The 288,358-nt window shown below is 43.5% G+C and overlaps 2 protein-coding genes across 3 annotated transcripts; both read right to left on the bottom strand.

Annotated features, from left to right (window-relative positions):
• Nucleotides 1-45,818: 45,818 nt before the first annotated feature.
• Nucleotides 45,819-219,630, bottom strand: adck1 (aarF domain containing kinase 1). Of its 2 annotated transcripts, XM_071365126.1 has the most exons (11): nt 219,505-219,630; nt 200,860-201,005; nt 198,235-198,318; nt 153,671-153,874; nt 113,660-113,818; nt 113,206-113,364; nt 112,742-112,858; nt 88,364-88,513; nt 78,672-78,869; nt 54,740-54,933; nt 45,819-47,479 (listed from the first exon to the last, which is right to left on the bottom strand). In XM_071365126.1, exons 2-11 carry the CDS (start codon nt 200,995-200,997, stop codon nt 47,311-47,313), a joined length of 1,572 nt encoding a protein of 523 aa, XP_071221227.1. In that variant the 5' UTR covers nt 200,998-201,005; nt 219,505-219,630; the 3' UTR covers nt 45,819-47,310. The 2 variants fall into 2 exon arrangements, with proteins under 2 accessions (XP_071221227.1, XP_071221228.1); XM_071365127.1 differs by lacking the exons at nt 198,235-198,318; nt 200,860-201,005; nt 219,505-219,630 and adding an exon at nt 171,004-171,076 and having other exon boundaries at nt 46,953-47,479.
• Nucleotides 219,631-267,120: 47,490 nt separating this feature from the next.
• Nucleotides 267,121-269,658, bottom strand: LOC139553153 (general transcription factor II-I repeat domain-containing protein 2B-like). Its single transcript, XM_071365124.1, has 2 exons — nt 267,626-269,658; nt 267,121-267,499 (listed from the first exon to the last, which is right to left on the bottom strand). The coding sequence occupies exons 1-2, from the start codon at nt 268,804-268,806 to the stop codon at nt 267,493-267,495; spliced, it is 1,188 nt and encodes a 395-aa protein (XP_071221225.1). The 5' UTR covers nt 268,807-269,658; the 3' UTR covers nt 267,121-267,492.
• Nucleotides 269,659-288,358: the final 18,700 nt, after the last annotated feature.

Genomic DNA, 288,358 nt, shown 5'->3' with positions numbered 1-288,358 from the left:
GGCTTTGGGGATGACCAGTGAGATATACCTGCAGGAGCGCGTGCTACGGGTGGGTGCTGCTATGGTGACCAGTGAGCTGAGATAAGTTGGGGCTTGTAGATGACCTGGAGCCAGTGGGTTTGGCGACGAGTAAGATGCGAGGGCCAGCCAACGAGAGTGTACAGGTGGCAGTGGTGGGTAGTATATGGGGCTTTGGTGACAGAATGGATGGCACTGTGATAGACTGCATCCAATTTGCTGAGTAGAGTGTTGGAGGCTATTTTGTAAATGACATCGCCGAAGTCGAGGATCGATAGGATGGTCAGTTTTACGAGGGTATGTTTGGCGGCATGAGTGAAGGATGCTTTGTTGCGAAATAGGTAGCCGATTCTAGATTACATTTTTGGATTGGAGATGCTTAGTGTGAGTCTGGAAGGAGAGTTTACAGTCTAGCCAGACACCTAGGTATTTGTAATTGTCCACATATTCTAAGTCAGAACCATCCAGAGTAGTGATGATGATTGTCATTGATTTATACAGAGATGAGAGTCGGTCCTGAGAATTGAACCCTGTGGCACCCCCATAGACTGCCAGAGGTCCCGATAACAGGCCCTCCGATTTGACACACTGGACTCTATCAGAAAAGTAGTTGGTGAACCAGGCAAGGCAGTCATTTGAGAAACCAAGGATGTTGAGTCTGCTGATAAGAATGTGGTGATTGACAGAGTCAAAAGCCTTGGCCAGGTCGATGAATACAGCTGCACAGTAATGTCTCTTATCGATGGCGGTTATGATATCGTTTAGGACCTTGAGTGTGGCTGAGGTGCACCCATGACCAGCTCTGAAACCAGATTGCATAGCAGAGAAGGTACGGTGGGATTCGAAATGGTCGGTAATCTGTTTGTTAACTTGGCTTTCAAAGACCTTAGAGAGGCAGGGTAGGATAGATATAGGTCTGTAGCAGTTTGTGTCTGTCTCCCCCTTTGAAGAGGGGGATGATCGCGGCAGCTTTCCAATCTTTGGAAATTTCAGACAATACGAAAGAGAGGTTGAACAGGCTAGTAATAGGGGTTGCAACAATTTCGGCAGATAATTTTAGAAATTGAGTGTCCAGATTGTCTAGCCTGGCTGATTTGTAGGGGTCCAGATTTTGCAGCTCTTTCAGAACATCAGCTATCTGGAGAAATGGGGGAGGCTTGAGCGAGTTGCTGTGGGGGGTGAAGGGCAGTTGACCGGGGTAGGTGGTAGCCAGGTGGAAAGCATGGCCAGCCGTAGAAAAATGCTTATTGAAATTCTCAATTATCGTGGATTTATCGGTGGTGACAGTGTTTACCAACCTCAGTGCAGTGGGCAGCTGGGAGGAGGTTCTCTCATTCTCCATGGACTTCACAGTGTCCAATAACTTTTTTGAGTTTGTGCTACAGGATGCAAATTTCTGTTTGAAAAAGCTAGCCTTAGCTTTCCTAACTGCCTGTGTATATTGGTTCCGAACTTCCCTGAAAAGTATCACAGGGCTATTTGATGCTAATGCAGCACACCACAGGATGTTTTTGTGCTGGTCAAGGGCAGTCAGGTCTGGAGTGAACCAAGGGTTATATCTGTTCCTGGTTCTACCTGTTCCTGGTTCTAAATTTTTTGAATGGGGCATGCTTATTTAACCTCTTGACGCTAGGGGTCAGATTTTTTTTTAAATAACGTTCTCAAGGTAAACAGACTATTTCTCAGGTCCAGATCGTAGAATATGCATATAATTTACAGATTAGGATAGAAAGCACTCCAAAGTTTCCAAAACTGTCCAAATATTGTCTGTGAGTATAACAAAACTGATTCTGCAGGCGAAAACCTGAGAAAATCTAACCCGGAAGTGATTTTTTAAAAATCTGTGTTTCCTGGCCCGTCTTTCTTGCATTTAAAGGGGTATCAACCAGATTCCTTTTCCAATGGCTTCCTCAGGCTGTGACCAGGCTTTAGACATAGTTTCAGGCTTTTATTTTGAAAAATGAGCGAGATTTTTCAAAACTAGTCAGGTGTCCTCTGATTAGTTCCTGCGCGCGAGAGGGGTTTGAATAGGTTACGGTCCGGTTGAAATATTATCGATTATGTTTGTTAAAAACAACCTGAGGATTGATTATAAAAAACATTTCACATGTTTCTACGAACATTACGGATACTTTTTGGAATTTTCGTCGAACGGAACGAGGCTTTGGTTTTCTGAACATAACATAACGCAACCCAAATGGTGTTTTTTTGTTATAAAAGTAATATTTATCGAACAAAAAGAACATTGGGAGTCTCGTGAGAGGAGTCTCGTGAGTGCAAACATCTGAAGATTATCAAAGGTAAGCAATTAATTGTATTACTTTTCTGACTTTCGTGACCATGCTAATTTGGGGCTAGCTGTTGTAGCATTGATTGATACACTCACAAAAGCTTGGATTGCTTTCGCTGCAAAGCATATTTTCAAAATCTGACACGATAGGTGGATTAACAACAAGCTAAGCTGTGTTTTGGTATATTTCACTTGTGATTGCATGATTATAAATATTTTTAGTAATATTTTGCGCCCTGCAAATCAGCGGTTGTTAAGGAAAATGATCCCGCTAAAGGGATCCGCAGCGCAGAGAAGTTAAGATCAAATCAAATCAAATTTTATTAGTCACATACACATGGTTAGCAGATGTTAATGCGAGTGTAGCGAAATGCTTGTGCTTCTAGTTCCGACAATGCAGTAATAACCAACAAGTAATCTAACCTAACAATTCCACAACTACTACCTTATACACACACAAGTGTAAAGGGATAAAGAATATGTACATAAAGATATATGAATGAGTGGTGGTACAGAACGGCATAGGCAAGATGCAGTAGATGGTATAGAGTACGGTATATACATATGAGATGAGTACTGTAGGGTATGTAAACATAAAGTGGCATAGTTTAAAGTGGCTAGTGGTACATGTATTACATAAAGATGGCAAGATGCAGTAGATGATATAGAGTACAGTATATACATATGAGATGGGTAATGTAGGGTATGTAAACATTATATTAAGTGGCATTGTTTAAAGTGGCTAGTGGTACATTTTTACATAATTTCCATCAATTCCCATTTTTAAAGTGGCTGGAGGCGAGTCAGTATGATGGCAGCGGCCGCTAAATGTTAGTGGTGGCTGTTTAACAGTCTGATGGCCTTGAGATAGAAGCTGTTTTTCAGTCTCTCGGTCCCTGCTTTGATGCACCTGTACTGACCTCGCCTTCTGGATGATAGCGGGGTGAACAGGCAGTGGCTTGGGTGGTTGTTGTCCTTGATGATCTTTATGGCCTTCCTGTGACATCGGGTGGTGTAGGTGTCCTGGAGGGCAGGTAGTTTGCCCCCGGTGATGCGTTCTGCAGACCTCACTACCCTCTGGAGAGCCTTATGGTTGTGGGCGGAGCAGTTGCCGTACCAGGCGGTGATACAGCCCGACAGGATGCTCTCGATTGTGCATCTGTAGAAGTTTGTGAGTGCTTTTGGTGACAAGCCGAATTTCTTCAGCCTCCTGAGGTTGAAGAGGCGCTGCTGCGCCTTCTTCACGACGCTGTCTGTGTGGGTGGACCAATTCAGTTTGTCCGTGATGTGTACACCGAGGAACTTAAAACTTTCCACCTTCTCCACTACTGACCCGTCGATGTGGATAGGGGGGTGCTCCCTCTGCTGTTTCCTGAAGTCCACAATCATCTCCTTTGTTTTGTTGACGTTGAGTGTGAGGTTATTTTCCTGACACCACACTCCGAGGGCCCTCACCTCCTCCCTGTAGGCCGTCTCGTCGTTGTTGGTAATCAAGCCTACCACTGTAGTGTCATCCGCAAACTTGATGATTGAGTTGGAGGCGTGCATGGCCACGCAGTCGTGGGTGAACAGGGAGTACAGGAGAGGGCTCAGAACGCACCCTTGTGGGGCCCCAGTGTTGAGGATCAGCGGGGTGGAGATGTTGTTACCTACCCTCACCACCTGGGGGCGGCCCGTCAGGAAGTCCAGGACCCAGTTGCACAGGGCGGGGTCGAGACCCAGGGTCTCGAGCTTGATGACGAGTTTGGAGGGTACTATGGTGTTAAATGCTGAGCTGTAATCGATGAACAGCATTCTCACATGGGTATTCCTCTTGTCCAGATGGGTTAGGGCAGTGTGCAGTGTGGTTGCGATTGCGTCGTCTGTGGACCTATTGGGTCGGTAAGCAAATTGGAGTGGGTCTAGGGTGTCCGGTAGGGTGGAGGTGATATGGTCCTTGACTAGTCTCTCAAAGCACTTCATGATGACGGAAGTGAGTGCTACGCGGCGGTAGTCGTTTAGCTCAGTTACCTTAGCTTTCTTGGGAACAGGAACAATGGTGGCCCTCTTGAAGCATGTGGGAACAGCAGACTGGGATAAGGATTGATTGAATATGTCCGTAAACACACCAGCCAGCTGGTCTGCGCATGCTCTGAGGACGCGGCTGGGAATGCCGTCTGGGCCTGCAGCCTTGCGAGGGTTAACACGTTTAAATGTTTTACTCACCTCGGCTGCAGTGAAGGAGAGCCCGCAGGTTTTGGTAGGGGGCCGTGTCAGTGGCACTGTATTGTCCTCAAAGCGGGCAAAAAAGTTGTTTAGCCTGTCTGGGAGCAAGACATCCTGGTCCGCGACGGGGCTGGTTTTCTTTTTGTAATCCGTGATTGACTGTAGACCCTGCCACATACCTCTTGTGTCTGAGCTGTTGAATTGCGACTCGATTTTGTCTCTGTACTGGGACTTAGCCTGTTTGATTGCCTTGCGGAGAGAATAGCTACACTGTTTGTATTCGGTCATGCTTCCGGTCACCTTGCCCTTGTTAAAAGCAGTGGTTCGCGCTTTCAGTTTCACGCGAATGCTGCCGTCAATCCACGGTTTCTGGTTTGGGAATGTTTTAATCCTTGCTGTGGGTACGACATCGTCAATGCACTTCCTAATGAACTCGCTCACCGAATCAGCCTATTCGTCAATATTGTTGTTGGACGCAATGCGGAACATATTCCAATCCGCGTGATCGAAGCAGTCTTGAAGCGTGGAATCAGATTGGTCGGACCAGCGTTGAACAGACCTGCGCGCGGGAGCTTGTTGTTTTAGTTTCTGTTTGTAGGCTGGAATCAACAAAATGGAGTCGTGGTCAGCTTTTCCGAAAGGGGGGCGGGGGAGGGCCTTATATGCGTCGCGGAAATTAGTATAACAATGATCTAGGGTTTTTCCAGCCCTGGTAGCACAATCGATATGCTGATAGAATTTAGGGAGTTTTGTTTTTAGATTAGCCTTGTTAAAATCCCCAGCTACGATGAATGCAGCCTCAGGGTGTGTGGTTTCCAGTTTACAAAGAGTCAGATAAAGTTCGTTCAGGGCCATCGATGTGTCTGCTTGGGGGGGAATATATACGGCTGTGATTATGATTGAAGAGAATTCCCTTGGTAGATAATGCGGTCGACATTTGATTGTGAGGAGTTCTAGATCAGGTGAACAGAATGACTTGAGTTCCTGTGTGTTGTTATGATGATCACACCACTTCTCGTTAATCATAAGGCATACCCCCCCGCTCTTCTTCTTACCGGAAAGATGTTTGTTTCTGTCGGCGCGATGCATGAAGAAACCAGCTGGCTGCACCGACTCCGTTAGCGTCCCTTGAGTTAGCCATGTTTCCGTGAAGCAGAGCACGTTGCAATCCCTGATGTCTCTCTGGAATGCTACCCGTGCTCGGATTTCATCAACCTTATTGTCAAGAGACTGGACATTGGCGAGTAGTATGCTAGGGAGTGGAGCGCGATGTGCCCGTCTCCGAAGCCTGACCAGGAGACCGCCTCATTTGCCCCTTTTACGGCGTCGCACAGGGTCGCCGGCTGGGATCAGATCCATTGTATTGGGTGGAAGGCAAAACACTGGATCCGTTTCGGGAAAGTCATATTCCTGGTAGGAACGATGATGAGTTGACGTTAATCGTATATTCAGTAGTTCCTCCCGACTGTATGTAATGAAACCTAAGATTACCTGGGGTACCGATGTAAGAAATAACACATAAAAAAACAAAATACTGCATATTTTCCAAGGAACGCGAAGCGAGGCGGCCATCTCGTTTCGGCGCCGGATGTACGCAGATGGTGAGGAAGGCACTTTTAAAGAATAACCAGACATCCTCTACTGATGGGATGAGGTCAATATCATTCCAGGATATCCGGGGCAGGTCGATTAGAAAGGCCTGCTCGCTGAAGTGTTTTAGGGAGCATTTGACAGTGATGAGGGGTGACCGCAGACCCATTACGGATGCAGGCAATGAGGCAGTGATCGCTGAGATCTTGGTTGAGAACAGCAGAGGTGTATTTGGAGGGCAAGTTGGTTAGGATGATATCTATGAGGGTGCCCGTGTTTACGGCTTTGGGGTGGTACCTGGTAGGTTCATTGATAATTTGTGTGAGATTGAGGGCATCAAGCTTAGATTGTAGGATGGCCGGGGTGTTAAGCATGTCCCAGTTTAGGTCGCCTAGCAGCACTAGCTCTGAAGATAGATGGGGGGCAAACAATTCACATATGGTGTCCAGGGCACAGCTGGGGGCAGAGGGTGGTCTATAACAAGCGGCAACGGTGAGAAACTTGTTTCTGTAAAAGTGGATTTAAAAAGAGTTGAAGCTCGAATTGTTTGGGTACAGAGGCCGTCATTGTAAATAAGAATTTGTTCTTAACTGACTTGCCTAGTTAAATTACGGATTTTTTTTTAAATAAAAAAAACATCAGTCATTGGCTTCATCAAGAAGTGCATCGTCCCCACAGTGACCGTATGTTCATACCCCAATCAGAAGCCATGGATTACAGGCAGCATCCGAACTGAGCTCAAGGCTTTAGCTGCCGCTTTCAAGAAAAAGGACTCTAACACGAAAGCTTATAAAAAATCCCGCTATGCCCTCTGACGAACCATCAAACAGGCAAAGCTTCAATACAGGACTAAGATTGAATCGTACTACACCGGCTCTGACGCTCGTCGGATGTGCCAGGGCTTGCAAACCATTAGACTACAAGGGGAAGCACAGCCGAGAGCTGCCCAGTGACACGAGCCTACCAGACGAGCTAAACTATTTCTATGCTCGCTTTGAGGCAAATAACACTGCATGAGAGCACCAGCTGTTCCGGACGACTGTGTGATCACGCTCTACGCAGCCGATGTGAGTAAGACCTTTAAACAGGTCAACATTCACAAGGCCGCAGGGCCAGACAGATTACCAGGACGTGTACTGCGAGCATGCACTGACCAACTAGCAAGTGTCTTCACTGACATTTTCAACCTCTCCCTGCCCGAGTCTGTAATACCAACATGTTTCAAGCAGACCACCATAGATCCTGTGCCCAAGAACACGAAGGTAACCTGCCTAAACGACAACCGACCCGTAGCACTCATGTCTGTAGCCATGAAGTGCCTTGAAAGGCTGGTCATGGCTCACATAAACACCATCATCCCAGAAACCCTAGACCCACTCCAATTTGCATACCGCCCCAACAGATCTACAGATGATGCAATCTCTATTGCACTCCATACTGCCCTTTCTCATTACCTGGACAAAATGAACACCTCTGTGAGAATACTGATCATTGACTACAGCTCAGCGTTCAACACCATAGTTCTCGCAAAGCTCATCACTAAGCTAAGGACCCTGGGACTAAACACCTCCCTCTGCAACTGGATCCTGGACTTCATGACGGGCCACCCCCAGGTGGTAAGGGTAGGTAACAACTCATCCTCCACGCTGATCCTCAACACATGGGCCCCTCAGGGGTGCGTGCTCAGTCCCCTCCTGTACTCCCTTTTCCCTCATGACTGCACGGCCAGGCACGACTCCAACACCATTATTAAATTTGCCGATGACACAAATGGTAGGCTTGATCACCGACAACAACGAGACAGTCTATTGGGAGGAGGTCAGAGACCTGGCCGTGTGGTGCCAGGACAACAATCTCTCCCGCAACGTGATCAAGACAAAGGAGATGATTGTGGACTACAGGAAAAAGAGGACCGAGCACGCCCCCATTCTCATTGACGGAGCTGCAGTTGAGCAGTTTGAGGGCTTCAAGTTCCTTGGTGTCCTCATCACCAACAAACTAACATGGTCCAAGCACACCAAGACAGTCGTGAAGAGGGCACGACAAAACCTGTTCCCCCTCGGGAGACTGAGAAGATTTGGCATGGGTCCTCAGATCCTCAAAAGGTTCTACAGCTGCACCATCGAGAGCATCCTGAATGGTTGCATCACTGCCTGGTATGGCAACTGATCGGCCTCCGACCACAAGGCACTACAGCGGGTAGTGCGAACGGCCCAATACTTCACTGGTGCCAAGCTTCCTGCCATCCAGGACCTCTATACGAGTCAGTGTCTGAAGAAGGCCTTAAAAATTGTCAAAGACTCCAGCCACCCTAGTCATAGACTTTTCACTGCTACCGCACGGCAAGCGGTACCGGAGCGCCAAGTCTAGGTCCAAGAGGCTTCTAAACAGCTTCTACCCCCAAGCCATAAGTCTCCTGAACATCTAGTCAAATGGCTACCCAGACTATTTGCAGTGCCCCCCCCCATCCCCTCTTTACACCACTGCTACTCTCTGTTGTCAGCTGTGCATAGTGTCATGGCAATTTCCTGTATTACCAAATGATGAGAGAGCAAACCACACACCAGTCAGAGTTATACTTAAACTTCACCTTTAATAATAATTAAGCTTTTGCAATAGCATTTGACTTTCAACATTTCAGTATCTCTAATGAAAGAGAGAGTGCTCAACATAATGGCAACAGATCTTTTATAGCAAAGATCCACCCCCTAGTCAACATGACAAACTACAGATAATAGAAACTGTTAGACTTTTACTTGAGAGAGTGAAAAACTGAAAGACTTTTACTTGAGAGAGGAGTATCCCATAGCCAGACAGCATTCGCTATAAATTATCGTTCAGTTTGGTCTCCTAAACGAGGTTCTAATCTCGTTCTTGGTACCAAAACATTACCTCATCCAATGGCATATATCAATTGTCAATTCTAGATACTCCCATCTCAAATACCACCCTCCTGGACAAGCTCAAGGAGGAAAGTGAGCCTCTAGGTCATATACTAGGTCAAGAGAAGGGCAACATCAGAGGGGACATACAATGGTTCCAGACACTGCCATACTCCTCCCCCCAATGGGAAAAGGAGGGAGTGACTGGCGTACAGACATTGTGGAGATAACTAACTGGTTCCCCATTAATCACGCCATCCCTTCACATGGTTTAGGAATAGTTACAGACACATTCCCATAAGAAGACAATGTTCCATTCTGTCCTCCTCCCCTTCTGATATTCTGCATAGCACCACATGGTTTAACAGATACATTCACATATGAAGACAAGCCTGACCTCTCTCCTCTCTGGGCCCCAAGTGTCTAAGCCCTAGCTGAGAAGGGATAACTGCAACTGCCAACCCTATAGTCCAAAGGGACACATTCTAATGACAAGTATCTCACAAGCATATTATGAAAATAAAACATCTTATCTATGTTACCCAACTAATTCTGATTCATCCCCAACAATAGTCACTTTAATAACTCTACCTACATGCACATACCAACTCAAATATCTGGTAACCCTGCACATTGACTCTGTATCGGTACCCCCCTGTATATAGTCTCGCTCTTGTTATTTCACTGCTGCTCTTTAATTACTTGTTACTTTTATCTGTATTTTTTGAATCTGCATTGTTGGTTAGGGGCTCGTAAGTAAGCATTTCACTGTAAGGTCTACACCTGCTGTATTCGGCGCATGTGACTAATAACATTTGATTTGATTTGATCCACACACACACACCTCCCCAAACTATCTCTATGACACATATGGAGTTTGATATTCCTGCCAAACTGCCCTGTGGTCCTTTTATACTGTGGCTGACTGAGACAAAAAGACACAGAGGCTAAGGTTCTCTATCACTCGCACACACACAGACTTCTGCACACGCGCACATACACACAGACACTTAAAGCTCACACACTACTTCCTTACAGGGAAAACTTGAGGCAGTTACTAAAAATAGCTTTTCTTTTCTTCCTGTGAGACAGCGGGAATTCAGCGATGTGGTTTTGGTGCTTTTCAATTATTTGTGTAACGGCGCATTGGCAATAACAGTTGGAAGCTCTCTGAATTCAAAGCAATTGTCATCATTCCTGTAGTTGGCATTATTATCATCATAGAGAACAAGACCTCAGAAGACTGCCTCAGTATGCAGGCCGCTGTGCTATGTGTGTGTGTAAGAAGTGTGTATGTGTGTGTGTAAGAAGTGTGTGTGTGTGTATCTGTGTATGCGTACATACGTATGCATGTTGATTTGATGTGTGTGTATTTGTGTGTGTGTGTGTGTGTGTGTGTGTGTGTGTGGTGAACAAGAGGAGAAGATGTGAAATGTTTATTTAGAAGGGTTAAGGAGAACGAGAAGACTTAATGAATTTTCCTTCTAGACGAGTGTGTGACAAACCAGGAGGTAGATTGGGAGAGATAAGACAGACAGAAAGGAAGGAAGGTTTTTCCACAACAAGATTATAAGTAACAGTAGCTCTCTCTCTCTCTCTCTCTCTCTGGCCTCCCTGTCAACCCCTCTTCAAAGATAATTATTATAATTACGTGAACGCCATCTTCATAAACTCCTGGTTGCTTTATTCCTCCAAGCGGCCATTGCCTCTCTACCCAAGTGGAACCTTTTAACACTCCAGCCCGGTGCTCTCGGCTTTAAATAGCATCTGTACCAGGACACGGAAATGACAGCAATGTACCAGGTAAAGCCGTTTCTGAGGAGAACATTGAAGTGCATTGGGTTTCTAGTTGGATGTGTATGTACAATACCAACTCCCCCTCGCGGCTTTCAATTCTCAAGAGACACAAGCCTCCTGGGTCCGGATTTAAAAGCCTTGAAGTTGTCATGGACATTAATCGCAAAAAGAATGTTTAAACTTCCACTTTAGATGTCAAAGTCATAGTTTGTTGATAGTTTGAGCACTTCATGATCATCCCCAACAAGTGGGACAGAATATTTGGCCCATATTGTACACACAACTACAATACAAAACACAACTGGCAGGTACACTGTAGTTTCTGCTTTGATTGACATCACGTTGATTGACATCACGTTGACGTTGATTGACATCACGTTGACGTTGATTGACATCACGTTGACGTTGATTGACATCACGTTGACGTTGATTGACATCACGTTGACTTTGATTGACATCACGTTGACTTTGATTGACATTACTTTGATTGACTTTTGCCTTGACCTTATTAAAGCGATTTGATGTGCATGTTCTCCATTGTCCTTTCTCAAACAGTTACTGTGGTCAAGTTCCCAGCGGTGAGGATGACTTTCTGAAATACGAGCAACAGAAATATAAACTGAGAGAGAAACACCAAATGAGATAATTGTTTTCCATATAAACTCCCGCCCAGTCAGTAGCCATGCGCAAGTGAGCTCAAAGTTCGTGTCAGCATGACGAAACGCCCCTTTGGCCAGAGTGCTTAAAAAGGACTCGCTAAGAATTAACATATAGAGCAAGCAGACGGACGGTGTAAACCGGACGTCACTAATGGTTAAAACCACAAGACCAAAAAGACGTGAGGCCGTGATCCACACTTTGAAATGGTTAGAAACTTTGCACCGAGACCAGATAGTGTGGAGCGGTGGCTACACGGTCGAAAATGGTTTAAACTCCACAGACCAGTCAACGTACAGCGCGAGCTGAACGTTACGAAATGGTTAGACACTCTGAAACTCTCAAAGACTAGACCAGAACATTCACAGTCTGCAACTGTGCATGTAAAAGTGGTCCTAGAACTTTGACTAAAGACACGATGGGGGAAGTAAGACAATCCCCTCTGATACAACTGTTGGTACATCTGAAGTATCTATCTAACGAACACTCCAAGACCAGAGAAGCTCTACAACTAAGAAGGACATTGTGACCTCTGGATGACAACCAGAGCCTTACATCGAGCCACTACCCATACACGGATCGATTGGTTTCAACAGAGAGATGACAGAGAGCGACGTCTACGGATAAATATATATTGTATTTCTAATCCGAATGAGCGGTGGTTAGGATGCTGGGAACTGTGAGCTTAGTTTCCAAATGTATGTACGATAAGTCGACTCTCTTTGTCTCTATCTTTCCTTACCCCTTTTCCATTGTGTAACAAGCCATCATATCGTATCAGTCCACTAGGGACTTTCATCTCATGTAAGTGTGTATGGTTATTCTGTGTTATTATTAATTTAGTTAGTTAATAAATAAATAAAATCAAATTGTGTAGTACTGAATATTCAAAAGGGCTAGTGTTCTTGCGGATCCAAGGATTATGCAACGAGATATCTTTAGAGTTTAAGTCGGGAGATAGTAACTCGTGAAACAACTTTTCAAGTAGTGCACCAAATTCCTAGCGAGCTAATTGTTACATGATTAATTGAAATCGTGTAACAATTCAACATAATTCGGTTGATATCGACAAATAACAGTCATCGGATTACTAATAGTCACGTCACATGTATGTACGAGACGGCATTCCCAGACGGCATTCCCAGCCGCGTCCTCAGAGCATGCGCAGACCAGCTGGCTGGTGTGTTTACGGACATATTCAATCAATCCTTATCCCAGTCTGCTGTTCCCACATGCTTCAAGAGGGCCACCATTGTTCCTGTTCCCAAGAAAGCTAAGGTAACTGAGCTAAACGACTACCGCCCCGTAGCACTCACTTCCGTCATCATGAAGTGCTTTGAGAGACTAGTCAAGGACCATATCACCTCCACCCTACCGGACACCCTAGACCCACTCCAATTTGCTTACCGACCCAATAGGTCCACAGACGACGCAATCGCAACCACACTGCACACTGCCCTAACCCATCTGGACAAGAGGAATACCCATGTGAGAATGCTGTTCATCGATTACAGCTCAGCATTTAACACCATAGTACCCTCCAAACTCGTCATCAAGCTCGAGACCCTGGGTCTCGACCCCGCCCTGTGCAACTGGGTCCTGGACTTCCTGACGGGCCGCCCCCAGGTGGTGAGGGTAGGTAACAACATCTCCACCCCGCTGATCCTCAACACTGGGGCCCCACAAGGGTGCGTTCTGAGCCCTCTCCTGTACTCCCTGTTCACCCACGACTGCGTGGCCATGCACGCCTCCAACTCAATCATCAAGTTTGCGGATGACACTACAGTGGTAGGCTTGATCACCAACAACGACGAGACGGCCTACAGGGAGGAGGTGAGGGCCCTCGGAGTGTGGTGTCAGGAAAATAACCTCATACTCAACGTCAACAAAACAAAGGAGATGATTGTGGACTTCAGGAAACAGCAGAGGGAGCACCCCCCTATCCACATCGACGGGTCAGTAGTGGAGAAGGTGGAAAGTTTTAAGTTCCTCGGTGTACACATCACGGACAAACTGAACTGGTCCACCCACACAGACAGCGTTGTGAAGAAGGCGCAGCAGCGCCTCTTCAACCTCAGGAGGCTGAAGAAATTCGGCTTGTCACCAAAAGCACTCACAAACTTCTACAGATGCACAATCGAGAGCATCCTGTCGGGCTGTATCACCGCCTGGTACGGCAACTGCTCCGCCCACAACCGTAAGGCTCTCCAGAGGGTAGTGAGGTCTGCAGAACGCATCACCAGGGGCAAACTACCTGCCCTCCAGGACACCTACACCACCCGATGTCACAGGAAGGCCATAAAGATCATCAAGGACAACAACCACCCAAGCCACTGCCTGTTCACCCCGCTATCATCCAGAAGGCGAGGTCAGTACAGGTGCATCAAAGCAGGGACCGAGAGACTGAAAAACAGCTTCTATCTCAAGGCCATCAGACTGTTAAACAGCCACCACTAACATTTAGCGGCCGCTGCCAACATACTGACTCAACTCCAGCCACTTTAAAAATGGGAATTGATGGAAATTATGTAAAAATGTACCACTAGCCACTTTAAGCAATGCCACTTAATACAATGTTTACATACCCTACATTACCCATCTCATATGTATATATACTGTACTCTATATCATCTACTGCATCTTGCCATCTTTATGCAATACATGTACCACTAGCCACTTTAAACTATGCCACTTTATGTTTACATACCCTACAGTACTCATCTCATATGTATATACCGTACTCTATACCATCTACTGCATCTGCCATGCCGTTCTGTACCACCACTCATCCATATATCTTTATGTACATATTCTTTATCCCTTTACACTTGTGTGTGTGTGTAAGGTAGTAGTGTGGAATTGTTAGGTTAGATTACTGTTGGTTATTACTGCATTGTCGGAACTAGAAGCACAAGCATTTCGCTACACTCGCATTAACATCTGCTAACCATGTGTATGTGACTAATAAAATTTGATTTGATTTGATTTGATTTACGATAAGTTGACTCTCTTTGTCTCTATCTTTCCTTACCCCTTTTCCATTGTGTAACAAGCCATCATATCGTATCAGTCCACTAGGGACTTTCATCTCATGTAAGTATTATCAACTGTTGAGTGCTGGGCGTAAAGATCACAATAGCTTCCTGTCACACACAGAGAGCTATGATGTTGGTGGGGACCAGCTACTGTTTGGGCCACAAAATACACATTTTCTCTGACCTTTTGACATGATTGTGTCACAAAGGACACGGACTCTTCCTAAACTACCCACTGGGCATACACCGGTTGAATCAACATTTTTCCCACATCACATTTCAATGGAATAGACATTGAATTTACTTTTGTGCCCGGTGGGTAGAGACTGCCATCCCACCTTATATTATCAGCATGTTTATTATGTTGTATTATTTATTATATTGTTTATCCCATGTGTAACTCTGTGTTGTTGTTTGTGTCGCACTGCTTTGCTTTATCTTGGCCAGGTCGCAGTTGCAAATGAGAACTTGTTCTCAACTAGCCTACCTGGTTAAATAAAGGTGCACTTTTTCTTTTTTTTAATAATACATATTACTCATTAGCATGTCTTATTTTGCTATCATCCCCTATTTATGATTGACTTTCACTCACGTGTGCTGTGTTATTTACAACAATTCGATTTCACTTAACTCCTTACATTCTCACGTGTGAAATTGAATTGAATTGCATGAACTATTTGGATGGTGTGCTGTGATTCTACAGATTGGCATGGACAAAATTGACTATGAGATAGCTGTTGCCAATCCCCATCACCTCTTTCCTCCCCGAACAAATTGCTCAACACGCCCCTGAACTAAACACAAAAGGAAATGGACATTTACCTTCAGGACGCTGTTCAATTGGGAACCTCTCCACGATGGACATCTGACTCCTCTCTGCTGATCGCCTGTGCTAAAAAGACTCCATTGCACGTCTCTCATATAGCACTACTAAAGGAAATTGCTTATTTCTATCATGTGAGTGGGACTCCAATTGTTGATCAGTATACACTCTAATCAGTTTTGTTGTTGTCCCCGTGTCTACAGCCTCAAGGGACCCGCCCTTGCGGCTGTAGACGCAGAGCGGAGAAGCTACACCAAGATCTACGGCGAGGGGCTATCAACATTACAACACAGCATCTACTCTGAGTTAAGTAATTGTTGCTGTTTGTTTTGCCCCAGGGCTCATAGTGATACTTATAGTACTAACACCTAGCCTCCCTATACGTTTCTAACTGGGTAATTAGGCTAAATGTCACTCCACTCTGACGCACATTTAGACGGTAGCAGAGAACATATCAACAAACGCTTTTTAAGCAATTGTCACTTTTGGAAACTTCAAATAAGGGAACTTTTGATTTTACATTGCCTCTGTGGTCGTGGCTGCCGTGGGATCTTAAGAGCTCTGCTTTTGACAATTGCATACGAGGGCCTGGCCGTAAGAGCATTTAATGGGTGTGAAAGGGAAAGAAGCAAAAAGGAGTGCGGGAGTGAAGGCCCATTAACCACAGTACACGGGCGGCGAGACACCGATCTTTCATGCTCTGCACACTCGTGTGTCGTCTTGTCACACGCACGCTCTTTACTCCTCACAACGTCCACACAAATGTCAGGATTTTACAGTACACCTGGTGACACGTCAATGTCAGGATGACACGTCTCCTCGCAAAGTAGCTCTCCCTTTCTAATACCTAACAATACTCTATCCTACAGCACATAGAACAGGAGGATAAATGATCTAGTACAGAACACACCATGGAGGAGATTATGTAGGGTAAGCTGATCACATAATACAGCTGGTATCTCTTGGTACCCACATGTGGCTTTTTACTTATGTTTCTATGCAAATTTGCCGTGTATTCAAGTTTTCTGAGTGTGTGTGAGAGGGAAGGAGAGATCGTGAGAGTACAGTGTGTTGGTGAGGAGGAGCAAGAGAGTTGGTGTGCAAGAAAGGGTGTGTAATACAGGGAGAGGAGAAGTGAACCAGAATCTCTCATGTGCTTGACTTGTAAAAAATAGGACAATTTTAAAAGGTCAGAGCAAAGTAATTCAGCTCACAACATGTCCTCACTTCACAGCAATAACAACTCCATGATCTTCAGCAAAAAAAAAACATCTCTGTACAAAAACAGAATAAGTTCAAACTGGGGGATCTTCCGAGAAATTTGATACCTATATTAATTATGAAATTTTTTACTACAGGTTCTTGGCTTGACCCTCGTTTGGAGTCTGCCTCGTTCTCCTTGCAGACCGGTTTCATGTCTTACTGAGAGAAAATATGAATTTTCCTCATCAGAAGCAACAGTAGGTAAAAGGAAAGGAACTGACCCATTGTTTCCCAATGCAGAGAGAGGTCAATGTGTTATTATCCAAAGTGAGCCGGCCTTACTTTGAAGAGGATAAACACAGTAGCGGTGCACGGGTAAAATCTCTGGGGAAGCCAAGCCGGGGGAAAAACGCCATCATATTACAACCTACAGAATATGTGTTGTGATAATTGCATTGCTTGTTCTTTAACCTGTTAGTTCATGCCCTGCCACCGTGATATACTGTAAGAAGTAAGACAGTAAGAAGACAATGGCAGAATAAATTAAACCACACCTTTGTTTCATCATAAAACCCGGAGAGCAACATCTGTCCGGTGGAGTCTACAAAGCATATTGCATGTAACAAACAAGTTACATGACCTACAGCTTGGTCAATCAAGTTCATGTTTTCAACATTTTCGTCGACTAAACTATTGATTTAGATCACCGGAGAGTTACTGCAAGTTGCAAAGAAAACAGGAGCTGCCTCCACTACTCCAGGACTATTTCAACATGATCAAATCACCTATGCTTAGTCTAGTACAGTGACAACTAAAAGATTCCAAAAACTATTTAGTTCAATCAAAATAAGTTAAATATCATGTGGCTGTCCATGGTACTGATTTCAGTGTGTACGTAAGTAGAACAAATATGTTGACTCACCCTACATGTAGAGAAATGCCGATGCCGTCCTCCTCTCTTTCATGTTGCCGAAACGGTCTCACTCTGTCATACTTTTAGTTTTTGTTGCCCTAGCTTACTTGGCTAAAATGCTTGCTTGCTAGCCTAACTTCCTTTCATGGGCAACGATTAGCCAGCTGGTTAACATTAGCCTACTACATCTAGCTACGTATTGAACTTCCATCCTCTCAGGCCAGAGGCACAATATATGGATGTATGGTTGGATTAGAATTGCCGTTGTAATCATTGGCCAGTACAGAGAATTAAGATAAACCACAAATCCAAATCCCTATCCCCGATCCATGCATAATTTGTGTTAGGTTGGTCAGGGCGTGAGTTGGGGTGCGTAGTCTATGTTCTTTTTTCTATGTTGTTATATTTCTATGTGTTTGGCCCAGTATGGTTCTCAATCAGAGGCAGGTGTCGTTCGTTGTCTCTGATTGAGAATCATACTTAGGTAGCCTGTTTTTCCCCATTTTGGTGGTGGGTGTTTATTTTCTGTTTAGTGTCTGTTCACCTGGCAGAACTGTTTCATTTTCTCTTCGTTATTATTTTGTGTAGTGTTCAGTTTTTTCAATTAAAATATGACGAACACTTACCACGCTGCATTTTGGTCCTCCTCTCCTTCCACCAACAATAATCGTTACAGTGAGGCCATATGCTTGCTGGCTTGCCTTGCAACGGTCAGCTACAATATGTTACTCTTTTTGACCAGACAGCATCAGATAGATGGGCTACACACAGAGACAGAGGGGCGCTGTTCCGCTCGCTCGGATGCTTTCTCTGGTGAGAATTATGAAACAGAGAGACGAAAGATAAATAAAATCAAATATTTATTTTCTTGGTAAATTTTTTGGGGAAGCCTGGCTTCTCTTGGCATCCATGAATACACACCACTGTAGAGATGCAGAACGTTTTCAAACTGGAGTAAATTTCAGACACAGGAAATACAATACTGTTTGTTTGAAAGTTCTGAATTTTCACCATTTAGATGTTGTGTACCTTTAAGGTTCAGGGCCCTCAGTTATGAACTGTGCGTAGGTACAAAATATACCCCAAAAAATGCATGCACCAGTTTTCACACAAACATTGCCATTTAGAAAAAACTGAGCTTGACGTGAGAATGTGCTCATCTTTCCACAAACTTTAGACCACGCATACGCACAGTTCTAGTGGTTGAAGTACTGCATTGCAAGCAGGCAAGTAGCCTCATATTTTGTGCAAATGGGGGTATACAATGGACAATCTTATTCATAAAAAAAGGTTAACAAAATGCAATCTTTTGTCATTAGTGAGAAGAGAGAAACTATGTTGTTTATCTTCGCATTCTAAAAAATAATTAGAAATAGCTGTTTTTCCTGGGCTATATTTATTTAATTTTCATGATCATGTAAATAAATTCCGCACCTTTTTTGTGATGGTTTCATATCAGGTAGCCTAGGCCTACAACAAGTTAGGATAGGCTACCACTCGTCCCATCTCTCATTTAAATTGGACCAACTTCACAGCAGTAGGATAAGCTATATCAAGTATTTTCCTCGATGTAATCCGATCCCGAAGCACAGTTTAACCATATAACAGACGCTCACATTTTCCATTGACGTTTGTGGGATACATCTGAATACTGTAATACCAAATTTCTCGATGAGACAACATTTGATTGATAAACATAGTACATACATTGAGCATACCAAACATGAGAAACACATTCCTAATATTGAGTCTCAATTCGTTGGGACATGGACTCTACAAGGTGTCGATAGTGTTCCTCGGGGACACTGACCCATGTCACCTCCAATGCGTCTCACAGTTGTGTCAAGTTGGCCGAATGTACTTTGGGTGGTGGACCGTTCTTCATACACACGGGAAACTGTTGAGCGTGAAAAAACCCAGCAGCATTGCAGTTCTTGACACAAACCTGGCATTTACTACCGTAGCCCGTTCAAAGACACTTACATTGTTTGTTTCACCCTCTGGCACACATACACATTCCGTGTCTCAATTGTCTCAAGGCTTAAAAATCCTTCTCGAACCGGTCTCCTCCCGTTCGTCTACACTGATTGAAGTGGATTTAACAAGTGACATCAATAAGGGATCATAGCTTTCACCTGGATTCACCTGGTCAGTCTATGTTATGGAAAGAGCATGTTTTGTATACTCAGTGTATATCATAACTATTTATTTATAGGGGCCAATGCACATGAATCAACACCCATATTACTGTAATGCAACATCCATGTAAATGTGCCGGAGTTAGCCAAAAGCAAAATTTCACCCGTACTTTCAGGGTAGGTATTGGCCTTTACAGAGCCACTATACAAATACTCACTAAAACAATACAAAATACAAATACATTACATCCAATAATATATCATTCTAACAACACCATCATCAACTGTCGTATTACATATGAGGAACCACAGATAACTCGTGTGTACAGGGTTGGATAGGTTTGAGCCATGTTTTCAATTTAATTTTAAAAGTACAATAATCAGTGCAGCTTCTCAAGTCCGTGGGCATTGTTTATTAAACCATTTTATTGAACCGTCATTTAACTAGACAAGTCAGTTAAAAACAAATTCTTATTTACAATGATGGCCTACCCCGGCCAAACCCTAACCTGGGTGACGCTGGGCTAATTGTGCGCCGCCCTATGGGACTCCCAATCACGGCCGGTTGTGATACAGCCCAGGATCGAACCAGGGTCTGTAGTGATGCAGTGCCTTAGACCGCTGCACCACTCGGAAGCCTCATTCCATTCCAGTATATTGTGGCTCTAACAGAGAAGGCCGATTGACCGAATTTACTGTGTTGAAAAGGGACAATGCAATCCTCTCTAGTTACTGCCTTTGTTATCCGGGAAGTGCTTTCCTTGAGCATGATATGGGGTGGAGGGGTAATACCATTCAGGATCTTAAAGACGAGGCTTGCGTCTCCATACTGCTTAAAGCTAACCAGACTGAATAAATTAAGACTGAATAAAATACGTTTGTGAATGATGTGACAATGGTGGTAACAGTTTGGTTTGTGATAAAAAATATTAAGTGTGTTTGTAGAGTGATTCAATTGGTTTCTAGAGTGATTCAATTGGTTTCAGAATAGTAGCTCCTGCTTGTGACCAGCAAGTGAGGCAATATCTCAGATGTGAGAAGATCATAGCATGCATATATAGTTTGGAGGTCTCCAGAGGAAGGTCTTATAAACCTAAAGTTGGATAATCCAAACTTGACCGTGTTAACCACCTTGCAAAATAAATTCCCCACCTTTTCTGGCTGCGATGAGTTTATATTCCCAAAGTAGCCATGGCAACAAATGACCATGCGCATCTCTGATTTAATTGGGCCTATTATATTTTACGTTTTTGCTCTATGCATCTGAAAAGGAGCGCAGTTCATAGCCTAACATACAGTAGACTTAACAAGAGAACAGAGTTGATATTTTGCATTGATGCGTGTAGGCCACCACTGTAAGTAGGCCTACTGTAGTAAAACTTTTTAAATAAGAGTAGACAATGTTTCAGAATTCGCCTGCAAAGCAGCATGTTTAGATTCGGGAAAAAGTACATGCAAAACATTATTGAATTCAAACAATCTGTTTGCAGTTCCACAACAACTGGAATGGTCAGATACAGCAAATGTCACTGCAAAAGAAAACCTTCTGCCAACACCTCCAAAGAAGTTAGTCATGGCTATTTCCTTTCGATATTGTCTTGGCCTAATTCCAAATTTTACAGCAAAAAAGGGTGTTATTTTCACCATAAAAGGTGAATGATGAGCGTTTTTCAGATGGAGTTAGAATGCTTGTTCCCGCATGCGCATTTTTATGACAGGTCTGATTTACATGCGTATGTATGGTGTGCGGCAAGTTTATAAATCTCAATATTTTTTGTAGATATTTGGTGTGAAATTTACACAACGGTTATAAATGATGCCCCAGATGGTTTGAAGTGGCCCACAATTTCCACTTCCATCATATACAGTCTCATTTCATAATTTTTATGTATTGTAAATATTATGTAGGTTAATGTAAAAGTTGCAATAACTATATGTAGCCAGCTGGTAAAAGCACATAGCTGTATTCATTTATATCCACCAGATGGCACTGTCCCTTTAAGAGATCCATAAATAATGTGTGCAAGCAGTTATGGGATTGGGCAGTGAGGCCTCCCTGGTGTCGCTGTGGAACTTCAGTGACCAGACTGCCGGGATCCAGAGAACGTTGTGAACCATTGTAGACCATCATCTCCATCCATCCAGCAACTTTCAGAGACTGTTTCTACTCTACACTATATCCTTGAACTGGAAGAACAAACGTTCCACAATGTCAGAGCCAGCGGGTGATGGTGATGCCGCTCCTGGTGGTGAGGATAACCCTGTAGTTGACTTACAGTCACAGATTGCAAAGCTAAATAGGAAACATGACGAAGCAATGGCAACTATTGCGCTTTGGTAATGGGTCCACAAGGTCATATGTGTACTGTATGTACCTAGAGAGCGACAGATCCAGCATTTTAGTGGTGATGTCTCTAAAGATGGTTGGTCAGTTGATGAGTTCATTGAGGAGGTTGAACGTGTAATTAGAGCACTGTTGAAAATGTCAATTTCATACGGTCTCTGTTGAGGGGTCAGCCTTAGAGGAAGTGCGGTTACGCAAGGGTGGAGAGTCAAAGGAGCCCAGTGACCCGTTCTCGTATCTAAAAGGGGCTTATACAGAGAAGTGCAGTGAGCTGTTACACACCTTCTATGGCCGCCATCAGGGAGAGGATTTTCGTGATTACTCACCTGCACTCTCGCAGATACTTAGATCAGTACGGAAACAAGAACAAGACGTAATTCCCGAGGATAACTTTTTAAAACGGTCACAAACCAGTTCATTGAGAGCGTCATAGATCCTGCCCTCAAGAGAGAGCTGCGGAAGTTAGTCAGGAAGAGGCCTCAGTCTACTCTGTTTGACGTGAGGAAGCCATCAACTGATCACTGGAGGACCAGCCCTGTAACATTAAGGTTGTCAAGAGTAGGAAAGTGTTGTGTGACCAGACAGGGAGGGATTCTCAGTGTTCTGTCATTGATGTACAGGAGAAATCAGCTGTCTCTTTGGAAGATGTTCTTAAAGTGGTGGCCGAGCACAGTAAAGCCATTGGGGAGCTTACAAAACGCAATCCGGGGTCTTGCTCTGAACAAGGAGAAGACTGGTAATGACACAGGTGGGAAACCTAGAGCCAAACCGAAGTTTACTGATAATGGTCAGCCCATTTGCTTCAAGTGTAAAGGGGTGGGACACATTGTTAAGCAGTGCACAAGGAAGAGCATGTCAGTAAATAAGTCCACTACCACACAAGCTACTGGTGTGCAGGAAAAGTAGCATCCTTGGTTGCAAAGAACCGGTCAATCCGGGAAAAATCTGTAGGCTTACCCGACAGTACTTGTAGTCGTGACTTGTTTTTTCTTGAGCACGCAGTGGGCAAATGTACAGTTGTAGATAGATTTCAAGATTTGGGGGGGGGGGGGGGGGTGCTGCATACTGTTTGCTGGATACCGGGAGCCAAGTCAGCACTATCCATGAGTCATTATTCAGAGAACTTTTATTAGGGGAAGTTGAAGACATGCTTCTACAGCAGGATGGCTTAAGATAACTGTAGCTAATGGGTTGGACATTCCTTTCTTAGGTTACCTTGAGTTAGATGTAGAGACCATGGGGACAACTTTACCTGTGTGTGGCTTCCTGGTAGTCAAAGAACATCAGCAGATGCAGACAATTAGTCCATGCTGAGTTTGAAACAACTCGCCTTTCAGCGAGTACAGCAATGTGATGTAATTGAAAAGTCTTCAGCTGCCTGTGTGGCTAGAAGGGATACTATACATGTACCTGTGTCTTCCGTAGCCACAGTCTACGCAAGGAGACTTAAAACTTTCTCAAATGAAATACAATTTTATTGTTCACATACACATATTTAGCAGATGTTATTGCGGGTGTAGCGAAATGCTTGGGAGATGGCACTAGGATGCTGATGGAGCCAGCTAACACACCATTGCCAGGTGGTCTCGTGGTCGTTCCCACACTTGTGGAGTCAAAGAGTTATTTGTTTCCAGTTCAAGTTGTACATTTCTCTCAGGAGGATGTGTGGTTGAACCCTAGGACCCGCCATTCTGACTCAGATTGAGTGCGTTGACAGTGATCCATGTGAGGTGCAGTTCGAGCGTATGTCCGCCGACACAGAAGTGACTGTTGACAGAAAAGAAGGTCAAACATCTGACAGTGACTTTCAGTTGATATTGGACAGCCTACACATCGGTGGGACACAGGAAGAACAAGCCGCACTATCTGACCAGTTACTCAGACGTGTTTGCTTTCCAGGATAAGGACCTGGGTTACACTGATAAAGTCAAACATGAGATTAATTTGGTCGATGGCACACCAGTAGCCCTGCCGCCGCATTCCTCCTACACAGTACAAAGACGTTAGGGAGCACATCATCAAGCTTCTGAAGAAGTGTGTCATCCAGGCAAGTTCTAGCTCATACGCTTCCCCTGTGGTCCTAGTCCGTAAGAGTGATGGGACTCTTCGTCTATGTGTTGACTATAGGCGACTGAACACAAAAACCAGACATGATGATTTTCCTTTGCCTCGCATCGACGAAAGTTTAGACAAATTAAGTAATACACCCTTCATGGTGCAAAGTTATTTTCGACTAATGATCTTGCCATTGGTTACCATCAGGTTGTAGTACAAGAAAGTGACAGAAACAAGACAGCATTTACAACTCCTTTTGGATTATGGGAGTATTTTAGGATGTCGTTTTGGGGTTTGTAATGGGCCTGCTACGTTTCATCGACTCATTCAAGTTACTATGAGTGACCTAATCTTTCAGATACTGTTAGAGCATACTTGGATGTTATACTCATGTTCTCTCAGATGCTCCAGGACCACTTGGAGAGACTTGAGACAGTACTGAAGAGACAGGGTTGAAAGTGAAGCTTGAGGAGTGCCATTTCCTTTAGCAAGAAGTTCGTTTCCTTGGGCATCAGATTTCAGCAGAGGGTATTGGGATAGACCCAAAGAAGATCACCTCCGTAAACAGTGGCAAGTCCCCAGTATACTCAAAGATCTGAGGTCATTTCTTGGCTTCTGTAACTACTACAGGAGGCTCATTGATGGTTTTTCCAAACTGGCTGGCCCTCTCCATGACCTAGTCAATGCGTTTCTCAGAGAAGATATCCCTGCAAAAGCGAAAAGGTTGTTTGAAGGTTCATGGACATCTGAGTGGCAGGTTGCTTTTGAGCTGTTGAAAGAAACTGACCACTTCTCCTGTTAGGTTACGCTGATTTTACTCGTACTTTTATTGCAAGTGTCCTAGGATTAGGTGCTGTTTTCTACCAGCAGCAAGGAGATAGGAAGATAGTAACAGCATATGCCAGCAGGAAGCTCCGTAATGCTGAAAAGATTGACAGGAACTACAGCAGTATGAAACTTAAGCTCCTCGCCCCGAAGTGGGCTGTTTCATAAACATTTCGAGGTCATCTTTTGGTCACCAACTTCACTGTCATAACAGACACCACCCCCTGTCACTTTTCTACAGCCTTCGAGCAAAGATGGATGGCTCAGTTAGCAAAGATGCCACAGCCCCAAATACACGCACCAATTAAACCCTTCCTAGCTTCACAACCCACTAAAGTTGTTGCAGTGGATTTCACCATTCTTGAACCTGCGTCTGATGGTCGTGAGAAAGTGTTAGTGGTACCGGATGTTTTCACTAAGTTCACTCAAGCGTTTTCTACTTGTGACCAGAAAGCGGATACTACAGCCAAGGTCCTTCTCAAGGAGTGGTTCATGAAGTATGGGTTGCTTAAGAGATTGCACTCTGACTGAGAGAGAAATTTGGAGAATGAATTCATCGCTGAGTTGTGTAAGCTTTATGGAGTCAACAAAACCTGCACGTCCCCCAACACCCTTCATAGAACACTCCACGATCTCCTGCGTACACTGCCTCCAGAAAAGAAGCGATGTTGGCCTTAGCAATTACCAGAGTCGGTGTATGCCTACACTGTGATGCCCCATTCCACTGCTGGGTTCTCGACGTACTACCTCCTTTTCGGGGTCCATCCATACCTTCCTGTTGATGCTTTGTTAGGTCAAGAGCAGGTTCTCCACAATAAACATGACTGGTTGGATGTTCACAAGGAGCATTTGAACGAGGCACACGCAAGAGCAAGAGAGTACACAGAACAAAAAGCAGCAGAGAGAGTTGAACTTCAAAGACAAAGTGTACTGTCCACTCATTGTGATGTGGGGCCAGCTGGTTTACTTACGCCACAGACCTCAGGGTAGAAACAAGATTCAGGATGCTTGGAATCCTAATCCTACAGGGTATCACACATGCAGTCGAGTCGTTAGAGGGTGGGCCTGTAAAGAGGGGTCATGGGGTTAATCTAAGGCTATGTGTGAGAGTCCATCCTGTCCCTGCTCCTAGGCTAGTGATGAACAGTGTGCCAGTAACCCCCACCGGCCCTCCTGTTAAGTCTTTGTCAGAGCCTTCTGCTCCTGAGTTTGTAGTTTTAGAGGAAGTCTCTTATCCAAAAGGTAAATCGAAACACACAGCCTGTGGGTAACGTTGATAGGGAGCTATTTTTCCGGTAAAAAGGAACATGAAGATGTTACTGAGGAACAAGATGTTTCTGAGCCAGTTCATGCAGATGATTCTGTGAATGAACCAGAGGTTGAAGTGCCCGTTCCTGCTCCACGCAGATTACCAGAGCAAACGCAAGGGGTAAATCAGCTTGTAATAATGCAGTTTCACTCAGTCCCAAAGTGTTGTCCCAAGTTATAACCTGTCTGGGAACTGTGTTCTTCAGAGAAGCTCTAAGAGAAGTTAGAAACTTGTGCTAAGTCACAGAGGATGGTGACTTTGTAGCAGGGGAGAATGTAGCCAGGTGGTAAAAGCACGTAGCTGTTGTCACGACGTGGCCCTTTTTGGATGTATATCGTACCCCCCCCCCCCCCTCTCTCTCCCACATCAGGTTCTACAACGATAATAAATACCTGGTAGAAACTGCCATGCATTATTGAGAGAGAGTCTACGGAGAACAAAGAGCTTCTCTTGCCAAAACTCCTAATCCCCAAAATGGGAGAATTAAACAATATTAATATTTTTGAGAATGTGGGAATGGTCCGCGGGAATTTAAAGAACAATCCTGTCAAAGTTGTTTCATTTGGTGATCTCATGAAAGACAGGAGACCCACATTACTGTATCTCTGTGTACACTTTTCAATTATTAGATTTACAGCTAGATGTTGGATAAAATGAGTAAATATGAAACTATTTGTGAAAGGATATAATGTGATGTTGGCCTTCTAAACGAGATACTTGTTAAGATGTAAAGTTGTATCTAGTCAGTGGCCACGCCTACGTGAGTATAGACTTGGTCGGCATCATGGAACGCCCCCTTCTTCCACAGAATATAAAACCCACTTCCTACAAAATTTACACCAGACTAGAAAACATACAGCTGACGATACATGTGAAATGGTTAAGAAATAAAACTCTATAGGCCACGGAGCCCATACAGAGTGTAGCGTTGGCTACACGGCTGGAAATGGTTAAACACTGAGACCATCAATCACTACAGAATAAGAGCCAATCCTAGACGTAGAATTACTAGTCTGCAGCTGGAAATGACGTACAGTGGGGAGAACAAGTATTTGATACACTGCCGATTTTGCAGGTTTTCCTACTTACAAAGCATGTAGAGGTCTGTAATTTTTATCATAGGTACACTTCAACTGTGAGAGACGGAATTTAAAACAAAAATCCAGAAAATCACATTGTATGATTTTTAAGTAATTAATTCGCATTTTATTGCATGACATAAGTATTTGATCACCTACCAACCAGTAAGAATTCCGGCTCTCACAGACCTGTTAGTTTTTCTTTAAGAAGCCCTCCTGTTCTCCACTCATTACCTGTATTAACTGCACCTGTTTGAACTCGTTACCTGTATAAAAGACACCTGTCCACCCACTCAATCAAACAGACTCCAACCTCTCCACAATGGCCAAGACCAGAGAGCTGTGTAAGGACATCAGGGATAAAATTGTAGACCTGCACAAGGCTGGGATGGGCTACAGGACAATAGGTAAGCAGCTTGGTGAGAAGGCAACAACTGTTGGCGCAATTATTAGAAAATGGAAGAAGTTCAAGATGACGGTCAATCACCCTCGGTCTGGGGCTCCATGCAAGATCTCACCTCGTGATCATGAGGAAGGTGAGGGATCAGCCCAGAACTACACGGCAGGACCTGGTCAATGACCTGAAGAGAGCTGGGACCACAGTCTCAAAGAAAACCATTAGTAACACACTACGCCGTCATGGATTAAAATCCTGCAGCGCACGCAAGGTCCCCCTGCTCAAGCCAGCGCATGTCCAGGCCCGTCTGAAGTTTGCCAATGACCATCTGGATGATCCAGAGGAGGAATTGGAGAAGGTCATGTGGTTTGATGAGACAAAAATAGAGCTTTTTGGTCTAAACTCCACTCGCCGTGTTTGGAGGAAGAAGAAGTATGAGTACAACCCCAAGAACACCATCCTAACCGTGAAGCTTGGAGGTGGAAACATCATTCTTTGGGGATGCTTTTCTGCAAAGGGGACAGGACGACTGCACCGTATTGAGGGGAGGATGGATGGGGCCATGCATCGCGAGATCTTGGCCAACAACCTCCTTCCCTCAGTAAGAGCATTGAAGATAGGTCGTGGCTGGGTCTTCCAGCATGACAACGACCCGAAACACACAGCCAGGGCAACTAAAGAGTGGCTCCGTAAGAAGCATCTCAAGGTCCTGGAGTGGCCTAGCCAGTCTCCAGACCTGAACCCAATAGAAAATCTTTGGAGGGAGCTGAAAGTCCGTATTGCCCAGCGACAGCCCCGAAACCTGAAGGATCTGGAGAAGGTCTGTATGGAGGAGTGGGCCAAAATCCCTGCTGCAGTGTGTGCAAACCTGGTCAAGAACTACAGGAAACGTATGATCTCTGTAATTGCAAACAAAGGTTTCTGTACCAAATATTAAGTTCTGCTTTTCTGATGTATCAAATACTTATGTCATGCAATAAAATGCAAATTAATTACTTAAAAATCATACAATGTGATTTTCTGGATTTTTGTTTTAGATTCCGTCTCTCACAGTTGAAGTGTACCTGTGATAAAAATTACAGACCTCTACATGCTTTGTAAGTAGGAAAACCTGCAAAATCGGCAGTGTATCAAATACTTGTTCTCCCCACTGTACGTCTAATACAAGAACACCAACAACCGCAGAAGCATCTATTCTATACAACAACCATGTGTACGCCTGACGTATCCATTACAACAGACACTATCCAGAGCCGCTGAGAAAGCGACAACATACGAAAGACATTGACTTCTGGAGAAGTTAACCAGAGACTCTTTGATGAATTGACTCTCCAGCAGACGGACCGCCGATTCCAACAGAGAAGACAACAATGACATACGGGCGTAAATATATACATTGCAATTATGAGCGGTCATTCACGTGCAAAGGATTAGCATTTCAATGAACATAATTATCAACTGTGTGCAGTGAATCCATTTTGTCTTTCCTGCTTTTTATCTGTCCCCACCCCTTTACATTGTCTACCAAGCATCATACCAGTTTATCCCACTAGGGACTTATCAATTTATTGTGTTAAACAAACAATATAGTTATTGGTTACTATGTATTTCTGTGATTTTAGTTAGTTAGTAAATAAATAATTAAGGAAAGTTGTATATCGCTGATTCATTATGGAAACTAGGGTTCGTGCAGATATCCAAGGGTTTGCGACATTCAGTAATGAGAACTGATGAGGTAATAATGATACATTAATAGAAGACTAATCGATAAGATATGAAAATATCTGAAGAGCCGATTCGGGGAAAAGAGACTAAACATATTCCCGTGGTGCCCCGACTTCATAGTTAATTAATGTTTACATCATTAGTTTAATCACGTAATAATAATTACACATAGAGAATTGATTTGATAAAATAAGTCTTCACATTTAATGATAGTCACAGACACGACACTGTATTCATTTATATACACTAGAAGGCACTGTCCCTTTAAGAGATCCATAAATAATGTGTGCAAGCGGTTATGGGATTGCGCATACACAGTGTGTAAGAGTGTGAGCAAGCAATTAAACTGGAGAGCTGTTGAAATCCATTATGGGTCCAACGTTACTTTAGATGGATTGACATGAGGATGTTAGCTTCTTGCTAGCTGAATACCAGTGCTTTCAGAACTATGTGGAATTGATGCTAACATTATTTGTAGCTGCTGTATGGGTGAGATGAGGATCTACTTTTCCATGTGGAGTTAGGGTATCACGTAGACAGTGTGTTTAAAGCAGAGCCACTACCGTTCATGCATTTCACTTTTTACTTATTGTACTCATTGTTTTTATGCACTTTAACAGATTTATTTAACTTGATTGTTATTTAGACTGAACTTTACTTCATGGTGACTTCACCTTGCAGTGATTTCCCTCCTACATTATCCTATTTTATATTTAAGCTTCGACAGAATAAACAACCCCAAACTAGTTTGTGTCCTGTGCTTGGTTTACTTCGCCAGGCTACATTGAGCTCTGGTAAAATATACAGGATCTTTGCTGGTGTGAGGGAGATACACAGGGTAGACAGGATCCACTGCAGACAAACGGCTCACTTAGTCCAAACTGCTCCTTTACAAAAACCTTGTAAACACTCTTATGACTATGTACCTGAGTGCTGTGAAGTGAAAAGCTCTCACAAAAACGCACGCAGACTCTCCCTCTCCCTCTAATTGCATGCACCAATTTCAACAATTCTCCACTCGCCTCTCTCTTTAGACAATAGTCATGTGTGGATAGATATCATAAAGTGGGAGCTGTATTGATCCAGCCGGAATTTTTGACACCACAGGCCTGCAGATCCCAGTAGGGCTGGTCAGAGCTATGATATGTCTGGGTGTCTGAGCCCGTGTATTTAACAGAAAGGAATACCCCGCATTAATAATGGATGGAGAGCGATGTGAGACAAGAATGCTTAATTGAGGACTGGATGGCGTGATGGCTGAGCTGGAGAAGGAGGGAGGAAGGAGAGTGCTCAAGTGTCCTCTTTCGGTTAGTTTCGCCCTGCAGACAGAGAGCGGGAGAGAGAGACACAGAATATGGCAGACGGACAGAAAGAGAGAGAGAGAGAGGAGAGAGTGAGAGACACAGACAAACAGGTCCATTAGGATTTGTATTGCCCTCCACTGGCGTGTCCTCTGGGTGCAGAAACGGAGTGCGTTTGACCACCAAAGTGCTATTGATCAGATCACAGTGTTGTCTACCCCGCTTGTGTGTATAAGTCATGGCTTCCTTGAGGGACCTATGGTATGTATGTGTGTCTGAAAAGCTGAGAGGTGCTGTGACCACCCACACACACCAGCAAAGTCAGTTTGACAAGCCAATGACCTGCTGTGTCAAGCCATTGAGCCTCTCTATAATACAAAGTGCTTACTCAGCATGTTAGTTCACTCCTGTTCAAATCAATATGTAAATACTACCAGTGTCATCCAGGACACTCAGGGAGAGTTTACTCAGTAGTGGAAAAAGTACTAAATTGTCATACTTGAGTAAAAGTAAAGGTACCTTAATAGAAAATGACTCTATAAGTATTTGGTTTGAAATATACTTTAGTTTCAAAAGTAAATGGAATTGCTAAAATATACTTTAGTATCAAAAGTAAAGTATAACAAAAATTCGAATTCCTTATATTAAGCAAACAAGACGGCACAATTATTACTTCGTTTTTATGACGGATAGCCAGGGGCACACGCCAACACTCAGACAAAATTTACAAACGAAGCAGGTTGGTTTTCTTGCTAAGTGCGCAAATTGGACCATTTTCCTGTCAAAATGTAAAGAGTACTTTTGGGTGTCAGGGAAAACGTATGGAGTAAAGTACATTATTTTCTTTAGGAATGTAGTGAAGTAAAAGTTGGCAAAAAAAGAATTAGTAAATTAAAGTACAGATACACCAAAAAAACTACTTAAGTAGTACTTTAAAGTATTTTTACTTCACACCACTGCTTTCACCGTCCATCAGATTCAGGACTCTTCAGACATTATTCACATTTTTTCAAGGCGAAATACAAACAAAACAACACACTGTACATTACACACATACTGCATGTACAAAATGGCTGTTGAAGAAAACATGTTGTTTAAATCCTAGCCTAGCAGAGAAGAGTTATGAATTTGGTGTGTGAAAATTAGTGTTTATTACCAATACATTTACATTTACATTTAAGTCATTTAGCAGACGCTCTTATCCAGAGCGACTTACAAATTCGAAAGTTCATACATATTCATCCTGGTCCCCCCGTGGGGAATGAACCCACAACCCTGGCGTTGCAAGCGCCATGCTCTACCAACTGAGCCACACGGGACCACACGGGACCAATACCTCTCTGCAAGTCAGAGTCAGCCTTAAATCGATTCTGCTGTGAGTTTTGGATGTACAGTATGGCATGTTTAGACTGTCCATTGGTCTGTCAGATCTGAAGTGGAGAGAAAGAGGGAAAAAGAGAGAGCTGAGGGATCATTTTCTCCTCTTCTCCATCAGTCACTCCTTCTGTACGCTTCGTCTAGGCCTATTGATTGGGTATCGTGTGTCATGCTCACTGCTATCCTTAATTTCCTACCAAGATAAACTGAAGGAGAGAGAGGGCGAGAGAGAGTTTGTGTATGTACAGTATGGGTGTGTGTGTGCACATGCATGAGTGACAAACTTCTGCGAGACTGGTGATTATATTTAGCTGTCAAATTGTTCAAAAATGCCTTGCAGAAACAAAGACCGAATGCACCACATTACAAAGAATTTATCCTATTTTCCCACATATTTTATCTATTTTTCTACTCAAAGTTAAACGCAGCACGACGGCGTGGGGAAATGTGTCCATGTCACCAGCTAATTGCATCGTTGTCCATCCTATTAAGCAATGTGAAAGGTGAATGCAATTTGCCAGTCAGTGGATCTCACAACGTTTTATGTAAGCCACTTGGGCTGTTGTTGATGCCAGTCCCACTCAAGCCAGCAGAAATACACTTACATAACGAAACGTGCCAGCACCAAGTTGTCACGCACTAATAACTAGGCCTGTCCCACTCGCGCCACATATTTACAGAGAGGGCCCGGTTCTCTGTTATGACCTTGTTAAAAAAACATCTTTAATCCTTCCTTCCTTTCCCTTTATCTGCAAAGTGGACAGGTGAAAGCAAATCCCCTGTATGAGCATCAATCATACCACGTTAACCGATCCTGTATGTTTTCAGCTTATTGCCGTATGGAGAGGAGGCGAGGAGAGGAGGCCTCTGTAGACTATTGAGGCACACCCCAGCAGTTTCCCCAGCAAGTCTCTCGTGGCTTCCAGCACCAATGAAGGAGAGGAGACGACAAGTAGGGGAGGCATGCATAGACTGCCGAGACACACCTCAGCTGTTTCCCCTCACTAGCCTCTCTGTGGTTTCTAGCACCGATGAAGGAGATGAGACGACGCGTAGAGGTCTCTGTAGACTAATGAGACACAGCCCAGCAGTTCCCCAGCTAGCCTTTCTGTGGCTTCCAGCTCCGGTATAGGAGACAAAGAGAGGATGTATCTGTAGACTATTGAGAGACACCCCAGCTGTACTGTTTCCATTAACTAGTGTTATGGCATGTGGCAGCATCAACCGGGTCAAGGGCTGTGCTCTGCCAGGAAGCCTGGATAAGTCGACAGGTGTGAGCAATCAGGATGATTGGCATTCTGTGACCAGAAGCCTCTCGACCTTCCAGTGTTTGTTGTTTTGTGTTAGCTAACCTCTTTAGTTTAGGCATGCCTCTTTATAGTTTTATGTTTAGTATATATTTATTTTGGGTTCCACTTTGAACAAATACTAATCTGCTTGGACTGCCCAACCATGCGAGTCATGACTGAGCTGACCTTTAACCTTACCTGAAGGTAAAGGGTGCTGTCAACACCTGGTGGCATACGCTTACTTCTCACCTTTATGCACACATCAAACCAGGTCACAGACCATGTAGCTAGGCCTAAGACTCCTAGACATACATAACAAGTGCAGCAAAATCATTAGGTTAGTTAATGGTTTCGTAACACTAGCCTCTCTGTGGCTTCCAGCACCGATGAAGAAGACGAGGGGATATACAGTGCATTCGGAAAGTATTCAGACCCTTGACTTTTTCCATATTTTGTTTCGTCACAGCCTTATTCTAAAATTGATTAAATAAAACATTTCCCTCATCAATCTACACACAATAAGCGAAAACAGGTTTAGATTATTTTGCAAATGTATTACAAATAAAAAAACAGAAATACCTTATTTACATAAGTATTCAGACCTTTTGCTATGAGACTCGAAATTGAGCTCAGATGCATCCTGCTTCCATTGATCATCCTTGAGATGTTTCTACAACTTGATTGGAGTCCACCTTTTTTAAATTTAATTGATTGGACAAGATTTGGATAAACACCAACCTGTCTATATAAGGTCTCACAGTTGACAGTGCATTGTCAGAGCAAAAACCAAGCCATGAGGTCGTAGGAATTGTCCGTAGAGCTCCGAGACAGGATTGTGTTGAGGCACAGATCTGGGGAAGGGTACCAAAACATTTCTGCAGCATTGAAGGTCCCGAAGAACACAGTAGCCTACACCATTCTTAAAAATGGAAGAAGTTTGGAACCACCAAGACTCTTCCTAGAGCTGGCCGCCCGGCCAAACTGAGCAATCGGTTTGCAGCACTCCACCATTCAGGCCTTTATGGTAGAGTGGCCAGACGGAAGCCACTCCTCCGTAAAAGGCACATCACAGCCTGCTTGGAGTTTGCCTAAAGGACTCAGACCATGAGAAACAAGATTCTCTGGTCTGATGAAACCAAGATTGAACTCTTTAGCCTCAATGCCAAGCGTCACGTCTGCAGGAAACCTTGCACCATCCCTACGGTGAAGCATTGTGGCGGCAGCGAGACTAGTCGGAGCGAAGTACAGAGAGATCCTTGACAAAAACCTATTCCAGAGCGCTCAGGACCGCAGACTGGGGTGAATGTTCACCTTCCAACAGGACAACGACCCTAAGAACACAGTCAGGACAACGCAGCAGTGGCTTTGGGACAAGTCTCTGAATGTCCTTGAGTGGCCCAGCCAGAGCCCGGACTTGAACCCAATCGAACCTCTGGAGAGACCTGAAAATAAGTGTACAGCGAGGCTCTCAATCCAACCTGACAGAGCTTGAGAGGATCTGCAGAGAATTATGGGAGAAACTCCCCAATTGCAGGTATGCCAAGCTTGTAGCGTCATACCCAAGAGTACTCGAGGCTGTAATTGCTGGCAAAAGTTGCTTCATCAAAGTACTGAGTAAATGTGATTTTTTTTATTTTATACATTTGCAAAAATTTCTAAAACCTGTTTTTGCTTTTTAATAAATTTTAGAATAAGGCTGTAATGTAACATTTTAAAAAGTCAAGGGGTCTGAATACTTTCCGAATGCACTGTATCTGTAGACAGACACACCCCAGCTGTTTTCCTGTAGAATCCAGTTTAGATTAAGTAGAGGAGAGTGAGAGGATGTATCTGTAGACTATTGAGAAACACCCCTGTATCCCCTAGCTAGCCCCTCTGTAGCTTCCAGATCCAATGAAGGAGACAAGGAAACTATGTATCTTTAGACTATTGAGACTATTGAGACACACCCCAGCTGTGTTCCTGTAGAATCCAGTTTAGATTAAGGAGAGGAGAGAGTGAGAGGATGTCTCTGTAGACTATTGAGACACACCCCAGCTGTTTCCCCTAGCTAGCCTCTCTGTGGCTTCCAGCACCGGTAAGGAGAGACTGTATCTGTAATCGATTGAGACACAACCTCTATCTAGCTTCTCTGTGGCTTCCAGCTCGGGGGATGCTAATTACATTAAACACAGATAACGAGCCACTTTGATGATCGATTAGAGAAGAAGTAGGAGATATGGAGCAGCGGCGTGTAAAGGGAATCCTGACACCACCCACGAGAGAGAGCGAGAGGGGGGGGGGGGGGGGGCACTACTGCTTTTGCTCTGGATGTGAACTTGAGAAGAGAACATAAATACATCATTTTGATTCTATTTGATGGTGTGCACTACACAGCAGGAGTACAATAATGAGATTCTAAGTGCTCTGTGGACATTCTGTGGTTATGTCAATGCCCCATACCACTAACTGATCTGGAGGGAAAGATTGCAGGATCATGCAGATGCCCAACATCTATCTGGATAATACGAAGCTGGGAATGATATTGTCGTGGAGAAGTTGGAGAGGAACACATTGAAGCTAATAATAGTGCGCAGGTCACCAGTTCAAAATGGTCACATTCTCCATAGGGCCATTTAGAAAAGTCTCTGGAGCCCTGGGGGGGTCCAACATAGGTACCAGATCCCTGTGTTTAATGTTTTAGAGACACACACACACACACATACACACACACCCCTCATCTCGCTCTGTTTCTAAGGCTACGGGAAAAACTCTCTTTCATTATCCAGATTCAATCGTTTGACAGATATGGTTTAGCACTCTCATCCTCAATCCATCTCACTGTACAATGGATGGGAATAGGAGAGTAGTCACCAGATGTCCACGCTACAGAGGAAAACATTTGCTTCATCAACAGAATTGATGAGCAAGTACATGAGCTACTTGTTTCTTATTTTAGGATCAGTTTTCAAGTTAGGAGTGAGGTCGGGGGTCAGGATTAGGGATTTTGCAAAAGAAAACGTTTCCCCTGGAGATAAAGCAGCCAGATATTGACGCCCCAGTAGTGCTTGTAGGAAGTAAATGCTGTTCTGCTGCTGGCTCAAAGCAGCCATGTTGTTAATACTAATGTCATTTCATGCTATCAAATGAACTCGCTTCCAACTGATGCAGAAACACAGTACAAGCACCCTGATTTGTGTTGCATTTCTGCCAGCTAGTAGCTGCTTTGATTTCGGTTCGGTTGTTTTGGTTTGTAATATCTCTGTCAAATGGCTTAACTGTATCACAGAACCACCTAGTACATACAGTATACAGCAGAGCGATGTACGGTTTTGTCAGAGTATTTATCAAATACATTTGTGTAGTCATTTCTGGGCAGGATAAATGTAATGATTCATTTTAGTCATTGTTTAGTCAGACCTCTGTGGTGACGCTACTGGGACACACGTACACACACACTTCCTCATACACACCCACTGTATCTGACCCAATGAAAAACAGACTGTCAGCTGTGAAATTGCTTAAACCAACCTCCACTTCCACGCATGCTTAGACAGGAAAGTCACCGAGGCACATTGACAGGCAGCAGTCGTCGTCGTCCCCCCCCCCCCTCACACAGAGAGGTAGGGAAGGAAGGCAAACCCACTCTCTTCCTGATTGTGTTTCTCGCTCTAATCTGTGATAAGTCAATTCTGTTTGAAATTATATTTCTTGACAAGCTGCTTATAATACCACAGAATGAGATTAGATGAGGGATTGAGGCCTCGGGCCTCCAATCAGCTTGATTGCACTTTTATAATGCTTTGATATTCAGTGTTATATTATTAATTAGATCATGATTAGGGACAAGATACCCACTGGGCACAAACTGGTTGAATCAACGTTGTTTCAATGTAATCTGCCAACGTATTGTGACGTGAAATCTAGGTGACAAATTCTATTGGATTTGCAAAAAGTCATCAACGTGACAGTAAACTTGTTTTGAGGGTGACATTTCAACCATAGAATTATGTCATCATGGTAACCACTTTTCATCATAGACAAACCGTGTCTATGTTGAATTTGGACCTTTGAAACCAACGGCAGATCTTCAACGTTATGTCCACTCTCAGAAAAAAACTATAGGCCGGAAAGCACCTCCTACTGGAGAGTTGATCTATCTACAGCTATCCATTTTGTTCTCCCATCCAGGGTTTTAACCAAGCCCAGCTTAACTTTGATGTTTGTCACTGACTACTACCAATGTGCTATTGTGAGAATAATTATTGAGAGATCTCTTAAGAACTAAATAGATGAATCATTCCAAAGGGTAGTTTTAACAGAGCAAGTGAAACTCTATAAGTCATACACATCATCAATGATACTATATAGCAATTGCAAAGACATCAACAGCTATTATTTCAATTAAACCCAGGATTGAACAAAGAATACAGTACAGGCCTAGGGTTTCAAGCTTTTGTTGATGTCAAATTGAATCTTCAAGTTAATAATGAATGATGGATTCACGTCTACATTTCAACAAAAACATCCAAGTTAAAGGATATGATCAAATAAAACTATTAAAACGCATTTAAAGTTTGATTGGTTGATTAGGTTTTTGGTTGAGATGTAGAGGTGAATCCAACATATCAGTTGTTAATTTATAGACAAACTGGAATTAAAGTCAGCCTAAATCAGTGCCAGAAAATACACACTGAGTGAACAAAACATTAAAAATATTGTGTTGCACTTGCAATGTTGCAGTTCTTGACACAAACCGGTGCACCTGGCACCTACTACCATACCCCGTTCAAAGGAACTTACATTTTTTGTCTTGCCCATTCACCCTCTGAATGGCACACGTACAAGGCTTAAAAATCCTTCCTTAACCTGTTTCCTCCCGTTCATCTACACTGATTGAAGTGGATTTAACAAGTGACATCAATAAGGGATCCTAGCTTTCACCTGGTCAGTATCATGGAAAAAGCAGGTGTTAATGTTTTATACACTCAGTGTTCATCTCCTAACAAATGTTGATATTTGGTTGCGTTGACAACCAAACACAATTCAATCACTTTTGCAATAAATTAAATAGCCTGTTAACTTGGCGACAACTAAAGTAGCCTAAAGTTAAGCCTCTTACAAACTAATGTAACAGTTTTTATTCAACCTTAAACTGGGTTACTCATCTCTGGCCAAATTTTGAAGTTAATGTAAGTCTTATGTAATCATATAAAGCATGTTCAAGATAGCATGCAAAGGTCGCAGGACTGTGGGGATCTTTACAATACAAATATCTGTGCTGAATCTCGAACAACATTAATCACTTGCACGATATTTACTTTTAATGTAATCTCAACTACAACCCAGGTCATTTGATTGCGACATTGTATTCCCATTTGAACTTTGTCGTGCTTTGATATGGTTGAAAGTGCAATGATAACACATTTAAATGACAACTAAACCAAAAATCAGACGTTGTTTCCCAATCGAATTTGGTTGTGCTTTTTAGACGGTTGAAAGCATAGTGGTAACACATTGGGAATTCAACGAACTTCTGGCTGTCTTTTTGAGTGTGTGAATAAAAGGTTGAAATCTCATTGATCAACGTTTCAACCAAAAATTATACACATTTCCACATTGAAATGACGTGGTGTGCCAGGTGGGTATGTTTCTCTGTTCCACCGAGATTACAGGACAGGACAGAGGAATGGTGGGCAGAGATGACAGGAGGAGGGAGAAGGGAAAATAAGGACAAAATGGACATAAGATCACCATCTGAGAAAAATAATGTTGGTCTGGGCTTTAACAACTGCAAACATGCAGACAGTGGGAAAAGTACTTCCACCCTCCAGCAGCAGGGCCTGCTGTGAGTATGGGGAGGTCTATGTGTTTGTTTTTGTGTGCGTGGTCTCTAATGTTTCTCAGTACAGAAGGAATGAAATTGAAGCTTAAACCTAATGTGCTTTTCCATTAGCAGATTACAGGACGTCTTTCATGGTTGCCTTTTCACTTAAATCTGGGACCGGGGCTTAAACCACTGCTACTGGTTGGATAGCCTCAAAATGTCAAGGGTCACATAATGGCTTTCCTATAGAAAGAGAACATATAGGCCTATAGATCTAGAACGTAGAACACGTTCTAGATCTAGAACGTAGGAAATACAACCTTTTCTATATTGGACAATTGATTCAACGCGCTTCATTTCACCCCAGATGTAAATAAAACGTCATTGATGACTTCAGTGACTCAGAGGTCTGCAATCTCTGCAATAGGTTCTCCAATTCCCTCCACTTTATCAGAGATCATCCCAGCTACTCATTGGGTGCATCCCAAATGGCACCCTATTCCCTACATAGTGCACTACTTTTGACCAGACATATGGGCCCTGGTCCAAAGTAGTGCACTTTATAAGGCATAGGGTGCTTTTGGGATGCAACCAGTAGCTCTATGTGATTACAATGGACCACTTCCTGATACAAATCACATGCATTTGTCATCTGAATCCCCGGTAGAAAACTAGGTAACTATCAGAAATCAGCGAAGTGAGGCCATCAGTCAATCAGGAGGCGAGGTCGACATCTGACACACTGACATGTAAACAGATTTCAATGATAGCTAGGGAGCAGAGTGGACAACAACATTGAAAGGGAGGGAGAAAGGGATGGAGGGAGAGAGAACGCGAGAGAGGGGGTAGTGGAGTCGGAGAAGAGAGGGGGATGGAGGGGGAGAAAGGAGAGAAATAAAAACATTTTTTACAGTGGTGCTCTGAGAGGGCGAGAGAATTGTACAGTGGAACTCAGAGAGAAAGGCACCATTACTGGGTAGATTAGTGTTGGCAGCACTGGGCGGGTCACAGTGACAGAGATGGATGGTTCTCTCCTGGCATCCAGACACAAGCTGGACACACACACACACACACACACACACACACACACAGTTTCCCTGCCTTCATGGGCCAGCGTCATTAGGACAAGGGGAGAGAGATGAGGGGGTTGTCTGCCGGCTCCTACCCAGGGAGAGAGCACCCAGGCTGAGAGAGACATACAAACTGGGTGGGAAGGCTAATCAAATCAAGGCTAAGGGTGACAGACAGGTCAATACTGTGAGAGGTGTGAATTTCAGTCAAAACATACACTGCATGACGAAAAGTATGTGGACACCTGCTTGTTGAACATCTCATTCCAAAATCATGGCCATTAATATGGAGTTGGTCCCCCCTTTTCTTCTACAACAGCCTCCACTCTTCTGGGAAGACTTTCCACTAGATGTTGGAACATTGCTGCGGGGACTTGCTTCCATTCAGCCACAAGAGCATTAGTGAGGTTGGGAACTGATGTTGGGCGATTAGGCCTGGCTCGCAGTCAGCGTTCCAAATCATCCCAAAGGTGTTTTATGGGGTTGAGGTCAGGGCTCTGTGCAGGCCAGTCAAGTTCTTCCACACCGATCTCGACAAACCATTTCTGTATAGACCTCGCTTTGTGCATGGAGGCATTGTCATGCTGAAATAGGAAAGGGCCTTCCCCAAACTGTTTCCACAAAGTTCGAACCACAGAATCGTCTTGAATGTCATTGTATATTGTAGTGTTAAGATTCCCTTCACTGGAACCAAGGGGCCTAGCCCGAACCATGAAAAACAGCCCCAGACCATTATTCCTCCTCCACCAAACTTTACAGTTGCACTATGCATTGGGGCAGGTAGCGTTCTCCTGGCATCCCCCAAACCCAGATTAGTACGTGGGACTGCCAGATAGTGAAGCGTGATTCATCATTCCAGAGAACGCGTTTACACTGCTCCAGTTCCGATGGCGGCGAGCTTTAAACCACTCCAGCTGACGCTTGGCATTGCGTATGGTCATCTTAGGCTTGTGTGCGGCTGCTCAGCCATGGAAATCCATTTCATGAATCTCCCTATGAACAGTTCTCGTGCTGATGAGCTTCTGTGAGCTTGTGTGGCCTACCACTTCGCGGAGGAGCTGTTGTTGCTCCTAGACGCTTCCACTTCACAATAACAGCACTTACAGTTGACCGGGGAAGCTCTAGCAGGGCAGACATTTGACAGACTTCCTTGTTGGAAAAGTGGCATCCTATGACGGTGTTACGTTTAAAGTCACTGAGCTCTTCAGTAAGGTCATTCTACTGCCAATATTTGTCTATAGAGATTGCATGGTTGTGTGCTCGATTTCATACACCTGTCAGCAAAGGTGTGGCTGAAATAGCTGAATCCACTAATTTGAAGGGGTGTCCACATACACTATATATACACAAAAGTATGTTATACATATTTCACATAACTACAGTATTCATTGTCTGCAGCAGATACTGTATTTACTAGAAATTACAGTCAATGTGGTTGATAGTCAGCTAGGTCACCCGTGATACAAATCAGTATTCGTCGTCTATCCATGTCTGAGGACGTCGGGAGATGTGGAAATTGGCAACTAGCTTCAAGTAGGTTTCGGTTTTGCTAGAGCATTGTGGAAGAGGATGGGTGTAAGCATCTGCCTCTGATTCCAAAGATTGCAAGTTCGAATAGAGCGATAGTTGTTTTTGAGATTTTTGTTTTAAGCCTATCCCAAACCTTAACTCCGAATGGTTTAGGCAAGGACTAATGCCTTACCTTACGATTTCGGAGTTACCGCCTAAACTTAACCCTAACATCAGAAATTCTAAGTTCATGCCTAAACTTAACCCTAACATCAGAAATTCTAAGTTAATGCCTAAACTTAACTGTAAACACTTTGAAATTTGAAGTTTGAGAAACATTGGTGAACGTCTAATTCTGACATGACTGAGCTAATTGTGATAGTACCTAAATCCAATGGAGCAGATATAATTAAAGACGCATTCCAGCATTTTTTTACATTACTTTTCCTGTTAAAAAACAATATCTCAAGTATGAATACAGTAAATTACACTCACTAACAGGTTAAAAAAAGAAAAGAAAAAACAGCTAAATGTTGTTTTTTAGACAACTGCAAACTTGGAGTTGGGCCGATGAGACGTCATGGACGAGCAATAGAGGAACGTTTGATGATACTTTTTCATATTCCAGTCATCAACGTTTTCACTAACCCCTCAAGTGGCTGTAGGGCATAAATCCTGCACGATGTATACAAACATAACCACGACGAATTCCAACTCACCTGACTTGGCGTTGAAAATCACCAGACATAGAATCTCATTAACTCCATCATAACCCTGCCTTCCAAGAACAGGATAATATTATCAATTTCTGCAAGTGCTAAATTTGTCAATTATGCAATTTGTGTGGATGTAACAGCAAAGTTAATAAGCACCCTTGACTCTTGCTGGGAGTGTGTGTGTTAGCAGAGATTGGTTGCCACAGGACTTGATGCTGTAAATGAGTGTGACATGGGACTCAGCAGTTCCATTTCAGCCATGGTGGCCATAGTCACAGTGACAACACACACACACGGAAGTCCTATGCACAGAGCCCACCTGTTGGAGTGATAAGTGAGTCTGGCAGGAAAGGACAGCAATGAACACAAAGGATTAGTCAGGACTGTGTGTGTTCGCAGGCCAAAGCTAAAGGAAGTCACATTGGCTATACAATATATAGGGCAGAGAGTGAGACAGGGAAGCGACAGCAGCGAAGTCCTGTAGGGCAATACTTTAAGTTAAATGAGAAGGTGGTGAAACGCAAACATTGCGAGGAATTACAGTTGCAATGCTTAAAGGGCGGCACCGTGAGACCTAAACCGTTGCTGACAGCAGTGCAGGCCCCCAACAGACAGACAGGCTCTTCACACGAAAGAAGTGTGATAAGGGACAGAGAGAGAAAAATCACAACGCTGATTACAGAAATGGAGGGTCGGCTTCAATGCCCTGATGGCATACCTAGAACCAGACTACAAGATGCCATGTCAAAAAACTGACTGCCTGGATGGGGAAATTGTACAATGATTGCTCTGCAGGTACAAGGCGCGAACTCTCAAACACCATACATGGCGTAGCAGATTGATGGACGTCTATGAACATGCTGTCAAACATCACACTGCAACACACCATCACATGTATTTATTTATATTTAACCTTTATTTAACTAGGCAAGTCAGTTAAGAACAAATTCTTATTTACAATGGCGGCCTAGGAACAGTGGGTTAACTGCCTTGTTCAGGGGCAGAACGACAGATTTTTACCTCGTCAGCTCGGGGATTCGATCGAGCAACCTTTCGGTTACTGGCCCAACGCTCTAACCACCAGGCTACCTGCCGCCCCAATTGATGAGAAGTGGGACATGAAGTCCCATGAACTGACCACTGAACATGGAGGAGAAGCTCACAGCAGAGAACCTATGGCATTAACTACCATCGTTGCTGATTGGGTGGAGATCAACAGTAAGGTGATGGAACTGCAAGAACATTCTCTGCATTGTGAACTTACATGATTTAATTCAATCGTTTCAACAAATCAGAAAATTACAGTCGAAATGTTAAGACAATTTTACATTTGTCACATCTCTAAATAAATGATGTATTTGGGGTTTCTTGGAGCCTTTGGTTCAGGTTTCTTCTGTGTCCCTGCAATTGCAGAACGAGCATGAGGAAGTCTATTGCTGGTGGGTTAAGGTTCTCAAAACCAAGTGAAATCGCAAAAAAAAAAGTTTTTGGTGACTATACCATGCCATTTACAGTGCATTCAGAAAGTATTCACACCCCGTGATTTTTTAAACATCTTGTTGTGTTATATCCTGAATTTAAAATTGATAACATTTTGATTTTTTGCCACTGTCCTGGACACAATAATCCATCATTTCATATGTTTTTAGAATTCTTTCTCTCAAATTAATTAAAAATGAAAAGCTGAAATGTCTTGAGTAAACAAATATCCAAACCCTTTGTTATAGCAAGCTTAAATAAGTTCAGGAGTAATAATGTCACATATTAAGTTGCATGGACAGTGTGCAATAATAGTGTTTAAAACCTCTACAGGATCGGTGTCACTAAACCGGGACGGTTGTTGCTCAATATGCAATAAATGTGACTAGAAAACATTGTATACAACAGCCAACTTTCCGGGACATAGACATGTCTTATATGGGCAGAAAGCTTAAATTCTTGTGAATCTAACTGCAGTGTCCAATTTACAGTAGCTATTATAGAAAAAATACCAGGCTATGGTTTGAGGATATTGCACAACAACAAAACATTTACCATGGTAACTGGTTTGATACATTCACCTCTGAAGGTAAATAATGAACTTACATTCAGTAATCTTGCTCTGATTTATCATCCTGAGGGTCCCAGAGATAAAATGTAGCATAGTTTTGTTTGATAAAATCTATTTTTATATTAAAATGTAGGAACTGGGTTCTACAGTTTGACCCCATTGCCGTCTCAGGCTCTTTTACCAGATCTAATGTGTTATATTCTCCTACATTAATTTCAAACCCAGATTCAACCACAAAGACCAGGGAGCTTTTCCAATGCCTTGCAAAGAAGTGCACCTATTGGTAGATGGGTAACAATTTTAAAAGCAGACATTGAATATCCCTTTGAGCATGGTAAAGTTATTAATAACACTTTGGATAGTGTAGCAATACACTTAGTCACTACAAAGATACAGGCATCCTTCCTAACTCAGTTGCCAGAGAGGAAATAACTCAGGGATTTCACCATGAGGACACCAGTGACTTTAAAACAGTTAGACTGTGATAGGAGAAAACTGAAGATGGATCAACAACATTGTAGTTATTCCACAATACTAACCTACATGACAGAGTGAAAAGGAAGCAGAATAAAAATACTTGAAAACATGCATCCTGTTTGCATGCAATAAGGCACTAAAGTAAAACTGCAAAAAATGTGGCAAATAAATTAACTTTATGTCCTGAATACAAAGTGTTATGTTTGGGGCAAATTCAACTCAACATATCACTGAGTACCAAGCGTAATATTTTCATGCATGGTGTTGGCTGCATCATGTTATGGGTATGCTTGTCATCAGCAAGAATTAGGGAGTTTTTTAGGATAAAAAAAAAACGGAATAAAGCTAAGCACAGGCAAAATCCTAGTTCAGTCTCCTTTCCAACAGACACAGAGGCAAATTCACCTTTCAGCAGGAAAACAACCTAAAACACAAGACCAAATATACACTGGAGTTGCTTACCAAGATGACATTGAATGTTCCTGAGTTGCCTGGTTACAGTTTTGACGTAAATCGGCTTGAAAATCTATGGAAAGACTTGAAAATTGCTTTTTAACAATGATCAACAATCAATTTGACAGAAATGTAAGAATTTTTTCAAGAATAATGAGCAAATATGGTACAATCCAGGTGTGCAAAGCTCTTAGAGACTTACCCAGAAAGACTCACAGTTGTAAGGTGATTATAATATGTATTAACTCAGAGTTGCTGTACAAAATACAGATTTAGTAAATAAAAAACTTTTACACAATCTGTTCCTCTCACGCCATCTTTCTCACTACCTCACTTTTTACCACATAACTCTGCTACCCCCCCCCCCCCCCCACAACAATGTCCAAATTGTTTAGTTGGTGTTTTTAATGACAAGAACCCCCCCCCCCCCAAAAAAATACAATGCATTCCAGAAGAGACAATGAAGCTAAACAGAGAGAGCAGTGTGTGTGTTCAATTGGGATTATTTCCATTTATTTCCATTCCTCATGCAAACTCATTATGAGTGAACAATTACTCCTCCCTCCTCCACACCTCCAACAACAAATAGGATAAATAAAAGAATTCACAGAAAAATCAACAAACTAAAACATATTCAAAGATGACAAAAAAAATGTAATGTGATACAAAATTGTATCACTTATTTTCAATTTAAATCCACATCATAAAATGATAGCAATACCAATGCCAAACATACAGTCTTGGAACTGTATGTTGACAATGGTTAAAGGTCAAATTAAATTACAGTTAATAAAATAATATGCTACAGAAACCAGTGGTTACAAAAAGCTGGACAGTAACAGCAAGATGTTCTGAGGAGATTAGAGCGAGATAGAAGAGGGAGAGAGGGGTAGGAGAGAGGGGTAGAAGACAGAGAGGTGGAGAAAGAGGGAGAGCGGAACTGTTGCAGAATCAAGGGGGAAGAGGAGATAAACAGAGAGAAAAGCAGGGGAATGTAATGTGGAAAACAGTCCCATCCATTTCTGAACAGAAATATGACACTTCATTCTGCACCACTGCACGTTTACAGTACATACAGTAGTGAGGTAACATGAATAAATACAAACTGTTGTTGCCATTTATGTACAGTGAGTGGCTTTGACCATATTTCACTGGGCACAGATGTCAGTTCAACATCTCATTTTGATCTGCAATTGATTGAGTTGTCACCTAATGTGAACTCAACGTGCCAATAATAAATGCCCTTTTGTGGGGAAAACTCATTCTGATTAGCAGGGCCTGGCTCACCCATGGCTGCACCACTGCCTAGTCTTGTGAAATCCATAGATGAGGGTCTAATGAATTAATTTCAATTGACCGATTTCCTTATATGAACTGTAACTCAGTAAAATCTTTGAAATTGTTGCATGTTGCGTTTATATTTTTGCTCAGTATACATTCAGCGGGCACTTTGTTAAAAAAAAAAAACTGATATTATTTGACAGTACATGTATTCACAACAATCACTTACAGCACTCCGTAGGATAGTCATGGCTGAGCACAAACTGCTCCTGAACTTCCCTCTTCATCCAATGGACTAGCAGAGCAGTACCAGACAATTGACCCAGTCACTTTCTTTTCTACTTTCTTTTCTGTCCGTCTCTTCTATTGATACCAACCTCTGTCTATCCATCAGTTTACACAGTGGTTATACTGTCTCCGTGCGTTTGGAGCGGATTGCCTGACTGTGCGTGTGTGTGTGTGTGTCAACTGTGGGTGTGTTTGTGCGTATGCATTTGTGTCAAGTTTTGTTGGTGTGTCTTCATGACTCTGCGTCCCAAAGGCCCTATTTGTGTACGCCGTAGTGTGAGAGTATGTGTGTGTACACTAAGTGTGTGTGCATGCGTACGCCCATAAGTGTGTATGTGTCTGTCTGTAAGTGTGTGTGTGTGTGTGTGTGTCTTCATGCGTGTCTGTGGCGTTGCCTCTCTTCTCTGATCAGTGTGTGTAGTGTAGACAGCTGAGCAGTGAGCCGACCCAGCCTCCTAGCGTTGAGCCCTTGACCCACAGGAACAGTTCGTACAGGCTGATTTGCCAAAGGGTCAGAGACTCCGACATGGTGATCTGGAGACGGCGTGCCCTCGACTGTGCCTTGCTCCGCTTGTGCCTGACAGGAAACAAGGTGTGATGTAATCTTAGGAACCAGCAAATTATGGGGGAGATGAAGAAAGGGGGAGAGATAGAGAGAGGGGGAAAGAGAGAGAGAGGGGGGGGGGGGGGAGAGCGGTGGAGAGAGAGCGAGAGAGAGGGAGAGAGCGAAAGAGAGAAAATTAGAAAGAGAGAGGGAGGGATGGATGGGGACAGAAAGAAAGAGTACAAAATCCAATATGGATGGTGTTGAGAAAGCTGGGAGGGGTTGAATGGAGCTGAAGGTTGGGACTACTAGCAACAAATAATAACAAGATAACTAGTGTAAAACATACTGTGTCCGTAAAACGTATATGGGTTAAGAACATTTGTGAAAGACCACAGTTTTAAAGATAAGGCAAATAGAACTGGATGGATGGGAGAGGTTGGAGGTGGAGGAAGGACGGGAGTAAAATCAAACAAAATAGAACTATAGTAAACTAGACTTTGTCCATAAAATGTAAATAGTATGTATAAGCTGGAAGTAGAGGTCTACGCGTTGTTGTTCACTAGTTTATTCCAATTGGTAGGGTTAGAAAGTAATAAAGGAAAATAATAATAAAGGAAAATATATTTCAAAAAAAGATATGTATATACACTACCGTTCAAAAGTTTGGGGTCACTTAGAAATGTCCTTGTTAAGAAAAGCACATTTTGTGTCCATTAAAATAAGATCAAATTGATCAGAAATACAGTGTAGACATTGTTAATGTACAACGCTGTGTACTACTCCCTTCACAGAACAGCGCAAACTGTCTCTAACCAAAATAGAAGGAGCGGGAGGCCCCGGTGCACAATTGAGCAAGATGCTGGACATCTAGGCAGAGTTGCAAATAAAAAGCCATATCTCAGACTAGCCAATAAGAAGAAAATAATAAGATGGGCAAAAGAACACACACACTGGAAAGCGGAACTCTGCCTAGAAGGACAGCATCCCGGAGTCGCCTCTTCACTGTTGATGTTGAGACTGGTGTTTTGTGGGTATTATTTAATGCAGCTGCCAGTCGAGGACTTGTGAGGCGTCTGTTTCTCAAACTAGACACTAATGCACTTGTCCTCTTGCTCAGTTGTGCACCGTGGCCTCACACTTCTCTTTCTATTCTGGTTCGAGCCAGTTTGCACTGTTCTGTGAAGGGAGTAGTACACAGCATTGTACGAGACCTTCAGTTTCTTGGCAATTTCTCGCATGGAATAGCCTTAATTTCTCAGAACAAGAATAGATTGACGAGTTTCAGAAGAAAGTACTTTGTTTCTAGCCATTTTAAGCCTGTAATCACACAGTTGAAGCCAGAAGTTTACATACACTTAGGTTGGAGTCATTAAAACTAGTTTTTCAACCACTCCACAAATGTCTTGTTAACAAACTATAGTTTTGGCAAGTCGGTTAGGACATCTACTTTGTGCATGACACAAGTCATTTTTCCAACAATTGTTTACAGACAGATTATTTCACTTATAATTCAGTTAGAAGTTTACATACACTAAGTTGACTGTGCCTTTGAACAGCTTGGAAAATTCCAGAAACTGAAAACATGGCTTTAGAAGTTTCTGATGAAGTTTCTGATACGCTAATTGACATCACTTGAGTCAATTGGAGGTGTCCCTGTGGATGTGTTTCAAGGCCTACCTTCAAACTCTGTGCCTCTTTGTTTGACATCATGGGAAAATCAAAAGAAATCAAGCCAAGACCTCAGAAAATTTGTGGACCTCCACAAGTCTGGTTCATCCTTGGGAGAAATTTCCAAACACCTAAAGGTACCACGTTCATCTGTACAAACAATAGTACGCAAGTATAAACACCACGCAGCCGTCATACCGCTCAGGAAGGAGACGCGTTCTGTCTCCTAGAGATGAACGTATTTTGGTGCGTAAAGTGCCAATCAATCCCAGAACAACAGCAAAGGACCTTGTGAAGATGCTGGAGGAAACAGGTACAAAAGTATCTATATCCACAGTAAAACAAATCTTATATCGACATAACCTGAAAGGCCGCTCAGGAAGGAAGAAGCCACTGCTCCAAAACCGCCATAAAAAAGCCAGACTACGGTTTGCAACTGCACATGGGGTCAAAGGTCGTACTTTTTTTGAGAAGTGTCCTCTGGTCTGATGAAACAAAAATATAACTGTTTGGCCATAATGACCATCGTTATGTTTGGAGGAAAAAGTGGGAGGCTTGCAAGCTGAAGAACATCATCCCAACCGTGAAGCACGGGGGTGCAGCATCATGTTGTGGGGGTGCTTTGCTGCAGGAGGGGCTGGTACACTTCACAAAATAGATGGCTTCATGAGGAAGGTAAAGTATGTGGATTTATTAAAGCAACATCTTAAGACATCAGTCAGAAAGTTAAAGCTTGGTCACAAATGGGTCTTCCAAATGGACAATGACCACAAGCATACTTCCAAAGTTGTGGCAAAATGGCTTCAGGACAACAAAATCAAGGTATATGAGTGGCCATCACAAAGCCCTGACCTCAATCCTATAGAAAATGTGGGCAGAACTGAAAAAGCGTGTGCGAGCAAGGATGCCTACAAACCTGACTCAGTTACACCAACTCTGTCAGGGGGAATGGGCCAAAATTCCCCCAACTTATTTTGGGAAGCTTGTGGAAGGCTACCCGAAATGTTTGACCCAAGTTAAACAATTTAAAGGCAATCCTACCAAATACTAATAGAGTGTATGTAAACTTCTGACCCACTGGGAATGTGATGAAAGAAATAAAAGCTGAAATAAATAATTCTCTACTATTATTCTGACATTTCACATTGTTAACTTCTTATGGCTGCAGGGGCAGTATTGAGTAGCTTGGATGAAAGGTGCACAGAGGTGCCCATAGTAAACTGCCTGCTCCTCAGTCCCAGTTGCTGATATATGCATATTATTATTCATATTGGATAGAAAACTCTGAAGTTTCTAAAACTGTTTGAATGATGTCTGTGAGTATAACAGAACTCATATGGCAGGCAAAAACCTGAGAAAAAATCCAAACAGGAAGTGGAAATTCTGAGGCTGGTCGATTTTCAACCAAGATCCTACTGAATTCACAGCGAGATATGGATGAGTTTGCACTTCCTACGGCTTCCACTAGATGTCAACAGTCTGTAGAACCTTGTCTGATGCCTCTACTGTGAAAGGGGGGCCGATGAGAGGGGAATTAGTCAGGTCTGCAATGACCTGACAATGCTCTAACCATGCACGTTCACATGAGAGGGAGCTCTGTTCCATCGCTCATCTGAAGTCAATGTAATTCTCCGGTTGGAACGTTATTCAAGATTTATGTTAAAAACATTCTAAAGATTTATTCAATACATCGTTTGACATGTTTCTACTGACTGTTACGGAACTTTTGGACATTTCATCAGCTTTTAGTGAACACGCTTCCTGACGTTGGATTTGTTTACCCAACACGCTAAGAAAAATAGCTATTTGGACATTACCGAACAAAACAAACATTTCTTGTGGAAGTGGGAGTCCTGGGAGTGCATTCCGATGAAGATCAGCAAAGGTAAGTGAAGATTTATAATGCTTTTTATGAGTTTTGTTGACTGCACAATTTGGCGGGTAACTGTATGGCTTGCTTTTGTTTTCAGATGATTGAATATTGTGTTTTGCCGTAAAGCTTTTTGAAATCTGACACAGCGGTTGCATTAAGAACAAGTGTATCTTTAATTCTATGTAAAACATGTATCTTTCATCAAAGTTTATGATGAGTATTTATGTTATTTGACGTGGCTCTGCAATTTCTCCGGATATTTTGGAGGCATTTCTGAACATGGCGCCAATGTAAACTGAGGTTTTTGGATATAAATATGAACTTAATCAAACAAAACATATATGTATTGTGTAACAGAAGTCATATGAGTGTCATCTGATGAAGATCATCAAAGGTTAGTGATTAATTGTATCTCTATTTCTGCTTTTTGTGACTCCTGTCTTTGGCTAGAAAAATGACTGTGTTTGTCTGTGATTTTGCGGTGACCTAACAATCATTTGTGGTGCTTTCGCTGAAAAGCCTATTTGAAATCGGACACTTTGGAGGGATTAACAACAAGATTACCTTTAAAATGGTATAAGATACATGTATGTTTGAGGAATTTTAATTATGAGATTTCTGTTGTTTGAATTTGGCGCCCTGCACTTTCACTGGCTGTTGTCATATCGATCCCGTTAACGGGATTGCAGCCATAAGAAGCTTAAAATAAAGTGGTGATCCTAATTGACCTAAAACAAATAATTTTTTACTCGGATTAAATGTCAGTAATTGTGAAAAACTGAGTTTAAATGTATTTGGCTAAGGTGTATGTAAACTTCCGACTTCAACTGTATATTTGCAAAAATATATATATGGGGGATTGGAAGTGATGCAGACAATTACAATGATGGAATCTACAATGTATCTGCAATATTAAAGCTGATCTACCCCCTATAAAAACAGAAGAAATATGATGAAACAGTGCAGTACAGTATAACAGTGGAATACTGGGACTCACCAGGAATCCCAGTGCTGCGTTAGTCATTGCATAACACCACGGTGAGATTATAACATGACTGACTACTGAATGTTTTAGAAGGATCATCCTCCACCACACTGTAGTGTTGTCACAGCACAGACTGGGGAGACATTGACTCCGCTGTACCAGACAGCTCTCTCTGGTGTGTGTACATGTGTGGCCTGCCCTGTGGTAGGACAATGTGTTCTCCTTGAGGAAGGAGTTGAAGGGACATCTTGTCTAAGTCATCGTTCCTCCTCTCCCAACCAATTACACAGCACAGGGAAAGCCATCGCAAAGTGTCTCTCTCTCTCGTTATATTCGTTTTCTTTCAAATACTTGGAGCGTCCGATTGAATCTGCCTGGAGGGCAAGGGCAAATGGGCAGGGTTTGCACTTTCGCCACTATTTTTGAGCCAGGCAAGCTCAATTAAGCCCAATATTCCCCATCTAATTCCCCGTAGATCTGCATTCTGTGTTCTACTACTGCTTAGTTTTAATAGAGAGCTGCTGGAGCAAAACACTGAATTTCACGTCTCACTGCCTCCCCCTCTTCTCCATTGCACCTCTCTCTTCCTCATCTATCCTCCCCTCCTCCCTTTTTTTTTTCTCACTCTCCTTGCTCCTCCTTTCCACCCTTCTCATACTTCATCTCCTCTCCTCCACCCCTCTCATCCCCTTTTTTCCCCCGGAGGCGTCCAGCACCCTCCCCTCCTCTCTGTCCTAATGATTTTTCTCAGAGACAATCATGGAGTTGTTCATTACAATGGTAAGACTGAATCAATATGGCCACTGCTGACTGCCACTGAAAGTACAATATAATCACAGCATTCAGCCAGCCAATTACACACACAGGCATACAGAGAGGAGAGGGGAGGGAGGAAGGAAGAGAGTGAGGAGGGGGAAGGACCGCAAGTAAGAAATGTTGACATTTTCCTAAAGCTTAAATAATGATTACTGAAACTGATGTGATACAAATGTGTGTGTTGCTTGTCTAAGGGGATGCACATAGATCAGTGGTGCGGGTGGTGGACTGATACAGAGCAGCAGGACTGTCACAGAGTGACTGGAACCCTCTGGTCTGCAGGGCTAGGGGTTAGATTTCAGGGGTTAGAGGTCAGGGTCTCCCTGGCTACATCCCTGGTGCAGCATCAGGACATGTTGATAAAGGAGAAGGACGGAGCTCTGATCTCCAGCGTTAGGGGTTAGAGGTCAGGGTCTACCTGGCAACATCCCTGGTGCAGCATCAGGACATGTTGATGAAGGAGAAGGATTCATCTCTGGTCTCCGGGGTTAGGGGTTAGAGGTCAGGGTCTCCCTGGCTACATCCCTGGTGCAGCATCAGGACATGTTGATAAAGGAGAAGGACGGAGCTCTGGTCTCCAGCGTTAGGGGTTAGAGGTCAGGGTCTACCTGGCAACATCCCTGGTGCAGCATCAGGACATGTTGATGAAGGAGAAGGACGGAGCTCTGGTCTCCAGCGTTAGGGGTTAGAGGTCAGGGTCTACCTGGCAACATCCCTGGTGCAGTATCAGGACATGTTGATGAAGGAGAAGGATTCATCTCTGGTCTCCAGGGTTAGGGGTTAGAGGTCAGGGTCTACCTGACAACATCCCTGGTGCAGTATCAGGGATGTTGCATGGCATGAGTCCTCAGATCCTCAAAAGGTTCTACAGCTGCAACATCGAGAGCGTCCTGACAGGTTGCGTCACTGCAATTGCTCGGCCTCAAGGCACTACAGAGGGCAGTGCGTAAGGCCCAGTACATCACTGGGGCTAAGCTGCCTGCCATCCAGGACCTCTATATCTGGCAGTGTCAAAGGAAGGCCCTAACAATTGTCAAAGACCCCAGCCACCCCAGTCATTGACTGTCCTCTCTGCTACTGCATGGCAAGCGGTACTGGAGCGCCAAGTCTAGGACCAAAAGGCTTCTCAACAGCTTTAACCTCTAAGCCATAAGACTCCTGAACATGTAATCAAATGGCTACCTGGACTATTTGCATTGTGTCCCGCCACTCCCCCCCTCACCCCTGCCAACCCCTCTTTTACACTGCTGCTACTCTCTGTTTATCATCTATGCATAGTCACTTTAACTACACATTCATGTACATACCACCTCAATTAGCCCCACTAACCGGTGCACCTGTACATTGGCTACCCGGACTATTTGCAATGTGTCCCCCCACACCTGCCAGCCCCCTCTTTTACACTGCTGCTACTCTCTGTTTATCATCTATGCATAGTCACTTTAACTATACCTACATGTACATATTACCTCAATTAGCCCCACTAACCAGTGTCCCCGCACATTGACTCTGTATATAGCCTCGCTACTGTTATTTTCACTGTCATTTTTGTTTCTTTACTTATCTGTTGTTTACCTAATACCTATTTTTTCCTTAAAAATTGCACTGTTGGTTAGGGCTTGTAAGTAAGCATTTCACTGTAAGGTCTACACCTGTTGTATTCGGACCACGTGACAAATTCACTTTGATTTGATCAGGACATGTTGATAAAGGAGAAGGCTTAATCTCTGGTCTCCAGGGTTAGAGGTCAGGGTCTACCTGTCTACATCCCTGGTGCAGCATCGGGACATGATGATGGAGGAGCAGGCTCTGGTCTGCAGGATTAGGGTTAGGGGTTAGAGGTCAGGGTCTACCTGGCTACAGCCCTGGTGCAGCATCGGGACATGATGATGGAGGAGCAGGCTCTGGTCTGCAGGATTAGGGTTAGGGGTTAGAGGTCAGGGTCTACCTGGCTACAGCCCGGGTGCAGCATCGGGACATGTTGATGAAGGAGGAGGAGGCGGCTCTGGTCTGCAGGGTGGTCTCAATGCCTCGGAGAAGATCGTTGGTCTTCAGTAGCAGCAGCATCTGACGGGGCACGCGGTTCAGCAGGTCACTGATCTGGGGGAGGTAGAGAGCTGCGTTCGACCTGATCTCCACGTCCTGAGAGAGAGATGCACACAGACATGAGAATTAACAGAAAATAAAATGAACAATACTCAAAGCACATAAATTCTTGTTTAAAACAACGGATTGATAATTTGTCAGACATTGATCAGGAGATGCAATTGAAGAGGTAAAACAACCCAGACAGGAAGACCACGTCAGTGACTCAACTCACTTGAGTGGGTTGAGTCACTGATGTGGTCTTCCTGTCTGGGTTGGCGCCCCCCCCCTTGGGTTGTGCCGTGGCGGAGATCTTTGTGGGCTATACTCGGCCTTGTCTCAGGATGGTAAGTTGGTGGTTGAAGATATCCCTCTAGTGGTGTGGGGGCTGTGCTTTGGCAAAGTGGGTGGGGTTATATCCTGCGTGTTTGGCCCTGTCCGGGGGTATCATCGGATGGGGCCACAGTGTCTCCTGACCCCTCCTGTCTCAGCCGCCAGTATTTATGATGCAGTAGTTTATGTGTCGGGGGGCTAGGGTTAGTCTGTTATATCTGGAGTATTTCTCCTGTCCTATCCGGTGTCCTGTGTGAATTTAAGTATGCTCTCTCTAATTCCCTCTTTCTCTCTTTCTTTATTTCTCCCTCTTGGAGAACCTGAACCCTAGGACCATGCCCCAGTCCATCTGGCCGTGCTGCTGCTCCAGTTTCAACTGTTCTGCCTGCGGCTATGGAAACCTGACCTGTTCACCGGACGTGCTACCTGTCCCAGACCTGCTGGTTTCAACTCTCTAGAGACAGCAGGAGCGGTAGAGATACTCTGAATTATCGGCTATGAAAAGCCAACTGACATTTACTCCTGAGGTGCTGACCTGTTGCACCCTCGACAACCACTGTGATTACTATTATTTGACCATGCTGGTCATTTATGAACATTTGAACATCTTGGCCATGTTCTGTTATAATCTCCATCCAATACAGCCAGAAGAGGACTGGCCACCCCTCAGCCTGGTTCCTCTCTAGGTTTCTTCCTAGGTTTTGGCCTTTCTAGGGAGTTTTTCCTAGCCACCGTGCTTCTACACCTGCATTGCTTGCTGTTTGGGGTTTTAGGCTGGGTTTCTGTACAGCACTTTGAGATATCAGCTGATGTAAGAAGGGCTATATAAATACATTTGTTTTGATTTTAACAAGATATCTCTCTCTCTAAAGTGTGAAGTCAGCTGCGATTCCTCCCTCCCTCACCCCCTTCTCTCTGTCTCCTTGGTCCAGCCTCTCTGTCTCTCAGAGTCAGAGTCAGTATGAACAGTCAGTCAGCGTGCGTCCAAGAGGATGTGTGTTTGTTGATAGAGCTTAGAGAGATCACAGACTGACTGGCTGGTTGGAGTCGTTCTGCTGACTCATTTAATACAGTCTCCCCGTCTCTGTAACTGCAACACAGACACACCGTTAACACTGCTAGAAATGGTACTGACTTACTTCTAAAAACACACACAGGCGCATGTAGTCACACACCTTTTTACCCAATGTTTGCTAAGAGTCGGTAGCAAGCTGATTAGTCGGCTGTTAAAACCAGTAATGGGTGCTCTGCCATTCTGGGTAGCGGAATTACTTTGGCTTCCCTCCAGGTCGAAGGAGAGGGATGGAGGGAGAGGGATAGTGTTAAAGGAAAGGAAGGGTAGACAGAGTGTCTGGTCTGTAGACTGTAGACTAATATGTAGACTAATTCCAGGATCAAAGCAGCCAGTCTGGTCTCTGGTCATCAGTAGTTCAGTATGCCAGACAGAAGTAGAGAACATTTTGTCTGAACCAGCTACACTTATCTCGCCTTTTAAGGGAAAAAAAAGAACTAAATATACCTGACAAAATATTTAGACCGTAGTGTTTGGGTGAGTGCATACAATGCGATTTCTCGGTAAACAAATTAACAGACTTTCAGAATGCTTATAGAGAGGGGCACCCAACATGTACTGCACTTACACAAATGACTGATGATTGGTTTAAAGAATTGAAACAAAGATTATTGTGGGAACTGTGCTGTTAGATTTCAGTGCAGCCTTAGATAGTATTGATCATACAACATATGTTTTTTTCAACAACAGGTTATGGCTTTTCAACCTCTGCCATATTGTGGACTCAGAGATATCTATCTATCTATCTATCTATCTATCTATCTATCTATCTATCTATCTATCTATCTAATATAACACAGAGGGTTTTCTTTAATGGAAGCTTCTCTAATGTCAAACATGTAAAATGTGGTGTACCGCAGGGTAGCTCTGCTGGTCCTCTACTCTTTTTACCAATGACCTGCTGCTGGGAAAGACTAACAAATTAAATATCACATTTACATAAGTATTCAGACCCTTTACTCAGTACTTTGATGAAGCACCTTTGGCAGCGATTACAGCCTCGAGTCTTCTTGGGTATGACGCTACTAGCGTCCCATTCTTCTCTGCCTCGAGTCTTCTTGGGTATGACGCTACTAGCGTCCCATTCTTCTCTGCAGATCTGGCCATCTAGGCTTGTCACCTAAAACACTCACAAACTTTTACAGATGCACAAATCGAGAGCATCCTGTCGGGCTGTATCACCGCCTGGTATGGCAACTTCTCCGCCCACAACCGCAAGGCTCTCCAGAGGGTGGTGAGGTCTAAACAACACATCACTGGGGGAAAACTACCTGCCCTCCAGGACACCTACACCACTCGATATCACAGGAAGGCCAAAAAGATCATCAAGGACAACAACCACCCGAGCCACTGCCTGTTCACCCCACTATCATCCAGAAGGCGAGGTCAGTACAGGTGCATCAAAGCTGGGACCGAGAGACTGAAAAACAGCTTCAATCTCAAGGCCATCAGACTGTTAAACAGCCATCACTAACAGAGTGGTTGCGCCAACATACAGACTCAAATCTCTGGCCACTTTAATACATTTAATACAGGTATCACTAGTCATTTTAAATAACGGCACTTTATATAATACATATCCTACATTACTCATCGCATATGTATTTACTGTTTTCTATACCATCTACTGCATCTTGCCTATGCCGCACGGCCATCGCTTATCTATATATTTATATGTACAAATTCTTATTCATCCCTTTACATGTGTGTATTTGTGTGTATAAGGTAGTTGTGAATTTGTTGGATTACTTTTAGATATTACTGCACGGTCGGACCTAGAAGCAAAAGCATTTCGCTACACTCGCATTAACATCTCCTAACCATGCGTATGTGACCAATAACATTTGATTTGATTCTAGATCTTCTCAAGCTCTGTCAGATTGGATGGGGCGCGATGCTGCACAGATATTTGCAGGTCTCTCCAGAGATGTTCGATCGTGTTCAAGTCCGGGCTTTGGCTGGACCACTCAAAGACATTCAGAGACTTTTCCCGAAGCCACTCCAGCGTTGTCTTGGCTGTGTGTTTAGGGTTGTTATCCTGTTGGAAGGTGAATCTTCAACCCCAGTCTGAGGTCCTGAGCCCTCTGGAGCAGGATTTCATCAAGGATCTCTGTACTTTGCTCTGTTCATCTTTCCCTCCAGACATGACGCTTGGCATTCAGGCCAAAGAGTTTAATCTTGGTTTCTCATTATCGGAGAGTCCTTTAGGTGCCTTTTGGCAAACTCCAAGCAGGCTGTCATGTGCCTTTTACAGAGGAGTGGCTTCTGTCTGGCCACTCTGCCATAAAGGCCTGGTTGGTGGAGTGCTGCATAGATGGTGGTCCTTCTGGAAGGTTCTCCCATCTTCACAGAGGAATTCTGGAGCTCTGTCAGAGTAACCATTGGGTTCTTGGTCACCTCCCTGACCAAGGCCCTTCTCCCCCAATTACTCAGTTTGGCCAGGTGGCCAACTCTAGGAAGAGTCTTGGTGGTTCAAAACGTCTTCCATTTAAGAATAATGACCACTGTGTTCTTCGGGACCTTCAATGCTGCAGAAGGTTTTTGGTCCCTTTCCCAGAGCTGTGCCTTGACACAATCCTTTCTCGGAGCTCTGCGGACAATTCCTTTGACCTCATGGCTAGGTTTTGTGTGTATGTACTGACATGTAGGCTATGTGACGTTTTAAATTGATGTAGTTCTGTCCTTGAGCTGTTCTTGTTTATTAATGTTCAGGATTATTTAATGGTTCATGTTTTGTGTGGACCCCAGGAAAAGTAGCTGCTTCTATCACAACAGCTATTAGCGATGCTAATAAAATACCTCTACCCCTTCATCCTTCTCCCGATGCCTATCCTTTCATCCTTCTCCTTCTCCCTATGCCTATCCTTTCATCCTTCTCCCTATGCCTATCCTTTCATCCTTCTCCCTATGCCTATCCTTTCATCCTTCTCCCTATGCCTATCCTTTCATCCTTCTCCCTTCTCCCTATCCCTTCATCCTTCTCCTTCTCCCTATGCCTATCCTTTCATCCTTCTCCTTCTCCCTATGCCTATCCTTTCATCCTTCTCCCTATGCCTATCCTTTCATCCTTCTCCCTATGCCTATCCTTTCATCCTTCTCCCTATGCCTATCCTTTCATCCTTCTACCTATGCCTATCCTTTCATCCTTCTACCTATGCCTATCCTTTCATCCTTCTACCTATGCCTATCCTTTCATCCTTCTCCCTTCTCCCTATCCCTTCTCCCTATCCCTTCTCCCTTCTCCCTATCCCTTCATCCTTCTCCCTATCCCTTCATCCTTCTCCCTATCCCCTCATCCTTCTCCCTATGCCTATCCTTTCATCCTTCTCCCTATGCCTATCCTTTCATCCTTCTACCTATGCCTATCCTTTCATCCTTCTACCTATGCCTATCCTTTCATCCTTCTACCTATGCCTATCCTTTCATCCTTCTCCCTTCTCCCTATCCCTTCTCCCTATCCCTTCTCCCTATCCCTTCTCCCTTCTCCCTATCCCTTCATCCTTCTCCCTATCCCTTCATCCTTCTCCCTATCCCCTCATCCTTCTCCCTATCCCCTCATCCTTCTCCCTATCCCCTCATCCTTCTCCCTATGCCTTCATCCTTCTCCCTATGCCTTCATCCTTCTCCCTATGCCTTCATCCTTCTCCCTATGCCTCTCCCCCTCCCTCTCTCTCCCTCCCTCCCTCTCTCTCCCTCCCTCCCTCTCTCCCTCCCTCTCCCCCTGTTAGAAGAGGAACTCTGATCCTGCTACCGTAAGACAAACCTGCTACAGTAAATCAGTCATCTTTAAGTGATACAGTATTTTGATATTTAAAAAAAGAGAAACCGAGAAAGAGAACGGGATGGGGAGAGAGAGAGAGAGCTGAGACAGAGAAGAGCATACTGTACCTACAAACCATGAAATGATGGGGTATTGTGTGTAGGACAGTTACACAAAATCTAAATTTAATCAATTTCAAATTCAGCCTGTAACAACAAAATTTTGAAAAATAAATGGGGTGTGAATACTTTCTGAAGGCACTGTAAATGGCATGTTAGACACTTTTTTTTTGCAATTTCACTTGGTTTTGAGAATCTTACCCCACCAGCAATAGACTTCCTCACGCTCTTTCTGAAGTTGCAGGGGCAAAGGAAAAACCTGAACAATAGTTCCAAGAACACCCAAATACATCATTTTTTAGAGATGTGACAACGGAGTCCATGCAACTTATGTGACTTAAGCAAATTTGTACTCCTGAAATGATTTAGCTGTGCCATAACAAAGGGGTTGAATATTGACTCAAGACATTTCAGCTTTTCATAATTTTTTTACAGAATTAATTTGAATAATAATAAAATAAAAACAATTGAAAACATAATTCCACTTTGACATTACAGGGTATTTTGTGTAGGAGTGACAACATCTCAAAGAAAATGTGGGCGGTAACAACAAAATGCGAATAAAGTCAAGGGGTGTGAATACTTTCTGAAGGCACTGTGCATTTTGTCAGGAAAGTGCAGCACTGCAAAACAAGTATTTATTTCTTTCCTTTCAGAGACTGTACCCATCCTTCTTTTTCATCTTTCATTCCTCCACTTAGGGTTCTGGTCAAAAGTGCACTGAGGGATTATAGGGTGGCATTGAGGTTTTGCACTATGACTGGCTGCAGATTCTATTCCAGCTGGCCATTTTCCTCCTCTTCAACAACCCGCCATGCTAATAGCTGTCTATCAACTATATGACTTAGAGAGGGAGCTCGGGAAACATGTCAAAGCGGCGTTTATTTGACTTTATTTATCCCATAAGCCCCTTAAAAGGAGGAGGAAAGGAGGAGGGGTGGAAGGCTTAGGGCCTAAATTAAGTGGCTTCAATTCCTACTGCGCTGGTGTGTGGGACTCTCGCAGGTTCCAGAAACAACAGCAGAATAGTCCAGATTATATAAATGCACACAGAAAATGGAAGGAAAGTTGGCCATCAGAAATGAAAGACTGAACCCCGTCACCCCCTCATCCTTCTTCTACCCTCTAGCTAACCTTCACTCCTAACACTAAACTGTTTTAATCCTGGCGAGAGGCGTGTCAACAACAAAGAGAGCCAAGTGACGGAAGATGCTAAAGTAGACCAAATGAGAACTTACTGGGATCCAAATAAAACAGATCTATCAGCCCCTCTGCCCATGTGAGTTCATCCAGTGTGTGTGTGTGTGTGCGTGTGTGTGTATATACGTAACATTATAATCCTGACAAGAGTATAGCGGAATCATGTAAGCCTTGTAACAGTTAACGGAAATCAAAATAAACAACATTTGGTGCTATCAATCGTCTGGGCCGATGTCTTATCTGTGCTAGATGCGTACTTTGGTGTTACTCCCCATCCCTCAAACCTGAGATACGAGTCTGGCCCGACACACTAAACCACGCTCGGACTAAACACTTCCTGGCTCACGCATACCAACTACGCATTGGTAGATTTATATGCACACAGTCTCCTTACTGGACGATTTATATGCACGCCATCTACTTATTGGTAGATTTACAACGCGCATTACAACCTCAGTCAAACAAATACAGAGCGCCTTGTGTGTGTGTGTGTGTGTGAGCATAGATCTGTTTGGTAGGGTGAAATACTGCCTGCACCTAGCCCATTATTCCTCCAGTGTGTGTGTGTTTATGAGCGAGAGCGCCGTTCAGTCAGTCCCTCAGATTTATTCTTCTGTATTCCCCATTACTATTGTTGTGTTAGTGAGTGAGTATGCAGTGTGTGTGCCTGTGTGTTCTGTGTGTGTAGGAGTAATAGCTATAGGGTGATTCTCAATTCTTCCCTCGATTCCTTGTGTTCTCTGTCCTCAGAAACATCAGAGGGAAGTGAAAAGAGCATTTACGGGAACGATCTAACGTGTGTATTCTGTGTGCACGTGTGTGTGTGTGTCCGGGTGCAGATGCGCACGCGCGTGCGTGTGTAGCGTATTTTGGAATTCAGTACATGGATTAAAGCTGCAGGGTCCGGTCTTTCACTTAGCTCTGTCTGGTCTAGGAGTCACAGCTACTTTCCTATTTCACAATAAACTCAATTTCAGATAACAGATGCTGGGCAAACACCTACTGATGATGCCACTGTGTGTGTGTGAGAGAGAGAGGCATTGGGAGGATGAGGTGTGTTTCCTCGGCTAAGCACACTCCCGCTTCCCACTTAGAAGTCAAGAGAGTGTGTGTGTGTGTCCGTCTGTGTCTGTCTGTCAGCGGCAGGGGAACAGACAGGTACGGGAGGGTGTGTAATAAAAACAAAAACAAAGAACAGAACAGCATAAACACAGGATGACTTCGAAATGTAATCAAGTCGAGCAAGGTCTATATAATTATGGGATGTTCCAAATCAAAATGCTATTGTCATGGGAACCTAAGTGGCACTCAGTAGAACGCAATCATCTCAGAACTTCTGGTGGCAACATGGATGATAATTATCATAACGCTGTATACCACTCTGGCTTTGGAACACACACACACACGCACGCACGCACGCACGCACGCACGCACGCACGCACGCACGCACGACTACACAAACAAGTTTGTGTTCCATGGTAAGCCCGGTAGAAGATAGACGGGACATGCTTTGTGGACTAGACAAGCAACACAGTGACATTTGAAAGGATTTGACTGACAGACCGAATTTCATGTGTTCCCAACAATTACCTAACAGAATGGATGTGCTTTTCTCTTTCTTCAATCTCTGTCTGTTCTCCCTTCATCTCTCCTTTATCGCTCTCCCTCTTTGTATTGCTGCTGTCGAGCGTCTTTCTTTCTTTCGCTTTTCTCCATCCTCTCCCTTCCATTGCTTTACTCTTCCACCCCCTACTCTTTCTCTTAGTCTCTCCCTTCTGTCAGTCTCCCCCCCCCCCATCTCTTACCTCCCCCCGTTCTCTCTCTCTCGCTCTCTCCCTCTCCCTCTCCGCTGGCAGCGGTGATTGCTGCTTCCTATTCAGACTCAAAGCTAGCATTTTTTCATGCCACAATAAATGTAAATTGCGTTCATTCCAATTCCCTGCTAATGTTGCCACTTTTGTTCTGTTTGGGAGCCTAACAAACCAACTGGAAGGAGCACTACATTGCCTCAGAGACGTGTGTATGTGTGTGTGTCATCAGCTTCCACCAAGTATTTCTGTCACTTTACACAAGGATTTCTATAGAGTTCTTAGTGATTGGAAAAGAACAAGCCATACAAGGAAACGTGTAACTTTAGGAATTGCATAATGATCTTAACCAGGAGGGGATTGAATGTTTCTAATCTGGGTACCAGTCTTGAGCTAACAGTTCACTCCATGTCTTTGGCAAAGAGACTGGCCTTTCGGGAATCGCAACGTTCAATATGCAGCTGGATTTACAGTGCAGTTGCTCATTGGTTGTTGGAAAATATTTGTGTTTTTTTCCCATGTGGAGCCTCTAAAATAGAATTAGAATTATCAAAAAATATGTTTAGCTGTTAGCTAGGCAAGTTATTGTATTTTGAGGCTTAAGATCAAAGCAGAGGTTGGAATTGTGGTTGGAATTGCAGTATGTACTTAGTTTGGAATTGTGGTTGGAATTGCAGTATGTAATTAGTTTGAGAATTTAGACTAGAGCAAGAAACTTTTGACATTATTCAGGACAAACAAGGATACCAACGTGTTCTATGATGGAAAAAAAACATTTGGATAATTGTTGTGATTGGAGGATAGCTGTGAGGGTTATCGAATCAGGATCAACTCCTCTGTTCTCCTTGAGGTCATTAATAATTGAATGTTCATATTTGAAGGTGGCAGAAAGGCCGGTCTCTATTGCAATGACAAGGAGTGGCAAGAAGTAGAATGTTAGCTAAAGAGACTGGTAATTCAGGCTAGAATGTCTCTGCTGTAACCAAGAAGCTTGACCTTGACATCTTAGCTTGTAAGTTAGCAAACCAAATGCAAAGCTGGAGCCTTGCGCTGGATATAATTTATTTGACACATCTTAGATTTCTTATAATTAGCACGTACCCCCGCAGCCACAACCAGAAAAAGAATAATATACACACACACACACACACACACACACACACACACACATACAGTTGAAGTCAGAAGTTTACATACACTTAGGTCGGAGTCATTAAAACTAATTTTCAACCACTCCACAAATTTCTTGTTAACAAGCTATAGTTTTGGCAAGTCGGTTAGAACATCTACTTTGTGCTTTACAAGTCATTTTTCCAACAATTGTTTACAGACAGATTATTTCACTTATAATTCACTGTATCACAATTCCAGTGGGTCAGAAGTTAACATAAACAAAGTTGACTGTGCCTTTAAACAGTTTGGAAAATTCCAGAAAATGATGTCATGGCTTTAGAAGCTTCTGATACGCTAATTGACATCATTTGAGTCAATTGGATGTATTTCAAGGCCTACCTTCAAACTCAGAGCCTCTTTGTTTGACATCATGGGACATAACCTATCGACATAACCTGAAAGGCCGCTCAGCAAGGAAGAAGACCAAAACCGCCATAAAAAAAGCCAGACTACAGTTTGCAACTGCACATGGAGCAAAGATTGTACTTATATATGTGGTGTCCAGCTGTGCTCTGGATACCATATGTGAACTGATTGACCCCCATCTATCTTCAGAGCTCGTGCTGCTAGGTGACCTAAACTGGGACATGCTTAACAACCCAGCCATCCTACAATCTAAGCTTGATGCCCTCAATCTCACACAAATTATCAATGAACCTACCAGGTACCACCCCAAAGCCGTAAACACGGGCACCCTCATAGATATCATCCTAACCAACTTGCCCTCCAAATACACCTGCGCTGTTTTCAATCAAGATCTCAGCGATCACTGCCTCATTGCCTGCATCCGTAATGGTTCAGCGGTCAAACGACCTTCACTCATCACTGTCAAACGCTCCCTGAAACACTTCAGCGAGCAGGCCTTTCTAATCGACCTGGCCCGGATATCCTGGAAGGATATTGACCTCATCCCGTCAGTAGAGGATGCCTGGTTGTTTTTTTTTTTTAAATGCCTTCCTCACCATCTTAAATAAGCATGCCCCTTTCAAGAAATTTAGAACCAGGAACAGATATAGCCCTTGGTTCTCTCCAGACCCGACTGCCCTTAACCAACACAAAACCATCCTATGGCGTTCTGCATTAGCATCGAACAGCCCCCGTGATATGCAACTTTTCAGGGAAGTTAGAAACCAATATACACAGGCAGTTAGAAAAGCCAAGGCTAGCTTTTTCAAGCAGAAATTTGCTTCCTGCAACACAAACTCAAAAAAGTTCTGGGACACTGTAAAGTCCATGGAGAATAAGAACACCTCCCAGATGCCCACTGCACTGAGGATAGGAAACTCTGTCACCACCGATAAATCCACTATAATTGAGAATTTCAATAAGCATTTTTCTACGGCTGGCCATGCTTTCCACCTGGCTACCCCTACCCCGGTCAACAGCACTGCACCCCCCACAGCAACTCGCCCAAGCCTTCCCCATTTCTCCTTCTCTCAAATCCAGTCAGCTGATGTTCTGAAAGAGCTGCAAAATCTGGACCCCTACAAATCAGCCGGGCTAGACAATCTAGACCCTTTCTTTCTAAAATTATCTGCCGAAATTTTTGCAACCCCTATTACTAGCCTGTTCAACCTCTCATTCGTGTCATCTGAGATTCCCAAAGATTGGGAAGCAGCTGCAGTCATCCCCCTCTTCAAAGGGGGGGGACACTCTTGACCCAAACTTCTACAGACCTATATCTATCCTACCCTGCCTTTCTAAGGTCTTCGAAAGCCAAGTCAATAAACAGATTACCGACCATTTCGAACCCCACCCCGTACCTTCTCCGCTATGCAATCTGGTTTCAGAGCTGGTCATGGGTGCACCTCAGCCACGCTCAAGGTCCTAAACGATATCTTAACCGCCATCGATAAGAAACAATACTGTGCAGTCGTATTCATTAACCTGGCCAAGGCTTTCGACTCTGTCAATCACCACATCCTCATCGGCAGACTCGATAGCCTTGGTTTCTCAAATGATTGCCTCGCCTGGTTCACCAACTACTTCTCTGATAGAGTTCAGTGTGTCAAATCGGAGGGCCTGTTGTCCGGGCCTCTGGCAGTCTCTATGGGGGTGCCACAGGGTTCAATTCTCGGGCTGACTCTCTTCTCTGTAAATATCAATGATGTCGCTCTTGCTGCTTGTGAGTCTCTCATTCACCTCTATGCAGACGACACCATTCTGTATACTTCTGGCCCTTCTTTGGGCACTTTGTTAACAAACCTCCAGACGAGCTTCAATGCCATACAACTCTCCTTCCGTGGCCTCCAACTGCTCTTAAATACAAGTAAAACTAAATGCATGCTCTTCAACCGATCGCTGCCTGCACCTGCCCGCCCATCCAGCATCACTACTCTGGACGGTTCTGACTTAGAATATGTGGACAAGTACAAATACCTAGGTGTCTGGTTAGACTGTAAACTCTATTTCCAGACTCACATCAAACATCTCCAATCCAAAGTTAAATCTAGAATTGGCTTCCTATTTCGCATCAAAGCATCCTTCACTCATGCTGCCAAACATACCCTCGTAAAACTGACCATCCTACCGATCCTCGACTTCGGCGATGTCATTTACAAAATAGCCTCCAATACCCTACTCAATAAATTGGATGCAGTCTATCACAGTGTCATCCGTTTTGTCACCAAAGCCCCATATACTACCCACCACTGCGACCTGTACTCTCTCGTTGGCTGGCCCTCGCTTCATACTCGTCGCCAAACCCACTGGCTCCAGGTCATCTACAAGACCCTGCTAGGTAAAGTCCCGCCTTATCTCAGCTCGCTGGTCACCATAGCAGCACCCACCTGTAGCACGCGCTCCAGCAGGTATATCTCTCTGGTCACCCCCAAAACCAATTCCTCTTTGGCCGCCTCTCCTTCCAGTTCTCTGCTGCCAATGACTGGAACGAACTACAAAAATCTCTGAAACGAAACACTTATCTCCCTCACTAGCTTAAAGCACCAGCTGTCACAGCAGCTCACAGATTACTGCACCTGTACATAGCCCATCTATAATTTAGCCCAAACAACTACTTCTTCACCTACTGTATTTATTTATTTTGCTCCTTTGCACCCCATTATTTCTATTTCTACTTTGCACATTCTTCCACCGCAAATCTACCATTCCAGTGTTTTACTTGCTATATTGTATTTACTTCGCCACCATGGCCTTTTTTTGCCTTTACCTCCCTTAACTCACCTCATTTGCTCACATTGTATATAGACTTATTTTTCTACTGCATTATTGACTGTATGTTTGTTTTACTCCATGTGTAACTCTGTTGTTGTATGTGTCGAACTGCCTTGCTTTATCTTGGCCAGGTTGCAATTGTAAATGAGAACTTGTTCTCAACTTGCCTACCTGGTTAAATAAAGGTGAAATAAAATAAACATATATTCATACACACACACACACACACACACACACACACACACACACACACACACACACACACACACACACACACACATATATATATATATATATATATACACACATAAATAAAGGCCAGATGTATTGCTTCTTTAATCAGAACAGTTTTCAGCTGTGCTAACATAATTACAAAAGGGTTTTCTAATGAACAATTATAAACAATTATAAACTTGGATTAGCTAACACAACGTGCCATTGGAACACAGGAGTGATGGTTGCTGATAATGGGCCTCTGTAGATATTCCATTAAAAAAAAATCTGCCATTTCCAGCTACAATGGGCATTTACAACATTAACAATGTCTACACTGTATTTCTGATCAATTTGATGTTATTGGGGTGGGGACACTAGAGAGCGTGGTTTGCTAGAGCTCCACTCAATTTTGAAACAAATTCATATTTATCTTAATATCTCACAACCGAAAACTTCAAACATTGTCTGGCAATATGACAAATGTAAAAGGCACTAAAGGGGGCGCTAAACAATATCATTTGAACGAGATACACAACGAACCAATTTCAACATCGCCGACCCATGAGGAGTTAGCTGAAGATGCTAACGTTAGCTCCCAAGAGTTCCCCACGGAACCTACTCAAAGTGACCTACTGGTTGCTATAAACTCACTAAGCAAGAAGGTGGACACAAGGTTGGCTGATATCTCAAAGAGTATTGGGACTGAAACTGTGAAGGCAACTAAGGGAAGGGTGCATGAGGTTGAGCAGACAACAGTCGATCACGAGGCCAGGCTACAGGACATAGAGAATCAGTGCACAACGTTCAAAAATGACAACAAAACCCTGAAAGCCCGATTGGAAATGCTCGAGTTGCATTCAAGACGCCAGAACATCCGCATATTTGGGATCCAGGAGGACACTGAGAAAGGGAAACCCACTGGATTTGTTTCAGAGCTGATACAGGCATTGCTGGGGAGTGTACACTTCAAAACGGCCATCCTGATCGACCGCGCACACAGATCAGGCAACGAAGCCGGCCAAGGGCGCGCTACCAAGACCATTCATCGTACGGCTGCACTATCCCCAGACCAGGGATCTCATCCTAAAGCTGGCTAGTCATAAGTTCCCCCTTAACTACAACGGAGCCAGGGTGTCTTTCCAACCGAGCTTAAAGCACCAGCTGTCAGAGCAGCTCACAGATCACTGCATCTGTATATAGCTCATCTAAATAGCTCATCCAATCTACCTCATCCCCATTCTGTATTTATTTATTTATCTTGCTCATTTGCACCCCGGTATCTCTACTTGCACATTCATCTTCTGCACATTCTACCATTCCAGTGTTTAATTGCTATATTGTAATTACTCCGCCACCATGGCCTATTTATTGCCTTACCTCTCTTATCCTCTTATGGATCCCTTCACGCACCAATCCCTTTAGCGGGATTGATTTGACAACATCCAGTGAAATGGCAGCGCGCCAAATTCAAACTACAGGAATATCAATATTCAACATTCACGAAAATATATGTGTAATAGATCAAAATAAAGCTTAACGTCTTGTTAATCTAGCCTCTGTGTCAGATTTCAAAAAGGCTTTACGGCGAAAGCAGACTATGCGATTATCTGAGGACAGCGCCCCGCATACAAACACATGAAAATAATTTTTCAACCAGGCAGGTGCGACACAAAGGTCAGAAATAGCCATATAATAAATGCCTTACCTTTGAAGATCTTCTTTTTGCAATCCCAAATGTCTCAGTGACACAATGAATGGTCGTTTTGTTCGATAAATTCCTTCTTTAATTCCTTCTTTATATACTCACAGACATTATTCTAACGGTTTTAGAAACTTCAGAATGCCTTCTATCCAAATCTACTAATTATATGCATATCCTCGCTTCTGGGCCTGAGTAGCAGGCAGTTTACTTTGAGCACGCTTTTCATCCGGACGTGAAAATACAGCCCCCTATCCCAGATAGGTTATCCTACCTCATTTGCACATGCTGTATATAGATTTTTCTACTGTATTGATTGTATGTTTGATTATTTCATGTGTAACTCTGTGTTGTTAACACAGCGATGGCACAATTTCCAAACAGCAAGACTCCTGGGCCTGATGGATATGTAATAGAATTCTATAAGAAGTACTGCGCCAGTCTAGCTCCACTTATGTTGCGAATGTTTAAACATTCCAAAGATAATGCCACACTCCCGCAAACACTGTATGAGGCTACAATAGCACTGATCTTGAAAAAAGATAGATTCCATAGAGATGTCGTCTTATCGCCCAGTGTCATTACTCCCCATAGAAAATAAGTCATTACTCCCCATAGAAGATAAGGTGTTGACAAAGATATTGGCAAACCGATTGAAAAAATATGTGTGACATCATACACCCTGACCAGACAGATTTTATCCCGGGCCGACATATATAATACAATTTGAGACGCTTTTTCAACGTAATATATCATGATCATAAAGTTGAGGGAGTGGCAATTGCTCTTGACGCAGAGAATTCATTTGATCAGATTGAGTGGAAGTATATGATGTCGGTTCTGGATTGTTTCAGGTTTGGAAAGTCATTCCGTCTGTTCAAGGGCTGCCGACAGGGGTGCCCTATTTCGCCTGCTCTCTTGGCTATAGCCATGGAACCCCTTGCTACTCTCATTCGTGCATGTGCCGATATAGCTCCGGTTAAAATAAAAGAGATGCAGCACTAAATTTCCCTATATGCAGACGATGTTCTTTTGTTTTTATCCCAAGCTTAAAACTTCTATTCCCCCCTTACTTAACTTGAAAAATATATTCGGCTCCTTCTCTGGCTACAAGATGAACTGGCAACAAAGCAAATTGATGCCAATATCACGGCCTGTGGAGATGCAATTTCTGCTATCTACCCCATTTAGAACAGTGATGGACAAGTTCACAAGCCTTGGCATTGTAGTGACAAGAGACCTTGATCAGCTATTGAAAGCGAATTGGAACATTTATAAGCTTAAACAAAATTTAGATTTTTGGAAAAATCTGCCTCTCTCCTTGGTTGGTCATATACAGTGGGGCAAAAAAGTATTTAGTCAGCCACCAATTGTGCAAGTTCTCCCACTTATAAAGATGAGAGAGGACTGTAATTTTCATCATAGGTACACTTCAGCTATGACAGACAAAATGAGGGAAAAAAATCCAGAAAATCACATTGTAGGATTTTTAATGAATTTATTTGCAAATTATGGTGGAAAATAAGTATTTGGTCACCTACAAACAAGCAAGATTTATGGCTCTCACAGACCTGTAACTTCTTCTTTAAGAGGCTCCTCTGTCCTCCACTCGTTACCTGTATTAATGGCACCTGTTTGAACTTGTTATCAGTATAAAAGACACCTGTCCACAACCTCAAACAGTCACACTCCAAACTCCACTATGGCCAAGACCAAAGAGCTGTCAAAGGACACCAGAAACAAAATTGTAGACCTGCACCAGGCTGGGAAGTCTGAATCTGCAATAGGTAAGCAGCTTGGTTTGAAGAAATCAACTGTGGGAGCAATTATTAGGAAATGGAAGACATACAAGACCACTGATAATCTCCCTCGATCTGGGGCTCCACGCAAGATCTCACCCCGTGGGGTCAAAATGATCACAAGAACGGTGAGCAAAAATCCCAGAACCACACGGGGGGACCTAGTGAATGACCTGCAGAGAGCTGGGACCAAAGTAACAAAGCCTACCATCAGTAACACACTATGCCGCCAGGGACTCAAATCCTGCAGTGCCAGACGTGTCCCCCTGCTTAAGCCAGTACATGTCCAGGCCCGTCTGAAGTTTGCTAGAGAGCATTTGGATGATCCAGAAGAAGATTGGGAGAATGTCATATGGTCAGATGAAACCAAAATAGAACTTTTTGGTAAAAACTCAACTCGTCGTGTTTGGAGGACAAAGAATGCTGAGTTGCATCCAAAGAACACCATACCTACTGTGAAGCATGGGGGTGGAAACATCATGCTTTGGGGCTGTTTTTCTGCAAAGGGACCAGGACGACTGATCCGTGTAAAGGACAGAATGAATTGGGCCATTTATCGTGAGATTTTGAGTGAAAACCTCCTTCCATCAGCAAGGGCATTGAAGATGAAACGTGGCTGGGTCTTTCAGCATGACAATGATCCCAAACACACCGCCTGGGCAACGAAGGAGTGGCTTCGTAAGAAGCATTTCAAGGTCCTGGAGTGGCCTAGCCAGTCTCCAGATCTCAACCCCATAGAACATTTTTGGAGGGAGTTGAAAGTCTGTGTTGCCCAGCAACAGCCCCAAAACATCACTGCTCTAGAGGAGATCTGCATGGAGGAATGGGCCAAAATACCAGCAACAGTGTGTGAAAACCTTGCGAAGGCTTACAGGAAACGTTTGACCTCTGTCATTGCCAACAAAGGGTATATAAAAAAGTATTGAGATAAACTTTTGTTATTGACCAAATACTTATTTTCCACCATAATTTGCAAATAAATTCATTAAAAATCCTACAATGTGATTTTCTCGATTTTTTTTCCTCATTTTATCTGTCATAGTTGAAGTGTACCTATGATGAAAATTACAGGCCTCTCTCATCTTTTTAAGTGGGAGGACTTGCACTATTGGTGGCTGACTAAATACTTTTTTGCCCCACTGTAAATGCTACTAAAATGGTTGTCCTACCCAGGTTTCTTTACCTTTTCCAATGTCTACCCGATTTCATACCAAAAAACTATTTTAAGAAACTGGATTCAATAGTAATTCCATTTTTATGGGATAACAAGGCAGCCAGAATTTCAAATAAGCATTTATGCAAGTACAAGATAGAGGGGGGCTTTGGCCTTCCTCACTTCAAACTGTATTATTGGGCTGCTAATCTGAACAGTGTGTCTTTCTGGAGGGAAAGTTTACCTGGGATGCGACAGAATGATATGCCTTCATGGCTTTGGATTGAGCAGGCCTTCTGTCAACATTACTCACGCCCTGCACTTGTTAATAGTCCAGCATATGTGAAAAAAGCCACTTACGACTCTAATCCAGTCATTTGTCATACTCTTAGGATCTGGAAACAGATGAGGTATTTTCTTAATATTGGATTGGATGATAGGGTGTTTTCACAGTGGAGGGAGAAGGGGCTCACAACAATTGGTAATTTATATATTGATGGTCAGTTTGCTTCATTTCAACAATTACAGGGTACGTTTAACATGCCAACAACACATTTTATCAGATACCTCCAAGGACACAGTAAGGCATTAAGCCAAATAATCCTACATTAGATAGCCTGATCCTTGTCAAACCCCATTCAAAAGGGTCGGTCTCTAGACTGTATGATGTGCTACAGGCCCACATAGAGGTATACACAGACACCATTAAAAGGGCTTGGGAACAAGAACTTGGTTCAGAAATCTCAGATGAGGACTGGGTAGAAGCTCTCAGATGAGGACTGGGTAGAAGCTCTCAGGAATATTAACCACTGTTCAGTGAATGCCAGACACAACCTTGTGCAGTTTAAGGTGATACACAGGTTACATTACTCAAAAGTAAAACTGCATAAAATATTCCCGGACACCTCACCACTGTGTGAGAGGTGCAAGCAGGATGAGGGGACGTTGACCCACTTATTTTGGACATGTCCTAAGTTACATGCTTACTGGGTTCTCATTTTTTATCACTTATCTAAAGCGTTCGATAGAGTTATAGCCCCAGACCCATTGATCGCTCTATTTGGTACAGTTGATGGGAATAACCAGAAAGGGAAGGCTCTCTCTTTTTGTACTCTATTAGCCAAAAGGCTCATATTGCAATTTTGGAAATTGGGAGACCTACCTTTGAAATGTGGCTACGGGATTTAGGGAATGTAATACATATGGAACAGATTCAATACAATACCTCCAATATAAGTCCAATGTTTTACAACATATGGCAGCCGATACTGGATAAATGGTCTAGTCCCGCTTCATAACTGGGCTGACGATCTGCTGCTACTCTGTGCTGTACTCCACTCAATATTTATTTTTGGCTTGACTACATTGCTTGTAATGACTATATGCTCTCTTCTTATACATGTACCACCTAATAGGATGTTGTTTTATTTTGTGTATGTGTGAGTTAAGTTCTGTTTTGTCCTCTAAATTGGCCATCCCATTCAACAGTACAATGAATGTCATCGTTTGTGTTGCTGTCTTTTTTTGGGGGGGGGGGGAAATAATAAACATATTATATAAAAAACATGTTGATGTTATTTTAATGGACATAAATGGCTTTTCTTTCAAAAACAAGGACTTTTCTAAATGACCCCAAACTTTTGAACGGTAGTGTGTGTGTGTGTGTATGCATGTATATATATATATATATATATATATAAATATATATTTTAACGGTATTGAAAATCTACCATCTGTATTTTGAAATACCCCAGTATACGGTATAAACATATATCGCCCAAGCCTAAATGCATTGCATAGGAACTCACTTTTACAGATGAGGAAAGACAGCCAATCAGACAGAGTTTGGTACATAGAGCCAGGGCCATAGGGAGAGATCGAACAGAGAGAAATACAACAGGAGAGAGTCTGTCCTTATGACTGCTGGGCCCTCAATCCATCCTACCTCTCATATTATCGATCCTCCCTTTCTCTCTGCCCCTTTCTCTCCCTCTCCCTCCTTTCGTCTGATGAAAGCTCTCTCTCATCAGTCTCTCCCTGCCTCTGTAATTATGCGCCCCACTCGGCCCTGGTAGAAAAAAGCCACAGCACTGAACCCAGGCTTATTACTGAGACAGCCACTAAATGTGTGTGTATAACAGAGCTCGTATCTGTTCTCTCTCAGATAGGAAGGCTCAATTGAAGTAGTGAATAACTACTATGTCCTAACGTTCAACATGTTGCGCTCTCAAATGGGATCTGACGCTAAATGCACAACAATACACTCCAGCTAGGTACGCTGGCCTCTCTCTTCCCTCAACCTTCCCTTCCTCTTCATTACACTCCTCTCCCCAAATTCTCTATTCTTACCTCCTCTCCCCTTCCATTTCCGTCCCTTCCCATCTCTCTCCTCCCTTGGGGCGACAAGTAGCCTAGTGGTTAGAGCGTTGGGCCAGTAACCGAAAGGTTGCTAGAACCAATCCCCGAGCTGACAAGGTAAAAATCTGTCGTTCTGCCCCTGAACAAGGCAGTTAACCCACTGTTCCTAAGCTGTCATTGTAAATAAGAATTTGTTCCTAACTGACTTGCCTAGTTAAATATATATATATAAAAATTCTTTCCTCTCTCCAGGGTGTACAGTGCGCTACACCAGGGGTTCTCAAAGTGGGTCAGCGGAGGTACTGCAGGGTGTCCGCAGCCAGATCAAAATATTATATATATGCAAAGCTGTCATCAAGGCCAGGGGTAGCTACTTTGAAGAATTGAAAATATTAAATATATTTTGATTTGTTTAACACTTTTTTGGTTACTACATGATTCCATGTGTGTTATTTAATAGTTTTGATGTCTACACTATTATTCGACCATGTAGAAAATAGTAAAAAAAAAAAATTTAATGAGTAGGTGTGTCCAAACTTTTGATTGGTACTGTAATGTTACATTTCATATGTTTATGAATATTACTAACATATTAGCCACATGTTGGCCAAGGGATCTGTGGAATAAGTTTAGAGGGTGTAATTTAATACAATGTGATATTATTAATCTAGAATTTATGTTTTTAAACCTGGGCAACATTGGTCTGGGAGGCTCTGAGTAATGTTTCTCCAACAATCATCCATTTTACAACTCAATACTTCTTCTGATGCACTGTAATGTAAGCTTTAAAACTGTAAAGTTCTCGCTGCCTCATAGCAAAATGTGTAGAATTGCAGGATATTAGCTTTAAAGCTGCAAGAGGCCCGCCAAGTTGCCCCAATCCCTCCTGCTCATTAGGCAACTTTTGCAAAAAAATGTTGACACCTGAGTGAGGGAAGTGCTGTAAATGAAGAGGACTCGATGTATTTTGAAAGATGAGACGTTGAGGGTTATAATAAATACAGCTTTGATGTCATACAAGCAAGCCAAACTCCTGTTGAGTCCAAACGTGTCACATTTCCACATCATAAAACTCACGTCAACGTTTAGGATCCCCATGTTTGATGTAGAGTTACAAGACGACATGGCGTCGTACCCTGGGTTGTTCTGAACGGAACGAGCCAACGGTTGTCTATTGTGGAGCACGCACCCGAATGCACGCACGACTCTTTTCTATGCACGCCAAAATGACGATCGGTTTCTCCGAATTGCCCTATGAAAGCCTAACACTAAGATTGTATTTTATAAGTTCGCTAGTCATGTCAACAATCTTTAAAAAAGACGCCAACATATACCAACTTTCCCCACGCCTCTCTGTCAACATACAAGGATTAGCAGATTCATTTGCTAATGTAAAAGGCTTTTCAGGAAAATAATAGAACACTGTTGGTTAAATATTTGCTGATACGGTATTGAAAAGCTAAACAAAGTCGATGCTAAAACCAGCTGTGACCCAAAGCTAACAACACATTTAAGAGAGTGTCCAATTTAAAGACAACAGGCACATTGCAGATTGATGTGAACAGCATGAATTCATCAGTATGGTCATGAGAGCATCAGACAGACAGGACAGAGAGACAGACGGGATAGAGTGACCTCTAACTGTATATGAAACAACACACTAGTCAACTGCCACTCAAACTCCTCCTACCCACACACACGAGCACTGATCTTTAACACTGACAACACAGACAGCGGTAGTGTTCCGGCCCCATTTCGAATGTAGACAACTTAACCAGAGGCGGTTTGACCATCTGACAATTCTGGCAAATGCCAGATGGGCTGGACAATTGTTTTGTTGGGTGGGCTTGTCGAAATTTGCACACACAAAATGTAATTTTTTTTTACATAAAAATAAAACATTGAAAAAGGTGACGTGGCCGGAGGCACATGGGCCTGTTAAGATTTAAAAAAATTTTTTTCCACAGTTTCTTTGTTATACTAATTTTTATTGAGCCTTTGGCTGATCAGAGGACAACGGCAGGCCCTCCCTACCAAGATGGGCCAGCCCGGTATTCTGAGCTCACACAAAAACGTGGCATCAGCACAGACACCTGCTCCGACGCTGTCATCAGTTAGACAGCCAAGGTCATGGATCGTAAGAAACGGAAAGGGTGCCTATAAAGGTAGAGAGCACATTCTACATTGTCACCTCACTCAAAACGTCCTATTTTTTGGGCGGCTAAACCATGATTTAGTCTAACAGTAAAGTGCATTATCCTCATGATTCCTGTAATGAAAGTGTCTGCCCTGCCCTGCCCTGTGCCCTTGCTAGGGCCTGCTGCTGTGATGAGCGAGCCACTCACCCGAGCCACTTTTTGTAAGTATAATCTTTTTCTCAACACTCAATATTCAGCTCAATAGCAACTAGTTTACAACCAACATATTTCATATAGCTTTGAGATATGAAATGCGCACTGGCCATTGCGAGGTCTATAGGTCTCATGGGTAGTAGCCTACAACTGCAACTTTTTTTAAGGTCATTACATTTACTGTTGGATGAATACATGGCTACTAGCAGTGAGTATTATACTTATAGTTAGCGATCTGGTTCATGTGCTTTGAGTTGTCACTTCCTCAGCTGTTGAACCCCAAATTAATTAGCCTATGATACTAGTTAGTGCACATGAAGATGTATGTAATTCATCTCTTTTCAAATAAAAACGCTGGAGTCCTATTTTGACAGTAAAATAACGCAACTATATAGTCTAATTGACAACCCAAAACTCATGACAATCACTGGATTAGGTTGCACATCAAAATATCTTGAATCGTTTATTCCTGCTTGGACATGTCAGATAAAACAACTTCTTTCTTGAATACCTCAGTAGTGTGTTTATTATATTTCGTAATAAAGCACTATGAATTACTTCATAAGATTATTATTTGGCGTCGCCATATGTAGAAGTTAGTGGCACCAGTGACAACAGGGGAACAATGTTAGTCTGTAGCCCTGTAATAGTAATTAACACAAGGTGTTTGATTCGAGGGAAATATCTTGAGTTGAGTTGGCGGCACACGCAGTAATGTGTCTAAGGCTGGTTTTGAAACTGTAAAAAGTAATGCCGTTTTCAGACAGCAGGCGCTGTAATGTGCATACTGAAAAACAACCATCAAAATGTTCTCTTCCTCCCCTCTCCCTATCTCTCCCACTTCCTCCATAACGCCATCTCTCCCTCCCTTTCACAGGGCCTATTATCGTGTGGCTCCAATGCAATGTTCTTATCGCCTCTTTTATGCTAATGAGCCGGCGGCTCCCTTTCTGCCCGTGTCAGAGCTGTATGTTGCCAACCTGACTTTATAATTACACTTAATTACACCAGAGCAGACTACTGACAAACATCCCCTTGTAGTCTGACTGGAAGAGGGGATGGAGGGTGTGTGTGAGAGAGCGAGCGAGCGAGTCAAAACAGAAACACAATGTGGTGTCATAAATGTGCTCTCCTTGGAGGTTTGCGATTGTACATGTTGGGTATCTGGCGGGCTAAGAGCTTCTAGTTTGTTGTGTTCTGATAAACAGTATTATAGCAAATAGCTTTGCTATCATAATTATTATGCATGTACTATTCTGGCAGTACATACTAGTGTGCTACCCGTCCCTGTGTTGCATAACACAGTCCCCATCACTCCACAGATGGCACTCTACCACCCATAGACACACTCCTGCTTGGTCCCGGTCCCACACATATGCATGCATGAACGCACACAGAGACACATACACAAAAAACATGCGTATGTGTTTACCTCTGTGTGTACGGTGTGAACTGTGTGTGTACCTCAGAGTGTGACGAGTGTGTATGTCAGCATGTGCGTGTGTACAGAGCTTCGGAGTGTGTGTGTGTCTACACTACCTCGTGTGTGTGTGTGTGTGCGCGCGAGTGAGAATGGGTACCTCAGAGTGTGTGACGGGGGTGTTGCCGACGCCTGCATTGACAGAGGTCCAGGAGCGTGCAGTGAGGACACAGGCGAAGAGGGGGTAGAGGTCCCCCGCACCCAGGCGTCGGCTGTACCTCTCGATCCCATTCAGGTCCCCCTTAATCAGGGACTGCCACAGACGACAATAGTTTAGCCGGAAGTCTGGCAGGAGGATCTGGAGGGAAAAGAAAGTACAGGGGCTTAAAAATACACCAGTAGTCCAGTTCTCACTGAGTCTATCTAAAATAGTGAGACTTAAAATTCAACTCTAAAAACAGAACCTGTGAAATGAAAAGTATTCATGACTGAGTGTGGGTCTGTGTGCGTGCGAGCGGGCGAGTAAGAGAGTGAAAGATAAGACACAATCATTCTGATGCATTAAGGCGGCTATTACTCTATTCGTGTGTGTGCGAGTGTGTGTATATATATATATATATAAGTGATAATGTGTGAGTATGTGTGTGTACGTGCATGTGTGTACAAGCGCACGACAAGAGCGTCCTGATGCATTAACCAAGCTCTCCTCTCCGCTGTATTTACAGAGTAAAAAGCTCAGCCAATCCCCATCAAAGGAACACTTGCTCATTAGCATACCAATGAAGCACAGCAGCACTTTATGAGACTACCACATGATTCACACACACACACACACCATTAACATGAAGGCAGCGTGTAACATGGAAAAATTGCCCCCAATAGAAATAACACACAAGCGGAGAATTAACATTCTGTCCAAAGCCAGGCTCAGATCTCAACTCATTACTGCTAAATTGGTTCCATTATGGTCAAAGGAAGGAAGAGAGGAGGAGAGTGGGTTCTCTCTCTCTCTTTTTATTTCCCTCTCTCGCTCTCTTTCTTGTTCATCCTTTCATAAGCCAGCATCAGAGGAGCATATTCATCACCAAATGATCTTCATGATTGCACTTACAACCACTACATCTACCATCCAGGGCTGACAGAGGCCCAGGGATTTGTATGCATGGCGCACCTGTGTGTGTGAGTGTGTGTGTGTGAGACTGTCAAACATGCTGCTGGATTTGTCTGATGGTGAAGCACATCTTTGCAGATTATTGAAAAGCTTTTAGTCTGCTCTAGCGTGAATGTATGTCAGTACCGGTCGGTGCCGTTTAAGATGAGGGAGGATGTTTTTTGTTTTCTTTAGGAGCATGGCCTTATTTCTATTACAGCATATTGGATGACTGTCATTCATATTCCATTCATCCAGCTCAATGTCGAAAGGTTTAGGCTACTTACTACATGATACTCAAATTCTCCCCATAACCATCATGAAGTTGCTACAACCTAGCGTATGAACAAAAATGTACAACAGATGCACAGGTCGATAAAAAAATGTGCGCAATCAAGGTGTGAGACGGTGACACATTCAATGCCGCCTCGCACACTCTTGCCAGCACCTAGCTGATCTAGCGTGTAATCTTTAGTCCAACAGTTGCAAACGAGAGTTTCTATTGGACAAATTCAGGTACGTTCATCCCCGTTTGCTTCCGTTTAAGAAGCGCTTTTCAACAGAATCAGCGGAATGAATACCCGAAAACACAATTCACCCATATCAGCCACATAAAAACAGCATGATCACTTTGTTCATTACATAATTCCTTCTCGCATCTACGCGCTCTCATCCTCTCACCTTTTCCTTTCGTACTACATTGCACAAGATAACAGCTGTCTGACCAGGCAAAAAAACCTTTCCAAGCCAAACCTCCATAGCATAACCGCTACATCATTGTTACCATATTAGCTAACGTTATAGTCAACATAGCTACTCGGGCCCTGGTGGCACTAAATGAATCAAACCAAAAGCTTACCTTGACTTGGAAGACTTCCAATGTTAGCCAACGTGCAATCATTGGAAAATAAAATAGATTATCCTACCAACGGGACATTAAAAACTGTAATATCTTATGTTTCACCGAGTTGTGGCTGAATGACGACACGGATAATATAGAGCTGGCGGGATTTTCCATGCACCGGCAGGACAGAGAAGCTATGTCTGGTAAGACGAGAGATGGGGTGTGTGTCTATTTGTCAATAACTAATATTAAAAAAGTATTGAGGTATTGCTCGCCTGAGGTAGAGTACCTTATGATAAGCTGTAGACCACACTATCTACCAAGAGAGTTCTCATCTATATTATTCGTAGCCGTCTATTTATCACCACAAACCGATGCTGGCACACAGACCGCACTCAAACAACTGTATAAGGCCAAAAGCGGCGCTCCTAGTGGCCGGGGACTTTAACGCAGGCAAACTTAAATCAGTTTTACCTAATTTCTACCAGCATGTCACATGTGCAAAAAAAACAAACAAAAGAAAACAAACTCTAGACCACCTTTACTCCACACACAGAGATGCATACAAAGCTCTCCTCAGCCCTCCATTTGACAAATCTGACCATAATTCTATCCTCCTGGTTCCTGCTTACAAGCAAAAACTAAAGCTGGAAGTACCAGTGACTCGCTCAATACAGAAGTGGTCAGATGACGCGGATGCCAAGATACATGACTATTTTGCTAGCACAGACTGGAATATGTTCCGGGACACATCCAATGGAATTTTTTTTATTTTAATTTGATTTATTTCACCTTTTTTTTAACAAGGTAGGCCAGTTGAGAACAAGTTCTCATTTACAACTTTGACCTTTCCAAGATAAAGCAAAGCAGTGCGACAAAAACAACAGTGTTACACATGGGATAAACAAACGTACAGTCAATAACACAATAGAAAAATCTGTATACAGTATGTGCAAATGAAGCAAGGAGGTAAGGCATTGAGGAGAATACCACCTCAGTCATCGGCTTCATCAATAAGTGCATTGACGACGTCGTCCCCAGTGACCGTACGTACATATCCCAACCAGAAGCCATGGATTACAGGCAACATCAGAAATCGAGCTAAAGGCTAGAGCTGCCGCTTTCAAGGAGCGGGACACTAATCCGGAAGCTGAAAAGAAATCCTGCTATGCACTCAGACGAACCATCAAACATGCAAAGCGTCAATACAGGATTAAGATTAAATCGTACTACACCGGCTCTGAAGCTCATCGGCAGTGGCAGGGCTTAAAAACTATTACGGACTAGAAAGGGAAACCCAGACGCGAGCTGCCCAGTGACGCAAGCCTACCAGATGAGCTTAATGCCTTTTATGCTCGCTTCAAGGCAAGCAACACTGAAGCAATGAGAGCACCAGCTGTTCTGGACGACTGTGTGATAACGCTCTTGGTAACCGATGTGAGCAAGACCTTTAAAATAGGTTAACATTCACAAAGCAGACGGATTACCAGCACGTGTACTCAAAGCATGCGCGGACCAACTGGCAAGTGTCTTCACTGACATTTTCAAACTCTCCCTGATGGAGTCTGTAATACCAACATGTTGCAAGCAGGCCACCATAGTCCCGGTGCCCAAGGAAGGGAAGGTTACCTGCCTAAATGATTACCGCCCCGTAGCACTCACGTCTGTAGCCATGAAGTGCTTTGAAAGGCCGGTCATGGCTCAAATAAACAGCATCCTCCCAGATAACATAGACCCACTCCAATTTGCATACGACCCAAACAACACATCTGTCAACAACACATCTGTTGGGGTGTGTACTTAGTCCCCTCCTGTACTCCCTGTTCACCCACGACTGCGTGGCCAAACACGACTCCATCATCATCATTAAGTTTGCTGACGACAACAGTGGTAGGCCTGATCACTGACAACAATGAGACTAGAGGTCGACCGATTATGATTTTTCAATGCCGCTACCGATTATTGGGGAATCAAAAAAGCCGATACCGATTAATCGGCCGATTTTTAAAATGTATTTGTAATAATGACAATTACAACAATACTGAATGAACACTTATTTTAACTTAATATAATACATCAATAAAATTAATTTTGCCTCAAATAAATAATGAAACATGTTCAATTTGGTTTAAATAATGCAAAAACAAAGTGTTGGAGAAGAAAGTAAAAGTGCAATATGTGCCATGTAAGAAAGCTAACGTTTAAGTTCCTTGCTCAGAACATGAGAACATATGAAAGCTGGTGGTTCCTTTTAACACGAGTCTTCAATATTCCCAGGTAAGAAGTTTTAGGTTGGAGTTATTATAGGAATTATAGGACTATTTCTCTCTATACGATTTGTATTTCATATACCTTTGACTATTGGATGTTCTTATAGGCACTTAGTATTGCCAGTGTAACAGTATAGCTTCCATCCCTCTCCTCGCCTCTACCTGGGCTCGAACCAGGAACACATCGACAACAGCCACCCTCGAAGCAGCGTTACCCATGCAGAGCAAGGGGAACAACTACTCCAAGTCTCAGAGCGAGTGACGCTTGAAATGCTGTTAGCGCGCACCCCGCTAACTAGATAGCCATTTCACATCGGTTACACCAGCCTAATCTCTGGAGTTGATAGGCTTGAAGTCATAAACAGCGCAATGCTTGAAGCATTGCGAAAAGCTGCTGGCAAAACGCACGAAAGTGCTGTTTGAATGAATGCTTACGAGCCTGCTGGTGCCTACTATTGCTCAGTCAGAATGCTCTATCAAATCATAGACTTAATTATAACATAATAACACACAGAAATACGAGCCGTAGGTCATTAATATGGTTGAATCCGGAAACTATCATCTCAAAAACAAAACGTTTAAATATATACTTCTGTGTATTGATTTTAAGAAAGGCATTGATGTTTATGGTTAGGTATACGTTGGAGCAACGACAGTCCTTTTTCGCGAATGCGCACCGAATCGATTATATGCAACGCAGGACACGCTAGATAAACTAGTAATATCATCAACCATGTGTAGTGATTGATTGATTGTTTTTTATAAGATAAGTTTCATGCTAGCTAGCAACTTACCTTGGCTTCTTACTGCATTTGAGTAACAGGCGGGCTCCTCGTGAGGCAGGTGGTTAGAGCATTGGACTTTTTAGGGATAGGGGGCAGCATCACTTTTGGATGAATTGGTGCCCAAATTGAACGGCCTCCTACTCTGTCCCAGATCATAATATATGCATATTATTATTACTATTTGATAGAAAACACTCTGAAGTTTCTAAAACTGTTTGAATTATGTCTGTGAGTATAACAGAACTCATATGGTAGGCAAACTTCCAAACAGGAAGTGAAAATTCTGAAAAGGGTCGCTGTGAAAGTCATCGCCTATTCATATCCCTGTAATTTATGGATCTGTTTGCACTTCATACGCCTTCCACTAGATGTCAACAGTCAGTAGAACGTGGAATGAAGCCTCTAGTGTGATGTGGGGCCAGATGGGAGCTATTTGAGTCACTGGTCTGGCTGATTGCCAGTTCCTGGTCACGCACGCTAGACATGGGTGACCAGGGATGCCATTACTTTTACAGACATGAAGAAATGCTCCGGTTGGGACGTTATTGGATATATATGATAACAACATCCTGAAGATTGATTCTCAACTAAGTTTGACCAGTTTATTGGACTTGTAATATAACTTTTTGAAGTTTTCGTCCGACGTTTGCGTTCAATTGCGCAAGTGTTTGGACACGTGTACTACACATGCTAGCTAAAGATGCTAATTCAACATAAGTAATGGACATTATAAAACAAAACAACGATTTATTGTGGAACTAGGATTCCTGGCACTGCATTCTGATGAAAGATCATCAAAGGTAAGGGAATATTTATGATGTAATTTCGGATTTCTGTTGACTCCAACATGGCGGAGAAATGTTGTGTATTTCTGAGCACCGTCTCAGATTATTGCATGGTGTGCTTTTTACTAAAGTTTTTTTTTAAATCTGACACAGCGGTTGCATTAAGAACCAGTGTATCTTTAATTATATGTAAAACATGTATCTTTCATCAAAGTTTTATGATGAGTATTTCTGTTATTTGGCATAGCTCTCTGTAATTACTCCGGATATTTTGGAGGCATTTCTGACCATGGCGCCAATGTAAACCAAGATTTGTGGCTATAAATATGCACATTATCGAACAAAACATAAATGTATTGTGTAACATGATGTCATATGAGTGTCATCTGATGAAGATGTTCAAAGGTTAGTGATTAATGTTCTCTATTTCTGGGTTTTGTGAAAGCTATCTTTGCTGGGAAAAATGGCTGTGTGTTTTTGGGATTTGGTGGTGAGCTAACATAAATATATGTTGTGTTTTCGCTGTAAAACATTTAAAAAATTGGACATGTTGGCTGGATTTATCTTATCTTTCATTTGCTGTATTGGATTTATTAATGTGTGAAAGTTAAATATTTCTAAAAAATATTTTTGAATTCCGCGCGCTGCCTTTTCAGCGGAATGTTGGGGGGGGGGGGGGGTTCCGCTAGCGGAACGTGTGTCCTAGAAAAGTTAACCGTAAGGTTGCAAGATTGAATCCCTGAGCTGACAAGGTAAAAATCTGTCGTTCTGCCCCTGAACAAGGCAGTTAACTTCTTCTTAATAGGGGGGCGCTGTTTTCACTTTGGGAAAAAATCGTGCCCAAATTAAACGGCCTCGTACTCTGTTCTAGATCATACAATATGCATATTATTATTACTATTGGATAGAAAACACTGTGAAGTTTCTGAAACTGTTTGAATTATATCTGTGAGTAAAACAGAACTCATTTGGCAGCAAACTTCCAGACAGGAAGTGAAAATTCTGAAAAAGGGGCTCTGTGTCAGGGCCTGCCTATTCAACTGGCTTATATTTATGGATCTGTATGCACTTCATACACCTTCCACTAGATGTCAACAGGCAGTAGAAGGTGGAATGGGGTGTCTAGCTTGATGTGAGGCCGAATGAGAGCTTTTGGAGTGACAGGTCCGCTCTTTTGTCAGTAGTCAGCTGCGCACAAGGGAACCTAACATTGTCTTCTGAAATGCGTTCGGTTTACACAACGAAATGCTCCGTTTATTGGGACTTTTGGAATTTTTCGTTCCAGGCGCAAACATTTCTGAGCTCCACATGGCTAGCCAAAGTTGCTAATTCGACAGAAGAAATGGACATTCTAAAACCAAACAACGATTTATTCTGGAACTAGGACTCCTTGCACAACATTCTGATGGAAGAACATCAAAAGTAAGAGAATATTTATGATGTTATTTCGTATTTTTGTATTTTATGTTGGCTCCAACAAGGCGGAGAATTGTAGGGCGCTGTCTCACAATATTGCATGCTGTATGTTGTACTAAAGTTATTTAAAAAAATCGAACACAGCGGTTGCATTAAGAACCAGTGTATCTTTCATTTGCTGTACAACATGTATTTTTTAGTAAAGTTCATGATGAGTTCTTTGGTTAGATAAGGTGACTGTCCAAAATATCTCAGGACATTTTGGTGCTATTTGTGACGATGGCTGCGTTGTAAAACCCAGATTTGTAGCTCTAAATATGCACATTTTCGAACAACACATAAATGTATTGTATAACATGATGTTATAAGACTGTCATCTGATGAAGTTGTTCAAGGTTAGTGATTCATTTTATCTCTATTTGTGGGTTTTGTGAAAGCTACCTATGCGGTGGAAACATGGTGAAAACATGGCGTTGTGTGTTTGGCTATTGTGGTGAGCTAATATAAATACATAGTGTTTTCGCTGTAAAACATTTTAAAAATCGGAAATGATGGCTGGATTCACAAGATGTTTATCTTTCATTTGCTGTATTGGACTTGTGATTTCATGAAATTATATTATATCCCTGTCCCGTTAGGCTAGGCTATGCTAGTCAGCTTTTTTGATGAGCAGGATCCCGGATCTGGGAGGTTGACTCGTTAGAGGTTAACCCACCGTTCCTAGGCTGTCATTGAAAATAAGAATGTGTTCTGAACTGACTTGCCTAGTTAAATAAAGGTGTAAAGAAAAAATTATATATATATATATTTTTTTAAATCGGCAAAATTGGCGTCCAAAAATACCGATTTCCGATTGTTATGGAAACTTGAAATCGGCCCTAATTAAATCGGCCACTCCGATTAATCGGTCGATCTCTAAATGAGACGGCCTATAGGGAGGTCAGAGACCTGGCAGTGTGGTGGCAGGACAACAACCTCTCCCTCAATGGGAGCAAGACAAAGGAGCTGATTGTGGACTACAGGAAAAGGCGGGCCGAAGAGGCCCCCATTCTCATCGATGGGGCTGTAGTGGAGCAGGTTGAGAGCTTCAAGTTCTTTGGTGTCCACATCACCAACGTACTATTATGGCCCAAACAAACCAAGAGAGTCGTTAAGAGGGCACGACAACACCTTTTCGCCCTCAGGAGATTGAAATTATTTGGCATGGGTCCCCAGATCCTCAAAAAGATCTACAGCTGCACTATCAAGAGCTTCCTGATGGCTACTGCTCGGCATCAGACTGTAAGATGCTACAGAGGGTAGTGCGCACGGCCCAGTACATTACTGGGGCCAAGCTTCCAGCCATCCAGGACCTATATACTTGGCGGTGTCAGAGGAAAGCCCAAAACAAAATGTCAGAGACTCCAGTCACCCACGTCATAGACAGTTTTTTTACCGGAGAGCCAAGTCTAGGACCAAAAGGCTCCTTAATAGCTTCTACCCCCAAGCCATAAGACTCCTGAACAATTAATCAAATGGCAACCGGACTATTTACATTGACAACCCCCCCCAAAAAAATTACTTCGACTCGGTACCGGTTCCCCCTGTATATAGCCTCGTTGTCATTTTATTGTGTTACTTTATTATATTTAACTTTAGTTTATTTGATAAGTATTTTCTTAACTCTTTCTTGAACTGCACTGTTGGTTAAGGGCTTGTAAGTATGCATTTCACGGTAAGGTCTACACATGTTGTATTCGGCACGTGACAAAGTTTGATTTGTTAGCCATAGCCAGCTAGCTAACATAATATCCCTCCCTGTTTAAGTAGGCTAAACTAGCTAGCTCCATTCGCTCTCCTCTATTTTTGAAGAATTTAATTTGTTCAAAACTATGTAACTATTGTCTTTCTTGCTCTTTGAGTCAACTACTCACCATATTTTATGCACTGCAGTGCTAGATAGCTGTAGCTTATGCTTTCAGTACTAGATTAATTCTCTGATCCTTTGATTGGGTGGACAACATGTCAGTTCATCCTGCAAGAGCTCTGACTGGTTGGAGGACGTCCTCCAGAAGTTGTTATAATTACTGTGTAAGTCTATGGAAGGGGGTGAGAACGATGAGCCTCCTAGCTTTTACATTGAAGTCAATGTACCCAGAGGAGGACGGAAAATATCTGTCCTCTGGCTACACCATGGTGCTATCCCAGAGAGTATTATTGAGACTACTGTACACCTTCATTGTAAAACAGTGTGTTTTGATTAATGATTTGGTGATAATATAAAACTATACTAATTATCTAAGAAGGATAACTTTTATGTTTCACTACTTTAATTTTATGAAATTCACTGAGGATGGTCCTCCCCTTCCTCCTCTGAGGAGCCTCCACTGGTCAGTGTGTGTGAGCACGTTCATGACTGTGCTACTCTCTGCTTGCGTGTGTATGTCTATACTGATGACCCAGGGTGTCGGGTAAAAATTAGGTGTAATGTGTGATTAATGCTCTTTTTCCAGGTTCCTCCATCGGCCTGGCTAGAACCTCAAATGCCGTATCTGATAGAGGGCCTGATCCTGTTACAAAATATACACCCGAACACATACACACTCACCCCCCCTCGTCTTACCTGATACAGGCCGTGGTCCAGTAAGACAATCTCAGTCTTCTTGGTGTTGGGACACCTCCTCACCAACACGTTGCCTGGGTGGGGGTCACAGTGGACGAAGCCATGCACAAATATCATCTCACTGTACATCTTCCCCAAGTTCTGAGAAATCTGGAGAGAGGGAGGGAGAGATAAGTGTGGTGCAAGAGATGGCGTGTTTGTGTGTGTGCTTCCATTCTACAATACAGTATAGCTAACCTAAATCATCAGCATGATCTAAAACACATTTACACAGACTATCTGTATATGTATGCTGGGCTGGTATAAATTGGGCATTTCACTTTATTTGTATTCAGTATCTTAACAGTTCTATAGTACACAAGGAGATAACAGAATATACAAAGCCAGACAGGTTTATAAATCCTACACAATCATTCCATTTGTTTTCGGTTCAGTTGTGATATGGATCTACACACAGCAATGCAATCTTGAAAAAGCAGGGAGGACACGGCAGCCTGCAGCAATGTCACTTTTACAATGACGCTGCACAGTTTGTCCTACAACCAAATACATAGCCAAATATGCACCCACACACAGGTGTCTGTTTGAGACAATCAGTCCAGGGGGCTGCGTGTGTGTTGCGGAGATGAATCACAGCATGTTGAGTCACTGCGTCGTGATGTGTGTGTGACAGTTTCACAGGAGGAGAAGCAGGGCACAGTGTGTGTCAATCGAAAACCACCAGACAAAACATTCAACAAGAAAAGAAACAATCACTTCCATCTCTGACTCACTGTGTAGTTACGTTGTCAAGAGCTTTATTAATGGTGAGTAGGCGAATGAGAGGGTATGTTTTGTGTGTTAACACGCATGTGTTTGGGGAGGACAGAAGTAAACATGAAAAAGTACACAATTTCAAAAGCCTTCACCCAGCCATAGGAACCCCATGAAGTGGTCCTCGTCTTTGGGCTACGTCGACTAATGTCAGAACCCCCACTAGGCCTCACGTAGCCTGGGCATTTCCTGATGACACATCTTTAGGATGCAGCTCATACGGAGTGCATTACCATCACCCTCAAGCAGACATCTGTGTTCTCTCTCTCCCTTTCCTAGCCACTGTGCTTCTACATCTGCATTGCTTGCTCATCGACGTTTCAGGCTGGGTATCTGTATAGCACTTTGTGACATCTGCTGTTGTAAAATGGGCTTTAGAAAATAAATGGGCATGATTGATTTGAAGGGAACAACGGCAGACATTGGCATTTGACACCGGAAACCCTTCTGTTGCCAGCTCACGTCGACAGATTTTTCTATTCAGAACCGGGATTCTAACTGCTAGGCTATCTGCTGCACCTACCAGAATTTTGACTTCGATACCAAGTTAAATATCACGATACTTTGTGTTGTTTTTCCTATTACAAAAGTGTGATTTGAGAGTGAAAACCTGAAGAAAAAAACCACTATCTGAAATTAAGCCCACAACAATGCTTATACACCGAGTGTATAAAACATTAGGAACATCTGCTCTTTCCATGACATAGACTGACCAGGTGAATCCAGGTGAAAGCTATGATCCCTTATTGATATCACTCGTTAAATCCACTTCAATCAGCGTAGATGAAGGAGAGGAGACAGGTTAGAGAAGGATTTTTAAGCCTTGAAACAATTGAGATATGGATTTTGTATGTGCGCCATTTCAACTTGACAACTGTGGGAAGCATTGGAGTCAACATTGGCCAGCGTCCTTGTGGAACGCTTTTGACACCGTGTAGAGTCCATGCCCAATTGACTCAGTACTGGTACTGCCTCTACATATTGTGGCAGACGGCAGGGAGAGGTGAGGGGAGTGGTTATTGAGGGGAGATATCTTGCAGCCCCCCTGGCTCCACCCCTGAGCCTTATATGGACTTCCTGCCCCAACAAGGGGAGCCTGTGGCTCATTAAGCCAGGGAGCACTGTGGGATAAGAGGAATCGGCCTGCAAAAAGGGGCAGAGAACGGAGAGAAAAATGTGCTTTATGACGAGTGGGAGAAGAGAGAACAATATCTGTGAGATTACCCACTGTGACCTGGACTGTCGGATTGGCTGTTTTCGGATCACCCTTGGAGAACGGAACGGACAACGAGAACGGCTTGTGAAGTAATTGGTGAATTCCCCCTTCTTCCCCAGTGTACAAAAATCCCTAATAAACTTCTCATTTGCATTCTAGTTGTGCTCCCTGTGTGTGTTTGGTTATTGAACTTGGTGACGTGGAAACCCCACACCCTTGAACCTGCTACAATATGTTATTGTTATTCACTGTGTATTTATTCCTTGTGTCACTTTCATTAACTCTGCATTGTTGGAAAAGGAGTAGGCATTTCGCTGTTAGTCTACACCTGTGGTTTACAAAGCATGTGACAAATAACATTTGATACCACATCAGGAGACCACTTTTAAGGTCTGGGAAAAATCTAAACGAATGCCCACTGGTTTTGAGGGAATTAGTTGATTTCCAAATGTGTGACACATTTGATAGAAGAACTGACCAAATTCTAAGAAACGAACCGCTTTTATGTTATCGTATCAAAAAAGCACAAACGTTTTGGTACACATGCCCCTACTCAGTAAAGAAAGAGGGGGGGAGAGAGAGAGGAGAGGCAGCAGCATCTACAAATATTTGTAATTGATTAAAGGGCATGTCCATGGAGCACAAAATTAGTTTACAGAGCAGTGCCAAGAGTCCCCTCTGTTCACCTTACTCGCCCTCTCTCCCTCTCTGTAAAACACTTATTTCCCATCATGCCAGAGTGGGAGAGAGAGAATATGAGGTGCCTGTGAGCTGACAAGTGTCTCGTCATTGGGCAGAATAGAAAAGAGAGATAAGGGCATCCCTGTCAGCACACTGTTATCCCTGCTCCTCTCAGCTTCAGGGACTGTGTGTGTGTGTTTGTGGACTTAAGGTTAGGGAAAGGGGAATACCTAGTCAGTTGTACAACTGAATGCCTTCAACTGAAATGTGTCTTCCGCATTTAACCCAACCCCTCTGAATCAGAGGTGCGGGGGAAAGGGGGGGGCTGCCTTAAATCGACATCCATGTCTTCGGCGCCCGGGAACAGTGGGTTAAGGATTAGGTTCAAAATCAGATTTTAAGAAACAAAATTGTAGAAACAGGCAGGGTTTATGACTGTGGCAACTAACGTCAGGTGACGACCCTACTTTGTCAACTGCTAGTGGCCTTTAGAATTGGTTAGCCTAGGCTATTACCCCTCTAAACATAGACCGTTTCCACACTGAAAATATGCACAAATATTTGTTTGATAAAGACCAAAGGTATTTTCATCAGAATCATTAAGCTTAGGCCTGCTCACCAAACAGATGTCCTGGCCATACAGTGCATTCGGAAAGTATTCAGACTTTTCCCACATTTATTTACATTACAGCCTCATTCTAAAATTGATTGTTGAGCAACAAAAAAAAAGAAATACTATATACACAATACCCCATAATGACAAAGCAAAAACAGGGTTAGAAACGTTTGCAAAAAACCCCGTCAAATATCACATTTTGAAAAGTATTCAGACCATTATTTAGAACTTTGTTGAAGAACCTTTGACAGCGATCTCTGCAGATCCTCTCAAGCTCTGTCAGGTTTGATCAGAGCCTCGCTGCACAGCTATTTTCAGGTCTCTCCAGAGATGTTCGATCGGGTTCAAGTCTGGGCTCTGGCCAGGCCACTAACGGACATTAGAGACTTGTCCCGAAGTGGCTTCCGTCTGGCCATTCTAACATAAAGGCCTGATTGGTGGAGTGCTGCAGAGATGGTTGTCCTTCTGGAAGGTTCTCCCATCTCCAAAGAGGAGCTCTGTCAGAGCTGGCTGGGCGGCTCTTGGTGGTTCCAAACTTCTTCCATTTAAGAATGATGGAGGCCACTGTGTTCTTGGGGACCTTCATTGTTGCAGCCGTTTTTTGGTACCTTTCCCCAGATCTGTGCCTTGACACAATGCTGTCTCTAAGCTCTATAGACAATTTCTTCAACCTCATGGCTTGGTTTTGGCTGACATGGCTATATAGACAGATGTGTGCCTTTCCAAATCATGTCCAATCAATTGAATTTACCACATGTGGACTCCAATCAAGTCGTAGAAATATCTCAAGGATGATCAATGGAAACAGGATGCAGTTGAGCTCAATTTCGAGTACCATAGCAAAGGGTCTGAATACATATGTAAATAAGGTATCCATTTTTTTACACATCTGCAAAAATTTCTAAAAACCTGTTTTTGCTTTGTCATTATGGGGTATTGTGTGTAGATTGATGAGCAAAAAAAGTTATTTAATCAATTTTAGAATAAGGCTGTTAATGTAACATACTGTGGAAAAAGTCAAGGGGTCTGAATACTTTCCGAATACACTGTATTTCATCCCCATGCAGTGTTCAATGAAGAATTTGTAATCCATTTAGAAAACAAAGTAAAAAAACGTTTGAACATCTGTATATCGAAAAGAGAGATAGATTTAGGTTTGTAACCCTGAAAAATGTGTCTTTCAACTTGTAGAGCTGAAGTAGAGCACTGTTTCAAATGATCACTCTTGTTTTTTTTTATTCTGTTCTATTACATCATGTTTTTCAGTATAAAATAGGTGTCTTGACTGTGATAAGGTCTTGGGGAAATAAGAGTGTCTTGTCTGCTAAATTAACAAAACAAGGCTATGCCATTACACAGCCATAGGCTTCCACAAGCAAGTGCCACTGTTGATGTTACTACCTTTTGAAGATTGTGTTCCACGATATAACATAACCAGTTGATATTACGGTTTCAATAAATCAATCTTAAATGGCACTTGTTTTTTAATTGATATATATACACACACACACACACACACACACACACACACACACACACACACACACACACACACACACACACACACACACACACACACACACACACACACACACAGTTGAAGTTGGAAGTTTACATACACTTAGGTTGGAGTCATTAAAACTCGTTTTTCAACCACTTCACAAATTTCTTGTTAACAAACTAAAGTTTTGGCAAGTCGGTTAGGACATCTACTTTGTGCATGACACAAGCAATTTTTCCAACAATTGTTTACAGACCAATTATTTCACCTATAATTCACTGTATCACAATTCCAGTGGGTCAGAAGTTTACATACACTAAGTTGACTGTGCCTTTAAACAGCTTGGAAAACTCTAGAAAATGATGTAATGGCTTTAGAAGCTTCTGATAGGCTAATTGACATAATTTGAGTCAATTGGAGGTGTACCTGTGGATGTATTTCAAGGCCTAGCTTCAAACCCAGTCCCTCTTTGCATGACATCATGGGAAAATCAAAAGAAATCAGCCAAGACCTCAGATTTTTTTTTGCAAACCTCCACAAGTCTGGTTCATCCTTGGGAGCAATATCCAAATGCCTGAAGGTACCACGTTCATCTGTACAAACAATAGTACGCAAGTTTAAACACCATGTGACCACGCAGCCATCATACCGCTCAAGAAGGAGACGTGTTCTGTCTCCTAGAGATGAATGTACTATAGTGCGAAAAGTGCAAATCAATCCTAGAACAACAGCAAAGGACCTTGTGAAGATGCTGGAGGAAACAGGTACAAAAGTATCTATATCCACAATAAAACGAGTCCTATATCGACACTTGCTCAGCAAGGAAGAAGCCACTGCTCCAAAACCGCCATAAAAAGCCAGACTATGGTTTGCAACTGCACATGGGGACAACGATCGTACTTTTTGGAGAAATGTCCTCTGGTCGGATGAAACAAAAATAGAACTGTTTGGCCAGAATGACCATTATTATGTTTGGAGGAAAAGGGGGGATGCTTGCAAGCCGAAGAACACCATCCCAACCGTGAAACACATGGCAGTATCATGTTGTGGGGGTGCTTTGCTGCAGGAGGGACTGGTGCACTTCACAAAATAGATGGCATCATGAGGAAGGTAAAGTATGTGGATATATTGAAGCAACATCTCAAGACATCAGTCAGGAAGTTAAAGTTTGGTCGCAAATGGGTCTTCCAAATGGACAATAACCCTAAGCATACTTCCAAAGTTGTGGCAAAATGGCTTAAGGACAATAAAGTCAAGGTATTGGAGTGGCCATCACAAAGCCCTGACCTCAATCCTATAGAAAATTTGTGGGCAGAACTGAAAAAGTGTGTGCGAGCAAGGAGGCCTACAAACCTGACTCAGGTGCACCAGCTTTGTCAGAGGGAATGGGCCAAAATTCCCCCAGCTTATTGGGGGAAGCTTGTGGAAGGCTAGCCGAAATGTTTGACCCAAGGTATAACATTTTAAAAAGGCAATGCTACCAAATACTAATTGAGTGTATGTGAACTTCTGACCCACTGGGAATGTGATGAAAGAAATACAAGTTGAAATAAATCCCTCTACTATTATTCTGACATTTCACATTCTTAAAATAAAGTGGTGATCCTAACAGACCTAAGACTCGGATTAAATGTCAGGAATTGTGAAAAATGTATTTGGCTAAGGTGTCTGTAAACTTCCGACTTAAACTTCCGACTTCAACTGTATATATATAACTGTATATATATATATATATATATATATATATATATATATATATATATATATATATATATATATATATATATATATATAGATATATAGATATATATATATATATATAGCAAATATGGCAATATATGAGGAAATTTAGCAATTAGGATTTGTTATCTGTAATGGTTATGATAAATTAGGCTTTGTTGCTCACTGTTGGCATATAGATAAATGTGCAAATTTTTTCAGGGTTCTAAAAATTGCTTCTGGTTTACAGATTGCAGGCCTGCCTAAGAGTAGTGTAAAGTAACTGGCGAAGTACTGCTCCATTTCAGCTGTTATGGGCAGCGTAGCAGAGAAGGTGCTGCTTGTATCCAAGACCTTTGAATGGTTTGAACCCATCTTAATGTTATGTCATTTGTGGATTCAAATAAACTACTTCAAATGTGTGCGTGTCAAACACTTACACCATATTGACTAAGCAGCACGACACAACCCCAGGTATCTCTGTTCTCTCTCAGAGGGGGGGATGAAAGAAGAAGAAAAAAAAGAAAGGGGATTCTTTCTCAGGGATCCCCCAGGACAGCTCTTTTTGTCGTCAGTCTAAAAATAGTAACATCACAGGAGAGAAAGACTGGGGGAAGGACGTCAGTGGCAGCCAGTGAGAGTCTCAATCGCTCTCACACACACATACAGATTGTGGGTCATATCACAGCCGACCCAAGAAACAGACACAGACACAGCTGTCGTCCTGCAGAGAGCTGAAACACTACAGACACAGGACAGGTTCACACACGCACTCAAAAACACACAGAGTTAAACAGTGGCCCCTGTGTGTACGTCTGTGCTGTACAAGACACCACGCTGCTAGGGTCCCTCTGATACACCATTCAACCTGTTTGGAGAGCCCTGCATATAATTAATCTCTCTCTCTCTCTCTCTCTCTCTCTCTCTCTCTCTCACACACACACAATGTAGTTAATAAGGACACAGACAGCAAACAAAAGAGCTGATAAGGAATAGGCATCTACTAATGGCCATTAATTAGAACTCCATTTGTCATTGGGGAGAGAGGGAAGTCTGTCTCACATACACAAAGATAATCCAGATCTCATATCACAGCAGACACAAGAAACAGACACACACGTTATGTTTTTCTATCATCGTGGGGACCTAAATGTAACCCTATTCCTAAACCTAACCCCTAAGCATAAAATAGCCTTTGTCATGAAAAAGTGTGTGCGAGCAAGGAGGCCTACAAACCTGACTCAGGTGCACCAGCTTTGTCAGAGGAAATGGGCCAAAATTCCCCCAGCTTATTGGGGGAAGCTTGTGGAAGGCTAGCCGAAATGTTTGACCCATGTTAATCAATTTAAAGGCAATGCTACCAAATACTAATTGAGTGTATGTGAACTTCTGACCCACTGGGAATGTGATGAAAGAAATACAAGTTGAAATAAAAATCCCTCTACTATTATTCTGACATTTCACATTCTTAAAATAAAGTGGTGATCCTAACAGACCTAAGACGGGGTCTGTTAGGAAATGTTCCCATGGAAATGTTCCCATGGGGGATAATGTTCCTTGTTTTACTATCCTTGTGGGGAATTTGGGGGATTTTAGGCCCCCACAAGGATAGAACCAACCCACCTTTTCTTGCCCCCCCCCCCCCCCCCACACACAGTAACTCAAGTGGCTGAAATATAACTAACTAAGTCAGTAGGAGGGAACCCAGAGGGGGAATTAGCAGTGTAAAATCGCAATCATGTCCTTCTTTAAGACTAACACACTGTAGCATGCTGGGGGAAATCCCACAGCATATGTTTACACACAGTCTATTAGATGCTAGTCATCAAGGCATTTGGCCTGTTTCTGGCACTACTAATGGCAAATCAATAATTGGCATGCTTGACTCAATAGTGCACCCAAGTATTTGGGTGAAGGCGTCAATATAAACTGGGAAAGGAAAACGTGCACCCAGAAGAATGTACACTTTATATGTTCTTTGGCAGCAAACTGACGTGTTTCTGATGGTGCAACGTGGATCAGAAGACTCTTTAGTTCTTACGGCTGAAATTACGGCACCAAATTCAAACAACAGAAATCTCATAAATAAAATTCCTCAAAACATACAAGTATTATACATCATTTTAATGAAAAAAATGTTGTTAATCCCACCACAGTGTCCGATTTCAAAAAGGCTTTACGACGAAAGCATACCATGCGATTATGTTAGGTCAGCACCTAGTCACGAAAAAACACAGCCATTTTCCAGCCAAAGAGAGGAGTCACAAAAAGCAGAAAGAGATAAAAATGTATCACTAACCTTTGATGATCTTCATCAGATGGCACTCATAGGACTTCATGTTACACAATACATGTATGTTTTGTTCAATAAAGCTCATATTTATATCCAAAAATCTCAGTTTACATTGGCGCGTTATGTTCAATAATTTTTTGCCTCGAACATCCGGTGATTTTGCAGAGAGCCACATCAATTTACAGGAATACTCATCATAAACGTTGATGAAAGATACAAGTGTTATGCATATAATTAAAGATATACTTCTCCTTAATGCAACCGCTGTGTCAGATTTCAAAAAAGCTTTACGGCAAAAGCACACCATGCGATAATCTGAGTACAGTGCTCAGCCACCATACAGATACCCGCCATGTTGTGGAGTCAACAAAAGTCAGAAATAGCATTATAAATATTCACTTACCTTTGATGATCTTCATCTGAATGCACTCCCAGGAATCCCAGTTCCACAATAAATGTTCGTTATGTTCGATTAAGTCCATCATTTATGTCCAAATACCTCTTTTTTGTACGCGCTTTTAGTCCAGTAATCCAAATGCACAAGGCGCGAGCCTTTGACTTTTTTGACGAAAAGTCAAAAAAGTTCTATTACACTTCGTAGAAACATGTCAAACGATGTATAGAATCAATCTTTAGGATGTTTTTATCATAAATCTTCAATAATATTCCAACCGGAAAATTCCTTGAATTTGAAAATGAACGCTCCGTTCTTGTATGTTTAGTCACGCTCGTGACTAAACTCAAGGCTTTCTGCCAGACCCCTGATTCAAACAGCTCTTATTCGCTCCCCTTTCACAGTAGAAGCCTGAAACAATGTTCTAAAGACTGTTGACATCTAGTGGAAGCCTTAGGAAGTGCAGTCGGACCAAATTTTACACTGTATATTGGATAGGCAATCACTTGAAAAACTACAAAGCTCAGATTTCCCACTTCCTGGTAGGATTTTTCTCAGGTTTTCGCCTGGCATAAGAGTTCTGTTATACTCACAGACATCATTCAAACATTTTTTGAAACTTCAGAGTGTTTTCTATCCAAATCTGTGTGTGTGTGTGACCGTGTGAAAGTGCAGATACTGTGTGTGACCTTGTGAGAGACTTGGCTTGTTGTTCTATCCTTGTATGCAGAAATGTCACATTGTAATTTAAGAAAAATACACTGCTCAAAAAATAAAGGGAACACTTAAACAACACAATGTAACTCCAAGTCAATCACACTTCTATGAAATCAAACTGTCCACTTTGGAAGCAACAGACACATGCACATTTGTGGCCTGCTGGAGGTCATTTTGCAGGGCTCTGGCAGTGCACCTCCTTGCACAAAGGCGGAGGTAGCGGTCCTGCTGCTGGGTTGTTGCCCTCCTACGGCCTCCTCCACGTCTCCTGATGTACTGGCCTGTCTCCTGGTAGCGCCTCCATGCTCTGGACACTACGCTGACAGACACAGCAAACCTTTTTGCCACAGCTCGCATTGATGTGCCATCCTGGATGAACTGCACTATCTGAGCCACTTGTGTGGGTTGTAGACTCCGTCTCATGCTACCACTAGAGTGAGAGCACCGCCAGCATTCAAAAGTGACCAAAACATCAGCCAGGAAGCATAGGAACTGAGAAGTTGTCTGTGGTCACCACCTGCAGAATCACTCCTTTTTTGGGGGTGTCTTGCTAATTGCCTATAATTTCCACCTTTTGTCTATTCCATTTGCACAACAGCATGTGAAATTTATTGTCAATCAGTGTTGCTTCCTAAGTGGACAGTTTGATTTCATAGAAGTGTGATTGACTTGGAGTTACATTGTGTTGTTTAAGTGTTCCCTTTATTTTTTTGAGCAGTGTATATTATCTAAGTCTTTTCACTAAGATCTATTTTTGTGTTCATTTTTAAATGAATACTCTCGCATGTAATCGAATACTAACGTCCGTTGGAATATTCAAATAACCGTGCCCATCTCTAGTTGTAATAGAGTCACTTAATTTCTTTCAGCATGTCCACCCGAAGGCTTGTGTGTGCGCGCAGGTTTGTGCGTCAGTATGTCTGCATGCATGAGGTCCCCTATACCAAAGCTGAAGAACATACGCACATCAAGGTACTTTTTTGGAGGTGTTGGTAAAAAGGAAAACGCCACACACATTCATATCCCAGGTGGGGGTGGAAGGTTCTGTATATAGGGGCAGTAATCAGTGACATCCCCATCCTGTTTCAGGTTACAGGAAGTGATGACACTGAGCACTCCTATATACACTGCTCAAAAAAATAAAGGGAACACTAAAATAACACATCCTAGATCTGAATGAATGAAATATTCTTATTAAATAATTTTTTCTTTACATAGTTGAATGTGCTGACTACAGAATCACACAAAAATTATCAATGGAAATCAAATTTATCAACCCATGGAGGTCTGGATTTGGAGTCACACTCAAAATTACAGTGGAAAACCACACTACAGGCTGATCCAACTTTGATGTAATGTCCTTAAAACAAGTCAAAATGAGGCTCAGTAGTGTGTGTGGCCTCCACGTGCCTGTATGACCTCCCTACAACGCCTGGGCATGCTCCTGATGAGGTGGCGGATGGTCTCCTGAGGGATCTCCTCCCAGACCTGGACTAAAGCATCCGCTAACTCCTGGACAGTCTGTGGCGCAACGTGGCGTTGGTGGATGGAGCGAGACATGATGTCCCAGATGTGCTCAATTGGATTCAGGTCTGGGGAACGGGCGGGCCAGTCCATAGCATCAATGCCTTCCTCTTGCAGGAACTGCTGACACACTCCAGCCACATGAGGTCTGAGGATCTCATCTCGGTACCTAATGGCAGTCAGGCTACCTGTGGCGAGCACATGGAGGGCCCCAAAGAAATGCCACCCCACACCATGACTGACCCACCGCCAAACCGGTCATGCTGGAGGATGTTGCAGGCAGCAGAACGTTCTCCACGGCGTCTCCAGACTCTGTCACGTCTGTCACATGTGCGTGTGAACCTGCTTTCATCTGTGAAGAGCACAGGGCGCCAGTGGCGAATTTGCCAATCTTGGTGTTCTCTGGCAAATGCCAAACGTCCTGCACGGTGTTGGGCTGTAAGCACAACCCCCACCTGTGGACGTCGGGCCCTCATACCACCCTCATGGAGTCTGTTTCTGACCGTTTGAGCAGACACATGCACATTTGTGGCCTGCTGGAGGTCATTTTGCAGGGCTCTGGCAGTGCTCCTCCTAATCCTCCTTGCACAAAGGCGGAGGTAGCGGTCCTGCTGCTGGGTTGTTGCCCTCCTACGGCCTCCTCCACGTCTCCTGATGTACTGGCCTGTCTCCTGGTAGCGCTTCCATGCTCTGGACACTAGGCTGACAGACACAGCAAACCTTCTTGCCACAGCTCGCATTGATGTGCCATCCTGGATGAGCTGCACTACCTGAGCCACTTGTGTGGGTTGTAGACTCCGTCTCATGCTACCACTAGAGTGAAAGCACCGCCAGCATTCAAAAGTGACCAAAACATCAGCCAGGAAGCATAGGAACTGAGAAGTGGTCTGTGGTCACAACCTGCAGAACCACTCCTTTATTGGGGGTGTCTTGCTAATTGCCTATAATTTCCACCTTTTGTCTATTCCATTTGCACAACAGCATGTGAAATTTATTGTCAATCAGTGTTGCTTCCTAAGTGGACAGTTTGATTTCACAGAAGTGTGATTGACTTGGAGTTACATTGTGTTGTTTAAGTGTTCCCTTTATTTTTGTTGAGCAGTATATATATATATATATATATATATATATATATATATATATATATATATATACACACATATGACCTTCCACCCACTCCTGAAATATGAATGCCTGATGAAGCAGCCAGGTCACCCGTGAAACAAGTCAGTATTCGACTTCCATCCATGTATGAGGACGTCAGGAGATGACGTGGAAACCGGCCTTCAAGTAGGTTTTGATTTTGCTAAAGCGTTACGGACTGGGATGGCGGATGGGTGTAAGCATCTGCCTCTGATTCCAAAGGTTACAAGTTCGAATAGGTCAGTTAGGATCACCACTTTATTTTAAGAATGTGAAATGTCAGAATAATAGTAGAGAGAATGATTTATTTCAGCTTTTATTTCTTTCATCACAAGCCCAGTGGGTCAGAAGTTTACATATACTCAATTAGTATTTGGTAGCATTTCCTATAAAATGTTTAACTTGGGTCAAACATTTGTGACCAAGCTTTAACTTCCAGACTGATGTCTTGAGATGTTGCTTCAATATATACACATACTTTACCTTCCTAATGGATGCCATCTATTTGTGAAGTGCACCAGTCCCTCCTGCAGCAAAGCACTCCCACAACATGATGCTGCCACCCTCGTGCCTCACGGTTGGGATGGTATTCTTCGGCTTGCAAGCCTCCTCATTTTTCCTCCAAACATAACGATGGACATTATGGCCCAACAGTTCCATTTTTGTTTCATCAGAACAGAGGACATTGCAAACCGTAGTCTGGATTTTTTATGGCAGTTTTGGAGCAGTGGCTTCTTCATTGCTGAGCGGCCTTTCAGGTTATGTCGATATAGGACTCGTTTTACTGTGGATATAGATACTTTTGTACCTGTTTCCTCCAGCATCTTCACAAGGTCCTTTGCTGTTGTTCTGGGATTGATATGCACATCTCGCACCAAAGTACGTTCATCTCTAGGAGACAGAACGTGTCTCCTTCCTGAGCGGTATGACAGCTGTGTGGTCCCATGGTGTTTATACTTGCGTACTATTGTTTGTACAGATGAGCGTGGTACCTTCAGGCGTTTGGAAAATGCTCCCAAGGATGAACGAGACTTGTGGAGGTCTACAATTTCTGAGGTCTTGGCTGATTTCTTTTGATTTTCACATGTCAAGCAAAGAGGCACTGAGTTTGAAGGAAGTGCCTCCATCCACAGGTACACCTCCAATTGACTCAAATGATGTCAATTAGCCTATCAGAAGCTTCTCAAGCTATGACATAATTTTCTGGAATTTTCCAAGCTGTTTAAAGGCACAGTCAACTGAGTGTATGTAAACTTCTGACCCACTGGAATTGTGATACAGTGAATTATAAGTGAAATAATTTGTCTGTAAACAATTGTTGGAAAAATTGCTTGTGTCATGCACAAAGTAGATGTCCTAACCGACTTGCCAAAACTATAGTTTATTAACAAGAAATTTGTGCAGTGGTTGAAAAACGAGTTTTAATGACTCCAACCTAAGTGTATGTAAACTTCCGACTTCAACTGTACATGCTCTCTCAGTCATCTCTCCCAGTGATGGGAAACCAGCAGCTGATAATTGAGTAGCCAGCCAAACCCTTAACGAGCATATTAAATTCAGCCGTGCATGTTCAAGCCAGTGGGCGCGTTCCCGGCTGATTGCATGGCTTGTGGTGCAGGTGAGGGCGTGGACATTAAGTGGATGACCCTCACTGTGCCACACTCCCTTCTTCTCATGAGGGAAGCCGTCAGGTGACCAACCATGACCCATCCTAACAGGCTGACTACACCGCTTGCATTGCGTGCGCTGCAAAATAAAAAATCTATGTTATTCAATAACTGCTCGCGCACCAACGAGCGTCTGCGTTGCCAAGGGCTAAAATAGAAGTCAGCTCTATTTCTGACGCAGATCGCTCTGCAAGTCCTGCCTCTCCCATCTCCTCAATTGGTTTATAGAAGCAGGTACCCACGTGCCATCTCCTCATTGGTTATACCCACGTGGGTGACTGAAAGACGAACGAGGTCAGTGGGGGTAATGCACCTAATTTATGAATGTTGCCAATCGCAATACAAAGTCAAGAGAAGAAAAAGCCTGGAAGGAGGAGAGAGGACTAGAAATTATTCAGTTGACCATTTTATGTGTGGATTAATTGGTGGAGTAGAGGACATTGTGTATTTCAGGTAAAATAACAACTCAATGTTTATATCCCAGGACAAATTAGCTAGCAACAGAAAGCTAGCTAAATAGGACAAATTAGCTAGCAAGTGCAAGCTAGCTAGTTAAATTGCCATATTTGTTTATTGCTTTTCGACCTGTCCCCAAATTAATATAATTGGTTCAGTTTGTTTGATATTTTAACCTGCGTGTCGTGATCGCGTTTGGTGTGGGGGTACAAAATACATTTATGCACGATGGCACACGCGCGCAGCCGGTTTGGGTTTTGTGTAAGGCTTCCAGCTGATGGCTGCGTTCCAGGACGTTAAATATGAATAATGGTTGAATAGCTAAGACCTAGTATACATCCACAGGCAAACCACACGCAGAGCTCAGCTTTCACATATGAATCATATGTAATTGGAGCTTTTGAATGGTGGCCAAGTTGACATGGGGCATTGTGATGTCACGACTGGTACTCATGCGCGCACGGCATGCAGACACATTGACGCACGAACCCCCGCGACTCATCAAGCCTGCGAGTCGACACGCTGAAAGAAATTAAGTCCCTCCATTGCAACTCATTGAATTACTATGGTTGCATCCCAAATGGCAGCGTATCCCCTATATAGTGGACTACTTTTGACCACAGACCTATGGGCCATTTGGGGCAGAGCCTATTGCTATGGGTACAGTGCTGTGACGTGGGTCATTTAGGTTTAATGGCGCTCTCTTAGAAGAATTCAGTAGCATACCTTTACACCAACCCTCTTCTCGAGGCTGATTATCTAATGCTGTCAAAGCAGCAATGACTTACCAATGACTTACCACTCCAGCAGGCATACAGTACAACTACGCCAATGTATCCACTTAACATGGTATGTCAAGGCCCTGGCAATGGTTTGGGTTAGCTGAGTTTTGTAACATAGTGACCATGCTAACACAGGCATAGTGTAGCACAAGTCTGTAGCGCAGGGCTAACACAGCCATAGTAAAAAATAAATAATACATACTGCTAAAGAGATACTCAATTGAGAAGACATCCCACAGTCAGAAACACAGCCATGGCCTGGACACGGTTTCCTCAAAGACGGCGTAGTGTGTCTGATGAAACAATATAGCAGATGCAAGTTGTCGTGCCTCCAGACACTCCTAATCTGTGTTGTCTGTAATCTCTACTCCTCTCATGGGATTACAAGTCTGGATTGTCATATTCTCTCTCCAAATCCCAGTTTATAAACACACAATCCCCAGTTTATTCCGTCTTAACATCTGCAATGTGCATGTCATTTAGAAAGCGGAGACCATTGTATCTATCAAATCATTACAAAGACCCTGCACGGCACTTGGTTGAAAATTGGAAAACCGCAGATGGCTACTGCCTCGCATGCAACGCACAGAAAGACAGTTTACTTTAAATCCGGATAGAGAACTATCTGACGTCATAAAAAGAGTGTATATCTCTTTGTCTCCATGCAAACACACACTGTACGGGGCCACAGTAGCAGCGGGCCCGGCCATTAGCCGATAGTGAGCGTTATTACACATAATAAATGAGTCTGTCCGGCCAGGTGAGAATGGATAGAATTATTAACTGGCCCTGGCATCTGTGTGTGTGTGTGTGTGTGTGTGTGTGTGTGTGTGTGTGTGTGTGTGTGTGTGTGTGTGTGCGTGCGCGCGCGCAGGCGGGCATGCGTGTGTGTGCGCGCGAGTCGCCGCCGTGTGTGTAATCAAAAGATTGATGACGGACCAAATAGACTTTTCTCTGGACTCGACCCCGACGTGCACGGCATGGATAAACAGATTTACCTTTTCATTTTTCCAACCACAGAGATGATTTGGGAGACAAGTTTTGCGAATATATCCAAGACATACATTACGCTGTTACGAATGCTGATGATGCAGAGTTTTGCATAATCTGTGTACTATGTGTATTTGTGCACACACTTCTGTTTATTGTAACATGATCTATGCAGAGGAAAGTGAACAGATGAGCAGTTCTCTCTCTCTTGTGTAGGTTTTAATACAACTAACAGTTGGGGAAACAGTATTTTACAGAGTTAAGTGTCCTCCTCTACAATCTCACTCACTCAGCCAGGCTCTCGGAGTGGCTAGCATAATGTAGCGTAGCCTGGCTAGCCTCTGCCTGATGAACCCTCTCTACAGAGTGCTCTCTCTCTCTCCAATCGTCACAACTCTCTCTCGCTTTCCCTCCCTCTTTTCCCTTCTACCGCCATCTCCTTCTCTGTGTTTCGCTATTGAATTGTCTAAACTTTCTCTCACAATGTTTCTCCCATCTGGTTCTCCTTTCTCATTATCTTGCCGTCCTCTTTCGCTACCTCTCATGGGTTCTTGTCCCAACCCTTTACCAATGGGTTCTAGATCCAACCCCTAAATCTGCACCCAGCCTCTTGCCCAGGCCCTACTATTCTTCTGCATATCATTGGAGAGTGTGGCTGACAGCAATAGTGTTCATGTCATAGTAATAATGAGTGTGTCATCAGGCCTAGAGTCACCATACACACTCATCACTCACTGTTTACACACTACGAGAGAGAGAGAGAGAATTCAAAGATGATACAGACCCCGAGACATTAATCATACTGATCTTTCACACTGACGGTATCCCTGGGCCTCCTACACACACTCTGGGGCACATTAGAACACAACATCACTGGTGTGTGTGTGTGTGTGTGTGTGTGTGTGTGTGTGTGTGTGTGTGTGAGGGATCAGTATGATTAATTTCTGGGAGTCTGTATCTTCTTTGTATGTGTGTGTTGATGATCAGTAGAATAATATTTGTGTAATCTATGCTCTCAATCATACTCTCTCTTTCTCTATCCGGCTTTTATTGATCAAACTATAAAGAGCTGGAGGAAGACACACTTTGATAAGTGTGAGTCAATGAGCACCACTTCAGAGTTACGGGTATCTCTCCAGATGCGTGCATATACGCGTGCACACACACGCGTATACACACACACACACACACACACACACACGCACACACACGCACGCTTCCGTGCTGGCGCACTGGATCGCTGACAGCTGTGTGACTAACAGTATTCATAAGTGCATCAATAACAACAGTAACGTGTCTGAGTGTCTGCCAGATGGAGAGCAGCATCACAGCAGGCTTGCAGGCAGGCAGAATCACTCCTCAGGAGGGCGGGGTTCTTCTATCCATGTGGGGACCTAAAATCCCCTAAAGTCCCCACAAGGATAGTAAAACAAGGAAAATTCTCCCTCATTTTTATTTATTTTATTTCACCTTGATTTAACCAGGTAGGCAAGTTGAGAACAAGTTCTCATTTACAACTGCGACCTGGCCAAGATAATGCAAAGCAGTTCGACACATATAACAACACAGAGTTACACATGGAGTAAAACAAACATACAGTCAATAATACAGTAGAAAAATAAGTCTATATACAATGTGAGCAAATGAGGTGAGATAAGGGAGGTAAAGGCAATAAATAGGCCATGGTGGCGAAGTAAATACAATATAGCAATTAAAACACTGGAATGGTAGATTTGACAGTAGATGAGTGTGCAAAGTAGACATACTGGGGTGCAAAGGAGCAAAATAAATAAATAAATACAGTAGGGGAAGGGTAGTTGTTTGGGATAATTATAGATGGGCTATGTACAGGTGCAGTGATCTGTGAGCTGCTCTGACAGCTGGTGCTTAAAGCTAGTGAGGGAGATAAGTGTTTCCAGTTTCAGAGATTTTTGTAGTTCGTTCCAGTCATTGGCAGCAGAGAACTGGAAGGAGAGGCGGCCAAAGGAGGAATTGGCTTTGGGGGTGACAAGTGAGATATACCTGCTGGAACGCGTGCTACGGGTGGGTGCAGCTATGGTGACCAGCGAGCAAAGATAAGGCGGGACTTTACCCAGCAGGGTCTTGTAGATGACCTGGAGCCAGTGGGTTTGGCGACGAGTATGAAGCGTGTGCCAGCCAACGAGAGTGTAAAGGTCGCAGTGGTGGGTAGTATATGGGGCTTTGGTGACAAAACGGATGGCACTGTGATAGACTGCATCCAATTGGTTGAGCAGGGTGTTGGAGGCTATTTTGTAAATGACATCGCCAAAGTCGAGGATCGGTAAGATGGTCAGTTTTACGAGGGTATGTTTGGCAGCATGAGTGAAGGAATGCTTTGTTGCGAAATAGGAAGCCAATTCTAGATTTAACTTTGGATTGGAGATGTTTGATGTGAGTCTGGAAGTAGAGTTTACAGTCTAACCAGACACCTAGGTATTTGTAGTTCAGAAGTTAACATTCTAAGTCAAAACCGTCCAGAGTAGTGATGCTGGACGGGCGGGCAGGTGCAGACAGCGATCATGCATTTAGTTTTACTTGTATTTAAGAGCAGTTGGAGGCCACGGAAGGAGAGTTGTATGGCATTGAAGCTCGTCTGGAGGGTTGTTAACAGTGTCCAAAGAAGGGCCAGAAGTATACAGAATGGTGTCGTCTGCGTAGAAGTGGATCAGAGACTCACCCTCAGCAATAGCGACATCATTGATATATACAGAGAAGAGAGTCGGCCCAAGAATTTAACCCTGTGGCACCACCATAGAGACTGCCAGAGGCCCGGACAACAGGCCCTCCGATTTGACACACTGAACTCTGTCGGAGAAGTAGTTGGTGAACCAGGCGAGGCAATCATTTGAGAAACCACGGCTGTTGAGTCTGCCGATGAGGATGTGGTGATTGACAGAGTCGAAAGCCTTGGCCAGGTTAATGAATACGGCTGCACAGTATTGTTTCTTATCGATGGCGGTTAAGATATCGTTTAGAACCTTGAGCGTGGCTGAGGTGCACCCATGACCAGCTCTGAAACCAGATTGCATAGCGGAGAAGGTACGGTGGGATTCGAAATGGTCGGTGATCTGTTCGTTAACTTGGCTTTCGAAGACCTTAGAAAGGCAGGGTAGGATAGATATAGGTCTGTAGCTGTTTGGGTCAAGAGTGTCCCTTCAGATCTTAAAGTTAAAACTTTTCTGAGATTCCCAATCTTTGGGAATCTCAGATGACACGAAAGAGAGGTTGAACAGGCTAGTAATAGGGGTTGCAACAATTTCGGCAGATAATTTTAGAAAGAAAGGGTCCAGATTGTCTAGCCCGGCTGATTTGTGGGGGTCCAGATTTTGCCGGTCTTTTAGAACATCAGCTGACTGGATTTGAGAGAAGGAGAAATGGGGAAGGCTTGGAGGAGTTGCTGTGGGGGGTACAGTGCTGTTGACCGGGGTAGGGGTGGCCAGGTGGAAAGAATGGCCAGCCGTAGAAAAATGGTTATTGAAATTCTCAATTATAGTTGATTTATCGGTGGAGACAGGGTTTCCTATCCTCAGTGCAGTAGGCAGCTGGGAGGAGGTGCTCTTATTCTCCATGGACTTTACAGTGTCCCAGAACTTTTTTGAGTTTGTGTTGCAGGAAGCAAATTTCTGCTTGAAAAAGCTAGCCTTGGCTTTTCTAACTGCCTGTGTATATTGGTTTCTAACTTCCCTGAAAAGTTGCATTTCACGGGGGCTGTTCGATGCTAATGCAGAACGCCACAGGATGTTTTTGTGTTGGTTAAGGGCAGTCATGTCTGGAGAGAACCAAGGGCTATATCTGTTCCTGGTTCTACATTTCTTGAAAGGTGCATGCTTATTTAAGATGGTGAGGAAGGCATTTTTTTTAATAATCAGGCATCCTCTACTGACGGGATGAGGTCGATATCCTTCCAGGAAACACGGGCCAAGTCGATTAGAAAGGCCTGCTGAAGTGTTTCAGGGAGCGTTTGATAGTGATGCGTGGAGGTCGTTTGACCGCTGACCCATCACGGATGCAGGCAGTGAGGCAGTGATCGCTGAGATCTTGGTTGAAAACAGCGCAGGTGTATTTAGAGGGCAAGTTGGTTAGGATGATATCTATGAGGGTGCCCATGTTTACGGCACTGGGGTTGTACCTGGTAGGTTCATTGATAATTTGTGTGAGATTGAGGGCATCAAGCTTAGATTGTAGGATGGCCGGGGTGTTAAGCATGTCACAGTTTAGGTCACCTAGCAGCACGAGCTCTGAAGATAGACGGGGGGGCAATCAGTTGACATATGGTATCCAGAGCACAGCTGGGGGCAGAGGGTGGTCTATAGCAGGCGGCAACGGTGAGAGACTTGTTTTTAGAGAGGTGGATTTTTTAAAGTAGAAGTTCAAATTGTTTGGGTGCAGACCTGGGTTAGGGTCACTGTTAGGGTAAATAAGATTTTGAATAGAAATACATTTTAGGTCCCCATGAGGATAGAATAACAAAATGTGTGTGTGTCTTCATACGTGTGTGTGCTTTTGCCTGCATGTGTGTGTGCATGCCTGCATGAGTGTGTAACAGCTCCACAGACAACACCTGGGGGCCAAAGCTGATGGAATATTACCAGTGTGACAGACTTACACACAGAGAAATTATAGCTTGATCCATTATCGCTATGTCCGCCCATTGATTTGCCCATACATCTGGCCTACTAGGATCTGCATGCTAGATGCGCGGGTTCAGGGTCATGAAATATTGGGAAGTGATGTCACGGGCTGGTAGAATAAAGAGGAAACAATACCTAAAAAAGAAAATCCAGAAATGTATAATTCTTGTGCAATTTATATAAAAAAATGAATGAAATAAAAACCTCAATGTAGCCTATCTGGCATTAGCGCGTAAGCCTAACTTTTAGGGTCTAACTGTACGCGTGCCAAATAGCCTACACCCCTATCGCAAATACTTTTTGGAATGGGCAAGAAAAAGTTCATTGTCAATCCTCCGAGGAAAAAAAGTACTAAGTTGAGTTTAATTCAATAAGAGAAACGCTTTGAAATGAAGCTGATAATAAAGAGGCGGGAGGGCCAGAAAAGTAGCCTAATGTTTGGGAAAGACTTGGTGAAGTGATAAAAAAAGGATGATAGCAGTGTTACGTGTGATGATTGTGAGGCGCTATACAAATAAGACCATCACAAGATGGGGACTTGAAATAGGCCTATAGCATGTCAAGGGATCTGCAGCCTCCTGTTCCGATGGCAGTAGGTTTATAACCTCTCACACAGCTTTAATAGTAACTCCTGAAGACTTAAGCATTCCTTGCATCTTGAGAGAACGAGAATGTGCAGTTAGATACCGTCTTGTAAAGGTGCCATCTTCATCAGCATCCTAAAACGTTGATAGTATTTCAACCACATACAATTGTGACTCGTTTCAGGAAACTAGGCGTATGTCGCACGTAACTACGTCACAGGAGAGCCGTTTGAACGTTATTATTATTTATTTATGCTAGCCATGTATACGGACGGGTAAGGTACCTGAGACCTGAAAATAGCTGTGCAATACAGGTGTGCCAATCTTGTAGCGTCATACCCAAGAAGACGAGGCTGTAATCGGTGCCAAAGGTGCTTCATCCAAGAACTGAGTAAAGGGTCTGAATACTTATGTAAATGTGATATTTAATTAGCTTATTTTTAATAAATTTGCAAAAATGTTTAAAAACCAAGATTTGTCATTATGGGAAATTGTGTGTAGATTGATGAGGGAAATAAAGAATGTAATCCATTTTAGAATAAGGCTGTAACGTAACAAAATGTAGAAAAAGTGAAGGGGTCTGAATCCTTCCCGAATGCACTGTATCCTTTTCTCTCCCCATCTCTGCTCTGTTCTTTCGCTCTACTGTGTTTCTCCCCCTTGCAATTTCTTACCCTGTTTTCACTCGTCTCTCCCCCTCTCTTTTCTCTCCCTCGCTCCCATCCTCTCTGTTGCTGTAAAGCAAGGCATGAAATTAACTGTTATGAAGAGTAATGGCTTATTTTGCGGCCGTAGGTGCAGCGCTGAAATATACATCTGAAATCCCGTGTGCATATATGGGTGTGTGAGTGCAAGTGTTTGTGTTTGCGTGTGTCCACGTGTACACGTTTCGAGGGCACATTGAGACGTGATTGGTTGGATACATGAAGAGTACGTGAAACGTTTCATTTCAATAGAGATGTATGAAATGAGATGTATGAAACTAATCAGCGGATCGTCAGCCAAATAATCAGCATGTGTGAACTGGAATGGAGCTTTAACCCTGTCCACACACACACACACACACACACACACACGGAAACACACCCACAGCGGAACATGATGTCGCAATGTAATACACTGGCAGGGCTCTATGGTGACTTTTTGAAATATGTTTTTTTACAAGGAGCACGTGTGCGCCAAAGACATTTAGGTGTACAATATTTGAGGTAAAAAAAGCTTGAATCCTTTTTTCTAGGCACACTGGTGCTTTAAAGTTAAAATTCCAGGTCGCACAGCAAAATATCTACGCGCATATGCGATTAAAATGGTTGCACTCTAGAGCCCTGACTGGCAGCCGTGGCATGGGTGAGCAGAGGGCAGCAGTCATGTACACGTCTCCTCTTTTTCCTGTCTCTTTCTTCCTCCGTCTCTCATTCTTTCCCAGACATTTTTTTTAAAGACAAAGAGTGGAAAGAGAGGAAGAGAACGACCTAAAGAGAGAAAGAAAGAGATGGAAGAAAGAGGGAACGCAAGAGAGGGACGGAAAGAGAGAATTATTGTTTCCCATCAGGAAGACGTCGCACAGTAACAGAAAAACGATATGAGCAGAACGGCAATCTCCCAGCCAAATACCTCAGTGACAACGCACACTGTATTATCAATCAATAAATCATTAGTGTCTCTGCTGATTCTGTCTAAAGCCCACACAAGCCACATCCCTGATAGACACACAAACACACACACACACACACACACACACACACACACACACACACACACACACAGGTGTGTATAAGCATGCATAACGATCAACACAAACAGACAGAGGGATCAACACACACGTTAACAGATACACAATGACATACGTGCACGCACAAACCCTCCCACATGCACCGCTCCCCCAGACACACACCCCCCACACGTCTGACTGTACGGTATTTATCAAACCAGTCTCCTATGATTCCAACCACGCCTCCCCAGTATTAGCCAGCTCTCCACAGACTCCCATGGCTTTTGTGTTCCACCATTGTGCCCAGGTGTAATGATCGGTATCGCACCCCTGCCAATATGCGCTGCCCAGGCCTGGATGCAGCCGGCAGCAGAATTAAACAGTACTCCGTCAGGCACGGAGCCCCTGCCACGACAATAGGCGGCAAACGAGAATAAATGTAATCCATCTGCAGAGAACAGTCTTTTATATGAAAAAGAGATTTCTTTAATTCCCTCTTCATCTGGTGATGGGTGGGGGGGGGGTAGAGGGTGGGAGGGAGGAAGAAAGGGATGGAGGTATAAGACGTCAGCCTAGAAAGCTTCATTTGTTCTCTCTCTCCCTCCCTCTGCACTGTTTCTTTCTCTGAAGAAGTTTGACGACGTTACGCACTGACGATAGTAAATAGCCAAGTTTGAACTTTTTACTGTGGGCCTCACTCACGTTCCCAAAATGAGGACGAAAAATGTCGGAAAATACACAGAAGTGAGGATTAGCTCACGATATGGGTCATATTCAATATGCACCAAACAGAAAAAAAACAGACAAACAGGGAGGGACTGCATGGATTTGCCCAATAAGAAACGCTCGTGTTCGCTGTTCGTCCCCCCGAACAATGTTGCTCCGGTGTGACTTAATGAATGCGGCCATCGTGTCGTACCTCATTGACGTTGATGCCGTGTCTCCTCATATAGTCTCTGTCGTTGACCTGGCCTCCCTCGGCAAAGTCCATGGTCAGGATCCGCCTGGTAGACAGGTCCCAGTGGATCTTAGGTACCTGAGAGAGGGATGGAGGAAGGGAGGATGTTTCACAATTGCATGACAACACGATAGCAACCGTTAGAGGAGTTTCTATTGTTTTCCTTCACACCTCCCCAAAACACACACACACACACCATATCTCTCTGGGAACATTCACTATCACACTGATCAATAGTAGCTGCTCTTAATCAATCATGCCCTCTGGACAGTTACCAAGCCACATTCAACCGAAGCTAAAAGAAGAATGGGGAAATAGACAGTTATATACGACAAGGAAAAATAGACTGTATACTCAAGCAGAGTAAAAACATGATATTTCTTCCATCCCAGTGTGTGTGTGTGTGTGTGTGTGTGTGTGTGTACCTTGAGCCAGGGGAAGTGTGCGAGCATGACCGCCACCTTCTCAGCGTTGCGTCCCTCGTTGAGGAAGTCCAGCTCTGCAGGCATGTTCTTCTTAGCCTCCTCCACCAGCCACATGAAGGCAAAGTCTGGGAACAGCCAGTGGACCATGTTCAGCAGGACCTAGAGGGGGAATAAGCATGTACGCACGGCACATACATATGCACAGAGACACGCACGCATGCATACACAAATACACACGCACGCATGCATACACAAATACACACGAGAGACAGGGAGAGAGAGACACAGACAAGAGACAGAGACAAAGAGAGACCGAGACAAAGGGAAACAGAAAGAGAGAGAAACAGAAAGAGAGACAGGGAGACCGAGAGAAAGACATTATTGAGAGACCATCGATGAGATAACATGTCAGAAGATACGTCGACGGTTATTGAATACAGACAGACAGGCTCACCTCCATGACCACGATGTCCTTGGAGCTCTGTGTCTGGACCTTGGGGTGTTGGACCTTCACAGCCACCGTCCTACCATCATGCAACACTGCCTTGTGGACCTGGGCCAGCGACGCCGCGCCCTGGGGTTCCTCATCGAAGGAGATGAACAGATCAGAGAGCTGAGGAGGGAGAGGGAGGGAGAGTGGGAGAGAGAGAGGGGGAGAGAGATAGTTAGAGAGGAGCAGCACCCCCGGGATGTGTGTTTTTGTGTGCATGCATCCATCTGTGTTTGTGTATGTGTGTCTGTGCATGTGTGTGTGTTGTGTATAGTTGAGCCCCTTATCAATCAGTGAGTCAGGGCTTTGCTGCATGACTGGCCTCTTCTAATGGAGCCGCAGGAACAACAGCCATCAGGCTGTGTTACAGGCTGTATCCCTCTCCCTCCACTTCTTATGGGCGAGAAATACAATGACATCGCTCTATAATTCTGTTCCATTACGTCCTCCATCCGCCTCTCTCACACAAGGCTGGCCTACTGGCTTCATGACTATCCTGCTCTTTTTTTCTCTCAATTCAATTTAATTCAAAGGGTTTTATTGGAATGGGTAACATACGTTTAAACAATAAATAGAAGTAAAATAAACAAACAATCAGAAATGAACAGTAAATCTCGCTCTCTCTAAAATGGTGGCCCACTGAAAGTCAAGGAGGAGCCAAGGTGAGCCTCTGCCTCTAGGTATGTATGGAACCGGACGGACGGACGGACGGACGGACGGACGGACAGTGATGGGTTAGACAGACAGACAGACAGTGATGGGTTAGACAGACAGACAGACAGACAGACAGACAGACAGACAGACAGACAGACAGACAGACAGACAGACAGACAGACAGACAGACAGACAGACAGACAGACAGACAGACAGACAGACAACCCTAACCCACTGGGCACTGCAGCAAAAAAAACAGCCCAATGACCCCAAACTACACAGACAGACACACGCATACATACAGTACACATATTCATGCGAGCAGACATACACACACAAACAGCACCAATAACTTGTGACATCCAGTGAGAGTTGGATGATATATTACAAGTCTAGAAGTGTGTTGGTGTTGGGCTGGCTATCTGGGATTCTGCCCTGTGTGTCCGGCGTTACAGGTGTTTGTATGTGTGTGTCAGTCAGGATGGCGACAGGAGTGGACACAGCCAGCCAAACAGGCGGTGAGCGGGCATGAAACAGGCAGCGGAGGGGGCAGAGACAGACACGGGCGAGAGGCCAGGGTCTGTTTCTGCCCTGCGGTGCCAGGTGAGCTGTGCCACCTGTGCCAGATGACAGGTGGCAATGCCAGGGGGAAAAAAGTGGGCACTCCTGGCAAGCCCGAGTCCGACGAGTCACCTTCTCCCATACAGATGGGGGAAACCCATCTATATACACGACCGTTCAAATGTTTGGAGTCGCTTAGAAATCTGCTTGTTTTTTGAAAGAAAAGCTCATTTTGTGCTATTAAAATAACCTAAAATTGATCAGAAACAGAAACCTCACAAGTCCTCAACTGGCAGCTTCATTAAATAGTAGCCGCAAAACACCAGTCTCAACGTCAACAGTGAAGAGGCGACTCCGGGACGCTGGCCTTCTAGGCAGAGTTGCTAAGAAAAAGCCATCTCTCAGACTGGCCAATAAAAAGAAACGATTAAGATGTGCAAAATAACCCAGACACTGGACAGAGGAAGATTGGGAAAAAAGTGTTATGGACAGACAAATCTAAGTTTGAGGTGTTCGGATCACAAAGAAGAACATTCGTGAGACACAGAAAAAAAATTTAAGATGGAGGAGGAGTGCTTGACGCCATCTGTCAAGCATGGTGGAGGCAATGTGATGGTCTGGGGGTGCATTGGTGCTGGTAAAGTGGGAGATGTGTACAGGGTAAAAGGGATCTTGAAGTAGGAAGGTGATCACTCCCCTTTGCAACGCCATACCCTGTGGACGGCGCTAAATTGGAGCCAATTTCATCCTACAACGGGACAATGACCCAAAGCACAGCTCCAAACTATGCAAAAACTATTTAGGGAAGAAGCAGTCAGCTGGTATTCTGTCTATAATGGAGTGGCCAGCATGGTAACCGGATCTCAACCCTATTCAGCTGTTGTGGGAGCAGCTTGACCGTATGGTACGTAAGAAGTGCCCATCAAGTCAATCCAATTTGTGGGAGGTGCTTCAGGAAGCATGGGGTGAACTCTCTTCAGATTACCTCAACAAATTGACAACTAGAATGCCAAAGGTCTGCAAGGCTGTAATTGCTGCAAATGGAGGATTCTTTGACAAAAGGACACAATTATTATTTCAATTAAAAAGCATTATTTCTAACCTTGTCAACATCTTGACGATATGTCCTATTCATTTTCCAACTCATTTCATGTATGTTTTCATGGACAACAAGGACATTTCTAAGTGACCGCAAACTCTTGAAAGGTAGTGTACATACATACCAGACAGTTGAAGTCAGAAGTTAACATACACTTAGGTTGGAGTCATTAAAACTCGTTTTTCAACCACTAGAAATTTCTTGTTAACAAACTATAGTTTTGGCAAGTCGGTTAGGACGTCTACTTTGTGCATGACACAAGCAATTTTTCCAACAATTGTTTACAGCCCGATTATTTCACTGTATCACAATTCCAGTGGGTCAGAAATTTACATACACTAAGTTGACTGTGCCTTTAAAAAGCTTGGAAAATTCCAGAAAATTATGTCATGGCTTTAGAAGCTTCTGATAGGCTAATTGACATCATTTTAGTCAATTGGAGGTGTACCTGTGGATGTATTTCAAGGCCTACCTTCAAACTCAGTGCCTCTTTGCTTGACATCATGGGAAAATCAAAAGAAATCAGCCAAGACCTCAGAAAAGAAATTGTAGACCTCCACAAGTCTCGTTCATCCTTGGGAGCAATTTCCAAACGCCAGCTAACTAGCTTCATCTGTACAAACAATAGTACGCAAGTACAAACACCATGTGACCACACAGCTGTCATACCGCTCAGGAAGGAGACACGTTCTGTCTCCTAGAGATGAACGTACTTTGGTGCAAAAAGTGCAAATCAATCCCAGAACAACAGCAGAGGACCTTCTGAAGATGGAGGAAACAGGTACAAAAGTATCTACAGTTGAAGTCGGAAGTTTACATACACCTTAGCCAAATACATTTAAACTCCGTTTTCACAATTCCTGACATTTAATCCTAGTAAAATTCCCTTGACTTAGGTCAGTTAGGATCACCACTTTATTTTAACAATGTGAAATGTCAGAATTATAGTAGAGAGAATGGTGTATTTTAGCTTGTATTGCTTTCATCACATTCCCAGTGGGTCAGAAGTTACATACACTCAATTAGTATTTGGTAGCATTGCCTTTAAATTGATTAACTTGGGTCAAATGTTTTGGGTAGCCTTCCACAAGCTTCCCACAATAAGTTGGGTGAATTTTGGCAGATTCCTCCTGACAGAGCTGGTGTAACGGAGTCAGGTTTGTAGGATTCCTTGCTCACACACGCCTTTTCAGTTCAGCCCACAAATGTTCTATAGAATTGAGGTCATGGCTTTGTGATGGCCACTCCAATACCTTGACTTTGTTGTCCTTAAGCCATTTTGCAACAACTTTGGAAGTACGCTTGGTGTCATTGTCCATTTGGAAGACCCATTTGCGACCAAGCTATAACTTCCTGACTGATGTCTTGAGATGTTGCTTCAATATATCCACATAATTTTCAATCCTCATGATGCCATCTATTTTGTGAAGTGCACCAGTCCCTCCTGCAGCAAAGCACCCACACAACATGATGCTGCCACCCCCGTGCTTCATGGTTGGGATAGTGCTCTTTGGCACAGTGGCTTCTTCCTTGCTGAGCGGCCTCTCAGGTTATGTCGATATAGGACTCGTTTTACTGTGGATATAGATACTTTTGTACCCGTTTCCTCCAGCATCTTCACAAGGTCCTTTGCTGTTGTTCTGGGATTGATTTGCACTTTTCGCACCAAAGTACGTTCATCTCTAGGAGACAGAACGCGTCTCCTTCCTGAGCGGTATGGCGGCTGCGTGGTCCCATGGTGTTTATACTTGCGTACTATTGTTTGTACAGATGAACGTGGTACCTTCAGGCGTTTGGAAAATGCTTCCAAGGATGAACCAGACTTGTGGAGGTCTACAATTTTGGTCTTGGCTGATTTATTTTGATTTTCCCATGATGTCAAGGAAAGAGGCACTGAGTTTGAAGGTAGGCCTTGAAATACATCCACAATACATCCTAGTAATGGGTATTCCCTCCTTCATTAATATCACTGATCACCAAACTGGGGGTTACCTGCTCTCCTCCTCCTTTCCCTCTCTCCCCCTCTCTTTTCCTCCTCTCTCTCCCTTCCTTCTTTCCTTCCCTCAGCTGCAGTAGCAGTTGGATCAGTAATTAGCGAAGGGGGTGCGAAGGTTAAGCAGCGACAGTCCTCTGGGACCGGACTCATTACAGTATGCATACAGCCTGCCTGCCTGCGTGTCACATTAAATACACTCCCCACTGAGGCACTCTATTGTGCTGTAATAGCCTGTGTGATAGCCTGTTAACATAACAAGGTGTCACAGGCAATATGTTCCCCCACCGCAACACAGCTATGGGCCTAATGATGGTGGGTGGGATAGTGTGGTAATATAACAAGGTGTCACAGGCAATATGCTTCCCCACACAAAACGATTTATGGTAGGCTATGTACGGTGGTGTGCTCACATGTAATATGCTCCCCCCAGGAACAACACTATTGTAATAGTTTATGTGAGAGAGTGGCACAGCACTCTCTATAGTATCATAATAATACTAGTAAAGGGTACTTATTCAATAAAGTGGCATACGGTCACGACAGATACAGGTGTACCATCTTTAAAATCACTCTGTCGCAAATAATTTACCTGCAACTGCAAACTTTTAGTGTATTCAAGGTTTTCAAAAGGCTTCTAAAGTTTGCAAGTGCCACTTTATAATTTCAGACGAAAAACGCATCAACCCCTACGAAAACTGGTCAAATGAGGAGAAAACATCTGTATGCTGTGTGCATCGACAAACAGGAATATGTCACGCGTCGCATTCAAATGATAAGAACCCTACAAAAACATGTAATCTACCTATAAAGACCACAGCAATGTCATCACAACACCCCACCACTTCTCTTCTCGTTGTTTTCCTCTCCTCTGTCTCTCCGTTCTTTTCTCCTTTTTCCGCAGCGTCCCCCGCGCCCGTCTGCGTAGCTGACCCGGCCTGTCCTTTTATGAAATGATCAGATAATCTGCGTGTTTTTCGCCGCTGCCCTGCGGCGGGAGGCAGACAGCAGAGCAGTTCATCTCAAACCTCAGATGACTGGGAAGGCAGATCAGCGGGCAGCTGCGATTGGCCAGATAAACGCCCGCCTGGCCCCTGACCCTAACCCTCAGGCAGATGGCCAATGGGAAGGCCACCGGCGGCCATGACTGTTAGCGACGCGATATCATCTCAATCAGACCGAGAAATGAAACAACAGAGAGAGGGGAGGAGAAGGCAGATGGGAGGGAGGGAAAGAGAGAGGGAGAGAGAGGGGAGGAGAAGGCGGATGGGAGGGAGGGAAAGAGAGAGGGAGAGAGAGAGCAGGCCTAGAGATGCATCTCTAGAGAAAGAGGCTTTGGGTCAAGACCCATAACACATACCCGACGACCAATACAATGGTACAGCAAAACAAAATACAGTAGGCCAGTCACCCACACATGCCAACCACACAACCATCATGTCTTTAAAAGCACTTCACTGACTTCACACTCGGCAGTAAATGAAATGTCCATTATCTGTAGAAGCTGCTGTCCTGCTGGGTTATAAATATGGATGCCTGAAGGTGAAGAGCTGTATCTGTTTAAGGTGTCTATACGTCTGAGTGTTCCCTCTTACACCACAGGCTCTCCCCTCTCCAACAGCTTCCTCGCTCGCTCTTCTCTCTCTCCATATATAGTATCTCTTTGTCTCCCTCTCCCCTCTATAAGCGGCTGAATTACCCTCTGTAGGCGGAATGAACATTAACATTTTTATAGTAAAGTGTAGTTTCAATTATTTAAAAAAATTCTCTCCCCTATTGGCAAAACTGTCTTTTTCCCTTACAGGGCCACATTACTCTGGACCTCTTTTTGAAATTGGTGATGTTATCTTAATCATTGAAATAGAAAAATTCTAGTGTTCTACATGAAATTGTTTTTGGTTTTCCGAGGCTATGCCTTTAAAATGGACACATGGCCAAATCTAATAATTCCATATTGGGGGAACAAAAAATAAATAAAATCGCTTTATTCATTCTCAAGGCTAGAGCAAGGAAAAAAACATGGAATTAGATTTTTTTTTAATAATAATGAGCACTGGTGTTGCTTATTAAGAAGTCGGCCTAGCTGATAATGTGTGTCCGTTTAATTCAATTGCAGTTAGTACGGTAAACATTGCTACTCTAGTTTCGAATCCAATTATTCTAATAACTAGCTGTGAATGACATCATTCAGAGACTGAAAAACATTTCTGAGAGGAGAGAGGCTATACCGACACGCCTGGTGCCCAAATTGATTACGTAATTCGCGCAGCTGAGGGTCGAGTGGAGACGAATGGATGAGTCCTTCCCAGCTAGTTAGCTGGCAACAGCATGTTGCTAGTTAAAAGGTATATAAAAAAGCCATGTTTATTTCAATGGGAGAGGGAGAAATAACTTGAAGTATTGGTCACCATCTGGATATCACCGTGACATGCCAATTAGTTGGGGATCGGCGTCCCATCAACGGGACAGCTGTAAATCATGCAGCGCCTTTTTTTATATACCTTTTAACTTGCGCCATGCTGTTGCCAGCTAACTAGCTGGGAAGGACTCATCCATCACAGATTTTAGGGAAACAACAAAATGTCGGTACATAAGTGTCTTATATCGGATGAAAGCTTAAATTCTTGTTAGTATAACTGCACTGTCCAATTAACAGTAGCTATTACTGCAAAAAAATGCCATGCTATTGTTTGAGAGCTCCTAACAACAAAACACTTTTCACAGCAATAGGTTTGATAAATTCACCTCTGAAGGTGAAATGTGTTCTTACATTCTGAAATCTTGCTCTGATTTATCATCCAAAAGGGTCCCAGAGATAACATGAAGTGTCATTTTGTTACATGAAATCCTTTTTCATATCCTAAAAAGGTGCATGCACAATCGATTTTGTATTTCCACTTGCTCAATTTGCAAAGAAAGGAATCTGTGAAAATCACACCCAAAACGTTGTTTCAACCAGTCAAATCGCGTGGGTATGTATTCATCAGAGATCCTAGAACGTAACGAGACTTCACTATATCATTAGGGGTGTAGTATATCCTATAGGACACCATATTTGGTCAGAGAGCGACGCATTCATGGCACGCCGATGACGCGGGCGTTCACTCGAATGACTAACTTTGTCAAATAAGCATCAATCGGGGTCAAACAAAGCTAGCTAGATAGCCAATAAGCTTGCGGGAGTATCCGGAAACCATGTATCGGTCGTAAAATGTAGCTTGTAACCTTGTACGACAGCATGCCTTTTAATTTTGGACAAAAATTATAAGAATATTCAGAGTTATGAAGTTATGAAAACTGGTTGTTTTGTAAATGTTGAACTTATAATATGGCTACTAATACTGTAAAAGCTAAATCAAAGTCCAAGTATACAGACTTAACGATATTTTTGCAGAGAAATGTAATACGAATGCAAATGTCTCCTTCACGATTTGCCCAAATGTACCTGGGTGACTTCACACTAAATGTAATATTTCAAGTTATTCGCCTGAAACTTTGCACATACACGGCTGCCATCTTGTGGACACCATCGGAATTACAACCAGAGTGATGGCTGGAACAGGACCTTTCTGCTGCATTTCAAAGATGGTGGTAGGGAAAAAAACGGTTGTTTTTTTCTTTGTATTTTCTTCTACCAGATCTATTGTGTTATATTCTCCTACATTCAATTTCCACTAACTTCAAAGTGTTCAAATGGTACCAAGAATGTGCATATCCTTGCTTCAGGTCTTGAGCTACAGTCAGTTAGATTTGGGTATATAATTTAGGCGAAAATTGAAAAAAAAGGGGGTTATGCCTATAAACGTTACGACAAGCCAGTGCAACGGTGTTGTATTGAGATGCTTGCCGACGTGAGTTGCTTCCCACCGGGCAACAGTTGCTGTATCATGTGGTAGTTAACGCGTCCAATTTATCCCATCCCACTACATTTTATTTTGAGTAGGATAGCAGCCTACATGAGAAATAGCTTGTAATAGTGGTAGTAACCATCTGGATGTCACCGTGATGCAGTAGAACGTTACACTGCTCAATTGGGAGAGTTTGCACTGCAAGCTGGCAACAACATGGGGCACAGTGACCCTCGCTCTCTCTTGCCAAGCACTGCTGTCCAGCAGTAAGGAGAAGTAGCTAGATAGTGTATCCAATATCAGGCCAGGGTGACCGCTAAAGTACAAATACTGTAAAAATATACAACTACTCAGAAAAAACGGAATGATTCTGAACACTCTTCCAAGTCCCAACTTCGGCACACAAGAATAAACTAGCTAGATGGGAAGGGCTCATCAGGACGACTGACTGGCTGAACCAAATCCGTTCGTCTCCGCTCGACCCTCAGCTGCGCGACACGTGCGGCCTGTAGGGAGTTAACCCAATAACGTCACCTTGAAAAGCAGAACCATTTTACTGACTGGGTTTGAAAATGAAAGTGTTTGAAAACGAGGTCAGGTCAACCTCAAATTGCACATCTCTCTGTCACCGTATCCTTCCCTTTCTCTTTTTCTATTTTTTTCTCCCTCCCTCCTTTCTCTCTGCAGGTGGCCAGTGTAACCACAGGCCTGGGAGAAAGAATGATAGACTGTTCTGCAGCCCCAGCCTTTTTACCCAGGACCTTTTGGCTCAGAGGATAAAACGGGGACAAAAGCACTTAGCTGCCGGCCTCGCTATCTCCTGTACTGACATTATACAGTACAGGGGTCTCTCTCTCTCTTCCATTCACCTCCTTCTATTTCTCCCTCTCTTCTCCCTCACTCTCATGCTGCGCCTTATCTGAAGGAAATCTATGGACCATGGACCCTGCAGAGAACAAATCCCAGAGGGGGGTCGCGTTGACCCCTAGGCACCTGCTGAGATCAAGCCTCAGGGTTACAGCCTACCATGACACCACACACACTAGTATATATACACAATGCAGAAACACACATTCATGCATTCATAAGCACAGGTACACACACACACTGAAGGATATACAGTGCCTTCAGAGAGTATTCACACACATTGTTGTGTTACAAAGTGGGATTAGAATGGATTAAATTGTCTTTTCTTTTTAATCGACGATCTACACAAAATACTCATGTCAAATTTTTGATTAGAATATTCAAATCCCTGAGTCAGCGATTACAGCTGTGAGTCTTGGTAAGTCTCTAAGAGCTTTGCACACCTGGATTGTACAATATTTGCCCACTATCATTTTAAAAATTCAAGCTCTCAAATTGGTTGTTGATCATTGCTAGACAGCCAATTTCAAATATTGCCATAGATTTTCAAGTAGATGTAAGTCAAAACTCAGCCAGTCATTCAATTTCATCTTGTTAAGTAACTCGAGTATATATATTTGGACTTGCGTTTTAGGTTATTGTCCTGCTGAAAGGTGGATTTGTCTCCCAGTGTCTGTTGGAAGGCAAATTGAACCAGGTTTTCCTCTTTGCCTGTGCTTAGCTGTATTACTTTTCTTTCTATCCTGAAAAACTTGCAAATGACAAGCATACCCAGAACATGATTCAGCCACAAGCATGCTTGAAAATATTAAAAGTGGTACTGAGAGATGTGCTGTGTTGGATTTGCCTCAAACATAATGCTTTGTATTCAGGATTATTCTTTGAAACATTTTTTACAATGTTATACTGGATCAAAATATAAATTCAAAAACTTCAAAGATTTTACTGAGTTACAGTTCATAAGGAAATCAGTGAATATAAATAAAATGAATTAGGCCCTGATCTATGGATTTCACATGACTGGGCACTGGTGCAGCCATGGGTGGGCCTGGAAGTGCATAGGCCCACCCACGGGGGAACCAGGCCCAGCCAATCAGAATGAGGTTTTCTACAAAAAAGGGCTTTATTACCGACAGAAATACCTCCTCAGCAACTCCTTCAGACGATCCCACAGGTGAAGGTCAAAAACACATACGAATACATTAGCACCGCGTTATGACCTAATGTACAGTCCGAATACAGCAAATGCTAAGACATAGTGTGTGTGTGAGTGTGACCTTACTCGCCTGTGTACTAGGCTTGGGCAGTATACCATATATACCATATACCGGGGTACTTGGAAATAGCCACGGGATGTAGCTACTTTTTTTGTTAGACTTAAGTAAATACCTGCAGTCAACTTGTATAATACGTTACGAGATAAAGCAGTACACACACATAATATACCCACGCATGCATAAACACAGGTACACAACAACGTTAAACACCTGTCACCTGGAACATTTTCTTCCTCTCGGAACACAATGACTATCTGATCCTGTTTTGTACTCTCTAGTAGGTCAACCCTGTCAAATTACATCCCTAAATCATCATAATGTATAGGAGAATAACAACAAAAAAATTGCTTTGGTAGAAGAGAGGGATTAGAATGACTCAGAATTAGATCCAGATACTCTTGGATGGGATTTCTGGAAGCAGCAACATGGCACCCAGCTCTAAGGAAGGAAGGAAGGTCTCTCTCCATCTTATGCTGGCAAGGGAGAGACTACAGCAGGTATGAATGGCCAGAGCTATGATGACTGGTCAAAGACAAGTCCTATCCTACCAGCCTGCTGGTCCACTAGCCCCAGGCCATACACACACACACACACGTTAGCCAGCTGTGAACCAAAGTGACATTTGAACAGGAAAATTCTTTAGGATCAAGCGTTTCATCTGGGCATGTTGAAACAGGCAAATTAACTTCGATCTCTGCCCTCCAGGCTATGGACTCATTACATGTTTTCTCTGGCTCTCCCTTCATCCTGGACATAGTATTCTTTTTATAAGTACACATTTTTCCCCAGGATTGTTGTTAGAATTTTCGTTTGTAGAGGACAGGTTCCTTATGAAAACAGATTGTGTTCATATCGCACACTTCACACTAATTGAATATACATGTATAACACCTTTTAGCGCCGCAGTCCTAGGGACCATATCAAATAAACCCGGATATGTAGACTACTCAATAGGAGTTATTTTGGGAGTGCAGGTCTGGCTAGTATATGTGAGCGTAGGACAGGTTTGGGCCAGAGGAGAGGCTGAGGTTGCGTCCCAAATGGCACCCTATTCCCAATGGGCCCTGGTAAAAAAGTGGACGAAAATAGGGAAGAGACTGCCATATGGGACTCACCCCGAGATGATTGTTCCAGCTTTAACAGAGGCCTGTGAGTAGCTCTTTAGTGGGTCTGCTGATAGTACATCTATCAGACAGAGAGCTCTCAGGGAAACGTATTACTAAAGCTATACACCTACCTGCCGGGGGGACAACAGGAGCAGAAAATGATGTTTCCATTCTTTGCCCTGGGATTGGACACGTTTGGAATATCTCACACACATGCAAGCGCCACACACGGACAACAATTTTGGCACTTGGCACGCATAAAGGAATACATTAGCACCGTGCTGTGACATGATGTACAGTCCGAATACAGGAAAGGCCAACACAGTTTGTGTATGTGTGCATGTGACCTTACTAGTCTGTGTACCACATATACAGGGGTACTTGGAAATAGCCACAGAATGGTTTTCCAATACCGTCAAAAAAATTTTTTTCTCTTCTATAAATTACAATATTTGTAGCTACTTTTTAAGTAAATACCTGCAGTCAACATGTGCAATACGTTAGGAGATAACGTCTTTCACCGGTCACCTTTTCCATCATGAAGCTTAACGGTAGTCCTCAGTCACGTTGTTTAGTTTACAAGCACACAACGACGAGAGACCGGAGCATTGTGAGTCACTCACTCACTGTTGTGCAGCATGCGCCAGGTGTTCGAGTAACCGTATGGAATTCACAACTAAATGTTTGCCAGCTAGACATCTTACAACTATCATGTTAACCGTCTAAGATGTGCTAAATGCTCTGCAGTTGTTCATTTGGTTTGCTAGCTCAGTAGCTAGCTAGCTAAGTGGTTAGCTTCTTGCAAAATCAAGCTTCCCTTGTAACAGCAGAAAATCCCCTACTGGATTAAGAGACTTACTGTATAAAATCCTGTGTGGCTCACTTGGTAGAGCATGGCGCTTACAACGCCAGGGTTGAGGGTCCCATTTCCTATGGGATTTTTCATGTACTTGTTATCATTGCTAACATTTGTGACCCTTTCAGGAAACTAGGCGTATATCGCACGTCACTACTTCACAGGAGCGCCATTTGAACAAAAACTTTAAAAAAAAATCTGAATTCGTTTTTTTTGGGGGGGCAGAAATGCCTTATGGAACATGTGAACTTTCATGTGCCTTAATAACAAAGTTGTAAGCCATCTGTAAATTTGAATACAATTGTTAAAATTACAACCCTAGTTGGTTTAGCCACAAACAAAGTCAGCAACCTTCACACTTGGCTGACACAATGAGTGGGCTGGATATGCCGAGAGATCAGTTCAGATTGGTCTGTCATGCACGCTTCTGTCGGAGCTGGTCAGTATGTGTAGGTAATCCTGTCTAATACCGTGTGTGTGTGTGATGTGTGTGTGTGTATATATATATATATATATATATATATATATATATATATATATATATATATATATATATATACACATATACAGTGGGGAGAACAAGTATTTGATACACTGCCGATTTTGCCGATTTTCCTACTTACAAAGCATGTAGAGGTCTGTAATTTTTATCATAGGTACACTTCAACTGTGAGAGACGGAATCTAAAACAAAAATCCCGAAAATCACATTGTATGATTTTTAAGTAATTAATTTGCATTTTATTGCATGACAGAAAAGCAGAACTTAATATTTGGTACAGAATCCTTTGTTTGCAATTACAGAGATCATACATTTCCTGTAGTTCTTGACCAGGTTTGCACACACTGCAGCAGGGATTTTGGCCCACTCCTCCATACAGACCGTCTCCAGATCCTTCAGGTTTCGGGGCTGTCGCTGGGCAATACGGACTTTCAGCTCCCTCCAAAGATTTTCTATTGGGTTCAGGTCTGGAGACTGGCTAGGCCACTCCAGGACCTTGAGATACTTCTTACGGAGCCACTCCTTAGTTGCCATGGCTGTGTGTTTCGTGTCGTTGTCATGCTGGAAGACCCAGCCACGACCCATCATCAATGCTCTTACTGAGGGAAGGAGGTTGTTGGCTAAGATCTCGCAATACATGGCCCCATCCATCCTCCCCTCAATACGGTGCAGTCGTCCTGTCCCCTTTGCAGAAAAGCATCCCCAAAGAATGATGTTTCCACCTCCATGCTTCACGGTTGGGATGGTGTTCTTGGGGTTGTACTCATCCTTCTTCTTCCTCCAAACACGGCGAGTGGAGTTAGACCAAAAAGCTCTATTTTTGAATCATCAGACCACATGACCTTCTCCCATTCCTCCTCTGGATCATCCAGATGGTCATTGGCAAACTTCAGACGGGCCTGGACATGCGCCTGCTTGAGCAGGGGGACCTTGTGTGCGCTGCAGGATTTTAATCCATGACGGCGTAGTGTGTTACTAATGGTTTTCTTTGAGACTGTGGTCCCAGCTCTCTTCAGGTCATTGACCAGGTCCTGCCGTGTAGTTCTGGGCTGATCCCTCACCTTCCTCATGATCATTGATGCCCCACGAGGTGAGATCTTGCATGGAGCCCCAGACCGAGGGTGATTGACCATCATCTTGAACTTCTTCTATTTTCTTCTATTTTCTAATAATTGCGCCAACAGTTGTTGCCTTCTCACCAAGCTGCTTGCCTATTGTCCTGTAGCCCATCCCAGCCTTGTGCAGGTCTACAATTTTATCCCTGATGTCCTTACACAGCTCTCTGGTCTTGGCCATTGTGGAGAGGTTGGAGTCTGTTTGATTGAGTGTGTGGACAGGTGTCTTTTATACAGGTAACGAGTTCAAACAGGTGCAGTTAATACAGGTAATGAGTGGAGAACAGGAGGGCTTCTTAAAGAAAAACTAACAGGTCTGTGAGAGCCGGAATTCTTACTGGTTGGTAGGTGATCAAATACTTATGTCATGCAATAAAATGCAAATTAATTATTTAAAAATCATACAATGTGATTTTCTGGATTTTTGTTTTAGATTCCGTCTCTCACAGTTGAAGTGTACCTATGATACAAATTACAGACCTCTACATGCTTTGTAAGTAGGAAAACCTGCAAAATCGGCAGTGTATCAAATACTTGTTCTCCCCACTGTATATATACAGTGGGGCAAAAAAGTATTTAGTCAGCCACCAATTGTGCAAGTTCTCCCACTTAAAAAGATGAGAGAGGCCTGTAATTTTCATCATAGGTACACTTCAACTATGACAGACAAAATGAGAAAAAAAATCCAGAAAATCACATTGTAGGATTTTTAATGAATTTATTTGCAAATTATGGTGGAAAATAAGTATTTGGCCAATAACAAAAGTTTCTCAATACTTTGTTATATACCCTTTGTTGGCAATGACAGAGGTCAAACGTTTTCTGTAAGTCTTCACAAGGTTTTCACACACTGTTGCTGGTATTTTGGCCCATTCCTCCATGCAGATCTCCTCTAGAGCAGTAATGTTTTGGGGCTGTTGCTGGGCAACACGGACTTTCAACTCCCTCCAAAGATTTTCTATGGGGTTGAGATCTGGAGACTGGCTAGGCCACTCCAGGACCTTGAAATGCTTCTTACGAAGCCACTCCTTCGTTGCCCGGGCGGGGTGTTTGGGATCATTGTCATGCTGAAAGACCCAGCCACGTTTCATCTTCAATGCCCTTGCTGATGGAAGGAGGTTTTCACTCAAAATCTCACGATACATGGCCCCATTCATTCTTTCCTTTACACGGATCAGTCGTCCTGGTCCCTTTGCAGAAAAACAGCCCCAAAGCATGATGTTTCCACCCCCATACTTCACAGTAGGTATGGTGTTCTTTGGATGCAACTCAGCATTCTTTGTCCTCCAAACACGACGAGTTGAGTTTTTACCAAAAAGTTCTATTTTGGTTTCATCTGACCATATGACATTCTCCCAATCTTCTTCTGGATCATCCAAATGCTCTCTAGCAAACTTCAGACGGGCCTGGACATGTACTGGCTTAAGCAGGGGGACACGTCTGGCACTGCAGGATTTGAGTCCCTGGCGGCGTAGTGTGTTACTGATGGTAGGCTTTGTTACTTTGGTCCCAGCTCTCTGCAGGTCATTCACTAGGTCCCCCCGTGTGGTTCTGGGATTTTTGCTCACCGTTCTTGTGATCATTTTGACCCCACGGGGTGAGATCTTGCGTGGAGCCCCAGATCGAGGGAGATTATCAGTGGTCTTGTATGTCTTCCATTTCCTAATAATTGCTCCCACAGTTGATTTCTTCAAACCAAGCTGCTTACCTATTGCAGATTCAGTCTTCCCAGCCTGGTACAGGTCTACAATTTTGTTTCTGGTGTCCTTTGACAGCTCTTTGGTCTTGGCCATAGTGGAGTTTGGAGTGTGACTGTTTGAGGTTGTGGACAGGTGTCTTTTATACTGATTACAAGTTCAAACAGGTGCCATTAATACAGGTAACGAGTGGAGGACAGAGGAGCCTCTTAAAGAAGAAGTTACAGGTCTGTGACAGCCAGAAATCTTGCTTGTTTGTAGGTGACCAAATACTTATTTTCCACCATAATTTGCAAATAAATTCATAAAAAATCCTACAATGTGATTTTCTGGATTTTTTTTCTCATTTTGTCTGTCATAGTTGAAGTGTACCTATGATGAAAATTACAGGCCTCTCATCTTTTTAAGTGGGAGAACTTGCACAATTGGTGGCTGACTAAATACTTATTTGCCCCACTGTATATATATATATATATATATATATATTAATATATATTAATAGATATATATATATATATATATATATATATATAGATATATATATATTAATATATATAGATTATTAATATATATTAATAGATATAGATATGGTATATCTATATCTATTAATATATATCTATATATATATATCTATATATATCTATATATATATCTATTAATATATATATATATCTATATATCTATATATCTATATATATATATATCTATATCTATATCTATCTATATATATATATATATATATATATATATATATATACTGCTCAAAAAAATATAGGGAACACATAAACAACACAATGTAACTCCAAGTCAATCACACTTCTGTGAAATCAAACTGTCCACTTAGGAAGCAACACTGATTGACAATAAATTTCACATGCTGTTGTGCAAATGGAATAGACAAACGGTGGAAATTATAGGCAATTAGCAAAACACCCCCAATAAAGGAGTGATTCTGCAGGTGGTGACCACAGACCACTTCTCAGTTCCTATGCTTCCTGGCTGATGTTTTGGTCACTTTTGAATGCTGGCGGTGCTCTCACTCTAGTGGTAGCATGAGACGGAGTCTACAACCCACACAAGTGGCTCAGGTAGTGCAGCTCATCCATGATGGCACATCAATGCGAGCTGTGGCAAGAAGGTTTGCTGTGTCTGTCAGCGTAGTGTCCAGAGCATGGAGGCGCTACCAGGAGACAGGCCAGTACATCAGGAGACGTGGAGGAGGCCGTAGGAGGGCAACAACCCAGCAGCAGGACCGCTATATCCGCCTTTGTGCAAGGAGGAGCACTGCCAGAGCCCTGCAAAATGACCTCCAGCAGGCCACAAATGTGCATGTGTCTGCTCAAACGGTCAGAAACAGACTCCATGAGGGTGGTATGAGGGCCCGACGTCCACAGGTGGGGGTTGTGCTTACAGCCCAACACCGTGCAGGACGTTTGGCATTTGCCAGAGAACACCAAAATTGGCAAATTCGCCACTGGCGCCCTGTGCTCTTCACAGATGAAAGCAGGTTCACACTGAGCACATGAGCACATGAGACAGACGTGACAGAGTCTGGAGACGCTGTGGAGAACGTTCTGCTGCCTGCAACATCCTCCAGCATGACCGGTTTGGCGGTGGGTCAGTCATGGTGTGGGGTGGCATTTCTTTGTGGGGCCGCACAGCCCTCCATGTGCTCGCCAGAGGTAGCCTGACTGTCATTAGGTACCGAGATGAGATCCTCAGAGCCCTTGTGAGACCATTTGCACATGCACATTTGTGGCCTGCTGGAGGTCATTTTGCAGGGCTGTGGCAGTGCTCCTCCTTGCACAAAGGCGGATATAGCGGTCCTGCTGCTGGGTTGTTGCCCTCCTACGGCCTCCTCCACGTCTCCTGATGTACTGGCCTGTCTCCTGGTAGCGCCTCCATGCTCTGGACACTACGCTGACAGACACAGCAAACCTTCTTGCCACAGCTCGCATTGATGTGCCATCCTGGATGAGCTGCACTACCTGAGCAACTTGTGTGGGTTGTAGACTCCGTCTCATGCTACCACTAGAGTGAGAGCACCGCCAGCATTCAAAAGTGACCAAAACATCAGCCAGGAAGCATATGAACTGAGAAGTGGTCTGTGGTCACCACCTGCAGAATCACTCCTTTATTGGGGGTGTTTTGCTAATTGCCTATAATTTCCACCTTTTGTCTATTCCATTTGCACAACAGCATGTGAAATGTATTGTCAATCAGTGTTGCTTCCTAAGTGGACAGTTTGATTTCACAGAAGTGTGATTGACTTAGAGTTACATTGTGTTGTTTAAGTGTTCCCTTTATTTTTTTGAGCAGTATATATATATATATATATATAGATATATATATATATAGATATATATATATATATATATATAGATATAGATATATATATATATATAGATATATATATATATATATTAATAGAACTTCATAAGTGTTGCTCTCCACTTTCTGGAGGACCGAGTTTTGAAATCAGTGGAATTTGAGTATGATAGCTAAGGAGATAGAGAAAACACCTGTCTCTGGATTACATCATCAAACTACGGGCAACCATGGCATCCGTGACAGAGTGAGAAGCGTCCATCCATGTATACGGGAAAGATAGTGTAGCTAGCTACATTTTCATATATTACACATTTCTAATTTGGTCAGAAAGTAGTTTTCATTTCAAGTTAAAAAGTACTGTTAGCTAGCTAGCTAACATTGGCTGGCTTGCTATCTAAGGTTACGTGTATGATCTGTGTAGTAAAATTATTTGTATCTCAGAGCCATGAGTTGGGATTATGGTTCATTGTTTAGCTAGCTAGCTACATGTCTAAACAAAAAACTCCACTATGCAAGTAACCATTTCAATAGAATGTTAACCAGCTCTGCTAGGGCATATATTTATGCTGCAATAGTATGTGTTGGGGGGCTAGGGTCAGTCTATTATATCTGGAGTATTTCTCCTGTCTTATCCGGTGTCCTGTGTGAATGTAAGTATGCTCCCTCTAATTATCTCTAACCCCCTCTCTCGGAGGACCTGAGCCCTGGGACCATGCCTCAGGACTACCTGGCCTGATGACTCCTTGCTGTCCTCAGTCCACCTTGTCGTGCTGCTGCTCCAATTTCAACTGTTCTGCCTGTAGCTATAGAACCCTAATCTGTTCACCGGACGTGCTACCTTATCCCAGAACTGCTGTTTTCTACTCTCTTTCTCTACCAAACCTGCTGTCTCGAACTCTGAATGCTTAGCTATGAAAAGCCAAATGACATTTAATCCTGAGGTGCTGACCTGTTGCATCCTCTACAACCACTGTGATTATTATTATTTGACCATGCTGGTCATCTATGAACGTTTGAACATATTGGCCATGTACTGTTATAATCTCCACCCGGCACAGCCAGAAGAGAACTGGCTACCCCTCAGAGCCTGGTTCCTCTCTAGGTTTCTTCCTAGGTTCCTGCCTTTCTAGGGAGTTTTTCCTAGCCAACGTGCTTCTACATCTGCATTGCTTGCTGTTTGGGGTTTTAGGCTGGGTTTCTGTATAGCACGTTATGACATCTGCTGATGTAAATAGGGCTTCATAAATACATTTGATTGATTGATTTCACTGCAAAAACTGTTGATAGACCTACACTACCGTTCAAAAGTGTGGGGTCACTTCGAAATGTCCTTGTTTTGAAAGAAAAGCAAATTTTTTGTCCATTAAAATAACATCAAATTGATCAGAAATACAGTGTAGACATTGTTAATGTTGTAAATGACTATTGTAGCTGGAAACAGCAGACAACAGCATTTTTTATGGAATATCTACAGAGGCCCATTATCAGCAACCATCACTCCTGTGTTCCAATGGCACGTTGTGTTAGCTAATCCAAGTTTATCATTTTAAAAGGCTAATTGATCATTAGAAAACCCTTTTGCAATTATGTTAGCACAGCTGAAAACTGTTGTTCTGATTAAAGAAGCATTAAAACTGGCCTTCTTTAGACTAGTTGAGTATCTGGAGCATCAGCATTTGTGGATTCGATTACAGGCTCACAATGGCCAGAAACAAATAACTTTCTTCTGAAACTCGTCAGTCTATTCTTGTTCTGAGAAGTGAAGGCTATTCCATGCGAGAAATTGCCAAGAAACTGAAGACCTCGTACAATGCTGTGTACTACTCCCATCACAGAACAGCACAAACTGGCCCTAACCAGAATAGAAAGAGGAGTGGGAGGCCACGGTGCACAACTGAGCAAGAGGACAAGTACATTAGAGTGTCTAGTTTGAGAAACAGACACCTCACAAGTCCTCAACTGGCACCTTCATTAAATAGTACCAGCAAAACACCAGTCTCAACATCAACAGTGAAGAGGCGACTCCGGGATGCTGGCCTTCTAGGCAGAATGTTCTTTTGCCTATCTTAATATTTTTTTCTTATTGGCCAGTCTGAGATATGGCTTTTTCTTTGCAACTCTGCCTAGAAGGCAAGCATCCCAGAGTCGCCTCTTCACTGTTGACATTGAGACTGGTGTTTTGCGGGTACTATTTAATGAAGCTGCTTGTTGGGCTCTCCAGTAGTAGTACCAAAATATTTAAAGGCCATTTTCTCAAAAGTGAGGTTACATGTTTATCAGCTTACAAAGCAGATTTACTTTCCCATTGTTCCTCAACTGTAGTGTATGATATACATTTTCTTTTTTTTGTTGCTCCGAGTCTACTTTTAGCAAATGTTAAAATAAAATACATTTCAGATTTAGCTACATAAGACCGAATCGGGCCAGTGGGTCACATTTGGATTACAGAGGCTCAGTGGGGTTTGAAAAGAGCTCCCCTTGTGTTCAGTGACGGTATTACCGGATATCCCAGGATGGCATAAGGTCAGTATGAAGGTATGACAATCTGGATACTTCCCAAGCCTACTGTGTACTATATTGTACCAACACACTCAACAGTCACCCATTCACATCACACAAACATTATATACCAAAAAGCAATCTGTTATCCCTACGGCAGTGTCGGGTGCAATCTTTGGGAGTTAAATAAGGCCTAGCAGTGTCTACACATCCAAGCAGTGGAATATTTCTCTTAGTGGCCTGACTGCTGTAGCCTGGTGGCTTAGTCACTTTAGCATGGCCGATAGAGGTAATGACTAGTTTTAGCAACAAAACACACAGACAAACAGCACAACGCAACAGCAGATTGTGTGTCTCGCAGCCACTGATGCAATGTCCTATTTGCTGCCGCTGACACTAATAGTGGTGAACATGGTTGCTTCTTTACAAGGTGTAATTAAAAAATGCTGTAATCTTATTTCTCTCTCCATCTTCCTTTCTTTCTCATTCTCTCTGGCGTTTACAGATGAGCAGAGTACCAGCCCACTTTGGGAACGGATGCTACGTGAGCTGGAGTCTCTCTCTCGCTCTGTCAGGACGTGTTTTAAGGGGGATATGAAATCAGATTCTAAGGGGTAATGAAAGGGTGTATGTTGTAATTTAGAAACTTCCCGGATGAAATTGCAGTGCTCTACAGAACACACAGCAGGCAGACAGACACTGGAGGACAATCAGTTTGTTTTCACTCTCTGAGACGCAGAGATCCATGCCGGGTGTATGTTATGCAGATAGCCATCTAAGAACAATGTCTTTGATTGGTAAACACATAGAAGGCATGGATGGAGGCAATTTGAACACACATTCCTGTGAAATATACTGTCATGTTGAATGAGTATCATCACGCCGAATAAAGAACTGTGAAGTCTCGAGCGTATAGTAAGAACCCATACATTCATTCAGAAATTATTCAATCAACTATAAAACACTGAAGAACAGTCAATGTACTCAACTTACAACATACAATTGGTGTGGCATATGCCATAAATCAAATCTATCAATTTAGCATTTTTTAATCACCTTAAAAAGTTGAAGGGTGAGTGTAGTCTTCAGAGTCACCTTTAACCTCCATATTCCCATTCAGGCTGTTTAACACGAGAACCTCTGGGCCTCGATGGACCACCCTTCAAGCTAAACAGCTGTCATTAAGATGGCAACATTGTAACAGTAATTGATATATTTCATATATGCGATGGCAAAAAGAATAATTTGGTTGTGTTTATGAAGGCCTTGGGTAACAGAATACGATTTTGTCATGTTTCATTTCAAATAAACGAATGAAAATGCTACTGTGTTATGATACAGTAGGCTATATGTAAAAACAAAAACCCGCCAAAATTCAAGTGTTCAATAAATGTTATTTGTGGAGTGTCTTTGTTACAACTATGAAACAGAAAGCATATGCGTCGGGACACGGTAACAGCTTATTTTTATAACGACAAAATACATTTAAAAAAATACCCCAACCACCAAGACAGTCAAAAGACACGCGGGTCAAATGATGAAAACATCAGTAGCCTAAACATCATAAGCGCCAAGTGGCCTTGATAAACAGTGAAACTCGGCACAAAAGCAATAAAGACATTACAATTAATGTAAGTCATCAGTTGGATATAATTGAGCTGTTATCCTTGTCCTAACAGTTGACACAATTTTCACTTGCTAGACACACTTTGATATACAGCATGTGTCCATGGTGACATTGCTTCCCATGCCAATGTAAGGTTCCACAAGCCTCATCACCACATTCTCCGCCTACTGCCCGATGTGGATATTTTCCCAGATACTGAAAGCCGTTCAGCATGTACAATTACCCACGCTCTCCCCGTGTAGCCGACTCCAAGTATACCAGAGTACACTGATAAGAACACTTAGATTCGGTGAACTGATATCGGGTACATACCATTTTAAGATTAGAACTATAATTAGAATGGATCGATAGAATGGCCCGCCCTGTTCTTCGTTCATTGGCGGTTACATAATTATGCATCGTTCGCTTCCCCTAGCTCATCAACTCACCCCTTCTCCCCCTTTCTCTCCATCATACTTTACTTCTTTTATTTCATCTGTTGTTATGTGTGTGAAATTAGTTTCGGGGGAGTTTAGGTTCAGTTGGGAGGCAATTGTCGGGGTGATTATGAGCTGGGCACTGCACTTTCAACTGTCTGAAGAATGAGCGGAGCAGGCCCTACTGTTGGGAGAAGGAGGGGCAACGAGGAAAACCAAGAAAATGACATGACTTCCTAAAAACGGATTATAACTCTAGTTCTGTTTGGCATTATTATATAGACTTATTTAGGAAAAGTCCAGGACGGAGGGGGGCATGACTTTAAAAAATGGCGGAGTAATAAAAAAAATGAAATAATGAGCAGTCAAAATGACTGCTTTAGCGGTTCTCGTGTTAAGCCGGAAGGCAGAGACAGTGGCAGAGAGGGATGGCAGACAGAGAGAGGAGTCCGAGTTCCAGGCCCCACCATACATCATGATCACATAGACCTGTCAAAACCTACTCGGACCAGTTATGATCGCTACTAGCGCCACTCCTCCACTCTGACCTAAAACTCCATTCACAACTTCGATTGTCTGACCGGCTTAGGAAGTTAAGACGAGAGACGGTCCATCAGAACAATAATGGTGGATGGTTGCTCTAGGAGGCATTTGGGTTCAAATAAATCAATGACTAACTATATTGGTTCATTCAAAACAGTGACCTACTATCAAGACATCATCCTGAACATTTAAACATTGTGAACAATGAACATGCTAAAGTCAAAAGGTCTTCAGAAAATGAGACAGTGCAGTCCAAGACACCGTAGACCAGGGGTGAGCAAACATTTGGCTCGAGGGCCACATCGGAATTTCAAAATTCAACAGAGGGCAACACATGTTTTTTTGACCGATTTGTTTGTCAAAATGAATTTGCTGGACAGAAAAAGGGCAGTTACTTGAAAATATATAGGTTCATTTCTACATACTACAATTTCTCCAGCCCACTGGCCGTAGTTTGCCCAGCCCTGCCGTAAACTATACAGTACATTCGGAAAGTAATCAGACCCCTTGACTTTTCCACATTTTGTTACGTTAGAGCCTTATTCTAAAACGTATTAAACAGTTTTTTTCCCCTTATCTACACACAATACCCAATAATGACAAAGCGAAAACAGGTTTTTAGACATTTTAGCAAACTTATAAAAAATGTAAAACAGAAATAGCTTGTTTACATAAGTATTCAGACCCTTTGCTATGAGACACAAAATTGAGCTCCGGTGCATCCTGTTTCCATTGATCACCCTTGAGATGTTTCTACAACTTGATTGGAGTACACTTGTGGTAAATTCAATTGATTGGATATGATGTGGAAAGGCACACACTTGTCTATACAAGGTCCTACAGTTGACAGTGCATGTCAGAGCAAAAACCAAGCCATGAGGTCAACGGAATTGTCCGTAGCGCTCTGAGACAGGATTGTTTCGAGGCACAGATCTGGGGAAGGGTACCAAAACATTCCTGCAGCATTGAAGTGGCCTCAATAATTCAACACAGTGGCCTCAATAATTCTTAAATGGAAGAAGTTTGGAACCACCAAGATCAGGGAAGTGACCAAGAACCCGATGGTCACTCTGACAGAGCTACAGAGTTCCTCAGTGGAGATGGGAGAACCTTCCAGAAGGACAACCATCTCTACAGCACTCCACCAATCAAGAATTTATGGTAGAGTGGCCAGACAGAAGCCACTCCTCAGTAAAAAGCACGACAGCTCGCTTGGAGTTTGCCAAAAGGCACCTAAAGGACTCTCAGACCATGAGAAACAAGATTCTCTGGTCTGATGAAACCAAGATTGAACTCTTTGGCCTGAATGCCAAGCGTCACACCTGGAGGAAACCTGGCACCATCCCTATGGTGAAGCATGGTGGTGGCAGCATCATGCTGTGGGGATGTTTTTTAGCAGCAGAGATTGGGAGACTAGTTAGGATCGAGGGAAAGATGAACAGAGCAAAGTACAGAGAGACCCTTGATGAAAACCTGCTCTAGAGCGCTCAGGATCTCAGACTGGGGTGAAGGTTCACCATCCAACAGAACGACCCTAAACTCACAGCCAAGACAACACAGGAGTGGCTTCGGGAAAAGTCTATGAATTTTCTTGAGTGGCACAGCCAGAGCCCCGAACTTGAACCCGATTTAACCTCTCCGGAGAGACCTGAAAATTGCTGTGCAGCGACGCTCCCCATCCAACCTGACAGAGCTTGAGAGGATCTGCAGAGAAGAAATGGGAGAAACTCCTAATACAGGTCTGCCAAGCTTGTAGAGTCATACCCAAGAAGACTTGAGGCTATAATCTCTGCCAAAGGTGCTTCAACAAAGTACAGAGTAAAGGGTCTGAATACTTATGTAAATGTGATATCAGTTTTTTTTTTTTTTTTATAATGCATTTGCAGAAATGTCCAAAAACCTTGCTTTGTCATTATGGGGTATTGTGTGTAGATGGATGAGGGGGAAAAAACTATTTAAACCATTTTAAAACATGGCTGTAACGTAACAAAATGTGGAAAAAGTCAAGGGGTCTGAATACTTTCCGAATGCACTGTACATCATATAGCTCTATAGAATCAACAGCTTCACTACATATTCACATACTTGCTACTGTTCCCTATACATTCATTCATTCATTCATTCATTCCTGTCATTTACAGTCCATTAGTTCCTGGCTACAGTCCTCCAGACTTAATGACGTTCCTATTCTGTAGTGGGAGAACCCAGTGAGCCTGAGTAGAACAGCATGGTAATGTGAATGTGAGGCTCATAAGCGTGAGCACTGTGCAGATGGAGAGATACAAGTCTGCCGCAGGGAATAGAGGAATGATGACGATGAGAGGAATGATGATGATGGAGGAGAGAGAGCGAGAGAGCAAGATAAGAGCTATGGGGAGGAGGAGAAGAGAGCTAGGGAAGAGAAAGAGACAGTGTCTTTACGGTACGACTATGTTAATCTCTTAATATGGAGAGAACAGGGCCAAGAGGCACCCCCCTCTGCTTTTCAACCCCCTCTCTACATGTGCCTCAGCGGTAACGTTCTGAAAGCAGTTCGAAAACATTCCAGAGCTATTATCGGAACATTCTAAACGCAGTCACGTTCTCAAAACGGTTACCTGAACATTCTCGAGCTGCTAAATTCCTATCCAGTCATATTCTACAAATCTGTTACCGGCATATTCTAAAACGGTCACGTTCTAAAAGCTGTTACAATCTCAAAACAGCTGGATTCTTGACAACCCATAGTGCTTCCTGATAGGCCGAGGAGTGTTTGAGCCATACCAGCACCACCATCAAAATCATCTCCGCCATGTGCCTCAGGCATAGAGTACCATATGCACAATATCATGGCCTCAGAAGCTGTATTGCTTTATCGACACAGAGGGAGATTGTAAAGCACTTATTCCACAGTAGTAATGGGCACATTGGAAAGCAGCTACATTCTCAAGCTGTCCCTGTGCATTGGAGAGGCCTGTTCAACGTGACAGCGGCTACACCCGACAGCAGACAGGAACTCTGCATGTTCAACGGTCTCTCTACGAGCAACTCGAAACGGTTGCAACACAATGGCGCTGAGATCACTCCTGAGATGAATTTGCTCCTATATGAATGTATTTTTTTGTATAACATGAACAAGTCTTGTAGCGCTATTGTCCCGCCACCCACCAACCCCTCTTTTACGCTACTGCTACTCTCTGTTCATCATATATGCATAGACACTTTAACCATATCTACATGGACCTACTACCTCAATCAGCCTGACTAACCGGTGTCTGTATGTAGCCTCGCTACTGTATATAGCCTGTCTTTTTACTGTTGTTTTATTTCTTTACCTACCTATTGTTCACCTAATACCTTTTTTTGCGCTATTGGTTAGAGCCTGTAAGTAAGCATTTCACTGTAAGGTGATACACCTGTTGTATTCCGCGCACGTGACAAATAAACTTTGATTGGGATTTGATATCCTTTGTCAGGCCATACATGTTTATCACTAAAAGGCTAGCTACTAGCTTCGGTTCCCAAGTGTCCTATATATTTGTTCAGAGTGAACAAGACTGGAGAGTATCGTAACGTAACGTGAGACTACCAGGCTACCTTTAAAAACATAGGGTGAATAATGACAATGAAGTATTGACTTCCCAGGTGCTCAGATTTATTTTAATTGGACAAAAATGCTGTCCGTGCCTTGGTGTGTTCTGTTACCGTACGGTCTCAGCAAAACATGTGAAGGGCTAACGTTCCCATCATGTTTGAGTGTTAGGTCAGCAGTTCGACTATCAGGTTCAAACTCATCACTAAATCATGCGATTATGAATTATACAAACTACAGTACGTGGGTCTGACGCAATGATTATGGTGACTACACGTGAGAACAGTATAGCTGGAATCGACTTCATTATGCAAATACGCCAAACTGTGATAAAGTCCTGGTAAAACCGCATGTATTCCCAGAGTGGAACATCTAGGAATCCTTAATCAGTTGTAGATCTTACCCTCGACAGCCTAGGGAGCAATCTGCCCGCGTGCTTGGGGCACCACACCTTGGCCATAGAATAAGGCTCACCATTTATGCTAATTTCACTGATGATCAAATATGCAAATGTTTGCACACTGGCCCTAGTCCCATAGGTGGCTCCTGCGGGGAAGAAAAAAATGTCTGATGTTCCCAAAACAATAATTTATGAGACAAACAAAACAGTCTAAGGAAACAGCAGTTGAACGACACCACAGTGGCTGTATCAGAAAGGCAGTGTCCAATACGACTCTTGGAAACGCAACAGAAGCACAACACAAACAGTACAGCGAATACGGCATCCCATATTCTGACACTTGGCTGAGGCTTGAGCGGGGCTCTTCAAGAAACAGCAAAGCCACAGTGTAGTGGGTCCATAGCTTTGTCCAGATACAGGTCCATAGCTTGAAACAGCATATTGCAGAGCCATGCTTTTAGTTTGGTGAAACAGCATATTGCAGAGCCATGCTTTTAGTTTGGTGAAACAGCATATTGCAGAGCCATGCTTTTAGTTTGGTGAAACAGCATGTAGCAGAGCCATGCTTTTTTAGTCTTTTCACAAGAGAGGAGAACTGACAGCTTGTGGAGCCAACAGTAAGTACCAGTCCAGATACACACAGTGGGACTGCATATGTCACCACAAATGGTCTTAGGGGGGGAAAACAAACACAAAAATGGAAACAGTGCAAAAACGGAAGGAAAAAAAGAACGCTCTCCTCTCAAAGAGCCAACCGGTTTACTGTATTCATCAACACTGCTTCTTCTCAAGCTGTTCCATGACACACACTGTGACACAGACTGTTGAGTGTGCAGAGAGAATATTCATTTCTAAACTCTAACGAAGGACTGTTTGTTAGATTATACATTTTCTAGCATAAAACTGAAGTCATATGCAGTGTATTTGAAAAGCATTCAAACTCCGTCCCTTTTGCCACATTTTGCTACATTACAGCCTTATTTTAAAATGGATTACACACTTTCCCCCCGTCAATCTACACAAAATACCCCATAATAACAGTTTTTTAGAAATGTATGCTAATTTCTTACAAATAACAGAAATACGTTATTTACATAAGTATTCAGACCCTTTGCTATGAGACTAGAAATTGAGCTCAGATGCTTCCTGCTCCCATTGATCATCCTTGAGATGTTTCTACAACTTGGAGTCTACCTGTGGTAAATTCTAATGATTGGATATGATTTGTAAAGGCACACACCTGTCTATATAAGGTCCACAGTGGATGTCAGAGAAAAAACCAAGCCATAAGGTCAAAGGAATTGTCCGTAGCGCTCGGAGGTACAGGGAAGGGTACCTAAAAATGACTGCAGCATTGAAGGTCCCCAAGAACACAGTGGCCTGAATAATTTTTTAATGGAAGCAGTTTGGAACCACCAAGACTCTTCCTAGAGCTGGCCGCCCAGCCAAATGTTTGCCCTGCTAGAACTGCCCCGGTCAACTGTTCGTCGGGAGCTTCATAAAATGGGTTTCCAATGCCGAGCAGCTGCACACAAGCCTAAGATCACCATGCGCAATGCCAAGCATCGGCTGGAGTGATGTAAAGCTCGCCGCCATTGGACTCTGGAGCAGTGGAGACGTGTTCTCTGGAGTGATTAATCACGCTTCATCATCTGGTAGTCTGATGGACAAATCTGGGTTTGGCAGATGCCAGGAGAACGCTACCTGCCCAAACGCATAGTGAAAAATGTCAAGTTTGATGGAGGAGGAATAATGGTCTAGGGCTGTTTTTCATGGTTCAGGCTAGGCCCCTTAGTTATAGTGAAGGAGAATATTAACGCTACAGCATACAATGACATTGTAGACGATTCTGCGCTTCTGACTTTGTTGCAACAGTTTAGGGAAGGCCCTGTCCTGTTTCAACATGACAATGCCCCCCGTGCACAAAGCGAGGTCCACACAGAAATGGCTTGTTGAGATCGGTGTGGAGGAACTTGACTGGCCTGCACAGAGCCCTGACCTCAACCCCATCAAACACCTTCGGAACGAATTGGAACGCCGACTGAGAGCCAGGCCTAATTGCCCAACATCAGTGCCTCCCATCACTAATGCTCGTGGCTGAATGGAAGCAAGTCCCCGCAGCAATGTTCCAACATCTAGTGGAAAGCCTTGTCAGAAGAGTGGAGGCTGTTATAGCAGCAAAGGGGGGACCAACTCCATATTAATGCCCATGATTTTGGAATGAGATGTTAGATGAGCAGGTGTCTACATACTTTTGGTCATGTAGTGTATACGTTTGTCTTTCAATAAGTGTTGCTGTTTATAGTCTGGATAGGGACATTTTAGTTAAGTGCTGCCCTTCTACTCAATAGCCTACTTAATCATTGCTTTGAACTGCTGAATGCTCAGTACTTGTGACTGAAGTATTGGAACATGGACTTGGACTGGTTTCAGGTCAATTCATGATAACTTTGTAATACTTGGTGGCTGTGTCTGTTGGGGGGAGTATTTTTCTTCACCTCTTCTAGGCAATCAGCAATTAGTGTTGCACTTCAATCTTCAATCAAGCGCCGGTGTTGTCGCCCAAAACAAAGACGTTCTGCCAAGTTGTTCTGCCGAGTTATTTGAGGAAGGCTTCACACGACTTTCTTACTTGAGTATCTTACCTACTGTAGTTATTTTCAGATTCTCATTTTGCTCTTTCGTAGCTTTGTCAAGTATGTGTGCGATTTCGGCACGCACAACCCATGTGGAATTGGAACTGCCGATAGGCGGTCAACAATGCTGACTTCCTCGGTCTTTGTCACCCTAAAGTCCCTAGACTTTCTGGCCCCTGTCGAAGACACGGATCACCCCAGAGAACACGACACTGCTACTCCAGCTGCTCTCTCATCATGTCATCTCATAGTCCAAGAGCATATGGTTGTCGTAGTGGTGGCACAGGGCTACTCATTTCTCCTTTTCCCCACTCTCTCACCACTCCATCTCCTCATTTGAATTCCATGCTGTCACTGTCACTTGTCCACTCAAGCTTAACATTGGTTGTCAAATATCACCCACCAGGTGCCCTTGGAGAGTTCTTCAATGAGCTTGACACCTTGATAAGCTTATTTCCCGACGATGGCAACAACTCATCGTACGGGGCGACGTCAACCTCCCGATGCCTGACTTCAACTAATTTCTTTCCCCTCCTTGCCTCTTTTGACCACACCCGTTTCCCAGTCCCCTCCCACTTACAAGGCAGGCAATACACGTGACCTCATCTTTACTAGAGGCTGTTCGCTTACTAATCTCACCGCAACCCCCCCTCCAGGTCTCTGATCACAAATGTGTTTATTTTTTTCTCACTCTCTCCTCCAACCCTGCCCACTAAGCCCGCACCCAGATGGTCATGTGCCGTTGCAATCTAAACTCTCTCTTCTATCCTATCAGCTCTCCCTTCTGCTGAATCATTTTCCCTCCTGTGTCCCGACTGCCTCTTTGACCCTACTCTCCTCCCTTTCCGCCTCCTTTGACTTCCACTGTCCCCTTTCCTCCTGCACGGCTCAAACCTCCCCTCCCGCTCCGTGGCTGAATGACTCACTGCGTGCACATAGAAAATGGAAGATAACTAAACTTCCGTTGGACATATCAACCTTCCACTCCCTATCCACATTCTCTTCTTCTGTATCCGCTGCTGAAGCCACTTCCCTCCTTAAATCCTCCACCCCTCCCTTTCTGTGGACGACTTTGTCAACCACTTTGAAAAAAAAGTTTGATGACATCCACTCCTCATTCACTCAGCCTACGGAGTCCACTGGTCCCAGTCACACAGAACTACCTTACGCCTTGACCTCTTTCTTCCCTCTCTCTCCAGATGACTAGTGATGTCCAGCCGCCCGACAACCTGCCCACATGGTGCTTGCCTACGAAGCGGCGAGGGGAACTGCCCCTCCCTACTGTCAGGCTATGCTCAAACCCTACATCTCAACCAGAGTACTCCGTTCTGACACCACTGGTCTCTTGTCCGTCCCACCTCTACGGGAGGTTAGCTCCCGCTCAGCCCAGTCAAAGCTCTTCTCTGTCCTGGCACCCAATGGTGCCCCAGATGCTAGGACAGCAAAGTCCCTGCCCATCTTCCAAAAACATCTAAAACCCTACCTCTTCAAAGAATATCTTAAAAGGACACATCCACACAAAACCACTCATTACTATAATTGACCGTGTTAAATAACATTTACATATGACAATATTTTTTGTGAACAAGTGTTTAATTTTGTCGTTATAATAAGGTTGGTAGCAACATGTGAACATTTTTGTGGAAATCTGTTGCAGCTCAAGTCGACTACAAAACCCACAATGCAATGCTCTCTCTATGGGCTTTCTGGCTAGCTAGCTAAGTAGGTAGTTAGTTAGCAAACATAGCTACACGCAATAATAGCAAAGTCAATACCAGAACGTGAAATAGTAGTTAGTGCAGTTTGTTTAGGTGATTTTACAGCTATCAATTTAGGAGTCTGCAATCTCACACTGTTCAACCTGCAGAGTTTGACATTCGCTACGGCACCATGCAATGCACCCTGGGCTAAAGTGGCAGACAAATAGGAAAAATGTGTTAGAAGAGCGCCTTTATCGCAACGCTACGTCATACCAGACAAATTTCTGTCTGCTTGAACAGCAATAGCTCAGATACACATGAGAACATGAAATGACCCAGGGAATCGATAGAACATCGCTCAGAGATGCACAAAAACAGTATAACTTTCAAAATGGGTGAATCTTTACTTTAAATAAGACATCTCAGTCTTTTTACGCGCACTTGTCTTTTCTTACTAGTACTGACTTCAGGAAATTGTTTATTACTACGACTGTGATCGTCTCAGTCGCTCTGGAAAAGAGTTACTAAAATGTAAATGTAAAATATGTAGGATGGGGTTGTATAGGATAGTGTGTGGTGTAGGATGGGGTTGTCCTAGGCTATGGCAGGTCACTTGCTAACCCCCAGCGTTTGGCAGTGAGAAAGAGGATGGTGAGTCACAAGAGGAAGAGCCCAAAGAGCCCATATGGAGACAGGAAGGACAGGGTGAGCCTGCCCTCTTTGGTGGCCGTGGGTAGACGGAGGCGGTGTGTGTCGGGCGGAACAGAAGCCATCTTGTCACACTCGTATAGCCCTACACAACAAGACAACCCGCTGCTGCCAAGCACACTGACATGTGTTGGTGATATTTTGGAATCCAATCCTTATAAAAGCATGTTCATCTCTTTTGTCCAAGGCTGAGGGCTGGCACCGCTCAGGCCGTGTTAAATGATGTGACCGGACACAGATGGACACAGACAGGGAGGGGGGCGGAGGGGGGGGTACTTATCTTATTAGTTAGTGTGTTTATAACAGACTTCACAGTTGATGCATCACCTCTGGATGTCAAGTCCACATACAATCATTAAAGTGATGATAGAGGTTTTTATATATACACTTCTGGAAGTAGCACTCACGAGCCAAAATGGCTCCAGGAAAATGTTGCAATTGTGTACAACGTATGATACATACAACGTATGATATGTTACGTCCTGAAGATTTTAGTTTTTTAATATGTTTCCAAGTCGTACAATATGTTACAAGTTTGTAAGTGCTTAAGATCCCGTTCAACCTCTTGAAGACTAAAACAGCAAGACACACACGCCATTAGGGAGACGATGTACATTTATATGCTCAGCTGGCTGCAAGTTTCACGTTTTGTCACATGTAAAACAGTACGGGGGAGTGTGGTTAGTTGAGCCACCGCTTGTTTCTAAGAAACCATACACACAATGAATCACATGAGCAAATATTTAGGAAGAGGTTCATTCATTTCATGGAGTCTGAAGGAAGAAACCACATGGAAAAATGTAATTTGTGTAATAGGTTTCATGATGCTTGCATCCAAACCAAAGTAGATTGTTTTATATATCAGCTTGGGTCTTTAGAAGCTAAAATATGAAGTTGAAAACCAAGCATGAAAGTTAATCCTTAACTGTCATAGTCTAATATAGTCAAAATGTTTGCCATGTGGTAAGTTGAGCCAATGGCCACCATAGCACATTAAAGCAGACAGAAATTTGGCTTGTCTTGTCGCATCGCTGCAACTCCCGTTTTGTCGACAGAACAGGTTCATAATAGGGATCAATGAAATAGAGCCATCTATGCACATTTGTCTCCGTTTCAGCACCAACTGGTAGATTAAAAATATACTCTGATCTTGTAGATTACTTAGGCACATTTTAGGGTTAGGAAAGTATGTATGAATCATTTGGAGAACCTTTACGCATGACATACTGTATATTGATGAATAATAAATAGTGGGTTGATTCATCCTGAAAGTTGCCATATTCAAGTTCAATCAATGACATATTGGAAGATGAAAAAAAAGTGTACAATAGGTGTTCAACAATAGTCCTATAAATCTACCCTAATTCTCACTAATCATGGAACTGTTGACAACGGTAACATGACAACGGTAAAAACATCAACTCGGCAGGGTCAGCCCTATAGAAGCCTATAGCTTGGGTCTCCAAATTTCATCCACGCAAATTATGAAAAGGGCCCACAATTACAATTCTGAATAATATTACAGCTATTTCTAGCCTATTTCACGACGCAATACATCACGTTGATATTATTTTCAGTTTGCTTCCATATGGCTGGTTTCACATACAGGGATCATAAGGAAAAATGATTTTAAAACAATCGCTGTGTGTATTTTACAATCCCCTTCTCCAAACGGATTACTCACTTACCTAGCTCTCATCAATAGATCTTATCAAGTTGTAAATTACAGTGCATGGTGTTATTTCCAAATCAGAAAAAAAAAAAGTTGATGCTTTTTCCACCTTGGAACCGGTAGGATTTGTTAGACCTTATTCATCGTTTCCTCGCACGTAAAGGTGGTGCCATTATTGGGGGAATTAAATCAAGGTCAGAATACGGCGGATCTGTATACACACACCTCCTCCACACCATTTATTGGAGCAGCCATGAATAGTGGGTGAATAGCATGCTACGCTCAAGCTTAAGAGAGAGAGAAAAGCGCATACAATGGAAATTACGTTCCATTTACGCAAGCTTACCTCCGATCTGGATCTGGGCCGACATGCATAGTATTTATGCAATGTGTCATGCAATATGAACTCAAGATGGAGCATTGTTATTGTTACAGACCAGACATCATCATGCCCTGTGTATACAAATGTAAAACAAGGGGCGTATCCCCCCTTGAGGTTCTTGAGAGAGCAGCCAAGGAAGTGAGAGACGGGAAGATGTTCATTCAAGCAGCAGCAAGAGATTATTATTTATTTTTTGACTGAATGACACAGAAGAGGTACACTGACAAAAAAAGTAAATATGTGCCTGTACAAAAGAGAGGCCATGATAGAGTAGCAGGGGACACATGAGGTCTGAGCTTCCTAAACCTATCAAGAATCTCCAGAGACCAGCTTCATGGGCATAGTAGCCTCAAATGATGAGAACTTGCCTACGAATTGGGACATTGAAACAACATCCCTGTCCCAGACAACTGGTCAAGAAATGGAAGAATAAGTGATATTGAACAGAGAGATATGTACACTGAGGGTACAAAACATTAGGAACACCTGCTCTTTCAATGGCATAGACTGACCAGGTGAATCCATGTGAGCGCTGTGATCCATTATTGATGTCACTTGTTAAATCCACTTCAATAGGTGTAGATGAAGGGGAGGAGACGGGTTAAAGAAGGATGTTTAAACCTTGAGACAATTGAGACATGGATGGTGCATGTGTGCTATTCAAAGGGTGAATGGGCAAGACAAAATACTTAAGTGCCTTTGAACGGGGTATGGTAATAGGTGCCAGGCACACCGGTTTCAGTGTGTCGAGAACTGCAACGTTGCTGGGTTTTTCACGCTCAACAGTTTCCCGTGAATATCAAGAATGGTCCATCACCCAATGGACATCCAGCCAACTTGACACAACTGTGGAAAGCATTGGAGTCAACATGGGCAAGCATCCCTGTGGAACATTTGACACCTTGTAGAGTCCGTGCCCCGACGAAATGAAGCTGTTCTGAGGGAAAAAGGGGGTGCAACTCAACATAAGGTATTCCTAATGTTTTCTACACTCAGTGTAAATCTGAAGGTATGCATACATTTACGATATACCACACCCCCATTCCATGAATTAAACTGATCAACCAGCACCATCACCCACTGTCCACAAGGCAGCTCAACTTACCCTGTCCCCATTCTCCACTTACCCCATACCCGGGTAAGTTGTGCCAAGAGACCACTTTTTTTGGACAAACTATGATTTCAAAACTGTCATGTTTACATGAATTCTGATTATTTCCAGGGATACACAACATCCTGAAATACACTGAGTGTACAAAACATTCCTAATATCGAGTTGTGCGATTGAAGTGGATTTAACAAGTGACATAAATAAGGGGTCATAGATTTCACCTGGATTCACCTGGTCAGTCTATGTCATGGAAAGAGCAGGTGTTCTTAATGTTTCGTACACAGTGCATATGTAGACATCTTTGTTGTTAGAAAGAATAGTACATTTCCCTTGACGCAGTGATGCTGAATGTAAAAATGACTCAACTTTCCCCACTCTCCCCTAGAGTGAAATGCCTAGCTTTTTCCCCAATAATGCACAATAGAGGTAGTAATATAGATAAGAAAAAACAAGTGAAATGTGAGAGAAGAGAAAGAAGAAAATAAAAGAAACACGAAAATGCCATGTCTTATATACTGGTCAGTGCAGTACCATTATTCCAATGTAGAGGGTGCTGGAGTGATTGAGGAAGGAATGTACATGTAAACAGGGGTAAAAGTGGCAGAATAAATACTAAATGGTTATAATAATCGTAATAAACAATATAGCAGCAACAAATTGTAATATTAATCACTATAATCAAACAATTATGGCAGCAGCATACAGTGCCTTCAGAAAGTATTCATACGCCTTTACATATTACACATTTTGTTGTGTTACAGCCTGAATTCAAAATGGATTAAATTGATTTTTTTCCCACCAATCTACACACATTACCCCATAATGACAAAGTGAAAACATGTTTAGACATTTTTGCAAATTGATTGAAAATGAAATAAATCTAATTTACATAAGTATTCACACCTGTGAGTAATACATTGTAGCAGCACCTTTGGCAGCGATTACAGCTGTGAGACTTTTTAGGTAGGTCTCTAAGAGCTTTCCACACCTGGATTGCCTAACATTTACCCATTATTCTTTTCAAAATTCTTCAAAGCTCTGTCAAATTGGTTGCTGATCATTGCTAGAGAACCATTTTCAGGTCTTGCCTTGGGATTTTCTACTAGATGTAAGTCAAAACTGTAGCTCAGCAACTCAGGAACATTCATTGTCTTCTTGGTAAGCAACTACAGTGTAGATTCGGCCTTGTGTTTTAGGTTATTGTCCTGTTGAAAGGTGAATTAATCTCCCAGTGTCTGGTGGAACCAGACAACCAGGTTTTCCTCAAGGATTTTACGTGTGCTTAGCTCCATTCCGTTTCTTTTTTATCCTGAAAAACTCCCCAGTCCTAAACGATTAAACATACCCATAACATGATGCAGCCACCACTATGCTTGAAAATATGGAGAGTGGTACTCCATAATGTATCGTATTGGATTTACCCCCAAAAATGTGCCTTGTTGTAAACAGGATGCATGTTTTGGAATATTTTTATTCTGTACAGACTTCCTTCTTTTCACTCTGTCAATTAGGTTAGTATTGTGGAGTACCTACAATGTTTTTGATCCATCCTGAGTTCTCCCATCACAGCCATTAAACTCTAACCGTTTTAAAATCACCATTGGGTGTATTGATACACCATCCAAAGTGTAATTAATAACTTCACCATGCTCAAAGGAATCATCAGCGTCTGCTTTTTAAATGTTTTACTCATTTACCAATAGGTGCACTTCTTTGCAAGGCATTGAAAACCCTCCCTGGTCTTTGTGGAAATTAATTGCTCGACTGAGGGACCTTACAGATGTTTGGGGGACAGAGATTAGGTAGTCAATAAAAAAATACTGTTAAATACTATTATTGTCCATGCAAATTTTGTGACCTCCTGAACTTATTTAGGATGTCATAACAAAGGGGTTGAATACTTATTGACTAAAGACATTTCAGCTTTTAATTTAATTAATTTGTAAAGATAAAAAAAAAAAAAAATCCACTTTGACATGAGGTCAAAGTGACAAAAATAATCTCAATTTAATACATTTTAGATTTTCCACAACAAAATATGGAAAAAGTCAAGGGGTGTGAATACTTTCTGAAGTCACTACGTGGTGCTCCTCCCTCTATCATACTTCACCCCTCCAATAAGTCCCTTGATGTGTGAGTGTGTGTGTGAGACACTCTGATTAATGTGGTTCACTCAGTCAGTAAAGAGGTTGTGCATGAGGGAGCAGCGGCAAAACACAAACACACACTAAACAAACTAATCGAAAAACAAACACACTCCTGCCAGCCACTGAACGCTCCCTTCCTGCCACAGCAGCAATAGCCTATTTTGAGCCAACTTGAAGCCTGAACATCTCCTAATTCAAGCACACTTCTCTCGTATGAATCTAAAAATCATAAAAACAAGGACTTTTACAGCCAAAATAATACAAGTATAATTTCTCCAAGAGGCACACCTTCTTCAAGGATGCTACAGCAAAGGGTGCAGGTCTTAACAGTCTGCTAGAGCGAGACGTGTTATGGCTTTTAACAGAAAAGGAGGGTAAAATGTTGTATTTTGATGGTGCATTTGGTAAATCTGGAGGATTAAAAAGAAACGCACAGAGAGAGAGAGAGAGAGAGAGAGAGCAGGAGTTCAAAATTCTGCCCCTAGTCTGCTCTCAGGAAGTGATGTCTTAAGCAGTAAACCTGCATGAAACACACTGTAGGCCCACTGAACATAATGACTTAGGCCTTGTCCACGACCATGTGACAGAGTTCACGACCTCAGCACATCAATGGTATAGTATAATTACAAAATGTCACTGGTATGTTTTAGTACCACTCACCCAGGGTTAAAAAAAAATCAGCTATCTATCTAAAGTGCCAGTCCCTTACTGTCGTTGTGATACCTGACACTCATATTGTGTGTGGCGCGAAACACACACACACAGTGTGTGTGTCGGGACTATCAGAGGAAACACATTGATAATTCCCTACCCTGTATTTAGAGAGAAGGTATTTACACATATTCAGGAGCAGGAAATGTGTGTGGATGTCACGCCTTGCTGCTCGTACAACCTTAATCTCTTCCGAGGCACTGAATGATGATGTGAGTGCCGGGAAAAATCTAGAATAGGCCTGCCAATGAATGCCTTCTCACACAAATAGCCTACCCTGATTTGACTTCATAAGCTGGCTGGAAACATAGACAAAGTAATATCTGCCGCAGCAGACCTGCAACACACACACTTAAAAGAGTTGAAACTTTTCTAACCATATGAGGAACAACAGACGAGTGAAAAAGAAATGTTGATGTAGTTTTCTAATTACCAATAATTTGTCCGTTGGAAAGAATTTATAATAAAAGTAGACAGCTGTTGAAACTTTAAATTCACAATGAACATGTCTGGCATTTATTGACAATTGAACAAAGTTAAATCAAATCAATCAAATGTATTTATAAAGCCCTTCTTACATCAGCTGATGTCACAAAGTGCCGTACAGAAACCCAGCCTAAAACCCCAAACAGCAAGCAATGCCGGTGTAGAAGCACGGTGGCTAGGAAAAACGCCCTAGAAAGGCCAGAACCTAGGAAGAAACCTAGAGGAACCAGGCAATGAGGGGTGGCCAGTCCTCTTCTGGCTGTGCCGGGTGGAGATTATAACAGAACATGGCCAAGATGTTTAAATGTTCATAGATGATAATAATCACAGTGGTTGTCGAGGGTGCAACAGGTCAGCACCTCAGGAGTAAGGAAGCAGAAATCTGTCAGGCATGAAAGATGAACTTAAATTGCTCCTCTGACTCACATACTGTAGCTAACACATGTTTAATGAAAATCTCAGGACAAATGAAGTTAAGCCTGGCAGCCTTTAATGTTAAGCAGAAGTCTGCTTAAGTGTTTAGTACAGTGCCTCTGGCTGGATTATGTCATCACAGGATCAATTATCTGCAATCAGACTCATTCATTGGACAGCAGCTTTCCAAAACCAACTTCTCTACGTTGTCTTCTATTTTCCTTCCATCTTGAATTTAGTTTTAAAAATGTCCAATTAACTAAAATACATTTCTCTGGAACACTAGTCTGGTAGTATCTCTAGGAGCAGGTCCAGAAACAGTGTTTTGCTATGAAAGTATAATTACGTCGGAACACCCGAGTATCTCTAGGATCAGGTCCAGGATCAGTGTCTTGCTGTAAGAGAGAAACACTACCTGTCTGTCTGCCTCCAAGCTACACCTCTCTGTGCGATCAATAATGCCTGATCTAAATAGAGCCAGGGGACGTGGGAAACAGCTTTGGCTTTCAACTGAACAACTCTGTCGTAAACAGAGGTGCGCATGCGTGCGTGCGTGGATAGAGAGAGATGGAGGAGTAGAAAAGAAAGGAGAGACTGAGGGATAATTTGGCTGCTGCAGTGAACCCAACTAACCATGACAGGACCATCTAACAATCGCACACACACGCGCGCGCACACACCGAGATCAGAAAGTGACAGAGGGACCAAGGAAAGTCGTGCCCAAATAACAGAACAATTACCTCGTCTCAGACACAGTCTAAAAGCCTGTCATAACAAAACAGACACAAGACCCATCTACAGTATAACCAAAACGCTTCTGGAACCAACAGTCCTTATTTAGAACCAATGTGCTTTCAGAACCAAGGGCCTGATTTACCAAGCTTTTCACCAGACAATATTCCCACTGGTTTAGTTCATAGTGGGATAAAATGCTAAACAAAAGCTGAAAAACTACACTGTCCCCATATTCACAATCAATAAACATACACACACATCTACTCCAGGATCTACCACACATGCCGGAGCCCACCCGCCCCCCAGGCCTACCTCCTTCCCCAGGTCTTCTCTGATGACCTGCTGAATCTCCTCCATAGAGCTCTGCGGTGCTCTGCTGTGCAGGACTTTGAGGGTGGAGGTGTACTCCTCAGGTAGGAGGTAGTCAAGGGCTCCCAGGTGTTGACCCACCTTGATGAAGGTGCCTCGGTTGGCGCAGCACAGGTTACGCAGTCTCTCAGCTGACCGACGGTGCACCTGCAGGGGGGGGGGGGGGGGGGGCACACATGTCATTGGAATAATGGTTGACGACCCATCATCGTCCTCCATTTCATTGTCGTAATCATCAACATCATGGCCGTAAGTCAAGGTCATCACAGTCAACGTCGTCATTGTTAGCGTCAGTGTCATGAACGCCATCATCGTTATCAAAACAGACTCCGTTTTGTACCAACAGGGCATGGGAATAGATGCCAAATACAAAAACACACACACACGTTCAGCATTATCTCTCAAGCACATTGTTGCATCTGAAGGGCTGTTAAGTGTAATGTGATTTCCATGCGTGTGTGAACCAGCTGGTGGAGTTGATAATGTCACTCTCCTGGGACCTGTGCAAATAAAGGGGTGTGAAATGAGCTCCCTTTAGCCCCGCTGCCCTGCCAAAAACACACAGGCTCTTCCTGCACCCCCCCTGTACCCCTCTGTAACCCCTCTAACCGTCAGGGGACCACTCCACATCAGCACCATCTGGGAACAGAGGCTCACTTCATTATATGACTTCCCCTTCAGCCACTCAGATGTGGCTATATGGCTGCCAGCTAGCATTAGACATCAACCACTGTAGCACTAGCCATCAGCTAGCATCAGCTACCAGTCATCAATTAGCATTAGCCTTTCCATCTGCTAGCATCATCCAACAGCTAGCCTATTGTAACAGAGTTAAGAACATACAGTAAGCTCACTCAAGTTTCCAGTTTTAATAGTCATATATACAGGATACACATGGTATACGAAACGATCACTTGCCGGTACCTTCTCGACAATGCAACAACGATAAGACATTTTAAACCAAAAAACTCCAAAGCTAGCTTGAAATGTCACAGATGGAGCCACCTTTTGGGTGGCTCAACCCGTTGGAACGCTGTAAAGGAGTATGGTCCGGCGCCGACAGAGATGGCCGCCTTGCTTCGCGTTCTTAGGAAACTATGTAGTATTTTGTTTTTTTTGTGTGTTATTTCTTACATTGTTACCCCAGGAAATCTTAGGTTTTATTACATTCAGTCGGGAGGAACTATAAGAGCAACGGCAACTCACCAACATTACGACCAGGAATAAGACTTTCCCGAAGCGGATCCTCTGTTTGGTCCACCACCCAGAACAATGGGTAGGATCCCAGCCGGCAACCCAAAACAACGGTGCCGCAGAAGGGGCAGACGGAGCGGTAAACTTGTCAGGCACCGATCCCGAGCATACTACTAGCCAATGTCCAGTCTCTTGACAAGGTAGACGAAATCCGAGCAAGGGTTGCCTTCCAGAGAGACATCAGAGACTGTAACGTTCTTTGTTTCACGGAAACATGGCTCATTCGAGACACGCTATCGGAGTCGGTACAGACACCTGGTTTCTTCACGCATCGCGCCGCCAGAATCAAGCATCTCTCTGGTAAGAAGAAGGGCGGGGGTGTATGCCTTATGATTAATGAGACATGGTGTGATCATAACAACATACGGGAACTCAAGTCCTTTTGTTCACCTGACTTAGAATTCCTTACAATCAAATGCCAACCGCATTATCTACCAAGAGAATTGTCTTCGATTATAATCACAGTTGTGTATATTCCCCCCAAGCAGACACATCGACGGTCCTGAAAGAACTTAATTTGACTCTATGTAAACTGGAAACCACATAACCTGAGGCTGCATCTATTGTAGCTGGGGATTTTAACAAGGCTAATCTGAAAACAAGGCTCCCTAAATTTTACCAGCATATCGATTGCGCGACCCGGGCTGGCAAAACCCTGGATCATTGTTATTCTCACTTCCGCGACGCATATAAAGCCCTTCCCCGCCCTTCTTTCGGAAAAGCTGACCACGACTCCATTTTGTTGCAGCCAGCCTATAGACAGAAACTAAAACAGGAAGCACCCGTGCTCAGGTCTGTTCAACGCTGGTCCGACCAATCGGATTCCACGCTTCAAGATTGCTTCGATCACGTGGAATGGCATATGTTCCGCATAGCGTCGAACAACAACATTGATGAACACGCTGATTCGGTGAGCGAGTTCATTAGCAAGTGCATCGGTGGTGATGTACCCACAGCGTCTATTAAAACCTTCCAACCAGAAACCGTGGATTGATGGCAGCATTCGCGCAAAACTGAAAGCGTGAACCACTGCTTTGAATCAGGGCAAGGTGACCGGAAACATGACCGAATACAAACAGTGTAGCTATTCCCTCCGCAAGGCAATCAGACAAGCTAAGCGTCGGTATAGAGACAAAGTAGAGTTGCAATTCAACGGCTCAGACACGAGAGGTATGTGGCAGGGTCTACAGTCGATCACGGGCTACAAAAGAAAAACCAGCCCCATCGCGTACTACAGTGTCTTGCTCCCAGACAAACTAAACAACTTCTTTGCTCGCTTTACAGTGCCACTGACCACTACCAAAACCTGCGGACTCTCCTTCACTGCAGCCGACGTGAGTAAAACATTTAAACGTGTTAACCCTCGCAAGGCTGAAGGCCCAGACAGCATCCCCGGCCGCGTCCTCGGAGAATGTGCAGACCAGCTGGCTGGGTTGTTTACGGACATATTCAACCAATCCTTATCCCAGTCTGCTGTTCCCACATGCTTCAAGAGGGCCACCATTGTTCATGTTCCCAAGAAAGCTAAGGTAACTGAGCTAAATGACTACCGCCCGTAGCACTCACTTCCGTCATCATGAAGTGCTTTGAGAGACTAGTCAAAGACCATATCACCTCCACCCTACCTGACACCCTAGATCCACTCCAATTTGCTTACCGCCCCAATACGTCCACAGACGAAGCAATCGCAATCACACTGCCCTAACCCATCTGGACAAGAGGAATACCTATGTAAGAATGCTGTTCATCGACTACAGCTCAGCATTCAACACCATAGCACCCTCCAAACTCGTCATTAAGCCCTGGGTCTCGACCCAGCCCTGTGCAACTGGGTCCTGGACTTCCTGACGGGCCGCCTCCCAGGTGGTGAGGGTAGGTAACAACATCTTCACCCCGCTGATCCTCAATACTGGGGCCCCACAAGGGTGCTTTCTCAGCCCTCTCCTGTCCGCAGGGCTGTTCTCAGCCCTCTCACGTTTCCAACTCAATCATCAAGTTTGCAGACGACACTACGGTGGTAGGCTTGATTACCAACAACAACGAGACAGCCTACAGGTGAGGTGAGGGCCCTCGGAGTGTGGTGTCAGGAAAATAACATCACACTCAATGTCAACAAAACAAAGGAGATGATCGTGGACTTCAGGAAACAGCAGAGGGAGCAGCCCTTTATCCACATCGACAGGATAGTAGTGGAGAAGGTGGAAAGTTTTAAGTTCCTCGGTGTACACATCGCAGACAAACTAAAATGGTCCACCCACACAGACAACGTGGTGAAGAAGGCGCAGCAGCGCCTCTTCAACCTCAGGAGGCTGAAGAAATGCCTTGTCCCCAAAAACACTCACAAACCTTTACAGATGCACAATCGAGAGCATCCTGTCGGGCTGTATCACCGCCTGGTATAGCAACTGCTCCGCCCACAACTGTAAGGCTCTCCAGAGGGTAGTGAGGTATGCACAACGCATCACCGGGGGCAAACTACCTGCCCTCCAGGACACCTACACCACCCGAGGTCACAGGAAGGCCAAAAAGATCATCAAGGACAACAACCACTCGAGCCATGGCCTGTTCACCCCGCTTTCATCCAGAAGGCGAGGTCAGTACAGGTGCATCACAGCGGGGACCGAGAGACTGAAAAACAGCTTCTATCTCAAGGCCATCAGACTGTTAAACAGCCATCACTAACATTGAGTGGCTGCTACCAACATACTGACTCAACTCTAGCCACTTTAATAATGGACAAATTTATGTAATAAATTTAAACAATGCCACTTTAAACAATGCCACTTTATATAATGTTTACATACCCTACATTACTCATCTCATATGTACAGTGGGGAGAACAATATACTGCCGATTTTGCAGGTTTTCCTACTTACAAAGCATGTAGAGGTCTGTAATTTTTATCATAGGTACACATCAACTGTGAGAGACGGACTCTAAAACAAAAATCCAGAAAATCACATTGTATGATTTTTAAGAAATGAATTTGCATTTTACTGCATGACATAAGTATTTGATCACCTACCAACCAGTAAGAATTCCGGCTCTCACAGACCTGTTCGTTTTTCTTTAAGAAGCCTTCCTGTTCTCCACTCATTACCTGTATTAACTGCACCTGTTTGAACTTGTTACCTGTATAAAAGACACCTGTCCACACACTCAATCAAACAGACTCCAACCTCTCCACAATGGCCAAGACCAGAGAGCTGTGTAAGGACATCAGGGATAAAATTGTAGTCCTGCACAAGGCTGGGATGGGCTACAGGACAATAGGCAAGCATCTTGGGGAGAAGGCAACAACTGTTGGCGCAATTATTAGAAAATGGAAGAAGTTCAAGATGACGGTCAATCACCCTCGGTCTGGGGCTCCATGCAAGCTCTCACCTCGTGGGGCATCAATGATCATGAGGAAGGTGAGGGATTAGCCCAGAACTACACGCCAGGACCTGGTCAATGACCTGAAGAGAGCTGGGACCACAGTCTCAAAGAAAACCATTAGTAACACACTACGCCGTCATGGATTAAAATCCTGCAGCGCACGCAAGGTCCCCCTGCTCAAGCCAGCGCATGTCCAGGCCCGCTGAAGTTTGCCAATGACCATCTGGATGATCCAGAGGAGGAATGGGAGAAGGTCATGTGGTCTGATGAGACAAAAATAGAGCTTTTTGGTCTAAACTCCACTCCCTGTGTTTGGAGGAAGAAGAAGGATGAGTACAACCCCAAGAACACCATCCCAACCGTGAAGCATGGAGGTGGAAACATCATTCTTTGGGAATGCTTTTCTGCAAAGGGGACAGGACGACTGCACCGTATTGAGGGGAGGATGGATGGGGCCATGTATCGCGAGATCTTGGCCAACAACCTCCTTCCCTCAGTAAGAGCATTGAAGATGGGTCGTGGCTGGGTCTTCCAGCATGACAACGACCCGAAACACACAGCCAGGGCAACTAAGGAGTGGCTCTGTAAGAAGCATCTCAAGGTCCTGGAGTGGCCTAGCCAGTCTCCAGACCTGAACCCAATAGAACATCTTTGGAGGGAGCTGAAAGTCCGTATTGCCCAGTGACAGCCCCGAAACCTGAAGGATCTGGAGAAGGTCTGTATGGAGGAGTGGGCCAAAATCCCTGCTGCAGTGTGTGCAAACCTGGTCAAGAACTACAGGAAACGTATGATCTCTGTAATTGCAAACAAAGGTTTCTGTACCAAATATTAAGGTCTGCTTTTCTGATGTATCAAATACTTATGTCATGCAATAAAATACAAATTAATTACTTAAAAATCATACAATGTGATTTTCTGGATTTTGGTTTTAGATTCCGTCTCCCACAGTTGAAGTGTACCCATGATAAAAATTACAGACCTCTACATGCTTTGTAAGTAGGAAAACCTGCAAAATCGGCAGTGTATCAAATACTTCTTCTCCCCACTCTAAGTATGTTCACTTCACCGTTAGACCATTTTATTGGTAGACTACACGGTAATGTAAAAGTGGTATATTTTTGTGATCCAATATGTAATATAGTACACTTACCATAATTTGGTTGTAATCGAGAAAGGTTAGAAAAAGTATCTAGATCATCTATGAGGCTGTGGAGGGATTCTAATTGTGGATTTAAATGAAAACATGAATAATGACATTTGTTTTTAAGCCCTGGATTTCTAGGTCCTTGATACTAATTGTTGGATCTGATTTTAATAGCTAACATTTCGATGGCCATAATAAATAGATATGCCAATAGTGGACAACCTTGTTTTACGCCTCTTGGCAGTTTATTACTTTCTGAGAAGTAGTCATTATTTACCAGTTCATACCTAGGGTTACTATACATAACTTTAACCCATTGTATAAGCGATTCTCCAAAATTGAAATATTCCAGGCATTTATATATAAATTCCAGTCGTACGTTAAACCTTTTCAAAGTCAGCTATGAATACCAGGCCTGGTTTCCCAGATTTTCGTTTCCAGTGCTCATCTCATATTATCTGCAATGTAGATTTTTACATTTATTTTGAACCTTTATTTAACTAGGCAAGTCAGTTAAGAACTAATTCTTATTTACAATGACGGCCTACCCCGGCCAAAACCAGACGACGCTGGGCCAATTGTTCGCCGCCCTATGGGACTCCCAATCACGGCCGGATGTGATGCAAACTGCATGTATCGTCCTTGTAAAAAACCTATCTGATTCGGATCAATAATATCCAACATTACCTTTTTAAATCTAAGCACTTTGCTAGAATTGGCCTTGATCTTTATATTTACCACTTGGGTCCTGTTTCAGTAATAATGAAATCAGACCTTCTTGTTCAGTATTGGATAATCTACCATTTTTATAGGAGAGGTTAAAACATGATAATAACGGTCCTCTGGGTACATCAAAAAAGGTTTGGTATACCTCATCTGGTATGCCATCCAGCCCTGGAGTTTTCCGGGACTTAAAGGCTTTAATTGCATCAACAAGTTCCTCTGCTGTAATTTGGTCTTCACATGAGTCTTTCTGTATAGCTCCCAGATAATTACACAGTCAGCCCATGAGGAGACCGTTCACTTCACCGTGGAGCCAAACCAAACATGGGCTGTTTCACCCCCAAAACACTCCACTCCACTGAGTGAGCTACTGAGGAAAGAGGGGAAGGAGAGAAGAAAGGAGAGGTGGAATAAAAAAAGAAAAGAGTGTGAAAAGGAAAAGGGGATGATTTGAAACGAGAGGAGTTGGTGATAGTATGGAACATGGCCTGAAGGAGAAAGGAGGGAAGGAAACATTGTCAATGAAAAGAAGGATGAGAAGGGGTATATGAGGAGAGATCGGATAGGGGAGGAGGGAAAATGAGATAGGAGAGGAAGGAGGTTGAATTTTCCCCTCCACTGGTTTATCCTCTAGGGAAAAACCGTGCCACCTGTCACCCCTCCAGCCTTACCCTGGCACCACACACACAAACCCCCTCTCAGTCTGTCTCGCCTTCTCCATCTCCTCTCCTATTTCAGTCACTGCAGTTAATTCTCTTCCCCACTGGTGGCAGTGTAACAGAATGCTATCATCATGGCGTTGTAGATTCTTATGGGGCGTGAAGACAGCGCCGCTCAGGGAGCCAAGGCTATGGCCCACTCTCAAAACAGGGGTGTCCAATATTAGCACATCCTCAACATGCTATGCAAACACACATACCCACACACAGAAAGTGTCCCCATGCTCCTGCTTCCTAGCTATACCCATCGCCAGCCCCCTCACTCCCTCTCTCCATTTATCTGTCTTTACCTCTATACCTCCATTTCTCTCTCCCCCTCAGCTTCTCACTGTAAGCTATCCCCAGCCCCATCACTTCCTCTCTTCTTCCCTCCATATTTTTCTCTAGCCCACTCCATCCATTTCAGTCTCCCTCTGCCCCTCAACTAACCCCAGTCCCCTCACTCCCTCTTTATCCCTACATTTCGCTCTCCATTCCTCTCCCCCTCGCAGCTCTCTCTCCCCCTCGCAGCTATTCTCGCAGCTCTCTCTCCCCCTCGCAGCTATTCTCGCAGCTCTCTCCCCCTCGCAGCTATTCTCGCAGCTCTCTCTCCCCCTCGCAGCTATTCTCGCAGCTCTCTCTCCCCCTCGCAGCTATTCTCGCAGCTCTCTCTCCCCCTCGCAGCTATTCTCGCAGCTCTCTCCCCCTCGCAGCTATTCTCGCAGCTCTCTCTCCCCCTCGCAGCTCTCTCTCCCCCTCGCAGCTATTCTCGCAGCTCTCTCCCCCTCGCAGCTATTCTCGCAGCTCTCTCCCCCTCGCAGCTATTCTCGCAGCTCTCTCCCCCTCGCAGCTATTCTCGCAGCTCTCTCTCCCTCGCAGCTATTCTCGCAGCTCTCTCTCCCCCTCGCAGCTATTCTCGCAGCTCTCTCTCCCCCTCGCAGCTATTCTCGCAGCTCTCTCTCCCCCTCGCAGCTATTCTCGCAGCTCTCTCTCCCCCTCGCAGCTATTCTCTCAGATCTCTCTCCCCCTCGCAGCTATTCTCTCAGATCTCTCTCCCCCTCGCAGCTATTCTCTCAGCTCTCTCCCCCCCTCGCAGATATTCTCGCAGCTCTCCCTCCCCCTCGCAGCTCTCACCCCCTCGCAGCTATTCTCGCAGCTCTCTCCCCCCCTCGCAGCTATTCGCAGTCCTCTCCCTCTCCCAATAGCAGAGCTGTGTGTGTGACAGGGATGATAATAACTGCAGACATTAGCACACACACACACACCATTAGAGGATCAGTGCGAAAACACTATCAGGATTCTACAGGGTCATTATCAATGTTCATCACAGCCAGAGCACTAACATGAGCCACAAGGGGTTACCACAGACCCAACACACACACCTTAGACAGCCAGAGATGTACACATATGTGCACTGTGTCTAATACTAAGGCTGGATCATGAGGTTGTATTGTTCTATGTTTTGATTGTTGCTGCCTTCTTGGCCAGGTCTCCCTTGAAAGAGACGCTGGGTCTCAACGGGCTCTTCCTGGATAAATGAAGGCTAAAAAAAATAAAAAAAAATGTAATGTAATGATCTAATGTTCACATCAACTGAAGAGGCCCTAAACCCGGGACCTTGAGTCATCTATACAGCAGTTTAAAACCCCTGCTCTGTCGTGTTACATTGAAGACCTCCGAGCTCTCCCTAGTCCTGCTCTGTCGTTAGCCCACCACAACACTCAGCTAAAGTGATGTTTAAATCTGTCTTGCGCTGCCTGTGGCCCCCGAGGCAAGATGGCTAATCAATGATGTCTAATGCAGTCTTTCTATGTCAAACAGACCAGGAGCCAAGCCGGTGTGGATTAATGCTCCAGAGCTTCAATATAATCTGTGTGTCACACAATGGGAGAATGGTGTGTGTGTGTAAATTGTTTAATGATTTAACCAAACACACAAGTGCTTTTGCCTCTTCTTTTATTGATCAAACACCCAAAGCCTTGACAAAAAAGGTCCAAATGTTTTTTTTATTTTTTTATCTTGTGACTACTAATGTGTGGGTGCGTGAGTGAACATTTAAAATGGAGGCCTAGTCCACTTCCTCATTCTTTGTACTGGAGTGGCCAGTACAGATATATAGGATATTTGATTCTGAGAAAGTGAATTCTTGGGATTTCATAACATCGTCACCATCTCAATTTGTACTTATCGAAGCGGAGTCCTACAGTACCTCGTGGACAAATACTTTTTGTGAAATCTCTTTGTATATTTTGAGAAAATAAATGAAAGTTCTGAGTAACTTTACCGCAAACTGATACAGAACAATTCCAAGTAGAAAACCAACGGGGTGGTACTTCTCTTCAAGCTGTTGTTTTGTCCTGCTCTGTACGTCACTGAAAAGATGATCTCTGTGTGACTCCATTAACATACAACAGCTTATTCTGTGACTTATTTTTGTATTCAAGAAACAGACAGAGGGACAGGAGGTAAAGGGAGAAAGGGTGGGGGGCCAAAGGGGACACCATACAGATAAGAATGGTGTCTGGAGAAGATGTGGGGCCCCTGGTGGAGTCATGGTATACTGCTGTGTGGTACTACAGTATAGGGCCACGAGGCCCCTGGTGGAGCCATGTCATAATGCTGTGTGGTACTACAGTATAGGGCCACGAGGCCCCTGGTGGGAGTCATGACATAATGTATGTACTTCTATCTTTGAGCTGTTCTTGTCTATTAATGTTGTGTATTATGTCATGTTCCATGTTCTGTGTGGACCCCAAGGAAGAGTAGCTGCAGCTTTCGCAACAGCTAATGGGGATCCTAATAAAATACCAAAATAGCAATAAATGCTGGGTGGTACTCCAGTATAGGGCCATGAGGCTATACAATAAGTGCATTTAAAATCAGTTGGTTCCACAAACCGCAGTCCCTTGATCCCAACAGCAACACTCAGATGGTCACGAGGTACCACTACCATACTCTCTGAATGAGATGCTTGCTAATCCAAGCCAGCAGTGTGTGACTGAGTGAAGGAATGAGCGAGAGGGAGTGAGGGCTAGGCTCAGGAGTGAGAGCCTAGCAGTTAAGCGTGTTGGACCAGTAACCGAAAAGGTCGCTGGTTCCAATCCCGAGCCGACTAGGTGAAAAATATGTTGATGTGCCCTTGAGCAAGGCACTTAACCATAATTGCTCCTGTAAGTCGCTCTGGATAAGAGCGTATGCTAAATAACTCAAATGTAAATAGAAATGTCTGAAGTTTAGCTGTGTTGGCTAGATGTAAGGTGTGATCAGAGAGGATACGAGGTCAGAGGAGCCAGCACTAACAACTATACTGGAGTTCATTGACTATAACAGAGAGGAGAGACACACACAGTCACAGACAAACACATCTATTCATCATATCACACACAAACACAGTCAAAGACTCAGGATTCTCCTTTGTTTGCATTGGCTTTGAAGATCAATTGCCTACAATTGGAAGAGAGCGCCGAGACACAGGCCCCTCTCAGTGTTGCCATTAATTACGCAACAGGCTCAATAGCCGACAAGCCGTTCCTTTCAGTTCGGGCTTCAAGGGTTTTAGGTGGAGGCTGCCCCGCTGTGTCTGGAGATCGGATCCTCAAGAAATAACCAGTGGGACCAAGTGGGAACTTCAGTATCGATGACTGATGCTTTAAACACAAGAAGAGGAATGTGTTCTCGTCTTCTCATTTGGGTTTTAACCACCCCTCCTCTTACATCATAAAGTGCTTTGAGGACCGATACATTACTACCATGAGGATTTGTAACCAGGAGGCATAGCATTGACGGCTACTGTTTGACAATTCCTTTACGGGCGATGCGTCGGGTGACATTGAAACGACACGTCCTATTAAGAGACAGCGGGATGAGGGATGGATGACAATACAGGATGTAGTGTATCAGTAGCGCTGCTGTCCGATGACAATGGAAGAGCGTCGACTGTACTTAATGATCGCACGTCCCCCTAATGAGGAGAGACTAATGGACTTTCTCTTCGAGTGTCTATAGGGCCTGACAGAGACGGAGACAAAGAGTGAGAGCGAGACAGGCCAGAGAGAGGCAGAAAAAGAAACAGAGACAGAGAGAGAAACATAGAAAGCGGGAGGCAGAGAGAGGAAGAGAGAGACAGAAACAGGCATAGAAAGAGTCAGAGAGAGAGAGAGGCAGAGAGAGGGAGCTCAGGAAGAGCTGAGAAGGTTATACCGCTCATCTGCTCCCTCTCCCTTCCTCATCCTCTCATCTCCATCTCTCCGCACTACAACCTTCGCTCTTCCTCAGTCTCGCAAAGTTGTTCTCCCCTTCTCTTTCCCACCGTATGTTGCTCTACCTTATCATAGCTTCTTTAGTCTAGTGAACGTGGCAGGCATTAGGACCACTCGGCCTGTACCAGGGAGGTAGACATATTGTAGACAGGCAGCCGTGTGCAGGTGCAGAGCCTGAATACCTGTCCTCGCTCATTTAAACAGCAGGATGTCTCTGGGTCCACCTGCTATAGACGTCCTCTCTCTTTGTCTGCCTGCAAGCTTAGGTAAGACTGTGTGTGTGTGTTCCCATGTGCATACATCCCTAGGTTTGTATATGTGTAGATGGCCCTGTAGAGGCCTGTAATTAAAGGGTTGACTCTGGGGCCTAGTTCAATCTGCCTTGGGTCCATCAACCAGCCTTCAGATACCATTAGGCACTGATGGTAAATGGTTTACTAGGAATCCTGCTTCTTTGTGCTGCAGACTACTGGGGTCCGGCAGGGAAACATGGGCAGATAGTAGATTAATAATGGCACAACGCCAGACCTCAACTGTATGAAGATACAGTGTAGGATAAACATGTGCATGCACAGACACTTATAGCCTAAATATTCACAAGGATAAAAACCTTATTTAAACATGAAACAATATGCTTAGGGCCTAGCATAGAAATGAAAAAATCCTTCTAATTCTATGGGGAGTCCTACATAGGAGCTTGGAGGGTTGGTCTCACCCCTCCGTTCAGACAAGAGCAGTTCTGGGCTTGTGTGGGTTGGGGCTAGAGCAGTAATTGATTTTTTGCTGCCACACACACACGTTACATGACTGTGATTAGTATGAACAAGGCTTATTTATTATTGGACGCTGTGTATGTGTGTGTGGTCTGTGCGTGCGTGTGTGTGTGTGTGGTCTGTGTGTCTGTGGTCTGTGGTGTGAGAGATTAGTGGAGAACGAACAAGGTCTATTCATTATTAGGATGCTGATGATTTGCTCGTTACTCAGCTCACAGCAGACCATCTAGTAAAATTGCCGGCCAAACTGACGGAGAAAGAAAATCCCATTGCAAAATAAAGTGTTTTATTAATTGATGGAAATACCAGTTGATGGAAATAAATTTGACCGTCATGCTTATCGGTCTATAGGAACATTTGCATAATTTAAATGAAATTGGCCTGGTTGTATTTTTGTTAGTCGTCATCTTATTTATCCAACACAACTACACGTGCACAGCATACAGACTATTTTGAGTGGGATTTCTCCCGCTGCTCCTCAGCTGGAGTAAAACATGTGCTTTAAGAAGACCATTCGTTCACTGAGCGACGATTCTAAATGCAATCGCGTGTTACACACTGTTTGGTGAACGACAAAAAAATAGCTACTATTGGGTGGACCCCAGTGGTCCACCTACCGGTGAGCCAGGCCCAGCCTATCAGAATGAGTTTTCCCCACAAAAATGGAATTATTACAGACAGAAATACTCCGGATGTGGAGGTCCTGGGCCGGCGTAGACGTACTGACAAATTCTCTAAAGTGACATTGGGTTATGGTAGAGAAATTAACATTCAATTCTCTGGCAACAGCTCTGGTGGACATTCCTACAGTCAGCATTCCAATTGCACGCTCCCTCAAAACGTCTGTGGCATTGTGTTGTGTAACAAAACTGCACATTTTAGAGTGGCCTTTTATTGTCCCCAGCACAAGGTCCACCTGCGTAATGATCATGCTGTTTAATCATCTTCTTGATATGCCACAGGTGGATGGATTATCGTGGCAAAGGAGACATGTTCACTAACAGGGATGTAAACAAATTTGTGACAGACCGGCTCAATCTTTTATGGCTAAATTGGAAATTGTGTTTTTTTACATTGGATAAAATTATATACCATACACTATAGTTGAGGAACAATGGGAAATCAATTCTGCTTTGAAAGTTGATAAACGTGTAACCTCACTTTTGTGAAAATGGCCCTTGAATGTTTTGGTACTACTACTGGAGAGCTCTTCTTTGTCTACACCCATTCAGTATCATTCACACCCTCTTAAGCCTTAGCCCCACATCTTTAGGTATTCACGTGAGGCCATGTGCTAAACAGAGTGAGTATGTTAGTGTTCTAAACAACCAAAGATTTCAAGACTAAAGGCTGGTTTATACAACGTCTATCGGCATGTCCGTATATAGTTGTCGCAGTGACATCATGAACATTCTATTGTCGTCCGACATCAAACTTGGCGGACTAATTCATTTACTATATGTCAATATAGCAAACCAGGCAATTAAAAGCAACCATCAATCAATGAAATGTATTTAGAAATCCCTTTTAACATCAGCAGATGTCAAAGTGCAATACAGAAACCCAGCCTAAAACCCCAAACAGCAAGCAATGCAGATGTAGAAGCACGGTGGCTAGGGAAAACTCCCTAGAAAGTCCAGAACCTAGGAAGAAACCTAGAGAGGAACCAGGCTCTGAGAGGTGGCCAGTCCTCTTCTGGCTGTGCCGGGTGGAGATTATAAGAGTAGATGGCCATTAAAGCCAGATTGTTCTTCAAGATGCTCAAACGTTCATAGATGACCTGCAGAGTCAAATAATAAATCACAGTGGTTGTAGAGGGTGCAACAGGTCAGCACCTCAGCACCTCAGGAGTAAAGTGTCAGTTGGCTTTTCATAACCGAACATTGAGGTCGAGACAGCAGGCGTGGTAGAGAGAAAGAGAAAAGTTGTGGTTGGTTTTTAGCTAGCTATAAAAAATAAATGTTTATGTTCAAATGCCTCTCCTGTGAAGTAGTGGCGCACGACATACACCTAGTTTCCTGAAACGAGTCACATTTGTGCACGACATTTTAGAGAAATACATTTTTTGCGCGTATGAAAGAATTCTGGGATATTTTATTTCAACTCATGAAATATGGGACCGACACTTTACATGTTGCATTTATATTTTTGTTCAGTATATTTGTTGTCTTAAGTGGGAAGGTGTTACAGGCTTTGGTTTTCCCATGTTATATTTCAAGGTTGGACGTTAGCACGTAGGCCTCACCTATTGGTGTCACCTTGTAAGTCAGTCTGTATTACACTTGTGCTGGTTGGTCATCTCGTTAGAGGGAAGGTGTTTCACCTGTGCTGGCCATGGTGCTATTCAAGAATGGCTGGACCAAAGCTCCAGTTGTCTTGAGGGAGATGGAGGATCGATACCTTTAGTTGGCTCTCCCTATTTGAGTTCCAGACAAACAAGATATTATTTTCCCTGTTTCTGTTTTGCTCCACTTTTTTAGTTTGCTTCCTGTCTAAGTTTGGTGTGGGTTTTTCTTCTGTTTGCCTCTTTTGACAAATTTGGGTGACTTATGGCCAAGTTGTTGTTGCTAGTCAACTTTCAGTGGACACCCCCATGTGTCTTTCCAAACCCCTCCTAAACCCCCACCTGTTTAGTCTTTGGTTGTTGTCGGACTCTTTGTTAGTTCCCCTTTCTATTTGAGCAACAATTTGTGGTTTTGTTGCTGGGGAACTTAAATCGCATTTTCAACTCTACCGATCATTTTGTCCCAAACTGTTGCATTAAATAGCTAAATGTGCCTACTCCCGTCTTGGCATCTGCGTTCTAGCCAACAGCTCGCAGATACAGTGCGGGTAGGCTGTGCGGACAGGCTAGTCTACATGACGAGTTCAGAATAGTTTTTATTTGTCAAAGCATCGATCACCGTGTCACCGAAATAAGACCCTCGATTTATTGGAAAGGAGCATCAAGCTCATCAATGTGCACTATCACCACCCTGTGAAGTGCATCATAATGTATTTCATCTGTAGCCTAATAAACGGCCAGGTTTTCCCGAGGCGTAGCGGGAGGACCACACATCATCGCGTGACTTCAAGTTTGCCTCGATATGGTTATTATGTCAATATTTGCGCCTAAAGACGTTTCCACTGTCATTTCTCGCATTATTAATATGACCAACACAGAAAGACCCCACCATGTCGATCGAACAAATTATCTGTTGGCCTTTATACAATTGTAACGAAACGGCCTGTTTCCTTCACAGCTGTCGGGATTTATTTTTATACGTCGACTTTACTCGTCATATACAATGCAATGGCTTTTTTCTTACTGTGATGGGTAGAAAAATCAAACAAATAGCTATGAATACATTACTGAATGTCAGATGTTAAAAACAAAGGGAGGCGAGGGAGAGAGAGAAGAAAGGAACAGTAGTGATTTTGCTGGGAGCGTCAGCTAATTTCATGCTCTGCATTTTATTGTCACGCATCAGTAATTCCAGCGTTGCTTCCAGACGCACACACTTGAACGGGCCTACCATAAGCCACTGGGTGGCGCACACACACACACACACACACACACTGAAACAGACCTACCATGAGCAATCGTATACGGTGACACACACACATGCCCACATACACAGTTGCCCGATGTACCAGCAGAGAAGCCTCTAGTGTTTCAACACCATCGCTCTATCCATCACGTGTGTGTCTGTGTAGCCTATCTGCTAGGCCTACGGCTTGATACATGCTAAAGAAGATAGCAGAAAGAGATGGCACGATGAGATAACTGCGAGAGAGGTAAATTGCAGAGAGAGAAATAGGGGGAAATTGCAGAAAGCCGTAGAGAGCAGTAGATTGCAGAAAGGGAAAGGGGGATAAGTTGTACAACTGAATGCATTCAACTGAAATGTGTCCTCCGCATTTAACCCAACCCCTCAGAGAGGTGGGGGGGGGGGGGGGGGGGGGGGGCTGCCATAATTGAAAGAGAGCGGAAAGGTCTTCGGTATCAGATTTGTCTTTCTTTCCCCCCTCAGTGACATAAGGTGTCACAGGGGCCTCCTCAGTACTCTCCAAGGTCCCCTGGTGCTTAGCCGGTCACTGATGCTCAATGACATTCATATGGATATAGAATATAATCGACACCATGAGGGCCATTTCACCAAGTCTAGCAGCTAATTGAAAAACATCCATCTTCACGTTCTTCTCCTCTCCAATTTCCCCTCGACAAAAGTAAAACAAAGTAATATAGACCTGTGTCATGAGTCAGAGAAATGTTGACTCCCGCGCAGGCTCATTTAACCTACCTAGTCATGTTAGTCCAGAGGTGTATGGCTTTAATATTCACATTAGGTAAGGATTTCAACTTTCCCCCCCCAAAAAGTATATTTATATTATTAGTATAAACACCATCACATTTAAAATATAATATTATTTAAAGGAGTTGGATATATCGACTCCAGACAGTAAGAAATAACAATACACTGCCTTCTTGGAGTCTTTCAAAAAATGAGCAACAGAGCACATTACAGTATATAACCTAATACATGTAAGATCCGAAACACACGACCCATCCAAGTCATTAAACTTGAACAATTTTACTTTCGTTCTTCACGATGCGAATTAAACTGGCGCGAGAGTGCCGATGATTATAAACGCTATTTTGCAATAACGTAAACAGAGCTGAGGTATTGTTAAGGGCTACCCCTGGACCTTGCACAACTCTCTCTCTCTACTATCGTAAAGAGGCTTCTTCCATCGTTAAATAGTGTTTACCACTAGCTACATCAATTACGCAATCTAGCAACAGGAAACGCTTCAGAAGGGCTGCTCACAAACACTACATTATTGCGGGAAATCACCTCCCCGCTAAGGAATGCACTCGGTTAATGCAACTTACCCATAAGGCCCTGCAAAGTCCTACACACCTGCAATACACTTTCCCCCCCCCATAGGACAACAAAAAAACATGTCATGTAATTTAGGCCTAATTCATTGATGATGCCCTACAATATCTGCCCCTGTGTCTTTGCTGAAACGGTCAGTGTCACAGACCAAGAATGCACCATACCATTGTGTGTGTGTGTCAGTTGGACGAGAAGTCCATGCATCGTCGGGGAAGCTTTTCCTGTCCCTAGATATACGGCCGCCAACGTTCGTAGAGTAAACAGCAAAAAATAATAATGATGCAAATGAGCTCACCCCGCGAGCAGAGTGAGTCCCTGCCGAATCCCTTCACCGCTGCAGGCACACACACTCACAAACACATACACCACCCTCCCCCCCACACACACACACACACACACACACAGAACCCCTAGTCCCCACTGACAGATTAACAACACAATGGTTCCGGGAACGTTCTAAAGGAAAGTGTCAGAGCTCCGACGCTCCATTGTCTGAGGCAGTAATTAAAGCGTTCCGATTCCCGACAGTTATCAAGCAGATGTCACCGTCCTCCCCATTCCCATCCCCAGCCCAGGGCCAGGCAGGGAGAGAGAGAGAGATGAGGTAAGAATGATACAGTAATGATGCGTCCCAAATGGCCCCCCAATAGGGCTCTGGTCAAAAGTAGTGCATTTTTATTAAGGGTGCCATTTGAGACACAGAGTCTGGTTCCAGGGAAATATCCTCTAGTCTCCATGCTAAGATCTGGACAAAAGGCAGTCTGATGGAAAGCACATTTAAAAAATGCCTAGTTACTTAAAAAGCGTTTACAAATGTAAATTGGGTGCGATTCTGTAACCTTCTAAAATGCCCTACAGCTTGTTTGTTCACACATGGTTTGAATGTAATTGTATGGCAGCCTTTATTTCCGTACCAAAACATGCTAGAGAAGACGACAGATTCTAACTCTCTCTCTCTCCATTTCTCCAACAAACATGGGGTAGTATACTGTAGCTAGCGCCAGAAGAGTTGGATGTTCATTCTTGTTCTTTCTAATAGACTACAATGGCTGAATTTAGCTTTTAAGACTTTAAAAAATATAATGAAATAATGGGCAAACTAAACAATAAAAACACACACATAACATTCTTATGCACTTATAATAATAACATCCTGGGAAGGAGAACATCGCAACACCATCTCTCACACAATGCTAATGTGTCTGCTTCATCTACCTCTAATGTATGGACCGATTAGCCACTATAGACAGAGGGAGAACTGGCCTGGTTACTACAGAGCAGTGAAACACTGGGAATTTTTACCATAAAATATTCGTCATATATATTTATATTGAGGAAATGTTAAATCCCTCTCCAATGTTGACTGACTGCGTCTGTCTTTACGTTCTATAGTATCTGATATAGCGTCGGATAGCTATCAAATTTCCCCTTTGGGGATCAATAAAATAAAAATGTGCTAGTGTAATGGAATAGGTAAAGTCATGGTCTGAACCAGTTATGTAAGCTGGATGGTAAAACAGCTACTCTACTACCATCTACCAGTATCATGTTCTCTAGTCAACACATAACGCGTACACATGGAGAAGAAAAAAAAACAGCCTCCTATTACATGACATCCTTTCGATCTTCTCTCGGTTTCTCACTCAAAATCCAAGGTTCCTCGGGGACAGTGGCCCAGGTCAGGGCCACTTCCAGATGGACATGGGGCTGAGAGAGGCTCTCTGTCCCCAGAGACATGACAACTGAGTGGGCCTCTTCAACTCTGTGCGTCTCAAAAATGAATACAATCTTTATCCTGCGGAAAGAATGACATCAGAATGATGTTAGACGGAAAATCTCCCTCCGTACAGACTCTCTAGTCTGGCTCCAAATGTACAGTGCTTAATTCACCACTAACTCCAATCAAACTCATTTTATTGGCCTGTTTACGTTAATGGATCGACTCTGGGCTCTGCTGCCATAAGTGCTGGCGAACGTAAGCGTCAGTCTTGTAAATGGTTATGGTGGAAGTGGTGGCCTGGGCTACATGTGCTAAAAGCATTTTAATTAGCTTCCCACTAGCCTATTAATCAACGGCGCTAGAGTTATAAAATCTATTAGATATTGATAATGAAATGAACAATGTCACTCAAAAACTAGGCCTAAGTTGAACAGGCGATAGAGGAATGAGACAGCCTTCTCTACACACAATACAGACAGACAGCCTTCTCTCCACACAGTACAGACAGAGTGTCAGCGTGCTACTGTTCAGGCTGCCACTGCCCGTGGTAGTGGTGGAAGGAGAAAAAATAAATAAAATAAAAACTAAAATGACAACATTTGTGTGTAGTTGGAACTGGGCTCGTTAGCGCTGCTCTGAACGGGATGCCAATGATAACGCTCCAATTCCCCCCCCCCCCCCCCCCCGTCAACTTGTCCAAGGATCCCTCAGCCTCGTTGGGGGAAACAGCGTTGCTAAGAGGACTTGAAGGTCGTGAGTTATGTGTTCCCAAATGTACATACGTCCCTCACAACAGCGGTTTAGACCTGCCTTGCCTGCTGCACAATGACAGCACAGGCTTATCAAAGCAGACGCTTAAGAGCAGTCTCTCTCTTCTCTCTCAGACTGAAGGACTGTGGTCAGTGCTGCTCTCTAGTGGTGAAGGGTGCAAACAGCATGATTAATGTTGCAATACTCTAGTCTACTGCTTGGGTGCTCAAGTACTATTTGAGAAGGTCTAGTCACACACATTTCCTAGCTGGCAAAGGTCCAGGTGGCTATTGTCGTTTATCGGTGTAGTAACAAACCACCACATCGCCACCCATTCGACCCCAAACTGTTCACGGAGAGAAACCTTTGCAGTTTCAAAGCTCATTTTCCACAGTTCTACACATTTTGCCATAGGGCAGAGAGAACATTTTGCAGTTTTAAAACTAATTTCCTGCATTTCTACCAGATAAGTGTTATTATACTGTTTCAACTACTAAAATAACCAATTTACAAATAGTGTCTTATGTCGTTAGTCTGATTCTAGAGAGTGATAATGGATATTGCTTAGTGACTTTTGGGCACCTCCTTTCCACTACATCTCCCTAATGAACTGAACCGTACTGAAGCCACTTCTTCCGTCCCCAATCTCTCTCCAGCCTGAAGGAGGCGTACACACACATATATTCTGGAGAGCAGGGCCAATGCACAGTAAATGACAATTACACTAACCCTCAGAGCCCGCCAGCCTGCTCCCCCATCTAATGTTTCTCATTAATAACTGTAGCGGAAAAGCCAATAGGGCAAATAACACACTCTCCAATACTCAGAGGGCTAAGCCAATCAATTAGACGAAAGCCACTTCTTCACCCAAACGGCCTAATGAATGAACAACGTAATGCAAAGTCAATGGGATCATAGCTTTTATTTAACTAACTAAAAAAGAGAAAACACCTTTCACTCAGAATAAAGTGAGTGATGGTTACTTCTAGAAGGGCAGTCAACTGAACAACCTATCAGCTCAATTATTCATAGAATATTGAAATTGATGTCTGATCACCATGGGTTTTTGTGATACTCAAGTCAATAAATTGCAGGTGCTGCCACACAAAGGATTAAGGCCTTAACTTGACTGTAAGGATTCAATTGTATTTAGAATGGACTAGGGCTCACACGGTTTAATTCAAGGTTTATCATCTTTGATGTCTTTTGGAGATAATTTTGTTGTTGCAAAATCAGTACTAGTTTCAAGGGCCAATCCAACTCACACACCTTCGATCCGACAGCACCTCTCCACCAATACACTGATGAACACACTACTACAGTACCTGCATCTCTCTGTATAACCCACCCAATCAGGTATGACTTCCTTTGATGCTTAGTAACTCTGTCCCTGTTTAATATGAACCCAATTGGCAACACACTACTATAGCCAAACACCTGCTTCTATCATATAGAAAAACCCACCCAATCAGTTGTGACTTCCTTTGATTCCAGCCTCCGTCTGAGAGCACTGTGCTGAGCATACATCCCACTGTGTGTTCATATGACTGGAGCATCTCACAGATACTCACCAACTGTGTCATTACCTTCTCAATAGAGAAAAGAAACGGTTTGCCATCGAACCATCTAAACTTGCTTTTTCCATTTCAGAACCTCACTCGAGATAGCTTTCCTTTCAGAGGCCGTGTTTGTTTTAATGGGAGGGTAGAGAGTTACAGTTTTCAGCAGAGGAGGAACTGAGTGTCTGTTTGCCCTGAGGAGAGGGTGTCGTGTGTTGAATTAACTTGAAACCCGCTACAGATGTGTGGAGTGAATCGGGGCTTTTTGAAACAGCCACCTTCAAAATGGCCGCCCTCAAAATAGAAAATCAGTCTTGTTTATGTGGCTGCCTTTTCGCTGCGCAGCTGAGAAAACACAGGAATCAGCTCTGTTTGTCCCCTCTCTGTGACATCGCTTTCTGTTTTTTTTTCTCTCCTCCCTCTCGTTCGCCGGTACGGCCCCTTTTTTAAACAGCGCTGATTTTGTAAAGACGAGCGTAACAATGAAACATCTGTGTGACTTCTGGCACGCTCGCTAGCCGCCATTTCCTGGTACCCAGGGTGCATTTCTCATCTCTCGGCATGGTAATCAAGCACTGCTTCTCTCTGCCGCTCTCCCGTCGTCTCCCGTCAACATCATTCTGTCTGATAGTGTTAAAGCTACATGCACTGAGAGCATTTCTTACATCTTTCTAGAATGGAATGGAACAGACCCAACCCTCGCCATGCATATTAACCCTGGAAGACCCACAGTTGTAAAAAGGCAATGTGTCCTAAAATTGCATCATGTACCGGTCCTAAACAAAAAAATAATGTCATACATTAGTGCAGCTCCTTAGACCCAGATTTATCTCTTAGTAGTATTTGTTGTGTGTCGGTATGCTTATTGTGGCATCCGAAGCATCTAAAACATTAGAAACCTGTCCACTTGTTTGAGAACACGTTTTTTGGGGGGGGGGGGGGGGAAGCAACATATTTTGTAAGCCATCCATCCAAGTACATGACAGTATTTTTTCCTTTCTGATGCTTTTGACTAACGCTAATATAATTTTTGAATGCCCTTTTTCATTTCAGTGTTACCCTTTATCTCTTGCACCTCATCAACGTCCGGGTGTGCGACAGATCCTTTCCAAATCCAAACCATTTTTGCAACGTTGCCTGGAAATGTTCTACGAACTTGAAATCCAAAAACCAGATCATTTTTCATAAAATCAGCAGACTAAGTATCTCGGAAAGGTAATAAAAATAAATATATATCCTAATTTCGATTCATGCTGGGGTCTCACTCAATGAACAGGGCTGCTAAGTCATATGTGGTTATTTATTTCAAAAAGGTATAGCTTAAAAGATCTGGAGCCGAAGTAACAGTTCCACGTTGTACGGCCTACCACATTTGTTCTGAATAAGTCTGTATCTCTGCTATGAGCACTGTGACTGAGGTGGATGGTTCTTTCCCTGATGCACACCAAACTCTTCCCTAACAGACGGCACTATTAACCCCCTTTATCCGAACACAGCTCCAACCCCCCCCCCCCCCACACATATATATCCCTACGCTACAGTAGCCAGTATCCCTATGCATTATTCATGAGAGCTAAGTAAGCTACATTTAATTTGCCAATCAGCTGCTGGCGTTGCGGGTAATGAGATGCTAATAGCTCAGGAACCTGTATTCCCTGAGCCAAAGGCCCTCCAAGTGCCTGGGAGAGACAGAGAGAAAGTGTTGAGGATTGCATAATCTCACACACTGATAACACTATCTGCATCAGCCAGCTCTCAGCTTTGTTGTTGCCTTGTCCTCTCCTCAGAGTTTTGTTGATGTGTGAACTATTCTTCTTCTGCTTGGTCTTCTAATCAGCAGAGTCAGCAGGGACTGGGACGTGGTCTGTGGTGGGTCGTGATGAGTCAATGTTTGAATGTGAAGACTGCAAAGTGGTGTGTTTTGTTGTTGTTTGTTGAGAGTTGGCTACGCCGGAGACGCGTTGAGTGAAACGCCATTCGTCCAAGGCTCGTGTGAAAGACAGCTGAACAAATGTCTTTGGCTGGTACATATATTAATTGTATCAATGTCTATGGCTGGTAAATGTAAATTGTATCACCGCAGAGATGGAAGGACTTTCAGTCGATTGTTTCTAGAAAGGTTGCACCTAAGATCATCTGACTCATTAAGAATTTGGCAGCGGATTTATGTTACATTATACAACCAACACACACTATAGGCCTAGTACATCTCTAACCTGATTACATTACGGAGAAAAATGCTTTCTCCCCACACACACACACACACACACACACACCTCATTATCACCTTGACAATAGGCAGCCAGCAGAGTGAGAGTGTAAGTGCTATGAGGCCCTCATATCCACCATTGCCATCATGCCCTCTCAACAGAACCAGTGAGAGACGCAGTTTCAGCAGCCCAGCAATAATGACTTCCCACATCTCAGCACTTTACATTCACACACTGATTAATTACCCCCCATTAGCCATATCGGGGTAGATGCTTGTTTACACACACACACACAGCCATTGCCACACACAAAACACAGATATTGAAACGCGTGCACACACACTTGCATATAGGCATGCATACACACACCTCTCCACCACACAGCCTTTGTGTAATTGGCTATTTCCCCTGTGGGAGGCAGCAGGTAAAGAGAGAGAAGGTCAGCCTGTGGGCAGTGTCGTATTCATACACTCTCACTCTCTCTTTGATTGATATTCACTATTGATTTCCACTTACGGGCTCTTAGAGGCCCCTGACGGCCCATGGTAGGCCTTGCTGTGTGATTTATAATGTACAGACACGCTACATCACAGGCTAAACTACTCTACAGGGGCTTTGTTGTCTCAGGTTGACCCACTCACACACACAACTAAAAGAAGCCGACACACACAAGCAGTAGACACAGTGCACGCACACACCCGTGGACGGACACAGAGAAAGCATGAGAGAGGGTATCTAGTACAATAGTGTCCAGTGTCTGTGCAACTTGCTGAAAATATAGAGAAATGGGTCCATTTGGTCCTGGTTAATATAAAGCCTGAAGGTAAAAAAAAAAAAAAAACGATTGTACCCAAACTGTCTAACTGATTATCACTATGGGCAATCTGGTCCAAAAGACAAGCAACAACAGGTTAAGTCTCTCAAATTTGTAAAGAAAAAGGGAAAAAAGGAAAATTGCAACCTTGGGGGTTTAAATGTGAAAGTGGGAAATTAATTCATTTGTCCTGCATGCTCTCTTTTAGAGGGGTGGGAATTGGAAGGAGAGAGGTGGGGGTAGAAGCCGTTTCCTCCTTTTCGCCCTCTCATTATTGATTGGGGAACAACGCGATAGTTACATATCACAATTTTTCAACAATATTATATTGTTTAAAAAAAATGTTGTTAGATAGCGTTAGCTATTGCTAGTTGGCTGTACATGCGCCAATAATCTGGTATTTTTTCCTCAAATGGCTTGTTCTCCTTAAATCTTTTTCCACAGTGAGCCAAGTTTGTTTTCAGCACTTTTACTTCCATGACTTATAAAAAACAATTTTTCCTTATGCTCTCTCGTCTCTCTGCAGCAGACATACAGTGCCCTCAGAAAGTATAAAACCCCCTTGTCTTATTATACATTTTGTTGTGTTACAGCGTGAATTCAAAATGGACGCCTTTAACTTTGTACTGACTGGGTGTATTGATGCACCATCCAAAGCCACTTTTAAAAAAAAATTTTTTTTAACACACATCTACCGAATCGGTGCTCTTCTGTGCGAGGCATTGAAAAACCTCCCTGATCTTTGTGCTTGAATCTGTGCTTGAAATTCACTACTCGATTGAGGGACCTTACAGATAATTGTATGCGTGGGCCACAGAGATGGGGTAGACATGAAAAAATTTATTGTTAACCACTATTGTTGAACATGGAATGAGTCCATGTAACTTATGCGATTTGAAAGATATTTTAACTCCTGAACTTATTCAGGCTTGCCATAACAAACGGGTTGAATACTTGTTAACTAAAGACGTTTTAGCTTAAGTTTTTATGAATTTCAAAAATTCTCGACAAAAAAAAAAAAAAAAATCCACTTTCATATTATGGGGTATTGTGTGAAAATCAGTGACACAAAATAATAATTTAATACATTTTTAATTCAGGCAGTAAAAACAAAATGTCTAAAAAGGGGTGTGAACACTTCCTGAAAGCAATATGTTTGTAAAGTCAAATTGCAATTAAAACACATTATCGAATCGCAATACGTGTCGAATTGTGAGAATCGCAATACATATCGTATCAGCACCTAAGTATTGTGATAATATCGTATCGTGAGGTCCCTTGCAATTCCCAGCCCTACCTTTCATCCACCATTTTATTCCAGAGTGTGTCCCAAAAACCGCACCATTCCATATATAGCGCACTACTTTAGGGAATAGTATGTCATTTGAGATGTAATGACTGAAAGATTGACACAATGATGCTCTGACCCTAACTCTCATTTTATTACCACCTCCACCAAATCCACCTCCATTCCACCTCACCTCTGCTAAAATGTGAATAAAAGTTATTGAAAGCCCCGTGATAGATGAGGGCTTTCAGACTGGGTCCGTGCTAATGGTAATCAGGATGGGAGAGCTACGGTACTGTATAGTCTGACCTTGGCCTCGTCTCTCCCTCTCTACCAGCCTGCTATACAGTCATTAATCACATCACAACTTCGCCGGCCATCTTATGAACTCACCCCAGACTAATAGACGAGATTATCACTTACATCACTTCGTACAGCACACTAGTTTAATTGTGCGTGCAGAGCAGGAGTGTGTGTGGGAAGAGTAGGACGTGTGTGTGTGTGCATGCATGCGTGTGTGGTAGGACTTAGAAGTGTGTGTTAGGAAGTGTGTCTCGCTCTCTCTTTCTCCTTCTCTTACTCAGAGTTGATCAGATTGGAAGCTGGCAAAGTCTCTCGCACTTGGACCAGCCCACTCATTCACACACTGCTTGAACACACTAGTGTAGCCAGGCGCTGCTCGTAAGTTTTTAAGGAGAACGCCTGAAGGAAGAGAGCAACAGAGCTGGATGACTATAAGGAGGATCCAGTCATGCAGACTGATGGCCGTGTGGTTAGTGGGATCTACTGGGGTTGTAGACTAGAGGCTGTAGCTGCAGTCATTCAACTGGAGGACTGAGACACTATTATTACAAAGTACATCAACCCAGTTCTACCAGGAGACTGGAATAATCTACATCAACCCAGTTCTACCAGGAGACTGGAATAATCTACATCAACCCAGTTCTACCAGGAGACTGGAATAATCTACATCAACCCAGTTCTACCAGGAGACTGGAATAATCTACATCAACCCAGTTCTACCAGGAGACTGGAATAATCTACATCAACCCAGTTCTACCAGGAGACTGGAATAATCTACATCAACCCAGTTCTACCAGGAGACTGGAATAATCTACATCAACCCAGTTCTACCAGGAGACTGGAATAATCTACATCAACCCAGTTCTACCAGGAGACTAGAATAATCTACATCAACCCAGTTCTACCAGGAGACTAGAATAATCTACATCAACCCAGTTCTACCAGGAGACTAGAATAATCTACATCAACCCAGTTCTACCAGGAGACTAGAATAATCTACATCAACCCAGTTCTACCAGGAGACTAGAATAATCTACATCAACCCAGTTCTACCAGGAGACTAGAATAATCTACATCAACCCAGTTCTACCAGGAGACTAGAATAATCTACATCAACCCAGTTCTACCAGGAGACTAGAATAATCTACATCAACCCAGTTCTACCAGGAGACTAGAATAATCTACATCAACCCAGTTATACCAGGAGACTGGAATAATCTACATCAACCCAGTTATACCAGGAGACTAGAATAATCTACATCAACCCAGTTATACCAGGAGACTAGAATAATCTACATCAACCCAGTTATACCAGGAGACTAGAATAATCTGGTCTAAACCCCAATGTTAAGAGGATATAGCACACGCACCCTTTCTTTCCTTATGTCAGTGTTCAAAATGAATCACCATTACCTTTTCATTTCGGCACCATGGACAGGGGTCACTGACATTCCTGAATTATCTTTCCCTCTCACTAACTCATAAACAATCGCTAAACTGCACTCTTACTCTCACGACCGCCAGTGTGTAGCAGTAGTGTCTAAGGGAGCAGGGGCCTTTGGGTCTGTTAAGTACCTCTTGTGTAGCTCTCCTCCCAGAGAACAGCAGCTGGTTACCCACTCATCCCTGAACTACAGCAGGTCACACACACACAGCGTGGGCCCTGAGACACACACACAGCAGGCAGGTTAGACGGATGGGCACTGTGCTGAGTGTAGGGGGTTGCTGCTCCCCTCTCTATCCGACACCCTGTTCTTCCCTTTAGAAAAACAGAGAGTGACTGCCACAACAGACAGAGAGACAGAGAGAGATCAGTGTAGCAAGCAGCTAGGTACAGTAGTTGTGAGATGATGCAGGGGGGAGGCTGTTACAGCATGGGTTGAGGTAGTGTCATTTTCCCCCAACAGCTAGAGATGTACCCCCCATCCTCCTACAGCTAGAGATGTACCCCTTACCCTCCTACAGCTAGAGATGTACCCCTTACCCTCCTACAGCTAGAGATTTACCCCCCTACAGCTAGAGATGTAATCCCTACCCCCCTACAGCTAGATGTAATCCCTATCCTCCTACAGCTAGATGTAATCCCTATCCTCCTACAGCTAGATGTAATCCCTATCCTCCTACAGCTAGATGTAATCCCTATCCTCCTACAGCTAGATGTAATCCCTATCCTCCTACAGCTAGATGTAATCCCTATCCTCCTACAGCTAGATGTAATCCCTATCCTCCTACAGCTAGATGTACCCCCCTTACCCTCCTACAGCTAGATGTACCCCCCTTACCCTCCTACAGCTAGATGTACCCCCCTTACCCTCCTACAGCTAGATGTACCCCCCTTACCCTCCTACAGCTAGATGTACCCCCCTTACCCTCCTACAGCTAGATGTACCCCCCTTACCCTCCTACAGCTAGATGTACCCCCCTTACCCTCCTACAGCTAGATGTACCCCCCTTACCCTCCTACAGCTAGATGTACCCCCCTTACCCTCCTACAGCTAGATGTACCCTCCTACAGCTAGATGTACCCCCCTTACCCTCCTACAGCTAGAGATGTACCCCCCTTACCCTCCTACAGCTAGAGATGTAATCCCCATCCTCCTACAGCTAGAGATGTAATCCCCATCCTCCTACAGCTAGAGATGTAATCCCCATCCTCCTACAGCTAGAGATGTAATCCCCATCCTCCTACAGCTAGAGATGTAATCCCCATCCTCCTACAGCTAGAGATGTAATCCCCATCCTCCTACAGCTAGAGATGTAATCCCCATCCTCCTACAGCTAGAGATGTAATCCCCATCCTCCTACAGCTAGAGATGTAATCCCCATCCTCCTACAGCTAGAGATGTAATCCCCATCCTCCTACAGCTAGAGATGTAATCCCCATCCTCCTACAGCTAGAGATTTACCCCCCATCCTCCTACAGCTAGAGATTTACCCCCATTCCTCCTACAGCTAGAGATGTACCCCCCCATACTCCTACAGCTAGAGAGAAAATACATTACACACAGCTGCTTTCAGAGAGAGAGAGGGCGAGACCGACAGCAGCACCCCTGGAGGTGATGAATAACGAAGCAAGGCTGTAGTGCTACGCTGTTCTAGGTGTTGTTACTGTTGTTGTTGTCACGGTAACACCAGGTATCCCGCATCGTAATCACAACGGCCCAGATTGCCGATATCCTACTGCTCTGACCTGATTGTGTGTGTGTGTGTTCATAACACTGCTCCTCACAGCCTCTGATCTATAAAGGGGGCTAAAGTGAAATTGGGAGGGAGAGTACAGATGGTCAGACGCTCTCTCCAGACACATTGGGAAAAGATATCAGTATACTGTAGAAGCGATACTTAGCCTAGCCAATAAAGACTTTGGTTTAACGCCTGAAAGCAGTAGCAGTTTAAAAAACGGTGTGCCTGACAGACATGACACTCAACGAATCGATAGCATTTTAAAAAGGCTACCAGTACGCCTTTTTAGCACCAAGACTGTAGATGACACTGGCCTTCCCAGGCGGCCATTTTTAAGCAGAAGATAGCAGTCAGTCACCTCACGTCTCATCCCTAGCGAGTCCACTAATTGGAAATGCTGTAATTTCTTGATCTCGTGTTTATATTATTTGTGTATTTGTGAGACATTCCACTGCAGTGTTGGAACTCGTAACATAAGCATTTCGCTGCACCTGCTATAACACCAGCAAATCTGTGTACGCAAACAATACACCTTGAATGAATTTGTTGTGATTTACTGTTACCAATTCAACTCCTTGTTCCCAAACAACTGCTGACTAAGGCTGCTGTGGAAGAAATTCATTATTGATTTAAAAATGTTGCCTTCTCTCCACGTCTGTCTCGCTCCTCTTTCTCCCCATCCCTCCCTCCACCTCCTCTTCTCTGTTTTCTGTCTCTGTTTTTCCTCCACTGCAAGTGACAAAAGAGAGCCATTTCTCTAGTTCACGCCGCTGACTATTGACTTGTGAGCAGTGAGAAAGCCCCAGCTGAGGGAGTCGAGGGATGGAATAGAAGTCAGACAGCAGTGAGGTTTCACTACTCTGTCTGCTCCGCCTCCTCTCGTCACACCCGATGGTGCGCACGCACGTCACACGTTTGGACACGCCTACTTATTCCAGGGTTTAGAATAATAGTGAAGACATCAAAACTATGAAATAACACATGGAATCATGTAGTAACCAGTTCTAAACAAATCCAAATATATTTTATATTTGAGATTCTTCAAAGTAGCCACCCTTTGCCTTGATGACAGCTTTGCACACTCTTGGCATTCTCTCAACCAGCTTAAATGAGGTAGTCACCTGAAATGCATTTCAATTAACAGGTGTGCCCTGTGAAAAGTTTATTTGTGGAATTTCTTTCCTTCTTAATGCGTTTGAGTACACTGAAGATAGCCGTATTTGGTAAAAGACCAAGTCCATATTATGGCAAGAACAACTCAAATAAGCAGAGAGAAACGACAGTCCATCATTACATGAAGACATATTTCCACACCAATAAGAAGAAGAGACTTGCTTGGCCAAGAAACACGAGCAATGGATATTAGAAATCTGTAATTTGGTCTGATGAGTCCAAATTGAGATTTTGGGTTCCAACCGTTGCGTCTTTGAGATGCAGAGTAGGTGAACGGTGAATGATATCCGCATGTGTGGTTCCCACCGTGAAGCATGGAGGTGGTGGTGTGATGGTGCTTTGCTGGTGACACTGTTGGTAATTTATTTAGAATTCAAAGCACACTTAACCAGCATGGCTACCACAGCATTCTGCAGCAATACGCCATTCCATCTGGTTTGTGCTTAGTGGGACTATCATTTATTTTTCAACAGGACAATGACCAAACACACCTCCGGGCTGTGTAAGGGCTATTTGACCAAGGAGAGTGATGAGTGCTGCATCAGATGACTTGGCCTCCACAACCACCCGACCTCAAACCAACAAACATCAAAGGCTACCTTTGAACATAGATTAATCTGTGGCTTCCTTATTAAACTCTGACTGCTATAAACTCATTTAGGACTTTTCTTACCAAATGTATTTTCTTTCACCTTGCAGGTCTGTTTGCCAGTCCATGAGAATAATTTAAATGGCCTTTGTGGCATGCTTGTCTCTCTGTGTGTGATGCGTATGTACAGCACCAGTCAAAAGTTTGGACACCTACTCATTCAAGGGTTCTTCTTTATTTTTACTATTTTCTAAAAATGTTAACTATTTTTTGTACAATAATAGTGAAGACATCAATGGTTTGGGATGAGTTGGACCGCAGAGTGAAGGAAAAGCAGCCAACAAGTGCTCAGCATGTGGGGCAACTCCTTCAAGACTGTTGGAAAAACATTCCAGGTGAAGCTGGTTGAGAGAATGCCAAGAATGCGCAAAGCTGTCATCAACGCAAAGGGTGGCTACTTTGAAGAATCTAAAATATATTTTGATTTGTTTAACACCTTTTTGGTTACTACATGATTCCATGTGTTATTTCATAATGTTGATGTCTTCACTATTATTCGCCAATAGAAAATAGTCAAAATAAATTAAAACCCTTGAATGAATAGGTGTGTCCAGACTGGTGCTATACGTACGCGTCACACACACACGCCACAAAGGCCATTTAAATTATTCTCATCGACTGACAGACAGACCTGCGAACTACGAAGTAAGGTGAAAGAAAATATACTTTTTGGGGGGGTAAGAAAATGTCCCATGGCAAGGTGGAGTCCTAAATGAGTTTACCGCAGTCAGGGTTTAATAAGGCAAACCAGAGATTCATCTAAGTTCAAAGACAGCCTTTGATGTTTGTTGGCCTAATAACTACCTATAGTTTGTATCAAACCAGTGCATCCACCTCCTTGACACTGACTAACAATCCCTGCCTTGCCTATCACCACTCAACTGTAACAAACCATACATGCATGTGGAATAAATACTCCCCTTAGAGCCCCAAGCATTTCCTCTTCAAGCCACATCGTTAGGAGGAAAAACTCCTGGCCCTTATGAGACATCAAACAAGCGCACCCCCTACTCCTCACCCCCAACTAGACACACACACCCACCCCAATGAACACTAATAATCCCTAGCCAGCTCATCCGTGAGGCCCCAAACCTTCCCTTGGCTGCCTGTATAAGGTCTTAATTGTCAATGAATGGCCCTCAGTGCTCCAGACAACCTTTGATGAGGCCTGCCAGAGAGAGTCAGAGTGGCTGGCTCGGTAAGTGGCTGTTGACGAAACCTCTTCAACAAGAGCACCGAGCAGCTGGCCCCTGCGCCACAGATAGGCAGGGGGATAGAGGAAAGAGAGAGCGAGTGAGTTAACTGTGTGGAACAAAGCTCATTACCCGAGCATTCACATGGACCGGTTAGGCCCGAACGTACAGCACCTGGGAATCACAACATCTGAGTCAATGACACACGAGAGCTAACACCTGGACAACACCCCACTACAGCGAAGGCAACAAACAATAGCAACACAATGTCTGGAACAGTACACACGACACAATCTACAAGTTACAAAATCTTCCCACGACACAAGCTCAATACCTGAGCCGCTACATCTGCACATGGTTTAGCTGAGGGCCAGGCTACACAATTTAATGTCCAATCTATTTTCATGCGACTGTCCATGAAATCCACAGGATGAAGACAAACACCAGGCAAGCTGTCTTTAATCTATATAGAGTACACACACACGTCAGCATTAACACAGTAATAATCTACTGGTTTACAATGCCTGCACCGTCTTGTTACTATGGCTTTCTGGCAAATTTTACAATTGAGTTTCCGGTAACTAACCGAGGCTGCGACCGTCGCAGACAAACTTTTCTCGTGTCCCTGTGACAAGGAAAAACGACCATTGCAAAGACAGTCCACAAACATTCGACAGGAGTATAAAATGAAAAGTAGTTTTGACCAAAGACTAAATCGCACTCTATTTGCCTAGACATGTCGTAAGAGAAAGTATAAACCTTCCTTAAAACAGAGGAACGAACAGCGTAATGAAGGTAAAAAAAAAAAGCACAAGGCCACACACACACACACTTCCTCACCGCCATCATAATCAGGCAGCAGACCGCCTCTCTGGATTAAATCACAGCCCTGCATTAATTCTAATCAGAGTGTGTAGCCAGCCTTGACCAGAGGGCCCAGAGGGTGTATGTGCGTGTCCCTATCCCTCTGTACACACACACACCCTGGCCGAGGCAGTCATGTTGAACCACGCTCTTCAGGGTTCATCGCACCCCTCAAGTGGCACACAAACACACACAGCAGCACAGGTGAGCTACTTTGACCTTTCAGAGTGTGGGTCGGCTGAGCGTTGCCGTCTGAGCCGGGCTTTGGCGTTTTTAAAAAGGGGAACTGGAAATGGCACAAAACATGGTTATCCGGTATCTACACTTAATAACTTCAAACGTGTTTGTTTTCCCTAATGGGATCTTCGAAAGGTGTGCTTGGTAACAGAGAATACATTACATATGACAGCGTGTATGAGGGTATCTGTGTGTGAGCACCTGCAGTGAGAATAAGAGGCACAGCCTGTGCAGGGTAAAATACCTATTTGCTACTGAATTATAAAAAGGTCAGAAAATCTTTGAAGGTTTAAAAACTGCATTCTGATGCTTGCATAGAGAAAGGAAAAGAAACAGAGTTAGGAAGAGAAAGTGAGAGAGGAGAAGGGGTGGAGAGAGAAACATTATGGGATACGTGGGATGACTGAGTCGGTGTGACAATAGGAGAAACAGAGTGTGAAAAGTTGCGAGCGAGCGAGAAGTAGAGTAGAGTAGAGGAACAGAGGTCTTGTATGGGTCAGGTATCTGGAGAGGCAGAGCTAAAGTCTTTACACCGTGGCTGTCACGTTAGCCCTTCAAGCACTAGCTTTTATCCCCCTCCGCTTCTACACTCTCACACTAAATGCACCTCAGAAGACTCACAAGCCTCCGCAACCATCGTTCCTTTCAAAATAAACCCCCTTTCATACTCTAGCCCGGGTAATTTCACCATTTGCTAAAAAGGGAGAATCTGTTGAATAGAATAAGAATCTGAGCGGCGTCGAGTTCAGCTCCAGAAGACGCTTTATGAGTTGGATCAACGCGGCAGAAACGAGGTGGAAGTCAGCTCTGCGTTGTCTTTACTCAGAGAGAAAAAAGAAAAATACGATTAATCTCTCAAAGAAGCCAACAAATTCATACAAAGTATCTAAGGTGAACTCTACACGACCCATCGGCATCACCTGGTCCCATGTCTCGCTCTCAAACAAAGCACAGATCACAGCAGAGAGGTGGGCCACAGCGGCGGAATTAGTGTAGTATATCAAGAGGTTTCTGGTAGCAGGGAATAAAAGCTTCATCATGAACTCTTGCATTTCAAGGCCCACGTCAGTTCACAACAATCCTCTCACAATATACAGTGAGCTCCAAAAGTATTGGTACAGTGACAAAACGTTGTTTTGGCTCAGTACTCCAGCACCTCATACAACTAGGAGGTTAAAGTGTTGAATCATAACCCCCCCCCCAAAAAATTGAATCATAACCCCCCCCCCAAAAAAAACCGCTAACCTCCCCTGTTCGGTTAGCATGTCTTGGGGGTATGATGTGGTGTGTCTAACTTTCTCACTCATCATTATTCACGATTCATTCAGGACTATCCGTAATCATGTAAGCATCCACATTAATGTAGAAGTGGATGAAAATACGCTCAAATTAAAACTGACAGTCTGCACTTTAACCTCAGTCATTGTATAATTCCAATGTATTCTGACGCATATAATTTCAGTTATGGTTTACTCCGTTTGCTGACTAAGTCGTCTTTTTCTCCCTCTCTCCCCCTGCTGCTTGCCGATTACCACACCAAGCCATGCCCCGTCCCTCAAGGGGAGAGCAGTTGCTCGACCCGAGTTACAACCACTTCGTTGCCGTTCATTCTGCCGTCTGCATGGTCAGATAGATGCAACCAGATGTTGATGACATGCTGCTTTCCACAAGCGGTCCATAATTAAACTATTCGTTTGTGTATCTTACTGTCTGCTAGTTTGTCTTTGCAAGTTGTGGCTCAAATAAATCTTGTTAGCTGCTAATGTTTATTGCTAGTAAGCTGGCTATTACAATTGAATGACACTGGAGGGGATGGCTGCTGTTTTACAGGCTCCTAACTAGAGGTCGACCGATTATTTATTTTTCAACGCCGATACCGATTATTGGAGGACCCAAAAAAAGCCGATACCGATTTTTTTTTAAAGGCCAATTTTTATATATAGATTTGTAATAATGACAATTACAACATAACTGAATGAACACTTTTATTTTAACTTAATATAATACATAAATAAAATCTATTTAGTCTCAAATAAATGAAACATGTTCAATTTGGTTTAAATAATGCAAAAACACAGTGTTGGAGAAGAAAGTAAAAGTGCAATGTGTGCCATGTTAAAAAGCTAACGTTTCAGTTCCTTGCTCAGAACACATGAAAGCTGGTGGTTCCTTTTAACATGAGTCTTCAATATTCCCAGTTAAGAAGTTTTAGGTTGTAGTTATAGGAATTATAGGACTATTTCTCTCTATACCATTTGTATTTCATATACCTTTGACTATTGGATGTTCTTATAGGCACTATAGTATTGCCAGCCTAATCTCGGGAGTTGATAGGCTTGAAGTCATAAACTATGCTGTGCTTCAAGCATTGCGAAGAGCTGCTGGCAAACGCAGAAAAGTGCTGTTTGAATGAATGCTTACGAGCGTGCTGCTGCCTACCACCGCTCAGTCAGACTGCGCTATCAAATCATAGACTTAATTATAATAAACACACAGAAGTACGAGCCTTAGGTCATTAATATGGTCAAATCCGAAAACTATCAATTCAAAAACAAAAAGTGTATTCTTTCAGTGAAATACGGAACCGTCAAAATATTGCTGTTACATTGCACAACCTTCAATGTTATGTCATAATTATGTCAAATTCTGGCAAATTAATTACGGTCTTTGTTAGGAAGAAATGGTCAGGCTACCCAAACTGCTGCATATACCCTGACTGCTTGCACAGAACGCAAGAGAAGTTACACAATTTCCCTAGTTAATATTGCCTGCTAACATGAATTTCTTTTAACTAAATATGCAGGTTTAAAAAATATATACTTGTGTATTGATTTTAAGAAAGGCATTGATGTTTATGGTTAGGTACATTTGTGCAAAGATTGTGCTTTTTCACAAATGCGCTTTTGTTAAATCATCACCTGTTTGGCAAAGTAGGCTGTGATTCGATGATAAATTAACAGGCACCGCATTGATTATATGCAACGCAAAACAAGCTAGTTAACCTAGTAATATCATCAACCATGTGTAGTTAACTAGTGATTATGTTAAGATTGATTGTTTTTTATAAGATAAGTTTAATGCTAGCTAGCAACTTACCATGGCTCCTTGCTGCACTCGCGTAACAGGTGGTCAGCCTGCCACGCAGTCTCCTCGTGGATTGCAAAGTAAATCGGCCATAATCGGCGTCCAAAAATGCCGATTACCGATTGTTATGAAAACTTGAAAATCGGCCATGCCGATTAAATCGGCCGACCTCTACTCCTAGCCAACTGTGCTATTTTGTTAGTTTTTTGCGTTATTTTTAACTTATTTTGTACATAATGTTGCTGCTACAGTACAGTCTCAAAAATAACTTCTGGACATCAGAACAGCGATTACTCACTAAGATTTTATCTTTAACGAGTCTGATGCAAAGGACATACTACTTTCGAGACCAGGCCCAAATCCCTGTCATTTGCTTGAAGAAAAGATGCAGAAAAGAGGGGGCGGAGGTTGGGCTGCCTTCTGCAAATTCGTAGGCGAGTGAGTAAACCTCCACTACCGTCCGTACTATTGGCCAACGTACAATCATTGGAAAATAAAATGGATAATCTACGATTAAAACTATCCTACCAATGGGACATTAAATACTGTAAAATCTTATGTTTCACCGAAACGTGGCTGAACGACGACACGGATAATACAGAGCTGGCTGGGTTTTCTATGCATCGGCAGGACAGAACAGCTACGTCTGGTAAGACAAGAGGCAGGGGTGTGTGTCTATTTGTCAATAACAACTGGTGCGCGATGTCTAATATTAAAGAAGTCTTGAGGTATTGCTCGCCTGAGGTAGAGTACCTCATGATAAGCTGTAGACCACACTATCTACCAAGAGAGTTCTCATCTATATTATTGGCAGCCGTCTATTTACCACCACAAACCGATGCTGGCACTAAGACTGCACTCAAACAACTGTATAAAGCCATAAGCAAACAAGAAAAAGCTCATCCAGAAGTGGCGCTCCTAGTGGCCGGGGACTTTAATGCAGGTAAACTTAACGCTGTTTTGCCTAATTTAACCAGTATATCACATGTGCAGCCAGAGAAAAAAATTATAATAATTAAACTCTAGACCACCTTTACTCCACACACAGAGACGCACACAAAGCTCTCCCTAGCCCTCCATTTGGTAAATCTGACCATAATTCTACCTTCCGAATTCCTGCTTACAAGGAAAAACTAAAGCAGGCAGTACCAGTGACTCGCTCAATACGGAAGTGGTCAGATGAGGGATGCTATGGTCATGACTCTCCTGTGAGGATCCAAAGATCAGGTTAAAATGGATTAATGTCTACTGGGCCCTCTCACCCACAGAAGGGAGGAGGAATTGGTGTGGGGGTTTAATGACCTCACACCAATCGTAAATTGCATGCAGCAGACGACTCCTTTGGTCTCTAGTATTGGTGATTGGAATCTCTGTTACAGAAGATTTTGCCGGCCAAAAACTTAACGTCAAAAAGGGAACACTGGGACAATATTTTCAACATCCGAATGTGGGGAATGATGAGAGATGACTATTTTGTGATGTCATTTAAGTTACAATATTTTTTTATAGCACTTTTAAAAAGAGCTTTCACACTATGTCAGGTTTACATCCTTCATGTTATGTAGGAAATAAAGGATGAAGAGAATATATTTATTAAGGTAACTAAATTCATATTCCTTTCTAACAAGACATAGTTTTGATGATACTTTGCAAGTAACTAGCCATGCCCGAGGGAGCTCAGAGAGCGTGCCAGGATGACAGAAACACCCTTTTATACCCAAGTGTGTAAAAGATTGAGTTAAGAATTAACATACCAGACTAGGACTCAAGCTGCAGCTAGGTCTCCATTGGACCCTGAAAATCAACACGAGGTGAAGACGACAAAGTAGCCTCTAACAATCAATGTTACGGTTGAGTAGCTGTTCTAAGTATTGTATCTAAGAAAAGGAATTTAAGTAGGACCATCCGGTTATTCTCTTCAAATCATCATCGACTACACTGCTCATCACCCCTCTGGGGATTATCGACATGGCTGATTAGCTGTCCTCAGAAGACCACTCTTCCAGAACGAGTGAAAGTAAACAGACAACTAAGACATCGTGACCTCTTGTGAACAATCAGAGCCTTACACTTAAGGAGAAGGCCCAATCAAACCCTTTTCATGAAGGCCAGGGTCCAACAGTGATACACAACGAAGGAAGACCTTCAACACGTAAATACATGCATTACTACTTGCCCAAATGGGCGGCAGTTCGGGGCAAGGCATTAGGATTACTGTGAGCGTAGTTCCTAAATGTATCCAAGTGTTGTCTCTCTCTTTTATAACAAGTGTCATTTGTGTTATTCTGCTAGGGACCCATTTCCATCGTATTAAGTTTCTAATCAATAACCTATACTGTGTGTGTGTGTGTGTGTGTGTGTGTGTATCCTGTGTTATCATTTAGTTAGTAAATAAATAATCAAATCAATGTGTGGTACGGAATGATCAGTAAGACTCGTGTTTGTGCAGATTCAAGAACTCTGCGATGTTCAGAAAAAGATTGAAATGAGGTAATGATTAATAAGTGACTTATCGAAATCATATATTTTAGAGTAATTCGGGAGATGGTAATTAACTGTTTCCACGGTGCCCCAAATTCCTAATGAGTTAATTGTTACAAGATTAATTTTAAAAAATTCAACCAAAAACTTAAATAGGGTAACAATTAAACATAGTTGATTCAATAAGTAACAGTCAGCACATTAATGAATGTAATGTCACGACATTACGCTAGAGGATTGATTTGATAGCATAGAATGGAATATGTTCCGGGATTCATCCAATGGCATTGAGAAGTACACCACATCAGTCACCAGCTTCATCAATAAGTGCATCGGCGACGTTGTCCCCACAGTGAGCATATGTACATATCCCAACAAGAAGCCATGGATTACAGACAACATCCGCACAGAGCTGTAGGCTAGAGCTGCCGCTTTCTAGGAGCGGAACACTGATCCGGACGCTTATAAGAAATCCCGCAACGCCCTCAGACGAACCATCACAGACAAAGCTTCAATACAGGACTAAGATTGACGCTCGTCAGATATGGCAGTGCTTGCGACCTATTACGGACTACAAAAGGGAAACCCAGCCGCGAGCTGCCCAGTGACGTCAGCCTACCAGATGAGCTAAATGCCTATTATGCTCACTTCGAGGCAAGCAACACTGAAGCATGCATGAGAGCACCAGCTTTTCCGTACAACTGTGATCACGCGCTTGGTAGCCGATGTAAACAAAACCTTTAGACAGGTCAACATTTACAAAGCCATGGGGCCAGACGGATTACCAGGACGTGTACTTAAAGCATGCGTGGACCAACTGGCAAGTGTCTTCACTGACATTTTCAACCTCTCCCTGACTGAGTCTGTAATACCAACATGTTTCAAGCAAACCACCATAGTACCTGTGTCCAAGGAAGCGAAGGTAACCTGCCTAAATGATCACTGCCCTGTAGCACTCCCATCAGTAGCCATGAAGTGCTTTGAAAGGCTGGTCATGGCTAACATCAACACCATCATCCAGGAAACCCTAGACCCACTCCAATTTACATACCTCCAAAACAGATCCATAGATGATGGAATCTCAATTGCACTCCACAATGCCCTTTCCCACCTTGACAAAAGGAACACCTATGTGAGAATGCTATTTATTGACTACAGCTCAGCATTCAACACCAGTGCCCACAAAGCACATCACTAAGCTAAGGACCCTGGGACTAAACACCTCCCTCTGCAACTAGATCCTGGACTTCCTGACGGGCCACCCCCAAGTGGTAAGGGTAGGCAACATCTGCCACGCTGATCCTCAACACTGGGGCCCCTCAGGGGTGTGTGCTTAGTCCCCTCCTGTACTCCCTGTTCACCCACGACTGTGTCCAAACAGAACTCCAACATTAAGTTTGCTGACGACACAACAGTGGTAGGCCTGATAACTGACAATGATGTGACAGCCTATAGGGAGGAGGTCAGAGACCTGGCAGTGTGGTGCCAGGACAACCTCTCCCTCAATGGGAGCAAGACAAAGGAGCTGATCGTAGACTACAGGAAAAGGAAGGCCAAACATTAAAAGGCAGGCCCCCATTAACATTGACGGGGCTGTAGTGGAGCGAGTCGAGAGTTTCAAATTCCTTGGTGTCCACATCACCAACGTACTATCACGGTCCTAACAAACTAAGACAGTCATGAAGAAGGCACGACAACACCTTTTCCCTCTCAGGAGACTGAAAAGATTTGGCATGGGTCCCCAGAACCTAAAAATGTTCTACAGCTGCACCATCAAGAGCATCCTGACCATTGAATCACCGCCTGGTATGGCAACTGCTCGGCCTCCGACCGCAAGGCGCTACAGAGGGTAGTGATTACAGCCAAGTACATCACCGGGGCCAAGCTTCTTGCCATCCAGGACCTATATACTAGGCTGTGTCAGAGGGAGGCCATAAAATTTGTCAGAGACTCCAGTCACCCAAGTCATAGACTGTTCTCTCTGCTACCACACGGCAACTGGTACTGAAGCCCCAATTCTAGGACCAAAAGGCTCCTTAACAGCTTCTACCCCCATGAAAGAGTTCTGAACAATTAAACAAAATGGACAACCAGACTATTTACATTGACGACCCCCCATTTGTTTTTACACTGCTGCTACTCTGTTTATTATGTATGCATAGTCACTTTACCCCTACCTGCTGTACAAATTACCTCAACTTGCCTGTACATCGACTGGGTACCAGTACCCCCTGTATATAGCCTCGTTATTTAATTGTTACTTTACATTTTTTCTTACATTTGTTTACTTTAGTTTATTTAGTAAATATTTTCTTAACTCCATTTCTTGAACTGCATTGTTGGTTAAGGGCTTGTAAGTAAGAATTTCACAGTAAGGTGTTCAGACCTGTTGTATTTCGGCGCATGTTACAAATAAACATTTATTTGATTTGAATTTAGCTAGCTTGCTAAATGTACTTAAGAGTCAGAGCAAACATAGGTATCTAATACAGCACGGTACCAGTGCTGGTATATGCATGTTGTTTGTGTAATGGTCTCTTATAAAGAGAGGAATAGGCAAAGCATGAATATGTTAGCTAGCTACAGTGTACTCGGAAAGTATTGACCGCTTCACCTTTTCCACATTGTTACATTACAGCATTATTCTAAAATGGATTTGGCATTCAGGCCATAGAATTCAATCTTGGTTTCATCAGACCGGAGAGTTTTGTTTGTAATGGCCTGAGAGTCCTTTAGGTGCCTATTGGCAAACTCCAAGTGGGCTGTCATGTGCCTTTTACTGGAGGAGTGGCTTCTGGCTGGCCACTCCACCATAAAGGCCTGATTGGTGGAGTGCTGCAGAGATGGTTGTCCTTCTGGAAGGTCACCTCCCTGACCGAGGCCCTTCTCCGCCGGTTGCGCAGTTTGGCCAGGCAGCCAGCTCTAGGAGGAGACTTGGTGGTTCCAAACTTCCATTTAATAATGATGGAGGCCATTGTGTTCTTGAGGACCTTCAATGCTGCATACATTTTGTGGTACCCTTCCCCAGATCTGTGCATCGACACAATCCTGTCTTGGAGGTCTACGGACAATTCCTTCGACCTCATGGCTTGGCTTTGGCTCTGACATGCACCATCTGTGCTGTGGGACCTTATATAGAGAGGTGTGTGCATTTCCAGATCATGTTCAAATCAATTTTATTTACCACAGAAGGACTCCAAATCAAGTTGTAGAAACATCTCAAGGATGATCAATGGAATCAGGATGCACGTGAGCTCAAGTTCGAGTCTCATAGCAAAGGGTCTGAATACTTAAGGCATTTCAGTTTTATTTTTAATACATTTGCAAACATTTCAAAAAACCTGTTTTTGCTTTGTCATTATGTGGTATTGTGTGTAGATGAGGAAATAGTTTTATTTAATACAGAATAAGGCTGTAACGTAACAAAATGTGGAGAAAGTCAAGGGGTCTGAATACTTTCCGAATGCACTGTTACACAACACTAATATGTGTACAAAGTTTTTTTGTGAAGAAATGTTTCATTTAGTTTTTTTTAATAATAAGTTTGTTAGCAACGTGAAAATCGTTGTGAAAATCTGTCGATTAAGGCAGCCCCCCGCACCTCTCTGATTGAGGGGTTGGGTTAAATGCGTTAGACACATTTCAGTTGAATACATTCAGTTAGACAACTGACTAGGTATCCCTATTTCCCTTTATCTTGTATAGAACAAACACCATGCACTACCAATTTACCAATGTACATTCTCACAACGTTCAACCTGCAGAGAGATGTGCCTCAGAGTAGTCTGACATTTGTCGTAGAATTACAACATTACTTTTATATTATAATGTATTGATATATTAGTACATTCACACTGTTTTTCTTAGAGGCAACAGAATAGGGTTCTTAGAACTCATGTGTTTGAGATTTAACGCTGACTGTCAATTTACAATGGCTTGGTGATAAGACAACATTCCATGATTAGTGTCTGTGTGCCTGTCTGTCAGTGCCAGGGTGACCCAATCTCCGGTTTATTTATCCCATATGGCAGATAAACTGGACTCCATCATTCTGAGGGAAGGGCTTAGTATCCTATGCTGCGTTAGTATTTCTGTATAAACAAGCAGTACATGAACTAACGACAGATATGTGGCGCAATGTAAATCTTGATGTCTGTCGCATGAGAGCACAATGTACACCTTTGTATAATTTCACGAATCTCTTCTTTGTCACAAGGACTCAGGAAGACTAAAAAAAAAAGAGTTGTAACCGAATCCTGTTTAATTGGGCTTTAACTCTACACCATTGGGTGACTGTTAACGCTCCATTACTGCAGTAATTAATAAAGTTCAATTGTTTTGAAGAAATCAAAAAATCTCCCCTTTGACTAGAATAATTACCACGACACATTCGTAACGGCACCATGCAATGCACCCTGGACTGAAGAGGCAGAAAGGTGTTAGACCCTCTTAAATTACATTTCTCTAGTTAGAAATATTGCTCAAATATAAATCAATGGCTAATTCAAGAGAAGACAACCTCCCGCGTTATGACATTGGCCATCTGACATGTATGACAGACGTTTTCGTGATCATGTAGTGAGAGCGTTTATCGCAATGCTACGTCATAACGGCCAAATTTCTGACTGCTTGAACGGCAATAGCTCAGATACACATGAAATGACCCAGGGATTTAACGTCGCACAGAGATGCATAAAAACAATATAACATTCAAAATGGGTGAATCTTTACTTGAAATGCAGAAAATCGGCAATCAAAACAAACGTTCTACCACCGTTACCATGTTGATTTTTGGGAAGCCTATTGATTCGGTGTTCGGACACACAGTATAAAGTTTGTATGTGAAAACTCTTTCTAAATTGCATACTTTGTTTTTCGAACTCACTTCACTCGCAAATACTGTAAGAGGCTTGCGCTACCGGTGCAGTGCTGGCACATGCGCAGATCAAATACACAATAGGAACACTGATTAAGCTGTTTACATGTCCTAATAATTCAAAACATCGATTAAAAAGCAAAAAAAAAATTGCGGCATATGCTTACTTCGATTTTGACCTCACACCGATTAAGATAAGCAGAGTTGGGTGTTTACAGTTTAATATCGACTTATTAGTGTGCATGTAAACGTACTCAATGTATTCAAGGTGCAGCACACTATATTCCAACTAGGGTTGCAAACACACGAAGTTGACCAATTACCTACCAGAACGTAGGTATTTTTCAAGGATTGTATGTAATCCATCACAAAACATCTAGTGGTCCTTTTGGGTACTTCAGATTATCACAGTTGTCTGTAATGATCTTTGGCCCTCTGTGTGACTTTATCACATGTAAAATAGGACAATTTAAGATGATAAAAAAATATTTAAAAAATAAAATCACAAGATTTAATGACAAAGCTATAAAACATCATACATGAACCATCAATTTAGTGAATAACATTGGTGTTTAATATGAGGGTTTCAGCATGTAATATCATTTATAATTTTTTTTACACATTTTTATTTGTTTTACTATGTCAAATTTAAATAATCATTCTATTTCCATGACTCCAACAATTCACCAATTTACTAGGCCTAGGTGTTTTGCCCATACCATGCAGCTCTGCATGGCACAGTGTGAAAGAGGAAACAAAAGTACAGGAAATGCAGAATTTACAAAAATGCTCAAAATGATGTTTGAAGTTGGACTGAACAGTATAAAACAAATCAGAATGGAGAAAACCACATTGAATTCACTTATAACGTATGTGTTTCAACCCTAGGGTCATGCACTAGCCTTAAAGCATATTTAGAAATTAAAACAATTTAAAAACCATAATACCATCAAAAAAATGAAAAATTCACACAAATGATATTTTGGCCATATAGCCAAGCCCTAGCCTTACCTGGGATTTGAGTGCCCAGTATTCCTCTGATCCATACTCCACATGTTTCAGAGATGTCATGTAGTCATAGCTGATCACGGCAGTCTACAAGGAAAACACAGTCAAAAATACTTATTTGTACATTCATGTGCTTGCATGGTTGTGTACTAACAGTGGATTCAGCCCGAAGTCGTTTTAATCAAAGTTTAGTTGAACCAAACTGCAGGCTTCATGCAAATTCTTGCCTACGACGTATCTTTCCCTATAAAATGACGTGTGTATTTTTTTTTGCTGTTTTGTTGAGCTGGGTTTTATTTAAAATAGTACCACCCACCAGCATGGCATTGTTTATTAATCAGAAACACCTGCAAAGTTGGCAAGTCGCGACTGACCTGAGCAATAGCAAAGATGGTGGATAAATGAATACAGTTCACTCAAGTCGTTTACCATTGAAAAAAATTGTCAGTTCCTGTCTACTTAGTGGAATGGGTCTCCCATAGACACCAATGCAATAGCAGTTGGGTAGGGCTGTCCAGGACACATTTTTATTTTATCTTGGTCGACTCTAGGTCGTCGGTTCTTTCAAACAATCGATTGGTGTACATTTTAAAACGTGTATTTTTCCCTACACTACTGGTCAAAAGTTTAAGAACACCTACTCATTCAGGGGTTTTACTATATATTTTTTAATATTTTCTACATTGTAGAATAATAGTGAAGACATCAAAACTATATAATAACACATGGAATCATATAGTAACCCAAAAATAAATGAGGTGTTAAATCAAAAAATATATATATTAGAGATTCTTCAAAGTAGATTTTAGATTCTTCAAATAGCCACCCTTTGCCTTGATGACAGCTTTGCACACTCTTGGCATTCTCTCAACCAGCTTCATGAGGTCGAAGCCACTCCAGTGTTGTCTTGGCTGTGTGCTTAGGGTCGTTGTCCTGTTGGAAGGTGAACCTTCAGTCCTGAGCGCTCTGGAGCAGGTTATCAGGATCTCTCTGTACTTTGCCCCGTTCAACTTTCCCTCGATCCTTACTAGTCCCACAGCTTGATGCTGACACCACGCATCACCTTAGGGATGGTGCAAGGTTTCCTCCAGATGTGACACTTCGCATTCAGGCCAAAGAGTTCAATCTTAGTTTCATTAGACCAACGAATCTTGTTTCTCATGGTCTGAGAGTCTTTAGGTGCCTATTGGCAAACTCCAAGCGGGCTGTCATGTTCTTTTTACTGAGGAGTTGCTTCAGTCTGGCCTCTCTACCATAATGGCCTGATTGTTGGTGTACCGCAGAGATGGTTGTCCTTCTGGAAGTTTCTCCCATCTCCACAGAGGAACTCTGGAGCTCTGTCAGAGTGACCATCGGGTTCTTGGTCACCTCCCTGACCAAGGCCCTTCTCCCCCGATTGCTCAGTTTAGCAGGACGGCCAGCTCTGGAAAAAGTCTTGGTGGTTCTAAACTTCTTCCATTTAAGAATGATGGAGGCCACTGTGTTCTTGGGGACCTTCAATGCTGAAGAAATTTAGGTACCCTTCTCCAGATCTGTGCCTCGACACAATCCTGTCACAGACCTCTACGGACAATTCCTTCGACCTCATGGCTTGGTTTTGGCTCTGACATGCACTGTCAACTGTGGGACCTTATATTGACAGGTGTGTGCCTTTCCAAATTATGTCCAATCAATTGAATTTACCACAGATGGACTCCAATCAAATCGTAGAAACATCTTAAGGACAATCAATGGAAATAGGATGCACCTGAGCTCAATTTTGAGTCTCATCAAACGGTCTGAAAACGTATGTAAATAAAAAGGTATTTCGGTATTTATTTTATTGTTTTCAATTTCGTGATATCAAATTGGTAGTTACGGTCTTGTCCCATCGCTGCAACTCCTGTACAGACTCAGGAGAGGCGAAGGTCGATTTTGTGCCGCCCCATGGGTCTCCCGGTCGCGGCCGACTGTGACCGAGCCTGAACTCGAACCAGGATCTCTAGCTGTGCCACTCGAGAGGCCCCCTGTTTTAATTTTTGTTATACATTTGCAAACATTTAGTAAAAACCTGTTATCGCTTTGTCATTATGGGGTATTGTGTGTAGATTGATGAGGAAAATTGTGTATTTAATCAATTTCAGAAAATGGCTGCAACTTAAAAAAATGTGGGGAAAAAGTCAAGCGGTCTGAATACTTTCCGAATGCACTGTATTCTATTTGAGCAGTGGAGACATTCTTTCTGTCCATCCTCATTGTAATATACTTGGAAGACAAAATGTTCCCAAACTGGAGATTTAAACAATGGAGAATTCCATTGGCTTATCGACCCCACCACTCACCATCGTACAGAACTAGTTCCCGGCTGCGCTTCACAAAAGGATCGTTTGAAATGCGGCAATTAAGATTGGAATTTAATTGCAACGTGCGCATAGGTTCTAGTTGTTTTAACTGAATAGCCCTTAAATGTTTTTTCAGATAAGATTCACTCAAGAGGCATACACTGCCACGTAGGCATAACCTATAGGCCTAGTTTTTACAACCCTAGTTTGTGTGGTTGGTATACTATACTGACCAGACTGATGTGTTTGTGTACTCATGGTTATGTGCTGTGGCCCTACAGTAGGGTCTGTGTGGTTGTGTACTGACCGTAGCTGCGGCCCGCCCGAAGCGGACCAGGCTGATGTCATTGGGGTCCAGTTGTTTGTTGTTGTAGTAGAGGTAGAAGCCTGACGACGCCACCACTGCCGTTGCAAAAGACGACACTTTCAGCAGCCGGCCAGCCATTGGAGGCACTGGGGGAGCGAGGAAAATATGGTCCAACAATATTACACTCTGGTATACTCAACTAATAATAAAGAAATACAGTTGATGAAGTACACACTGAACAAAAGTATAAACGCAACATGTAAAGTGTTGGTCCCATGTTTCATGAGCTGAAATTAAAAGAACCCAGAAATGTTCCTAACACATGAAAAGCAAATTTGTTTACATCCCTGTTAGTGAGCGTTTATCCTTTGCCAAGATAATCCAGCCACCTGACAGATGTGGCATATCAAGAAGCTGATTAAACAGCATGATCATTACACAGGTGCCCCTTGTGCTTGGGACGATAAAAGGCCTCTCTAAAATTTGTTTTGTCACAACGCAACAGAGGTCTCAAGTTGAGGGAGCGTGCAATTGGCATGCTGACTGCAGGAATGTTCACCAAAGCGGTTGCCAAAGAACTGAATGTTAATTTCTCTACCATAAGCCGCCTTCCAACGTCATTTTGGAAAATTTGGCAGTTCGTCCTAACGGCCTCACAACCGCAGACCACGTGTATTGCATCGTGTGGGCGAGCGGTTTGCGGATATCAACATTGTGAACACAGTGCCCCATGGTGACGGTGGGGTTATGGTATGGGCAGGCAAAAGCTACGAACAACGAAAGCAATTGCATTTTATCAATGGAAATTTGAACGCACAGGAATACCGTGTTGAGATTCTGAGGCCCATTTTTTTTTTTATGCATCTGTGACCAACAGATGCATATCTGTTTTCCCAGTCATGTGAAATCCATAGATTAGGACCTAATGAATTTTTCAAATTTGACAGATTTTCTCATATGAACTGTAACTCAATCAAATATTTGAAATTGTTGCATGTTGAATTTATATTTTTGTTCAGTATTTACTGTATATAAACCATTTCCAAACCCTTCGCACTTTCAAACCTTCAACTAATAAACAAACAGCGTTTACAAAAGTTTCAAACACAAAAGGGTACTTTCATGTAAAGTAGCTTTGAAAAAGACTAGGTGGGGAGAGATGTAAACAAGATGCAAAGTGGCGTTTCTAAATATTAACTAATATTCAAGTATTCAACTACTGTAGCTTGAAGAGGACAGTCTTCAATACCCGGTCACTGAATGTAGCAGCTACTGCATATAAATACATAGATTTCTTTAACAACTCCAGTGTTTCAAGCAATAGTCACCACTGTCATACTTCAAATGAGCACAAGCAGGCTGGCATTGAGTGACATGTGGAAGAGACACGAGCATGAAGCCAGTCTTATGTTGAGCGCACACATTTTAAATACTTCATTTGAATCCACTTCTCAAATTGACATAAAAAAAGGACACAAAAAAAACATTCCAAACGTCCATGTATGCATTGCAGTCAAAGCACCTCCTTCTCCAAACAGCTAGGGTGCCCACAAAAGCTGAAACAGAGCAGCCCTAGTTTTTGGCAGGCCCGCAATCTGGAGGCCACGCACTGTAAGCCAATGTACGCGTCCAAATATCGGTGCAACCAGCTTGCACCTACACCCGAGGCTGTCCAAGCGTGCCACGAGGGGCTGGTATTTAAGAAACGTGTCGGCAAAGACCTGCTCCATGCAGCCGTCAAATGAGCACCTCCTTCTGGCCTCCCCCCAACAACATCTGGCATATTTGGCACACAGGAAAACGCATCATCAGCAACATTAAATCATCCTCTTAACCACAAGAATGTTTATAAATGTGTGCTGTTGGTGAGACTACCTCGCTGTCTATCAGGTCGACAAGGCAGTCATGTCTAACAATGTACAAAACCTTGTATGAACAGCAACCATTCACAACAAGGGAAACAGAATCCATTACATTTGACTCATGAAGAATACAAAATGGGTCATGGTTTGCAGGGTACAAGAGTGCTAGATTATATTTTGTTGGTAGAACTTGCAGCCTCGGCTTAACAGTAGAGGTGAGAACATCCTCGCCAATGGCAGCATTCTGGTACAGTACATGGAATGGGAGACAGAGGTGTCACAGTCTGGAGCAGCAAGTTTCCCCTGCATACTTAGGCCAGTGTTGCCATAGCTGCATCAGTCTGATACCGAGGAGTGTTTTCCCTGATGTAGGAGGAGATGTTCCGTCATGGGTGACAGAAGCCTCCACAACACTGGATCCAAGGTGGCTTAGCAGTTCAGACGTCTTTTTCTGTTCCGTATTGTCGTGTCCTGTATATATATATATTTACACCTTTCTTCGCATATCTTTTATTTATTTTATTATCCAAGAACTCAACTACAAAAGCTTTCCTGCAAAAGCTTTCCTGCAACCCGCTTCACCAATTACAAAAAGTATTATTTACCTCAATCTGAAAATCCATCGTGGAAGCTAGCCAGGGGCTAATTCAGAAGCTAGCCTGAAAGCTAACCAGAAGCTACTCCGATAGCTAGCCAGAAGCTAATCTGTAGCTGCCCCGAAATTAGCCGGTTTGCTGGCTAGCGTTGGTGTTTCAGCTGCCCACGTTTAGTGGTCATCAGCTATTCCTTTAGCTCGATAATCTACCGGCACTTTTGTGCAACGCGACTCGGACCGGAGCATTCCGGGACTTTTTTTCTCTCAGTTTCCCCGGATTCCAGCCGCAGGCTCTGGACACTTGCACCTTGATTTCGCAGCTAGCTAGCTGCAAACCGTGTGACTATTGGCTTACGTCGACCCCGGAGCAAACTCAAATCATTCTGGAGCTAGCCAGCTGAGGAGTTCCATCACCATCCGGACCCGTTTCTTTTGTTGCTGCTGCAGATACGGAACCCCACCGGGCCTTCACGACTGACTGCCGCGACTGACTGCCGACGTTATCTGCCCGAGGGATTTATCCAACTGGCACCTCCGTCCCGACGTTACCTGAACGCTCATCTGAGGCCCGCTAATCGTTAGCTGTCTTATCGGCTGCTATCTGAACAAGTATATCGGACAACTATTATTATTATTATTATTATTATTTTTATTTTTTTCCTTGGGTCACTATATCTATTTTGCCAATTTGGATTGATCCCCTCTACCACACGGAACCCCACTACACGGAACCCCACTAACCTACCGACGGAAACGCACGAGGTATCTACAAACAGACCTCCATCCTATGCTGCTACCGATAGCCATATACCCGGCCAGCTGTCTGGATCGCCACGACCCCAACCAACCTCTACTCACTGGACCCTTATTGATCACTCGATTAGCATGCCTCTCCTTAATGCAAATATGCCTTGTCCATTGCTGTTCTGGTTAGTGTTTATTGGCTTATTTCACTGTAGAGATTCTAGCCCTGCTCTCTATACCATATCCAACCTCTCAGTTCCACCACCCACATATGCGATGACATCACCTGGTTTCAATGATGTTTCTAGAGACAATATCTCTCTCATCATCACTCAATACCTAGGTTTACCTCCACTGTATTCACATCCTACCATACCTTTGTCTGTACATTATTCCTTTAAACTATTTTATCGCCCCCAGAAACTTCCTTTTACTCTCTGCTCTAGTAGCTCTAGGCGACCAATTCTCATAGCTTTTAGCCGTACCCTTATCCTACTCCTCCTCTGTTCCTCTGGTGATGTAGAGGTGAATCCAGGCCCTGCAGTACCTGGCTCCACTCCTATTCCCCAGGCGCTCTCTTTTGATGACTTCTGTAACCGTAATAGCCTTGGCTTCATGCATGTTAACATTAGAAGCCTCCTCCCTAAGTTTGTTTTGTTCACTGCTTTAGCACACTCTGCCAACCCGGATGTTTTAGCCGTGTCTGAATCCTGGCTTAGAAAGACCACCAAAAATTCAGACATTTTCATCCCCAATTACAAGATTTTCAGACAAGATAGAACGGCCAAAGGGGGCGGTGTTGCAATCTACTGCAAAGACTGCCTGCAGAGTTCTGTTATACTATCCAGGTCTGTTCCCAAACAATTTGAACTTCTACTTTTAAAAATCCACCTCTCTAAAAACAAGTCTCTCACCGTTGCCGCCTGCTATAGACCACCCTCTGCCCCCAGCTGTGCTCTGGACACTATATGTGAACTGATTGCCCCCCATCTATCTTCAGAGCTCGTGCTGCTAGGCGACCTAAATTTGAACATGCTCAACACCCCAGCCACCCTACAATCTAAGCTTGATGCCCTCAATCTCACACAAATTATCAATGAACCTACCAGGTACCACCCCAATTCCGTAAACACGGGTACCCTCATAGATATCATCCTAACAAACTTGCCCTCCAAATACACCTCTGCTGTTTTCAACCAAGATCTCAGCGATCACTGCCTCATTGCCTGCATCCGTAATGGGTCAGCGGTCAAACGACCTCCACTCATCACTGTCAAACGCTCCCTGAAACACTTCAGCGAGCAGGCCTTTCTAATCGACCTGGCCGGGGTATCCTGGAAGGATATTGATCTCATCCCGTCAGTAGAGGATGCCTGGTCATTTTTTTAAAAATGCCTTCCTCACCATCTTGAATAAGCATGCCCCATTCAAGAAATTTAGAACCAGGAACAGATATAGCCCTTGGTTCTCTCCTGACCTGACTGCCCTTAACCAACAGAAAAACATCCTATGGCGTTCTGCATTAGCATCGAACAGCCCCCGTGATGTGCAACTTTTCAGGGAAGCCAGAAACCAATATACACAGGCAGTTAGAACAGCCAAGGCTAGCTTTTTCAAGCAGAAATTTGCTTCCTGCAACACTAATTCAAAAAAGTTCTGGGACACCGTAAAGTCCATGGAGAATAAGAACACCTCCTCCCAGCTTCCAACCGCTCTGAAGATAGGAAACACTGTCACCACCGACAAATCCACTATAATTGAGAATTTCAATAAGCATTTTTCTACGGCTGGCCATGCTTTCCACCTGGCTACCCCTACCCCGGACAACAGCACTGCCCTCCCCTCTGCTACTCGCCCAAGCCTTCCCCATTTCTCTTTCTCCCAAATACAGTCAGCTGATGTTCTAAATGAGCTGCAAAATCTGGACCCTTACAAATCAGCCGGGCTAGATAATCTGGACCCTTTCTTTCTAAAACTATCTGCTGAAATTGTTGCCACCCCTATTACTAGCCTCTTCAACCTCTCTTTCGTGTCGTCTGAGATCCCCAAAGATTGGAAAGCAGCTGCGGTTATCCCCCTCTTCAAAGGGGGGGACACCCTTGACCCTAACTGCTACAGACCTATATCTATCCTACCCTGCCTTTCTAAGGTCTTCGAAAGCCAAGTCAACAAACAGATTACCGACCATTTCGAATCCCACCACACCTTCTCCGCTATGCAATCTGGTTTCAGAGCTGGTCATGGGTGCACCTCAGCCACGCTCAAGGTCATAAACGATATCGTAACCGCCATCGATAGGAAACAATACTGTGCAGCCGTATTCATTGACCTGGCCAAGGCTTTTGACTCTGTCAATCACCACATCCTCATTGGCAGACTCGACAGCCTTGGTTTCTCTAATGATTGCCTCGCCTGGTTCACCAACTACTTCTCTGATCGAGTTCAGTGTGTCAAATCGGAGGGTCTGTTGTCCGGGCCTCTGGCAGTCTCTATGGGGGTGCCACAGGGTTCAATTCTTGGACCGACTCTCTTCTCTGTTTACATCAATGATGTCGCTCTTGCTGCTGGTGATTCTCTGATCCACCTCTACGCAGACGACACTATTCTGTATACTTCTGGCCCTTCTTTTGACACTGTGTTAACAACCCTCCAGGCGAGCTTCAATGCCATACAACTCTCCTTCCGTGGCCTCCAACTGCTCTTAAATACAAGTAAAACCAAATGCATGCTCTTCAACCGATCGCTGCCTGCTCCTGCCCGCCTGTCCAACATCACTACTTTGGACGGCTCTGACTTAGAATATGTGGACAACTACAAATACCTAGGTGTCTGGTTAGACTGTAAACTCTCCTTCCAGACTCACATCAAACATCTCCAATCCAAAGTCAAATCTAGAATTGGCTTCCTATTCCGCAACAAAGCATCCTTTACTCATGCTGCCAAACATACCCTTGTAAAACTGACCATCCTACCAATCCTCGACTTCGGTGATGTCATTTACAAAATAGCCTCCAAAACCCTACTCAATAAATTGGATGCAGTCTATCACAGTGCCATCCGTTTTGTCACCAAAGCCCCATATACTACCCACCACTGCGACCTGTACACTCTCGTTGGCTGGCCCTCGCTTCATACTCGTCGCCAAACCCACTGGTTCCAGGTCATCTACAAGACCCTGCTAGGTAAAGTCCCCCCTTATCTCAGCTCGCTGGTCACCATAGCAGCACCTACCTGTAGCACGCGCTCCAGCAGGTATATCTCTCTAGTCACCCCCAAAACCAATTCTTCCTTTGGACGCCTCTCCTTCCAGTTCTCTGCTGCCAATGACTGGAACGAACTACAAAAATCTCTGAAACTGGAAACACCTATCTCCCTCACTAGCTTTAAGCACCAGCTGTCAGAGCAGCTCATATATTACTGCACCTGTACATAACCCATCTACAATTTAGCCCAAACAACTACCTCTTTACCTACTGTATTTATTTATTAATTTATTTTGCTCCTTTGCACCCCATTATTTCTGTCTCTACTTTGCGCTTTCTTCCACTGCAAACCAACCATTCCAGTGTTTTTAGTTTTTATTTTACTTGCTGTGTATTCACTTCGCCTCCATGGCCTTTTATATTTTTATTTATTTATACATATATTTGTTTGCCTTCACCTCCCTTATCTCACCTCACTTGCTCACATTGTATATAGACTTATTATTATTTTTTTTTCACTGTATTATTGACTATATGTTTGTTTTACTCCATGTGTAACTATGTGTTGTTGTATGTGTCGAACTGCTTTGCTTTATCTTGGCCAGGTCGCAATTGTAAATGAGAACGTGTTCTCAATTTGCCTACCTGGTTAAATAAAGGTTAAATAAAAAATAAATAAAAAAACACAGAGGTCTGCCACAAATGCATCAGAGGCAGTCACTGGCTCAGTTTGCGTATCAGTTCATGCCCATCTGAGCTCCGGTTGCACGGGTCCGGCCAGTCTGACCAGACTCCAAAAACCGCAGCACGAGTGTCCAATTGGTCTTCCTCCTGAAGCCCAGGAAGTTGTCCTCATTGTCAGTGGCACATTCCCCTTCCGTTGGTCCAGAAGGAGGGAGGCTCTGGCTAATTCCCCAACTGTCGCATCGTCTCTGTTGAGCATGTTCAACAGGTGAGTCAGTCTGGTAGCAGTGTAAATCCACTCAACAGTCGGGACACACAAACCCCCTCTCTTGGGCTCAGGAAGAGAACGTCACGCGTGGTGTGTGCGTTTAAGCACAGCCACTTTCTCACCGCTTGAACGATGTTGTTATTAATTTCACTCAGAACCTACTTGGTATGTGCACATCGGCAAGCAGATGTTGAATCTTTGCTAGGACACCTCTCTCACAGCGTCTAGCTTCATGACCACAGGCAGAGGGGAAATGTCAATCATTTCAAGCCTGGTTGAATACTCATGGACAAGCTCCTCAACTTGTTCCCCCCCACTCGCTAGCAACATTTAACTCACGTTCATGATAGCTGTAATGTTTCATGCCGAGAGAACACTAGTGTTGGGGGCTTGTTCCAGCGGTTGCCTCCACTGCGTCTTTCATACACTGCACATTGTGTCTAATTTCCTGCCCAGACCATTACAAAAAGTAATCTGTGCAAGAGAGCATATTGTTGAGAACATGCTCCTCTCTGCAGGAGATCTGAACGTCATCATCGTCATCATACCCCTGCACTGGGTTCGGTCACCACACATGGGCTCGGGCACACTGGCATAGCCATTTCAGCCACTGGTTGATGGCTAGGATGTAGTAAACAGCACTCCATGGGCAGCCTGTTTTTATGCCAACCCAGAGAGGGATTGGTTCAGTCAGCTGCTTCCCACATATAACTTGGAGAAAAGAACCTTCGTACACATGGGATATGATGTCCACATAAGGCTGAAGCATTCGTATTTCCTCAAGTGCATCGATTACACTATGCGATAAAGTACCAAAAGGCATCTCTGAAGTCCAAAAACAGTGTAAAACTTTGCCGATTCATGCTTTGAGCCATCAATTCGTTTTTAATGCAGAAAACATGCTCATTCATTCTGTCTGTCTATGCCTTTTGTTTGGGAGAGAGAATGCCTGTATCTAAAAGCCATGGTAGTATGTGGGCGAGCAAGCATTCCGTGAACACTTTACAGACAAAGGGAAAGAGGGAATTGTCTCTCCATGTATACAGAACAAAAATATAAAATGCAACATGTATAGTGTTGGTCCCCATTTTGAAAAAAGCTTATTTCTCTCAAATGTTGTGCGCATTTCTCCTTCACCAAGATAATCCATCCACCGGACATGTGTGGCATAACAAGAAGCTGATTAAACAGCATGATCACAGGTGCACCTTGTGCTGGGGACAATAAAAAGGCAGTTTTGTCACACAACACAATGCCACAGATGTCTCAAGTTGAGGGAGCGTGCAATTGGCATGCGGACTGCAGGGATGTCCAACAGAGCTGATTGCCAGAGAATTTAAATGTACATTTCTCTACCATAACCCAGCTCCAATGTCACTTTAGAGAAATTGGCAGTACGTCCAACTGGCCCCACAACCGCAGGCCACGTTGTAACAACGCCTGCCCAGGAACTCCACATTCGGCTTCTTCACCTGCGGGATCACCCTTCCCTTCTATGAACTGTAACTTAGTCAAATCTTTGAAATTGTTGCGTTTATATTATTGTTCAGTATAGATGGATTATCTGGAACATTGTGTTTTTTAGTATTCCGTGGATAAGAACACCCAGCCATGAGTCAGGTACCTTTCCATTAATCAGACAGGCATTGAAGATATGCATGAGAGGGCTGGGGCCTTGTGGCCTTTAAAGTCTCATAAGTGACACCATCTGATTCACTTGCCTTGTTTGGTAGGGAAATCAACACATTATCTACCTCAAGGGTGAAATTGCATGTCTCTGGGAAAAAGCCTGGTTTTACCGTTTCAATTGCGTCACACCAAGGGGGTGTGGTCAGCAGAACTCTGGCATTTGTCATTCTATTAGTTCTGTACAAAGTTTTAAACGGTGAAACGTCCATGCAGCATCTGCATCCCAACCATTGATCTGAAATCAGTTTCATGGAGATATTAATTTAGATCTTAGTTTTTCAAGTGTCCTACAGTGTTGTTTCGGGTGATGTAAAGTGAGAGAATTTTAGAGCAGATGGTTGTCAAACAGTAACATTAAACGATGCTATAATATTTTGGGTTCTGTAGAATACTATCATTATGTGATCTTGCAAACATTGACTCTGCTTTGATCTAACTTCATTAAACGAGCACCATTAGCCTGAGTAGCCTGTTCTCCACGCATATAAAGTATAGAATATATACATGCACAGAAGCTTAATTTCTATTGATTTTTCTGTTCCGCAGCCACTCGGTTATAATAAAACATTGCATGCTTCTATGAAATCGCATTTGCCTAGTGACATAACCTACAATTGGGCAGAGCTGTTTTTAGGATTTCACCACATAGGGGAAAATATTTTAGCCTTTAATAAAATGCATTTCATGCAATTCTGTTATTTTACACGACAGAAGACATTAGCAGAATCTATTTTCGTACCACACAAATGACCGGAATGAGTAGCTACTCTGACAAACAGAGCAATGAAAAGAAACTGGTCTTGAATGCAAATAATAGCCCAGGCCAATGGAGACACAGATTTAACTAATATATATCATACATACAGTTGAAGTCGGAAGTTTACATACACTTAGGTTGGAGTCATTAAAACTCGTTTTTCAACCACTCCACAAATTTCTTGTTAACAAACTATAGTTTTGGCAAGTTGGTTAGGACATCTACTTTGTGACACAAGTAATTTTTCCAACAATTGTTTACAGACAAATTATTTCACTGTATCACAAATCCAGTGGGTCAGAAGTTTATATACACTAAGTTGACTGTGCCTTTCAACAGCTTGGAAAATTCCAGAAAATTATGTCATGATTTTAGAAGCTTCTGATAGGCTAATTGACATCATTTGAGTCAATTGGAGGTGTACCTGTGGATGTATTTCAAGGGCTACCTTCAAACTCAGTGCCTCTTTGCTTGACATCATGGGAAAATCAAAAGATATTAGACAAGACATCAGAAAACAAATTGTAGACCTCCAAGTCTGGTTCATCCACGGGAGCAATTTCCAAACGCCTGAAGGTACCACGTTCATCTGAACAAACAATAGTACGCAAGTATAAACACCATGGGACCACGCGCCATCATTCCGCTTAGGAAGGAGATGCATTCGGTCTCCTAGAAATGAACGTACTTTAGTGCGAAAAGTGCACATCAATCCCAGAACAACAGCAAAAAACCTTGAAGATGCTGGAGGAAACAGGTACAAAAGTATCTATATCCACATAACCTGAAAGGCCGCTCAGCAAGGAAGAAGCCACTGCTCCAAAACCGCCAAAAAACAGCCAGACTACGGTTTGCAACTGCACATGGGGACAAAAGTTTTACTTTTTTTTTGAGAAATGTCCTCTAGTCTGATGAAACAAAAATAGAAATGCTTGGCCATAATGACCATCGTTATGTTTGGAGGACGCTTGTAAGTTGAAGAACACCATCCCAACCGTGAAGCATGGGGGTGGTAGCATCATGTTGTGGGGGTGCTTTGCTGCAGGAGGGACTGGTGCACTTCACAAAATAGATGGCGTCATGAGGAAGGAACATTGTGTGGATATATTGAAGCAACATCTCAAGACATCAGTCAGTAAGTTAAAGCTTGGTCGCAAATGGGTCTTCCAAATGGACAATGACCCCAAGCATACTTCCAAAGTTGTGGCAAAATGGCTTAAGGACAACAAAGTCAAGGTATTGGAGTGGCCATCACAAAGCCCTGACCTCAATCCTATAGGAAATTTGTGGGCAGAACTGAAAAAGCATGACTCAGTTACACCAGCTCTGTAGGAGGAATGGGCCAAAAATTCACCCAACTTATTGTGTGGAGCTTATGGAGGGCTACCTGAAACGTTTGACCCAAGTTAAACAATTTAAAGGCGATGCTACCAAGTACTAATTGAGTACATGTAAACTTCTGACCCACTGGGAATGTGATGAAATAAATAAAAGCTGAAATAAATCACTCTCTACACTATTATTCTGACATTTCACATTCTTAAAATAAAGTGGTGATCCTAACTGATCTAAGACAGGGAATGTTTTCTTGATTAAATGTCAGGAATTGTGAAAAACTGAGTTTAAATGCATTTGGCTAAGGTGTATGTAAACTTCTTACTTCAACTGTATGTATGTATGTATGTATGTACACATACAGTGGGGAGAACAAGTATTTGATACACTGCCGATTTTGCAGGTTTTCCTACTTACAAAGCATGTAGAGGTCTGTAATTTTTATCATAGGTACACTTCAACTATGAGAGACGGAATCTAAAACAAAAATCCAGAAAATCACATTGTATGATTTTTAAGTAATTAATTTGCATTTTATTGCATGACATAAGTATTTGATACATCAGAAAAGCAGAACTTAATATTTGGTACAGAAACCTTTGTTTGCAATTACAGAGATCATACGTTTCCTGTAGTTCTTGACTAGGTTTGCACACACTGCAGCAGGGATTTTGGCCCACTTCTCCCTACAGATCTTCTCCAGATCCTTCAGGTTTCGGGGCTGTCGCTGGGCAATACGGACTTTCAGCTCCCTCCAAAGATTTTCTATTGGGTTCAGGTCTGGAGACTGGCTAGGCCACTCCAGGACCTTGAGATGCTTCTTACGGAGCCACTCCTTAGTTGCAATGGCTGTGTGCTTCGTGTCGTTGTCATGCTGGAAGACCCAGCCACGACCCATCTTCAATGCTCTTACTGAGGGAAGGAGGTTGTTGGCCAAGATCTCGCGATACATGGCCCCATCCATCCTCCCCTCAATACGGTGCAGTCGTCCTGTCCCCTTTGCAGAAAAGCATCCCCAAAGAATGATGTTTCCACCTCCATGCTTCACGGTTGGGATGGTGTTCTTGGGGTTGTACTCATACTTCTTCTTCCTCCAAACACGGCGAGTGGAGTTAGACCAAAAAGCTCTATTTTTGTCTCATCAGACCACATGACCTTCTCCCATTCCTCCTCTGGATCATCCAGATGGTCATTGGCAAACTTCAGACGGGCCTGGACATGCACTGGCTTAAGCAGGGGGACCTTGCGTGCGCTGCAGGATTTTAATCCATGACGGCGTAGTGTGTTACTAATGGTTTTCTTTGAGACTGTGGTCCCAGCTCTCTTCAGGTCATTGACCAGGTCCTGCCGTGTAGTTCTGGGCTGATCCCTCACCTTCCTCATGATCATTGATGCCCCACGAGGTGAAATCTTGCATGGAGCCCCAGACCGAGGGTGATTGACCGTCATCTTGAACTTCTTCCATTTTCTAATAATTGCGCCAACAGTTGTTTCCTTCTCACCAAGCTGCTTGCCTATTGTCCTGTAGCCCATCCCAGCCTTGTGCAGGTCTACAATTTTATCCCTGATGTCCTTACACAGCTCTCTGGTCTTGGCCATTGTGGAGAGGTTGGAATCTGTTTGATTGAGTGTGTGGACAGGTGTCTTTTATACAGGTAACGAGTTCAAACAGGTGCAGTTAATACAGGTAATGAGTGGAGAACAGGAGGGCTTCTTAAAGAAAAACTAACAGGTCTGTGAGAGCCGGAATTCTTACTGGTTGGTAGGTGATCAAATACTTATGTCATGCAATAAAATGCAAATTAATTATTTAAAAATCATACAATGTGATTTTCTGGATTTTTGTTTTAGATTCCGTCTCTCACAGTTGAAGTGTACCTATGATAAAAAATTACAGACCTCTACATGCTTTGTAAGTAGGAAAACCTGCAAAATCGGCAGTGTATCAAATACTTGTTCTCCCCACTGTACATGTTGTTTGGGGTCACTCTGAAATGTCCTTGTTTTGAAAGAAAAGCACATTTTGTCCATTAAAATAACATCAAAATGATCAGAAATACAGTTCAGACATTGTTAATGTTGTAAATGACTATTGTAGCTGGAAACAGCAGATTTTTTATGGAATATCTACATAGGCATACAGAGGCCCATCAACAACCATCACTCCTGTGTTCCAATGGCACGTTGTGTTAGCTAATCCAAGTTTATCATTTTAAAAAGGCTAATTGATCATTAGAAAACCCTTTTGCAATTATGTTAGCACAGCTGAAAACTGTTGTTCTGATTAAAGAAGCAATAAAACTGGCCTTCTTTAGACGATTTCAGTATCTGGAGTGTCAGCATTTGTGAGTTTGATTACAGGCTCAAAATGGCCCGAAACATAGTACTTACTTTTTAAACTCGTCAGTCTATTCTTGTTCTTAGAAATGAAGGCTATTCCATGCGAGAAATTGCCAAGAACCTGAAGATCTCATACAACGCTGTGTACTACTACCTTCACAGAACAGCGCAAACTGTCTCTAACCAGAATAGAAAGAGGAGTGGGAGGCCCCGGTGCACAACTGAGCAAGAGGACAAGTACATTAGAGTGTCTAGCTTGAGAAACAGACACCTCAAGTCCTCAACTGGCAGCTTCATTAAATAGTACCTGCAAAACACCAGTCTCAATGTCAACAGTAAAGAGGCGACTCCGGGATGCTGGCCTTCTAGGCAGATAAAAATCTGCCATTTCCAGCTACAATAGTCATTTACAACGTCTCTCCACTGTATTTCTGATCAATTTGATGTTATTTTAAATGGACAAAAAAAATGCTTTTCTTTCAAAAACAAGGACATTTTTTAAGTGACCCCAAACTTTTGAACGGTAGTGTACATAGACATAGGAACTAGTTGTTCTTGTTGTATATCCCCATCCCTGAGTGCCTAGAACTCTTACTGCACATAGGGCTCCCTCCCATCCTTTCCCCAGTCCCCTCAGATCACTATTCCCCCAGTACTAACTCAGACAAGCCTACATACAAAAATTGCAGTGAGAATTTTTTTTACAAAATAGAGCTGCATAACATTTACATAGAGCGCTCAGATCGTATTTACATATGAATAAGGTTTTAGATACATCACTTATTACAAATCAACCGATCCAACTTATAGAAGAAAAAATATATATTTAAAACCCCACATCAAAAGTCACCCCATATTGCACACACTCTATACAGCAGAATCTAGTAGGTCTATGAAGTCTCCCCATATTGCACACACTCTATACAGCAGAATCTAGTAGGTCTATGAAGTCTCCCCATATTGCACACACTCTATACAGCAGAATCTAGTAGGTCTATGAAGTCTCCCCATATTGCACACACTCTATACAGCAGAATCTAGTAGGTCTATGAAGTCTCCCCATATTGCACACACTCTATACAGCAGAATCTAGTAGGTCTATGAAGTCTCCCCATATTGCACACACTCTATACAGCAGAATCTAGTAGGTCTATGAAGTCTCCCCATATTGCACACACTCTATACAGCAGAATCTAGTAGGTCTATGAAGTCTCCCCATATTGCACACACTCTATACAGCAGAATCTAGTAGGTCTATGAAGTCTCCCCATATTGCACACACTCTATACAGCAGAATCTAGTAGGTCTATGAAGTCTCCCCATATTGCACACACTCTATACAGCAGAATCTAGTAGGTCTATGAAGTCTCCCCATATTGCACACACTCTATACAGCAGAATCTAGTAGGTCTATGAAGTCCCCCATATTGCACACACTCTATACAGCAGAATCTAGTAGGTCTATGAAGTCTCCCCAAACACAGAATGTTTCTTCCGTATATTGTATGTTATCCTTTCACACGGAATGTACGAGGACACCTTCCTTTGCAACATTTGTTTGTTCGGAGGGGAATTACTCTTCCAATTAAGAGTTATACAATTAATCAGCTATAAATTGCTAATTTAACAAATGCATCTTTATAATTGACTTGTAGTTGGCAAGAGAGCCTCATCACCTAAAAGTACTAGGGAAGGAATTATTGGAATATTCATAAGAGGTCACTTGAGATGTGATCTGAAATATGACCTCCCAATACATTTCAAAAACATGTGCATTCGTAAAGTATTCAGACCCCTTCACTTTTTCCATATTTTGTTACAGCCTTATTCTAAAATGGATTAAATAAAACATTTCCTCAATCTACACACAAAACCCCTTAATGACAAAGCAAACATGGGTTTTTAGAACTGTTTGCAAAAATATTAAAACAGAAATACCTTATTTACTTAAGTATTCAGACCCTTTGCTATGAGACTCGAAATTGAGCTCAGATGAATATCTTTGAGAGGTTTCTACATCTGTGGTGTAAATTCAATTGATGGGACATGATTTGGAAAGGCACACCTGTCTATATAAAGTCACACAGTTGACAGTGCATGTCAGCTCAAAAACCAAGCCATGAGGTCAAAGGAAATGTCCATAGAGCTCCGAGACAGGATTGTGTCTGGGGAAGGGTACCAAACATTTTTTTGCAGCATTGAAGTTCCCCAAGAACACCGTGGGCTCCATCATTCTTACATGGAAGAAGTTTGGAACCACCAAGACTCTTCCTAGAGCTGGTCGCATGGCCAAACTGAGCAAATCGGGGGAGAAGGGGCTTCGACAGGGAGGTGACCAAGAACCCGATGGTCACTCTGACAAAGTTCTAGAGTTCCTCTATGGAGATGGGAGACACTTCCAGAAGGACAACCATCTCTGCAGCACTCCACCAATCAAGAATTGATGGTAGAGTGGCCAGACGGATGCCACTCCTCAGTAAAAAGGCACATGACAGGACGCTTGGAGTTTACCAGAAGGCGCCTAAAGGACTCTGACAATAGGAAACAAGATTCTCTGGTCTGACAAAACCAAGATTGAACGATATGGCCTGAATGCCAAGGGTCACATCTAGAGGAATCCACGCACCTCTCATCACCTGGCCAATATCATCAAATATAAATTGTATTTGTCAAATGCGCCAAATACTGCAGGTGCAGACCTTACAGTGAAATTCTTACTTATTAGCCCTATAACCAACAAAGCAGTTAAGAAAAATAAGTGTTAAGTAAAAAAATAAGATTGGCAGTAAAATAACAGTAGCAAGGCTATATACAGCGTACCGGTATATGAGTCAATTAGATAATTAACAGAGTAGCAACAGCATAAAAGGGGGGGAAATGCAAATAGTCTGGGTAGCCATTTGATTAGCTGTTCAAGAGTCTTATGGCTTGGGGGTAGAAGCTGTTAAGAAGCCTTTATTTATGACCTAGACTTTGCGATCCGGTACCGCTTGCCATGTGTAAGCAGACAGAACAGTCTATGACCAGAGTGGCTGGAGTCTTTGACAATTTTTAGTGCCTTCCTCTGACACCGCCTGGTATAAAGGTCCTGGATGGCAGGAAGCTTGGCCCCAGTGATGTACATGGCCGTACGCACTACCCTCTGTAGTGCCTTGCGGTCGGAGGCCGACCAGTTGCCATACCAGGCAGTGACGCAACCAGTCAGGATGCTCTCGATGGTGCAGCTGTAGAACCTTTTGAGGATCTGTGGACTCATGCCAAATCCTCTCAGTATCCTGAGGGGGAATAGGTTTTGTCATGCTCTCTTTGACTGTCTTGGTATGTTTGGACCATGACAGTTTGTTGGTGATGTGGACACCAAGGAACTTGAAGCTCTCAACCTGCTCCACTACAGCCCTGTCAATGAGAATGGGGGCATGCTCAGTCATCCTTTTCCAGTAGTCCACAATCATCTCATTTGTCTTGATCACGTTGAGGTAGAGATTGTTATCCTGGCACCACACTGCTAGGTCTCTGAACTCCTCACTATAGGCGGTCTTATTGTTGTCGGTGATCAGGCCTACCACTGTCGTGTCATCTGCAAACTTAACGGTGTTGGAGTCTTGCCTGGAGATGCAGTCATGAGTGAACAGGGAGTACAGGAGGGAACTGAGCAGGCACCCCTGAGGGGCCCCCTTGTTGAGGATCAGCGTGGCAGATGTGTTATTACCTACCCTCACCACCTGGGGGCGGCCGTCAAGAAGTCCAGGATCCAGTTGCAGAGGGAGGTGTTTAGTCCCAGGGTCTTTAGCTTAGTGATAAGCTTTGAGGGCACTATAGTGTTGAACGCTGAGCTGTAGTCAATTAATAGCATTCTCACATAGGTGTCCCTTTTGTCCAGGTGGGAAAGGCAGCGTGGAGTGCAATAGAGATTGCATCATCTGTGGATCTGTTCGGGCGGTTTCCAAAGTGGGTCTAGGTTTTCTGGGATAATGGTGTTGATGTGAGCCATGACCAGCCTTTCAAAGCACTTCATGGCTACAGATGCTACGGGTCGTAGTCGTGCTACGGGTCGGTAGTCATTTTGGCAGGTTAACTTAGTGTTCTTGGGCACAGGGACTATGGTGGTCTGTTTGAAACATGTTGGTAATACAGACTCAGTCAGGGACAGTTTGAGAATGTCAGTTGGTCAGCGCATGCTCAGAGTACACGTCCTGGTAATCCATCTGGCCCTGTGGCCTTGTGAATGTTGACCTGTTTAAAGGTCTTACTCACATAGGCTGCGGAGAGCGTGATCACACAGTCATCCGGAACATGCATGTTTCAGTGTTACTTGCCTCAAAGCGAGCATAGAAGTTATTTAGCTTGTCTGTTATTTAACTCGTCTGGTAGGCTTGTGTAACAGTCGCCACCTAGCTAACGTTAGCCACCTAGCTAGAATTCGTAACATATCATAAGTTTTGCAGTATACATACAGTATTCTATGTTTATCAAATTTGTAACATAATACAAATTGCAATTCATAACATACAAAATGGGTGACGGACATCCACAAATTAATACATACCATACAAAACGTAGCATATCATACTAAATGGAGTGGCTCGGATTTACATACAGAATAATACAAAATGCTCTGAGACCAGGTTGGTGAGTCAGAGGCAGGCTGTAATGCAGTAAGCAAAGCAAGAGCGAAAACAAGCAGACAGAGAGGCTATCCAGGCATTTGATTTGGACAGTAAAGCAACACAAACACAACAACAAAAAAGAATCCGTGCAATCAAACAGTTTAAAAAAAATGTAATGTCTTGGTTTATATAGGTAGTTGTTCGTCTTATCTCGAGTTGATAGTTTACCAATCTTTTTTACCACGAGCTACATCACTGGTCACAGTCACGCAGTAGATGACAGCGGCATCAACCTGAGCCACAGCTATTTATTCTATCGACTACATCAATGAACATTTCAATACTTCCAGTATCGGTTTCTGTGTAATATAACGGAACAGTGACTGTGGTGAGACACAGAGTATGGCATTCACTTATGCAAGACGTTTTGTAACATGCGTTAGGGAACAAGACAGCTAGCACTGTTCTAACAAACATATCCGTTAGGTGAAATAATATAATTCATAACTAGCTATCGGATAACTGAAAACCAGTACTTTGTATGTCGGTAAGATGTTTTACCTTAATCACAGCCAAACGTACAACCGTGCTGTCATTCAACCGGTTTCTCGCTTCGACCTCTCAACCCGTCACTTGTTTATAGTTTCGATTAAACTAAAGCCCATACGCATTATGGGGGTTGAAGTCTTGAGTTCTGAAACAACAGCTAGATTTATAGGAATTTAACAACGTTTATTGTTGTAATTATGTGAAATACTTTTTGGGGGGTTTAATGCACTAGTATTTGCAAATCACTTCTGTTATTTTTCACAAAATGCTCATAGATATTTTTTCAGATAAATCGGTCAGGACTAAAAATAAGCACATCGTGCGAATACGTCAAAAGCAAGCGACGTGTTCATTTCCTACATAGAAATAGCTCAAATAGATTGAAGAGACAAATTCAAAGCACTTACTGTATACGTCATAATAAAATGATTATCTATACTGCATATAATAAAAATACATATTTGCTAGCTCAACGTTTATATAAAACTGTTTATCCTAATAACTTCACTGATAATGAATATTCAACACAGCAGTTAGATTGATGCAACTTGGTGCAACTCAATAAAATAAGATTATGTCAACTAATAATATGTATTGTTCATCAGGCATTATCAAGGAAAAGTTCCACACATTTCCCCAACATTTTGGTAAGCTTTACTGAGCTGTTATGTAGATGTGGAAATGTGAACTTTACCTTACCTTACCTTACTTTACCTTACTTGAAGCTGTATCCAAATATGCTGTTTTGGTATAGAGGCTTCCTGAATGGTACATTGTCAGGTGATTATAGCCTACCTACCTTCATCAATACCATTTTGTTTAGGGCTGCTGATAAGGTGTGTATGCAGCGTGGACAAAAAGAAACAAACTCACCTTTGAGCATGTGCACATACACACATCCACACACACATCCAGTACACACAGAGGTTAGATATTCCCCTCTCTCATTCTCACATACACACCTCTCTCACTCTCTCTCTCTCTCTCTCTCTCTCACACACACTCGCACACACACACACACACACACACACACACACACACACACACACACACACCCACACACACACACACACACACACACACACACACACACACACACACACACACACACACACACACACACACACACACACACACACACACACACACACAAGAGGGAAAGAGAGAGAGAGGGAGAGAGGGAGAGAGAGAAAGAGAGAGAGAGAAAGAGAGATAAAGAGAGAGAGAGAGAGAGAGAGAGAGAGCGAAAGAGAGAGAGCACAGTTAAGTACAATAACTAACACACATTTTTCCTGTAGGCCTTACTTTTCATGCTGAGTAATAGCAATGTCTTGAAAGTCCCTCTTTTCATCTCCCATGTGAATAAATACTGAACATGCCTTCTTCACTACTACCCTGCCTTCAAGTTCCAATCTCTTTGTAGGATTTTTCAAACCCTTTTCATGCTTTTTATGCTATTGACTGTACAATTAGGCCGTAAGCACACAATTTCCCTTTTTTTACCCTGCTGTTAAATGAAACTGAAGATGAAGTAACAAAATCATTACAGAATTTATCTTAATTGCTTGGGGTATTGTGCGAGGACGTGGGTGAGTGTTTTGTTGAGTGTGGCTTTTTTTCTTGCACCCAGTCGCTGCTCAGCAGGAGGTGGCCTGTAGCTGAGGCGTACTGCAGAGGATTACACACAGAGATATTCACTGGGGATTTACACAACCTTTACTTTGCAGTTAGTTTCCTAACAATCTGTATCAGGCCCTCTTCTCAACTGAGACCATTTAAAAAATTAAAAAACATCTTTAACACAAAACAACCAACGCATTAAAGAAAACAAAAACACAAATACATGGGGACATTTTCTTCCTGGTAAATTATATGCTATTTCATAGCCATGTTATTATTTTATGTGCCATTAATTTATTATTTGTCTCCAGCCTTTTTCTAACATGATTTCATACACTGTTGTTTTTATCAACATATTCATCCACTCTGTGAACATGGGCTCATGAGAGCTTTTCCAATGTTTCACGACCAGCCTTTACACTGATACAATACCTAAAACATCATATTTTAAATCCCCCTTGTTTCAGACTTGTTACTCAACAGACAGTCTTGGTGACCAAGGTACAATCCAATGCCATCTGTAATGCTTTGTCCCATAGGGGGTGCACATCTGGGCATTCCCACAGTGCATGAAGGAGAGTTCCTTTTGCCCCTTCATATCGCCAACACGCATCATCCTGTGATAAACCCATCCTATGTAACCTTTGAATTGAAAAACGTTAAATTGTATACTTTTTCCCTTGGCTTGTCTGACATTTTGACAAATATTTGAAATAACATACATCCATTACTTCTTACAGTATGTAGCTCACATTGTAAATCCCTTTGCCACACAATTCTCAAGTTTTCATAGGCGTAATTTTTTTAAGCAGTTTGTAACATAAAGAATCTGATCATACAGAGCCTGGTAGAGAAAATAAATATTCTACATTATTGCCTTTTTCATAATGGCACCACCTAGTGTTGACACACAGCTTTTCATTTGCATACATCTCCATAGGTCAATATCACAAAGGTTATATTTATTTCCCATTTCTTCAAATGACAAAAACACCTCATTCTTGTGCACGTCTCCCAAAGTATGAACCTTTCTCTTACCCATTTTTCCCACATTATTGACAGTTTCCCCACACAAAAAGCAGGATTATATCATACAAAAGCATAATGTATCTTTGTCTATGTGGAGACTCTTTGATTCTTTTATGTATTGACAACCACACTGCCCTAGATTGGAGTAGAATTGATGCCCTGAATATCTGTATGATTGGCTCTTTTTTGGGATAGAATATGTAAGGGTCCAAAAGGAGCTGTCAAACCACTTCCCAATGTAACCCATCTCTCCTCAACCTCCTCTCTCTTCCAGTGCTTAGCCATTCTGGACAGCTCAAAAGCCACATTGTACAGTTCCACATCTGGGAGGCCTAACCCTTGTCTTTATTTAGGGGTATGGATTTTCTGCATACTGATGCATGTTTTTTTCCCTGACCATATAATATCTTAACAATACCATTACACTGCTTGAAAATGTATGATGGGATGCATATTGGTAGCATCATTGAATTATAATTAAACTTAGGAACAACCTAACAACAACCTTTTCCCCATAAACTAAGATTTCACAACTTCCCCTTGTCCATTTCTTTTTTGCAGAACTGGAAGCATATTGATGCTGACTATCTTATTCAACTCTGATGTCAATATAATCCCCAGATACTTCATACCAGATTGCATCCACTTTTTTTTACTTTTACCCTTGCTAATTGCTCTGAGCTTTTAACACAATGCACATTGGAATAAATATCAGCATGTTTGATGTTTATATCAGAGTATGTGAGCGGAGCTGGAGTGGAGGGAGGAGCAGAGCGAGATTCCCAAAGGCTGGAGCATCTCGGCCTCTCCAATTTCGCTGCATATAGCGCTCACATCACGAGCTCAGGGCATGCCTGGCCCAGCATGCATTTGTAGTTTACTTGTGTCCTGCTATATAGCCCCTTGCTTTAGCTACTGTCATGGATTTATCTAAATATTACCATAAAAAATGGATAAAACACACAGGTGCAAAATCAAGGTGACTTACAAAGATGAGGACCAAGAGCAAGAGAGGGAGTGCAGTGATCTAGTGTCCACAACTAAAGAAGTGGAATCTGAAAATAAATGTATCCCGAAAGCATGATGGTGTACTTACTATGTGCACGTGCTAAAAGAAAGGAACAACGTGGGTAGCTAACTAAGTGTGTCATTGTAGCAAATTATTTATAAACAAAAAATCTGATCTCTTCGAAGTTGTGTTAATTTTTGTTCAATCATCTATACAATAGGCCAATACTGATTTTGGCCCAATAGGCCTGACATATTCCCACTTTTAAGGAGTTTTCTGTTTTCATTGGGATCATTTGCCTAAAAACCTTTAGTCCTACCTAAAAAAACAACTCTACATCAGTGTTGCCAACTCATTTTCAGGGTAAGTTGCTAGATGCAGGTTGATTTGTTGCTAAAAGTTGCTAAATGACGTTGTGATGTCATTGCGTGATAACGTAAAACTGCGTCATTATGTAGAATACACAATAACGTTACTCAAATTGCCTGGCCATCTCGGCGAAAAATATGATTTGACATTTGTTCAGGTACAGACTCCCACTCTTTTCTGTACTTCTGGCTGTACAATTTTGATTGAGACATGTTGATTGATGATGTAAGTTCTGTTCAAGATCAAACATGTTCAAGATCAAACATTCGTGACCAACTATATTCATTGGGTTTGGCTCGTCGAATCCGTACTACTGATGCTGCAGTCAGCCAACAATGATTTGCAATTTGCTGAAATTGCTGCTGCCTGTGCACGAGCTGAGCGCCTGCTGCTGACATCACTCACAATGCACTTTTGCAGCCAGGCATGTGTGTTGTGACTAAGTGTGTGACAGAGAAAAACGTTTTTGTGTCATTTAGAGGGAAAATGCGTGAATTTTAGCATTTGAGTCACTTTCAAAAGTTGCTAAAAGTTCCAAATACATTTTAAAAAGTAGCTAAATTTGTTGCTAGGTGCTGTTTGAAAAAAAAGTTGCCAGGGTAGTCTGAAGAGTTGCTAAATCTAGCAACAAAATTGCTTAGTTGGCATCACTGCTCTAGAGCTCTACCCAGCCTGGCAAGAGTGGTCTGAACATTGTTTAGCATCCCCAGTGGCTCTGCAAGTGTAACCGGTGCTGTACTGCACCGCTGTAACTCTGCGTTGTGTGTGGTTGATTAAGACTATAGACGTGGACTTTGGAGATCAGATAGTTTTAATCAAGCAGAATTCACTCTCTGCATCCTGCATCTGCATCCAAAGGAAAATAAAACATTTGTAGAGCACATATGTTCTGCGAATCGTCGCCTCTTTCTCTCATAGTGCATCAAAATGATTTTTGAATACAAAAATTAGTACAGCCTCTCCTTATTATACATAACATATTTTACATAGATAAAACCACATACCTGCATCCAAAAGAAAATAAAACACTTGTAGAGCACATATGTTCTGCGAATCATCGCCTCTTTCTACAACAGATGCACAATACAAGGGACTGGGATCATTCGAGGAGCTAGCCATCGTTCACACATACAAGAGCCTGCTAATACCTTAGCTAGCTATTAATAACATGTTGAATTCACAATGTGGATATCATCCTAAAAAGTACAATTACAAGTGCATCTTAACAATACCATCCACTTATGAGTAACCTCTAAATATACAACGTTATTCATGAACGAAACACTGTGTGTATGACTTTGTGCTTAAAAGGATCAAACTTTTCTGAAGACGACAGAAAAAGCGTGCCTACCTCTCATAGTGCATCAAAATGATTTAAGCACGAGCACGCAGGGCATACCGTAAGTACACACTCCCCTACTCCCAGGATGCAGGCATGCATAATAACAAATCAACATGCCATATTAATATATGAACCTGGTGAAATTCACACAGTACTTTAACAACTGTTACATTCACCCCTCCTGAATTTCACCAACCTTGTAAAACTGAACAAAAGGACCTACCAAGCTCAAGGCATAATTCTGAATCCAGCTCAAAGCTACTCATAGGGTTCAGGGCAAGTGAACGTTGGTCAGGCCTTCAACTGCCCCTAGATGCATAGTGCCTCTTACACTATACCTACCTTCTTAGCCTTAAAAAACGGTAATTCTGTACTAAATCTTATCTCTGTACTATGTTAAACTTGCACCTTCTGGTGGATTGACTCAATTAGTCTCTTGACTGGTTTTACTACCCTCCCCGCCCTTGTGCGACCTGCCACTGGGCTAGGGGCCATGGTGACTAACAGTGGCTCTGGCCTTAGATCATTGATCAGCGGAGGGTTTGAAGGAATCAGCTCCAGGATCTCAGAGGTGCTTCCCAGGTCATTTTCCTCAAGCAAACAAGGTTCTTCTGGTTCTGACTTTCCATCCGATGTCCAGAGCTCGGAGTAATCGCTTGAATCCTCCGCCAGCCGAGATGCACTTTCCTCCCCAGAGTCCTCCATGTCTTCCCTGTCCAGTCCATCGCCGGAGTGGGTGACCTCTCCTGCATCTACATTGATTGAAGGCCCTGCAGCATCACTGTCATTGAAGTGCACTGAATCATCCATTTCAAATGGCAGGAAATTCACCTGCAGCAGTAGATTCCTGTGAACCACTTTCTCTCTGCCGTAACGGTCTTGAATTATGTACATGTGGGTTTGTGGATTGACTGAAGTCACTATGAAAATCTCGGGGTTCCACTTGTCAGCCAACTTGCGGCGGCCCCTTTCACCCTTGTTGGCGATGAGGACACGATCCCCCATGGACAAACTGATGCCTTTAACCCGCTTGTCATACTCCCGACCTTGTCGTCTCTGTTGCTTGTCAGTGTGCCTTTGGGCAACACTCATAGCTTCCTTCAGCCCAGTGATCAGAGTCTCGATATACTTGTTGCAATCCACAACACTGGAGTCATCCAAAACATTGAGGAACATAACATCCACTGGTAGCCGAGGGACCCTACCAAACATGAGAAAGAATGGAGCATAGCCTGTAGTCTCGTGAACAGTGGCATTGTAGGTAAATGTCAATGACTGGATTTGTTCAGGCCAATGTTCTTTGGTTTTCAAGGGCAGACTCCTGAGCATCGTACCTAAAGTCCTGTTGAAGCATTCAGTTTCTCCATTCCCCATTGGGTGATATGCCGTGGTTCTTGACTTTTGGACACCGGAGAGCTTAAGCAGTTCTGCTATTAGCTCGCTCTCTAAATTTGCGCCCTGATCAGTATGGATCCTTGAAGCAAATCCGTAGACACAGAAGACATGATCCCACAGTTTACGAGCTACTCGCTTGGCTGTCTGGTTTCTGCATGGCCATGCATGGGCATGTTTAGTGAAGTGGTCAGTCACCACCAGAATATCAACTGAGTTCTTCTTACTGTCTTCCGCTGTCCAAAATTCCAAACTGTTTTGATGCTCTCTAACGGAGCTCTAGCCGCTGGCTCTGGAGTCTTTGCTAGAACGCATCTCTGGCAGAAGCGCACATACTCCTTGATGTCTCTCTCCATTGCAGGCCAGAAAAACCTCTGTCTGGCCATGGCTAGAGTTCTAGCTTGGCCTTGATGTCCTGCAAGGTCGTGAATGCCAGTCATCGCTTTGAGTCTCAACACCTCTGGCAAGACATACTGGAACTTTCTCCGGTTTGTGTGACTCTCCTTAATGACACGATACAGAACTCCCTCTCTTAGGATCAAGCGGTCCCACTGTTTCATCAGCAACAACACTTTAGAAGAAACATTGTATCGATCTCGTCTGGTGGGCCGTTTCTTATTGAAGACGAAAGGGATGACCTTGGAAGTCACAGAGTCTTGCAGCTGAAGATCTCGAAGTTCCTCGTGCGAGAGTTCAGGCAAAGTGTTAATACCAGGAGAAAGCAGCTGTTGGGTGTTGGAACCAAGCTGGATTGCTTGCATCTCCGTCGAACATTCCCAGTCGATATGGAGCTGACATATGGCCTTCACTTCAGCAGTGGTCAAGGAGGTTATCTCCTGGGGATAAGACGCCCAACGGAAGGCATCTTGGACATCATCATTCAACGTCCCAACAGCCTCAGACAGAAGTGCTAGGTAGGACTCCCTCATCAGTCTCTGCGCGACAGTCACTGCGAAGGGGTCGCGGCTCAGTGCATCTGCTACTGTATTCTTGCTGCCTGGGATACGCTTCAAATCGAAGTTGTATGGTGCCAGCTTGGCCGTCTTTGCTCACAAGCAAAATTCAGTGACTGAATTTCTCACACACACTCCATTTCAGTGCTAGAAATTCAAGTCTGTGTGCCGGATACCTTCTCTGCGACTTACTCAGGGTCTTGCTCGCGAATGCTATGGACCTTGCCTTATCTTCACCTTCAGGCACTTGACAAAGCACAGCCCCAAGACCATCCAAGGAAGCGTCAGTGAAGAGAATGAACGACCTCTCGAAATCAGGGTGAGCTAGCACGACACAATTCAAAAGAGCATCCTTCAGCTTCTGGAATGCAACGACACACTCCTCAGTCCAATCCGATAGCGTGCATCCATCTGCCTCCATCAGCTGAGCTTGGCTCATCTTGGCAATGGCCTCCACCTTCTCAGGATCCACTGACACACCGTCCTCTTTAATGATATGTCCGAGGAATTTCCATGTTCTTCGTAGGAAGTGGCATTTCTTGGGTGCTAGTTTGAGATTGTTGGCTCTTAGACGGCTAAACACAACGTCAAGTCGCTGTAGAGCCTGTTCCTCGGTGGGTGCAAAGACCAACAAGTCATCTAGGTAACAAAGGAGATTTGAGAAATGTAGGTCCCCAAATATACTTAACATCATTCTCATGAAAGAAGCCGGGCTGTTACACAGACCTTGTGGCATGCGATTGTACTCATAAAGTCCCATCGGTGTGGTAAAGGCTGTGTACTTCTTGTCCTCTTCATGAACTGGAATGTTATAAAATCCTGAGGACATGGTGCTGAAAAATGCCCTGCCACCAAGGGCTGCGAGGCAATCTGCTTGATGAGGAAGGGGATGAGCGTCCTTCACCGTTCGTGCATTCATCCACCTGAAGTCAGTGCATAACCTCAGACTCCCGTCTTTCTTCCATACCATGACTAAAGGGGAGGCATACTCACTAACCGACTTGCGTATAAGACCTACTTCTTCCATATCTGTCAATACCTTCCTCAGCTTCAGGTAATGAGCAGGTGGAACTCTTCTGTATGTTAGCCGGAAGGGTCTGTCATCAACCAGGTGGATACGGTGAACATAACCCCTGGCTTCTCCGCAGTCCAGATTATGTCTTGAGAAGATGTCTTCATATTTTGTGATGGTATTCACAAGCTTCTCCTTCCACTGGTCAGCTACCTGGCATCCATCAATGTCAATGTCTACTAATCCTAGATCAGACAGTCTTTGTTTCAGATTGTGGCAGCCATTGTCATCCTGCTTCTGTTCCATTGGGGGTTTCCTCACTTCATGAAGGCCCTGAAAGATTGTTGCATCCTCAACAGCCAAGCATGTAGACACATCGGCCAGCTTCATGTTACGTCTTAGGGTGAGATGTTTGTCAGAACAGTTTACTACATTTAAAGGGACCCAGCCATCTCCCCACATGGGTGTAATAACTCTACCCATGAGTATGTTTCTGGGCATGACCTTTGACCTGGTAGGCTCAACTATTACAGTGCTGCCTGGAGACAATGCCACATTTTTAGGAAGTTTACCCCAAACTAAGTGTTCAGTCTTGGGCGAAAGAGTCACAGCTTGAGTGAGCTTCACTGTCCTAATCTTGCCATCGACTTGCTGTCCCTTCCATCTTGTGACACTTGTCATCATCTGCAGAAACTGCTCACCCTCTGGTGAGTGGGTCTGGCCATCCATGTTGTTGACGAGCATCCAGTATTCGTCAGTGCCTTTCATCTCATGCAATAGATGCTTAATGACATTCGATCCCAGGATGAGATCATCACGCTGTCCAGGAACAAACAGGGTGTGCACTTTAACATCAATCCCATAGATTTGCATCTCCAAATCATAGAAACACTTTGATGAGGCCTTCTTCCCCCCCACAACCCACTAACACTAACTCTGTAGGAGGCTGATAATGCTGAGGAAGGGCACCTGCTTCCAAAAGTCTCTGCTCTGCATGTTCACTCAATGTACAGGCCATAGACCCAGTGTCAAGCATGCCCTTAAGCTGCACTTTCCCATGTACAAACACAGAGGTGTAAAACAAATCTGAAAAAGCCTCAACCTCTTGTGAACCTAACATAACAATTGTCTCTCCATCTTTTGCATCAGAGCACAAAATCTCATACGTTTTCTCGAGATCATCAGATTCTTTCTTGGGGGTAGAGAGTTGAACACCCACATTTCCCCCCTTCACCTGTGGGCGTGTCAGTTTAACGGTTGCTGCTGTGGTGGTGAGTTTCTCTGCTGTTGTGGTGGGCGTCTCTCACCACCATAGCGTTCCCCTGTTTTGGACAATTTGACTTCCAGTGATCTGGGGAAAAGCACCAGAGGCACAGGTTCTCATGTCTACAGTGCATCACAGTGGAGTGATCTGTTGAGCCACAAACCCTGCATTCCCTACGCCTGAAGGGTTGGGCGGGGAAAGATGGTGCCTTGGCCTGTGTCTGTGAAACCATAACGGGTGGTATGCTCTTCTCTAAGGTACGTTCAAGCAGGTGAATGAGTCTCTCGAGACTTGCACTCTGCCCATCTTGTTTGGCGCTTGATGTGAGAGAAGTGTCACTGCACGCACCAGCATTGACCCCGCCTTCAAACGGAGTTATCTGGGGATGTACTGTTACTTGCTTTGAGGATATAGTGGTAGATTGACACATGGTGGCCTTCCTGCGGCGTTCATGTTCATAGATTCTCTCCTGTACTTCACTCGCAGTCCATTTTTCAGCAGACTTGTATTGGAATACTGCTGCCAGTTTGGGGTCAGGGCAGTATGTTACAAACATCCTAACGACATCGGAGTTGGAGCTGTCAATCTTCTTACCTTGTCTCTTAAAGCCCTCGTCAGCGACATCTACGGCCTTGTTCAATCGAACCCAATACTCCATGACAGCCTCTCCGGGTACAGGTTTAGTATTGTAAAAATCAGACAAAGGCATGCATGAATAGGCCAATTCGTTGAAATTCTGTTTCAGAATGTCAAATACAATCTCTGGCTTCTCTGTAGGATCAACAGTTGTCTCATTGCGTAAATGTATCTTTACCATGTCTCTTGCTTTGCCAGATAATCGACTAATCATCTCATCTGATTGTTCCCCAACAGGACATCCCTTCCTCCTCAAGTATATTCTCATCAACTCCTCCCATTCATGAATGGAGCATTTGTCTGTACCATCTCCTCTATATGTAGGAGGTTCCTTCATGTCTGATTGCATGATGAACTTCATTTTACTGAGGTCTACATATCCTACTGACTCTGAATGATGATCACTTATCTTTTCTGTACTTACTGGTGGCTCATAAGTACTGGACCTGCCCCTCTGTAGTTCTTCCCTAATGGAGCTCCCTATTTCCCGGGCTAGCTGAGTGACCAGCTCAGCTAGACCATCTACAGGGGCGTTTGGATTAACACTAGATGAAGGGCTTTCATCCACATTTTTTGTGGAGCAAAACATAGGGGAACCTACTGCACCTACACGCTTTACAGGGGTTTGATCAGAGTATGAGAAAAACCTCCCCCTCCCAGCAGTGAATTTGGGTTCATCACCGTTATAAGATGCCATGCCACTAAACCACTAATGTTACGTTAAAATGTCTGTTGATGAACACACTTCTTTGTTAGTTAACTATAAACAGCGCTCTCAATGCATCGTTGTCAGAAAAAAAATAAACAGGAAAGAAAAGACTGCAGTTCTGCTTTTTGCCACAAGGCAGCAAGAGTACCTCAATGATGTAATTAGTCTCTAGAGCAGCAGCGCCGCATTGATTGAGCTGACGTCGATCAACGATGAATCCAGGTCACGGCACCAATGTAACCGGTGCTCTACTGCACCGCTGTAACTCTGCGTTGTGTGTGGTTGATTGAGACTCTAGACGTGGACTTTGGAGATAAGATAGTTTTAATCAAGCAGAATTCACTCTCTGCATCCTGGATCTGCATCCAAAAGAAAATAAAACATTTGTAGAGCACATATGTTCTGCGAATCGTTGCCTCTTTCTCTCATAGTGCATCAAAATTATTTTTGAATACAAAAATTAGTACAGCCTCTCCTTATTATACATAACATATTTTACATAGATAAAACCACATACCTGCAGAGAGTAATTTTGCGGTATTTGGTTCTGTTCCCTGAACCCGTTCCAACCCCTGTGCTACAGTAATGTCCGCTAAAACATTACAGTAAGTACTACAGTATTCACTGTAGTGTTTTTGTGCAAAAACACTGAGCAAAAACACTACAGTGAATACGGCAGTCAACTTCCCAATTTTAAAAAATGTATATAGTAAGACTACAGTATACTATAGTATTTTTTCATGTAGGCTGTTACTTTTCCATGAAAGTACATGGTCCAATGTCATTATTACCCCTGGAAGTTTAACTTTGTGTTATAAAATGTTTTTTTACTGTGTTTTCCCTGTATGGAATTTTAAAGCTAGAATCCTTAGTCGCTACATAGATTTTTGGACTTATAAATTAATGATATATTCCCATTGATTCGTGAAGAATATAACTTATGATTGCGTCACTAGCTTAGATCAACTCTCGCACCCCATCAGAACCCAAAATATACGCTTGTTTTACTCCAATGTTTGTTCACAATGTAAACGCAAACCAACACTGTATAGCTTCGAAACGTGGACAACTATAATTTAGATATTATGGATGGTCTGTCCTTGCATCCATAGCTCTGTCTATGAATTTGAGAGTGGTTACATTTCTCCAGGCCCATCCCTCAGCGTTTTACCAAAACAGAGGCAGGCCGGCACTTTGTTATTGTTTAATGCAGAGTCTAGCTTTAAGCACTATTGCTTATAACCACATAAATGTTTTATGAATACAGGAGTCGGTTTTCCGGACACAGATATAGTCCTGACCTAAAAAGCATGCTCAAAGTGCTTTTAGTCTAGGACTAAACTTAATCTGTGTCCCTGGAAAGCGAATCTATGTCTTTGAAACTAGTGTCACGTCCTGACCATAGGAAGCCTTTATTTTTCTATGGTAGAGTAGGTCAGGGTGTGACTGGGGGGTTGTTCTGTATTTTTTGGGGGGGGCGGGGGCACACGGGGTGGTCTGCGACGCTGAGGGGTGAGTCCGAGACCGAGGAGGAATATTGGGACAGATTGAGCGAGGAGTGGTTGGCGAAAGTTGAGGAGAGTGATGAGAGAGAGCTATTGGATTGGCATAGTATGCACAGCATTTGCCCTGAGGAGCGTGTTAGCCGTCCGATGCCACCTGAGTCAGCTCCCCGTACTCGTCCTGAGAAGTGTGTTAAAGTTCCGGTACAATTGATGCCGGCTATACGCATCAGGTCTCCAGTACGTCTCCACAGCACGGTACGTCCTGTGCCTGCTCCTCGCACTCTCCCTGAAGTGCGTGTCCCCAGTCCAGAATGTCCTGTGCCTCCTCCCTGCACTCGCCCTGAGGTGCATGTTACCAGCCCGGTGCCACCTGTACCGGCCCCACACATCAGGCCTCCAGTGCGCCTCCCAAGTCCAGTACGTCCTGTGCCTGCTCCTCGCGCTCGCCCTGAGGTGTGTATCACCAGCCCGGTACCACCAGTGCCGGCCCCACGCACCAGGCTTCCTGCGACGATCCCCAGTCCAGAGCTTCCGGCGACAGTTCCCAGTCCGGAGCTTCCGGCGACAGTTCCCAGTCCGGAGCTTCCGGCGACAGTTCCCAGTCCGGAGCTTCCGGCGACAGTTCCCAGTCCGGAGCTTCCGGCGACAGTTCCCAGTCCGGAGCTTCCGGCGACAGTTCCCAGTTCGGAGCTTCCGGCCCACAGTCCAGAACCTCCTGAGACGGTCCACAGTCCGGAACCTCCTGAGACGGTCCACGGTCCGGAACCTCCTGAGACAGTTCACAGTCCGGAACCTCCTGAGACGGTCCACGGCCCGGAACCTCCTGAGGCGGTCCACGGTCAGGAACCTCCTGAGACGGTCCACGGTCCAGAACCTCCTGCGACGGTCAACGGAACCTCCAGCTCCATGGCCGGAGCCTTCCCCTGCGCCGATGCCCAGTCCTAGCACGGCGTCCAGTCCCGCTCCAAGGCAGGAGCCTTCCCCTGCGCCGATGCCCAGTCCGAGCACGGCGTCAAGTCCAGCTGCAAGGCAGGAGCCTTCCTCTGCTCCAAAGTCCAGTCCAAGTACGGCGTCCAGTCCAGCTCCAAGACAGGAACCTTCTTCTGCACCGAGGTCCAATCCAGGTACAGTGTTCAGACTGGGTCCATGGCTGGATCCACGGGATGAGCAGGTTCTTCGGCCCGCACCAGAGCCACCACCAAAGATGGGGGATCCGAGAGCTGAGCGGGTTCTTCGTCCCGCACCAGAGCCGCCCCCTGATGCTGGCGGATGAGCGGGTACTTCACCCTGCACCAGAACCGACACTAGACACCCCCCCTAACCCTCCCTTTGTGTTTCAGGTTTTGCGGTCGGAGTCCGCACCTTTAGGGGGGGGGGGTACTGTCACATCCTGACCATAGGAAGCCTTTATTTTTCTATGGTAGAGTAAGTCAGGGCGTGACTGGGGGGTTGTTCTAGTTTATATTTTCTATGTTGGTGATTTGTATGATTCCCAATTATAGGCAGCTGGTTATAGTTGTCTCTAATTGGGGATCATACTTAAGTAGCATTTTATCCACCTGTGGGTCATGGGATATTGTTTATGTTTAGTTGCCTGTTAGCACTGCATTGTCGTCATGTTTTGTTTATTCTCTATTTGTTTTGTCTTTGCTAAAGTTTCACTGTATTCTTTAATAAATATGTGGAACTCAAAGTACGCTGCGCCTTGGTCCGACCATTATTACGAACATCGTGACAACTAGATCTAGTTGAATCAGTTTCATAACAATGTTTTGCTGTTCGATAAAAGGAAGATGCAATAATCAGTGTGACATCCAGAACTCAGTGCAGGTGAGCAGAGAGCCTATGGACAAGGCTGTCAGATCCTCTTAGGAGAGAGAGAACAAAAGTTAATGGATACACTGACACCCATCTCCCTGTTGATTATGTACCCCCCCATCCCCACACACACACACACACACACACACACACACACACACACACACACACACACACACACACACACACACACACACACACACACACACACACACACACACACACACACACACACACACACACACACACACACACACACACACACACACACACACACACACACACACACACACATCACTCTCTCTCTCTCCCTCTCTCTGTCACTCACACCCCCATCCTTCCCCTATCCAGGTGCAGAGGACAGAGAAACGAGGGAGGGAGGGAGTGTGACTAGATGCGAGAGGACAGGAAGGAAGAGAGGGTGTGTGAGCGTAGCGCCTCTGCAGTGACCCTAATAGCAGGTTTTCAACAACACCATAGACTCTACCAGGACAAGCTAATGAAGGATTAACTGCCTGCTCATCTCCTCCAAATGACAGACAATACAAATATCACCTGCCTTGTCAAGTTTGGATCCTTGACTAATGTGTTTTTTTGTTGTTGTTTTTTTACAAATATTGCGTTTTTCTGTAAAATCAAGGGCTGATGACATTTACTGTTGGAGTGGAAAACTAGGACAGCCTTACATAAAAATGCACATATTTTGCCATTCCGCTAGCGGTTATATTTGTTATTTGACAATAGGATCGTGCACATGGGAGTCAGAAGTCCATGGTAGACTCTAACCCACTCCACTGTCAATTTCTCCATATTGATAAAGGAAATACATTTGATTGTTTCCAGGGTAACAACGTTCACAGTGATTGTTTTGGGCATTTATTGTTTTGGGCATCCCTCCTAACCCTCCTGTTAGCCTGTGTTTAGAGGGCATTAAATGTGTGTGTGTGTGTGTGTGTGTGTGTGTGTGTGTGTGTGTGTGTGTGTGTGTGTGTGTGTGTGTGTGTGTGTGTGTGTGTGTGTGTGTGTGTGTGTGTGTGTGTGTGTGTGTGTGTGTAACAGTTGTTAATTAAAATACTTTGTGAATTTCACCAGGTTCATATATTAATACAGCATGTTGATTTGTTATTATGCATCCCTGCATCCTGGTAATAGCGGAGTGTGTACATACGTTTTGCCCTGCGTGCTCATGCTCAAATAATGTTGATGCACAATGAGAGGTAGAAACGCTTTTTCTGTCATCTTCAGAAAAGTTATATTCCTTAAACATTACACACAGTGTTTTGTTCATGAATAATGTTGTACAGTGGCAAGAAAAAGTATGTGAACCCTTTGGAAATACCTGGATTTCTGCATAAATTGGTCATCAAATTTGATCTAATCTTCATATAAGTAAGTCACAACAATAGACAAACAAAGTCTGCTTAATCTAATAACACACACACAATTAGGCGTTTTTATGTCTTTATTGAACACACTGTGTAAACATTCACAGTGCCGGGTGAGAAGAGTATGTGAACCCTTGGATTTAATAACTGGTTGACACTCCTTTGGCAGCAATAACCTCAACCAAACGTTTTCTGTAGTTGCAGATCAGACCTGCACAACGGTCAGGAGGAATTTTGGACCATTCCTCTTTACAAAACCAAATCAAACCAAAGTTTATTTGTCACGTGCGCCGAGTACAACAGGTAGACCTTACAGTGAAATGCTTACTTACAGGCTCTAACCAACAGTGCAAAAAAGGTATTAGGTGAACAATAGGTAAGTAAAGAAATAAAAACAACGGTAAAAAAGACAGTGAAAAATAACAGTAGCGAGGCTATATACAGGCACCGGTTAGTCGGGCTGATTGAGGTAGTATGTACATGTAGATATGGTTAAAGTGTCTATGCATATATGATAAACAGAGATTAACAGTAGCGTAAAAGATGGGTTGGCGGGTGGCGGGACACAGTCCAGATAGCCCGGTTTGCCAATGTGTGGGGGCACTGGTTGGTCGGGCCAATTGAGGTAGTGTGTACATGAATCTTTAGTTAAAGTGACTATGCATATATGATAGACAGAGAGTAGCAGCAGTGTAAAAGAGGGGTTTGGGGGGGGGCACACAATGCAAATAGTCTGGGTAGCCATTTAATTGCCTGTTCAGGAGTGTTATGGCTAGGGGGTAAAAACTTTTGAGAAGCCTTTTTGTCATAGACTTGGCACTCCGGTACCGATTGCCATGCTGTAGTAGAGAGAACAGTCTATGACTGGGGTGGCTGGGGTCTTTGACAATTTTATGGCCTTCCTCTGACACCGGATGGGAAAGGGCAGTGTGGAGTGCAATAGAGATTGCATCATCTGTGGATCTGTTTGGGCGGTATGCAAATTGGAGTGGGTCTAGGGTTTCTGGGATAATGGTGTTGATGTGAGCCATTACCAGCCTTTCAAAGCACTTCATGGCTACGGACGTGAGTGCTTCGGGTCTGTAGTCATTTAGGCAGGTTGCCTTAGTGTTATTGGGCACAGGGACTATGGTGGTCTGCTTGAAACATGTTGGTAATACAGACTCAATCAGGGACATGTTGAAAATGTCAGTGAAGACATTTGCCAGTTGGTCAGCACATGCCCGGAGCACCCATCCTGGTAATCCGTCTGGCCTCGCAGCCTTGTTAATGTTGACCTGTTTAAAGGTCTTACTCACATCGGCTGCGGAGAGCGTGATCACACAGTCGTCCGGAACAGCTGATGCTTTCATGTATGCCTCAGTGTTGCTTGCCTCGAAGCGAGCATAGAAGTGATTTAGCTCGTCTAAATAAGCTGCTGTGCTTCCCTTTGTAGTCTGTGATAGTTTGCAAGCCCTGCCACAAGATGAGCGTCAGAGCAGGTGTAGTAGGATTCAATCTTAGCCTTGTATTGACTCTTTGTCTGTTTCATGGTTCGTTGGAGGGCATAGCAGGATTTCTTATAAGCTTCCGGGTTAGAGTCCTGCTCCTTGAAAGCGGCAGCTCTACCCTTTAGCTCAGTGCGAGTATTGCCTGTAATCCATGGCTTCTGGTTGGGGTATGTATGTATGTACAGTCACTGTGGGGACGACGTCCTCGATGCACTTATTGATAAAGCCAGTGACTGATGTGGTGTACTCCTAAATGCCATCGGAAGAATCCCGGAACATGTTCCAGTCTGTGATAGCAAAACAGTCCTGTAGTTTAGCATCTGCTTCACCTGACCACTTTTATATAAACCGAGTCACTGGTGCTTCCTGCTTTAATTTTTGCTTGTAAGCAGGAATCAGGAGCATAGAGTTGTAGTCGGATTTACCAAATGGAGGGCGAGGGAGACCTTTGTACGCGTCTCTGTGTGTGGAGTACAGGTGATCTAGATTTTTTCCCTCTGGTTGCACATTTAACATTTTGATAGAAATTTGGTAGAACTGATTTAAGTTTCCCTGCATTAAAGTCTCCGGCCACTAGGAGCGCCGCCTCTGGGTGAGCGGTTTCCTGTTTTCCTATTTCCTTATACAGCTGACTGAGTGCAGTGTTAGTGCCAGCATCTGTCTGTGGTGGTAAATAAACAGCCACGAAAAGTATAGCTGAAATCTCTCTAGGCAAGTAGTGTGGTCTGAATTTTATCACATAGAGACTTCCTTAGATTTCGTGCACCATGTGCTGTTTGCAAATATGCACAGACCGCCCCCCCCTCCCCCCCTCATCTTACCGGAGTGTGCTGTTCTATCTTGCCGGTGCAGCGTATATATCCCGCTAGCTGAATGTCCATGTCATCATTCAGCCACGATTCCGTGAAACATATGATATTACAGTTTTTGATGTCCCATTGGTAGGATTTTCGTGATTGTACCTCGTCTAATTTATTGTCCAATGATTGCACATTGGCGAGTCACATTGACGGCAGCTTTCCCACTCGCCTTCTGCGAATCCTTAAGAGGACCCCGCTCTGTGTCCTCTGTACCTGTGTCTCTTCCTCTTGCCAATAACTGGGATGTTGGCCTTGTCGGTGTTCGGAGAATGTCCTGTGCGTCCTGCTTGTTGAAGAAAAAATCTTTGTCTAATCTGAGGTGAGTGATCAATGTCCTGATATCCAGAAGCTCTTTTTTGCCGTAAGATATGGTTGCATTATGTACAAAATAAGCTACAAATAACGCAAATAAAAACACATAATAGCACAATTGTTTGAGCGCCCGTAAAACTGCTGACATTTCTTCCGGCGCCATTTTACATGTTTCAGTTCAGCAATATTCTAGGGTTGTCTGGTGTGAACCGCTCTCAAGGTCATGCCACAGCATCTCAATCGGATTGTGGTCAGGACTGTGACTGGGCCACTCCAGAAAGCGTATTTTGGGCAGCAAAGCAGCCCAAACCAGGATGCTCCATCCACCATACTTTACAGTTGGGATGAGGTTTTGATGTTGGTGTGCTGTGCCATTTTTTCGCCACACATAGTGTTGTGTGTTCCTTCCAAACAACTCAACTGTAGTTTCATTTGTCCACAGAATAATTTGTCAGTAGCGCTGTGGAACATCCAGGTGCTCTTTTGCGAACTTCGGACGTGCAGCAATGTTTTTTTGGACAGTAGTGGCTCCTCCGTGGTGTCCTCCCATGAACACCATTCTTGTTTAGTGTTTTACGTATCGTAGACTCATCCACAGAGGTGTTAGCATGTTCCAGAGATTTCTGTAAGTCTTTAGCTGACACTAGGTTTCGTCTTAACCTCATTGAGCATTCTGCGCTGGGCTCTTGCAGTCATCTTTGCAGGACGGCCACTCCTAGGGAGAGTAGCAACAGTGCTGAACTTTCTCAATTTATAGACAATTTGTCTTACCGTGGACTGATGAACATCAAGGCATTTAGAGAGACTTTTGTAACCCTTTCCAGCTTTATGCAAGTCAACAATTCTTAATCTTAGGTCTTCTGGCATGGTTCACATCAGGCAATGCTTCATGTGAATAGCAAACTCACATTTTGTGAATTTTTTTTATATTGCAGAACAGCTCTAACCAACATCTCCAATCTCGTCTATCAGGTTAGCTGACTCCTGACTCCAATTAGCTTTAGGAGAAGTCATTAGCCTAGGGGTTCACATACTTTTTCCAACCTACACTGTGAATGTTTAAATTATGTATTCAATATAGACAAAACAAATACAATAATTTGTGTGCTAAAAGTTTAAGCACACTGTGTGTGTCTATTGTTACTTAAAAGAAGATCAGATCACATTGTTTGACCAATTTATGCAGAAATCCAGGTAATTCCAAAGGGTTTACATACTTTCTTGCAACTGTATATTTAGAGCTCACTCATAAGTGGATGGTATTGTCAAGATGTAATTGTACTTTTTAGGATTATATTAACATTCTGAATTCAACATGTGCTTACTATCTAGCAAAGGTATTGTATGTGCGAACGATGGCTAGCTCCTCCACTGATCTCAGTCCTTTGTATTGTGCGTCTATGTTGTAGAAAGAGGCAACAATTGGCAGAACATTTTTGTGCTCCACAAATGTTTTGTATTTTCTTTTGGATGCATGTGTGTGGTTTTATCGATGTAAAATGTATGTTATGTGTTGATACATGATAAGGAGAGGCTGGACTCATTTTTGTATCCTAAAATAATTTTGATGCGCTATGAGAGAAAGAAGTTTTACAATTGGCAGAACATATTTGTGCTCTTTTGGATGCAGAGAGAGAATTCTGATTCATTAAAACAACCTGATCTCCGAAGTCCATGTCTATAGTCTCAATCAATCACACAAAATGCAGAGTTACAGTGGTGCAGTACAGCACCGGTTACATGTGCATGTGTGTGCGTGTGGAACAGGTTGGTGTGGACATCAAAGCACAAGCAGAACTTATGGTGACAAGGCACTCTTCAAGCTATCAAAATGTGTTTATTTAACCTTTATTGAACTAGGCAAGTCAGTTAAGAACAAATTCTTATTTACAATGACGGCCTACCCCAGCCAAACCCTAACGACTCTGGGACAATTGTGCGCCATACTATGGGACTCCCAATCACGGCCGGTTGTGATACAGCCTGGAATTGAACCCGGATCTGTAGTGATGCCTCTAGCACTGAGATGCAGAGCGTTAGACCGATGGACCACTCGGGAGCCCAACATAGCCTATTAGCTAGAAAGGTAACTCAAAACTAGGGCTGTTATGAGTCTGGAATTTTGGTAACAATTAATTGTCATGCAAATGGGGACAGTTATTGTCATAATTGTCATTTTTGTCGAAAACATGTTTTGAGCTTGTAATGCGTCATAATCTTTTAAAATGAGCTATGACATACCTAATGAATATATCACAGTTTGGGTGACAACCAGGGCCGGATTAAGAAATCATAAACCCTGGGGCTTTGGTTTCTTTATATGGTTGGATAATATGTTTTATAATAATTGTCACGCCCTGACCGTAGAGAGCTTTTTATGTCTCCTATTTTGGTTTGGTCAGGGTGTGATTTGGGTGGGCATTCTATGTTCATTTTGTATGTTTTGTATTTCTTTGTTGTTTGGCCGGGTAAAGGTTCTCAATCAGAGGCAGCTGTCTATCGTTGTCTCTGATTGAGAACCATACTTAGGTAGCTTTTCCCACATGGTTTTTGTGGGTAGTTTTTTTGTGTCTTCACCAGACAGAACTGTTTCGTGTTGTTACATTTTGTTATTTTGTCTCAGTGTTCAGTTTTTAAAATAAATAATCATGACACACTTCCCACGCTGCGCTTTGGTCCACACCTTCTTCATACGACGACCGCTACGATAATACAAATAACGTAATTTTGATTGGTATTTTTTTATTTGCCTCTTGGGCCCCCTATGGACTTGGGCCCATCCACTGACTCACACAATTGAACAGAAACATTTATTTATTATGCAGTTTATTTTTGTATTTTTATTAATCAGTTACCCAATCAAGACAGTAACCCACATGTGCCCCCTACCTCCTCTCCTCCCCCCATCTGATGATTAGCAGAGTGGCAGCAGCAGGCTGTCTACACTCATTGAGACTGAATCCTCGTGTGGTTGACGGTTGCAGTAAAAAAAATATATGTATACAATACCAGTTCAAAGTTTGGACACACCTACTAATTCAAGGGTTTTTCTTTATTTTTACTAGTGAAGACATCAAAACTATGAAATAACACATATGGAATCATGTAGTAACCCAAAAAAGTGTTAAACAAATCAAAATATATTTTAGATTGTGTCGTTGTTATTTCAGTTGTGTCATTTATCTTTGCTTATTTGAGCTGTTCTTGCCATAATATGGACTTGGTCTTTTAACAAATAGGGCTATCTTCTGTATACCCCCCTACCTTGTCACAACACAACTGAATGGCTCAAATGCATTAAGAAGGAAAGAAATTCCACAAATTAACTTTTAACAAGGCAGACCTGTTAACTTCTCTAGGATAGGGGGCAGAGTTTTCACTTTGGGAAAAATAGCGTGCCCAATTTCAACTTCCTTCTACTCATCCCCAGAATATAAGATATGCATATTATTAGTAGATTTGGATAGAAAACACTCTGAAGTTTCTAAAACTGTTTGAATCATATTTGTAAGTATAACAGAACTTATGTAGCAGGCAAAACCCAGAGGAATAACCATAAAAATAAAATAAAAATTAAGTCACTGTCTGTTCAATGAGGTTTCATTGGAAAGCCAGATTTCTAATCACTGTGGTCTCAGTTCTTACTGCTTCCACTGGATGTCACCAGTCTTAGGAAATAGGTTGAGGTTATTCATTTGTGCAATGAAGAAGAAGGCCATCAGGAAGTAGAGTAACGTCATGTGTACTGTTTGAGAGTTGCGCAAGACTAAAAAATGTAGCGTTTGTTTGTTGATCTCCTGTATTGAAAACAGATAGACCCGTCTTCAATTTGATCGATTATTAACGTTTACAAATAACTTAAGTTGTATTACAAAAGTACTTTGAAATGTTTTGGCAAAGTTTAGAGGTAATTTTTGAGATGTTTTGTAGTGACTTTGCGCAATTTGGAAGCTGTTTTTTTTGTTGATCAACGGCGCCAAATAAATGGACAATTTGGATATATATCGACGGAATTAATCGAACAAAAGGATCATTTGTGATGTTTATGGGACATATTGGAGTACCAAAAAAAGAGTCTCGTCAAAGGTAATGCATGTTTTATATTTTATATCTGCGTTTTGAGTAGCGCCGGCATGGTTGAAATATGCTACACTCTCTTTGTTGACATTGTGCTATCATCAGATAATAGCATCTTATGCTTTCTCCGAAAAGGCTTTTTGAAATCTGACATGTCGGCTGGATTCACAACGAGTGTAGCTTTAATTTGGTATCTTATATGTGTGATTTAATGAAAGTTTGATTTTATATAATTTTTTTGAATTTGGCGCTCTACATTTTCCCTGGCTATTGGCCAGGTGGGACGCTACCGTCCCGCTATCCCAGGGAGGTTAATTGAAATACATCATTAAGCTGGTTGAGAACATGCCAAGAGTGTGCAAAGCTGTCATCAAGGCAAACGGTTGCTATTTGAAGAATCTCAAATTTAAAATATATTTTGATTTGTTTAACACTTTTTTGGGTACTACATGATTCCATATGTGTTATTTCATAGTTTTGATGTCTTCACTATTATTCTACAATGTAGAAAATAGTACAAATAAAGAAAAACCCTTGAATGAGTAGGTGTTCTAAAAATGTTGACAGGTAGTGTATATCCAGCAATGTATGTTATGTCCACATTACAATGTATATTCCCTGTGTGCCCAGAGTGCAAGGAGCGACCCCAGACCCCCTGTGAGAGTGCTAGAGATGCCGTGAACCCTAACTTGATTGGAACCTTCATCCCCCAGTGTGACAACCAGGGACAATACATCCCTCAGCAGTGCTGGGGCTCTACAAGTTAAAATACACACACACATATACACACACATACACACACACACACACACACACACACATAACACACACACACATATAACACACACACACACACACACACACACACACACATAACACACACACACATATAACACACACACACACACATATACACACACACACACACACACACACACACACACACACACACACACATACACACACACACACATATAACACACACACACACACACACACACACACACACACACACACACACACACACACACACACACACACACACACACACACACACATATAACACACACACACACACACACATATAACACACACACACACACACACACACACACACACACACACACACACACACACACACACACACACACACACACACACACACACACACACACACACACACACACACACACACACACACACACATATCACACACACACACACACACATATAACACACACACACACACACATAACACACACACATAACACACACACAGGTTAACCTACCGGAAATTTCACACAAGATTAACCCATTAGTTTTGCAATTCTGGCATGTTCCATTCCGTGGCATGTGAAATGTCTTGATAACCTGTTTCCCAAACATTTTAAAGGTATTTAGGAACTAAAAATGCACTCCAAACCATCTTTTCAGGTATTAGTGAAAGCAAAGATGTGTTTGAATCTTTTTTTTTAAGATGTTACAAATACAATTACATTTGTGTCACAGTAACATTTGTGTAACACTTCATTTTAAAGGGGTCCTTATTCCTGTATTGTAGTTCATTGTAACAACTCATAGTTACAGTGTAATAATAACATTAATTACAGTAATTACAGAGGTGTAACAAAGAATGCTTGTTATCATAATTGTTACAAATGGGCAGGATTCCACTAAATTCACCAATGAAGTGTTTTGCTTCTTCCCAGCTGCATACAGTAACAACTGTCACAAAGGTTGTGATCCCTCGTGGATGAGCTGGGTGTCTGAGAGATTATAGTCTATACACAAAAGGCTCTAATTACTTACCGTTGAATGTGTACTGTTCAAACAATATCTCCGCTCGGTGTTGTCGCTGGCATTTTCTCTCAAGGATAACGTGGTTGAGCTGGTAAAAACAGATCAGTAGGTCGACCTCACTGACTGGGATCTAACATCCCAGATGTGGAAAAATACACTATTTCAAGCGTAGTACATGTAATGTTTGCCTAAGTACAATGTAATTACTAGTTGTTACACCGGATTTAGCTCGTAAAATGAAGTGTATCTTGAGGGGTACTTGCTTGTAATTAATGTGCACTTATATAGTACATTACCCATCCTGACAACCTGGCCCTTATTTTAAAGCTTCTGGAAGTTTCACTTAATTTCATAACAACGTACAGAATTGAATTGATGGGTAATGTACAGTATAAGTACACATTCATTACATGTAAGTACCCCTCAAGATACACCTCATTTGAACTATATAAGTCCTGTGTAACACCAAGTAATTACATTATACTTAGGCAAACATTATATGTACAATGCTTTGAAATGAGGAGTGTGTACACACACACACACACACACACACACACACACACACACACACACACACACACACACACACACACACACACACACACACACACACACACACACACACACACACACACACACACACACACACACACAGTCAAGCAAACACGCACAGTCACTGCACGCACACACACACACACGCAGAAGTTCCCGGGTACTGAGAGTCCACCAGACACTGCTCGTGTTAACTCTGAGAGAACAGGTAGGAGGTGTGTGTTTGTGTCTGCTTGTGTCTGTGTGTGTTTCCGTGTTTACTCGTGGATGAGCTGGGTGTCTGAGAGATTATAGCCTATGCACAAAAGGCTCTAATTACTTACGGTTGAATGTGCACTGTTCAAACTATATCTCCACTCAGTGTTGTTGCTCGCACTTTCCCTCAAAATGAAGTGTATCATCTGGGATAATTTGGTTGAACTGGTAAAAACCTGTTTCCTCCAGCATCTTCACAACAACAGGTCCTTAGCTGTTGCTCTGGGATTGATTTGCACTTTTCGCAACAAAGTACGTTCATCTCTAGGAGACAGAAAGCGTCTCCTTCCTGAGCGGTATGACGGCTGCATGGTCCCATGGTGTTTAACTTGCGTACTATTGTTTGTACAGATGAACGTGGTACCTTCAGGCATTTGGAAACGGACTTGTGGAGGTCTACAATTTTTTTTCTGAGGTCTTGGCTGATTTCGTTGGAGTTTCCCATGACAGGCACTGAGTTTGAAGGTAGGCCTTGAAATACATCCACGGGTACACCTCCAATTGACTCAAATTATGTCAATTAGCCTATCAAAAGCTTCTAAAGGCATGACATCATTTTCTGGAACTTACCAAGCTGTTTAAAGGCATAATCAACTTAGTGTATGTAAACGTCTGACCCACTGGAATTGTGGTACAGTGAATTATAAGTGAAATAATTTGTCTGTAAACAATTGTTGGAAAAATTACTTGTGTCATGCACAAAGCAGATGTCCTAAATGACTTGCCAAAACTATAGTGTGTTAACAAGAAATGTGTGGAGTGGTTGAAAAAATGAGTTTTAATGACTCCAACCTAAGTGTATGTAAACTTCCAACTTTACATAGTTAACATTTTATCCCAAAAAACGAATAGCGCTTTTATTGATATTATTATTATTTCATTACCACAGAGCGTTCCTGTCTGCTTAAAACCTCAACCCTTAGTCTCTGGTTAGGGTGAGCCAAAGGGCTGTGGGCCGGATTCAAACCTATGCCAACTCTGACATACATGTGTTTCGGGGTCAGCGGCTGTAACCGCTGGACCACACAGGCCTCACGTGCATCCCTTTTTTTCTTTGCCAGATGTGCCCTCTCTCTCATTCTCTCCTCATCTTCCCTTTTATTTGACTTCCTCTCCTTGTTTCTCAGGAAGGTTTCGCTTTCTCTTTGCTCTTCGTGGGAGCAGATACGCTCCATTTCCAAAATATGCTAAATATGTTGTTGGCTTAAAAGATTGATACTCCTTCCTCCATTTCCCAGATATATTTTTCAGCATAGCAACAAAACATCAAACTTTTATACATTCCTTCAGCGTTTATTTTGTATTTATTTATTCATGTATTTGTTTATTTTTTATTTTATTTGTATGGAATGTGAATCAGGTCCTGTAGTACAGTAAAGAAAGCTACCCCCAGTAGACATGGTCAGGATGCCATCGTCTTTTCAAAGTCTTCGCTACAACAGCTTTCAACGTCTTCGTTCAGACGACTTTCTACCATCTTTTCAAAGTCTTTCCGACTAATTTCAGGGCATCTAAAATAGCAGACAAAACAACAACATAAACGCTGTACCGCTTCTTCTTGTTGCTACCGGCTGCAATCTAGAATGATGAAAACACTTTGTTCAAGAATTTTACTAACGTCTCACTCACTCACATATATATAGTTACAGCAGGCCATGGTAGGAGAGTCAGACACACACACATGCAAAAACATCACTCACACTTACTTCCTGTATTGGAGTTGTTGGTTCTGTGGGTCGGGAGGATGGGGCACCAGCATCCTCCTCCTGAATCCTCCTCACCATGGCTGCAGAAACTGGGGTCCTTGGGATATGTTGCCTCCTCTGGATTTGAGGTCTTACCAATGCCTTGCCCAGCTCCTCAAGAAAGATTTGTCTCCTCTGGAGCTTCCCTCTGTTCCAATCTGGGTTCAACGCCATCCAGATGAGAAACGCGTTGTATGCCGAGGTGTCCAAGATGGTGAAGAATATCACAAGTGGCCAGAGTAGGGTTCTTCTTTTGCAGAAGTGGCCAATCACAAGCATGTCTTAATTGTCCACCCCTCCTTTTGTGGCATTGTAATCCATTATTATTTCTGTTTTTGATGTTCCTGGCCACAGATTCTCCCATCCCTATGCAGTGTACTCATGAGTACCACATTTTTGCCTTTCTTTGGCGCGTAGGATGCTAGGGAACAGAAACTTAGAGGAATTGATAGGTCTGTTCTGTGTGTTCAACAGCTGAGGTGGGAGCGCTGGCTTGTTTTTTGTACTGTTCCTACCATTGTCAGCTTCCTCTTGAGGAGTTCCTGTCCCAGCTTGTGCGAAGTAAAAAAGTTAGCGCATGTGATGTTGTGGCCATGACACAGCAAACCTGTGTCATGTCCAGGACAACCCGCATCCCTTGGTTCTTCTCAGGGGCTCCTCCATCTGGCTTCCCCGTGTACACGTGCAAGTTCCATGCATATGATGAAGCAGTATGTACTGCCTGAAGGGGCAGTGGCCCCTAAATGGCATAAGCTGCTCAACTGTAATGTTGGGCCCAGGGTTGTAAAACAGGGGAAGGCGGTCCACCCACTTGTCCCACACTGACCTGATTGCAGCTAGCTTGTCTCTCTGCACTGACCTGATTGCAGCTAGCTTGTCTCTCTGCTGCTGAGCTGGTCTGGTGTCTCGGTTATCGAAGCTGATAATCCTGGAAATAATGTGGAAGTTTTCCAGAGACATTGTTGCACGGAAAAGTTCTCTGTCAGTTTCTGCATCCCTCAGGGATTCTGTGGATTCTCCATTGGATCTGGAAACACCAGCAAGAATAAGAACCCTAAAGTATGCATGTAAATGAGTTTGGTCCATGAGCTGGTTGCTGACGGGCTGGTCCTGGGGCTGGCTGCTGATGGGCTGGTCCTGGGGCTGGCTGCTGATGGGCTGGTCCTGGGGCTGGCTGAGGGTCAATCTCATCCTCTTCTTTCAACTCACTGGCAGACTCCGAATTGACAGAGACATGATCCTCATATTCTGAAAATTCTTCATCTTCTAAAGTGGAAGACGCTCCTTCCACCCGAGCTTCTCTCTCTGCAAAAATACAGAATTTTTTACAATGTATCGAAATAATGTATTGCAATAACATTGTGCAGGTTCCCGCAAGACAATGTGTAGTTTCACACACTACAAAGGGTAAAGAGTACGAGAAAAGCGGGAGATAGGCAGGGAGACAGACAGGTTCTTGGTGCTATGTTGAAACAGCAGGCCAAGGGAAGAGGAAGACAGAGTGAAGGCACACAGCAAACTTTTTTGTTTAATTTGTACTTGTTTTCACCTACACACACTTTTATTACAATCCAGGGGACCCAAATACCACATATGTAATATAAATGTGTAGGGGGGTGCACAGTGTGCACTCAATGAAAATTAGCCAAAGTCAAGGTTGAGCCAGGTTGAAAAAATAACTAATTGTATCATTTTTCTTTTAAACATTGAAAATGTGTCCCACGGACCCGAACACCACACAAGGGTTAATATCCATTTTGTCCTCTCTCTCTTTCTCTCTCTGTCTATACCCCTTCTCTTACACAGAGACCAAGTGAGGAGATAACGCAGAATGGTGAGGAGTGGAAAGTGATCAAAGGTGAGGCAGCTCGTCTGATAGAAGAGAACAGAAAGATGGAGAAAGAGAATGTCCGCCAGAAAGAGATGGAAGAGGAAAGTTCCGGAAGCTAGAGTGGAAACCGGTCGCATTCCGCTTCGCTCCTCAGGTAGTATCACATTTTCACATTCTCATTTAATTTCATTACAGTACAACGGTTTGATTTGTTTAATCTTAGCTAGCTACTTAGCCGTCTTTGTATCAAAGATAATTACGTAGCTAGCCAGCTATTCTTCGTTCTTTTAACGTAACTTTTAACGTAACGTAGTCAACACTGCTACCTAGCCAGCTAGCCACCGAACAGCAACACTGTAGTAACTATTACATTCAACGGAACGACTCGATTAGTGTAGTGTTAGCTAGCTACATAGTTGTCTTTGCTGTCTTTGTTTCTAAGATAACTGCGTAGTTTAGACTAATTCGGTTAGCTAGCCAGCTATTTTTCGTCCTTTTAACGTAACGTAACGTAGTCAACACTGCTCGCTAGCCAGCTAGCCACCGAATAGCAACACTGTAGAAACTATTACATTCAACGGATCAACGGAACGATTGATTAGTGTAGTGTTAGCTAGCTACATAGTTCTCTTTGCTGTCCTTGTATCTAAGACAATTGTGTAGTTTATACTAATTAACGAGCCAGTTACCGAGGTTACATAGCTAGCTACCGAGGTTACCTAGCCAGCGACACTCTCAAACAAAGTCAACAACGCAGCCACTGCTAGCTAGCCCACTTCCGCAGTACTGTATCATTTTAATAATTTTGGTCAATAAGATTTCTGCAACGCAAGCTTAACTTTCTGAACATTCGAGACGTGTAGTTCACTTGTCATTCCAATCTCCTTTGCATTAGCGTAGCCTCTTCTGTAGCCTGTCAACTATGTGTCTGTCTATCCCTGTTCTCTCCTCTCTGCACAGACCATACAAACGCTTCACACCGCGTGGCCGCGGCCACCCTAACCTGGTGGTCCCAGCGCGCACCACCCACGTGGAGTCCCAGGTCTCCGGCAGCCTCTGGAACTGCCGATCTGCGGCCAACAAGGCAGAGTTCATCTCAGCCTATGCTTCCCTCCAGTCCCTCGACTTCTTGGCACTGACGGAAACATGGATCACCACAGATAACACTGCTACTCCTACTGCTCTCTCCTCGTCTGCCCACGTGTTCTCGCACACCCCGAGAGCTTCTGGTCAGCGGGGTGGCGGCACCGGGATCCTCATCTCTCCCAAGTGGTCTTTCTCCCTTTCTCCCCTTACCCATCTGTCTATCGCCTCCTTTGAATTCCATGCTGTCACAGTTACCAGCCCTTTCAAGCTTAACATCCTTATCATTTATCGCCCTCCAGGTTCCCTTGGAGAGTTCATCAATGAGCTTGATGCCCTGATAAGCTCCTTTCCTGAGGACGGCTCACCTCTCACAGTTCTGGGTGACTTTAACCTCCCCACGTCTACCTTTGACTCATTCCTCTCTGCCTCCTTCTTTCCACTCCTCTCCTCTTTTGACCTCACCCTCTCACCTTCCCCCCCTACTCACAAGGCAGGCAATACGCTTGACCTCATCTTTACTAGATGCTGTTCTTCCACTAACCTCATTGCAACTCCCCTCCAAGTCTCCGACCACTACCTTGTATCCTTTTCCCTCTCGCTCTCATCCATCACTTCCCACACTGCCCCTACTCGGATGGTATCGCGCCGTCCCAACCTTCGCTCTCTCTCCCCCGCTACTCTCTCCTCTTCCATCCTATCATCTCTTCCCTCTGCTCAAACCTTCTCCAACCTATCTCCTGATTCTGCCTCCTCAACCCTCCTCTCCTCCCTTTCTGCATCCTTTGACTCTCTATGTCCCCTATCCTCCAGGCCGGCTCGGTCCTCCCCTCCTGCTCCGTGGCTCGACGACTCATTGCGAGCTCACAGAACAGGGCTCCGGGCAGCCGAGCGGAAATGGAGGAAAACTCGCCTCCCTGCGGACCTGGCATCCTTTCACTCCCTCCTCTCTACATTTTCCTCTTCTGTCTCTGCTGCTAAAGCCACTTTCTACCACTCTAAATTCCAAGCATCTGCCTCTAACCCTAGGAAGCTCTTTGCCACCTTCTCCTCCCTCCTGAATCCTCCTCCCCCTCCTCCCCCCTCCTCCCTCTCTGCAGATGACTTCGTCAACCATTTTGAAAAGAAGGTCGACGACATCCGATCCTCGTTTGCTAAGTCAAACGACACCGCTGGTTCTGCTCACACTGCCCTACCCTGTGCTCTGACCTCTTTCTCCCCTCTCTCTCCAGATGAAATCTCGCGTCTTGTGACGGCCGGCCGCCCAACAACCTGCCCGCTTGACCCTATCCCCTCCTCTCTTCTCCAGACCATTTCCGGAGACCTTCTCCCTTACCTCACCTCGCTCATCAACTCATCCTTGACCGCTGGCTACGTCCCTTCCGTCTTCAAGAGAGCGAGAGTTGCACCCCTGCTGAAAAAACCTACACTCGATCCCTCCGATGTCAACAACTACAGACCAGTATCCCTTCTTTCTTTTCTCTCCAAAACTCTCGAACGTGCCGTCCTTGGCCAGCTCTCCCGCTATCTCTCTCAGAATGACCTTCTTGATCCAAATCAGTCAGGTTTCAAGACTAGTCATTCAACTGAGACTGCTCTTCTCTGTATCACGGAGGCGCTCCGCACTGCTAAAGCTAACTCTCTCTCCTCTGCTCTCATCCTCCTAGACCTATCGGCTGCCTTCGATACTGTGAACCATCAGATCCTCCTCTCCACCCTCTCCGAGTTGGGCATCTCCGGCGCGGCCCACGCTTGGATTGCGTCCTACCTGACAGGTCGCTCCTACCAGGTGGCGTGGCGAGAATCTGTCTCCTCACCACGTGCTCTCACCACTGGTGTCCCCCAGGGCTCTGTTCTAGGCCCTCTCCTATTCTCGCTATACACCAAGTCACTTGGCTCTGTCATAACCTCACATGGTCTCTCCTATCATTGCTATGCAGACGACACACAATTAATCTTCTCCTTTCCCCCTTCTGATGACCAGGTGGCGAATCGCATCTCTGCATGTCTGGCAGACATATCAGTGTGGATGACGGACCACCACCTCAAGCTGAACCTCGGCAAGACGGAGCTGCTCTTCCTCCCGGGGAAGGACTGCCCGTTCCATGATCTCGCCATCACGGTTGACAACTCCATTGTGTCCTCCTCCCAGAGCGCTAAGAACCTTGGCGTGATCCTGGACAACACCCTGTCGTTCTCAACTAACATCAAGGCGGTGGCCCGTTCCTGTAGGTTCATGCTCTACAACATCCGCAGAGTACGACCCTGCCTCACACAGGAAGCGGCGCAGGTCCTAATCCAGGCACTTGTCATCTCCCGTCTGGATTACTGCAACTCGCTGTTGGCTGGGCTCCCTGCCTGTGCCATTAAACCCCTACAACTCATCCAGAACGCCGCAGCCCGTCTGGTGTTCAACCTTCCCAAGTTCTCTCACGTCACCCCGCTCCTCCGCTCTCTCCACTGGCTTCCAGTTGAAGCTCGCATCCGCTACAAGACCATGGTGCTTGCCTACGGAGCTGTGAGGGGAACGGCACCTCAGTACCTCCAGGCTCTGATCAGGCCCTACACCCAAACAAGGGCACTGCGTTCATCCACCTCTGGCCTGCTCGCCTCCCTACCACTGAGGAAGTACAGTTCCCGCTCAGCCCAGTCAAAACTGTTCGCTGCTCTGGCACCCCAATGGTGGAACAAACTCCCTCACGACGCCAGGACAGCGGAGTCAATCACCACCTTCCGGAGACACCTGAAACCCCACCTCTTCAAGGAATACCTAGGATAGGATAAAGTAATCCTTCTGACCCCCCCCCCCCCCTTAAAAGATTTAGATGCACTATTGTAAAGTGGTTGTTCCACTGGATGTCATAAGGTGAATGCACCAATTTGTAAGTCGCTCTGGATAAGAGCGTCTGCTAAATGACTTAAATGTAAAATGTAAATGTAAATGAAAGGAGGAGCGGAGAGGCAGCAAGAGCAGAGAAAGTGGAGGCCACAAAACAGGTTGAGGAGAGGGAAATAGAGATGGAGGAGGAGAAGCTGTGCAGATCAGGTTAAAGAGAAAGACACTGAGGATGGAGGTTCACAGCAGATAGGAACCCTCTGTGGTATTTAACCAATAGCTCGTAGCAAACACTTCTCATTTACAGCACTAGACCATATCTCAAATGAAACTGATACAGACAGCGATATCGAAAGTGAGGCATTGAGTCTGACCAAAGTGACAGAAAGACGGCCAGAGTGTCAGCCAGAAAGAGATGGGAGAGGAAAAGAGGAGTGGCAGAGAGAGTAAAGGTGGCCACAAAACAGGCTGAGGGAAATAGAGATGAAGAGGAAGACTGAGAATAAGCGAGTGATAGAGGGGAATAAGATGTCTGAGAATGAACAGTAATAGAGACAAAGCCAGAAGAGCAGACTGCAACAGCTGTTGAGACGGAACTGAGTGATTGGGACATGACAGATGAAAGTGAAGAGGATACATTTAAGGTGGAAAAACAAATAGAGCTTGAAGAGAAGAAGAAAAGGGTAAGAGAGCTGGCAAAGAAGAAGTCTGAGGACTTCTAGTGGAGAAGGTGGAAAGTTTTAAGTTCCTCGGCGTACACATCACGGACAAACTGAAATGGTCCGCCCACACAGACAGCGTGGTGAAGAAGGCGCAACAACCTCAGGAGGCTGAAGAAATTTGGCTTGTCACCGAAAAACACTCACAAACGTTTAAAGATGCACAATCGAGGGCATCCTGCCGGGCTGTATCACCGCCTGGTACGGTAACTGCTCCGCCCACAACCGTAAGGCTCTCCAGAGGGTAGTGAGGTCTGCACATTTATTTATATGTACATATTCGTATTCATTCCTTTACACTTGTGTGTATAAGGTAGTTGTTGTGAAATTGTTAGATTACTTGTTAGATATTACTGCACGGTCGGAACTAGAAGCACAAGCATTTCGCTACACTCAAATTAACATCTGCTAACCGCGTGAATGTGATCAATACAATGTGATTTGATGATGAACAGAGTGAGAGAGACCAAAAAGGAAGAGCAGACTGCTATAGACCGAACTGAATCAAATTAAAACAAATGTTATTTGTCACATGTTTTGTAAACAATAGGTGTAGACTAACAGTGAAAATGCTTGAAGAAGAATCAAAAAGAGCTGGAGTGGAAGGCGGAGAAAAAGGTGAAGGGGGAAAAGAAAAATAAGCTGGAGCCAGAGAGCTAGGGGGGAAAAAGAGATGAGGAAAGAGAAGAAACTCCTGGAGCAGGTGAGGCTGGAATCCAGAAGAAAGGAGCACAGGAAGAAAGCAGAGGCAACCAGAATGGAAGAGCAGCATAACCAGTGGGCTGATTTCTTTAGTGATTTGAGGGGAGGAAGCGGCACAGGAGCATCTGAGGAAGTTGGAGAACAGGAGGTAGGAGTCTGCCACCAAGAGGGGCTTACAGATGTTTCATAAAAATCCAGTTGTCAAGAGGACAACACACAAGGCCCCAGGAAGAGTCAGCGCAAGAAGTGAGTTCAGATGAGGACACTGGCTCTGAATGGGAGAAGGAAAAGAGGAAGGAGAAGCAGAGGAAGGAAGACAATAGGTAGAGTAAAGGACAAGAAGATGGCCAAGAAGCAGGAGAAGATTATACAACTGGGGCAGAAGAGAGGAGAGGTGTAAGGCACGCCTTGTTCCCACAAAAAAAAGGTGGATTTAAGTCATTCTTCAAAGTTTTCGACTAAGATCCATTCTCGGGACAGTCGACTGGGGTGTGTCAAAATAAAAACATATTACGTACTGTCATTACTTTAATATCAAGCATTCATGTATAATAAAAATTTATTTTTATTCAAAGAAAATGTGTTTTTCCTCATATCTGTGTACTACAAAATGTACTCAACCAGATTAAACCCACAACACAGAAACAGCAATGTTTATCAGACCATGAGAAATCCAGAAAAATCTGTCTTCTCACAGAAATGTCTACAGCATCTGAACTATTATGACCATGCTATGGAAAGATGAGACTCTCACGAACGCGATGGTGTTCTGTTTTGCTCTACAACCCCCACAAGCATCACAGGACTCGTCTGAAATCGTCGGTACAGCCAATCTGCCAACTTCTGTCCGTAGCATCCGAACAATTAGGGCTACACACTAATATGACCCCTCTTTGGAAAGGTGTCTCACGAACATGTTGGTTGTGGAATATAAAAATGTTTTGTGCCTAAAATAAGAGGTCAAATGTTTGTTTTTTATAGTTGATCTATAATTCAAATTCAATGTTTCATCAAATCATTTTGGGATATTTCTTATATACCCTAAGGTCTCCTAAAATTCAAAATCAAATAGCTAAATGATCCTTGGTATGACCACCTTGAAACAATTCCATATGTTATCGTAGTAAGGATTAATATGCAGTTACTAACAGGATGTAAAAATAAACACTTCCTTGTGTCTCTTTATTTTTTACAAATTACAATAAATATATGAAGACATACTACTATGAAGAAGAAAAAAAATTACTGTTGGGTGGCCTAGTTTTGTTTCCATAGGTATTGAATTCACCCCTCATATATACAAACACCCTCAGCTTGTCTCCACCACCTCTTTGTTTGTTTTCTGTCCCGAAAACACTTTTCTGTTTCTTTGAACTTGAAGCTGAAAAGAGACAATGGAAGAGAAAAATACATGTCATGTTTAGTTTGGTTAATGACATGGTAAGGACGATGTGTATTTGATTTAAGACCACTCACATTGGCTTTCAAACTAGAATGGAGAAAATACATTCTATACTAAGATTACAACAAAGTCTAAACACATTTTAGTCAACAACAAAAGTTCAGGGTATAGCATCCATTGATGGGCAATGGGGTAGACATGATCTAGTCTGATGAACTATACCGTGGATCCCTCCAGTACGTGTGGGTCTTTCTGGAGAGCATTATTCAGGCCTTCCTCAGACGTGTATCCGATCCAGCAGAAGCCTCGGTGGAAGCCTGTCTCTTTGTCCTGTTAGAAGATATACAGTACCAGTCAATGGACACCAACTCATTTGTTTTTCCTTATTTTTCCTATTTTCAACCTATTCTACCTTGTAGAATGATAGCAAAGACGTCAAAACTATGAAATAATACATATGGAATCATGTAACCACAAAAGCGCTAAACAAATCAAAATATATTTTAGATGTTAGATTCTTCAAAGTAGCCACCCTTTGCCTTGATGACAACTTTGCAAACTCTTGGCATTCTCTCAACCAGCTTCATGAGGTAGTCACCTGGAATGCATTTCAATTAACAACTGTGCCTTGTTAAAAGTTTATTTGTGGAATTTCTTTCCTTCTTACTGCATTTGAGCCAATCAGTTGTGTTGTGACAAGGTAGGGTTGGTATACAGAAGATAGCCCTATTTGGTAAGAGACCAAGTCCATATTATGGCAAGAACAACTCAAATAAGCAAAGAGAAACGACAGTCCATCATTACTTTAAGACACGAAGGTCAGTCAATGCGGAACATTTCAAGAACTTTGAAAGTTTTTGCAGTAGCAAAAACCATCAAGCGCTATGATGAATCTAGCTCTCATGAGGACCGCCACAGGAAAGGAAGACAGAGTAATCTCTGCTGCAGAGAATACTTTCATTAGAGTTACCAGCCTCAGAAATTGCAGCCCAAATAAATGCTTCAGTGTTCAAGTAACAAACACATCTCAACATCAACTGTTCAGAGAAGTCTGTGTGAATCAGGCCTTCATGGTCAAATTGCTGCAAAGAAACCACTACTAAAGGACACCAATAAGAAGAACCTTTCTTGGGCAAAGAAACACAAGCAATGGACATTTGACCTGTGGTAATCTGTTTTTGGTCTGATGAGTCCAAATGTGACTTTGGTTCCAACCGCCGTGTCTTTGTGAGACACAGAGTAGGTGAACAGATGATCTCCGCATGTGTGGTCCCGTGTGGCTCAGTTGGTAGAGCATGGCGCTTGCAACGCCAGGGTTGTGGGTTCATTCCCCACTGGGGGACCAGGATGAATATGTATGAACTTTCCAATTTGTAAGTCGCTCTGGATAAGAGCGTCTGCTAAATGACTTAAATGTAAAATGTAAATGTTCCCACAGTGAAGCATGGTGGTGGTGTGATGGTGCTTTGCTGGTGACACTATCTGTGATTTATTTCGAATTTAAGGCACACTTAAACAGCATTGCTACCACAGCATTCTGCAGCGATATGCCATCCCATCTGGTTTGCGCTTAGTGAGATTATCATTTGTTTTTCAACAGGACAATGTCTCAACACACCTCCAGGCTGTTAAAGGGCTATTTGACCAAGAAGGAGATTGATTGAGTGCTGCATCAGATGACATGGCCTCCACAATCCCCCGACCTCAACCCAACTGAGATGGTTTGAGATGAGTTAGACCGCAGAGGGAAGACAAAGCAGCCAACAAGTGCTCAGCATATGTGGGAACTCCTTCAAGACTGTTGGAAAAGCATTCGAGGTGAAGCTGGTAGAGAGAATGCCAAGAGTGGGCAAAGTTGTCATCAAGGCAAAGGGTGGCTACTTTGAAGAATCTCAAATATATTTCAATTTTTTAAACAATTTTTGGTTACTACATGATTCCATGTGTGTTATTTCATAGTTTTGATGTCTTCACTATTATTGGTGTAGAAAATAGTAAAAATAAAGAAAAACCCTTGAATGAGTAGGTGTCCAAACTTCTGACTGGTACTGTACATTGTAAGTCAAGATGGAGGTTGTGATATAGGCCAAATGAGATAAACATTGTGATATCAGTGGGCTCACAGGTTTCTCAATCATTAAACAATCTGTTGAGGCCAGTGTACTTACAAAGGGAACTAGGCATTTCTTGACTTGACCGAACTGCCCCTAACATAACATTTCCAACAGTAACTCTAACTCCGATAAAAAAAATATGCTTACTGCTGGTAACGGTCCATGGTATTTTAGACACAAACACCTCATATGCCTTCTTCGACGACCCTGCCATATTATGTCCTTGGAACTCGAGCTACCTCTGACCCGAGTCACGTGACACTCGCCGGTGTCGTTTAAAAATATATATATTTTCAGATAAGGACTTAAAATCACTAAAAGTTCTGATCTATTTTACAAAAAAAAAGAAACGTTATAAATATTTAACAAAATGTTATGTTTTGTAATGTTTTGCTTAATTTGTAAAAAATAAATAAAATAAAAAAATAGTTGAAAGGTCATTTTTCAGATACATTTAGAACTTGTTCAAATTCTTCAAGCGAAGAAATCCTCCACCTGACTTTAGCGGTGTCATTGTCTTCTAGAACATCGTCAAACATGAGTGTTTCCAATATAGCTAACAACGAATATTTGTAATGTTAATGTAAACAGCGGAACCCTATCTCTCCAAATGCTAACGTATTGGCCAGCTAGCTTTTGCCGGCTTCGATAACTAGCAACTATTGACACTGTCAGAGATTGCCTACATATATACAATGAACATATAACAAGTGAATGAATGTGCTATAAAACATAGTCAAGCCAACTTTTGGATAAATTGCAGTGCATATCATGTGGAACAAGTTTACACAGCTACCCACCTTTGCCTAGGCGTGTCTATGACTGATTGATAATGTCAAAAGCTGCACTGAAGTCTAACAAGATGGATGCATCCAACTTTTAGCTGCATACACCGCCACCTATTGTACTGGTGTGTGAGGCCGTTCACGGTCTACCTACATTATATTCTTAGATACAATAATACAAAATTGGGAAAAGGAAAATTACCCTACCACGTATTAGCCCTCTCAACAAAAAAAACACCACCCATTCAACTATTCAACCTTACCTAGTCCTATTCCAGACCAACGGTCTGAAAAGACATATACTACCACTCAACACCCTGCAGCTTCAATCCCAAGTACTTCTCTGCCACTGCCACCACAACCTCTATTTTGCGATTCATTTCTACAGCACAATTAACAACCATAGCTTTAAATGCTAAAATAATACAAAATTGGGAAAAGGAAAATTACCCTACCACGTATTAGCCCTCTCAACAAAAAAAACACCACCCATTCAACTATTCAACCTTACCTAGTCCTATTCCAGACCAACGGTCTGAAAAGACATATACTACCACTCAACACCCTGCAGCTTCAATCCCAAGTACTTCTCTGCCACTGCCACCACAACCTCTATTTTGCGATTCATTTCTACAGCACAATTAACAACCATAGCTTTAAATGCTAAAAAACCCACCTTAATGATCACTCTCTTGATCTCACAGGAATCCTCTCAGGAACCCTCACCCTTTACACATCTTCCTCTACCACTCTCCTCACTGCTTCTGCATACAACACTTTCTGTACTACTCTAACCCTGGTAACCTCAATCTGCCATTCTCTCACCGGACACTTCCGATCTCCAGCCCCATGATCACCCCCACAACTAACACACACAACTTTCTTCCCCCCATACCACACATTCCGTCCTGCACACTTCTCACATCTAGGCATCTCCCTCCGACACACTGCTACAATATGACCATAACCTTGACACATTAAACCCCGTAATATTCTCAGAACATAAACTCTCACAGGATAACTGACACTTCCTACCTTGACCTTTTCTGGTAACGACTCTACATCAAAACGCAGCATGACAGATAATGTCTACTCCGTTTCCCCATTGGATCTACGTCTCATCAAGCTGTGGGTGTCACAGATACCGGGAATCTTCAATTTCAACTGCTCCTCCTCAACACTTAATGCCACCCCCGTTATCACTCCTTTCAACGGCTCCCAATTCTTGTCCCTAATCTCGTTATCCGGAGCGTCCTCTCACTCTGGGTTGAGGAAAAACAATAAATCATCAGGAGTCCATTCTGAGTGACCTTCACCAACTCAACAGTCCCCAACCTCTCCTCCACCCAACCTGACACCACATATGGTTCCACCAAACAGCAAGGATCCATTCTCTCTACAAATCTTACTCCCACTGGGCCAAAGTCATCCTTATCATCCTTGGAACGAGGCCCTCACTCGCCGCACATACTTCACCCTCACTCTTAACAAGTTCCATCTCTGAACTACTGGAGCATGTATCCCTGTTTTTCCACTTGACGCCTACCTTCCTCACCTCAAAACTTCCCTCTACACTCAACTTCTTCTCAGCAGTCATCACTGCACCTCCCACCACATGTATTTGACCTTCACTCCTGTCCCATTTCCTCCTCAAGCTCTTCCAAAAGTTCTGTACGATCCTCCATTCCATATTCACTCAAAAAATATTCCATGTCTCTTTTTTTACTTGCCCATCATGTTGTCTTTCACCAGATCTTTCAGAAGGCCTGTGTAGTCCCCCACTCCATGTTAATTCATAATATGCTCCACTTTCTGCCTTATTTCCTTTTCCGCCATCTTCCCCACCGTGGCCTTCGCCCAACGCCCCGACCACCTCTCCACCATCTTCCTTCTGCAAGGGAGGCTCTTGCCCTTCCTCCATTGATTGATTGTTATTTTGCTGTTTGTTTAAAAGTTCTCTGAATTTGACTCTATTATGGCATCTAAGTGTGACTAGATAATTGTGAATTTCTAAGACACACTCACACACAGTTTACTTTGCAAGCTGCTTCAGTCAGTGTCATGTATGTACAAATATACTGAACAAAAATATAAACGCAACATGTAAAGTGTTGGTCCCATGTTTCATGAGCCATATGCACAAAAAGCTTATTTCTCTCAAATTTTGTGCACAATTGTTTACATCCCAGGTAGTGAGCATTTCTCCTTTGCCAAGATAATCCATCCATCTGACAGGTGTGGCATATCAAGAAGCTGATTAAACAGCATGATCATTATACAGGTGCACCTTGTGCTGGGGATAATAAAAGGCCCCTCTAAAATGTGTAGTTTGGTCATAAAACACAATGCCACAGTGTCACGACTTCGGCCGAAGTTGGTCCCTCTCCTTGTTCGGGCGGCGTTCGGCGGTCAACGTCACCGGCTTTCTTGTCACCACCTATCCATGTTTCATTTTCGTTTGGTTTTGTCTTGATCATACACACCTGGTTTCCATTCCATTCATTATGTTCCTTATTTAACCCTCTGACTTCCCTCTCTGTTTTGTGCGTTATTGTTTGTCATGTGGGTTCGTGTTGATAGTGCTCTGGAATATTGTGTTTGTTCCTTGTTTGGAACTTTACTTTTATTTGGAGTAAATTTGGACTATTACTCATATCTGTGTCCTGCGCCTGACTCTGCATTTTTCCATTCACCCTCACCCTCACACAGAGATGTTTTGAGGGAGCATGCAATTAGCATGCTGACTACAGGAATGTCCACCAGAGCTGTTGCCAGAGAATTGAATGTTAATTTCTCTATCATAAGCCAATGTCATTTTATAGAATTTGTACATCCAACCGGCCTCACAACCGCAGACCATATGTATGGTGTCGTGTGGGCGAGCGGGTTGCTGATGTCAACGGAGTAGCTCATGGTGGCGATGGGGTTATGGTATGGGCAGGAAGGCATAAAGTACAGACAATTGCATTCTATCAATAGTCATTTGAATGAACAGAGATACTGTGACAAAATCCTGAGGCCCATTGTTGTGCCGTTCATCTGCCGCCATCACCTCATGTTTCAGCATGATAATGCATGGCCCCATGTCGCAAGAATCTGTACACAATTCCTGGAAGCTGAAAATGGCCCAATTCTTCCATGACCTGCATACTCACCAGGCATGTCACCCATTGAGCATGTTTGGGATGCTCTGGATCAACATGTACGACAGCATTTTCCAGTTCCCGCCAATATCCAGCTACTTCGCACAGCCATTGAAGAGGAGTGGGACAACATTCCACGGTTGTACTGTCGATGTGAGGGTGTGGTAGTGAGGGTTGTGGTAGGCTCCAGTTGTTCTCTTAAGAGTGTGGAATCAACAGCCTGATCAGAATCAACAGCCTGATCAACTCTATGTGAAGGAGATGTCGCGCTGTATGATGCAAATGGTGGTCACACCAGATACTGACTGGTTTTCTGATCCACGCCCCTACTTTTTAAAAAGGTATCTGTGACCAATGGCACAACAATGGGCCTCGATCTCATCACTGTATCTCTGTGCAATCAAATTACCGTAGATAAAATGCAATTGTGTGTGTTGTCTGTAGCTTATGCCTGCCCAAACCAATAACCCACCGCCACCATGGGGCACTCTGTTCACAACGTTGACATCAGCAAACCGTTCACCCACACGTCATACATGCTGTCTGCCATTTTGCTCGGTACAGCTGAGACCGGGATTAATCCGTGAAGAGCACACTTCTCCAGCGAACCAGTGGTCATCGACGGTGAGCATTTGCCCACAAAAAGTCGGTTACGATGCCAGACTGCAGTCAGGTCAAGACCCTGGTGAGGACGACGAGCACTCAGATGAGCTTTCCTGAGACGGTTTCTGACAGTTTGTGCAGAAATTCTTCAGTTGTGTAAACCTACAGTTTCGTTAGCTGTCTTGAGTGGCTGGTCTCAGATGATGCTGCATGTGAAGAAGTCGGATGTGGAGGTCATGGACTGGCGTGGTTACACGTGGTCTACGGTTGTGAGGCCGCTTGGACATTCTGTCAAATTCTCTAAAACTACGTTGGAGGTGGCTTATGGTAGAGAAATGAACATTACATTCTCTGGCAACAGCTCTGATGGACATTCCTAGAGTCAGCATGTCAATTGCACGCTCCCTCAACTTGAGTCATCTGTGGCATTGTGATTTGTGGCAACTGTACATTTTGGTGGCCTTTTATTGTCCCCAGCACAAGTTGCACCTGTATAATGATCATGCTGTTTAATCAGCTTCTTGAAATGCCACACCTTTCAGGTGGATGGATATCTTGGCAAAGGAGAAATGCTCACCAACAGGGATGTAAACAAATTTGAACTCAACGTGCATGTTTGATTTAGCCTAGAGACTCAATTCAATCAAAGGACTATATTTGATAATTATCTTTTATTTCTTTGTGTTTGACTCTGTTTTGAAGGTTGTATTTTAAAAGGTGAAAATCATAGGGTGTCTATGTAATCAATTGACTTGAATGGGTAACATTCACTTTAGATGCTGAGCCTGGAGTGATCTGTCACCTGAAGCTGTGGAAGACCATCGTCCAAGAACTGCCAGAACTGCTCTGTTTGTTTATTCGTTTTCAAAGCGTCTGAGATTCTCGTTGTAATGAAATAAAACACATGTATTATTATCTGTGTGCTTCCCCGTAGGAAGACTGGCTCGAGGATCAGGGAGCCCAAGAGACTGTTGGAGAAGCTTCGCTAGGTGACCCTGGTAGTCTAACTGCTACAGTACACTTCAATCAGAAGACACACCTGCTGAGAAATCAGTTAATACCAAAAGTCCCCCACACCCAACCTCATATCAAACCGAGCCAACCTAGCAGACATGTAGAATGACAACCTGTCCCAGGCCTTTGGGAGTATCTCCTTACTGTAGGTAGAGGTAAACGAGCTTTGTGTTGAGGTGACAGTTCTGAGGCAGGATAAGGAAGAGCTAAGAGAGAAACTGGTCAAGTGCATCATGAGGAGAGAGGTAGCTGACATCAGGGAGGAGCTACAAAGGGAGTTGTCAGCAGTCATAGAATTGCTACAACACAGCGACACAACCATCCACACTCTTAAGAGAACAACTGGAGCCTACCACAACCCTCACTACCACACCCTCACATCGACAGTACAACCGCTTCTCATAGTGAACCTCCGGAACTCCTACAGACTCAGCGTAAGTAAACAGACCCAAAACAACTCCTCCTCCCACACCAGCACATTCCCCTCATAAGAGAGGTCTGACGAGACCTCTTCAAGATCCTAACATCTCAGCTCCAGAGCACCAGTGCCAGCGGAGCCATGCTGGGATCCTCAGGAGAGAAGAACACATTGAAAGGCCACCTGTGGTCCCCACCCCACTCTATCCAAAGAACATCCCTTCAGACACAGCAGCACACAGGGAGAGCACCCTATGGCCTTCATTTTATGTGACACCAATGGGACATTTCTCAGAGAGAAACTGCTATTCCCTGGCATGTCAGTCAGATAGCTATGGTGCCCAATTACAGCAAGTGCCTTGAAAAGTCTGTCAAGCAACAAATTAAATGGGGCCAATCATATTATAATTCACACAGGTACTAATGTTTGATGGCAATGAGAGGACATGTAGCTCCTGCAATGCAGCAAGTTGCAGCCAGCGCTGCAGGGAGATTTCCTAACACCAAAACCACTATGTCCACCCTGCTGCTGTGTGGAGATGTGCCCTTCCACATTATTCAGAGCAACAATGCTGAGCTGTCTAGAGGCTGTGCTCTCTTGGACAATGTTCACCTAGCGAACCACTGTGACATTCACGCACAGCTGAACAAACAGGGTGTCGAGGTGTTTGCTAGGAAACTGAAAAAAAACTGCCCTGGAACAAAGCAACAACCAAAATAAGAGGATCTCTGCCATACATATTTTCAAGCATGGTGGTGGCTGCATCATGTTATGGGCACTGTACATCCTCCAAGGTCACGACCACAAGCACTTTTGATGAGACAGCAGTAGAATTACAAGGATATAATGTCTACAGAAAAGACAGGAATGTCTATGGGGGAGCTTTATATATTCAGAGCCATATTCCTGTAAAGCTCAGAGAGAATCTCATGACAAATTCCGTAAAGTGCTGTGGTTGCAGGTTCACCTGCCTCCTATGAAGCCTCTTCTTTTAGGGTGCTGCTATAGGCCACCAAGTACAAAATGTCAGTATCTGGAGAATGTGTGTGATGTTAGATAAGTTCTCTGATGCGAACAGAGAAATGTATTTTCTTGTTGACTTGAAATTTGACTGGTTATCATCTAGTTGTCCTCTCAAGAGGAAGCGTCTTACTGTGACTAATGCCTGTAACATGACCCAGATTATCACTCAACCAACTAGTGTATAACTATAGTGTTGGATCTGTGACATCCTCTTGTATTGATAATATCCCAGTGATTTGTGTGAAGAGGAGGCGGAGAAAGAGAGGCCAGAGAGCAGGCTGCCTTCTGAGAAGTCGGAGGCGATTGAAAACACCCCCACTTCCCTCAATTCTGCTAGCAAACATGCAATCTTTGGACAATAAAATGAATGAGTTACTGGGAAGATTAAACTATCAATGGGACATTAAAAACTGTAAAATCTTATGCTTCACGGAGTCGTGGCTGAACAACGACAATATCAACATACAGCTGGCTGGTTATACGATGTACCGGCAGGATAGAACAGCGGCATATGGTAAGACAAGGGGCGGCGGTCTATGTATTTTTGTAAACAACAGCTGGTGCACGATATCTAAGGAAGTCTCGAGCTATTGCTCGCCTGAGGTAGAGATTCTCATGATAAGCTGCAGACCACACTACCTACCGAGAGAGTTTTCATCTATATTCTTTGTAGCTGGCACTAAGATAGCATTGAATGAGCTGTATTCCGCCATAAGCAAACAAGAAAATGCTCAACCAGAGGCGGCGCTCCTAGTAGCCGGGGACTTTAATGCAGGGAAACTTAAATCAGTTTTACCAAATTTCTATCAGCATGTTAAATGTGCAACCAGAGGGAAAAGAACTCTGGACCACCTATACTCCACACACAGAGAGGCATACAAAGCTCTCCCTCGCCCTCCATTTGTCAAATCTGACCATAATTCCATCCTCCTGATTCCTGCTTACAAGCAAAAATTAAAGCAGGAAGCACCAGTGACTAGATCAATAAAAAAGTGGTCAGATGAAGCAGATGCTAAGCTACAGGACTGTTTTGCTAGCACAGACTGGAATATGTCCCCGGGACTCCTCCAATTGCATTGAGGAGTACACCACATCTGTCATTGGCTTCATCAATAAGTGCATCGATGACGTCGTCCCCACAGTGACAGTACGTACATACCCCAACCAGAAGCCACGGATTACAGCAACATCCGCACTGAGCTAAAGCTGCCACTTTCAAGGAGCGGGACTCTAACCCGGAAGCTTATAAGAAATCCCGCTATGCCCTCCGCCCAACCATCAAACAGCCAAAGCGTCAATACAGGACTAAGATCGAGTCGTACTACACCGGGTCTGATGCTTGTCAGATGTGGCAGGGCCTGCCAACTATTACAGACTACAAAGGGAAGCACAACCGAGAGCTGCTCAGTGACACAAGCCTACCAGACAATCTAAACTACTTCTATGCTCGCTTCAAGGCAAAGAACACTGAAACATGCATGAGAGCACCAGCTGTACCGGAAGACTTTGTGATCATGCCCTCCGCAGCCGATGTGAGTAAGACCTTTAGACAGGTTAACATTCACAGGCTGCAGGGCCAGACGGATTACCAGGACGTGTACTGCGAGCATGCACTGACCAACTAGCAAGTGTCTTCACTGACATTTTCAACCTCTCCCTGTCCGAGTCTGTAATACCAACATCTTTTAAGCAGACCACGATAGTGCCTGTGCCCATGAACACTAAGGTAACCTACCTAAATGACTACTGACCCGTAGCACTCACGTCTGTAGCCATGAAGTGCTTTGAAAGGCTGGTCATGGCTCACATCAACACCATCATCCCAGAAACCCTAGACCCACTCCAATATACAGACCGCCCCAACAGATCCACAGATTATGCGGTCTCTATTGCACTCCACACTGTCCTTTCCCACCTGGACAAAAATAACACCTATGTGAGAATGCTATTCATTGACTACAGCTCAGCATTCAATCCCATAATGCCCTCAAAGCTCATCAATAAGCTAAGGACCCTGTGACAAAACACCTCCCTCTGCAATTGGATCCTGGACTTCCTGACGGGCCTCCCCCAGGTGGTGAGGGTAGGTAGCAAAACACGCCACGCTGATCCTCAACACAGGGGCCCCTCAGGGGTGCGTGCTCAGCCCCTCCTGTACTCCCTGTTCACTCATGACTGCACAGCCAGGCACGATTCCAACACCATCATTAAATTTGCCGATGACACAACAGTGGTAGGCCTGATCACCGACAACAACAAGACAGCCTATAGGGAGGAGGTCAGAGATCTGGCCGGGGGTGTGCCAGGACAACAACCTCTCCCTCAATGTGATCAAGACAAAGGAGATGATTGTGGACTACAGGAAAAAGAGGACCGAGCACGCCCCCATTCTCATCGACGGGGCTGCGATGGAGCAGGTTGAGGGCTTCAAGTTCCTTGGTGTCCACATCACCAACAAACAAACATGGTCCAGGCACACCATGACAGTCGTGAAGCGGGCACGACAAAACCTATTCCCCCTCGGGAGACTGAAAAGATTTGGCATGGGTCCTCAGATGTTCTAAAGGTTCTACAGCTGCACCATCTAGAGCAGGGGTGTCAAACTCATTTTCACCGAGGGCCACATCAGCATAATGGCTGTCCTCAAAGGGCCAGATGTAACTTATAAATGTAATCGAATGTAATGTAAAATAAATGTAACTCCTCCTTAATGTTAAATAACTCATTATTTATTATAACTTATTCAAGTGACAATTACAGTTGCATAGAAAATATATGTTTGCTTGTAGCTCTAACATAAATCCTATCAAAATTTGTCAGCTTATGAAAACCCACATAACTCCATTAATGAAGGATCAAACTGTCCAAGTGAATAAAGAAAAATAACATAAAACTTAGCTGCAAAGAACATGTATGACACATGTAGCATTTTACAAAAAAAGGCTGCACACAGCCGTGCACCCAACTGATGGTTTGATGACAACAATTTGTCTGCATACACACATAAACCTGCAAACATTAAATAATTACTACAGCAGCTACACATAAATAATATGTAATCAACTAAAAATACCAAAATAAAGGTTGACTCAGTTCACAACTATATTGGTCAAGTTTTTCGGTTAGTCTTTGATGAGGAGATGCTGCCTGTCCTTGAACACACCAAGTGGATTCTCTCTCTACTATCGATTGATCATGTTCTGAAAATGATAAACACAAAACAAAATGCAAGCACAATCATTAAATTGCACACAGTTTAACTGTTCTTCTTCTTGGTTGAATTACATTTTATTATATTTTAATTAAGTTTAAAAAAAAATGCTTGCCTGTGTGTTTTCTGACCAGATGTCTGACACCGTTTTCCCGTTACCAGTGTGTCAATGTCTGGTTTTAGGTCCTGTGCTGAGGCAATGCGTAGAACAGCATGGAGGTTGTCATCCGTGAGGCGTGATCTGTGCTTGTTTTTGTTCAGATTCATTATGGAAAAAAACTGTTCGCACAGATAGGTGCTCCCAAACATGGACAGAACACGGGCAGCATGAAGTCGAAGCTGTGGCATCAAACCAGGAGGCAGCAGACGGTAAAAGTCCTGGATTGTAGCATCCTGAAACTTTGCTCTCAGGCCACTGTCGCTTTGAAGCTCAATTAGCTCCATCTGAAGGTGTTGGGGTGCAGTGCAGACATCGGTGGTGAAAGGATTGGCAAAGATGTCAAAGCCAGACTGTTGTGCTCTGAAGTCAGAGAAGCGCCGATCAAACTCAGTCTTTAACCAGCTCAGTTTGGTAGCCAACTGAGCACATGAAAAAGTCTCGGGAAATGAGGCTGACATGCTCTGACAAACAGGAAAGTGAACAAGATTGTCCTGTTTCACTTGCCACATCCATAAGTCCAATTTACGCTGGAAAGCCGTGATCGTGTCGGACATCTGCGTGATGACTTGTTTGCGTCCCTGCAGCTTCTGATTCAGCTGGGCGAGATGGTCGGTTATGTCACACAACACAGCAAAGTCACACATCCACTTTGGATCTGATAGTTCAGACATGAGTTTTCCTTTACTCTGCATAAAAAGAGCAATGTCTTTCCTGAGCTCGAAAAATCGCTTGAGGACTTTGCTCCTACTCAGCCACCGCACTTCTGTATGGTACAGCACATCCCCGTGTTCCGAGCCCATCTCCAGCAAAAACTGCTGGAACTGACGGTGATTCAGGCCACGCGCCCGAATGAAGTTCACTGTTTTCATGACTGTGGTCACAATGTCCTCCATCCCCAGCACCTTCCCACACAAAGCTTCTTGATGGATAATGCAATGATACGTTATCAAAGGCGTGTGACAGTTCATTTTTTGCATTTTCCCCTTCATTAGTCCAACCAAGCCCACTTTTCCTCCACACATTGCCGGTGCACCGTCTGTAGTTAATCCTACCAAGTTTTCCCACTGCAATGCATTTTTACTTACGGACTTCTCTACCGCATCAAAAATGTTCTGTCCCGTCGTGGTCCCATGCATTGCAGCCACATCCAACAGCTCCTCAGTGATAGAGGTCCGACTTTACGCCTCTAATAAAAATTGATAACTGCGCTGTGTCCGTGTTATCTGTGCTTTCATCAACAGCTAATGAAAAAGCTGTGTAGCTGCGTGTCTCCTCGGCCAGCTGTGTTGTAAGATTTTCTGCTAGTTCCTTCACTCGGTCGACGATGGTGTTTCTTGATAAACTGACATTTTTAAAAGTCTGTAACTGGTCGGGACACACCTGCTCACAGACCTTCAGCATGCACTGCTTCAAAAACGCTCCCTCTGAAAAAGACTTGGAAGCGTGGGCGATTTCTTCAGCCACAATGAAGCTAGCTTTCACCGCGGCCTCGTTTTTGGCTGTGGATTTCATGAACAAACTCTGCTGCGACCGCAGTTTGCCTTTTAATTCTTGGGCAATTTGTTGCTTTTCTTGAAGGCTAGCTTTAGCGTACTTAGCTCCGTGTTTGGTGTCAAAATGTCGACGCAGATTGTACTCTTTGACAACCGACACCGCCTCGTAACACAAAAGACATACCGGTCTTTCTCCTTGAAGCGCAAACAAGTATTCGCCTTCCCATCTTTCTTGAAACAGTCTTCCGTCTGCATCAACTTTTCTCTTTCTGGACATTTTGGGATCATTATTTATATCTCAATTCCACTCGTTGGCATGGACACTGCCGTGGCTAGCGTAGTCGAAAGGCATTGTGGGAATGTAGTTTTTGGTCAAAGCACGCTCTTAATTTATTTTTTGGTATTTATTTTTAGACACTCAAAACTTTTAAGCTCTCGCGGGCCACATAAAATGACCTGGCGGGCCACATCTGGCCCGCGGGCCTTGAGTTTGACACATGTGATCTAGAGCATCCTGACTGGTTACATCACTGTCTGGTATGCTAACTACTCAGCCTCCGACCGCAAGGCACTACAGAGGGTAGTGCGAACGGCCCAGTACATCACTGGGTCAAGCTTCCTGCCATCCAGGACTTTTTACTGCTGCTCTTTAATTACTTATTTTATCTCTTATTCTTATCCGTATTTTTTTTAACTGCATGGTTGGTTAGGGGCTCGTAAGTAAGCATTTCACTGTAAGGTCTACTACACCTGTTGTATTCGGCGCATGTGACTAATAAAATTTGATTTCATTTGCTCAATATCAGTTCCCATTGGCTGTAGTTTTCACGACTTCCGCCGAGGTCGGTCCCTCTCCTTGTTCGGGCGGCGTTCGGAGGTCGACTTCACTGCTAAAGGGGGGTCCGGTTCGGTTGCAGTGGTCGGCTGAAGCGGATAGGGCTTTTGGTCACCTAAGGGCTCTGTTTATCTCGGCGCCCGTGCTGACCCATCCGGATACTCTTTGGAGTTCATGGTGGAGGTAGACGTGTCCGAGGCTGGGATAGGAGCCGTGCTCTCTCAGCGCTCGGGCACGCCACCGAAGCTCCGCCCCTGTGCCTTCTTCTCAAAGAGGCTCAGCCTGGCGGAGCGAAACTATGATGTGGGGGTCCGGGAGTTTTTGGCTGTCGTCAAAGCGTTGAAGACGTGGAGACATTAGCATGAGGGGGCTAAACACCCTTTTCTCATCTGGATTGACCACCGCAACCTGGAGTACATCCGGGCAGCGAGGAGACTGAATCCTCGTCAGGCAAGGTGGGCCATGTTTTTCACCCGTTTTGTTTTCACCCTTTCACCCTTTTACAGACCAGGTTCCCAGAATGTGAAGGCAGACTCACTGTTCCGGCTGTATGACACAGAGGAGCGGCCCACAGAGGAGCGGCCTACCTCCATACTCCCCGCCTCCTGCCTGGTGGCGCTGGTAGTATGGGAGCTGGACGCGGACATTGAGCAGGCATTACGTGCCGAGCCCACTCCTCTCCAGTGTCCCGCTGGGTGTCTGTATGTTCCGTCTGTTGTCCGTGACTGGCTAATCTATTGGGCTCACACTTCACCCTCCTCTGGTCATCCAGGGATCGGTCGGACAGTGCACTGTTTGAGTGGGAAGTACTGGTGGTCCACCTTGGCTAAGGACGTGAGGTTTTATGTTTCCTCCTGCTCGGTGTGCACCCAGTGTAAGGCTCCTAGGCACCTGCCCAGAGGTAAGCTACACCACTTACCCGTTCCACAACGGCCTTGGTCGCACCTGTCGATTGATTTTCTTACCGATCTCCCCCCTCACAGGGCAACACCACGATCCTGGTCGTTGTGGACCGTTTCTCTAAGTCCTGCCGTCTCCTCCCTGTGCCCGGTCTCCCTACGGCCCTACAGACTGCGGAGGTCTTGTTTATGCACGTCTTCCGGCACTACGGGGTGCCTGAGGATATAGTGTCTGATCGAGGTCCCCAGTTCACTTCGAGGGTCTGGAGGGCGTTCATGGAATGTCTTGGGGTTTCATCCCGAGAGTAATGGGCAGGTGGAGAGAGTGAACCAGGAGGTGGGTAGGTTTCTGCGGTCTTATTGCCAGGACCGGCCGGGGGAGTGGACGGCGTTCGTGCCCTGGGCCGAGATGGCTCAGAACTCGCTCCGCCACTCCTCCACTAACCTCTCCCCCTTCCAGTGCGTACTGGGGTACCAGCCGGTTCTGGTGCCTTGGCATCAGAGTCAGACCGAGGCTCCTGCGGTGGACGACTGGTTCAGGTGCGCGGAGGAGACATGGGACGCCGCCCATGTTCACCTCCAGTGGAACTGTCATGACTTCCGCCGAGGTCGGTCCCTCTCCTTGTTCGGGCGGCGTTCGGAGGTCGACGTCACTGGTCTTCTAGCCATCGCCGATCCACCTTTCATTTTCCATTTCTTTTGTCTTGTTTTCCCGCACACCTGGTTTGCATTCCCTCATTACTCGTCTTGCATATAACCCTCTGTTTCCCCCCATGTCTGTGTGTGGAATTTTTATATGTAAATGTATGTGTACTCCAGGCTGGTTTGCGCCGGGTTATTGTAACCCGTGTGTGTTTAGTTTTCTGAGTACCGTGTTTTGTTTGCCTCAATAAAGGGCTCTGTTTGCTACCCATTTCTGCTCTCCTGCGCCTGACTTCCCTGCAGCCAGTTATGCACTCCTTTACAGTAGTGACCATAACACTGTGGCAATAACAAGCAAAGCCAAAGTACCAAAGGCAGGGCCTAAAGTTATTTTTAAGAGATACAGAAAGTTTTCTCAGGACTCTTGTTAATTATGTTAAACAATTTGTGTTGGTCTGTGTATAAGGAGGAGAATCCAAAAGCAGCACTGAGAGTATTTGTACAATTATTCTTGCCAATTGTTGACAAACATGCACCTGTTAAGAAACTAACAGTAAGATGATAAATTGTGTAACGTCCTGACCAGAGTTATTATGTGTTTTGCTTGTTTAGTGTTGGTCAGGACGTGAGCTGGGTGGGAATTCTATGTTGTGTGTCTAGTTTGTCTGTTTCTATGTCCAGCCTAATATGGTTCTCAATCAGAGGCAGATGGTAATCGTTGTCCCTGATTGAGAATCATATATAGGAGGCTTGTTTTGTGTTGGGAGTTGGTGGGTGTTTGTTTCCTGTCTCTGTGATTGTCTGCACCAGATAGGTCTGTCTCGGTTTTTGCACATTTGTTATTTTGTATTGTTGTTTGTAGTGTTTCACTTGTTCTTTATTAAACATGTTTAACACTAGCCGCGCTGCACTTTGGTCCTCTCCTTCACCCCTGGAAGAAAACCGTTACAAATTGAAACATTTTATTCAATAAAATTATACAAAAAAAGGTGTAAAACAAGTCAGGCTTCTCAGCTGATTGGTTGACATACTGTCAATTAAGAAATTGGGACCAAACTTAACAACAAAATAAGAAGTTTTATTACCAAAACAAGATAAACAAGATAACAAGATAAAACTATAACAAATACTTTAAGAGCACCTTTAAATATATTATGGGCAGAAAACACAATTAATCGTTCATTGCAGTTGATCGGTCATTTATAACAAAACCTTTTGATATAGCCAATAATTTCAATGACTATTTCACCGGTAAAGTGGACAAACTGAGAAGTGAAATGACAATATTGAACAGTGACACATCATATTTGTGTATTCAAGATCTAATAATGAAAGAGAAGAATTGCTGTTTTTGAATTTGGTCAAGTTTGTGTGGAAGAGGTGGAATCACTGTTGTTATCCATCAATAATGATATGCCACCAGGTATAGACAACCTAGATGGAGAAACTATTAAGAATGGTAGCAGACTGTATTGCCACCCCTATTTGTCATGTATTCAACCAAAGCATGGAAGAGTGTGTCCACAGGTGTGGTAGGAAGCTAAAGTTATTCCTCTACCTAAAAATAGAGCCAGCAAAGGATGCTTTACTAACAGCAACCCAATCAGTTTGCTGCCTGTTCTTAGTTAACTGATGGAAAGAATTGTGTTGGAACAAATACAATGCTACTTTTTAAGGAACTGTATTGTTAGATTTCAGTGCAGCCTTTGACATTATTGACTATAATTTGTTTTTGGAAAAAACTATCTCTAGTTATGGCTTTACATCACCTGCCATCACATGGTTGGAGAGTTACTTATCCAATAGATCTCAAGAGAGTAGTCTTCAATGGAAGCTTCTCTAAGATTAGCTCTCTACAGTGCGGAATTCCTCAGGGCAGTTGCCTTGGGCCGTCACTCTTCTCTATTTTTACAAATGATTTGCCACTTGTCTTACAAGAAGCTAAAATGACTATGTATGCTAATGATTGCACACACTACACATCAGCACCTACAGCCAGTGAGCTCACTGAGACTCTTAGCAAGGAGTTACAGTCCGTGTCAGAATGGGCAATTAACAGTAAACTGGTCTTGAATACATCTAAAACCAAAAGCATTGTATTTCGTTCAAAGCATTCTCTTAGACATTAAACAATTTGAAGAAGCTGAACTCATAGGAGTAATATTGGATGGTCAGTTACAAAGTTGTGAAGATGGGTTTTATAACTTTTTATAAAGATCAACTGTACTAGTTGTTCAGGCTTTGATCTTGTCCCATCTTGATTACTGTCTGGTAAAATGGTCAGGTGTAGCAAAGGAAGACCTAGTAAAGCTGCAGCTGGCTCAAAACAAAGCAGCACATCTTACCCTTAACTGCACACACAGAACTAACAACAACATGCATGATAATCTTTCAAGGTTGAGGGTTGAGGAGGAATTGAGTACTCCTCTTCTAGTCTTTTTAAGAAACATATTTGTGTGTTAAATGCCTAATCACTTGTATAACCCATTTGCATACACTTCAGACATACCCCACCAGACATGGCACTATGTGTTTCTTCACGGTACCCAAAACAGATTTAATGCGGCGATCAGTTATGTATAGAGCCATGTCATCGCGGAATGCTCTGCCACCAGAGGTTACTCAGGAAAAAAGCAAGTTTAGCTTTAAAAAAAAAAACAGATATACATCTTGTATCACTGCGTCTCTTTCTAAAGATCTAATGTAACTGTACATGTGTGTGTGTGTATACATACATAATGTACATAAAAAAGAAACATCCTCTCACTGTCAACTGCATTTATTTTCAGCAAACTTATTGACATGTGTAAATATTTGTATGAACATAACAAGATTCAACAACTGAGACATAAACTGAACAAGTTCCACAGACATGTGACTAACAGAAATGGAATAATGTGTCCCTGAACAAAGGGGGGGTCAAAATCAAAAGTAACAGTCAGTACTGCAGGGCATCTCCTCCTCACCGACTGCACCAGATTTGCCAGTTCTTGCTGTGAGATGTTACCCCACTCTTCCACCAAGGCACCTGCAAGTTCCCAGACATTTCTGGAGGGAATGGCCCTCACCCTCCGATGCAACAGGTCCCAGACGTGCTCAATGGGATTGAGATCTGGGTTCTTTGCTGGCCATGGTAGAACACTGACCTTCCTGTCTTGCAGGAAATCACGCACAGAACGAGCAGTATGGCTGGTGGCATTGTCATGCTGGAGGGTCATGTCAGGATGAGCCTGCAGGAAGGGTACCATATGAGGGAGGAGGATGTCTTCCCTGTAACGCACAGTGTTGAGATTGTCTGCAATGACAAGAAGCTCAGTCCGATGTTGCTGTGACACACTGCCCCAGACCATGACGGACCCTCCACCTCCAAGTCGATCCCGCTCCAGAGTACAGGCCTCGGTGTAACGCTCAGTCCTTCGACAATAAACACACTTTTTGCCAGTCCTGTCTTGTCCAGCGACGGTGGGTTTGTGCCCATAGGCGACGTTGTTGCCGGTGATGTCTGGTGAGGACCTGCCTTACAACAGGCCTACAAGCCAGCCTCTCTCAGCCTATTGCGGACAGTCTGAGCACTGATGGAGGGATTGTGCGTTCCTAGTGTAACTCGGGCAGTTGTTGTTGCCATCCTGTACCAGAACAGTTGTGATGTTCGGATGTACCGATCCTGTGCAGGTGTTGTTACAAGTGGTCTGCCACTGCGAGGACGATCAGCTGTCCGTCCTGTCTCCCTGTAGCGCTGTCTTATCCGTCTCACAGTACGGACATTGCAATTTATTGCCCTGGCCACATCTGCAGTCCTCATGCCTCCTTGCAGCATGCCTAAGGCATGTTCACGCAGATGAGCAGGGACACTGGGCATCTTTCTTTTGGTGTTTTTCAGAGTCAGTAGAAAGTGTCCTAAGTGGGCCGTGGGCAATATACTGGGCTGTGGAGGCGCACTGGAGGTCTGGAGCGTAGAGCTGGCACAATGCGTCCTGGATGGATGCTCACTTTAGCCCGGCAAGTGCGGGGCGCTGGCATAGGACGCACTGGCCTGTGAAGGCGCACTGGCGACACAGTGCGTAGAGCAGGCGCAGGATATCCTGGACCAAGGAGGCGTACTGGAGACCAGGAGCGCTGAGCCGGCACAACCCGTCCTGGCTGGATGCTGACTTTCGCACGGCAAGTGCGAGGAGCTGGCACAGAACGCACCGGGCTGTGGATGCGCACTGGAGACACATTGCGTTTCTCCACAAAACATGGTGCCTGACTGGTCCCACGCTTCTCACGGCGACTGTCTTGCTCCAGACACCAAAACATCCACTCTACCTCATCACTACCCTCAACTATCTCACAATACTCCTCGCTCAGTCTATCCCAATATTCCTCTTCGCTCTCAGACTCGCCCCTCGGTGTCGCCGACCAACCCTTGTGTCCCCCCCCAAAAAAATCTTTGGGGCTGCCTCTCGGGCTTCCGTCGTGGTCGTGAACTTCGGAGTCGCCGTTGATCCTCCTGCGTCTGCTTCCATGGAAGGCTTTCGTCTCCTGCCGTTATCTCCTCCTAAGCCCAGGATGTCTTCTCCTCCTGGCCACGCTGCTTGGTCCGTTTGTGGTGGGATCTTCTGTCGCGATCGTTTAAGGAGTGGACCAAGATGCAGCGTGGAATGTTTCCATCCTTTATTTTGGAATAGAAAACTTCGAAGAACAAAACACCAAAACGAACAAACGAACTGTGAAGCTAATAACAATGGTCACAGGCAACAATACATAGACAAGATCCCACAAAGCACAAAGGAGAAATGGCTGCCTAAATATGATCCCCAATCAGAGACAACGATAAACAGCTGCCTCTGATTGGGAATCATACCAAGCCAACATAGATATATAATTACCTAGATGACCCACCCTAGTCACACCCCGACCTAACCAACATATTGAATAACAGGCTCTCTATGGTCAGAGCGTGACACACATATATATATAAAATACATAAATGTGCTGTTTTGTTTATGGACCTGTCAACAGCATTTGCTGCTGTTGATCATGCTATTTTAATGAACCAGTTGTCTTCGATAGTCCTGAGCTCTGACTCCTGTTCATGGTTTCATGATTTCCTTCGTGACAGAACTCAGGCCATCGTGGTTGATGGGGTTAAGCCTGAAATTCTTGATGCGCTTAAAGGTGTTCTTTAGGTCGATGATCTGTTCTTTTCACTATTTATATTAATGCTATTGGTCAATCTTTAAAAAATAATTTTGAAAATCTAGATGCGGATGATACTATTATGTGAGCAATTGCCCCGACTGCTGACCTGGCTGTGACAAGGCTACAGTCCGATTTAGCGGTTGTGCAGGAAGCCCTTGCTGATTTAAATCTTACAACTGAGCTTGTTTAAGAAACTAAGATTTAAAGTGGACTTGTTTACAGAAACAGATCTTGTCCCTCTAGCCAGCAGGAAGCCGATTGTGCAGTTAGTTTCTACCTGTTCTTAATGATGGTTATACTTTTTTATCAAGGTTCAGCAGTTTTTCATAGCGCCTTTCGTTTTTTTTTTTTTTTTTATCACAGCCAACAGTTGTATTACTCATCACTGTATTCCTTACCAAAAGGTTGGCTGAACCTCTTTGGTTCAGCCACCGTCTCACGTACAGTAGATCGCATCATTGCGTTATTTTTGTTTACAAAGCTTTCCAATGCCTCGCAAAGAAGGGAACATATTGGTAGATAGGTAAAAATAAAAAAAGCAGACACTGACTATCCCTTTGAGTATGGTACAGTTATTAATTACAATCAATTTTACACAGTCACTTCAAATTTAAACAGTCACTCCTTCCTAACTCAGTTGCCGGATTTCAGTTACGGAGTGTCATGGCTATTACAGGGGAGAACTTGAGGATGGATCAACAACATTGTATACTGAAAAAAATGTAAAAGCAACAATATCGAAGATTTTACTGAGTTATGGTGGGGGTCAGCCGGATGAACCAAACTAGTCAGTAATCTCCTCCATATTTTATTATTTAACTAGGCAAGTCAGTTAAGAACAAATTCTAATTTTCAATGACGGCCTAGGAACAGTGGGTTAACTGCCTTGCTCAGGGGTAGAACGACTTATTTTTACCTTGTCAGCTCGGGGATTCAATGTTGCAACCTTTCGGTTACAAGTCCAATGCTCCAATCATTAGGCTAGCTGCCACCCCTTATGTGGCATGACACATCTCTTTTGCATAGACTGTTGATTGTGGCCTTTGGAATGTTGTCCCACTCCTCTTCAATGGCTGTGGAAGGTTGCTGGATATTGGCGGGAACTGGAACACGCTGTCGTACATGTCGATCCATAGCATCCCAAACACGCTCAATGGGTGACATGTCTGGTGAGTATGCAGGCCATGGAAGAATTGGGTGATTTGCAGCTTCCAGGAATTGTGTACAGATCTTTGCGACGTGGGGCCGTGCATTATCAAGCTGAAACATGAGGTGATGGCGGTGGATGAATGGCACAACAATGGGACTCAGGATCTCGCCACGGTATCTCTGTGCATTCATATTGCCATTGATGAAATGCAATTGTGTTCGTTGTCTGTAGCTTATGCCTGCCCATACCATAACTCCACCGCCACCATGGGGCACTCTGTTCACAATGTTGACATCAGCAACCCGCTCGCCCACACAACGCCATACACGTGGTCTGCGGTTGTGAGGCCGGTTGGACGTACTGCCAAATTCTCTAAAACGACGTTGGAGGCAGCTTATGGTAGCGAAATGAACATTCAATTCTATGGCAACAGCTCTCGTGAACATTCCTGCAGTCAGCATGCCAATTTCACGCTCCCTCAAAACTTGATACATCTGTGGCATTGTGTTGTGTGACAAAACTTCACATTTTAGCGTGGCCTTTTATTGTCCCCAGCATAAGGTGCACCTCTGTAATAATCATGCTGTTAAATCAGCTTCTTGATATGCCATGTGTCTCGCCCTGACCTTAGAGAGCCTTTTCATGTCTCTATTTGGTTTGGTCAGGGTGTGATTTGGGGTGGGCATTCTATCTTTTTGTTTTCTATGATTTTGTATTTCTATGTTTTGGCCGGGTATGGTTCTCAATCAGGGACAGCTGTCTATCATTGTCTCTGATTGGGAACCATACTTAGGTAGCCCTTTTCCCTCCTTTCAGTGTGGGAAGTTGTCTTTGTTTGTGGCACTATAGCCTTAAGCTTCACGGTTGTTTTTGTATTGTTTATTGTTTTGTCGGCGTCTTCCTATAAAAAGGAATATGTACGCTTACCACGCTGCGCTTTGGTCTACTTCATTCGACGGCCGTGACACCATGCCTGTCAGGTGTATGGATTATCCTGGCAATGTATAAATAATCCCTAACAGGGATGTAAACAAATTTGTTCGTAAAATTTGACAGAAATAAGCTTTTTCTGCAAATGGAACATTTCAGGGATATTTTATTTCAGCTTATGGGGCCAACACTTTACATGTTGCATTTATATTTTTGATCGGTGTAGTTGTTCCACAATACTAACCTAATTGACTGTCACGCCCTGACCGTAGATTGCTTTGTATGTTTCTATTTTTAGTTTGGGCAGGGTGTGATGTGGGTGGGTATTCTATGTTGTAGGTCTAGGTTTTCTGTTTCTATGTGTTTGGCCTGGTATGGTTCTCAATCAGAGGCAGCTGTCTATCGTTGTCTCTGATTGAGAGCCATACTTAGGTACTTGTGTTTGTGGGTGGTTATTTTCTGGTTAGTGTTTGTTGCACCTGTCAGAACTGTTCGTTGGTCGTTTTTTTGTTTTTTTGTTCTTGTATTCATCGTGATTAAAAGTATTATGGATACGTACCACGCTGCACTTGGTCTGTACAGAATAAAAAAAATCCAAACCATGCATCCTGTTTGCAACTAGGCACTAAAGTTATACTGCAAGTAATATGGCAAAGCACTTCAATTTTGTACTGAATACAAAGTGTTATGTTTGGGGTAAATCCAATACAACACATTACTGAGTACCACTCTCCATATTTTCAAGCATAGTAGTGACTGCATCATGTTATGGGTATGCTTGTAATTGTTAAGGACTGGGGAGTTTTTCAGGATAAAAAAGAAACGGAATGGAGCCTGGTTGTCTGCTTTCCACCAGGCACTGGGAGATTAATTCACCTTTCAGCGTTGCTTACCAAGATTTCAGCTTTTCATTTGTAATTCATTTGTAATAAATCAAAAAACACAATTCCACTTTGAAATTATGGGGTATTGTGTGTAGGCCAGTGACAAAATGATTTCCTCAATTTTAAGTTCAGGGTGTAACACAACAAAATGTGGAAAATGTCAAGGGGTGTGAACACTGAATTTAGAGATTTGGGTCAACTTGAACCATTTTGAATATTGTTCTAATTCTAGACATTCAGTTACATACCATTATTTAAATATTCCCCATGTAGTGTTTAATGGGGAGCTAACATGGCTGCCATAGAATATTGTAGTGTCATGTAAATGCATCATATAATGCAGAAACCTCAATGTCCCAATTCTCTGGTCTTAGGTGGGCTTCTCTCTTTGTTTCCTTCTCTTCGTCTGTACAGGTCTGAAAACACAGAAAAGTGAGAGCAAGGCCTTATACTGAGAGTAGATGTCAAAATAAATGTTTCTACAAGACCTTGTTACATACAGTATCTGACAATGACATCCCATTGATACCACAGCACTCTGTGCAAGATTCGTTCATAAGTGCACCAGTTACGTATGCTAAAGATCCTCAACTGAATCATTGTATTATATCATCCATCATCCATCCATCCACCTCATTATTGTAGAATAGATTATCAGTCAACACTTTAAACATAACCTGAATACTGTACGTACTTAGTATTGTTCTCGTTGTGAAATATTAAAGAGGGATTTGGATGTTTTGTGTCAGTTCGTTCGGTGTGTGTGTGCAGTCACCGTGACTACAGCCACCACTGGGGCGTTTGGATCTTATTAGTGTTGTTTGCTCCTTTCAAGACAGTTCATCTGTGATTGTGCGCCTGCCTGTCTCGTTTATATGCTAATGACATCCAACGTGTTTAGTCCTCTGTCCCATTAAATCAGCCAGGAATTGCACACCGGATTCATTAACTCCCAACCTGGCACTGACGCTGCCAAATGTCTGACAACAATCGCTGCATTTTAAGCAGGGGTCTGTAGTCTACCCTCTTCACCTTTCCATCCCGTCCTTCCTCCCTCCCTTATCACTCCTTCCCTCCCTCCCTCCCTCCTCTGTCTCTGCCTGTCTGGTTCTGGCTGGAGGTGTGGTAGCTGGCTCGGTCGCTAGCTGAGGCGATAGCTCGTGGTTAATTTGGGTGTTTTGAGGACAGCAGCAATGAGTAATTATCCTGTGATTACACTTCACAGGATACAGACACAGGGGCCACACAACCAAGAGATACAGAGCACAAAACGTTTTTGTTTGTTGTTGATGGAAATATTCTGAGTGACTGTTTGTCTGACTGACTACAGTAAGAGAAAATAGGATTTTAGACCTGGGAATACAGTAACTAACTTATTATTGATCTCCCAGTCCCTCTAAAGACCTGTACAACAGAGAAAAGTTGTACTATAAAGATCTTTGAAATGCTTGGGCAACATAGACGTCATGCATGGTCCCGGAAATGGAAATGAATGAATACATTGTTTGAGGATTTTTCCTCAACCTTCAGTTGCAGACATATTCAGCGGATCACTCCGTTTACATCAGATCTCCACTCTGTTTCCCGCCGTGTAGCCGCAGCCTTCCGATTACCCCGGGTTCAACACAGAGGCCGGAATCCTCAACTACTACCGTCCTGATTCGTCGCTCGGGATTCACGTGGACGAGTCGGAACTGGACCACACTCGACCACACCTGTCATTCAGTTGAGAGGAGGAGGGGTTTGTTGTAACAACCCACCAACCACAGCTTTCAGTGTTGATTTTAGCAGTTACATTGAATATTGTCTGGTCAATTCAACAGGAATTACAATCTGACACTTTTCTGTGACCTCTCTGAATGTATTAGTTTGCATGTGAAAGCAGCTGTTGACCATTGCTTTTTGTATCTTGTCATTGCTGTCATCCTCATATGTCTTCTTCCCCTTTTCTTTGATTGACGGCAGTTTCGGACAATCCACCATCTTCCTGCTCGGTGGAACCTGGAGTGAATACCCACCCACAGCCACGTACATGCACAATGGGGCTGTCAGGACCCAGCCGCCTCCTCCACCACTGTCATAGCTAGAAGGTATCCAGCTTTTGTCAAATTAACGTCAGATTTGACATTTCGTAGCAGGTTGGGAGATCGGTTAAGGTTAGGAAAAAGGTTAGCTTAAATAAAAAATAAAAAATACTAACACGCTATGCCTTGCGTCGTCCCTGCCAAGGGAGATGCCTCACACCCCTCTCTGGAGGAAGAGGGTCTAGGCCCAGGGTCAGACCACGGGCTCACCCAGGACAATACCCAGGGACAGGCCATCCTGGTCCAGCGGTGTCAGAGGAGGACTGGGCGGTGTGCTCCAGGTACATCCAGACCTCCAGGGTGAATATGACCATCAGAAAGGTGCTCGAGCCTGGCCTTTTCCGACGGACACGACAGACAAACGGACAGTCACGATGACGGGACACACAGCCGGTTACCATGAGAACCCAGATGGAGATAATGTGGGATTGAAGAGAAGGAGGAGTGACTCCAGTGACACTTTGGATTCCTTACACAACTAAAGAGGTCACATGTGGACTGGTAAATGTTCACAGGTTAAGGTCAAGGAAGAGTAATAGGAGACATTTGTAATGGTGTGTCAAGAGATAATGTACTGTACAGAGATCATTATCTCTCATGATAACTTGATTTATTTAGTGATCAATTCAAAAGAAGATGTTATAATAAATGGCATTATATGAAATTGTGTGACTTCTTCATCTTACAGTGTATGCAGACTTTGATGTCATAGTTGAATTATGGTGGGTCAGCTGTTACACGTTGTATGTGTGAAAGTTGTCTTTTGTTGTTCAGTTGCTGGCAAATGGCAGTTTGCCCAAAACGTCGATCGAATCAAAAGATTTTAAGAAGCTAACTGAACTGTCAGACAAAGACTAGAGGAGGCAGCGTGTAATCGCTATAATCTGGTCAATGAAGTCAGACCCATCAAAGCCACTGTCAGATTGGCTGTGACAACTACAAACACGCACGCACGCTCTCCAGGGGAACAAAATGGTCTGACATCTGACAACATAAAGAGCTGTGTTACCGTGGCAATAGGAGACCTCTGTAAAAGCGGATGCCGGGTAGATCTGCTCAGCGTATCAGTAGGACATTTTCCACACTAGTATTTGTTCACATCCTAATAGGACAAAGGCTATTTCTCAATTCATCTTCACCTCGAGTCCTCGCCTCCTCAAAACGCATCCAATACAGTTGAGGAGGCAGCAAGGAGATAGAATGCAAGGAATTGTGGAAGGACGAATTGTTCGATTTAATAGATTTTATTTGCCAGTTTAAAAAACAGACACACAGTATAACAATGTGATGGGAATAAAATAGTCAGACGTTGCACCCTCAGCGTGGTCGGTAAAATCCAGAAACGTCCGTTTTTCAGAGATACAGTAATACGTTTGAGCCATTTAGCGTCTTATCCAGAGCGACTTACAGGAGAAATGAGGGTTAAGTGCCTTGCTCAAGGGCACATTGGCAGATTTTCACCTAGTCGGCTCGGGATTCGAACCAGAGACCATTCAGTTACTGGCCCAACACTCTTAACACTCGTAAGCGTTAATCAGCTATAATCGTGTATATGGGTACGTTACCGTATAACCAAATCTCATTCTTCTCTAAAATACATATCGTTGGCCTGGAGGTTTGCTATCATGTCATAGCAACTACACTAGCCATGAGCTCATGTGTTTGGCCTGTGTGGTGCCTCTCTTTCTCAGGTGTTTTGAGCATAGAGACAGAAACAGAAACACACACACACTTTCAACAAGCCTCTGCAACCTCCAAACCTGTGACTGTCACTTACTTCTTTTTTTTCTTTTTTTTCTTCTTTTATCTCTCTACAATAGCTAGCTAGTAGCTAGGCTTTCAGTTGTTTTAGCAAACCAACTGGCTTGCAGGTCTTGTAATGCCGTAGATCGATATGTATTCACTGAGTACACCAAACATTAGGAACACCTTCCTAATATTGAGTTGCACCTCCCCCCTTTGGCCCTCAGAACAGCCTCAATTCGTCGGGCATGGACTCTACAAGGTGAACCCTTCTTTAACCTGTCTCCTCCCCTTCATCTACACTGATTGAAGTTGATTTAACAAATGGGATCATAGCTTTCACCAGGATTTACCTGGTCTGTCTATGTCACGGACGGAGCAGGTGTTCTTAATGTTTTGTATACTCAGTGTATATACAGTATATATAAGCAGTACTTAATTAGGCAGCAAAATAAAAAGTTGATTTACAAAAAATTCAATATAAAAACTTCCACTTAAAGTGGAACTCCAGTCTCCATTTCACCTCATTTAACACCTGAGCCTTTCCTCTTTTGTTTAACTCTTCTATTGTTCATCAAGCAAGAGGGAAGATGATACATCACAGACTTCCATCGGACCAACTCCTTGAATGCCCTACTCCTTGAAGTAGTTGTCAAAAAAAAACAACGATTTTCCTCAAAACTTATTTGTTTACACATTTAGTGTGTACTTTAGTCTATTTATACTGGGCATATCGCTTTTCATTAGTAAAAATTCAAAAATCACTGGAGGACGTGTTTGAAAACAATAAACGATTGACATATTTACAGGATCTCTCTGCTTATGCTGCTACTTGGGCCTAGTTGAAATATAGCCGGGGATTTTCAGGGTGTTAAAGTGTTGATCGAGTGCTGACATGAAAGTAGGGTGAGAGTTTTCCCTCTCATTGGAATTTTTGAAGCTTAGAACCTCTCTGCCCAGCACGCTTTCTCTCTCCTCCCTTCCTTCGGGGCACCATGCAGAGTGCGACAGAGAAAATTATACTCTGAATGTGGTGAAGTGCATTATGGTTCTGTTACCCTACCCTGGAGAGAGAGTAAAAATAGCATCAGCACAGACAGACAATACATATCATTCTCCTCAAGAAAAACCTATTAAAAGTGCTTCCTTGTAAGATTGTTTTCTCTCTACGTGTTTAAAGTTAAGAAACAGTGAAGCTCTTTACAGTGATTTATTTTCTGATGTTTGGCCCCTTGAGAAACGCATCAATGGAGAATAACACTGGATTAATTGCCTCCTTTTGACGATGTGTTTCTCATAGTGGTCAGAGGGAGACTATAGAGGGAAGAATAATTTGTTTCATGGCTAGATCTTTTGTGTGGTCTTCTATACTACAAGCAGTTCCTACTATAGAACAGGGATTGTTCCTCACTATAGTCAAGTTGTGAGTTTCACTACATTAATTAGAGGAAACAAAGAAGTGGTTGTTTTTATTAAATGGGTTGTGATGATGTTGTTTATCTGAGAAAAATAGGACAAGACAGTGTTTCCTTCATAGTCAATGTATGGGGAATGTAACATTGGAATGAGGAGTGAACTGCAATTAACCCATACGACATGACAACAGAACTGAGGAAGAGCTGAGACTTGCAGAAGAAGATAGAAAAACGTTATTGTCCAATGTAGGACGTTAGCTCACTTTTGGCTTGACACAATGACATAGACAGATATTACAGCACTTTTCTATCACTTTGTCATTAACAGGTAAAAAAAAAATGCTTTTTTCATGTATTGTATAGCAAGTTCATGTACTTTATTTATGGAATTCTAAAGGACAATTCCAAAATGTTTTAATAGGACTATGTATGTTTTAATGTTCATAATACCAAATCAACTCTCAAACATGAGATGTCGAGTGAATATCAGTTGAAAAGCCTCTTCCTCATCATTTTACTCTCTCTCTCTCTCTCTCTCTCTCTCTCTCTCTCTCTCTCTCTCTCTCTCTCTCTCTCTCTCTCTCTCTCTCTCTCTCTCTCTCTCTCTCTCTCTCTCTCTCTCTCTCTCTCTCTCTCTCTCTTTCTTCCTCTCTGTCTCTCTTTTTTTTCATGCAACATTGGCTGTCTTTCTTTCTCCCTCTAATAGCCCGATAGATTTTTCGCAGGCGAATCACATTTATTTATGGCCTTTTCACACACAGGAGTCAAAGTCATCCATCGCTGCAAAGTGTTCAAGGCTCTAACCCAGTCCCATGGGGCCTTGCTATCGGTCTGTACTTAGACGTCTATACACTGTCAATTAGTATCTGATTAGTAGCTAACACCTGGGCATCGAGAGGGACTTCATATGTTATGATTAGCTACTGATGAGCATCGAATAAAGTGATGTGAATACTGGCTGGCGAAATAAACACAACACAAGCCACTGATGTGTTTGCGTGGTAGTCTGAAAAGAGGGAGAGAGAGAGAGAGAAATCGAATACAAGTCTTATTCTGTGAAGAGAGAACAAATTGGTTGCTGCAGTATACCTCAGCAGACAGTACGCCAACACAAGAACAGCACCACTTTGCGTGGCCTGCTCTTCGTGTGTACTGCACGTACCGTATCTGATAGCGGGTTAGCATCTCACGGTCAAAGTACTTCATTGGATTAGAAAAACACACAGCAAACCCATGGGATCAGCAGATACCCTGAAAATAACATCGACTCCATTCACTTACTGTACACTCACCACTCTCGGCCACGACTGAAGAAACAACACACATCTGAAATTGATCGGATTTAATGAACGTGCTCTCAGATTTGCATGTCTGCAGAATGAAAGATTCTCTCTCTCTCTCACTTCCAGCCCTTCAATTCCCTCTCTCCGCCTCGTGGTTCGATATCAGGCATCGCTCGGGCGTCTGGCCTGTAGATTCAATGGAAGTGACACTCCGTCAAAGTATGCATATGGCTGTCATGGATAATGGCGTTGTTGCATAGATAGTGTGACGAGATAGTGTGACTGTGTGAGTAAAAGTGCTGAGGCACCTAGTCTAACCATCGATCTAATAGACTCACATTGTGTTGATAACACGGAGCTGAAGCACCTTCTCTGTCATTGAACACCGCATTGTCGTCAAATTAAAGTTTACTGGTCGCGTACACAGTTGAGCAGATGTTATAGCGGGTGCAGCGGAATGCCGTAAAAAGGTATACTAACAATGATAGGTACAGCAGTCGATATATTCGAGTGAGCTATGTCAATAATCCAGTAAATAAATAAATATGCGGCGTGTATAAACAGTGTAACTAAAATGCAATGACAGTAGTAGATATACTAGAATGAGTAATGTCGAGAATACAATTTTAAATACTCAGTACAAAACCCCATGGTAAAATGGACAGAATTGCAGGAAATTAGCTTCCAGACCAGAGTCCGGAATATAAATATATATATATATGTTTGTGAATGGTGTGTATAGACAGTATGGACAGTATGCGAATAGAAAAGGTGTGTACAGCAGTAGTTATATAGGATCAGCCATGACTAGAATAGTTTACAGGGCATTCGGAAAGTATTCAGACCCCTTAACTTTCTCCACATTTTGTAATGTTACAGTGTTATGCTAAAATGTATTAAATCGTTTTTCCCCCTCATCAATCTACACACAATACCCCATAATGACAAAGCACATATCATATTTACATTAGTATAAAGATCCTTTACTCAGTACTTTGTTGAAGCACCTTTGGCAGCGATTACAGCCTTGAGTCTTCTTAGGTATGACGCTACAAGCTTGGCACACCTGTATTTGGGGAGCCACTCAAGGACATTCAGAGACTTGTCCCGAATCCGCTCCGGCATTGTCTTGGCTGTGTGCTTAGGGTCGTTGTCCTGTTGGAAGGTGAACCTTCGGCCCTGTCTGAGGTCCTGAGCGCTCTGGAGCAGGTTTTCATCAAGGATCTCTCTGTACTTTGCTCTATTCATTTTTCCCTCTATCCTGACTAGACTCCCAGTCCCTGCTGCTGAAAAACATCCACACAGCATGATGCTGCCACCACCATGCTTCACCGTAGGGATGGTGCCAGGTTTTTCCTCCAGACGTGACGCTTGGCATTCAGGCCAAAAAGTTAAATCTTGGTTTCATCAGATCAGAGAATGTTGTTTCTCAAGGTCTGAGAGTCTTTCGTTGCCTTTTGGCAAACTCCAAGAGGGCTGTCATGTGCCTTTACTGAGGAGTGGCTTCCATCGGGCCCCTCTACCATAAAGGCCTGATTGCTAGAGTGCTGCAGAGATGGTTGTTCTTCTGGAAGGTTCTACCATCTCTACAGAGAAACTCTGTCAGAGTGACCATTGGGTTATTGGTCACCTCCCTGGCCAAGGCCCTTCTCCCCCTATTACTCAGTTTGGCTGGGCAGACAGTTTTGTTCCAAACTTCTTCCATTTAAGAATGATGGAGGCCACTATGTTCTTGGGGACCTTCAATGTTGCAGAAATGTTTTGGTACCCTTCCGCAGATCTCTGTCTCGACACAATCTTGTCTCGGAGCTCTACGGACAATTCCTTCGACCTCATGGCTTGGTTTTTGTTCTGACATGCACTGTCAACTGTGGGACCTTATATAGACAGGTGTTTGCCTTTCCAAATCATGTCCAATCAATTGAATTTACCACAGGTGGACTCCAATCATGTTGTAGAAACATCTCAAGGATGATTAACGGAAACAGGATGCACCTGAGCTCAATTTCGAGTCTCATAGCAAAGGGTCTGAATACTTATTAAATAAGGTATTTCTGTTTTTGCTTTGTCATTTTGGAGTATTGTGTGTAGATTAATGAGGAAAAAATGGATTTAATCAAAATTAGCATAAGGCTGTAACGTAACA

Source organism: Salvelinus alpinus, chromosome 25, assembly GCF_045679555.1.
Source record: "Salvelinus alpinus chromosome 25, SLU_Salpinus.1, whole genome shotgun sequence".
Classification (NCBI taxonomy): Eukaryota; Metazoa; Chordata; class Actinopteri; order Salmoniformes; family Salmonidae; genus Salvelinus; species Salvelinus alpinus.
Note: the sequence above shows the minus strand (reverse complement) of the source record. Positions and strands in the feature narration are given on the sequence as shown.

Bases quoted from the DNA above. Each gene is read 5' to 3' on its own strand.
- adck1 (XM_071365126.1), bottom strand. From the start codon at position 200,997: ATGGCTGGCCGGCTGCTGAAAGTGTCGTCTTTTGCAACGGCAGTGGTG. The intron at 112,859-113,205 runs GTACACACACAC...TCCCTCTCTCAG, and splicing joins CACACTTCCCCTGGCTCAAG to GTACCTAAGATCCACTGGGA. The intron at 47,480-54,739 runs GTAGACCCTGAC...GTTTCCTGTCAG, and splicing joins TGCACCCGGGCTGTAGCCAG to GCACAAGCGGAGCAAGGCAC.
- LOC139553153 (XM_071365124.1), bottom strand. From the start codon at position 268,806: ATGCATGGGACCACGACGGGACAGAACATTTTTGATGCGGTAGAGAAG.